We start from the raw sequence: 222,865 nt of genomic DNA, 5'->3' as shown, positions 1-222,865 counted from the left end.
GCAAAACATATATCAGAACAGATATGGGTACCAATCGTGGCTTGGAACAAGGAAATATTCTTCCACCATCCTGGGTCTCTGTAACGAGACTGTTTTCACACCGAAAGTGTAGAGCTACACTACCACCATGACTGGGCATCCAGCTTTTTCTACCATCCCGAAGTACCTCATCTTGCCCTGAAGTAACACTGCCCCCCTTTGATTTTTACCCTGAACTTCATGGGGCAAAACCAACGCCTGAATTCCTCCAAATTGCATCAAATGTTCATACCTATTTTTTCTTTTAATCATCCTTAAGCAGTCCTCCAGACACTTACACAAACAAGGCCAGTAACAGCTGTTGTGTTACAGTACATACCGAATGCTTTTTTCATATCTACTCAAAGAAAAAGAAAATGAAGCAAACAGTTCTACATGTGTTACGTTCATGATAAACATCTTCAGTGATATCTATGGTACTTATGAAAATCTGTCATAACCAACAACAGTTTCTGTGTCCTAACAGCTGTATATATATAGTAGATGAAAACATACTGTAATTACACTATAATAATGGTTTCCATTTAAAAATGCCTGGATACAGTTCCTCTGACATACAGTACAGTGCTATTGTCTTATTTTAGATCTGGGAGTATATCACCTCATTCCCTTTGAAGACCTCTTACTCAATGTCTTGAATCAAAGCACGTCAAAAATGACTAAAGCTCTGCTGAATACTGGAATGTTCAAATTATAACAGCAGAAGATTTCAATGCAGAAGATTTCAGTAATGTCTTACTGCGAGGGTGTCCACATCATAAGTGGAAGTCTCACTTACAGTGACTTTGGGAGGCTTCCATGGGAGGCAGCCATCTCTGGCTCTTTTGTGTGCCAAGAGTGGGGACTAAGCCAAAATGGCTGCTAACAGCCCAGTAATTGAGTCAAGGTGTGGGCTGTGAAAATCAGGTTCATCTGAGGCACATTATACAGCGTAAGCCCCATGAAGCAGACGCACATGGAGTTGTAGAATCACGTTTGACTTGAACGGTAAACAGTCCACCCTGTGACTCTGTATTGTTTGTGGGGAGAAAACAAATGACCCTGCCCCATATATTGAACTGGCCAAAGGTATTGACAGATCTCCAAAGGGAGATATGATTAGTATGATTAGAAAGAACTACTTGACCATTAAAACATGGATATTGAAACTCGTCTGCGTTTCAAACTGCATAAATTAGCATTGATTTTAAGGTCAAGTGAAGCATAACGTTAAGTGTTACTGACATACTGAGTGAAAGCATTATGTTTTGACATCATGGTAGTCTCATTTGCCTGTTCAATTGTTACTGGACCTGTATATAAATACAGCTGAAAAACTTGTTGAAACCCATGACCTTCATTTATTGGGATACCCAAGAAGTTTACTATTTGCCATTCTTAAATGCTGCTTGTCTTCCTTGAAGTTCCAGAACAGTAAAATGCTGCTGCAGCAAAAAAACAAACAAACAAATCAATAGATAATTAAAATGAAACAGTCTAATCAATATTCATTGTACTAATCAAATTGGTAGAAAAACAATCAATATTGTCCATTTATTATTGGAAAGCTAGTTATCCCTGGCAAGGGATGTTGTAAGCTGAAAGAATAGAATTTGAGGTGAGACTTCACGCAGAACTGGATGCCAGTCCATCGCAGGGCACGTTCTGTACACCGGGTCCTTGGAAAGTAGAAGGAAACTGGACTCTCCCAACAATACCCTGAGTGAGGATAAGGAGAATGTGCACACAGTACACACAGAGAGTCTCCCCAGGGCATTCTAGAACTGTGAGACTGCAGAGCAGTACTGTATCCATACTTGAATAAACCACTTTTTAAATGCAACGTGCATTCATGCCTAATTATTAAATATGCAAAACTGACTGATTGACAAGCCTAAAGACATTTTCATACCAGAGGTTTTGCTGAAAGGAGGTTTAAGATCAATGTCATATATAATGTTTTTTGCATCTTTTATTATCTCCTGAGTATGGAGTAAATGACAGTATACGCAATGGGAATGGGAATGGGATGGGATGGGAGGAAAGGTCATATTTGAAGGGTACTGAAAGTGTTCAGTTCTGCTGGCTTTATTCACAGTCCTACTATTCCGTTGCTCAGTGAACGAGGAAGCAGTGTTGCTTGATGTGACTCTCACAAGGGCATTCATGCACCTTCAGCATTATTAACTGATAGGAAGCACTATTGACTGACCAAACCCTGATTAACAGGGTGTTATGACCCACGAGGGTCCATCTGAGGGATTGTTCCCACCCAGCAACTTTTTGGCTGCTAACAAGTGGGAAACTATGAAAATATTTCTATCCATCCATTTTCTATCCAATTTATTCAATACAGGGTTGCAGGGGTGCCAGAGTCTGTCCTGGCAAGCAACAGGCGCAAGGCTGGATGAATAGGATGCCCGTCCATCAGAGGGGACACACACACACAAACAAACACACACCCACTCACACCAGGGCTGATTTTCTCAGAAGCCAAGTTAGTCTACTGTACTGGTAAGAATTGTGTATTTTAATAAGGTTTCTGTCACATGCACATATTCCTACTTACAGTAAATTGTACATTCATGTCCTGTTCACTAAATATAACCAATATATACAGTATTCTCTATGTTTATCATTGGTGTTTAGTTTAGTGATGTAATTGTCCCTTTTTCATTCAATTGGCACATTACACAATATACTGCTGATTTTTTGTCTGTGAATAATATATTACTAATGGTATATGGTGAATAATTTCCCAATACAGTACTTAGTACGTTTACCACACCTTGCAGTCAATTTAGTGGTCCATGTGGCAACAAAGGACATTTCGCTTAGTAAACCCATCCAGTCATCCTTCCATTATCAAAAATCTGCTTATTCATGGTTTTCCTTGTCCAAATGTCTGGGGTCCAAGGAGGACTACGTCCTGCGTTGAATGCCAGTCCAATGACAAGACACACGCACAGGGACAATTTAAAGAGACAAATCCACCTAGCTAGCTTGTCTTTGGAAAGTGGGAAGAAACTGGAGCACCCAATGAAAGGAACCCTGCCAACAAGGGGAACATGCAAACTCCACACATAATGTACCCATGACCCCAGTTCTCTGAGACAGAAGTACTAACTGCCCTGCCACCTAAATTCTAAACTGAAAATGTTAGAGGCAAAACATGAGAAATCATAATAAAAATAGGCCTTATTGAAAATGAAGTTTTTTATTGTAAAGCATGAATCACAGTTTATTTCGAAAGTGAAATCGTTTTTATCTGTTTTGTTTAATTTTGTACTGTATCTCTAGCTGAATGCAGAAATTCAAATGATATGAAGTAAGTATACAGTAGCTTTTGCAGCAGTCCCTGTGCAGTTAAAAAATATCTGGGGTTCAGTAACAGACCAGATCTATAGACCAGTATAATTTGACAGTCCCAGAATATCTAGCATGTCTTTGCTAATTATCTAAACCAATTATTTAGAAAACTCAACATAACCTCATTTCATCCTGTTGTAAGGACTAGTCATAGTAGGCATTAAATATTTGAAAATCCTGGTGGATAAGGCTAAATGCAATGCACTAACTTTACCACACAGTGTCAGTATAGAACCAAGTTTTATTTTACCCAGCAGAACATTTTCAAACCTCTGTTGTCTCTTACATAATCACTTAAAAATTTAAATTTACATCTGACCAAGAGGTGGCAGAGTAATACATAACCTACTGTATATGACTAGCAGATGTTGTACAGTATTTTTATTTCTTGATAATGATCATCATAATGATATTGCAGATGTACAAGAATATGATCAAATATCCGCAGGGGGACATTACTGCTGTTCTGAAAGACTGACAGACCCATAATGCACAATGAGGTAAGCTTTTAGAATGGGACCAGAAAAGTGCAGCAGAAGGAGTTTTTTTTCTAGTCTACAAACTTGGCAAAACAGATACTGTATTTGTCCCTCGCTGATCTCCGTTACCTACTCTTATTTAATTCTTTGAAGAGCACAGTCTATGACAATAATAATAATAATAATAATAATAATAATAATAATAATAATAATAATAATAATTGCTTACACTTATATAGCGCTTTTCTGGACACTCCACTCAAAGCGCTTTACAGGTAATGGGGATCCCCTCCACCACCACCAGTGTGCAGCCCCACCTGGATGGCTCCAGGATGGCAATGGTATGGCTCCACAGATTCTGTAGCTCCAAGCAACTCCAGCACTCTGAGTGAAGTGTACTCCTTCACACTTCAGTCCCTACAGTGTGAACTTTGCGTTGTCCTCTGCAGCCAAATTAATTTCAATTTAGAAAAAGAAAAGTCAAGGTCTCGTTATTTCTTTCTGTATTTATTTCTGTCAATAAACTTCAGGCAGACAGCCAGCACTGCCATTAAACAGTCTGTCCTGACTCAGGGCAAAGGGATTCTCTGTCTGCTCACTCCACCGAATAATTTGGTTGTGGAAAAACTGCTTTAATAATGCACCCGGCTCTGCTGTCAGGAAACACTTCGGAAAATTGCAAACAAGGGAAAGGATGGCAACAAAAACTGGGAAGGAGAATATTTCTGTTCTACTCTGCGTGCCATGACAGTGAGTATGAATTTCTAAAAGTTTTCTTGTTTTGTCTGGTGCATGTCTTGCTGATTACACACACACATAATGTATACTGTATATGACATGTGTACAAACAGAAATAATCAGACTCTACTGATAATCTGGAGAACAAAATTAATATGACATAATGCATTTAACAATGTTTCAGGCAATAAGTGTTGCTGTAGCAGCTTTATATTCAACAAAACAATCTTGTTATGAAAAATATTAGAGAAGACCTTACACTAATTACAGATGGTTTACATATAACTTTAAAGTTGGACAATACATCATATAAACATCCAACAAGGCTTTGTTATTGTTTTTTAAAACTTTATGAAAGTGTTTTTAATAGGAAGCAGTTAAGCATTTGGCAGTAAACAAAAGAAGAGCAATACACTGTATACCCAAGTATTTGCTGGCCAGAAAATATCGTTTATTAAAAATACATGTCATTGTTCCTTTTTGAACTGCTTTCTCTATAGCTAAAGGTTCGTACTGTACACTTTGAACAAATTTGATGGCTTCTGTGATACTGAATAACTCACGATGGATGCTACTGTAGGATCAAGAAGATATGATATTAATACAGTATGAGCTTTTGAAAAAAAAAGCATTAGTAAAGTGCACAGAAGGGGGCTCTTTCACCAAACCCGAAGGCTTTTGTTCCTTGGATTTGTTTTCCCACAACTGCCTGACTTTTACAGGCAAAGGGAAAACAGGCAAAGCTGAAAGACGTGCATTACAACACTCCCCACTGTAGGGCGAATGAGCTGTTTACACGGTGCTAGCTCACAAATCGATAGGACTGTCTCACAGAGCACCGCTTCTGTTAATCCCACGACAGGTACCCGTCACGGACTGTGGAATCACGTGCTAAATTGTGGCCCTCTTCACGGATTGTGGAACCACGTGTTCAATGTAAAAAAAAAACAGCGTAAGTAGGTGTCCCGCCCCACCCTCCCAAAAAAACCTGCCGAAATTTTTAACAATGGAGGTAGACGTTGGTTACAGGTAATGAGTTTGCTCAGTTTTAATATAGCTTTCAGAATTAAGTTCCTTTATATCTAAGTTTTAATTGATTAGGCTCCAGAATTATTTATATATATAAATTGTGATAAATCTTAAACAGAAATAAATTAAAGGTTATTTAAATGTTAACATTCGTAAACTCGACCTTAATTTTCCGATGTTGGGACCAACACTTCTGACATAGCTGAAATTCCATTTTTATTGCCCAGTTAAGTATTTCTAGAGGTGTCCAGATGTTTTTACGTAACTGAATGTAATTATTCTTTGTATTTGTTCATTCAGTATTTTATTTATAAAAAGGTATACATTAATATAGGAAGCTGGACTCGCTAAACAAATATATTCTGATAGTTTGTAGTTAATGACGAGCCACGCACTGATGGCTTCCAAATCAGACTAATTAAATAAGGTATGTCTTATTTTAAAAGTTTAAATGCACAAAAAACACGTTTACTGCAAGAAAAAGTAGTCACGTTTTACATTTTAAAGTATTTTAGTAAGTATATGGAGAGTTAATTAAGAATGGTACATTATAAACTAGTGAAGGTTAGCTACAGTAAGTGTTATGCTGGTTAGAAGACATGTGATTTAAAAATGAGTCATTTCAGAGTTCATGTGATTGAAAAAGCCCTATAAATTTGAAGCCGTTCTGGTTTTATTCTAATATTGAACAGAAGGACTAAGGCAAGTCAGTTTTTTTACATAATATCGCTTTTGTAAATATTTGTAAAACTTTCTGTAAGAAATGTAAGTCGAAAGTTTACGTTTATCCTGTGAAGTGGGTTTAGTTACTGTGATTCTTAAGGTTTAGCAATTGGAATTACGATAGTTTTTACGTTTAGTTTCGAAGTGATTACGGTGTTTTTGTGTGTGACACAACGTGTTCACTTAAAGTTTAAGGAACTACGAAAAAACTTTGAATATCAACCTTAACAATTATCACTTCTGTTTTTACACATTCGTTTTTGTTATATTTTTGTTTCTCCAAATGTTTGTGTTCGACTCAGATTGTAAAATCCGTTTTCTTAGCACAGCTCTCTAATAACGCGTTAAAAATATTTTTAAAATTCAGCAGTAAAACCAAGAGATGAACAATTTACATATTTTAAACAAATAAAACTCAAAATGAAGAAATCTTCTAAAGACAGCATTTCATGCCACTATCTGTTGTTGACATTAGTTTTATTATTCAGGATAATTTAATTGCGTTGGCATCAGTATACAGTAAATAATCTCTACAGTAGTTAATACTGTATGTGCAGCCCAAACGGTGCCTTTTCTAGGGACCAGGTGTACATACAGTATGTAGTTTTAATATTTAAATTTTGTTCATGCATATGTATTTACTATGTGAAACAAACGCTGACTTGGAACGATGTCATTGAAGGGTTTTCAGTTTACTATTGCAACTAACTGGATTGATCTTTCTAATAAAAGGTTTTATGATTGTATTAAATATGCGTTGTTGGCTCATTCACAGACCGGAATTAAAAACAAATAACAGCCTACAGCTGTATGAAAATGGCGGAGAATTACTACAGTACTTTCTAAGGAATATTAAGACAATATTAAGAGCCCTTTTATTGGTACAGTACTGTACTGTAAAATGTATAATGCTGATGTTGCATCAGTAGTGTAATTTTAGATTTGATTCTGTTGTGATCAAATTAGATTATTTGTGTTGTAAGCAACATCTTCACTCAAGTTTGTTACTGAACAATATAATTTAGTTCTTTTATGTTTAGAATGACCCAAGGATTTCTGACTTCTTACTCTGTGTATTTGTACACATGCACTTAAGCATCAATGCATGTCGACCAGTGTCTCAGACCTTTGTAATCCATTTATAGGGTAGTTTTGTAATGTGAGTGTTAAATGTTGCATTTCATTTTATAACCATATTTTGCATAGTATGTGAGCTTAGTTTTTTAGTTTGTTTGTAAGCTGTTAAATATTAAATTGGATTTCCTCATCCTTATTGTGTAATGTAATATCTCTTCCTAATCCTTCAGGACGGTAGAGTGTTTTGAAAGGCAGAAGGGAGGTTAGAACCTTATTATTGCTCTCCCGGCTCCCTGGGGAGATAATTCATGCCGTGTCTTTAAACAGATGAACATGGATAGGAAAGGAAGTAGATAGAGTTCTGATGCAACATGTTAAAAACATGCTTTTTCTAAAACCTATTATAAGTGGTTATTGGTTGTCAGTATAGATCAGTTGCAGTACGTTTTGTTAAAGCAAAACTACAGTATATCACTGTTTTTCATTTGTTCTGTATGTGTTGCACACTTTTACTTTAATATTTCACAAATAAGAATTTGATTCATACAGTGTGAAAACTAAATTTCTTCAAATGGCAATCATTTTCATAAACATGCAGTATTCCTGAAATATTTTTTTCCTGAAGCAGAAATCTGTCATTCTAAATGTGCAGGGTTTATGTGTAACGTAAGTGGTTTCGCATAAAACAGTGCTGTATGCAATGCACGTTTTCAAATTTTTAAGATGTTCTTTTTTTCTTATTTGTCTTTTGTCATAGTGAAACACTGCCGGGGCCTTCTCCTGAACTATGTCTGCCTGTCGGTGACCGAGAATCCCTTGAATACATAATGCAAGCCATCCAGACAATTGAAAAGCAGGTCCCCGCTCTGAGAGAGAGCTTTTTCCGAACTCCTTTCAAAGACAGGAGAAAGAGCAGCTCGCTGAGCCTGGGGAAGCAGCACTATTGTCAGCTGCAGCAGGAACAGAAGCAGCCGGGGGAAGGAGCTGTCTGCAGACAGGAGTGCTGCACTGAGCATGTCCCTGAGGAGCAGGCAGCAAGCAGCCCATTATGCAGAACAGCAGCTCTAGCAGATGGGGGAGAGCACGCACAGGCGTTTGTTTCCTTTGCATCCGCATCATCACCGCTCTCGTCACCGGAAAGCAAGCCCGGATTACTGAGCAGGATCTCGCCGAGAGGCAAAGCAAAGAGCATCCATCAGCATGGCTTGATTGCGAAAGGAGTCCGCTTGCTGATAAACATGGGGAATCAGGATGGGAAGCTGAAAAGGGCAGCCGGGGAAAGCAGTGAAGCCACAGAAGAAGCTGGGGGGCCCAGGGAGGTGGAACACACAAAGAAAGGATTGCACGGTAAAAAGGCACATGGCAAACATGGCAAAGGGGGAGATTCCAGCAAGAAGAAATCCAAATCGGAATCTAAAGCATCCGTGTTTTCAAACATCAGGCTCCGTAAGAACCTGTCCAAGGCAAAGGGGTTGTCAGGGGGCTCCAAAGAGGATGTTTTGGAGACCCAGGCCTCTCAGCAAGATGAGCTGGACAGTGCGCTCTCTATCCAAACCAAAACCCCCGATATCAGCCTTTCCGCAGACGAGCTGGGCCTGTCGGACACAGAAGCTGAGCGGTTCCACCTCACGATGGAGAGCCGACAGGCAACCGTGGAAACCCAGGAGGGACAAAGGGCTAGCTCTGGCTCCGATACGGATATCTATAGTTTCCACTCCGCTGCAGAACAAGAGGATTTGCTTTCTGATATCCAGCATACTATTAGGATGCAGCAGGGGGTTATTATTTCAGCCGCTGAGGAGCCAAGCTGGATAGCTGAGTATAAACATGCGGGTGATGTTAAAACAACCCCCCCTGACTCTGAGCACGTTGCAGACCAGGAAGCTGCCTTTAACTGGGAGAATGGCCATGTTGGCGAGCTGCATGTTTCTCTGGACAGCGCAAGGCAAGAAAGTAATTTAACTGCAGACGTGCAAAACGGTTTAAGTGAGGCTTCAAGCAAATCTGAGAAATCCTTTTGTACTTCGCCTGGGACAAAAGAACACAAGCCCCCGAGCGAGAGCGCACAGCCTCCTGCAGAGGCGAGCGGAGGGAGAGGTGGGAGCCCTGTTGTCACGGCAACAACCGCCAACAGCGTCCCTGACCTGACCGCCTCGTTTGAAAGTGTAGAGGGGCCTGAAGAAGAGGAGGCCAAGGTGGATATTTCATCTCTCCTAAAGGAAAGTCGCGCTGAACTAGATGGGAGCCATGAAGCAGCCCTTGATTCCTCAGATGGGACTGTTGATGGCAGGGAGGAATTAACTGAATCGCTGGAACATACTTGCAGCTTGGAACTAAAAGCAGAAGGTGATGACGAAGACCCTACTGTGCCACATAGAAAAAGCAGCGTGCCCTTTTCTCAGTGGCACCCTGAAAGTCCCTTAAGTCGGTTGTTGAGGACAAGTTTGACTTCCACATCCTCCCCAACTGTCAAGCCTTACCCTCCAATTCACCCCTCTTACATCAAAACAACAACAAGACAGCTCAGCTCCCCGAACCATTCTCCGGGACCCTCGCCGTCCCAGAGTCCCTTGTTTCGGAGGCGGTACTGCGACCTCGGCCACAGGCCCGACAGGCGGAGAGTCAAGAAGCAGAGGTCCTCGAGCATAACAGGGCCGCTCAGCCGCTCGGCGGACTGGACTGATGAGCTGTCCAAATTTAGGTCCAACAAGACGGGTTCGGCAGATTACCTGGAGTATGGGGGATCAGAAGAGAGGCTCAGAGGAGGCAGCCAGCCCTTGTGCGTTACTCGCAAGTCGTCTGGGGTCCAGGCTTCCACCTGTAGCTTCCATGATGTCTTTACTGGTGAGTTTGATTTGTACAGTTTGCTCCACCGCATGAAGTTAAAATAACTGGGTATACAGTATGCTTTATTAGTTTCTTCACATCCTTTGTTTTTATCAACTCGGTAACATACCTGAAATAGCAACTACTGTATCGCACCGGAGAAGATTGTTACAGTGCCATCTGACATCATTCATACGCCGTACCTGTAGGCAGAATTGCTGAAAAAGAAAATTCTTGGGTTTTCTCTAGCGATGTCATGTGAAAGATGTTTTCTGTGTGCAATACATGCAATAATAAACCTTATTTTATATAGCGCCTTCAAAGGTGGCTTCTCAAAGCGCTTTACACAACAGCAGCAGGAGACAGTAGACGGGGGTACTGAATACAGCAGGAGCAGAGGGGTAAATAACAGAACCGGTTAAGTAAAGGCCCTTTTTAAGAAGAAGCTTTTGAATGTAGATGTGAAAGAGTTTAGTTTAGCAATGCATTCATGTTGTGCATACAATTTGTCAGAATCTAGATAACGCTTTTCAAAGATAATCCCTTTGACATGTAGTTCCACAGTGTTTCTTGAATCAATACAGTGAATTGACCTTTCCTCTTTCACCCTGCATTGCACCTTCCTTGTGTTAATCCCCCTTTCCTGCTCCAAGATACTGTAATTAAGGAAGGGATTCTTGGGATTTCCCCTTCCAGATAAACATGCAGCTTGCTTGTATTTACTACTCAGCTAGAGGCCAGTGTTTATTTGCTTTCCCTGGCCTGATAATGCAGAATAAAGCAGTGATTAGGAAATGCAGGGAAATATACATGTTTTTAATTTTAAAAAGCTAATAAAATGCAGTTGTTTGTAATATATGAAACCTTTGATGTTTGTTAATTGTAAGGTCTGGTGGAGGTAGTGGAAAAAACACAAGGATAAAGACATGCTTTAAGTCTGCAGAAATGTTCTTATTATTTCAGCTTAATTTTAATATTTATTAGAAAAGATATATGACAAAGCTGAATCTTTTTTTCTCACATAATTTCTATGGTTTTCTGTTTTGGGGGGCTCCTGTACTACAAAACCGCCTGCTCAGCAAGCTTTGCTTCTGTTTTTCTGTACTAAACATTTTCCTTTTTAGTAGAGTAGTAGCTCTCTTTTCTGTTTGGTTACTTGTGGAAATTCATGTCTAGAAAGTACAATTGACTCTGCCAACAGTGCAAAATAAAAATTGGTACTTACACATCCTATACATGGTTTCTGCTCTGATCTAGTGGAATATTTATTTCACTTGAAAACCCTGAAGGCCTAATACAAAATCAAATGAATGTGCCCTCTCTAAGTTGTAGTGTAGAGTCTATGGACTCATAATTAGTGGGCTGTGAGCTCAAGTCAAAGACAAAGTGAGGAGACAGCCAACCCATTACTTCAGAATGAATAGTGAAACCGCACCAATGAGGTGGAAACTACGCGGAAGTGCATGAACTGTAAAGCAATGAACAGGAGGCACTTCTTTACCTAAAGCGGCATGGGTGTATGGAACAAGGTACCCAGTCATGTCATAGAAGCCAGTACTCTTGACTTCATTCAAGAAATAGCTTGGTGAGGTTCTGGGATCAGTTAACCAGTAAATACCAATTGGGTAAGATGGGGCAAAAGGCCTCCTTCTCTTCGTAACCTTTGTGTCCTTCAGTCCCTCCTGTAGATACGGCTGCAGTACCTTGATTAAGGGAGTTTACCTCAGGTTCTCCAGCCCACTCAGCTCAAGGATTTGGCTCTGTGGTGGTTTGGTTTGCCATCCGAGGGAATGGGGGGAGTTCACTTATTGCCGTGTAGACCAGGATAAACTCTAGGCTGGTGGGCCACTGTAGCTTGAATACCAAAATTACACGCCTACCCTCTGCAATAGCATAAAGTTTTAGAGGTTTTAGAAAGCAATTGTCATCTTAACCCTAAGGTATAGGTTAGTCAAGTCTTGAAAAGGACAGGATTTAGTTTTTATCCTCATAAAGTTAGTAACATTGTTTTTTTTTTTCCATTTCTCATACACAATAAGAATTCCCCAGATTGCCTTACCCTAAAAATATTTTTTTTAAGTTCAGACATTATTTCAAGGCATATATGTTTTGCTCTCCCTGGAAGAAGAACTCGAGCTTGGCTTGATTACACCCAGGGGGCAGCCTCGTGATGATTTGTCACTCCAATCGATTTTGCAGTGAATCTGTAGAAAGAAAACAGCCTTGATGGGATGGATCGGCCTGAAAAGGGTATTTGTGTAAAATATTCACGTGTCCTTAAGTTGACTTAATTTATGAGATTATCCTTTGTTTTTCTTTCTTAGACTTCATGAGGTGAGTGCAAAATGTGTACATCTTGAACATTTAGAGGCATACAATATTAAAAATATTTTGCTAGTATTAGTTAAGCACTTGACAGATGTTGCTAATATAATCAGTCTTCTTGTCTTTTATACAGTATGTTCAGTACTTTTACCTTAACTGATAATGCAGTCCCCAGTTGTTTTTTTCCTTGTGGTGCACTTGCAGTGGCTGTACAATTTCATGTTGATTTGATACGATAGTCAGCAGTTTGAGATCATTGTGCCAGCTCTGCACTTAGTAGTTCTCGGCCAAGCACTGTCAAACAAGCATTGTCAGTTGTTTATTTGGGTGTGTGTTCACTATCAGAGGATAGATGGGGTTTTACATTCTTTTAACTTTAGACCATACTGTATAAATTGTCAAGTTCCTCAAATGAAACATGTAAAGGAATTGATTTGAGGGAAATTGGGGGGATAGGTGTGGCACACTAGTCCACTTAACAGATGCTTAGATACAGTGCGTGTACCTGAGTTATAGGGTGTGGCCCTGTTTAAAACTTTTTTTTATATTACAGAGGGTAGGTGTGTGTTTTCTGTAATCAAGCTACAGTACAATGGCTCAGCAGGCCAGATCTTATCCCAGTCTCTTGTTGAAGCTACTGAAAAGATGTTCCCCCTTAAGAAAAGAAGCTGTCTGATCTGGCAGTGACTTATAGAACCTGGCACTACTCCACTTGTTTTTATTTAATTACTTGTCCTGTTTACAAACATTTTACTTTACAAGTGTGTATAATTACACTGGGTCAGGATGAGCAACTTCTTATATATTGTACTGAGCTTCAAAATAATAAGCAGATGTTAATTGCCTGCTAAAAATGTTCAACTACAGATTAACCTCTTCTTGTTCCTATATTTGTTTATCCCATAAACATTTGGATATGTAAATCAATGTTCTAAGGATAAAGTCCACAACAAATCAGGCTCTTCAGAGCCTTACTGTCACAGAATGCTATTCTATGTAGATCATCAGCCTCTAAGATTATTTTCTAAATCTATCAGAATGGTTAGTGCCTCTTATTACTATGCTGTGTGGATCTGTGTGCCTAGATTCTTTTTTCTCTTAAAAGAGTAATCCCATGAAGCCTTGCAGTAAGGCTTAGGGGCTAAATAGTGTACATTTGTGGTGACCGCCTAGTAATGCTATCCTTTGTGAAAACAATCATGTGGAGATCACAAGTATTAATGAAGAATTGAATTTTGGCTTGCATGCAGAAGAATAAGGTGGATGTTTGTGTTCTGACTTCAGAAAATGAACAATTCAGACATTGAAGATGTGTAAATTACTGTTTCATCTTGCCTCCAGCTATCAGACGTTTAGAGATGGCATTTTATTCATGCTGGCCTTATTCACTGTAACTTTTATACAGTATTAGCTAGTATTACATTTGAAGACAAATGCAGCATTTGATTTTGGTTTGATTTTAGTGTAAAATGGGAAGATGCCTTTTTATACTTATTTTTTATTTTCCTTTTCATTCCTAATTGCTACAGTATGTGATAGCCAACTGTTTTTAAATGAGACTACTGACACAACCCTTTGATTGGCTGTGACCAAAAGGCTTCTCTGTGACCAAACATGTCTCATAAAATTGAATATGCAATTTGCTTTCAAAGTAATGTAACCATTAAATTTTGCTTAGAAATAGGCTAAATTACTAGCAAAGTTTAACAAGTAAACCAGCCGAAGGTCAGATGGCCATTTGTTACCGTTACCTGTTTTGACAACCCCAAACGTGACATTCCATATTGCTCTTTCATGTTGCATATTAACACAGGAAATGCTTATTTGTAGCTGACCAAATCATAAATATTGTATAGTGCAGTCCTGCTTATGTGAGCTAATGTTTATGGCTCTGAAAGGACTGCACAGTTGCCATATTATTATTATTATTATTATTATTATTATTATTATTATTATTATACCAGTCTTTAGTATTGATGTAAAAACAGCTCATCCAGGTCACAGAAATAAACTGGTACAGTAGTTTACTTTAATCGGTCTTTGAACGAGGAACATACTGCTGCAGTTATGACTCATTCCTTCAGATGCTCAGCTTACTGTAATATCTGCAATTGCTGCAGGTTTTTCTGTCTGTGACACTTTCCAAAATCTTTAATTTTCTGTGATCAGGTCCTTTCTAGCCTGCTGTGTGCCAACTTAGTGTGAATTCTCATCACGTTTATAATGAATACAGCTTTGCATGAAAACATTCTAAATGCTAAAATATACCATTTTAGATTTTATAAGAAAATGTTTACAGTACATTTTCTAGTCGATGTACTGTATAAGCTTTGTAACGGAGCAATCCCCAGATATTTCCTTTTAGAAACAAATTTGTGCAGTCAGCCTAACTAGTAAAGCAGAAATGATTTACTGTATATCTCACTTAAATGATTGATATTGCTTTGAGTCTTTCTGTAACAAAATGCACAATCACGTTGCTTTTCTTGTAAAAACAGAATATCAGTGTTCTGCAGAATTATTCTGGGAATGGTTTTTATTGACTGTAGCAGCTTTTTTTAGGTTAAAAAGTGAACACTGAATCTGATGCGGCAAATTTTCATTTAAGTACCGTACCGTACGTACAGTACTTTGAGCATGGAGGAACTTAAAAATGGGTTTTGTCTCCCTTGTAGAGAAGACAGGTGAGTTAGTAAGTGAATGTTGGCCCCAGTTCAGAATGACTTATTGACGTGTGTTCTGCTCTTCAGGGCGCACCCTGCTGGAGAAGTTCTTCAAGCAGCAGGAGGATGCTCCCCCAGAGGAGGCAGAGAAGCTGTGCTCTCGGATCCTAGCCATGGGGCTGCTGCTGCCGTTCAGTGACTGCTTCCGGGAGCAGTATGGGGAAAGCACATCACAGGTCACCCCCAAGTTTGACGTGAGTACGCTCGGTGTTTCTTTAGGAACAAGTCCAGGCTTAGGGCATGCTGAAAAGGAAAGACGCGAGGTTTCGGCTGTGGAGCCTTCTTCGGGTGCGACAGGTGGAAATGTTCTTGTCTTTCCGTCAGTAGCGTCTTAAACGGCTGATATTTCTCCCGTGCAGAGCTATAGGTGCACCCAAGCTGCACAACCATAAAAACGCATTGCGAATGCAAGTTGGGCTCTGTGTGTACTTTGAGCCCGAGTCATCTACTGTTACTAGCTGACTGTGACTGGGATTCCCTGTGTGGTTGTGTAGGATTGGTACAGTGTAACTGAGGATGGCATGGGGAGGTTGGCAAGACCCATTCCAAACCTACCCTTAGGACACTGTGTGAATTGGTAAGAAAGACACTTTCTTGGTGAAACCAACTGCTGTGGCATCCTGAGTACCTGCAAGTTTGAAGGGACGATTGTGAAGGACATGCTACTTCAGTAGCTTAATAGGCATTAAGGTCCTCAGTGCATTTGGGGGGTTGATTGCACTTTCTTGTTTTTCTTGTGCAGAAGAGGAGTGAAAGAACCTTTGTAGTAGCACTCAACTCTCACCTTCTTTCCTTTCTGGGACACCAAGGTGCACAACTCTTGTTTACTTGTGCCAGTCCTCCTTCCTCACTGCAAATTCTGTTTATTCCTCGGTCATTAAACATTGTGTTGCACATGCCTGCCATCTGGTGGCAGTGTTATATAAGATTCAAGCATGAAAAGGGCTGGTATCAAAATATTCCTTGCTAGCCTGCAGAGTTTGAAAGGGGTCATGGCAGTTAGGTCCCTGTATTTAGACTCATGTTCATATCTCGCAACTCTCAAAAGTAAATTGTTTTATGAAGTGTAAGAAAACAGTGAAGCTCCAGTTAAGAAACACCTTGAGGTTAAGTGTTAACCTCACCTACTTTGACTGCTTATGCAACAGCGAGCTGAGAAAATAAGCACTTTGTAGCACAGTAGGCTTTATTTCCTACAAAGATCATAAAAATTGCAGAAAGATGAGTAAAGATGGAAAGAAATCTTTTTAGAGGACATTTTTTATTCTAAATGTGAGAACTATAATGGGTATTTGCCATTTTAAATAACAGTATTCTATACACAAATTAATGCAGTATTTCTATGCACTTTTGAAAGGCCACATGATTCTGGGCCTGTTATGTCATGCTATATCGTTACCCTGTTTAATATGCAAATTTACATTTTTTTCAATCTATAATTAATATAAATTAACAAACAACTCTCCTCATTTTTTATTTCTTAAGCATCTTAGCATGGATGTTTGGATCTATAAAGAAAACATATATATATAAATAATTCTTGAAACTTTATTATCTGCATTACTATTAAAGGGGACGTCTGGTGTGAATCAAACGTAAGCCATACCAAACTATAGTTCCAAACGTGTTAGATCATTATTATTCAGTATAACAACCACATACTTTAAAAACCTATTATGCCACCTGATCTGTCTACCTCACACATTCTTCGCAATGCAGTTTCCTCAGCAATTAGAACATTTTAATAGGTAATAAGGCGTTAAAATTGTAATTTAATATTTTGTGGTGAATAGTCCAGGACATTACTGTAAAACAAAAAAACAAAAAACAAATGAGCTTTACCAACCTGTAGTTGGGAATATATTAAATCATTATTCCGCCTAATAACTATACAGGTATGCACTGAAAGGTTGTTTTTTTTTGTGTCTCACTATCAATGTAAAAAATCAGTGTTCTTGGTGAACCCTCCTGAACAATGGAAAGATACCATCTGTATGTATGCGCACTTGTACTGATCTCATGCATGAATGCAGCTTCTGTAGATAACCTAAATGTCTATAAGGAAATACCATGTACTGTATAGGCAAAAGGATTCTCGTAATTCACTAGGTGATAATATTCCATTTCCACCTTGGGTCCTCCCCCCTTGATTATGAAATATAGTAACTTTACTGTAGGTACAAGTTATAGATTAAACTAATAGATTCTTAAACTTAATGACAGTTCTGCTCTTGAGTCTTGGCAGCATTGTTGAGCAAAATGTCTTGCCAAGTGCCAGGTTTGTGTGAATTTCCATCGTGTTAAACAGTAACAGTGGCTACCCAGTGTGCCCTTGATTGGTTCACACATGAAATGTGACCATGCAGAGGATCTGAGAGTGCAGGTGACGTGAAATGACATTGCTGCAGGTTGACCTCTAAATAATTGAACATCTCCTGTTTTTTCTGCGTATAGAATTGTTGTGGAGGAACTTGATCTGTCTGCAGGCTGGTCAACCAATATGCCTGAGAGATCTGCAAGTGCAGCTTTGGACACTCAGGGTAGGAAGAGAATGAGAGTGAGCAGATGAAAGATCAAGGAAATACACTTATAAACTGTCCATGGACATTTGATTTGTAGGAGTGCCTTCAGAGGTCCATTTCTTGTTAATGCGGTAGGATCCATCAATCGGTGTCCTATACTGTGTGTTGTCTAGGTTTGAAGCATAACGGGAAATTCCTGATGCTGCATATTCACCTCACTTGCTTTCATCAGTGAAGAATGCATTCAGAAATGGGAGCATATTTGGATTCGTGCTGAATAGTTAAGATTTTCAGGAAAAATGAAGGTTATAATCTCCAAAGTGCTGGAGTTAAAAGCAAGCATCACGTAAATGTAACTGGAGCTGAACTGTACTGTAGTTATTGCAAAGGATTTACTTTTTTTTAACCTTGTGGGGTAAAACATTACCTCAAAACTTTCTTCACCTGAGGTGATCTGTTATATAGGAGAGGTTTGATAAATTGCGTAAAGCTGCTTGCGACGGAACATTTTGTCTTGACTGGAAACCTGGTGACTCTGGAAAAAGGAAGAGAACTGCTGATGCCTATTTTGTGCCAATGGAACACCCGAGCAGTATAGAGGCAAGAAACTGGTCACAAATTACACCTGCTTTTTCATGCACAGCACAAAATGCCCTGACCAAGGTACCAGAGATTTTCAGGAAGCTGCTTGTGATAAGACGGGATCTGAAAAGTGATGACAGGGAGTGGTTCTGTGAAATAAGAGAATCAAGTCCAGATCTGGCTCTCCTGAAATTAAAGCCGACTGTACAGAAAAGATGCAGTGAATTTGAAACTTCAAAGGTTAGTGATTCCCACATTTTTTTTTAACTTTTTCTACCTTCTAGATTTTTAGATAGAACAGCTTAGTAAAATATACTGATATGTACATGTTTCAAAATATCCATAATTCAAAGCTTTTTATGGGCTGTTTATTCAAGGCCTTAATTCCAGCCTTAGTGCTGGAGCATTTCAGTTCCTTAAACAAGCATGATTTAAGATGGGGAAAGTCTTGAATATTATTGATCAATGAAGAAAGTAATTTGTTCAGTTGAGAAAAGTAGTCCTTGAGGCTTGAATGGTGTTTCCATTTTATACCAAATCTAACAATGTCATGTGCCCAAAGAAACAGAAGCCATCGTAATAGGAAGATTAAAAGGATGCCCGTTTCAGGTGTTACCTGAGCTTTCTGGGTTCAGGGTTGAAAATGTCCTACTCTAAGCCATTAACTATTTATTAAGAGGAGAGTGTGCATTATGGCCATGCGTTGTCATTCACAATTTAGCTGAGGGAGTATCTCTGCATAAGAGAAGAAGTTATTACTTTTGACATTGGGCCATACTGTATAAACATGGAGGTTACAAAATGTCACTGGCAAAATTAAGACATTAAAAATGATAGGTCAGGTAACCGTCCAACAAGATGCAGCCAATACTCTGGTGTGCACAGGGTTTAACACAGTGTGTGGAGGAAGAACATTTTTTATGGTGTTGAGCAGTCGAGGAGCTATCAGTCAACACTGTGGTTTTCACTCATACTTAATGATTATTGTAATACTGTAAGAATGTATCCATCTGTATTTGTTTGCTGTAGTACATTTAGCTGAGAACTTTCCTCTCCATGCCTGGTTGATCCCTCCCCACTTAGTGTGTTTTTTCACAACTACACTTTGTATGTGACACATGCCTGTGGATTGCATGTGACTGTTCATCCTTGAAAGGGAGAAAGTCGTGTTATAATGTAAGCTATTAAGCAATTCATTTAAGTATTAACTTTCAGCTAAGTCTGCCACCTAAAAATGACCCAAGCTCCTTTGTACTGTAGATCTTTAGTAGTACAGTAGCTGGTCTGAGGTGTTAATTCCTAATTGCCCTTTAAACTGGAAGAAATATTTGATAATTTAAGTAGGAGAGGTTGTGATGTCTTTAGAAACTTTTAAAGCTCCTGTTCCTTTTTGAACTCCACCTTATCTCCAGGCTGAAAATGTGAACAATGTTTGACAGCAATTGCATGGTTAGAAACGGGTGTTTGGGAGTGTGCAGACACCAAAGACATGCAGGTTTGCTGGTTTTAAAATTACACTATGGCTCAGTGAAAGGGTCTGCTGTCTGGACTGATCAGGGTCTTACTGTAAATCAGTTTTGTTGCAAAGGAATGGTCATCAGAGTATAATCAAGCAGCACTCAGTGAGTCCTCCATTAGCTTGAACACAAGTGTGGGTGAGACTGACAGAGACATTGTACTAGGATGTTAATCAATTCAATACAGTATATAAAGAATCTGCCAGGCCGTCTGGTTTTTCACTAGCTGTTGCTAATATGTCTGTCAAACTCATCACACAGGTGCTTGATTGTGGAATATCTAGAGGGTGCAGCAGGCTAGTTCTTCACAATGTTAAAGTGTGTATAGAAACCTTAGTGCTTGTCAAAGCACTGTCCCTGTAACATTGGGAGTATCACATCTCAAGTTGGACTTTACCATCAATATCACCTTGCCAACACAGGTTGGGATTAATGGCCTTTGCCGTATTTCACAGCGGCTGCCGAAAGAATTACCTCGGTTTCACTGCCTGCTGTGCTCCCACAGCCCAGTGTTCGTCTTGTCTGTAATACACTGCAAAAAGTAACGAGTTCTGCTGTGCCACTTTTCATGCCTCTCCCGTCATTCGGTGAATTCCCCTGAAGTTTTTTTTTTTGGTTTTAAGTGTGAGACAGTTTCTGACCCTGTCCAAGTCTCTCCTTGTTTCACCCCATCTACCGCTACGTTTCCCGAATGAACAAAAAACGGTTCAGTTCCCTTCCCTCGGGACAAAGAGGAAATGTCTCCTGAAGTCTTTTTTTTTTTTCCCCCGCAGCAAGACCAGCTGTACACCTGGGCAGCTGTGAGTCAGCCGACACACTCTTTCGACCCCGTCGAGGGCCGCGTCCCGGGACGCATCCAGGCGCTATGGCCGCCGCCGAAATCGGGAGTGGAAGAGAAACCGGGGCTCAAGTACACAGAAGCGGGTACGTTCATTAGCATGTACACGTGCCACAGACCCGGTCTGTGTGCCACAGCTTTCTGGAATTAAAGCAGCTGGGGCCCTTCTTTCCTACTATAACAAATGTCCGTTTAAAGACCCGTTTCAGTCTGGTCTTGCTTTAGCTTGTAGGTTTTTTTTTTTCATTCTTTAAAAAAATAAAATATATACTACAATATTCTGTTTTCTCCATTCTAAGATCTTTTATTCATTATAGACATCGTGTGCTTTCCATTTGTTGGTTTTAAAAATTGAATCCTTTTATTATGATAGTGATTCATTGTTTTAAGAGCTTTGTTTGAATGTGTCAATCTTTTAGATGTAACTGAAACATGGTACAAGATGTGAATTTCTTAACTGGATCTTTTTACCTTACTTCATGCAAAAATACTTTTAGAGGATGATTATGGTGAGTAATTGTTCATATTGGTTGGATTTATTATTTACAGTTTTCAGAAGTGTGCTGCTTGCATCATAGGGTTTCTGCATGGGAAAAGTTTCGAGCCTTTTTTCATTTTCCTTAAAACTTTCCTCGGTTTGCTTGAGCTTCTGTTTATCTGTGCATATGCATTTAAGTGGTGCGGTTGCCTAGCAACGCCAAGCAAGTCACTGACTACCACAGCTCAGACACATTGACATTCCCAGCACACCCCCTGCGCCAACATTTCCAACGATTGTTTGAATAAAGCTTGGGGTTTCAGTGCTGATTTTGCCTGAAAACCCTAGGACTTAGAGCAATGGTGGAACCAGAATGTATTTGTTACAGTCAGCTTTAAAAACTGTATTATAAGTTATTATCCCTCATCTTCCCTAAGTTTCTTCCAAATAAAATTAAATTGGAATGCTGTGACAAGTAATCCATGATTACAGTTACTGTGTAAATCTCCATTTCCAATGATGGTATTGCTTAATAACAAGCAAGCTGTACCTGCAGTGCAAATGAAACCAAATAAAATGTATCTAAACAATAATAGAAATACGCATTGTCAAACAGCTCCAGACAGAAGAATATTTTTTAATTTTTCCAAAAGCTATTGGAATTGTATGGAAGGAGTTGAATGAATTCACTCTTCAATGGTCTTATTCATTTTTGATATTGGCAATAAATTGATCTTCCCTTTTTAAAATTGATTTGCATATGGATATACTAAAATATTGCCCGTAGGCAACTGTAATGATTGTACTTTTGAGTGTCTTGAAGCACTCTATGTGAAGACACTGTGGAATGAAAACTAATAGCATGAGGGTTGACAGACTAGAAGATACTTGTTTGTTCTTACCAATTGCTCAATTACACACAGGTGAGTCTTAAGCAAACAATTGAGGAATTTAGTGAGGGTTTTACCACTCTTGATAATTTTTTAAATATCATAAATTGTATTGCATGGGTAAAAGCATGTTTACCAGTGGGGAATGAACAATATTCTATACATTATTTTGTACACCACCTAACACTACTTGCATTATAACACTGAAATATTTTTTTTTCCAGTTTTAAGGCCTTACAAAATTGTGTTCCTTCCAATGGATGTCTAATTTTGTTCAATTACAAATAATGTAGACACCTCATAATTTGTAAATAAAATATAAATTAGTGTAGTTTGGGCATTCATGTTTTGATTAAAAATATTCATTTTAAAAAGTTTACAGTATACATTTGTAAACGAATAAAACAGGACAGTATTGGAAGGGGTTGAATTATTCTGCATGGCATTGTCTACAGTAGGTTTTACTTTGGGTTTCTTTGTGGTGCAAATTAAATTTGTTTCACCCTCGCTTTCCCTCGTTCTAGAGCATCAAGCAGTGATACTGGGACTGAAGAGACAACAAATGGAGGAAGTGGTTGAGCTTCAGGTGAGCTTTCCTGCCACAGTGTGTATTTAGTCACCAGCTACATCAGCAAATGTGCTGATGATGTGGTGAGCTCTCTGCTCTCCTCCCCACTAATACAGTAGCTGATGTGTGGTGAGCGTTCTGGCGCACTATGGCTGGTGTCGCATCATCTAGGTGCACATGCTGCACATTGGTGGTGGTGGAGGGGAGTCCTCATTACCTGTAAAGTGCTTTAAGTGGAGTGTTCAGAAAAGCGCTATATAAGTGTAAGCTATTATTATTATTATTTATGCTGTAGTTGAACATGGTATTGATCTCAGAAAGATGGGCTGCGATGTTGATTTTTTTTGATGGGGGTTCAGGGTTAGACATGTGCAAACTGTTATATAATCCACCCTGGAAGGTAAAAGTTGTATGACATGACCTGCTTTTGTAATAAAGCGGAGAACACCGAATCCAGTTGCATTACCAAAAGAAAAGGCGCTGCTGCAGTCTCTGCAGATGTGCCAGTGATATTGTGGTGACTTGGAATGGTGCTGGTGAAATAATGGTGTAAAAAGGAATCTAGGTTATCACCAAAGGGGTTGCATGCCAGATCTAGCTTTTTGTTTTTCACTAACCATGGCTTGGAGTGATCTGTCTGGCACAGCATCACAAAAAACAAAATCCAAATGTCTACGGGGAAACAAATTCTCCTCATCAAGCCACCTTTCCATTTGCGCATTGATACCAGATTTTTTATTAAGCATGTTATTTATTTACAAATATCTAAAATATCTATTGCATACATCCTGCACATGTTTTGGTATAATTATAACAAGTGTTTTTGTAATGGTATGTTCTGCTTAGAACATGTAGCCTTTTCTCTGTTAGGATTTGTTGCTTCATTGTACTGTTTACATTACAGTTCTTTTCTGGACTTGAAGGAACCAAAACATCTGGAAAACAAATGTTTAGGTTTTCTGTGGTTGTGCTGTCTGCTGCACCTTTTAAACTACATTTCAAAGAAGGACGTGCATACTTTAGGAACTAAACAAATGCATTACATTTTTCAGAAATTACTTTTGTGTGGTAAAGGGGAAAAATAAAATGTGATATAGCTTATGAATTTGACATTGTTCTGTAGCCTTTAGTTAATATTGATCTTGTGTGGTCTTTGGACATTTTTAATATCTTAGAATATGTATAATACTCAAAAAGGTTCAACGATAGAGTTCTTAATCACTTGTCTAAATGATTTCTTTAAATGGAAACTAGCTAATGTTTAGCAAATCCCATAGGCAGTTTCACAACAAAGAATCTTATTAAATGTGTATTGAACAGTTATTGGTTTGAATAAGCATTTGCCTACTACAAAGAAAATTTGAAAATTAGTAGGCTTAGTTTTATGGTGGAATCGATTATTCATCAAAATGATTGATTTTTATACAGTACATGCAGTTAATAGGATACTTGTTTTAAGAGTTTGTGTTATACTTTAATTAAGGTGGTTAATTAAAAACCTTCCCATTCAACTAAAGATTGACCCACATGTATTGTATTTGTATTTTACCTCAAAATGAGTTCAGCATCCTTCACTCTAGACATTTTTAAAGCGGTAATGTTTCTGGTGAATACCAGTAGGGGTCAGCAACAGCTTTAAAACTGCATTGTTAAAGTACACTCAGGCTAGCAAATTGCAAATCACATTTGGTTTAATGATGAATGCAGGTGGCCTGGTTAAACTATTTTTATGTTACTTAAATTACACTTAGAGTTCCACAGATAACATACAGATGATTACTTAGTTATATTAATTGCACCTCTATTAGTCAAAAAGATTACATTATAGCAGTTGGGGAAGTAAAAATACTTGAAATATTTAACTAAATAAAAAAGGTTTAACGTTTTTGCATGAGCTTGACTGCAAAGCTATATATGGTAGCAGCTGTGAGGAGAGGATGAGAAAATAAATCTGTTTTAAATCCAGTTAAAACCAGCTGATTATTGTGGTAGCCAGGAATACTCAGCCTTTTCTAAACGATGGTTTTCATTTTAACTATTTAGTTTTACTAATGCGATCCAGTTCATTAATTTAAAATGTGGTTCTTAGCTTGCCTTATATTGATGTCATTTTCTTGTCTGAGGTATGCATTACAATTTTTAGTTACAGTTTTCCAAATTTCACTTGGAAATTAGCTTAGTGAAATAAAAATGTAACCTTTTTAAACTAGCATATGTATTATTAAACTTGAATATGTATTAAGGCAAAATAGTTTAATTCCAAATGCCTACACCATAAAATAATTGCAATAAAATCTGCAGTATATCAATATACCGTACATTCAGTTTGATTAAAGTGATAGCCAAAGCAGAAAAGCAAAATGAACGTTGTCTTGACTTGTAAAAAATCGTGACAGTTTAAAAGGGTGATAGTATCCATTGTATACAGTATATACATGATTTGGTAGAATTATTCCTAGTGTTTTTTAATTGGTGCATTACAAAATGTCCTCTATTACAGTGTCTGCTTCAGTGGGGAATAAATGTTATGCTAGAGGAATTTTTAAAAGATTGCAAAATGTCATCATTACTGTTGCTAGAAAAAAAAACTAATAAAATTGAATGATTGCTTTTTGAAAACAACAGATGCCAGTCAGAGGTTGTTAAATTCCACAGAATTCAACGTAGTAAACAGCATTGTTTAATTTAAGTAAAAATTAATGTGAATTTGATTCAACAGGAATTTCCTTGTAAATATTTTCCAGACACCGTAGTAAATATAATTTGTTTAGTTTTTCAGCATAGGCGCAGTTGGAAAGAGGTCTTAATTTCCTAGCGTCTCTAGGTAACACATTTGGGGGAAAGAGATCTGGCTTTGGATCTCTCTGCCCATATATGCAATCAAAATAAATAGGGTAATTAAATATTTAAATTACAACAGACATCTGTATTTTGATGTGAAGAAAATGGCCATACTGTTTTAATTGAATAAAAAAAGTGATTACAGACATTCTAGGTTGCCTTGGCGCAATTTAAGGAGCTTTTCTCTTTGATAGTTTTTATTAATTCCTTTTGCAATGTAGGAGATGCAGCTGGAATTAGTAAAAATGTGTTTTGCTATACTTAAATATTCAATGGAAAAATAACCCCATCTCCAGCCACACGGCAAATTTAAAGGATACCTATTGATACTGTATACTTTTCAGGCAGAAATGCAGTATCAGGTACATGCATCAAATGTGATATGTGACTGTTTGTGTACAAAAGGAAACTGTGTTTTAGCGTGACAGTCTGTAATAGCATCCTAAATGTCTTCCAGCCAAAGTGAAGACAGATTTTATTGCGATTGTAACCATGCATCCAGGGTATATGCATTGAACTTGTGCCACTGCATTCATTGTCTGGGCTCTTTGAAGCTTTTGATGCTTAATCGTTGTAGGCCAATACTTAAGGGGAATCTCAGTTTCTCCGAAAGGAGCCAAATCTTAAACCCAGGAGTCTAGACTTTTGAACTACTTTTGACTTATCCACTGCAGCTTTGTAACCAAATAGCTCTCAGTGGTATTTCTTAGTTGAGATGCAGTGTGCTATATTCATTTGGTGTTTAATGATTTTTTAGTCTTCGGGAAAATGTAGAAACTTGTGTAGCTTCATTAGTTCTACAGTATACACATTTTTCAGGTGATCATTTTTCATTCAAAAGTATTCATACTTGCAAACTTGTTTTTTTGTTCCAAAATGTATCCCACAGTTGCTTTAAAATTAAGTCTTGATGGTGTTTCATCAGATCTTGCATTGTATGGAGTCGGTTGCTTTTGAAAACCTGACAAAGTTACAGTACATCATTTAATCACATGTTTTTTTTTGTAGGAGGAATCTGTGCTGAAAACGGTTAAACTCAAGGAGGAGCATGTGAACGTTATTCAACAGCTGGAGCAGACCATTGAGGATTTAAGGACCAAAATAGCAGAGCTGGAAAAACAATATACACCACTGGAGAGGGATATTTGCACTAAAGATCAGGAGTGTGGAAGTGGAGAGGTAGCCTTTAAAGACTTCTGTGATGTTGACCTTCAAACTGAAGAACAGATCATGCTTAGCAGCTTAGAAGCAAAATCAGTACAGACTTCACCAGTGGAAGAAAGCTTTAAATTCAAAGTGCCTTTACAGGATGGAATGTCATCCTCTTCTTCAGTACTTCCCAATGGGACTGACTCAGTTCCCCAACTACAGCTTGGAACTGACACCCCAACATATCACTCAGAGATCTCCTTAGTTCTGTCTCCAAAAACCACACAGGGGTTTGTCTGTATGTGCCAACAGCAGCAACAGCCTTCACTGCCTCCTGCATCAGGACAAAGTGGGATCCAGGCCTATCCTGCTCCCCTTCCTGGCCTACCCATCCCTCCTCCTCCCCCCCCTCCTCCTCCTCCTCCCTTGCCTGGTGTCTCAGTGCCACCACCCCCGCCCTTACCGGGCTGTGCCGTACCTCCGCCCCCACCCCCCCCGCCCTTACCGGGCTGTGCCGTACCTCCGCCCCCACCCCCTCCGCCCTTACCGGGCTGTGCCGTACCTCCGCCCCCCCCACCTCCTCCCTTACCGGGCTGTGCAGTACCTCCGCCCCCACCCCCTCCGCCATTGCCAGGTGCCCCTGTACCTCCTCCTCCCCCACCTCCTTTACCTGGCTCTTGCCCTCCACCTCCGCCTCCCTTACCTGGAATGATGCCCCCTTCAGCTCCAGGCAGTGCAGGGCCCCCACCCCCTCCTCCACCCTTCGGCTCTCTCCCCCCGCCTCTGCCAGCTGGTTTGTTTGCCCTGGGAATGGCTCAGGACAGAGGGTCCAGGAAGACCATGATTGAACCTCCGCGCCCCATGAAGCCATTGTATTGGACGAGGATTCAGCTGCACGCAAGAAAGTAATTTCTTTCACGCACTTCTGTAGAAAACAATGTGAGAATGTGCTTTCTCTGCTTGCACATGTTCAGGCTTTTGAATCAACCAGTATGCAATCTGTTTGCCTCCACTACCTGGAGTAGATCACTGCTAAGCCTTTTCAGTTGAATGTTGCATACCATTTGTAATATGAAAAGTATTCTTAAAACCCAAAACCTCCATGATCATTTTGGAGAGCACTCAAAATCTGCCCATTGAAACGAACAGCGTGTGCCAGTCTGGCACTAACGTTTGATAGTTTTGTTTTTAGTTTTTACTGTACACAGTGCATTGCTCAAAAAAGATAATGATGGAAATTGAATTGTGGTATTTGTTTAATTTAAGAATGAAATGAAATGTACAATATCTGTGAGAGCTGTTTGAGTAGCTCCAACATTTTAGTTTGAGGTGTGTGCATTATGGTACTGAATACACCTGCTTTTGTGTAATACCTGCATTATTGTAGAACAAGGATTAAGGATGAAGACTTATCTTTATTGTTCTTGTTCTTTATTTTCTAAGGGAATCAAGTGGACCTTTGGTGTGGGAGAAGATTGAGGAGCCATCTGTAGACTTTAATGAGTTTGTTGAGTTATTTTCTAAAACAGCTGTTAAGGAGAAGAAGAAGCCTTTATCAGATACCTACACAAAATCCAAGGCGAAGCAGGTGAGTTAATTTTTTTATGGACATTGATTTACCAAAAAGTCTTATGATGTACAACTTACTTCCTAATAAAAACTATACATTATGAAGTTATTGGTAAATATTGAATTTGCAATATTTGCACTGTTAGCATTTCAGACTGCAGATTATTGCATGGGGCTTTTCTGTAAGACAGCCATTGTACTATTTACAATTTCCATAGTAGATACTATATTAATTTTTCTATTTTTAAAGAGAAATGTTGACTATATTAAGGTAGTCTGTTGGAGGGTGCAAAGAATGTTCTTCTGTGCTAATGACAATATAAACTGGACCAGTAAAGTGTATGTGGATATACAGTATTGCTACATAAAACCAGGTGACATCCACATGAATACAGTACATAAACTGATATTGGTTTTGAGTGCTTTAATTGGGTGATTTGCATTGCATTAATCTTTTGCCAAAATGTTACCATTGAAGTGAAAAGAGTAATATAAAACAGTCTTGTATAGCTAAAGTAACCAAAAAGATCATTTACAAAAAGTTGCTCTAGCCTTGAAGTTATGAAGGAAATCTTATCCTTTTATGTTCTTGGTATAGTTAAAAATCTTTTAGAGACCTATATAAATAATAAATATTTTATACATATTTTGTCCTTTATTTGCATTGTCAAAGAATATCATATTAAGGAATCCAATTGTTTTTCTGTACTTAACAGTCCTTGTGGAGAATTATTCCACAATAAAAAATACTAATTATAGTCAAACAGAAGTTAACTTCAAAAATAAAACTAAAATCAATTTACAAAATTGAGCATGGAATAGAACACATCTTCCAGTTCTTGAGAGGGCATAAAAGAGTAAGTACTGTATGAAACTCTAATGAGCAGATAAGTGTGTATGACAAAAGTAAGGTCCACAAAATGCTGTTTTTTTCTAAAATCTCAAAACTCAACCAGGTTCTGTAAATGTCTGTGCAGTGCTTTATTTTTTTTTTAGCCAACTGACTAATTTCATTGGGCTGGCTGGGTAGTTCATGACTAAAGAATCTGGAAAAGGAGTTTCCAGAATCACTGAAACATTTTTTAGGTATTTCTTGCTTGTATAACTAGTGATATCAGGATGTGATATATGGGCAGCAATTATGTGGCATGAGGTCTAGTATTATTGCTCCTGAAAACAATAAAATGTGGAGCCAGTCACTGGTGTGGTAAGTAAACAGTGGTTACACAGAGGCAGATGGTGGCTGTGGTAACAATATTGTAGATGTGGCTTCAAATAACTGCTTTTGCTTTTTCTGCAATGACAAATCATTACAACATGTAGGTTTTGGCTATTTTTCTGAAAATCTGAAATGTAATGGTTAAAGTGGGACAATGAACAGAAAGTCTGATATTGATATTGTTATGAAACTGGTGAAAATCAGACATTGACCACTGATTAGTCAATCAGTGAAATAATTATTCATAACCCCCAACTTGTAAGCAGTTTCTATACAGTACCTGAGTGGCTTGTATACTGTAATTAGAGGAATGTGAAGTCTTTATTCTCTGGCATAGCTTTGTTGAGAGGAGTAATAATCCAGGCACACTTTGTTAAAACAAATATTTATTATAATTACAAAACACACAAACTACACTACATACAACACACAAGTTACTTTATACACAGTACTTACAGACAAGGTGTTTCAGAGGCCTAACATTCTGGTCACCCAGAAAACCCCAGACTGCTACTAAGCACTAAACTTTCAATATGCCTACAAAGGCCACACAAGAGATGAGCTGCCTTCTAACTAAATAAAAAGTAACCTGCAGTTAAATCTCTCTCTCTGCACCCTGGATGCCACAAAATAAATGGAGCCTATATCCCTGTCCATAAAATGCACCTTAAACAGGAAAGACGTTTCTAACTGAGGTACCAGAAAACCCAGTTCCCTAAAAACACAGAATAGCATGCTCTCTCTGACAGGGTTCAGATACTGAGGGTCCAGTCAGGTTTTGTTTGGATGACCAAGAAGTAGGGGCTCTCGACTGGCGCAAGCTCCAAGTCCCCTTTCATCTGGACTCCTCTCTCTTTTCTCTGCTCTCATTTCTTCTTCCTCCTGCCTCTCCTCCTTTCTCTCTTCTGTGCTCTTAAGGTGAACTTCTGCCTTCTGCCCTGCTCCTTTGCAATCATTAATCCAAAGCTTGCCTAGGCATATTAAGATAAACTTTACTATTGTTTCTACTCAAGGGACCCCTTGGACCGCAGCAAACATCCTCTCTGCTTTGAAGTTAGAAGTACTTAGTCTTCCCAGTGTCACAAACGTTATCTAAAATCTTAAGAGACGCTTCTCAAGTCACCCAAAGCTGTAACAATATTTTACCTTAACTCCATCACTGTCTTGAAATGTTATGAAAATTTTACAGAAATTTATCATTCAGGTTAACACAAATTCACCCTAGGAGGTAAAGATGTCTAGTTGATTTAAGATAAAGGCTTTGAGGGCCTTACTTCTGCAATACAAAGTAATTTCATGGAGTTACATAATATAAATGAGCTTCCACAACCTGAACTAGTTAATTCATAAAGCTACTGCTTGCTAGGATTGATCAGTTTTCCTTTCCCAGAAAAGAGGTTTCATTGTCAGATAAGTAGAGTTTAAGAAAGCATGTAATATTGAAGAAACATGTTGAAGATGGAGGTTATCATTATGTTCCTGCAGCTCTTAAAATTTTCATTAAGAATAATGTACTGCTTCTGAATAGAAATTAAACGAGATGGATTGTTAAACTGTCCTGTTACCATTGCTGAGATTTCTCTCAGTTTACTTGTCACTATTAATACCATGTAAGCTGTCTCAATACAGCTCTGTTCCAGATGTACAGCTGTATTTTCCTTGTGGGAATCCACAGCTGTTAAACAGCTTTAGCATATTCCTTAGTTAACATAAAACAAAATACTGATTTTAAGTTGATTTGGATGTATTTTGTAATGCTGCCATTTGTGGTTCATTAATCATTTTTGCTTTCTTTGAGCTTGTTTCTTAGTGTAACCTGTTCATTCATTTTGTTTAGGAATGTTAATGTCAGTTTGCTTCATTTTCGCGGTGCTCTGCCATCCTAAGTTTCTCATCTTGTGCTAAATATCCCTGAAGCTTTAAGATTCCACTGAGGTTTATATCCGAACATAAAGGTTACAAGCAAGATCAGTGACATAAGAGAGATTACAAGCAGCTACAGTACCAATCATCTGGCCTTTTTGGTTAATTGATACAAGTATCTCATTCAGATGTTTTTTGAAGAACGTTCAGGTATCAGCTTCAATATTGTGTCTGGAGTTCTCCAAACGCCCTTTGTGAAACATGTTGCTTCCTATTCTGTCTTAAACCCACTTCCAACAAAACTTTGGTTTCATTTGTTTCATCTACTTTGTCAGCTCCTTTAAAGATTTTGAATATTTGAAACAAGTCCCCTCACACACCCCTTTGTTGAAGGCTAACATGTCTATGTAACATGCATACCTTTTAGGGCCAAAAATGACCCATGTTGTCTATTGGACTGATTCAGTTACAGCTATGCTCTATTAAAAAAAAAGGCAAACAAACATGTACATGATAGTCTATTAATGCATTGTGTAATTTTAACAAGTCTTAAATTCTATACTTTACAGTGAATCCTAGCATTCTTTTGGCTTCTATAGCTTTACCACATAACCTGGTTAAATGGGGATTACGCAAAAATAAACTAAATTTTCAAAAGCTGCATCGTCTAGCTTAGTTACTCCCATGGTGTATTTTAATGTCTGTTATGTTCCTGAATGTTGGACCATGTTATGGTGATATTTTGGGTTTCATAATACCTTTTCTGTTTGTGTTTATTACCCTATTTTTGTGTTGTCTGCAAAATCTTCAGTTTTGCTGACTGTACTGGAACTTACTATATCTTCATTATTTCTCCCAGCCCAGTCTTATGTTCAGTTGTAATCGTTTTCTCTCCATTAACCTCTTCTCACTTCGAAATAAGCATTTCACAATACACATAATGCATTGCTTGCATTTGCAAAGGAATTATTTTGACAGTAGAACCCAGGTACACTGTGTTATGCCAGCCTGAGAGAACAGGATGCTGGAGGTGGGAAGGCCTATTCTTTTGAACAGTGTGATGAGATCTTTAATAATCGAGGAGGCAGGCTTTTATAGAGAATTCATCTTCATTCATTGGCAGTTATGTAATTAGCTCATTGTGTGGTCACTTAATCGGTTTCACATTTCTTTTCTACACAACAGGTGAGTCTTCAAAACAATTATATTAATCTCGTATAAACACTCCTGATAAAGCTTTTTCAGGTTGAATTAGTTTTGGGTTTAATAGGATCTTGAAAAATAATAAATTAATAAACCTTGATTGAAAATTAAATACCTAATACCGGCATGTGGTTTTCATAAGATTTTTATGCCATGTATCTTTTCAAAATATAATGTGCATTTTCTTGTTTTTAATCCATGTTGTAATAAGGGACAAGTGACATGTTTTAAAACCCACTTACCTGTGCGTGCACTCGGAGAACACCAGAATCTTTTCTTTCCAGGTAATGGTTTTGAGAGATTAAATACATTTTTGAAATGGTGTATTGGGCACCTTGATGTCACACAATCGTTCGTGTTTGTATGAGTGGAGGAGTGGCAGGGTTTCTAGATATTTCAATTTATGGTCTGATAGTAAATTCAGCAGTGTGACAAATGTTGCTTCAGAGTGGTTAAAAAGTGATCATATGATTTCAATTTTAAAACAAGGAAACAGCCCTGTAAAAGTGGCATGCTCTCATTTTTCTTAAGAAGTGACATATAATTGAAGTGAAAAAGCTTACATCTAGTTTTTGATTCCCCCTCCCCTACTTGAAATTTGCTCTCCACTTCTCCTGGAAAAGTTTCTTCAAAGAAATATTGTTTGGCTCGTCGTGTTAGAACACAGACCAACTCTGGAGAATACGGTGCTTTGAGGATGTAGACTCACAGCAGGATTCCTGTCAGCAGGAGACGAATGGCCTTAAATCCATCCCATCCAAATCTTAAGTAATGGTGCTGTTCCCTAAATGTTGTGAAATGTACATCTATGTCAGACTTCTCCCAGCTGGTTCTACTTATTGGCTGCCTAATGCCAGGTTGTGGTCTTTTTCATACATCAGATCATTTGAAATCAACAGGCCATCAAGAAAGACTCAAGAACTTATTTTAACCTGCAATTCTGCGTTTTGCAAATTTTTTGACATGACAAATGGCTCATTTGACGTTCTTTTTCTAAAATACATTATTTTGGTGAATGAGAAAAGTCAGTGCTCATGTTCTTAGGAGTATTGTGGTTTATAGGCAAATAAAGTGTTTCCACATTGGAATTTCACAGAGACATCCCAAAGGTGTTTCTTTTAATCAAGCTCTAAATGATTTGGGATGCTCTGAAAATGAACTTAAGTTCCACTCAACCAAGCCAAGAACAACAGAAGCCACTAATCGCGTGCATTTATTTATGGTGCAAAACTGGATAGATTTGAGGAATATTTTTGAGATAATCTCATCCAAAATTATTTATTTTCTGTTCACTGTTACCGTGAAGGTAACCCTAGCTCTATAGAGCCAATCTTAGAAGAGTCAGTGGGTTTTGAGACTTGAGGCATAAAGGGTTTTTAGTCTTTCGATTTATCTCACAGAAGCAAAGGTCCCTCAAGATAGTGAAATAACTTGAATTATGCATTAAATGTGATCTTTATCAAATTCTTAAAACATGGTGTCTGATCTTAATTTAACACACTCTTTTATGAATGCATATTTTTCATCTGGATTTATTCTGTTTGTGGAATTGACTTGGAGTGAGCTTTGCCTTCAAGCTAGTTTGCTTTCTTTACTCGGGAGTTTTTTTCAACAATTTCGATATTTTTTGTAATTTTTAATCAACTGTTCCAGCCGCTCTGTCTTCACTCTGTATTATAAATGTAGCTGATCAAAGAAGCAGAACACTACAGCATTGCTCCAGGCAATAATTTGGAAACATTTGTACTGAATTACTGTTCTGAAAAATATCTTGTTTGTTTATTCTATTGTTTTTATTGTCTAATGGAGAACAAATTTGTCTTTTAGGATAGTTTCTGATTATCACTGATAGCAAAAAGGAAAATGTCATGTCTTGTTTAGATCTGTTTTGGCCACTGTGGGGTATCGGCAAAGAACTATGCTGGAACAAATTGAACATACTTTAACCATATTTGAAATACTATTGCATTAAAATGCAAATCCTTTTTTCAGTGCACGACCTAACTCACAAATATGTCACTAATAATAAGTGTTCTAATTTAAAAATAACACTTTTTAATTGGAGAAAATCTTCCTAAAGCAGCATGGCAACCTGTTGGTATTGGTATTGTTATCTTATACCTCCTGAGTTGAATTTCCGCCTGGGACACCTTCTGTGCAGAATCTGAATTTTCCTCTGGTGTTTTTGTGGCTGTTTACTGGGTGCTTCAGTTTACTTTTACTTTTCATGACCTGGTGGCTTGATTACCCAGTGTGTGTAAGCTGTCTGTCAGTGTGTGTATGCCCTGCCACAGGACTGGTATATAGTCTAGGCTAGCACCACATGCTAGAGAAGATGCAAGATTGTCTGTGGGTTGTTGTTGCATAAATACCTTGCTTATAATAGACAAATAGAAAAACTTGGAATTAAGTAACTTAATGGAAAATTAGGTGAGAATGAATTCTTCCATACTTTTGAGTGACATGAGTGTCTTACCTTAACTTCTGTTGTTGATGCATAAAGTACTTAAGTTTATCGAAGTGTACTGTATTTGACAGACTCCTTTTTAATTTGTAGGTTGGTTTTTAATCTAAATTGTAAGGCTAACTCTTGAATAAGCTTGTGCAAAAAAGTTTAAATGCTTAGGGTTCTCAGGTCATTTTAAACTTTTCCAGGTAAAACATTTTCTGGCATACTCCGTAAAGTACATTTCACATGATAGTTCATCAGCATTTGTTTTTTTTGAACAGTCTTGTCTAATGAAAAATATCTTTTTAATTTCTTGAGCTGTGAACCACAGTAGGCCTTACTGTCAAAGTGATGATTTGTCTCTTATGTATGAAAATGTCTTGTGCAACTGGATTATCAACTGAAAATCAAATGCTTAAACACAAGTTCCCAGCAACCACTTATAAGACAATTTTAGAGGTTTGCTTTATAGCCAAGAATGCTTTTCTGCTTCTGTCTCCAGTTCAAATGTTGTTTAGCAGCTGCTGGGTGTCTTGATGAATAGTGCTTCCTGTTATTCAAAATAAACAGTTTCGGGACTTTTTAAACTACAATCTGAATTTTCCAGTTTGATTTTCTTTGTGAAATTAGTATAGTAATACTATCACGAGAAAAAAATGACAAATCTTTAAGTGATTCCACGCATGAATCAATAAAGATTATTTTTCAGTAAGCCATATTTGTTTTTCCTGTGTATACTGTATGCAGTATATGTATTGTAGTATCAATAATAATATCACTTTATTAACCCTTTAAAATGTCTTGCATCAGGAATTAACTTTTCGCATTGCTCTCCTTGAGACAGAGACGGAGAGAAGCTTGAGATCAGAGCGCAGCGTCAGCCATTGTACGGCGCCCCTGGAGCAGCTGGGGTTAAGGGCCTTGCTCAGGGGCCCATTGGAGTAGGATTCCTCTGCCGTCGGCGGGATTTGAACTGGCAACCTTCTAGCCACAGGGCCACCGCTCTGCCCCACTGGTTGCGTTGTACTGGTTTATAAAACCAGAATTAATCATTTCTGTCACTGCTATCAGATGAGTTTTTTTCTGAACTTTGCTGGTGTAGCAGATTCAACTTGAGCAGAGCTAGAAAAGCAAAAAAAAAAGGCAAATGGGAGAAATAAAACTGTTTCCGTTCCAGGTAACCACTAGGTGGCTCTGGCAGACACAGTGTCAGTAAATGAACCACTTGCTTATTTGTGAATATGATTGATGTAAATGTGCATAACATCATGGTCTAACAGGCCTAACAGGCTGCTAAAATAACTGACGAAATGTGGGTAGTCCATTACAGCTGTGAAAAGTATGAAAGTATGAAATGGAGTTGCCAGTATACCACCTAGGTAAAACTGACAATAGCAAAAGCTCATGTACTGTATCTGTGCATGATCAACAGTCAAGTACATTTTGTGTAGAGGGAAGATCCTGCAGTATCCTTATCAATGAGAAGGTTGTGTGTGCGACTCCCATGCAGTGTAGACTAGTCTTGGGAACTTGCTCTGTACAGTATGTGGTGCCAGTTGTACTAAGCCCACCAAATGTTACATTGGTGGTATAATCTAGGTTCTCTGAAATAAAAGAATAGCCACTAACCAATAGGACATTGCCATCTCTAGGATGGAGACCTGAGAATTTCCACTGATGGGCCAGTCAATAGATTGGTGTTCTCATCAGTGCCATGCCCTGATGGGATTGAGGTCTCACATGCATTGTGCTCATTAACCAGGCAGGAAAGGTGACCCAAGGTTACTCTTTTCTTTCGGGGAACCAGGGATATAGGAGTAATATTTGGTGGGTTCAGTAAAGATGTCCTGTTTATTCAGTCACACTATCAAGCCACAGAGAGTGAAAAGCTATTTGCAGAACATTACCAATTTAATTGTGGTCATTAAAATATACTTCATAATGTGAACCATTCTCATTAGTATTAAGAAGCCCCAGTGTAAGCTACAAAACACTACAGTATAAAGAAATTGAATTAGATGTATTGTTTACATTTTTGTAACATTTGTGGTTTAAATTCAGTCCAAACTTGAGTAACATGTTGAAAATGTACAGTTTGTTTTTAGTGTACTGAACAACAACAAAATGTATCAAAACCACTACTTACTGTCATTAAGTCTTCATATGCTGGTATTGAGCAAGATGAATATCCGCAAGCTATTTTCCCATAAATATAGAAAGAATAGTGTGACAAGCTGCTTTATGGTTGAGCTTTCCAAGGAGCATTCTGAATTTCACTTTGAAAATATGCACAATTAATTTGTAACAACGTTTATAACACTTCTATTGCTATAATTCACTGGAGGAAAGTCTGTATCAGGGGGAGCAACTAGCAGAGTTTCCAAAATAAATGTCCCTACAAAACCATAAGAAGTCTTATACTTAAGTTACAAACAAGAGCAGCACATTTGGCTCACTTGTGGCATACTGTAGGTATGATTTTCTTTTTTCAGTATTTTCAGCCAATCACTGTCAATTTCCATAAAAATGTTTCTTCGTGTCAGATCATGAATCAGATTTTCTGAGAAAAGGTCATTTTGGCTACAGTTGCTGAGGCCGTCTTCTAGGTGTGCAGCAAGAACTCTCCAATCGAAGAATGATTTAGATAAATTCAAGCGAAATATTTGCTGTTTTCTTAAAGTAGACCATTCTGCAAAGGTTTGTTTTTGTTGTAGTGTGACCCAGGCTAGAATGTTTAAACAGGCAATTCTGGTCTGTATTTAAAGCCCTGTGAAGCTAATTGTTTAATCACAGAGTAGTCGAGAAAATTACACAGCAGCTTGTACTATAGACAGAAAGTGCTCACTTTTATTTATTCCTAGTATTTTTTTTAAGTTTTCCCAAATCCTTGTCAAAAAAGGTTTTCGTGGTAACTGAAATTTAAAGGTTTTTTAGTCAGTTGATTTTTTTTTTCCTCCACTGAACACCCTTTTATAATCAATGTAATTCTTCTGGTGCATTAGTATAACTTTGTTCTTTTTAACTGTGGAAGAATTAGTCTCAATTCTGTGCACCAAAAAAACAAAAACAAAGATGTACTACACAAATACATTCTGTTCTAAAAGACAAGTTGGGACATTTTTTTTGCACATACTGAGAGTTTGTGACTAAGACTGTGCTCAAGTTAAAGATTCTGTACTTTACCCAATTTTCTGGGGATGTACTGAATTTTTTTTTATTTGGTATGAGGCAAATTGACCCACCATGTGAAATATGAGGGGTATTAAGGTTACTGATGGCAACCATTTCTGTTCTTCACTGAGCACCAGTGTTCTCTGTTGACAGCAGAGTTCTTGCATCATCCTTGCAGAAACATTTTGTACAGATGTTTAAGATGTAGTATGTTTATTTCTCTCTCCATAAATCTAGCTGTGAGTCCTTGTGGAGGCCTGTCTCTGAAACATGTTTTGACTCAGTAGCAGCTAGAACAGTTGGTACGCTGTATGCATCGGTACTTTCTATACTGAAACTGAAGGGTAATTGGTAAGAATAACTCCCTAAACTTTTGTTTTCGACACCAATTCTAAAATATTGGTAAATCTCAGATTATATTTATTCAATGTTTTATATTAGAAGTATCTGACATCTGCTGGTGTAGAAAACGGTATAAAAAAAAAACAATGTCACTATCATTTTTGTAGGTCGTGAAGCTGTTAAACAACAAAAGATCACAGGCAGTGGGAATCCTGATGTCTAGCCTTCACTTAGATATGAAGGATATCCAGCAAGGTAAGACCAATCTGCACCTTTGCTTCAGTCAACATTTGGTATGTATAGTACACCTGATATTGGTTGTCTTTTAGAGCAATGGGTTGAAAAGACAGTTACGTACTGTATATCAGGCAAGGACAAAGCAAGTAGAGTCCTGCCTTTAGTTTAAGTTATGCATGCTGTTTGCTTTTTTAGGTCTTTAACCTTTTATATATAATACATAAAATTCAGGACCAGCCTTCAGTTGTGAAACTCCTCCATCACTCATTGGAGAAAAGCTACAGTACTTGCATCATGTATGACTGATGTCTTTCCAAGTCTTTAAAGGGTAATTAGAATATAAGCATTGCTGCAGATGAGAGGAGCTTGTATGATGTGCTGGCGTTCTTCAGGTTTTTCTCAGGTAATAGATTCAGTGGTCTTGCTCTGCTTCCTTTAAAAAACAGCTGGACCACAGCTTCAAGAACATGGGCTGGCAGCCTGTTTCTCTCTCCTACATCCTTCTGTTTAAAGAAATGCCTCCTTTCCCCATATTAAATTCACTAACGCATACTGTAATTTCCATTTGTCCTATTATTTGTGTTTCGCTGTTAATTCTGCAGAAGTCCATTGAGTTAAATTTGTCAATGCTTTTGAGGAGTACATGAATAGAGTCCTCTCTGTCTTTTATGTTTAAGAATTAAAGGGTTCATATAGGGTATTGCTTTGATACCAGGAATTTATCTGGATGTGATAATTTTGGTATCCTGGTAACCAGAATTACTGTATATTCACTACTCTAGCTTAGGTCTTACCAGTGCATTGTGTAGTTGAAGTGTAACCTTTGATCTAAATACTACCCTTTAAAGGGGAACTTGAACACTATTTTTATATTTCGGGGTTAGAAAGAATCAACGTAAATGAGTGCAGGGAGGATCCCGTGCTTGGTTTTCTGACACACCTGTCTGTCAGAGCAGCTCTTCTATCACACTACAAGCACCACAGTGCCTTAACAGGACAGCTAACGCCGAATACGGTGGCATCTCTCACACCGAGATCACTGCGCAGGCTCAAAGTAGTGACGTCAAGGCTATAGTAACCAGCCTAAGATCCGGGCACCATCGTTCACTAGTAGATCACCACCCACCATGAGCTCTGTATTAATCTTATTCTTACTCAATGGCTAACCTAATTGATGCAGAATAAATCATGCACACATAAATGTCTCTCAGATTTGAATTAAGACCATTTTTAAAAAATGTCCTCCTTCAGTCAGTTTGCTTCCTCTGAATGTTTCTGTATCATGTACAATAGGTGGATAGTGGCTCCAGGTAGAAATTTAGGATACTGCTGTTTCCTTCTTGTTAGGTGTAATTAGGTCTTTTTTTCATATTCGTATTGGTTCGTCTCTGATAGTGGTATGAATGCTGCTTCTTCTCCCTGTCCTATACTTCATTTTCTGTCCACAGAATACTTGGTTATGATTTAGATATCTGGTTTCATTTTAGTTTAAAAGTTCTGAAATGGAATGCGAATGTGGGTAATTGCCAGTATATTTTAATGTACAGTACATAATTTGTTGACGCAACGCTGTCGTTAATATCCGATCCGAGCTCTTGGGTATTGAGAGGTCTTTCGTTTGACAGGATGCTTGCACATTGAAATGCAGTGGTATTTACTTGAGATATTTAAATTTTGCATTTAAGTATTAGTGAAAAAAAAGATTACATTTCATGAGCAAAGCTTCTGTCATTAAACCTAATAATAGGACATATAAAATAAAATGCAGAAACAGGTGATTTTTGTTTCTGTTACTATTCTGAACCTGCAGATGATTATGAAAGTTGTCATTGGCTCAAATGATCAGGACTAGCAGCAAACCTAATAACTTGCTGCAGTACAGCTGCTACATGTTCAGTTTTAAATCTTCCTGGAATTTTTTCCAAGAAAAGGTTTATACTGTGAAAATAACATGAAGAAATGATTCCCTTGGGTAACCCGTTTTTAAAATAGCCAATAGCACTGACAGCACAACAGAAATGGATTAGCAGTCTGTCCTACTGGGCACTTTGTTGTCCATGTGTAAAACTTGCGTTATTTTTGAGTACTGTAATGCCAAATAGTTTGTAGTACCAACAGTACATGATGCTGTACATAACATGTACTGTAATACATATAACAGTGCATCCCAGAACATATATAATAATAGTGCAACAGTTCAGAGGCTGATGACCATCCACCCGGCAGATGGTCAAAATAGGAAGTAATAGGTCAACTTCTGTCTGACTTGTATCCTTGACCTTTAAGGTTCTTCTGAAGTGGCTTTAATGTTAATCAATCATGTTGACAGTCTAAATAGGACTGACCCATCTGGCAATAGAGAAACCTCTCTTTTGGGTTTGTGGTAATGATCTTACATTGTTTTTCATTCTTATTTTTAGAAAACTGATTATTAACTGCCATTCACTCACAATTTGGTATGATGTATAAAATATTTAACTGCTTACTAAACTTCCTAAATCAAAAAATCTTTGAATAGTAGTCATATAGCAAGGCGCCAGCACTGGCGCCAAGAGGTACTTGGTATTTTTGTAAGCTGGCAGATGGAGTTGAGTTAAGTCATAGAGGGAAATCTGAAAACAATGATATGGTCCTTTCCCTCAGTCAAATATTTAACTCAGTTTGAGTTAATAATGAGAACCAAATGAACAAAGAAGCCCGTCTCACATCTGTGGCTGTGGTAACTGTACAGCAGAACTTCGTTGAAAGTATGCATGCTATCAAATGAGGATAGTGGTAAAACATGGAGTGGCAGATAGATTTTCCTCCTGTATACAGTATAAGCCAGACAGTTCAGGTCTGAATAGACAAGGGAGGCAAGTAATTCAGCATATCACTTTGTTATAATCGTTCCATCTTGTCTATAATCATAACTCAAAACCACATTTAGGATTTTTGGATTTTTTGTTGGTTTTAAAAGAGTTTTTGCAATTTAGAAATGTGTAGGAAATGAGGTTTCAATTATTAGTTCTATTGTTAAGGGTAAATGGAAGTCATTTTTATGTTGATGAAGTTGATCAATTTAATTACTACTTATTAACGTAATCTCAAATTGGCAGTGTCCGTATAAATTGTATGCGAGATTGTTTCATTTTCTGTGTTTGAGGTTAGTGAAGTGAAAAAAAACTGTAAAATATGTATGTCAGCCCACATTCATGACATTTTTTATTGAATACATTTGTTGAATAATAGAAACCAGAAGTGTGTAGATACAAAAGAAAAGAGGTTTCTAAGATGAAGAAACCTTATTCTAGAGTGATTTATGATAAGCTGATTTTGAAAAATATAAACTCAGAGTACACATACTGTTAAGAGCACTCCTGAGGGCGATAGGATATGTTCAGGATGAAAATACACAAAAACATTTAAATTAGGTCCGAATTGTTGCATATTGAAATATGACATTCTTAAATGTCTTTTGAGGTTGACCTTTTGTGCTCACATGTACACCTCATTTCAATCATTTGATTTGACAGGTATACATTAATTCACGGTGGTACATTTTAATAACGCAAGTGTAATTTCAGTGCTTTGTTCACGTGCAAGAGAGGGAAACACAACAGAATTCAAAGTTCTTAAAGTGATGCCTACCTTCATTTTGGACGATTTGATATCCAAATGTGTTTGTGTGAATGATTTCTCTATTTATCATTATCGTTAAATCACACTTTGAGACAGAGCATGCAACTTTAGAAACGCAGCTGGAAAGCTTTAAAATGAAAATGAGAGGTTCATAAATAACATGACAGTAGGCTAAGAGTAAAAGTAAGAACTCTAAAACCCTTCTATTTAATATCATTCCATGTTTTAAAATCCAAGGCAGAATATGATCATCTCTTTTCTGTGGGAAATTTGTAATATTTAATACAAATCAAACTGCTAAATATTCTCACACAACAGTTTTATCCAATGCTATATTTAGGAAAACTAATACTATTTTTATGTTTTGAATTAATAAAGTAAATTAAGCCTTTATTAGGTTACCGTATATATTTTTGATCTTATGAATATTCCCCACGAGTTCAGCAGTATGTGGAAGATTTATATTGAGCATTACATTGCCTGAGTTTATGAATAATTACCTGACCAAAGCTAATTTGTAAGTTTTATTAACTGCTTTGTTGTTTGGCGTTTTTGGGCTTAAGTGTGTTAAGTCCAAAAGTGTCTGATGTAATAGAAAACATTTGGTACTTGAGTTGTTCTAGTGTAGTACTACAGAACAAAAACAATGAATTGTGTACTTGCTGCTTTTGTTGTAGTGTAACTTGTCACTTTTTTTCACTGTTAAATTTTCCCACTAGTGTAATTTGTTGTTGTAAGATATAATTTGTGCTCCTTGCTGTGGTCAGGACTTCCATAGTATTAACCAGGCATTCTGAAGTGTCACTACTACATCCAGTGCCACATGGGCTGCATCATGTTTTTATCCTGTTCAGGTTTGTCCACATACTCTGGGGGAGGTGGAATCCCATTAGCCAAGGTGTTATAGTAGGTCTGAGTGTTTACGTTCCACCCAAACATTTCTCCAGGAATTTTCACAGTTATTAAGCACAATTCATGTCCAGGGGAGGTTATACGGTTATAAGGTTATAAGCCATGAAGTGATTGGGGAGGTTCTGAAGTTATCTGGGTGGTTTCATAGAGTTATTTCCCAGTATGTTTCTACATCCAAATGGAGACTGAAACAATGTTTGAAAGTACAAGTAATCACTGAACTGGAGCAGATCTTGAGTTCTAGAGAATGTTCTCATTACTGAGTCGGTGGGTTTTTTCGTTATGGATTTATGGTCCAAACAGGGGTACAGTATTCAGCTACCAAGAAGATCGGAGTTAGGTCAGATGTGTCTAGGGCAGCAGGTTTTACACTGCAGCTTGTGCTGGCAAGGACCAACTTAAAGTCCATGATGATGTGGTAGATCTCTCGCTTCTGTACACGTTGAAATAATCTGGATTCAGGGAGCTGACCTGTGAGAGTCCATTGATAAGTATTCTTGAACTTCTGAGCTTGCCATACAGGTAGACCACAACTCTTCTATCACGTCAGATTTAAGGCTATTTTTTGGATGGGGAAGTACTTACTGTAGCTCACTCTTATTGATTGCATTTCCTGTTCAACATTGTCCATAATTGTACTGTATATCCAGCTATCATGATAACCTGGTCTTTAATAGTGTTTTTGTTTCTGTCGTGCAAGGTATTTCTATGACGTAAGAAAAAGACAAGATTTCTGATTATACAAGTTTCAGATGGGAAGACCTGTTTAGGGCTGTGCTCTAAGAATTACTGTATGCCAGAGTTAAGCCTATCCAGCTTTTGAAAGAATGTTGTGAGCACATTGGGTACAGTATATGTTTGATATCATTCAAAATGGTGAAATCATTACCAAGTCATCCATCTGTTTCCAGTTGTTTGGGGATTTACCACTTTCTCTTAGGTTTGGCATGAAGATGATTATTCCAATGCAGTGTCTCGTGTTTTTTTTCCCTTATATCTGGGGTTATGTTTAAATGTGTGTTGGGCCCAAAGGGATGTAGCACAGTGTCCGGATATGAGCAGATCACTCAAACCTATTCCACGTTTGTTTTAAAAAAGCTCGGCAAGCTAGACATTCTGGGCTCTTGCTGCGACTGTGGTTTCTAGTAACGCAAACAATCACAATTAGCTTCATTTAAACCACTAACCTATAACAGAACACATTTGGATGCAGCCTCTTAACTCAGACATTATACTTTTTTTTCTTTCAAAGTATCAACAGTGTCCTAGAAGCTCAGGTCATCTGTTTTAGAACACTTGTTTTTTGTTTTCACCTGAAAAGGGTATGGAAGCAAGTATTGCTCATACAAGCAATATGCTTATCTGTTCTGCAAAGTCAAGTGGTGAGTGGAACAATGTCATCAGTATGCCTCTTAGGCATCAAAATTGGTATGTGCTGTATAATATTTTTTTCTCAGTGCAGTTTCTTTCTTTCTGTCACCATTGTGCTCGACTTCCAAATATTATATCTGGAAAATCATGGTGACCATCATTAAACTATGCAGTGCTAACTGGCGCTCACAGCGCAAACAACACTCAAACTTGTCGTTTGATGCTTTGACTTTTGTGTTTGTATATTTTTTTATCTTAACTGCAGTTGTGCAGATTTCCTGTTTGAATAAAAATGAAATAGCCAGTGGCTGTCACAAGGTAACGGCACAGATGTGCTAACAGCCTTCAGAATATGGTAGTCTTTTACAGTCTCGATGGTCCTATGTCTGTTCAACTTCCAATAACATGTCATATCTTTACCACAGATCTTTGAAAAGAGCCCAACTCCGTGGTATCAAGTGTGTTCTACAAACCAGAAAAGGACATAAGTCTGTCTTTACTGTTCAGTATTAATCTATACAATTTCTCGGTTGTTTTTTGGGAGTCTTGAAATCAAAGGGTGCCCTCTGATATACTTGCTTTACAGAACTGTAAAGTGAGTTTTGTGTATTAATTAAAATCCTTTGTTAAAGTGATTACAAATGTCATGCAGCCTGTCGTCTGTTTAACTATTAAGTGTGCATGGATATAGATTACTTGTATAATATTTTCTGGATTGTCCAGTGTTATGGAGAATTAACATGTAGTTAACAGTTTACCAGTCATTATTTTGGTAGTATAACTGGATAATACTGACCTATAATAATTTCATTGAATAATGTTTTTCATCCTGAAAAAGCTCAAAGCACCTTGTAAGAGTGAATGCACTTCATCCACAACTGAAGTAAAGCTCCAGCTGTACCTGAATAAAATCCTCGAGTTAATCTGTACCAGCAGCCCCACTACATTGCAATTTAGTAAGAAACTGTCATCTTTTAGCCAGATTTTGCATTACTAGAGAACTTCATTATGAAGTAGGTCATAGTTTGGTGATTCACTGAGCCATGATAGAAATGGAGATTTTTTTATTTTGTCACTACAAATTTTGCTTGCTAACTCTACCCCCTACTGGCAGCAATGTGGTCTGTTTCTGTTGCTCTTCTGACAGATGAAAGTACAGTTTATGCCAGTACAGTTAAGACTGGTGACTAGGTTATCAAAACGTCTGATAGCCAGAAAGTAAGCCACTTTCAATTAAACTGATAACAAATGCAAGTGCACACAGCAGGAAATGATCTTTTGTTCTTCCATGTTGAAATGTTGATAAGAGCGCTGATAGCTAAAGGATTTCAACAACCTCTCCTCTAACATTTTCCATGTCCTCTGCAGGTGTGTTAGGTAATACACCAAGCAGTAAATGGCAAGATGTACTTGAGCTGCTTCAATTACAAACTTTAAAAAGATGTAAAACTACAGCTACAAATCTTACATCCTTACAAACAAATTTATTTTGCCTCTCTGCTTATGTTGGGCACTATATTTTAAATGGACAAAGATCCTGGTTAGTCAGTTCCATGTGATGTACAGTATATTAAAGCTTGATAATTATAACACCTGTCAAAAGCCACCGTTTAAATTGTAAGATATAATTTCCAGTAGTTTGATACCTGCTTACTATAGTTATGTCATAGGCCTGTGAGTAGTATCTCTCTTTTATTATAATAGATTTCAAAATGTCAAAGCACTTTACAGTAATGCACATGTAAAAAGAAAAAAAACAGTATATTAACCTAGAAAAGCAAGATTTAAAAACATTCACTGCCACAGTCTCTAATGAATCGGAGCCGTGCCTTTCATGTGAGGTTTGGCTGAGTCTTTAGCAGAGTAAGGAGGTCAGAATCACCAGGTCTCCGAAGTTGAACTATGCTCCTCCAATGGGCTCTTTAAATATTCTAGAGCTTGATCATTCAGGTTCGCGTTAGGTGGGGCTCATTAATTTACCAATCAGCTATCACTACAGTACTGTAGGTGTGAGGAAACAACCTTCCGAGGTTCCTAATATGCACTTCAAACAATGACACAAGGTCAAAAGTAACATCAGCAGCAACTTCACTGAAGTATGAGCATAGCAATAATCCATATTTTAGTGTCAGCTAGTAGTGCTGCATTATAGTCTGTAAACATGCCTGGCGTAAGCACACCAGCAAAATACAAGTCCATAATGGCAAATAATCTGACCAGGAGGCAACGAGAGTAAATATTAAGTCTCCCCACACAGAATCCTGTGAAATACCCTAAGCGGGACAGACAGACAGATTAAAAACAGGCAAGATTTATGAATTGGTCTCTGGCAGCCACCTAGGAGCCAAAGCAATGAAGGGAGGTACCAGATTTCAAATTATCTTGATGTAAGTTTGGCAGGGTCATTCCTGTACAGCAAACAAATGTAGCATGCAGAACATACTGTTACATCATTTTTTGTAAGGTCTTGTACTGTTTGTGAACCACATGAATTCACATTTCTGACCAGAGCAAGGTTTTAGTAGTCAAATTTTTGAGTGTGTGGGGTCATTGTGTCTTTGTTTTGCGATTTGAAGAATCTGTTGTCTGGTACTACTTTTCTGTTCAGGGATTATTAATATTTGGTTTAGAGGGAAGCATGCCATTTCCTTAACTAGTCATGGAGACGATTTAACTTTCGTCAGACTTTCCCATGCAGTTGACATGTATTTGCAACTGTATTTCAGATCCTAGCAACTGCTTTTGAGAATATTAATGTCACAAAATATATTGGCTTTTAGAAGGAGTAATATCATATAATCCTTTCAGGTCATTATTCATCCTGCTGTACTAACACTGTACAGTATTTCAACTTTTTGAAGCTCAGAGATGCATGCTTTTACCAAATTAATGTTAGTAAGCTTTTTATGCCACCACTTAATGTAAAAGAGAAACAATTGATTTCAAAATTGTACTAACATTTGTGTGACTTTCATCATGATTGCAAATTTTATAAAGTTTTTTATCTCAATATTTGTCAACTGTGGCAGTGCTGTCAAAAGCTACATTGTCTGGCTTGCTGCTAGTGTCTCTGGGTGCAGGTGAACACCTGACAACCTCTTGCTTGTCTGTAATAATGAAATATTCCCTCCTTAAACATTTAGACAGCCAATGCAAATCATGCAAATATAAAATACAGAAAAACAAGATGCATAATAATCCAATGTGAAACAGATAATTGTATATATGTTTCAAAATTTAAAATGTACAAACATATTCTATTTCACATCTAAAAGTTATAGCTAACAGTTCTTGAACCTTTAAAATGTTCCAGGTTCAGGTTTTATTCTCATAAGTACATTTTTAATGTGGGCATCGGCTTGTTCTGAAGTTCATTACTGAAACAAAAAGTTCTTCCATGATGTCTATTGATCACTAGGGCCATTACATTTTTGTCTGGATTTTTCTTGTGCCGTTTTTCTTTTAGGTGCAGCTGTAAAAAAATCACACATTCAGGTCTGGGTTTTTTACTGGATCGCCTTAGAAATAGTCTGGTTTATGTCTACTCATATATAATATTAGTCTCTATTTTAATGTACTACAGTATCTCAATCTACAGCATTGTATATTAATTGGAATTTTTGTGCGCCAGTTATTAGCTAGTAAATATTTTCCAATAGACCCAAATACAGAAAATTGCTGTATATCCTCTAAGCAATTATATGGGAGCCTTTTCATTTTAAGGCCTTGGTGTTGCTTTATAGAATTTTTGATATACAGCCTAATTTAGGCCTTGGTTTTAATTAAAGCACCATGGCAGGAAATTCTGCCAGAACTTTTTTTCCTTCAGTGCACAAAAATGCTGTTTTCCTCTTCATTGTGCTTTTTAGTTTTCCTGAGCAGTTTCAGTGTCAAGACCTGTTTTCTTTGAACATTGTCATGATTCAACTTTCCAAAAAGATCAGAAGAGTATAATTAAACCCGTAGGCTTTTTGGCATTTGTTAGTACATAACGGTTTCAAGCAAGACCTCAGAAACGACAATATGAACATTCTCCCTCTGTCACCAAGGGGCCAAATAGGATATTTTTATTAGTTTAAGTTTTATGTGATCAAGTGTCTTTGGTATTTTGAAAAGATCACTTTAATAGAGTTCTGCACCTTGGTTATCACAAAAATGGTATTTTTCCTCTACTGAATATAGATTTGCACACACATCACAGAGGTCATCTGCAAATGATGCAGCTCTACTTGACCACAAATCAGGTCTCTTTAAATGAGGCATAACACTTTACCGGAAGCCATGGATATTTTCTACAATGTTTTGTTTTTTACTTTAGAACATGAAAAACATACATAGATAGGTGCAACATCTGGATTTCAAAACTGCATTCTCAAATTCTCCTTTAGATGGCAGAAATATGTATGATCTTTGGGATTATTAGGCCTAGTAAAACTGGCCTAGTTCATGGTTTATTTCCTTGAGTTTACATTGAAGTCAGTGTTGTCACAACATTATTCCTAAATTGCAAAAGTACACTGAGTTGCATTAAGATCTCGTTATCTGGGCAAATTTGATCTTTCTGGTTCTCAAAATATTTTATTTTGAGTCTTTTGTGCAGCTACAGTATACATACAACCCACTGTCTTTCCATGGTAGTAAAGTCTTGGCATGCTCTTATTTTCTGATTCACAAGTTTTTCATGAATGGACAGTCTGGCATGGTGGTAATATTGTTATGACTTCTTTTGCATACACTGGAATTGATTTATAAAAGTAGGAAATGACTTTTAGTGACATGGGGGAAAAAACATTCACCTGCTGGTGGTGGTAACCTAGAATTATCAATGGTAAACGTTTCTTCATTTCAGTCTGAGGGCATCGCTAGAATAATCGACTCTGCTCTAATCATGTGCTTGCACTTCTTCAGCACCCCAGGGCTGAACATTTTCTTCAAACATTACCAGTTGATGCCACCTTTCTCTGTCATCAGTGCATTGGGCCCATGTACTACAGAGACAGTACCAGATCGAGTAGGTTGTGAGGCTGGATATTCATAGTTTGGTTCTTACTTGCTTGGCTTGACCAAGCAGCTAGTGAAAAAGCACCTATTCACCAGTAGAAAGGAGGTTTAAAACTAACTTAAGATGACTTGTTTCAAGAATAACATTGTTACTCTGGCTTGGGGAGCTATTGAGCTGGTGATCTAAGCATCCTCTGAAACCCTGAACCTAGAATCAGGCATGGAAGGAGGGGTGGAGCGGATCTACAATACAGACATGAATAAATTTCAGACAGAGACCAAGGATATACAGTAAAATAAGGACATGGACCCAGACTCAGTATTTCATCAGTGTATTACAGATATTTTAATGCCATAAGTCATGGTGTTTTCCATAGCATTTCAAAGTGTAATGTAACCTTGGTTATGGGGCTTTTTCAAAGTTTAACTTAATGAATTTAGAATAATACCTCTTTAAAGATTCAAAGAGTAGCATTATGTAATGTTTGGGTACTGAATGGAAAAAGTCTGTTACTAATCACAGTCAGTTCTTTGAAGTGCTCCATTTTTCATACAGGTATGTGCTAAATTCATTTCTTAACCTTTGTGTGTCGGTACAGGTATGAAAAGACACCGGCTCAAGAAAATTACTTTGGTTGTCTTAACATTTCTTTATCATAAACAAAAATATTCTTTTGTGGTGCGACAGCTGCTCAGATGGTGTTTTTTTGTAATAACGTTGTGGTACAATAAAAACACTGGAAAGACCATAGATGATAGGAGGACATTTAACCCATTGAGCTCATCTGGCTCTAATTCTCTGTTGTCCCATTGCCAGCACAGCTCTCCCACCCCTCCAAGTATGAAAATCCCTTGAAACCATTGCCCCCCTGTATAGCCAGTCCACCCTAGCTTGCACGTCTGGAAGGCGGTAGGAATCTGCAGCACCCAGCAGAAACCTACTGTATGGGGATATTATGCAGACCCTTCACAGTCAGACAGTTCTCTTCAGAATCCTACCCAGGGCCCTGTAACTGCAGTAATAGTACCATTACTGTATGTCAACCATGCTGAACATAATGCTTACTTTGAGTAAAATTTTGTTAAAAGTAATTTGTTGGTAAAATGAAAGAATGAAACAATATTCTGTAGCTACTGTATGCCTATACCCAGAAAAGTATCGGAATATGCAGTGGATAACGGTAGATTGAAATTGTCAAACTGTTGAGTTTGGGCCTGTATCCACATTTCAAACCTTACCCAATAATTCACCAGTAGCTTCTGTATGGGTAGGGGATGCCATTTTTGTTTACTTGTACCTTTTACTCTGTCCCCAAATCCTTTTTAAGCACGGTAAGGTCAGTTCTGTGCTCTCTTTTTCAAAGATGCAATTCTCAGACCAATTAACATTGAACATTTCCACAACATGTGACCTCAGAAGAAGCTTTTGCGTAGAGATTTTTTTTCCCTTTCTCTTGTAATATTTTGTATAATATTCACCATCGACATTGAACCTGAAAAATATAATGTTTGTATTATGGTCCTAAAACTGAGCATTTTAAAACAATAAAACGGCATGTTTTGCATTCCATACCTCTTGTGTATACCAAAAAGTTCGGTTTGCTTTTTTTTTTTTGATTCCCCACATTGACTTGAGAACATAACCAGCTTTTATGTGCTGTTTCTTAGAGCACAGTATTCTGATATATACTGTATATGTGGTATGCTTCTACTTTCTGCATTGTACACTTTCTTTTATATGTTTAGCAATTGTTGGTCTTTTGTCTGCAAAAACCATTATTCTTCTAAATCCAAATTCCTTGCTGCTGCAGGTTTTTTCCCCACTCATCCCATTTTTGCATTTGTAAATAGTATATCTCGTATATGTGTAATGTTGTGTTTTAGAGGTATTACATGTCCTTGTTGCTTGATCATAAAATTTAAGTAAGACCCTTCTTTTTTAATTCCATGTAAATATTTTTCTAGCTTTGTGCTATTTTAGTGCTCCCATAATTTTACTTGTAACAGAGCTCAGACAAATTTGTTGTATGGTCTCCTAATTCGTTTTTGTCCCCATTTCTTTGAATTGGTGTTAATTTCACAATCCTCTGACCTATAACTGCAGCATCTTGTGACATTTGAAATACAACGGAGCACTTTTAGCAACAGACTGCTCCAGCTACGGTGTTCAAGGGAACGTTTCCACAAGTCTTTCCTCCCAGCGGCTGTCAGGGTGGATAACGCTGCCCTAGACTAGGACTGTTCGCCCTTCATTTGCTCGTCTATGGGCAGCATGTTTTCTCCATTCTGATTGTTGGACAATCAGTCTGTAAAAACCTATGCACATTTTGCACATATTTTGTTGTTTTTACAGTGAGTATGATCATCACATTTTGCACACACCTGTGTTTTTATTTTTTATTATTTTATTTTTATATTTATTTTGTTGTCTTTTGTTTTATACTGTAACTATTCTGATGTCTGTTTTTGTTTGTCTTGGGCTGGACTGCTGTAACACATCAATTTCCCTACGGGATTACGGGAAGTCTTACAGTATGTTTAATGATCACTTAAGAAAAGCCCTTATCTCCTTATGTAAAACTGTGAAAATGCCCTCAAGCCCCAGTAATTCAGCAGTTTTCAAGCCATGCTATTAATTGTTTAATTATTAATTAATTAATTTCTGATCAAATGACTCGGTCCTGCTGGAGGACCCTTTCTAACCTGGATGGCCTAATTGCCATCTTCTGGTGTAATCATTAGTATGAAATATTTATTTTGCTCCTACTGTTCAATGGGGAGTACAGCTGCTTAAAAACAGTTTTATTGACCTGGTCTTCTTAAATAAACAGGATAGAATAAAGGGGTTAGATGTGAAAACGTTTGGTAGCCATAATTATAAACTATAGAGTACGTGATAAATATATGGCAAAACAAAATTCATTCAAAATTGCTTACAGAGTACACTTATTTTTTTCTCTAGCTGTCAATTGAATAATGGGTCTTATTGCAATACATTAACAGTGTGTTATCAATATTTGCTTGCTCCTTTGTGGCTCACACACAGGATGTGGCAACTGAACTATTCATTAAGTCACAAGTATTATTAACATATGCAGTAGGTTAGGTTTGATAAACATCCCTGTCATGTATAAAACATGAATGCCCGTCAATAATGTGGTTTCTGAAACAATGATTTTGAAAGTTTTGTATTCCTGAATGATTTTATGGTGTTTGATATGTAGTTTAACTACAGTACAGTAAAAATGTTTTGTTCAATATCTCCGTTTCATTCCTGTAATAATGCTGATGTTGTGGGGACAAAAGGTCATTCTGTATATGGTCATGTTTTATGTTTAAATTATCACAGGAAGTTAAGATACATTCTAGCTTGTTTTAGAAGCATGTACTGTGGTGTACATTATCAGTCCATATCAATGCAGAAAATCATATCCATTTTCTTAATTCAAGTAAGGTTTGCTGGTCACCAAGAGGTCTGATCTGTGAGTGTTCTGTATTTCATAACTGATTATCACTATTAGAGTCCTGTGGCAAGAGTGTTTTTTTGCTCTCTGAGACAGAATATTATTTAAAACAATCAAGGCAGCATGAAAGAAAGCTATACATAGCTGTTGGTACATGTACCATGCTAAATACAGCAATGTAATTCTATATCTCAGATTAAACAATCTACAACTTCGACTGTTTGTGTTTAAACATTTACTTTTAAAGGATTACAGTTTAGGGCGCCAGATCCTTGTGCCTAGACAAAAAGGCGACATTAGGAATTTAAACATAACTGTTTAAATTTTAGGTAGCATTTATTTCATTATGACTACCAGGACCAAAACGCATGCAGATAATATAACTGTGGAGATTTAACAAGTATTTTACTTCATGTGCTGTACACGAAAATCACAGCGAGCTAAGTTGCTGATTTAAATTGGCCAAACTCCCATTAGTCTTCATGTACAAGGATATAAATTGCTAAAGAGAATATAATTAGGCAGATAACGCATGGTACCATACAGTTTAGCTGCTTGAAAATGCATACCATTGATGTCAATGTGTTGTGGCATACCCAGTATTTTTATAGATCATAGATTATAGTCACAGAGATACAGAGATGTGTACACATCCATAAGGTAAGAAAGAACAGTGCTCTTTAATTTCACAGTGTTTTTGAATTCCAATAAGAGCAAAACAGAAACTTAGCTCTTTTAATTCGACTACTTCTATGAACATCCCCTAGGTGGGCAGTTTATAAAAAACATACTACGGTACCTCTCAGTTGTGGAGAAAGAAAGGCTGCACAACACAGCTTCCTGTTTTTTTCCTGCTCTCATTGGGGAAGAAATGGTGATTTCGATGCATTTGAAATGCATTGAATTCTAGTGTCTGGCAATGTCATACTTTTGTTTTACTGGTACCTTAAGGTTACAGTATATGACCTACCAGTTAGATAAATTAAAGGTGTTACTTGGTAAGCATTATAGTGGTAAAATAAAGGATTAATATTATTTTAAATAAACTTTTAAACATGTTTTTATACAGTTCTATATTCCTAGTGGCACTTGGTGATAACTCATCTTTAAACTTTTTGTTCAACTTAGCTTGTTTATATAGATTTTTGAGAGTGGTTATTTTTGGTGACTTGCTTGTGTCAAATACAGTATATCAGTTTTACATTTGTGTGAGAAATTGAAGTCTGGAAATTGAGATTGCTTATGTGTACATGAATGAACTCGTAACTGCCCGTGCAAAGAGAGACCTTGTGAAAATTGTTTGGCTGTTCTTTTAGGGTTTTTCTTCACAGCTTTAATGATTTTTCAGCCGTCAGCTGCTGTCATTTTCCTTGGATGACTTGGTCTTTGTCAATAGCTTACTCCTTCAGTGGTTTTGCTTTTTCAAAAAAAAATTCCATATTGTTGGTGACGGATGCCCAGTCTCTCTGCAGTGGTTCTAATTAGTATTTTCTTTCTTCACCATTTTACTTTTCCAACAGGCGAGTCTCTCATCTTGATTTATGCCTTCTAACTTGAAAGGCAGACCCAAAAAGCAACTCCAAAGTCTGGAAGCAAGGCTATACAGTACATTCACAGTACACTTTTATGTTTTCACAATGAATGCAACATGGTGCACCTGACCAATTAGAAACACTTGTCATCCGTTTGTCCCAATACTCATGATCAACTGAAATGGAGGGATAAAAAAAAACAAATTACATTGTTCTAATGTGGGTGAATATGTTGTGCTAAATAATACCAGGTAATAACTGAGATTCTCAATGTTGCTTTGTTAATCTTTTGAACTGATTTTCAAATTTCACAGCATGACAATGACAAATTTCGCTTCACTGTCCCAGTGCTTAGCCTTTTCACTGTAGATACCAAATTTAGTTAATTGTGTCTTTGCTCATCACAACTGCTTTAAGCAGCTTAGGAGTGTCAAGCTTTAAAAGAAATGGGGCCCTGCAACTGTGGGTGGCACCGAACCTTGTGGGAATAGGAAAGAAATATTCCAAATCTGTATTAAAGCTGTCGGCTTTGTACATGGATGACTTGACCTCGATCGGGGGCCTCGGAGTTAACTGGTTAAATCAGCTAGGGATTATGCCAGTTTAAGCCTGAATCAAGCCAGTGTGAGGAATGAGCTTGTTTCACTGTCGTAATGTTTGTTTTTTTTTTGCTTTCAAGTGTTCCTCATAATTGTCTGACATTTCTTGATAAACCTTGTCTAAAACTACAACTGATCTTTGCCCTGGCTCTTTTACTGATTCGTGTGATGAATTTCTTTGCCACCCAAACTACTGACACTTGTCTCCAGCAGGTTTCTGCTCCCCTGGAAACAAGGGTGTTCTAAGGGCTTCATCAAAGCCTAAAACCCCTAAAGCCTTTTGACCAGTAGGTCACACTTCACCACTACTTAGTATTGCACTGTCCGTTCTTTCATGGCTCACTCATCATTTATCTGACAAGTAATTCTCTCTTTGTGTGCCTTTTCCAGCTGTTCTGAACTTGGACAACACAGTGGTTGACCTGGAGACCCTACAGGCCTTGTATGAAAATGTAAGTTTATAAAGCAAAGAGAAAGGAGTCATCTTTGTTTTTAAACAAAGAAAAATGCCTGTTTTACCCCATCCGACTGTTGAGTCTTACTGAACACACTTACTCATTACCTTTGTTATTGAAACGTGGTTTGTAGCATTTAATCCCTTTAAGAGAACATTAGAGAAATTTGAGCTTTGCAAAGGATTAACATGCCAGTGACTTAATGCAATTATTTAATAATGATCAAATATTGGCATTTTTAATATTATATAAATTCTCCTAATGTTCGTAATGCATGAAATACAAAATGCAACATACATTTGAAGAATTCTAATACACTAAATCTTGTAGCTCAAACATTCGAGAGAGCCCAGATTTCTTGTAGGTGAGATGCTTAGTCCTTAGTAACCTGCAAATAGTAGAACACAAATGTACAGAATACTACGTTGTGTCCTTTACAGTATTAAAAATCCAAAAGACTTCCGCATTCAATTTCTAAATTGGGTATAGGGATTCAAGCATTTGATTGAAGCTGATTTAAGGGTATTAATGATAATGTGAAGAGGTAGTTTTTGTTATTAAAATGTTCGTTTTTTTCTGAATATTAAGTGATCGTTTAATAATAGTAAGAAATATCAGTGTTCCTTTACTGCACTTTGGTTTAGTTAAGAGTGCACAGACCTGGCAGCAACAACAGAGATGGCTAGTATTGAATAATAGAACTATTGTTTTACTTTTCCCCAATATCACACTACTTTTCCCTGAAGCATTATTTCAGCCAGTTCAAGAAATCATTTGTTTTGCATCAAGCAAAAAAAAAGCATTTTATTGAAGACCTTGATCTGTAATGTTTTTAAGCTTTAAGTCCTGAAAACATGGTGCACTTATCATAGTGTAACCTTATTTTGTGGGACATGAGGTGATTTAATATGTCCTGTATGTACATACTGTATGTAAGAAGTGATTTCCAGTACAGTATGTCCTATATCTTTTTTTGTTTTTAAAAAAAGAAGTATGGAAGCATAAGCTGGATTACAGTTTTGTTTACATTTGTTGCAGGAGTTTTTTTTTTTTTAAGTCTGGCGATGGAAATTCTTTAACATGACCAATTTTAATCTCCGCTTATTTAATTTGCACACAATACATGGCGCCTTTTGTCTTTTAATATTTCCTTAGAATAGAATGTTTTTTTGTGGAATCCAGGATTCATGTGTTTGGAATATGCCCTACACTGTGGAATATAACGTTTGGGAAACCTCCAAAGCAAATAAAACATGCATTAATATCAAAACAGCTATGCAGACCACAAACCTGGTGGAATGTTTGCTGTTTACTCTGGAATTAAAGTCTTGTAAAAAATCTTTCAACTTCTCATTAAATGACACTGGTTTTCCTCCACCACCGGTAAATTGTCGAGCCATGGGTTGTCTCATGTCTATGCAATATCAAGTAAGGAAGTAAGTTGACTTTTATGGTAAATGGGCATATTTTGGCAACAATTTTGAAAAGGATATTTCATACTGGCTATTTGATTTTTTTAAAGCAATAACTATAAATTGTAAAAAAAGCACAATGATTGAGACATAATAAGGTGTCACAAAAAGTTTAGCATGTAGTGTAAGCAGTTGTTTTCAGCTTTAAAATTTTAAAATACTCAAGATGCTTTATGTAAGTTATAGATCCATATGCAAGGAAGCATAGGCATATTTTTTCAATTTTTTTACGTTGCACTTTTTGGATTCTGTGATATTCTTGAAATAGTTTTGGTTAGCAACATAAGAAGCAGAGTTCTTCACTACAGTTCTGCATGAAACATATTGATAATCATAATATCCTATGACACAAGACATACTGTATCATGAACAAATGTGTCATAACTAAAGATCAAACAATTTTCTTTCTCTCTGGCCTGAGGCTGTGATGTTGACTTGAGAAGCAAAGTTGTTTCTCTTACACATGTAAGACTCCAGCCTGTCTCCTTTTCTAATTTTTAACCACAGCTCAAGCAGACACCATGGCTCAATGCTGGCATTTTGCCTGCTCAGCTAGTGTTAGTCAGAATAAAAAAAATCTTAAGAAAAACAGAGTATTAGAAGTATGACAATCAAGATTTCACAAGTTAAAAAATGAAATTGGGCTAAATTTGTGATCTTTCTTCCCTTTACATTAAAAAGAGGGCTACATTCAAAATTAAGTTTGTCTTGCTGAATTTAAAGCATGGCCTGAAACTAAAGAGGCTGTTAAAACTAAGAATGTACCTTTCCCATTTTCTTCTTTCTGTTGCTCATTTATGATGCAATATCAGATATAAAAGATCATTTCAGAAATAAAAATCAGAACATTAAAACCAGGTTTAACCAATGACACAAGAAAATGATGGTTTCTAATTAAACACAAAGGAAACAATCCCTCAAAAGTCATTTTATTTAACATTTATTTAAATATAAAGCAGCTACTGGTATATTGCAAAGTGGTCTTTGGGTATATAAAATTCAAAATTAAAAATGTCTTCCAAGTGCAATACTCTAAAAGTTATACACTGTATTTAAATATTCTATAGAGACCTAAAGAAAACAGCTTTCACACTGTTAACCTCAGTCCTCCTTTGCCCCAAGCAAAGATATATTGTTCTGTGGTTCATGCGTTTCATATGAATTTTTGGAAACCTTTCAGAGTTGGTGTTCATGCCCCATCTCACGCAATGATGTCGTTGCTGATAGTTCACAGCTATAGAAAAAAGATTCAATTTATTGATCTTTTGATAATATCTCAGTGTTACCAATTACTGGTCTCATTCATAAATGTACCAAAGTCTGTTTTTTATTAAAAGTATTTACACTTTAAAACGCTAAATTAAAACCAGAGCGTGCCCGTGTGGACAGATGGCAAAGTGATCAGCATACTAATTCAGTCTGTTTGATGCCAATGTTTGAAGTACTGCCCTGCTATGCACGGACTGAAGTTAACATTCTCGTCTTGTGTTTGATTTTAGATTCTAGGAGATCTGAAAGTGATAAAAGGGTCTTTTCTTGCAAGGCTCTGAATACAAATGTAATCACCAGTTATTTATCTTTTTTATAGCCCCCAGTTTGGAGTTGGCTTGGGAATTGTCTTACTAGCTATTGAAAGGCTAAGAATCATGCTCATGATCCTCCAAAAATGTGCGCTGTTTGAGCTGCCTCGGTTATTTCTTTCTTAGTGTGCACAACGTCCACTGCCTAAGAGGCGTCGTGTAGCTTTCATTTACTGTACACCTAGAATGTACCAGTGGCTGGTATTGAATAGCAAGCCAAAGGTGCTCTTCTCAAGTGGTGTCTGTGGCTCCCTGGTAGCAGTTCACCGATGTGTAGTTTGTGGAGTCATGTTCCCAATGGGCTACTGACAGTCACCAAAAGCTGGATTAAAGGGTTCTACCTGCGATCTGAGCAAGTGCCTTTACTTCCTGAGAAACGTGGAACACCTGACAATATTATATAAGCGTCTTCCATTGGAGATTAGCTTTTTTGTGTTCTTTTCTTAAAAGTTTGAACATAAAATGCTAACATTCACCTGTCTGTTATCAGAAGTCCACCTTTTTCCTGGTACGTTATGCAAGTTATGCAACTAACTGAAGCTAGTTGGTTTCTTCACACCTTCCAAAAACATGCTGGCTAGGTTAATTGGCATCTGTAAATTGTCCCTGTGTGTTTGTTTACAGTTCTGTGCTTCCAGGAGAATGGTAACATCACTGCTGATTTCCTGGGAAAAGAGCACATACTATTTGTACAATATTAAAGCTTTGCACTGTTCCACGTTGTGCAACATAATTCTACACAACGTACCACTTTCCCTCATTTTCTCTGAGATTTGTTTGACCTTGAATCAAAACATGTTGACCTTTAAATTGTTGATAAATTTTGGACAAAGCAATTAGTTTTCATGACTACTGGGGGTTAAACCATATTGAGTTTCTGTATGATACAAGGTGCAAAATGTAGAGTAATAGGATTAATCTAAAAGAAACCTTTTATTAGAGGAGACTGGTGCAATATTAAGGAATATAGACATGCCAATGCATTATACCATTTGAAACATTTGTCTCCCTAATACAGTTTAGAAGCTTTCTTGCTATAAATTACCCATATATTCTGTAATGTATATTATTCTAGGAGATGACATAACCTCATAATATCTAAATAGGGCAATTAAGCAGGAGATTTCTATTTGTTAATACAACCAGATTTTACATGTTTTTTTATTAAAGTTTGCCATATTAATAACTTATATGCATGGCCTTTGATGTGTATTTTGGGTCACATAATCGAATTAGGAAGGATATCTTAACTCATTATGAATATTTAAATGTACAAAATTGTATTTAAAAGCCTTTTTTGGTATATATCTGTTTTGATTAAAAAATAATGGAGAATATGCCCAAAAAAGCTTTGTGTTTGTTATACAGTATGTTACTTTAACTGAAAGATCAGCAGGTGAAATGTTTTAAAGTTTTCTACAGTTCCGCTGGCCAAAACTGCATGGCAGCATGCCTAAATGTGCATCATATATGGGGGGGGAGACATTTGAAAAGGTTTTCTTGAACTTCTAAATATGTGGCCTTGCCAATTTAGCTAAAAACCACAAATAAAAGATTTAAAAAGGATCCTATTAAATATTGGCCACAAACATAAGCACCATATACAGTACATGTTCTGAAGTAGTTTATTTCCCTCTGTAGCCTGCTTTTTCATATTTGGTTCTGTTTCGTTATAACCATTTTATTGCACTGGCATTTCAATAAACATTTTGTAAGTACAGTAAATGTTATATACAAAAAAACGTGTTGTCTGGGTTAATCGACTTCCCACACCTACTATATAATGTGAGGAACATGCATAAATGTAATTAAAAAACAATTTGGATTTTATAGCTCTTAATACTTATCAGTGTCTGTTAACATGAACAAGGAATTGGTGCTTTGACGCATTGCAGCTTGTTAAGCCCTTCAAAATGTGTTTCCTGACATTACAATGTAAGGTCTTTAAACCACACTTTTGGTAATCGTATGACACAGTTTGTGCAGGAAATGTTTTAGACAGTGTGGTTCATTTTTTGTTCTTTATTCGTGCTTCCCTTCAGGCAAGTACAGTTTAAGTGTAAACAGTATTAAAATCATGTTCTGAAATAACTTGTTTTGGTAGGGAATAGCTACATTTTTCAATTAAAGAAATCTGAAAAGACAAAACTGATTTTATTTTTAATTTGATGTTCATGGTAGATAAATGCCATTTTAGAAGGTGCAATATCAATAGCACAATGGAAATTTGTAGCTATACTGTTTGAAATGGATAAAATACGTCCTGTCTAGCTTCCAAGCTACAGTGTAATTTCTGTATATTGTTCAAAGGTGGCAGAAAAAATCCTTCTAATGAGTGTGTGGGCTATCCTTTTATACTGTGTTTTCTTTTTCAGAGAGCTCAACAAGAGGAGATGGATAAAATAGAAAAGCACGTGAAGTCTACTAAAGAAAAGGAAAATTCAAAGCCATTGGATAAACCTGAACAGTAGGAACACTTTATTTTTTCTGTTAATCGGTTTATTAAAATGTTACAAATATTGTTTTTGACAGAAAGTGTAAATATCTCTGACTTCACTGCACATGTAATATACAGTATGTAATTTCTGTAATGTATTGACTCACGGTTTTTTCAGTTATTGTAAGCAGTTTTTCATGATACTGCTACAGTGATACATTCTTCTTGATTTTTTAATTTATGCCATGATTAAAAAAAACCCTGTCTTCTTTAAATGGTGGTAGTAGTAGTAGTACTCAAATATTAGAATACAACTTGCAGCATACTGTTCTAGAAACCAGTTTTATGGCACTTGATACTTAAAAACATCTTCCAAATAGGCACAATTGGAGACAAGCCAAAGTGTCATTCTTGGTAGCTATGTAATGCGTATCTTGTAAAATTCAAAATAGTTAGAAGGAGAGCAACGAATAGTCTTTTTTCAGTTTCTTAAAGGGTTTGGGGGTATAATTATGGAATACAAATCATCCAAACTATCACATAATTTTGTTCCATATTCTAAAGTACTTTTGATAGACTGGAATTTCTCACTTCTTAAAAATACTTTTTCTCTTTAGCAGCATATTTCTGAATGCAAGAATTCACATAATGGCATTCAGTGAACTTTTAAAAATTGTATTCCACGAAACAAGCTCGCCTTATTCTCTTGACACAAGGGAAGTTGGTTCCTGTACATCACCATTCTGATATTTTACATTCCACTGGCAATTTGCCTCTTTATATCAGATAATTAACCATAGTTGCTGGAAGAAACTTAACAGACCTCAGATTCTATTATAAAAGAATACAATATGGTTTCTCTGTAATCTGTCTGCCTTTAATGTTAATGTATCCAGAATATTAACCAAAGGGTTTAACTACACTACGTGCCTAGTTGATTACCTAGTGACCCAGAAAGATTTTTTTGATTTAATGAAGTATGTGAAGTTTGTATTTAATTACAAATAATTCCCTTAATTAACTTTATTTCCTGACTTCACTTTCTCCCTTAGATTCCTCTATGAATTGTCTCAAATCCCTAATTTCTCATCAAGAGTATTTTGCATCATCTTTCAATCATCTTTCATGGAATGCATATCTTCAATCGTTCGTAAACTTGAAATACTTCAGAAAGTTTGTTCGGTAAGTTAATAACCTTTTTATGGGAATTGTACTAAGCAATAGTTATTCTGGATTATCAGATATTTTCTAACTGGAGTAATGGGCAGAAGGTGTTCTGCTTAGATATCCCTAGTGTTTTTGTTTTCCCTTGTAACTGTGCATTTTGTTTTTTGTTTCCTAGAGTTTACAGAGCAGTGCTGGTGTGATGAAGATCCTTGGACTTGTGCTTGCTTTTGGCAATTTCATGAATGGTGGGAACAGAACGCGAGGACAAGCAGATGGCTTTGCTTTAGATATTCTTCCCAAGCTTAATGATGTGAAAAGCAGTGTAAGTGGGCATCTGCTGTCTGTAGTGCCAGTGTATAAAAATTATTTCTTAAAGAGATATTTAAATAGCATAATCTGAAACAGTGAAGAACGCTTCCAATCTGTTGAGGTTTCTGGGTTAGTGAACAGTTCATGGACCCCCACTAAACTGTACATGTGTACAGAGGAAGTGCACAGCCATTTTGACAATCTGCAATATGTTCCAGAGCAGTGCTTCAGAGAACACAGCACCAGTCCAGATCCAACCAGACCATACATTACATTTACAATACAGCCATACTGGAGGAATCTTAGTCCATGGATGTTTAACAGAACACTTGAAGCATTCTAACCTGCTCATTAGGACAGTTTAAAGGGAAGTCCTTACAGTATGTTATCAAACATGCCCATTAGGTCACACTAATATTTTTTTCCTTACATAGTGCAAAGCATTTGGTATAGTACCACCTGGTAGTGAATATTGTTCTGCTGCCATTCATTTAACCTGCGATGCCTTATTTTTGTTAAGTTGTTTATAAGACTTTATAACTTGTGTTGTGTAAATGTGTGCATTCATGGCTTAAAATCTAGTTCTTTATTAACTGCCTGAGAAAATGAATGTTTTATTGTGTTCCTTAAATAATTCAACTATGAAATTAATTTTGTATGTGAATTTTAATACGTTGATATATATGCATAGTATTTCATGCTGGAAAGATTAGCTACCTGTCAAATTTCATTCCTGTTCAGGGGTGGTGGTGGTATATATTTTAATTATGAGTTTACATATTAAAATTACAGTATTTGGAATAGGACATTGAACACAGGAACATGATGATGAGATCATAGTCCTTACTTGTAGCTCATAGTTTTTCTAAGACTGTTGCAAGACATCCAGGCATTGCTGCCTATTTCACTGAGCACATGCTCTGAGGTTTTTCTAGTTTTCAATATTTTTATTTTTCTGTCCTGTAGGATAGCAGTCGAAGCCTTTTGTCTTACATCGTTTCTTACTATCTAAGGCACTTTGATGAGGTATGTTTGTTCCGGTTTATTCTAAATAACATTTTCAATCCTTTGATGTGCACAGAAACTTGGACTGTTTCCTTGTTTCTTTTCTTGGCAGTGCTTAATATGAATTGCTTTTTAAATTTATTTTTATTCCGCTCATTTGTAAAAGTAACTTTTATGTAGGATTTTTAGCCTATGATGTTTGGCAGTAGTTTTAAATGAACCCACTCTAATTGTTCTCTTTAGCCAGATGATATGAAGTCAAATGCAGCATGAAGCAAAACTCAGCTGATATGACGTGGTCCAGAGTCCCAGATGGGCTCTGTTCTCCTTAAGGGCTCTGGCAGTATGCACTGCGTTAAAAGAGCTACTTTTGATTTGTCTCATCAAACCTGACATGGACAAGAAAACTATCCACTATCCTTGTTTATTCTTGTTTTGCGCTGTTTTTGTCTTAATTAGGTCATCTTTCAGTTGTAAATACTGTTAACACAAGTTATCTTTCGACAATCATCACGCACTATAGAACAGAATCTTTAAACTCTTTCTGAGCTTCAGATCTATGAAGCGTTTGTCTCTTACATTCACTGACCTCGTGGAAAAAGAATCACCCTTATGTGCGAGAGATAGCCAGAAATAACCTACAGTAAATACTTCATTCAGTGATTCACTTTGGCCTTAATGACAGGAACATTACTTCTTTGTAGCCTGATCTTGCCATCTCAAAAGCAAAGCAGGGTTGGGCCTGGTCAATACTGGAATGAAGGCTCCTCAAATGAATACTTGGTCACTATTCTAAGTGGTAGTTGTGGAGCAGGAGGAAGCCCTCTTCCTTTCAAATCAGAATTCCTCATCTAGGGCCCCTAACTATGGTGTCTGTTAACACAGTACAGAAAGAGGTGCCATCCTTTGAATCAGACAATAATACAAGGTCCTGATGACTTGCTATCATTATCATTAAAGATTGATTAAGATGATGCTGTTCATCTTCAACAGTAGAGGTATCTAGCTGGGCTAAATTTCACTTCAGGCATGCTCATTCTGTCCAGCCTAGATTTCCCTCATTATTGACTTGAAGTTATTTCACTCCATAATGTGGCCCAGTCACCAGGACTGATTTTCTGTCCTGTTGATTTAAAACTATTCTTTATTTAAACATTTCCATGAAGCAAGATACAGAAATGTTCAACTGATCTTCCAAGCCAGTTTATCTGTGCATATTTTGAGTGATTAACATGCACAAACTGCAGCTAGTTGCCTTGTGGTAACGTTGTTTTTGGATTGTAGGATGCAGGCAGAGAGAGTTGTCTGTTCCCTCTCCCAGAGCCACAGGACCTCTTCCAGGCTTCGCAGATGAAGTTTGAAGATTTTCAGAAGGACTTGCGCAAACTAAGAAAAGACCTGAACGGTAAATGTGCTTTGAGATTGCCTGCCAGCATGCACTTTCAAGCCTGCTGGTCTGATAGTGTTTAAAAACACAGTTCAGGCTATGATGTTTGTAATCTGCACACGCCTAACACATATCATAGGTGCTGGTACATTAGGTGATCTGTCTGTTTTTTTTAACCAAATTTCTGAAACATTGAATCCATTTTTAAAACTATTTCCTGCCCTTAAAAAAAAGAAATACATTTTATTTCTGTTAGATTGAGCCTCAGCTGCCAGATTTCACTGCTGTGTCTCAAGCCTGTGCTAGACCATACTTGTCAGCTGCAAAAACAACCCTACTGTAGCACACAACAAGCTGTGACCTGTGGCCTCTGATTGATATTTCCATTATTAACTAGAGATTTACACGCTTTATCAAATCTAGTAGCATTTTACACTAAGATATGTATGTGTGCTTAAAAGGGACTGCAACAATTTTTATATTCAGTATTTCAGGATTAGAAAAAACGGCATGGATGAGTGCATTTCAATGGACAATGAAAGAAAATTATAAACATTAATGTGTAAAACCTCCAATTTGCATCACAAAATAGTCAAAAGTTTCAGGTGTGCACAGCACCATATTGCCGTCATAGCCTGTAGTAGTTCAAAACGAGACAACAAAGCAGCAGAAAACTTGAAAAGGCACTATTATATTGCAAACAAGCAGACTTGTGTAGTGTGACTTTGGAAATGCAGGTTCAATGTCCTTGGTTTGGCTAGAAAAAAAATAGACTTATTTATAAATAGCAAAAGACATTTCAGAATGTTTGGGGGGGGGGGTACTTTATGGTACAGTTGATATACAGTACGTAATGATGTGATATAATGGTTATTATATAAAAGAATGTGAACAATTGTGAATATTAGTATCTAGAGGGACATGTTTATTTATAATAGCTTAATATAAAAGGCACATCACAATTAACATAGAAACATGCAAATATAGAAACACCATCTTCTCTCCCTTTTGGATTGTTCTGTTCAGTCATAACATCACCTCTAATGGGATTCAAGTATAGTAAAGATGGGTGCTACAATTTGACCACACCTTTTTGTGTCCCAGAATACCTGGTCAGCCCTGGAGGGACTTTTTCTCTAGAATACATTACACTTGTCTTCAGTATATGTTTTCTGTTCTTATCCTTGGCCAGTGTCATGACAATTTGTAAGAAAATATTGGTTCAGTTTGCAGTTTTAATTTTAGCCTTCACTGGCTTTTCACATCCATTAAACATACTTTATATCACAAGTGCGGGCAGGCTGTAACCTTGTCAAACATTAAAATCCGAGAAAGCGTTGCTGTCTGTCATCTTAAACTCCTTGCATACTGCCAGCAAAGCTGATGGCCTTTTCCTGGTAATATTTAAGTTCCTATTTTAACTTGATTTAAAACATCTGTCCCCTTTTTTAAAATAGGTGCAAATCTGGAACAGCATTGTTGTATATAACATGCAAATGCTCAAATCATAAACTACAATAGATCTACTGTGTGTATATTTCTTTATCAATGAAAATATGACGTTCGAAATGTTTGCTATGGGGGGAAAACCGAGTGTTCTTCTAGAACGTTGAAGCTGAAATTTCCGTTGAATCTACAAACCTTCATATGGAGATAATAGATTGTTTAAAGGTAGACATCATTAAAATTGGTATTTTAAAACCCAATAAAATTGAATACGTCCATTCACCTCGATTCCCAGGGCTTCTAATCTTCACGGTACAGTTTTTATTTTAGATTAACAGATTGCATCTCTGAGAAATGGCAGTGTGTCAGGTTAGATCAAAAACCTAGACGCAAGGAATCTCTTTAAAGTTCATACCTTTTGAGCAGGGTCACAACAATGAACATCCAGTGAACATGTCAACCTCATTCATAAATAACACTATGATGAGCAACGAGCACTGCTAATATATTGTTTACCAGACACTGTAATGACAGAATCCAGAAGCACAGAAGCTTTTCATTACTATTCCTACAGGTTTTGGCTCCACCAATTGCTTTCAAATTTCACAGCTCCCTAGGAGTTCCATCCTGCCTGTGCTGAACTAAGTGACACACAGTTTGAAAAAGCAACCCAATCTGCTTTTGATCTCCACTGCCTTTCAGTGACAGCACTGTTCCACTGCTAATCTGTGCTGGAAACTCTGATATTTGCCCCATGACTTAACTCTTGACTGGAGTGATGTGTGTGCGTGGCTGGGCCTCCGATTAGAGGCTAAGGACAGTTTGCAACTGGAGGTATCCAAGAACATTTGTGATTTTCTTCTAGAATGACGTTTAATCAGTGTAGTGTTCCATTTAGAGCTATCAAGCACTCTTTGAGTTTTTGGGCCCTTTTTTTGTTTTCGATAATTAAGAATCCTTTTTGCTTCCTTGCACTGGTAACAGTTGTCTGGTCGACAGTCCTGCTTTAGGAATGTGGTATACTGTATCAGCCTCTGCTCAGCCTGTAGGTACTAACTGTACTGTATGTACTCTACAAAAGTGAATTGATTTTATCATTGAAGCTCTAATTCTATAAGTAGTCGATTTTAATACTGGCCACGAGTGTTATTGGTCAGCTTACATTGTTTTTTTTAATATACTATTATTTGACTTTTTTAATGATATTTTTTTTGGCTTATATGATCTTAGAGGAAAACAATTACTAATGGGAACTTCTGAAAGCTGAATAAAACCACCTTTTTCAAAAGAATGTCTTTGGCCTGCCACAGTGCTTTCTTTATCATGAGAGGTGCGTGAAAACACCTGAATTAAGTGTCGTATATCCATATTCAGCTTTATAGCAAAATAGTTTGCAAATTACCCTTCCATGTTTAAATGTTTCATGTGTAAATATTGATGTAAATGTGTAGTCAGCAACATTAAAGAGAACCACTTTGAACACTGAGTTTAAGCTGAGGGTTATTTCCGAAGGGCAAGCATTTAAGAGCCTGGAAGTTGTTAAAGCATTTAAAATGGTTAGCAGACTCCATTTGTAATTTTTTTTGTTAAAATGCAGTTATCCTTCATCCTCCTACAGAACTCCTTGCTTTAACTCCTATTTCCATTTTATCAATTAAAGACTAAACCACCTAGAAGTCAGTAAGTTCCCAGGAAATAATTCTGTGATTCATTACTATCCAATTTCTTTCTTTGGCAGTCAACATTTTTACAGAACTCAGCAAGAATAATATAATCACTCATAATTTTATCTTAGCTGGTGCGATACAGTATGTTAAAATGGCACTGAAGGCTCTAGATCCCACTAGACATTAATGATAGTGCCAAAGGGATATAAAAAGGTACTGTATACATTTTATTTACCATATAATACATCAGGCCATACATTCAGTATTAACTATACCATGCTAGAGTTGTAAAAATCAAAGAGCGGGCCATGTGCGTCAAATGTCAGGTTCTTCATTTCCATTTTCTTTGTATTGCATTTGCTCTATTTTAGATGAACCTTTAAATAAAGTGAACATAATGACTCTGTATTAATTACTTGTAAAACACGTTTGCTTTTTTTAACTGCTAACATGTTCATGACACAGAAATTGGGAGTTGTGATTAACATGGAGCAAATCAGCATAGGGTTAATAGCCAGCATCTGTTCACTGTGCAGACTCTTAAACCCAAAACAGATGCAAACATTAGCCAGACTTTCTAGTCAATCCATGAGTCATGTTTTACTGTCCTCGCAACTCCAAACAAGGCGCTGTCTCAGGAAACCCCTGAACCCTCAGCAGCTTTTACAGTAAGTCAAGCGATGCAAAAAATGAGAAAAATACGCAACATAAGCGCATGTTCCCCTGTTTGCACTTCACTATAGGCTAAACCTGCAGGCCCTGCTTTGAATTAGAAATTAGATACAGTTCTGGGAGGTTAAATGCAGAGGTTGCATTAGAGCAAGAAAGGATATGCAGTTATTTTGTCAAAACAAATGGGGATCCTATCAATCTTGCATTGTTTTATTGGGTTTCTAAAATAGTCTTAATTATTAGCTCTTTTTTCTCAGACAGTTTCTGGAAGAATCTGCTTTTTACTGTTGAAAGAGCACAGGCTCTCTGCCAGTAAGCTGACAGAAGTAAAGATTGATGCAACAGCATCTATTTTTATACAGAAGATTAATATGGAAGATAAGTGCTGGGATTTCTGAAGTGCTTGAGCATTTTTAACCTGGGCTACAGCAGGCATAAGCTTTAACTCCTTTGCAGTGAATTGTTTAGTTATTTTTAAGCAATGTCTCAAAAGGTGGATGAAACCTGTTGCTGGACTTGTCTAGTAGTTGTCCTGTCAGGAGGCGTTTGCTGTCCCCTGCAAAAATGAATAGAGGTTCAACCTAGATTTTAGAAATGAGGATTAACCTCTCGCATCTGTAGTTATTGACTACAGTCTAGACCTAAAAAATTTTTATTCAAACTTAACCTGAACCATTTTTGGTTACACTATCGAAACATGAAATGTAATAATTGCAGTCACAAGGACCGGTGCTTCCTCAATATTGAGCAATATTGTCTAATTTAGTGTAGTTGTTTGTTTGTTTGACAGTGATGTTTCTAGGCTAATTGGACACTCATTCTGCAACTTTATTGAAGTCTACGCTGGTTAATTTCACTCAGATTATCTGCTTAACTGTTTGCAAGGATAAAGTAAGTCAGAACATGTAATTTAAGAACATGAATTTCACTTAATTGAATAATGGGGTTAGAGAGAGAGCCAACATGTGAGGAAGAACAATGTATTCTCTTAAGAGACCATTTTATTTTTATTATTCATTTTTCCTTTTCTTTAATCGGCTGAACCTGAATACAAGTAAACTAGACTTGGAGACCAGTCATGCAACTTCTGATCTTGAGATGGCAAGGATTTCAAGGTGATGGGCCATTTAGTCTTGTGTGTGACTGTGGAGTTTAAGTCAAACTGCTTTTAGTCATTACTGGGAGGCATATACAGTAGAAAGGTTTAATGTGTAACTGGCAAATTTAGATTCAACTTTGAGAAACTGAATGTACATATGGGATATGCATAAAGCACTTCAATGTGAAATTGCTAGAAAAAATTTCCTTTTTCCTTCAGCCATCACATTTCTTTTTCCAAGACATTAGGGCGATCAGGCTTAGAAAGCTTTTGAAATGTATTAAGGGTGTCATAGGTGAAATGGCAAGGATTGGGTGGGTGATGGGTGGATATTTGATTACATACTTGAATCTACATTCAAAGATATTACGATTAGAACAGAAGGGTCACCACACACTTTTTTACAGTACCTTGAAGTGAAAATGTATAAAATCACAGTCATGCTCCCTGTTCCCTGTAGTTACGCAGTGCGTTTCTCACTTCTGCGATAGCGCTGTGTCATTATGGGTGGCATCCAGTACGTCACAGAAGTGAAATCACTGTAGCAGATGTATAAATGGTTGGCACTTGGAAGAAACTGCAAAATGCACATTTTTTTTTTAAAGACTTCAGGAAACACTTCTTTATGGTCCTGTCATGCCAGGGTGGGGGTGTCTTTACTTGTCAGTAGTTAGGAACGTACTAAACTTTGTATTCTAAATAGTTGCTCACTAGCTCTGAAAGGAAAAACTCTCCCAGAAACTATTCAAAACATCCATGGGCCCTTTTAATTGGCGTCTCGGAAATGTAGCACATCTAGGAGTTCATCAATCAGTTGTTCCTCACTCACTTCTCCCTCAAATGCCCCCTCATCTTGGAAACTCTGCTCTCTTATTGGATACCATAGGTTAATGACCACTGGAAGTCTGCTCTTTTGGGTTTATAAATGCCACCTATCCAGCTACAATATCTTCTTTCAGCTGTTCAGGGGAATGTACTGTGGTTCTAGTTCAGACTAGCGCTGCCAGCTCGTTTGAACCTGATGTGTTATTTCAGTAGTGAAATATATCGTAACGCTACGGGCTTCACGCGGGCGCCCTCGCCGCTGCCGCATCAGGCCGGCCCCCCGCCGTCGGGGACTCGAACCCGGGCCTCCGGTGTCTCTCAACTGGGACCCAGCCTCTTGAGCCAAAGGGAAGTCTCCCCTCAGCCCGGCGGCTGCGGTCCCTGCTATCCACAGGGAAGGGCGGCGACGTCACCACTCTGGTTAGCCAGCTCTCGCAAGCAATGGAGGCCGTATGCGTTACACTATGTACAGAAAACCACTTGTGAGCGCTGCTTCTAAGATCATGTGAAAATATAAAAACAACAATTTAATCAAATGTCCTCTGGAAGAAGTATGATCTCTCAAATGTATAGCCTTAAGCTAGTCAGTAGATCCACGCTGTATTCCTTTCCTTTTCTTAAGTTAAATTAAAAAAAAGATTATTCTAATTAAGTACAGAACATTACCCCTCCTTTTTGGGTCATTTACGCTAACTGTGCTTGACAGAAAACTCAGTTTGATTTTTTTCAGTTTTTTGTCTTTTTTTTTGCTAATCGGGCTGATTAGCAAGAGTTTTCCTCACGGCTTATAACAAGGAGGTTGTTAGTGGTGGTGTCTGAAATGCCAAGGAAAAGAAATCACATTTTGGTTTTCTTGTGTTGCAGCTTGCACTACGGAAACAGAAAAGGTCTGTCGCGATTCTTCTGAAGATCACCTGCAGCCTTTCAAAAATAAAATGGAAGAATTTCTCGGCCAAGGTATGAAAGGTGTTATAAAACTTGCAGCTATGTGACGGTGATGTGATTTATTCACAAAGATTGTTTTGTTTGTGTGGCTCGGTAAGTCAAGTGGGTAATGGATCATTTTGCCATAAGCTATAGTACTTAGTCATTACTGGTAGCCCTTACATACGCAGTTTAAGTTATTTTCTGGCTGATCTACACTGTGTGACATTCTGATAACTTAGCTGGGCTTTTAGTGCTTTAAAAAATCTGTGCAGATAATATAGATGAGAACTTTTCTGTGGCTTACTTGCTTCTGTGGTTTTAAAGTTTTTTTTTTTTTAAAAAGTTGGTGCAAATTTCAATTGTTTGCACTGGGCCATTTTAGAGTTTTAGTTCAATGGTGTGGCCGTCTTAGAATAATGATGGGTTTTAAGAAAAATAAGAATTTCTTGCAAATACTGTAGTTATATTGATGCAGACAGATGAAAATGATGTAGTATCAGGATTTGTGTAATTTGTGTATAAACTACTGCAAGACAGAAACCCCTGCACTAGTGGTGTCCTTTTTGTTTTTTCAAATAATTGTCACACTTTAATAATAAACAGCTGTGCGAGACGATGCATGATTTGGCAGAGTAACCTGGTGTGCAGAATACATAGAGACTATGGCTGAAACAGATGATGGAGTATTGTTTTTTGGAACCGGGGACATAATGAGCTACAGGGAAAATTTGGCTACAAGGCGTGCTTGTCAGTTACATGCCAGTAATTAATTTAAGATGGTCCTCCTTTGGGTTTTTTACACTTGGGTTGCCAGCAATAAGTTAAATAAAGCCGGGGTTATTTCTGCACTTTTAATAATGTTTTATTTAAATGAGCAGTTGGGTATAACTGGGAAGCGAAGGCAAAAAAAAACTGTCCTGTTGGTTAGATTAATAAATAGCTTTGTCCAAACTATTTGGATATTGCTTCTGGCCCATGAAACCTACTCCCTAAGGCTTACCTGATGACTCTTAGACACATTTACCATTAGTTAGGAGCTGTTTAATCTCTAGTATGATGGGGTATTGCATATCCTAACCCAAATGTAAGGGTTGTGAAGAAACTGGGGGAAAATTTGTTGAAGGGAATTACTGTAGTGCCCCAGGCAGGTCTCTTTTTGAAGAAGCCTCTTTTCCCTACCTCTGATCTGAGTCAGCTGTGCTTGTGTTCAGAACGGTACTTTTTCTAAAGATTAGGCTCTCTCCTTCTCTACTAAGACAGGGTTTTAAATTATTTTGCTTTAGGATTAAACAAAAAATGTCCATATGTCAACAGAAAGCCTTTGCAGCTTTTTGTCTCATGAGGCTTCCTTTGCATGTGACTTTCTAACTTGATTAATTGGATGCTTAACGAGCAGAAAGGAACAATCCAGGATTCGCATACAATCCATTTTAGTTATTTATTTGTAACTGTTTATTTTTATTCTTGCTTTACTGATTATACAGCCCAGCTTGAAAGAGAGTTAACCTTTGGATCTGTCAAAGAAAGGCTTTTTGGTCTTATGCAATAGCTGAATTCAGGGCTTCATATTCAAATAGCATTGTAATCTGTTGCATATGTAGTCTAGTTGTTTTAAAGTCCGTGAGTCTTAGCTAAAAAATGGCTTGACTAGAAAAGCTTTTATAGCACAACACTAGGATGCTAGCAGTTCTTTGATCCGTTTGAGAAGAGCAGGGATTCCCATTGTTTTTCGAGACATTGATGACTGACAGGGCTCCTGTCAGAATTAGCAACAGAGCTCATTACGCAAAAAAGAAATTATTATTGTTGTTTGTATTTGTAACTGTGGGTTACAGAATGAAATAAATGTAGCAAAATAGTTTTTTCACTGTGAACCCTACCACAAAATGCTAGAAAAACTGGACCCTTAGGGACAGATCTGTAGTTCAGTTCACTTTTTGCAGCACGTTTCTCTATACAGTAGTTCACTGTAGCAAATTTGAAGCAAAATTTATTGCAAATTAATTGAATATCTTTTTTAGTTTTTTTTTTGCTCCTGTTCATGTAATGTTTTTCCTATATTGAGTTTTCTGCTTCTTAGGTCAGCATTTTTGGTTATAATTATACTTTTTTACTTTTCTTATAAGTGCATGACTATAAAAGTATGTCAAGTTGGTATCACAATTATGGAAAAATACTTTGGTGACTTATAGTTGTGTTAATTTTTTTAGAGAGCAAAACTTGGTGCAAATGTTGTACAAAAGCAAGTGGTTTACAAGTTACTATACATTTTAAAGCTAAAGAGTTTTCTTTCCTAAATATGGTAATCATATAAACCCCGTGGCAGGATGGGACTGATTGGAGTGCAGCTCTACCACTGTCTGTGCATACATGTATATATACTGTATATACATGTACTCTCCGTGTGTGCGTGCTCATGCACAGGTCCATTTTAGGCCACATTGGTTTCCTGTTTATACAGGAAAAACAGTTTTAAGAGGAAAAGATTTGGTCCCTACATGTTGGAACTACAGTATAAGGGCTAGCTTTACAGTCAGGATAAGTGATGGTACTAGACCCACCTGTTGAAAATGACATTGGGCAGTCTCGTTCCTGTAGTCACCGTGGGTATGAAACCCTTGGTTAATGTTGATTACAGAATTCAGGACCTGGCAGACAAACGATTTTCTTTATAAAACGTGTGTAAAGCCCATGTGTACTGTAAGAACAGGACATTCTCATGCTTACTTTCTTCTTTCAATGTACAGTATTGGACCATAGAAAAGTCACTTCACTGCCAAGGTTAGGCTCTACAACACAGACAGAGTAGTTCTGTTGATTTAAATAGTTAGTGATTGTGTCATTCCATCTTAGTGTGTTAGATATACAGTAACACATCCAACACCCTGTATGTTTAGCAATTGGAAACCTGCAGTGACGTTATCACTTGATGATGATAATAAAAAATACAGTATGTACAGTATATATATTACAGTGCATTTTGCAGTATTTTGTACTTTAATTTCTTGACCAGACACTAAAAGTCAAATGAGAATTCCTGGAATAACATACAGCACTTTATTTAAGACTGATTATCTATAAACAATAAGTACCATGTGTAAAAAGATCAATAGCAAGATTTAGTGCTGAGAATGGTAGATAAAAGTGATCTTCATATTTGACATGTTGGGACCTCTTAGGTATAGTTCTGGCTTCAATTACATGGGAATGATTTGATATTCCCCAAAAGGAGCGCTGTAGATCAGGGAAGGCGGAGCCCGTGAATAAAAGGGATCTACATTACTTGGAAGTGGTTCAGAGTGGCTGTTTCAGATTGTTATGGCTTTGGATCAGACAGTAGTTCATCAAAAACATTAGGAAGTACACAGGGTGACTGTATTGTTCTGTTGTTTTTGTTCACATTTCAGTGAATAGCACTACATTATAGGTTTTCTTCTGTCATACAAATTTGAAACTCACTTTGTATATATTTATGTATATGCTCATGCAGAGTGAGTGCTGATCCCAGGAGCAGCACCTACGTCAAATAGATATGATTCATATATATGGTTAAGCTATCAGAACCCTACGTTTGCTGTTCATACTGTATATAGTCTACCTTGTTGTATTCAAGTATTAAAAGATTTGGATCTAGGTAACTAAATGAAAAACATGGCTACTTTTCACCCAAGCTAAGCAAATTGACCAGGAAAGTTGTAAGAGTAGAATACTCTACAGGAAACTGTGCGTAGATGAGTGTTGTTCAATTTATTTTTAATTTTAAATTCACTGTACTGTATGTTTCACTACTTAGTATCAAATTATTTTGCATGTGGTATTTTTGTGCAATACAAATTGAAATATAATTCAAACAATAGTGTGAAATATTTAAACAAATGTTTATTTACTGTAAGTCTTCAAAAATTACTGCAGTTTTTAGAGCATCATAGGATATTTGCCAGCATTGTCTGAGTATTGTTAAATCACACATTTTTGTTTTGCTATCAGCAAGGAAGTAAAGTGGTATTTTCATGGGCTATGTGGTCCTGAAACAAGATTAGATGCTGTACTTCATAAATAGATCCACCCACTAACTCAGTCCCCATTCATGCTCAATGTTTCTCTAGCACAACTGCACAATGGACAATGCCTGTCCTTAGATACTGCTTCTCCCTGTCATTGCCAATAGTATAATGGATATATCAGTCATCTTTGTTGCATGCACTGATAGACAATTTAGCAGTTAATCAAGTTAAGTACAATACCTTATTTGTACCTGAAAACTATCGGGATTTATCACCAAATATTTTCAACTTTTTTAAATAGTATAAACATTTAACCTGTAAACTTGTGTAAACAGTTTAATGGGCAAACGTTTCTGTCGCCAGTAGTAATGGTCCTGTCAGATACTACTGATCCTGACAAACGGTGCAGTTACTGCAACAATTAGTCCTGTTGTTCCCGATATCAACCCTTGAAAGAAACTGTTGCGGCTTGTAGAATATTAACAGGTCTAAAAGGTCTTTCAGAGATGATGGGGTATTTTAGCTGCTTTTTAAAATCTTTTTCTTTAAAGACCATAGTTCCGATATGATTTTTTTTTATACCATCACAATCTTCCTCTGTTAATGCCATGATCCACATCGGTAGGCTAACATGAAATAAAGGCTGATATACAGCTTGTAAGCTTCTTAGAGAAAACAAGGTTCTGTCACCTTATTGATCGTAACTGAAATATTTGCCAAAAGCATGGTGAGCTAAGTGTTTTGAGATCACATTTGCCATTTCTGCATAATAAAAGTTTGGTAAACCCCAGTTCCTGGTAATCACCTGCTCCTATGGTCTGAATGTATCTTCCGACTGTTTCCCCAGCATCCTTTGCTCATGCTCCACTCCCAACAGTATCACTCCCAGGGCAACTGTGGCTCATTCTATAGAAGCATTCCAGCTGCCTTGTCCATTGGCCAGACGACTGCCCCTCAAGCCTAACGTTAAAGCCTGATTGTCATTAAGGCAAATGCAATATTAGTCCAGGGGTAGTGTCTTGGGGAATTGTCATCTTGAATTTATTTATTGCTATAAAGTTGTGTGGAGTAGCGGCTGTAGTTCTGGTCTAAATCTTCTGGTCTAGAAATTGTTGATGTGGGTACAGAGTTGGCATATACCACTGTATTTATACTTAAGAAGAGTACTCATACTAATGGAGTACTCTTAAAGTACTCACTCTGGGCAGTAAACAGCCCAGCTGTATAAATGCAAGTCACTTTTGATAAAAACATTAACCAAGTAAATTAATTGTAACATGGGGAATAGGTCAAGAGCATGCTACTAACTAGAAATTGTGTTGCTCTGATATTTGTTCCCTATGCTGCTAAAAAAATCTGTTAACACTTTGCCTTAATTTCCCAATGTAACCTGCTGTTAATGTGCTTGCTCATTGATGTTAAGGGATTAAAACTGTTACTGTCCTTTATTTTAACACAGCAAAAGTTGATTTGGAGTTGCAGGAGACTCAACTGACTGTAGCACATAAAAGGTAAGAGAATCTCTTTTTGGGAGTTTAGTAGTGCAAGTGGTAACCTTGCTCTTTAGATCATTGAACAAGTTTCAAGACTGAAGGAATATCTTGGAATTTTCCTAATTCCTTTTCTGTGGTTCCTCCAGTGCCATTGAGTTACAGTTCCACCCTGGATTCTCAGTCAACCAATATGCACCAAACAAGAACTCTGATTCTTCTTATATAGAGCAGAATTTCAATCACAAAAAATCCCAGACTCCATTGAGACATGTAGATGAACACCAGTCTATCTGCCATTATGAGTTAGGTTATGTTGTGGAAATGCTGCCTTTGAAGTTTGTTTTATACTATACACTAAATAAAGCTTGTTATGAGTTGTTATATCATTTTAAAATAATTGACATTTAAGATTGTACATACTAAGTACAAGTTTTATTCAACTAAAATCGTTTTAAATGTACATATTTGTAAATTAAGAAATGTGCATTGCTTACGATATGCAGTTTTGAAGTTGTATTTAATGGTATTGGAGTGATTCTGTTTGTCCAGTTAAGTTCTGTGTAGTTTTGGTAATGCAATTTATGGTGCATGTTTTCTCACTGTTTTTCTTATTACATTTTCTAAGATAATGTAAGAATATGTATGATTTATCTTATCCTGGAATATTATCATGGTCGTTGAACAAAAAAATTGTTCTGTTCTTTTTAGTCCATGTTTAGATCACATAAGGCAGGTTTTCCAAGCTGATTCAGAAGATCTTGTGATGAGTTGAAGGCACACAGGTCTGTGTTTATCTAGCTGAGGCAGGCAGACGGGAAAGGCTCCAGCCTCCTATTAACACTGACAGGACTTGGAATGTCTTCACCGAAACTCCAAACAATGAGTTCATTGCCTTACAATATTGATCAAGAGCAAAAAGTAAAGGAGCTGACAGTAACATTTGTTTCTACAATGGGATCTAAAGGCATGCTTTTTGCTCTCCCTTTAAATCCCTTACATGGATGGGTTCAGAAATGGATTGAACACTCTTTATAAATAAACTATTTCAGTGAGGGTGCTGTAGCATGCCCTTGTTTTGAAGAATATGCCTTAAGCTTGCTCTGCCGCCATGTTCTTCCTTCCTTCATGTGTTGAGGTCTTATTACTGTACGTATGTTTATTTTTGTTTGTAAGTCCGTGTAAAACTACTATATTGTCAAGACCTTAAGAAAGTTCCATTTGTCGCCTCTAGTTGTGAGAACACAACTTCAGTGACCTCAGTGAAGCATCTTCAGTGACATGCTTAGTGAGAATTGAACTACGCCAATTAGTCCTGTAAAGTAAATGAACAAAGAATGACAGTTTTGCAGAGTACTGTAGAAGATATGGACCATTTTGTCCACCTGCAGTTGCATAAATGAACATTGGTTGTCTGTACTTTGCTCTAATAGTTGGCTTTGCCACTACTTGATAAGTCCCTTATCTTTCATTTAGCACAGAATTAAGGGAGTTAAAAGACCTTTGACATTTCATTTTGTAGGCCTTATTTTGTTGCATAGTGTTTCTCACTTGCCATCATATTTTATTCCTATAAAACGTTTTTATATTTTTAGGTAGGGATAAACCAATGTTGTGGATTAGCCTTATGCTTTTGTTCTGGAGTTCTTATAGCATTGAACTAAATTACTGTTGTCTGCAACTAGAATGATAGAAGAGGAAATGAGACATTTTAATAATTAAATATTCTTAATCTTTATTCAGGTTAACTTAATATTAGTTTTAAGGTTTGGAATCTGCTGATACAAAAAGTAAATCAGCATTTTACATTTATGAAGTCTGACATGTAGACAAAACATTTAAAGAAATTTAATCAAGTTACAAAAAGAATGCAATAACCATGGCCAGAAAATATGGGTCTAATTTTTTGTGTTTTTGTTCAGAGATTCAGCAAACTCTTAATCTTGCTTTAACCTATAATCAAAATTGATACTGGCAGCTTGTAAGAAATTACTACACGAATGCTTTGTGTAAAATAGATGCATCAGAGAACATCATCCTGCTAATGTTTCCCAAGTGCTAAAGAGTGAGTTTGGAACGCACACAACCTTTTGCAATAAAATACTGCACTTCATTTCAATAAGTCTTTTGTTGCGAGACAGTTCATTTCAGATATCCCATTCCTTTGTTTCCCATTTATTTTTTAAAGTGTTTTACAACAATTCCAAGTCTGGAAATATTTTAACAGTTTTTAACCGACTGAGCAGTCAGCGGTGTTTCTGATTCATAAGATATTCTCATATTTCACTGGCAGCCTTCACTTAAATATCAGAATCTTTCTCACAATGTAGATGCAATGTATAAAAGCATTTATAGTATACTTTGCCTTTAATAATTATCTACTTAAAGTCCATGAGCTGTAATGTGGAAAGCTGGACAGGTTGTTTCCAACTTTGGAAATTACAGAATAATTTCCCAAGTAGCATACTATACATTTCCGAAATGCTCCATATATTTCTTGTTAGTTGAAATACCTACTTTTAATTAGAAACAGGACTTTCTACCCAACTTTCATTTATTTAGGTGTTAACAACTGGTCAAGCCTAAATCCTACAGAAGACCTGTGCAGGTCACCCTTAACCATCCTGTGTACAGGAATTATTCACTTTATTTGCTACCATGCCCTTCATAACATAGTACTTATGGTATATTAGTATTTTTTCGCTTATGGTTTATGTGACGCATGAAAAGTTAGCAAACAAAATAGAGTTGTAACTTTTTTGGACAGGAAAACTTGTGGGTTGTGGGAGTGGAAGAGAAGGAATAATATATAGGAACTCCCCCCCCATGAGCTGTTTGGAGATGTCAGTAGTGAACTGTCTAGAGCAGAGGGGGTCAAACCAGAGAAGGTTAATCTGCAGTTGGGAAACATAGTATTTGGCACTATTGGGCCAATTGACACGGAGGATTCTGCGCAACAAATGCAATGAAATCCACCCACCCTTAAGTAGTGCTTCTGTTTTTACAGTAAAATGCCATTACAGGCTAGCTGAATGTTGTGCACTCAAATGCTCTTGATAATTGTGCTGTTTCATAAGAAAATTGCATAATTAACCTGTAAACAATTGTTTTTATATTTGGGTATATTGGGAAGACATACTGTTGTGAGTGTATTTTTCTAACAATAAATTGAGAACATAACAGTTTGTGCTTTGAAGCCGGAAGAAAGAATCTTCCACTTGACATAAATTGTAGGGATAAAAACCTGGGAAAGGGGAAGAAAAAACATACTGTAATACACATTTTCTGATTTAAAATTAAGATTGGAAAACAATATCTGCAAAATCAGTTTTCTCCAACTTACAGTATCCTACAGTATATGTACAGTAGATTGGCTCATTAGGATGTTCCTGTAACAGTCCTTACATTTCAATAGCAAGTTATAATGGAGTAGATGAGCCACAGTTAAACGGCTTTTTTTTGTAATTGTAAATAATAAACAGAATATCTTGAACAATATTATCACAAGAGCAAGCCACCCATATGGTATTGTAGATTTACTTTGTTTTGTCTTTTTTTCCCCAGTTTCTTGGAATTAACTGTATTCTTCTCTGTCAAACCTAAAATGGCGGAGAAGGAGGTTTCACCAAACACCTTCTTCTCTCTGTGGCATGAGTTCTGTACGGATTTTAAAGACTTGTGGAAGAAGGAAAACAAACTGATTCTTCAAGAAAGGTATGGACATGTTGTACTTTGTAGAGCTTACTGTACATCATTTTATTTCTAGTACACTATAACCCTTGCTTTCTTCAAACAAATTAGTTACTTTATTGCCGTCCACAGCAATGCATGTCTGCACCACTCTTAAGCTTAAAATAAGTATTTTCCAAATTGTCCCCCACTGGGTGGTTTTGTTTTTATGGAAGGAAGACATTTGCTCGTGCAGCTCCTGGTTTCACAATCAAAAATATGAGCTTCACAGATAGTACTCCAGGAATGTGAGGCTTTGTGCTCAATAAAATGTTTTTAATAGATGTATCCCTAAAAATGGACTGTTTTACTGTGGGATATTTTTCTCATCAGATTCATTCCTTGCTCATTTTTTAGACTTCAGGAATTGATTTATTATTTTTCGGCACTATAAACACACACTTTGAACCTCACACTTTTTAAATGTTTTTAAAACAATTAAGCAAGGTTTTCAAAACTTTTTCCATAGAGCAAAAGGTCTGTGAGCAGTGTTTGCACAAACCTGATTTTAATGTGCCATTACCTCAGGTACAGTACCTGCAGCTGTGGTATTTTTTTTGTTATCCCACATTTGTTTGCAATAAAATCTTTCATTTGGAGAATGTGACAGGTCTGCTCACCTTTCCATGACTCCTGCTTGCTTTTCACTGTTGAAATATATTATCCTTCCTGGCAAGCTATCTATAGGACTGCTGTAGAAAATGAAGCATCTTGCTAAGGTCAGATTTATAATGCTTTCATATTTCACCTTTCTGTAGTGATGCAAAATAAAAGTCTTTGTTGTGAACGCTGAAGGTGTAACCACTGCATTTCTTGAATTAAATACAAGTCTGCTACCTCCAGGACTTTCTTCTTTGATCCAAGAAGTGCCCTAAAAGTGGCATTCTTATTCACAGTACTTAGTACAATACTTGAATGTGATGAATGGATCACTGGATGTTGTTTTGTGTTACTGAATCCCAGAAGAAGTAAAGAGGAAAATTGGCACTGGTTTTTACAGCTTTAAATTCCCTGTTTAATATCCGTTTATCTGTATTGCAGTGCTTTTCTACAAGTTTAAGCACCTGATGTGTAAACTAAAGTTGAAGATCTTCTAAAACTGTTGGGTCTTTTTAAATCATCCTAAATCTTTGAAGTTACGGAATATGTTTTGGTGGAGTTGAAATTGAATTTGAGTTGAAAGTTAATATTTAATATGTGCCTGCATAGGAAAACATTACAGATGCATCTGAGAATTACAGAAAGCTATTTGATCACAGTTTGATTTCCTGAGTACTGGAATGCAGAGCCCTCCTAGGCAGGCAGAACCTATGTTATGTACTGTCTACGGTACGCATTTTCTATCTGGGCTAACTGCTCACTCCGTAATAAATGAATTATAAAGGCAGTATCCCCAATAGAAAAAATACTCTGTGTCAGGTCTTAGCTTAAGACATCCCTTTTTTAGCACTTGTGAAATTATTGACAACTGAATAGGCAAGAGTAGCGTCTACCAGTGTAATTAGCACTGCTTTTACATCATGAAAGCTCTTCCTTACCTACTCTGAAGACTCTGAAGAGCACTAGGAAGAGCAGCAAATAATATGGTAATGTTCAAAATTCAATATTCTGTCATTAGAATAAATTGTGATAATGGTGGCGGAGCTGAATTCATTAATTTAATATAAGGAGCATCATGACTTCAGTGAAACTATAAGTTATTTCAGAGAGACTATGAAAAATGGGATTGACTAAAATAACAGATTGCAAATAATGTCCCATCAATTAGTAATGCCACAAAGACTGGAATAATCCTAGGTTTAAACTAGTTAGGTTTAAATGAGTACTTAAATGTTTTCTCTCTAAAACTATTTTATAGCCTATTCAGTATAGCCTTATGTTAAATTGTTTTATTAAAATGATAAAAAAACAGTTGTATTGTTAGTTAATATTCCATCCTACTGTGTTTGGTATTGTTCAACATGAGTTTCCCATAACACATACCATATGTTTAATATTAGATTATATCTGCTTCATTAAAATTCATTGAAAAGTGGAAAGCTGGTGAAATGAACCAAATCTATTTTTTTAACCTGAATAATAAGAAGAGTGCTTGTTTCATACAGTTTCTTATTGTGGTATGATGAGGGTATTTGATAACATTTTTAAATGTCAACAAATAAAAATTAGTCTGTACTGCTGGATGTTGATAAAGACTGGGATACTTTTTGTTTGAAAACTACACTCAGTTATCAAAGATATCTGGCTACATATTTAGTTTGAATTGAGGTACATTTTGTTTCTTTAACCTTCTACCTACCAACATTCCAACAAGAAGAAAAGTTTTGTCAAATATAACTCTCAGAGGGCTCAAATGACTTTTTTTTTAAATCCACTGAGTCTTAGAATAAGATGGATTAAAATAAAAAATCCTCTTATTTACTGTTAATCCAAAATACTATCTTATTTTCCTTATCAAGTGAATTAGTTTATATACTTTGTACAGTATATTATGATTTTTGATCATTTTTCACAGACCCAAATGAAACTGACTTTTAAAAAAACATGAATATCAATTACATTTTCTGTTCTATTTTCATCATTTGTTAAAATGTGTTCTGTGCAAAGATATGATACTCAGCCCTTTTTTTACCCTGTCAGTAATGCCCTAGCTTCTTTCGGATCTTCAAATGATTTTCATCAAATGCCTTAAAACTACAGAGCATCCCCAGGTTAGCTATCAGACCCTTACATTTCATGGAATGCTTTGTTATTCCTTAACCGGATGTCTACTGCAAGCTGATAGTGTTTGCTGTCGCTGAAGGCAGCACCTAAAACTTTGAACAATCTGTCTGTTGTCGCAATCCATTAATTTGTCGTGTATCAGCAGACTTTCAATTTGGGTTTAAAGGTGTCTCAGAGTTGAGTCTAGTTGGAGCCATGAGAAATTAATCTGTCTGACGCAGATATTTAGACACAGTTATTAATGTTAAGTGGCAAGTAAGTGGTACTCTTCTCACTGGCCTTAACGATGGGAAAGTGTTTCCCAAGTACTGATAATGTGTGCAGACGAGCCAGGCGGAGACTCTGCAAGACAGTTACAATGATTTTGGGTCATTCCATATCAAGATAAACTTTTGAGTAAGAGTGCAGCTGACCTGGTCTGTGCTTTGCTTAAACAGAATTCCCAAAGGGTGTGGTTTTGTGGGGAAGCCATGCTTGATTACTTAATGGCTGTAGCTAACAGATTGTAACTTGGGTAAGCCCCGTAAAATTGTTACTCCTAGACAAGCCTATTTGCTATTTGATGGCTTGGAACAACTACAAACACTTGAAGTGAGGATACTGATAACCAAGAGGCTGTCTGCTGGATAACTTGAGTATGAGTTGTGAATGAGGGGAGACCCTGTGGTCCTTCTCGTGCAATCATGCAGTAAGCACTTTTACATGCCCTACTACCTAAATCTTCAGTTGCACTAAGGTTGCACTTCAAAATTTGTTTTTCAAATGTTTCTCCACAGTGTAGAAAAATGATTGCCATTTCCAAAGGCAATGTACTGTAAATGATAAAGACTCTACCAGGCTTTAACTCAGAAGTAAAACTGGTATTAGAAAACAAACAGTTTCATTCCTTAATTGACACAGTTAGAAACTGACTTTTAAAATTTTACTTTTTGTTGAAAACCTTTGATTTTGCTACTCATACAACTGATGTACTCTTTTTTTTCCCCCATAAGTACCATGAATGAACAGTGAAATGACTGACAGTCATATGTACAAATGAATTAAAGTGGTGCCGTTCAATTAAAAGGGACAAAGGACAAATGAACCTTTAAGAAAAATGAGTTAGTGTGAGGATTTTTACTCAATGGAATCGTATATACTGTAGGCATTTTGACCCAGAAGTGCTCAGGCCCCAAGCTATGGCCTTTAAACAAAGGTACTGTATTGCTCTAATTTGTTTTTACCACCATGTATTTTTTACGGATTAAAATCCAACATCAAACACCAAGTAGTGAAAAGCAGATTTTCTCATACAGTGTTACAGTATATTCTAAATATAATTATAATCACATACATTTAGCTGTAAAGCATTGCTTTGCTCAAACCATTAGAGCAGCAAGTTTGTATGCTTTGCAATTGTTCTACATTCGTCCTGCATTATCATTCCAAATACGCTGTTTCACCTAGAAATATATGCTTTATGTCACTAAATCTGCATCTGGTTTGCTTCTTAAGACTTCTTCACAATACTCTAAAATCCTTCCTCCAACTGCCCCGTTAAGCTGTTACAGCTGAAGGCCCCATGTAATTGTCATATTTCTGCGTCTCCTGCTCCTTTAATTATTACCGAAGTTTTCAGAGTCAAGTATGACCTCGAACAGAAACTTGCCATATTTGGTTCTGTAGTCTTCGATTTGTACTGGCTGTATCAGGATACAAACCTCTGACCTTCCCAAGCTGAGCTATCATGATGGCATAGGCTATGATTTAAGCACAGAAGGGAAAACACAGATTGGTAACCTCATAATGTAGTCAATTTTTTAATGGCTTAGAATGTGTTTTTACTGCGTAGTGTTTAAATTAACCTGCTACTGATGGTCTGGCTCTTGCAACCGAAACAGACCCTCTTGCCTTGGCTGTGTTTTATAAATGGCCCATAATTCTCTTCACTGTAAACATTTCAGGGTTTGCGTGGTCTGGAGAAAGTGCATACTTAACAGGCAAAATTTGTCTTGAGAAAATAGTTTTTATTTGTTTAAATGAATCTGTATGCATGCAGCTCAAAATAATACACTATTTTATGTTTTAAAGAAATAAAATTGCTTACCACATCATTTCTTCAGAGAACACGTCAGGGCTGTGAAGATTAAAGATCGCTCCAAGCCCATTGTTTCTCATTTCACCTCTGAAGGCCACGACCACACTAATCTCTCCGTCTGTGTTCTCAAAGACGGTTTTCCGAACTCATACATCAGAAAGACCACCGAAACTAAAATTATTCTGCAGTTAGGATCACACATTCTCCCTTCCCTTAACGACAGATTACTGTTCTTTTAAATTTTCTCCATTCATTGGAAGTTTCATTTCACACCTCTCTGCACCCATTCTGACTTCACACCTCTTGATTGGCCTCTCTTTCTGTCCCCTGCTCCCGCCTCTCACTCCTCCTCCCTCCCAACCTTTGTTCTCCCGCTACTTTACCTTTGCCTACTGCCCTGTCTCTCTCACACCTGAAGAAGGCTCCACGGCCGAAACGTTGTGTTCTCTTTCTTCTTTTTTTCATCATGGAATAAACCTATTACTTGTTCCTTTGCAGCCTACGCATGCTGACGCAGCTACCCACCTGAATTATATGGAAATGAAGATCTCATTTTTTATTAGACTGAGTTCATAATGTTCAGGCTCATTTACTTGTCACAGAGTTCAGAATCTGGAAGTGGCATGTAATTACAGCTTTAGAATTATTAATGTTTTTGCAGTTTAATAAAACCCCCATTTGTTTGGAAGGTTAAATCCAATGTAATGAGGATTACTTCTCTTGTAACGTTCCTCCTTCCATTTCAGAGAATAACGGAGAAAAGTAACTGTCGTCAATGCCTTTCAGTGTCTAAATCTGATCAGTAGGCAGCTATGCAGTTGGTACAAAAGAACTAAAATCTTTTTTCCTGTTTACTAGCACACACTCAATTCATTATACAGTGTTAAAATGTTCCTAAAATTTCAGTGTTAAAATTTACCCCACTGAAACTCAGAATAAGTGTTCTTTGGGTGATCGCAGTCAACATTTTACTGATTCACTCCTTTTAGTTAATCTTTGGTTTTTGGGGTCTACAGTATGTTACCAATTATTGTGTAGGAAAGAAATCTTCTACTTGTGTTTTAGAAAATAAAATTAGTAATGCATAACTTTGTTTTTCTTCTCACTTAATGAGTGTTAGGACCTGAATGTAGTAAATAATTTCATTTTAATAGTCTGTCATCTTCCTATCTGAGAAATTAGAGGTTTTGAAAGCTCTGAGCTCCACTGGAAAAAACGCAGGCGATTTAATAACTTCCGACTGCAAAGATTAGGTAACCTTGGTACATGGAGTTCTGTCAGGTCAAATTAATGTGCGTGAACGAAAGACAACTTCTGCTTATTCCTCACAGGAAGGCTGAAGCCACTTCATTTACTACATACAAGGAATTCAAGTGTTAAAGGAGATCACTGGAAATTGTAAACAAAGACCGGAGGGAATGTGAAGAGAACTGTAGCTCACATTTACACAGCCAGTTTCCTGTCAAAATATAGGCTATCTTCTGCCAGAACCTATTAAAACCTATTATTATTATGATTGTGTTCTAGCCCAGTTAGGGAACTTTCTGCATAAGTTTGCCTAATGGGAAATTAATGTTTCTCTGCTTTTGACTTTAGGAAACGTATTTCAGATGTATGGTTTTGGACAAATATTGTACCTTCTTGGATAATATCCACCCATTTTGTGCAAACCTAGCTGCTTGTTTTTTATAATAAAATGAATAGTATTCAGTGGCAGTCTGCACACTGGTTGAACTCATGTGTTACAGAGGCTAATTGGCATAGAATGATGAAACTGCTACAGGTGTAATCTGTTACTATCACTGGTGTTGCCTCGTTTCTGTTGAGACATGCACGACTGCTTTAAGTCTGATCTGGCTTTTCTTGTTCTGCTGTTTTTTGAAACTTAGAAAGTTAGAGGTTGTCAAAAAGTGGTAAGGTACAGTATACAGGAAAGCAGTAACTGTTTTAGTGGCTGTGTATAACGTTAAACTGAATGTTGCTGGAAAAAAGTAAAAAGACTACATGTTGAATGTTCCAGATTTGGAAACAGAAAGTCACCTTCATGTTAATTGCTGATGAAACGTTTAATAAAGCAGGAAATAATCAGTGGGAGGATTTTAATTTGAATGTTTTATACAATAAATATATAAAGGAGGTGTCAAGACTTATGGTGTTACTTTACACCAAAGCCAGAGGTAAAAATGTTTTCTGTTTCTAAATAACAGTACTATACAGTATACAGTACATTTGCATCTTTTAAATTGATCACATGGAAAAAACCTATTGTTCCTTTGCAGCCTGTGGGAATAAAAATACTTAAAATATATATATACACACCATATACTGTATTCTATATCACTTTGTGATGACCTACCAGAAGCATTTTCAAATATCTTTAGGAAGTGTTCAATTATTACTGAAGATCAGCATGGGTTAGGGAAATATTTCCCTAATGCAAATTAACTTCATGATTTATGAAAAATAAACTGCTGCATTTAGTTCTGATTACCTAACTATAATGCTGAACGGACATGCCGAGAGGTATCATCAACAGCAGTGAAATTAATATAATTTGTGCAGGGGTGAAAGTGACGATGCTGTTATGTTCTGAGAACCCAAATGGGGCAGGACCACATGTACTGCAGGTGACAGCAGTGCTATCAGGAGCAGTGTTTGCTCAAAGCATATTGTGAGGAGGTTCTGTTTCATCCCTTGTGAGAAAGGTTAGGTACAGTACATGTAATCTGAATTTAATATAAAGGTTAACTTTTCCTAGCTAAGAAAGCTTGTGTTGGAGAAAGTTGATTTGGAATTAACATAATTTTGTTGGCAATTTAGTTACCACTTTAGCATTGGAAACCTTTCATACCCTGAGGTTATGTAGTACCTGTTACAAAATACTTCATATTTACCTTAATTGTATATTGTGGAAATAATTAGGTCATTTCCTGAATATTGAGTGTTGTCAAAGTCCCGTTTTATCTAACTTGTCTTCCTGCTGTGCACTGGCCTTGTGTAGTGTATGGATTTTGTTTTAAGTTTGCTTTTTCTGTGTATAGTATAAAAAAAATTGAAAAAAAATCCCAATTCTTTTTTAGACTGAGAGAAGCTGAGGAGTGCTTCAGACAAGCAAAAGAAAAGGCATCCTATAATGTCAGACCCAAGCATGATTCTGGAATAGTAAGTACTTTCTTGTGCTGTTAAGATTTGGAGAATGGAAGATGTTAGAAAGATTGTGTTTTTAAAAAGCCATTATTGGCGTTAACTGTTGTAACAATTTTTTTGTGAACATTGTTTTTAGTAGCAGTAGCCCATTTGTAGGAGAACATTGTTTTTTTCATTTAAACTAATGGTTTGTGTTTTGTCTTCCAGAAAGCAAAGCTTAGCATGAAAATCTGAGTGTCTGTGTGAAATTACTGGGGAACATTCAGACTTCATTTCTAGGAGAACGATGGACAGAGAAAAAAAAACGACAATTACAGTTACCAAATGTCAGAATCTGACATTTGGCCTATCTTTCCCTTTTCAAATTTCTTTAAGAAATGTCATTTTCTTGTTCTGCTTTTGGACGTTGTGGGCTTGCCATCAAATTGCTTTGTTTTGCCAATATGATACAAACTCTGGGTATGGAGGTGGTAACAGTCGGGGTAAAAAGAAACATGATCACAAGCCATTGGAAGACCTGGAATGTTGAATCTGCACAGGGACTACACAATTGTCATGGAAATGCATTAAGTGCATGGATTATATAATACAATATTTGAACTTTGCTGGCTTGCAAGTACAGTTCTCCAGATGAACCTATTGCCTGGATCTCTTTAACTTCACTGAAATCGCTTGCTTCAGAGACCTGTAAAAGTCTTTTACTAATTCAGGTCCATCACGTAGATTTAAGCATAATGTAACTTGAAAATTTTAAGCAATAGAGGAGTGCGTGTGGTTCAAGCCAGTACAAAAACTGAATTTGTTGTCAAAACCTTGTTTAAAATGTGTGTATAAGTATAAATGACTTTATTGCATATCATAACAAAGAGGACAAGAGTTGACAGCTCCATTGTACTGAAAAGTATTTGTTCAAACTAACTCTGTGTATATAATGGAAGTAACACTTGCTAGGATCATGGTGAAAGTACAGTCATTTTTTAGTCAGGTAATAAACTTATTTGGATATCACAACATATATTACTTTAAGTAATCAGCCTACAGTGTTTTTCAAATTCCTTACCATAACATCAGCTTGCTAAGAAGAATAGTGAAGATGAATCTGATATTTGCTGTTCTCTTCATCTCTTTACAGCAGTGTATCCTGTGAGTAAACGCATTCAGAGGAGGATGTTGAATACTGTTAACACTAGGTCAGAGCAATGATAGATGTTTAATGACTTTCAGGTGTCTGAGCATCTTTTACAGTAAGCTAATGAGTTCTGCTGTTAATATTTAAAATCATACCAGTAGCATGAATTCCATAGTACCAGTGTACTGTCAAAATCAAGATGTTTCTCATGAAAACAGAGTGGTAATTTTCATAATGGGGACAGACTGTCCAAAGAAAAGGCTTATCTGTGTAGCACTTACATTGTTTACCATCCAGAATGGAATTAAAGAAATGTTATCAACTTGTGATGGTATGATTAATGGGTTCGTTTGGTGGGCTTGATGAGATTGTGTTCTTCACGTTTCGCCTGCCACATTGCTGTGTATTTGTATATAACCGATTTCTGACTTCTGAAAGGGAGGGGGACGTGGAACTGTAGGTCCAAGACACAGGTTTTTCCAATTCTTACAGAAGCCGAACCAATTCTTTCTTGAATTTAGGAAACAATTTCTAAATTCTAAAGGCATTCTGAACACTTTTGAGTTTCTGGCGTGCAGGATTTCTCTTTAGATTTGTTCCATTTCTGTAATTACAGTACATCTAATGAAATAAGAACAAAACTCAAAGAAGTGGGAGGTCTGTGTAATTGCCCACTGAATGAATAGAATTGCAAGACTGTGATTGCTTGTACCCATTTCAAAGTCAAACTTTTTCTTACAGTCAAGTGTTATTGATAGGTGTGGACAAATACTAAACAGGTTTTGGTGGAAGAGATAAATGTCCCTGTAAAGTTTATGGAGAGGTTTAAGTGTTACTCTTCATTTGCAAGTGTCATGTTTAACTGATATCTATGTAGATTAAATATCTTCTGGAAGAAGTATGTTACAATGACTTGCAAGTAATTAACCTGTTACATAAAATGTTATTTTAAATGGTAAACTATGATTTTATTTATGTAAAGTAGTATTAACATCCTTATGTATGGAACATTTTTGTCAATTTTTACTTACCTACTAGCATGTTGGTTCCGTGCCCAATGTGTATATTATTGTATTATTCTGGAGTTCTTGTACAAGACTTATCACCATGTGCAATATAATAAAAGTGTTTCTAATTGGACTTTTTTTTCAAAACCAATGTAATTTATATAAAATAAAATGAGAAATAAATTATTGCTAGTGTCTTATTTCCAGACCGATTTTTTAAATTTAAAACTCTCGCAAGTGTGATCACTCACTGTTTCTCTCTTTCAGCTACAGTACCAACTTATTGTAAATACAAGTTCTGGAAAAACTAGGAGAACTGGCCTTTCATCCAGTTCATTAATTTTTTTTCTGGACAGAAAGAGCCTGTGTGTACCTTTGTGAGCTGGCACATATAGCCATCTTTTTTCCAAATTCTATCTGGTTAGATATAGGAAGTGTCTGTTAAAGATGATCTGCTGAAGAAAATTCAATGCTATGAAAAACAGATTAAAGATGGTTGTAATCAAGCAAACATTTGTAGCTGTTTAAATTTTTGTTGCTTATTTATTGTAATGTCATTTATGGTTTTGTGTTCTGAAATTGGCAGCAGTCCACATCTAGAGAATATCTGGTGATGAATATTTTGAAAGTTGCAAATCATTTTGGGTAAGTGTTTTTTTCATGCATATGTGTATATTGTTTGCTATAAAGTTATTAAAATAAAGAATATGAATGTTGTTGGCTTTAGTACATGCCTAGTATAAAGTATATCCACCCAGCGCAGCTGGATTTAGCTAGGTGTGAGATATGACTTTGTATAGCTAAATTGCAATTAATTCTGGCTACACCTCAAAGTACAGCTGAAATATGCCAGTGAAAACAATGGCTCTAAGTATATTAGACCATAGTGGCCATAGAATGTGCTATTTTCTAAAAAACGTGGCAAAAAATGGAAATCAGTGCATTGGACCTATAGTATTGAACATTGCTACAGTAGGTTACCATGAGTTTCTCACCAGTCATTGTCATGCATCCCAATATTTCCTAAGAAGGAAGAGACAGTCATAGTTTTCATCTGAGAATTTTAATCCCAGTTACCTTTAAATGAAATTAAATACATTCTTCTCATTCTGCAAAAGAGAACACGGTAAACTGATTGAAGCTAGAGTTTTTTTTATCAATACAGTAAAATAGACAGATTGCTGAGCAGATACTACAGTCAAATCCAATCTGTACATTTGCAGACTTTAGTTTAAAACAGGACAAAACTGAACATAACTGTACATTATATAATTTTAATTATTTTTTCTCTAGATATACAACTTTTCCTCTTCGTACTGCTCCCTGTGTATAAAGTCGCCCTTACATTTTGCCAGCCCTGCACCAGTGTGCATTTGACCCTTTCATATCGCCACCCCCATTTTCACCTGATTCAGTGCTCGTCAAAGTTGTGGTGGTATATAATTATTGTACCATAGATTAATATTTTTTCCATTTGTACACTTTTAATATCTTGGTGATATTTCACAATATATTGAACAATACAATCTCAGTTCAGTCCATATTTAGGTAGCGCCTGTTACCTCAGGCCCTCCTGGAGTCTGAGGTTCTCTAGTTTTAGATTGTACATGACAATCAAGGAAGCTCTGTCAAGCAGCACATTTTCTAATAGAAATCAGATTCATTAAGCAGCCTATTATCTGTTTTGGAGCCTTACTGTATATACTGTATGTATTGAGTAGCAGTCTTCAGTTTTAGGTGAAAACGTCTGGGTGGGAATGCCAATTCTAGCTTGGCCACTCAAAACTCATGCTTTGTCAGTGTTTAAATACACCTCTAATAGCTTGTCAGTTCATATGTTGTATGAAATACAATTGTTTTTTCCTTTAATAAATTCAATGTAGTGTATAAATGTACACCTAGTGGTGATTTAATGTTGATCAATTAGAGCGTTACTCGTTTCCCAGTCAGTTTTATTTGCATCCTGATATCAGAATAGTGCCTGCCTTCTTGAAGGATGGGTGTTGGCCCGGGTTCATGCAATGTGCTGTTCATAAAAACAAAATCTAATAAAATATCTGTTCTCGAAAAAATAAGTCTTATGAGCTCTCTCCTTTGAGAAGAAATAAATGTAACGGCAAAGCAGTGCTTGCGCTGCCGTCTCTGGTCCGTGGGTAGGTGCCTCACTGTTTGCCCGATTCACTGACATTCACCGATATGCACCGGCACTGCTTCACTCTCTGTATTTTCCTGTGGCGGAAAGTGGGCTGCAGGCCTGGACAGTCCAGTTCCACAGTGAGGGTTGTGAACTTCTGCGGCTTGCAGAAGGCGCAGGACTGGAAAGACTCCTGCTCCTTCTTGATGTGCCTGGGGATGTAGAAGGAGTTGCACTGGCCGTAGCAGAAGCGGTTAATTATGGTTCGGCTCACACAGCCCTCCTCGCTCACTGTCTGGCGTAGCGGCTGTGTTTTACACCAGTCACTCTTCAGGTACTTCTTCTCCGTCACCACCAGGGCCTCTTGACTAGAGGCCAGTACTTCCTGCTTGCGTGTCCGCCTGTCTGAGGTGTTGCTTTTGTTCTTGTAGGGTGAAGGGATTTCTCCCTGGGGTCGGTTTTTCCTGGACTCCACTACCATCATTAGCACTCCTGCTAACAAGACTGAAAATAAGAGTGTCCGATACATCCTAGAAAGAGAGCAGAAAAACGAGGTGTTACTATACAGGTGTATCCTTGTGAAGAAGAAGAATAAACATAGAAGTGATGTAGAAGGTACAATTGAGGTGTTTTCACTACATCCATGCACAGTTTAACTTTGTATCTCAAAGTGTGCAAATATTCTACAGTATATCAACACCATTCCCTTGTATGGGAACTCAAGAAGCAAGAGTCAAACCACAAAAAAGAGAAGCAAAGCCATTAGGGATTATTAATCTTAATACTTTCTTTAACAATATGTAAGGGCACCACTGTTTCATTAAGTTAGTTTAGGTAATGCACTGCTTGGCTCCAGTACTTGGCCTCTCTTAAGACTCCCACAGAGCATTATCCTTTGCAAACTGCATCCCTCACAGATAACCCCATGACCAGATAACCTTTCTGTTCCTACTCCTTGCATTCTCAGACCTAGCGGTGTCTCAGAACATACAACAGAAAATTACGTTCTCTGTGCTCAAGAGATATAGACAGGCTTCTACCAGCTGGTCTAGGAGTTCGTTATTTTAAACAGTCAAGTAATTTTGTGGAAATAGTGTTTGGAGACCTGACTTGCACTTTAGATACTGTTAAACTTCTGTTGTTGATGTATTTTTTCATTTCCATTAAAACTTTAAGCAGCTCTGTTAAACGTATCAAAGAAACAGTTTGTCAAAATTCATAGCTAATAAAACTACTTGTAAGTAAGGATTAAAAATTCAGTTCAAATATTGAAGTAAAGTGTTAGAATGAACTATGTACTATATGCACCACTGTTGTAAAAATCCAATGTATACAGGAACATTAATAACATCAGGTAGGTATTTGAACTGTGCTTCAAAGCTGTGAACAAATTGAGCTGTAGCTGTCCAGCTCGTCGTTTGTTGAGAAGGAAAGGGGTGCTTTGTTTTGTACAGGGTGTGAATAAGAAAATGATACCTTACAGTACTATAGCAAAAGTCTATTTAGAGATCATTTTGAATAGTAATAGTTTAGAACACGAATTGTGACTTATTGCTTCAGTATAGCATATAGTAATATACAAAGTGATATTTCATCAGGAAATATTTTAAAAAGAATTTTCACTGTCTTGTACTTTTGAATGAAGCCTTAGTCAAAGTTTCGGCATTGCTATTTTTTTATATCCCTCCAACGGAGTTTGGAGACTAGCTTGAAATCAGTCAAGTTATAACTTTCCTGGGAAATGTGCCCTTGTCACAGCCACTGATTGCTGTACTCATTGATTTCCCCACAGTGCCTTGCAGCAGAGGTAGACACTCTTGGAGGAGCGATGCAGAACAGTGTGGAGGTGCTGTTTAAGATATTGACTCATAACCTGGATCTTCAGTGGGGCCACTGCTGTTGAACCCTTGAGCAAAGCACATTCTTCCAGCAAAGTTCCCAACTGTATAAATAAGCAAAGGTAAATTGCTCTGGATAAATGTTACCTGAATAAGTATTATTAAGAAATTGCACAGGTTGATTTTGTGCTTCAGCCTTTGAATATCACCACCACTTGCCTAACTCCAGCAGCACTGAGTACTACAGTATGTCACATTGAAAATAATTTCAGAGTCCAGCTACAAACGCCGCCAAAGTTAGTTTCTTAATTGAAAAGGAATTTTAAACAAAGGTGTAAGCAGTTCATGTGCCACGTGAATACATGGTGGAAACACAGTTAAAGGTAAGCTATGTCTACAGCCTGAAAGGTTTAATTACATTGTTTATCCAACACCTCCAAATGACACAGCTTTTAGAGTCTGAAAACATTTCAAATTTGAAATATCTGAGTGTAAAGAGTTAACCGAACTACTGTATATGGTCAGCATCTTAAAAATGATCTAAATCAGTGTATGATAACATTTATCATTCCCCAGTCCAATTTCCATAAGAGCATAAAAACAAAGAGACCTACAGTACAGTATGAACAAGAGCAGACCCCTTGGCCCACACATCCCAATAGGAGGTAATGTGTTCAAGGATCTCATCCAGACTTGAAAGAAGCCAGAGTATCGACTTGAATAACCAGGTCTGATAGCTTGCTCATACCTCTACAACCCTTTGTATCTTTGCAAATATTTTGTAATACAATATCACTCTTTCTTTTTGAAGAAATTGTATTTTTCTAATGCTAAAAAACTTATACAATTTTATTTTACCATCTACAGTATCTTCCATTACTTCATCCTATAGGTTAATTAAACCACTAGTGAAAATGTTTCATTTTCAGGATAGTATGGATAACATGCACAGATTTACCACTGCAGCATTCTTAACTCTGAAGAAATTAATTACAGAAAAAGCCATTGTTTTTCCTGAGGATAGAACAAAAATCCTGCAAATAACCTTTCACCCTCTCGTAGATATAAGCACTTGTAGACATTTGTAGAAGTAGAACAGTAGAACAAAAATGTAAAACTTAAAGATTATACTAAAAAAGTCCAATTAGTTAAACTGTGAATGTGGGATATGCGCATAAACAGTAGCACGTTTAGTAGCACAAGAGTAAAGGGTTTAAGTAAATTTATTCAATTAAATCAGTCTCTATATTGTATCTACTACATTTGTTTATTGAAATTACATTAAAAACATTATTGCAGACTTCAAGAAATTCTCGTGCCATTATTAATGGTGAAATGTATTTCTTTTCAACCCAGACACATTACATAGAATTAAAATATAATAAATATGTATTTTCTCATTCATTCCTATTGAAAATGTATCTTTAGGAACATATACATAAAGATTACAAATGAGAAGAGGCTGTTTGACCCATCTAGTTCATTTATTAGTAGCTAAGTGATTTGAGAATCTTGTTCAGCTGTTGATTGAAAGAAGCCAGGTCATCAACTTCCACAGTATGGATTATTCTTGACTCATTCAACCCTTGAAATAAAGCGTGCCTCCTTTTTTTGGGGAGTAAAATATGAACTATCTAGTACTTTGCGCTTGTAATCTCTGGTTTGTGTTTTACTGTCAATTTCAAAGATGTCTTTTGGGTTGAGTTTGTCAATATAGTTGAGGAGAATGCTTGAGCCATGCTCCCCTGGTAGTGATCTCTGTTCAAGTCTAAAAAAGTTTATTTATTTCAGTCTGTGAGTGAATGGCATTCTTTTCGGCTCAGGATTGCAGGATTAGTTGATTGCATACAGTAGTTTTAATACACATCAATTCATATTTAACGCTTTTAACTATACAGTACAGTATATCCTAATATACAGTATCCTATCATTTTTCTTTACAGATTTTCCCTTTTGTATAGAAGTCAGAAAGATGCCAACACTTGTCTTTTTCATTGACAGTTTCTTTGAGATTGTTTTTTCTATTATAATTATACACATTACAAAAATTTAAATTAAAAACATAAAAATTGCGCATTTTAGTACCAATCCTTAGAAAATTATGTTAAGAATGCTATGTCTTTGGTCTATCTAGAGTAATTGGTTTGATTCGAGACTGGGTTTTCATTTTTTTTTTTACATTTTTTGACAAGTACATATGATGGCTCTTATAATGGCAGTTTTAATTTTTGTGTGTGTATTCATATACTGTATATACAGTACACACCCTGTGATGGACTTCATTTAGTTCCTACTTGTGTCCTATGTTTCCAGGACAGGTCCTGGGTACCTGGAACCCTTACCAGGAATAAGCAATTTCACAATGTATGCATGTTTAGAAAATGAGCCATTAGGTTCAGAATTCTCTTCTGCATATTTCTTTTACATTTTTTTATGTTGAATTAAGTACAATGAATCATTATCATGGTAAATCCCATGTTTAGCCACTATGTCAAATAGTAGTGTTTAAGTGCTTTATGTAAAACAAACACATATCAACTGCAGATATTAAATATAAGATAATACAATATGGAAATTAAGAACCATGAGACTTATTGTAGATAATAAATGACACAAAATTAAATATAATTTTAAGAACAACGAGTAGGTAGGTGTATTTGTTGTTAACTCATATTCCTTCATGAGATTCTTTAACAGCTCAGTCTATATACAGTATTTTCAGTTATTCTTCTGAGTTTGGTTTATTACAGAATTGCTGCTTTTTGTAAATGGGCACAACTATAAATGGATGAATTTGCTTAAGTCTACGTTTGGGGAAAAACATGCTGTATCAGATTTTAATAGATTTTAATCAAGAGATACGGTATGAAATATATTAACAACAAAGTTGATTTTTTTTAAAACTTCACCTCAGAATAAAATAATTAAACAGTTGCTTAGTCTAGTTACAAATCATGTGTTTAGCGGAACCATCTGAATGTCATTAGAGTCCAGCTTTGAAAACCTGTGATTGGACTAGATTTCTGTACTCATAGGGACTTGGCTCTGGAGATCAGTGGATCCTGCCTTCTCTTTCAATGGCCCATCTGCGTTTGATGTAAAACTAGAAAACTGTAATACTGTTGTGTGATACTGTCAACGTCCTGCCCCCCTCCCCCAGCTCCCTGTCTCTCCTCATAGCAGCAAGAATGAGCAGCTCAGCAGGGTCGGCAAACCCTCAGAGCTTTCCACTATTTCAAATAGTTTCCTATGAGGACAGGAAAAGACAGATTAAGTTTAATTTGTCACTTTGTCAAGCTCAGCAGGAACAATGAAGCTATACTAAAATGATTATTAAAAGGGAACTGAAGGAACTTTGTCCGTCAGTCGTACTTACATCTTTGCAGCAGATGTTGCTGATTGAAAGATAAACACTGGCTATTGCTTTAAAAATTAGTGTGCCGTGGCCATGACAATCCTGTCCACATTCCGGAATCTGGCATGTCTTGTATGCTCCTCTTATATTTTGGGGGGGTTTATTATTAGGGAAATGGAATTCTTCTTTGTTTTCTGGAACTTAAAAATGATCGCAATGCAACAAACATTACTACCACAGTCTTCAAAAGAATAGCATTATAATACATTAAACTTTTCTGTTCCTCCTTTAGTTTTGTTATGACACTGTTCTAACAAAACTTTCCTGGCCATTTACTGGGCTCCATCATTATTATTTAAAGTGCACAATATATACAGTCTATATATTTTTGCACATACCAATATTTATAGGCTTTGTCTAATCTTCACAGTTCAGTTCTGGTGTCATAGCACATTAAATACAGTGTAGCCATGGTAAAGTATATGGCATTAAAGGTTTTGTGCAGTGGTTGGTTCATACTTTTACTGATCAGTGCCACAATAAAGATGGACGTTAAACTCAAACATTGGAATCATGTCTGCTTCTGTGGTTGGTGAACATCTACGTCTGACTAACTTAGAATCTGACAGATGAATGCTTAAGTGACAGAACACTTGCACACACTTAAAGGCCCTTGGGGATTATTAGAAATACCCTGAAAAGGAAGAGTGAGCATCTTCAGTTTCACTGGCTATCTGGGGGTCATCATCAGGGACCTGGCTGGTTTGATGGCTCTCTGCTGCCACACATTAGGACAAAGTTCCTGTCAAAACCTGAGATGCGCTAAGAGAAAGCAGTAACTTAAAACATCTATCAGCCAAGAGGAAAAAAAACACGTTTGTCATTTAAAAGTTTCATTACGGGCAAAAGATGAATCCCAAGATTGCCCTGTTTATCTGATTGCAGGAGCTGACCAGATTTGTGCCAAGTTTCTAACATCTAACATCAACCAGATTTCGGATTTAAACATAGTTTTTTTCAGTGCGATTTCATCATGCTGTCTTTCAAAACTCTGTGATTTAAATGCAACATTAAGGCGTAGATGAATCTGTAAATATTTTAGTTACATTTTGCAGGAACATATACATAAAGATTACAAATTGCAAAGCTTAATATGTTTATTCTCCACTGTTCCAATTTTAATGTTTTTTTTTTTATGAATGGATGGAAGAAAAGTCACATATCCCTAGAGTTTCCCAGTGACCTGGTAGTCTCTGGATGAATACAGATATGATCCTATTCACCAGCTGCTTTCACATCATCTATATTTTGTAATATGATGTCTGTTCCTTTTTCAGTCTTAAGAAAGATACAGGAACAGCAGTGAGCATCTGAGAATCTCATCACAGTGCAACCTGAGGTTTGGGAAGACAATATGGACTGCAGAGCTGAAACATCCATTACATTTTACATTACAAGATGTGCTATCATAATCTTAATAATCAGTTCTGATTATTCTTAATATTCCATCCTTTAAGGGTATTTCATACTGCTTTACAAATGGTGCATTCTGCTAATGCTCACTTTAGTTGTCATTTATTCTTCTTCATATATCAAAACAGTAAAAAAAAAACAAAGCATACAACCTAAATGCAATTAAAATAATGACTCAAATGCCTTGCTCTATAAACTTCAATTTGGTTAACATAATGAAAATAACTATTCTCCTCTGAGTTATTTTACCTATCACATCTGCTGCATGTTGACATCTGCTTTTCTCAAATTTGGCTGCTCTGATGATACTTGACCCTTGGGCTCAGAGTTCCCACACAAGTGAAGTTTTATAGACCTTTAGTATGACCTTCACTTGGAAATTGACTCAAGTAATTTGTGGACTCTATAAAAGCAATCAGCTATCTTGCCGTGAAAGTTAACATTAATGATTTACTAATGTGTTCTGCTGCAGTTTGAGTGCGATCACAGCCAGACCATTTTTCTTGGAACTAGTTGTTGACATTCATCAGGGTGCACAGCAGAAAAGTCTTTGACCATTATACAAAATGCATCATACATCTGAATTAGGACACATTGCTGTTAAAAATGTCTAAACGTAGACCTAAATACATCCTATTTCTTAAAATAATGGGCTCTAGAACATGTGGCATAATATGTTCTTGCACAATATTTTGTCACTGTTTCTAAAAGACAGGAATCATTAAATTATAATTCTACAATTAGAAATTTTAAAAGCAGTGATATGTGTCCTCTTTATTGGCTTGCAACGGTATGTATCTTAATTTGGTAAATGACCAAAATGCATTTCTAAAGTATTTTGGAATTCTAGATTCTTTCTTCCATTTACTGTATTATATATATATTGCCTGACCCTGCTACAATGTTCTCAGTGGAAGAATTTGTATATGATACACAGTACTGTGTGAATATTCTCACATAGTAATGCATATACAGTAAGATGCAATAAGAATCCTTATTAGTATTTTTTGTGGTTTGTCACTCAAGTTTTCAAGCTATCATGTCAGCTACAAAGAAGATTAAGTGCAGTGGGTTATGCTCACACACAGTAATTCTTTTAAAAATGTATGTTGTGAAACATACTTTTTGGATGGCATGCTTTAAATCTCTCTCCCTGGAATTAGTTCAAACTATTTTAAAACAAAGATTATTTCCCCAATTTGGGGAGCAGAAATACTTAATGTCTTGAGTCTCCTACTTACTGTACATACTTTTCTGAAAATATACCCTACAGTTAATGTACTGTAAAAACAAAATTTCAAGGTGTTTAAAGAACTTTGAAACTGTGGCTACAATGAGGTTGCCTGGAGTTGTTTGGAGATTGGCTGGCCAGCCACAATTCCCCTACATAATTGTCAGCAGCTGAATGATAGCCCTAATGTAGGTCTACTTTTTCTGTTTCAAAAGAGATTCAGAACCACTTAGTTTACCACATGTGATATAAAATAAATAACACACTTCCTCTTTTTTCCTGGTGAGCTGTGGTTCCCAGTAACACTTCAGATCCTTAGCAATATCATGGCACAACAGCCTGGGGGCAGTCAGCACTAGTGTAGCAAAAGGAGTTAAACACTTTCTTCTGCCTCCTCCAGAAAGCCTTCCTGCTGCCGCCTTCTGTTTATCTGCCTGAGTAAATTGGCTGGATGGAAAATTAAATATTTCATCTTGTTGCAGTGCGAAATCAGAGCCAGTGTAGGACAAGGAGAATTCCACAGCATCCCCAGATAACAAGAGGATGCATTTTTAAGCGCAACATTTCCATTGATCTGTGCGACATCTTTTCGTGCAGATCATGTGTAACAGATGAACAAGAATGGGGTCTGTTCCAATTGAATGAGAATCCCCAGCGTGAGTTAAGGTGCTATAGATTAATCTATGAAAAAGGATTGATCTACTCAACCTACAAAACCTTCAATTGTCTAGTATAAAAATCCTAAGTGTAGACTGAATTTTAGTGCATAGCACTAAAGCTGTGATGACTTTTTGGTATAGTACATCTTTAGTTTAGGTATTCATTCATTGACAAAAATTAGTAACCTAGTCAAGTCTTGTTCTAGTTGACTGTTTTCAAGACATACTAACAATATTAATAGAAATTATAGTTTTGATAATTTTGCTAGTTGATGGTGTGGATTACCTTTTTATGTATGATTCAGAAAAGTAGTCACAATCCACCCTTTTATTAAATCAAGACCAGTATGCGTAATTTCATCGTGGAATGACGTGCATTGTTGTTTTGCACAATGAACATTCACACCCTTAGATGTAGAGAAAGCTTTTGTGGAGAAGGACCAAAGTTGAATCAGTCCAGTACCAAGCAGAGCCAAGCTTTTAATAATCTGTTCTTCAGGGGCAATGTTTAGACTAGCAGTATGTTGTTAACTTCTGGCGCACACTTTTGTTAGACGAGAAGAAAGTCTTATAATCGCATTTTAAAACAAACAGTCAATCCTGAGACACAAAATGCACTTGGGTTTCTGCTCTCTGTTTTCCATGGGATTTCTGTTATATAGCATAATGGCAAAAATGTTGATCTCAGTCAAATATTATTGAACAGATGGCATGATGAATCTACTTTAAGTGATTTGCTCTCCTTAAAATTAGCCATGAGGCATAAACTGAAATATTGAAGAGAAACCAAATAACTTCTATTGATCTCTATTTCTGCCCTTAGCCCCAGAGAGATTCACACTGCTGCTAAATAAGAACTTTAGCATTATAAATATGAGCCGCATCTTTCATCCATGCCCTGAGGTTCAAAACGTTGCATCACACGTTGTCTTCTGTTACACTATGTGCAATATTAGAATATTACATTGTGTCGATCACATCAAACGCAATGTTGCTGGAAAACATATTTATGAAGTTAGCCCTTTGTGCAAAGGTCTTAGTGGTGCAGCTTGCTGATTGTTTTCTTGTTTGATGGATGTAGAGACTATATTACAGTTAACACAATGTTACCAGCTGTGGCAAGTCGTATTCCTGAGTGATACCTTACCATCACTGGTAGCTTAGTATACTCAGTATAGGTTGCATCACTTCTGTTTAGTAAAGTGAATGAAGATCTTTGTATTACTAAGCTGTTAATGGTGATGATGCTTCTCTTCAGCTAAAGCATTTTACATTTTTTTTCTATAGCAACAAACTATCGCTAAATGTTTTGCTACTACAGCAAACATTATTAAAAAACTACAGTTAAAGTTTATAAACTCCAAACCAAGAGCTACATTTAGTAAATTTTACATTTAGTGTATAGTATGTCCAAGAGCTCAGATCATAAAAGGTAGTTTAAACCTTTCATTATACTACCTTCAAAGGGATATGAATTGAGAAATTATAGTACGTTCCTCAGCAACTAAGGAAGTTCTATAACAAATGTTATCAAAAGCTCAGATTATTAGAAATGACAGTACCACATTAATACATCTATTTGTGCAATAACACCCCATTTTTGCTGAACAATTTGGAGTTGTTTACATTGTTTTTCACTGTAACAGTTGCCATTCTCATGATGGGCTGTGCTGTGAATACGTTATTGTGTATTGTAGTCAGATCACGATTGCAACAACACACAATTGGCAGCTTGTGTCAACCACTTCTTATCTCTGCATGTGTCCAGGCATTTTCTACAGTGCGTTTAAGTATCAGTGCACAGCAGAGGGTGACACTGAAAAAGCACTCAATTGATGTAAAAATCAAAATCACAGATTTTCTTTCTCACAAATCCTCTTTACCAAACAAGCTAACTGTGCAAGGTGGAGCAGTCACCAGCACAGCCGCAAATCACAATTAATCGGATCATTAACTCTTTCACTCCAACACACCCCCCTCACTAAGTTTGCAAGGATGTAAAGGAAAAATAATGTTTTAATAATGTGATCATTTTGTTACGGTTGCAATAGTTGTATTAACATTTGTAAACGGAGCCAGAATGCATTTTTAGTCATGTAACTCATTTTTGTTAAGTAATTCATTGATTCATACTAGGATAGCAGATTTGATTTTTTTTTAATTTCACAAGGTTTTTTTTTTCCCTAAACTTTTTTTTTACTCACTAGGGAAAGACTTTTGCTTTTTCATTAGCGATTATGTTTCTGAGGCTTTTAAAGACCAAATTTCTTAATGTTGCGTGAAATTTTAAGTCTGTTTTTTCTCAAATTTATATTTCCGTACTATACTGCTAGAAGCACCTTGGCAAGTGTCTTGACAATTTGTTAAAACCGAAATGAAAGATTTTCAGGCTTATCATGGTAAATAAAATATATATTTATACAGTATGTACTGCCATAAGCAGAAACTATATCCATTCAAAGCTGGAAATTCCCAGCATCCTCTTCTGGCCCCGTTTAAAACAGGTTGTTGCTTTACCTCTCTTTCAGAGCAGTCCCACAGTGTGTGATGTGATGGAGAGTTGTATTCCAGAGGCAGCAGTTAGGGACAGCTGTCCTGTGCACGCAGTCCAGGGGGAGTCTGCAGACTGCTGGTGATGCCCATAAGAGCAGCTCAGTCAAGATGAGGGTGAAGACAGTGCCTTGCGTCTCTCTGCTGTCTCCAGTATGTTTGAAGTCTCAGTTCTGGCTCCTCTCAGTCATGTGCATGTGGATGTTATCATAGACTGGGGTTTCTATTGGCTCCGATCACTAAACAAATCACACCAAGTCTCTCTCTCTCTCTCCCTCTCGGCTTCTCTCTCTAGCCCCCTCCCCCTTCAGTTTTGTTACTCAACCAGCCCTCCAAAGACATTATTGCAGCCACTTTCACCAACTCACTTTCCCTCCTGCTCTCTTCCCCTCACATTCCCAGTCTCTCACTGATGTGGTTCTGACTCAACTTCACAGGCACCGAGACACTGTCAGCCTGACATAAGGTACTTATTTGCATACCAGAGGAAGGGTATGGGTTTCATCTCCATACACTGTCCTCTCAAAAAAAGAAAGTCTGAATGCTGACTGATTCTCAGCTAGTGTCCTTTCCTCCCCTAATTTAAATTTGAAATCTGCATTGTGTTCTACAAGAACAATATTAAGTTGTTCTCAAGTTCCCTGTTTTCATGCTTTCTTGTTTCTTTGGGTGCACCTGACCTCTTAGTGAACGGTTCTTTTTATTTTCTGAATTATGCGAGGACAATACGGTACATGAATTTCGGTAAGTGCTTCAACATTTCAATAGAGGGCTTTATACAGTATACAGGTCTGTAGTTTCAATAACATTGACCATTACTGCAATCAAGGGGCATTCAGCATTTCTTCTGTTACTGGCAGTTCTCTGTTCATGAATGGGTTGATTACAGCTGAACATCTGTTGGACACATTCAGTCTGAAAATACAATTATCCACATATTACAGGTCTTTATCACACTTTAAGTAAAAACTGTGTAACATTTGGTGATAAATGCCAAAATCACATTTATTGAAGTTTATAAATATTTGCTGAAGTACAGCTCTAGTTACAGAAGGCTATTTCTAGCAAAAATATATACATTGATATTGTCAAGTGTATAATATTAAAGGGCCTTCATAAACTAAGTAAGATTTGAATTATTGAATTTAATTTGCAACATTAAGCAACTTTTTAAATTGCAAGGTTTTTGTCTATAGACTTAATCAGGGTAATCTATAAATGGTGGATGGAAAAGAAATGTTTTCAATTGATAAGAAATATTTGATCACTTTTAAAAACTGACGCAATTAAAACCTAAGGATGTTGAAGTCGTAAAGTGCAACAGTTGTACCGTCATGCAAAGAGCTTCTGTAGCTGTGGCTTACTATTTATGTCATGTTAAGATCTGCACATGTACTCATTAAAATGTACTATGTAGACATTAACAATAAATGTAGCTTCTCTCCACAGATTTATGCCTAGTGTTGCAGATTATGTTATGAAACCCTGCTCTAGTGTGTTTATTTCTTAACAAAAGTTGGAATTTTATTTTAAGTCCTTTGAACAAAACATGACATAATCGGATTCCTGTTATCATATTGAAGGAAGCTACAATATTGCTGCGGCCAGCCCTAATACATACCCTCTTGTGGTCACAAAAAGAAATGCAACACTTTAAAATGAGATAAAAAGAAAGTACTCGCTCATTCAGACAACAGAAATAAAAAAGTAGTCTCATAATTGCTTACTTTTAAAACCTAGTATACACAGGGTTTTTCCAGTGACTAAACTTTTTTTTAAATCATTGTGACAAAATTAAATATACAAACATTGACTTTTTTCATTTTTGAAGTGCCCCCAGCAAACCTCACAGCTGTTTGAAAGTTAAAACATGAAAACAAGTACTGTATATTTAATATATAATATACTTATAACTGTATATATAATAAACCACACAGAATAGACATATGTAAAGTATACATACTAGGACATTCATACGGTATAAAATGAACAATTCATATAATGTGGTAATGTAAATAGCATATAACACAGATACTGAATATGAAAAAGCCTATGTACAATACAGTAGACGTGTGTGATTATCACTGACTGAATTGTTTGCATGTTAAAGGCTCTCAGACTGCAGCCAGCTGTGCAAAATTACTGAGGCGATGTCTTTCTTTGGTAACTTTATTATTAGGTTCCCTTCTCAAAGCGTATCACTCCTCAGTAGAGGAGAAGAGCAGACTGCTCTGCCTCATCCACAGGCATGCCCAAATGTAACTGTTGTGAGGTACCACTTACTTGCACTGTGATTGCGTTCTTTGGTACTCTGAAATGGCCAGAACAATCATGCTTCAAAGTACAATTTGCAATATGGAAAGAATATTAATAGCATTCATATACCTTCATTCCCTTCATCAGCACAACCTTTTATTCTTTCTGAAGGTAGACGTAGAACATCTGGAGTCTAAGAAACCTGGCAGGTGTTGAGACCTCATTGTTTGTTAGCCTTGCTTTCTGTGGAAGCCTATTATCTTCATCCTCTTTTCGTGAATAACATGCTGTCAGATGATTGTTACAGCATTAGCTATATCTATCCACGTTGCAGCTCTTCCTTCCAAGAACCAAAGCAGTAAGTCTTTCAGTGATTCGCTTATCTCCTGCAATTGTCCTTTGGACAGAATCACAGGTACTACACAGGTAACAAATTGTACTGTAGATTTTCTCTCTCGTAAAATCCGGGTCTCCCTATGTTTGCCACACACAAAGAAACTGCAGCTCCAGTTATACTGATATATGGACATATCTTATGTCCTTGATTCCAGCCCTGTGGAGATGTATGACTAAGGCTGTTTGATTATGGATGCAGGGTTTATAATGTTTTCAGCATAATCCCCAAAACAGCACTAACCTAAACTGCTACTGTCCAAAATACCGGTCATGTCTTAAAAACAAAAATGTAATAATCTATACTACAGTATGTAAAAAAAAAAATCTTGTTTTTCTCCAATTCCATGGCCAAGTTGTACAGAAAACCAACAGAAAATTAATTGATATCCTTTTAGTTTCACTTTACTATATAATTTATCATACAGTCAAGTGAATTTAATATACTGTATTAACATAATGTTAAGTACTATATATTATATAGTAAGCTGCGGCATCACTGTTTGGTTTCTTTGACCTGTGCATGAGCCAGTGGTTGGAATGAATGTTTATTGTGAATGCTGCATTTCTCAGTAACCCTTTAAAAGGCAAATTAAAAGATTCTTACATTCTGAAATGAGTTGTTCCAGTCTCATTGCGTACAGTACCAGATTTTATTATAAGCCAAACTCCACAGATTAAAAAATATTATAAAATTAAAATTATAAAAAGATCAAAAAATGCTTCCAAGCACAATTCAATTATATTTTTCTGTTTTACACTTCCAAGAACTTTCGGTGCATTTGAAGCTCATTATATCGTACAAAAACACAAAAACAAATGACACTAATATGAGCAAACTTTAAAGGCTGACTGAGAATATAATGGATTTAAATTATTTAGCCTCATTAACAGCCCATAAATGCAAATGGGCTCTTCTTCCCAAAGATAAACTCACAAATGTGAATCACATTCATAAAAAGTTAACCATTAATTCTGATGTCTCATATTTCTTGCTATGGAAAGAGATACAGCATATCTGAATGATCAAATGGACTGAAATGCTAAACATTTGAACTACACTTTGACGCTTCAAAATGTGAAAAAAATAGATCTCAAAACTTGTGCAGCAAATTTTATTGATACACACTCCTCTCAGCTTCTGCAAACTCATTCTGATATAAAGCAAAATCTCATCGATACATTGTCTATTAACACAGAAATTTTGTTCTGAATGAACACACACAGCCAGCCCTGTTACAGTGAAGAATGTTCAGAAATTGCTAGACCCTCAGTGTTTATGGTTTGGGCTGTGTGATAATGCCATTGGGATAAACACAAAGAACAACTGTTTTTATCCTCCATGTGTCACATGTGGATCTGAGTACAGCAGACGAAAACAAAGACATTCAAGTTAGCCACACAAAAGCTTGTAGTATGAACAGTGAAAGATTTATGGCAGTAAGGCTCAAGCATATCTGTTATGTTAAATACATATGAAATGTAACAACAAAAAATGTTTGCATCTTCATTTTGACATTCACAGAAGACGTGTGGTATATATTTAACTCTAATGCCCTCTTCACTTTTAGCGCAACAGCTTGGATTATTTTTTTTAAGTGTTTCAGAATTGATAATTGCTGTATTATAATTACAATATTTAGTTTATAGATCAGTGTGATTTTCGTGTCTAATATAATATCATTCAACAACTGAAGGTGTCTCTTTTGCTTCTGCGATACTAATTAGATTAGATAATAATTAGAAAATAATTACTAGTACAGTGTTAGACATCCACTTTTGTTTTTAAAACAGCAAGAAAAAAGCTTTACATTTTTTACCCTTTCATTAAAAAGGTCTCTTTTGTGTAAAATTCATACTTAAAAAAGTCAGAATGAATGAATTAATTGCAGATAGAAAGATCATCACTTTTCTGTAACAATTAAATAATGAAACACTTAAATGAGTGTGAACTCAAACCATCTCCTCTGTGATCTTGATTTCTTCATTTACAACAGAAATAGCTAAATCATGTATTGAGGCTTCTAATATAGAAAGGAGTTTCTTTTGATTGAGCTTTCACAATGTCAATTATTATTTTTTGTAGAGCAATCTGTCATAGATTCACCATCACATGCATTACGTAAACAAAACAATTTCATAACGTCTGTAAATAAGATCATTAATTCTTCATATCATATGTAGAAAAGATATTGATGAAATTGCTTACCTTTGTAATCTGTAATCATAAAAAAGAAGTGAGGACAAACTCTAGCTCTGGTGCCCTCTAGTGATACCAATATAAAATACTGTGTCGTGTAACATGAAACATATCAAAAAGTAAATTTACAGTACATAAATTAACACTACCTACCGAATACTGCCTGAACTGTAAAGCAATTCAATTAAAAAAACTGTAACTGGCCACCTCTGTGCAAGATCAAAGTTACCTCTTCAGCTAGTTAATACTAGCTTCTTATCACCACACACTTTCTAGGATCTGTTATTAACAATCAGCCTTAACATCATTTTTTATTCAATATTGAATTTAATAGTACTTACACGCAGACATTCTGATTGAGTCAGTAACAGATTTTCTCTTTATGATGATGTTTCTCAGAAGTCCACAGGACAAACTGAAAATGCAACAAACCCCCTTAAACAGCAGCTTTGGTTTACTGATCACAGTGGAGTTGTACAACTTCTATGCAATCTGTATATGAGGCCTGCTTAAACCAAGTTGTATTGTAGTTGAAGGCCCTTCACTTTTTCTCCATATGCAATGCTCACACTTGGTCCAGCAGGTTAAAGACCTGTCATTCATTTTTCAAAACAAGGAGAACAAAACACCACTAATGGTTGTATTGACTTCAGAGTGCTTTAACTTCTTAATCATCGCTCTTCATGTCTCTATGAAAACAGTGCTACCAACCGGAGCAAGAGGTGAATATTGCTCCCAGAAAAATGAAAATGTGAAATGAAAACCTCACCATATAAACAGATAAAGGGCCAACTTTTAATACATTTTAAGTAAAAGGTGTCTTTAAATATGGTATAAAAATAAATGCAAGAAACAGTAACAGAATTACAGACTACATAGGACACGGACATAGCTTTTTTGATTTTCAAAATGTGATTGGACATGTATGATGAAAACCATCTGTGCTAATTTTTGTAGTGCAATAAATGCAAATGAAGTTTAATAATAAATGCATACTTTGTAATGTTTCCATTTTGTGTCTGATTATCAGTGATTAAGGTAATGTACCTATACAGAAGCCTTTTTTTTATTTTAACTGTACTCCAACTTGCTATAAACACTCGGTTCCAGCTGATTTGGAAGGAAGAAGTGAACGTACAAATTAATCTTAAAAAAGGCATTCAGTAGTTTAAAGTCTTTTCAAAATCCATAATGCCTTGCAACACACTGAAGAAATAAATAAAAAATAGTTCCTCGGACATGCAACAACTGGTCTACTGTCCTCTGGTTTGCCTGGGTAAACAGTGGACTACAATAATGTATAAATGAAATGGTCCTCTTCCAAGCTAAAAGGTGACAGCTTTTTTAGTATGACTGCACAAGACTTGTTAGCCTCTTTGAAGTAAGTGTTTTCCCCTGGAAAAGAAAAAAGCAAGAGATTCAAATGTTATGATGACATGTTTCTTGGGGACTAACAAAGAAACACCAAAAATAAATATCAGGTGGCAAATATGAGCAGCTGGGTCTATTAAATTCATTCAGCAGACACTATTTTCACTAGACACCCCACAGACATGCAGATTCCAGATTAAGGACCACAATTTTAGATCTGTTATTCCATTGCAAAATTGATTGCCATTGCCTTTATTTGTCATGCACTCACGAATGTAATCTTCCCTTTGAAGAGTCTGGTTGTTATTTTTTGTTCTGGGTTAGCAGGGATATTGTGCATACAAACCAAGCCCTTGGGAGTGAGTGATTTCTTATGTACTGTATTTCCCCTGGTCAGTAAGAAATGAATAAGAAATATGTTGCTTCTTTGATTTTCACTTCTACAGAATGACCCAGTAAAAGACGTCTTTCAACATCTTTTATCATAAAGTAAATGGGAAAGCAACGCCACCAGTGTTTCCATGCCATCAGTGTGGTAATTAAGTAATTCAGAGACTGCACTGAAATACGGGTACATCCGGTGCTCACAGCAGTAACCACATTTACATTTTTTGGTGAGTATTGCGACTCAAATTGTTTTATTTTAAGTGTATAGTTAAAAGTAGGTATTTTTTCCCTTTTAGTTCTCCAACTGGGAGCTGTCCCGCTTTTCACTAGTCAGTATTGACTAGTGAATACTGACTAGTGAACTAGGCAGAGGTTGTGTGTCTGCCTGCCCTGGAAGAAGTCTGCACCACACACCCACACTTTCCTGGATGTGTTGTGTAGTGGGTCTCTGCTTCCTTGCTCATTGCACCTAGAGCAAGACTGGAGATAAACAGAAGCTTAAAGGTATCTGGAGAAACTGAGTCCCTCACTGCAGCCCGGCAGGAGAGTCTCACTTGACTCCAGCCTACCCAAACTGATGTTTTGTGCCACTGTTGGGGAAAGCCCATACACTCGCTATAACTAGGGTAACCAGACGTCCTCTTTTTCCTGGACATATCCTCTTTTTGAAACCTAAAATATAATTATAAAATTCCAAAACTTGTCCGGAAGTTTGTTTTGCTGGTTTACTCAGACTGTGTAAACACACACAGGCCTACACATTTTCGTTTGTTCCATGTTGGTAGTCTGAACTTCCACGCAGCGTAGCTTGAAAAGGGTTTTTCTGTGTGTGTGTCTGTGGGTGTTTTTATGGCCATGAGAAATAACAATGTTTAACTAGTTTCATTATATGTCAAAATGTTTCGTTAAAATTGATAATTTTTGCAAGCAATGAGGACTTCTAAGTTCTGATGTCTTCATTTTTTCCTCAGCTGTTAAGACTTTTGTTGTGTTAAAATAAAAAAAACGAAGTTGAAAATAGGGCTACATTTTTGTTTTTTCCTTGTGTGCCATTTTGGAAGAGAAATAGCAACCCTGCAACTGTTTAAAAGTTTACTAAAAGTTTAATAAAAACTAGAGTTTAAATTGATTTTGTGATTAGAATAGTAATAAAGATTCTTTACTTTGGAGGCATGTGTTGAGTGTCGATTATCCCCCCCCATCCTCTTTTTTGAAAACCAAAATATGGTCACCCTAGCTAGCACATAACAATCCCAGTATTTGCTCCTCTGATTTCAGAGATTCGAGCTTTTCTAAACTGCAGGTGGATGTTTTTCTTAAATTAAAAATATAAGGTATGTAGGTGTAACTCTCAAATGAGCTATGTTTTTATAATATTGACTGGTAAAAGCTACTGTATTTAATACATTTCATGGTTTAAGCTTATGCAAACAAGTCCCATGAAATACATATAGATTGTTTTACAGATACCTGGATTTTTTTAGGCACATACAGTAGCATTGCATGTAATTTTGTGATGTCACTCCTTTTCAATAACACTTTTCTGATTCTACTGTAGAAAAGGACAAATCACACTTCACAAAGTGAAATTTCCAACTGTCATTTTTTTCCATTATCTGCAATTTCAAAAATGCATGTGCGCATGTACGCATTTTTTAAATTCATAACATAGTTAGGGCATAGTACAAGGCCTGTTTGGTAGCATGGGTTATACAGTACATTCATTAAAATAGTTATTTAAGACAGTATATACTGTATATTCACAAGAGCAGTGCTCAAAATAGAAGTCCTAGTATGAGACCTAATATCAGACAGAGGAGGGGCTCATGCAGAAAAATCAGTACAGCACACAAGGTAGAATACAATTTCACATGAATTTACAGTGGATCCCTAGGTTTTTCTGTTGAATTCAGAAAGATGCTTGCAGCATAAAATTAAGGATCTAAGATTAACCCTGATCACGTCTGAATCTAATTAACTTCTCACAAATAATTTGTACCACTGCAGCTTGCGCAGTATAATGCATACTATGGAACTGGTCACCCACAAAAGTGGATGGATAATTAGGGTGCATTTAAATATGTTAAAATGCAGATTGGGATTCTCTTGTTTTGTTGCACATTTTGTGATATTAATTCCTGCCCACCAAGTTCCCATAATCAAACTTAAGGAAAGATAGTGTATAAAGAAAACATTTTGCAATATCCATATTTTGTCAAGATACTGCCACGGACAACTCACAGTGTTAACAACTTGATAGAAACAACAAAAGCTACAACACTGACAGGCATCGTACTGCACCACTCGCCATACAACACACACAAACTCAAAACACCAGCCAGTGACTAGCTACCTCTTTCACAACAGTTGAGTGTTCGCCTTCAGTGTTGGCGTACAGTTTTTATGGCATGGAAATATAGGCATGTTTCTGGCCTATAAAAATAAATGTGTTTAATGCTCTTAGTTTGAACAAGCTGTTACAACAGACATGATCATATAAAGTTTCTTGTCCTCATGTTCTCATGAAAAACGAGGAATTCTTATCACAGAATTTTCACCTGAAAATTACATCTGAATAAATTCCAAACCAGTTTATACAATATGTGTGTCTGGTGGGCAGAGTGGCCAAGAAACTTTATAATATACAATGTACAATATATATATAAGGGGCTTTAATCATTAGCTTTTGATTTTAAAAAGCTGCAAATGAAATACTTACAGTAGTTAAAAAGGGTCAAGTATAAAATAAAATATGTCTACTGTATGTACAGTACGTTTAAAAAGAAAAACTTTTGGCATAACTGGAAACCTTGCAGTCTTTATCATCTGGCTTTATTTTACATGGAATCCAGCACGTATTACTTTACAGGTGCATTGCAGTACACACAATACTAAAACATTAATTAAAATCCCTTATATAATATGCTTATAGCTTTTAATTGCAACATGATAACACCACAAAAACAGGGTGGCAGACAGAATGGAGATGGAGAAGAGCCACCACTCCTTTAGTATCATTACCTGGAAGCAAAATCCTTCAAAATAAGTTCTTACTTTTCTGTGAACAAGGAAAAAGCAAACATGAAGGAGCACATTTTTTTACACTTTGAATAAATGTGAAAATGACATTCATGCAAAACTGTACTGGTTTGCATGCAGTCACATTTCAGGAGATCCTGTTATACAACAGCAGCACCATTCGGGATTTGAAAAAAGTGCATTCACTCTTTTGTAAATGTAAAAATTATGTCAGACACAGCAGATAACAAAATCAACTAAAACATTTCTGATTGTCCAATTCAACAGAGGGAGAGGTACGTACATGTACACATCAAGCAGATTTTCAGCCAAGTCCAGAAATCAGCCACTTAGTCTTAATATTTTATTTTAAATTCGTGCTTTAAGAGTGCAGTTGTGAAATCCTGGGCAAGTTCTGGATTAATGAAAATCTACCAAAAATATAGTTATAAAGGTGAAACAATTCAGGAGAGGGAGGAAAGAAGGGTTTTGGCTGTAAAAAGCTCAAATCCACAAGCTCTTTCTTTGTCTGAGTGCATATTGTGGTATCACAAAGCAGTGACGGACTTTGTCAGGGCAGTCGGTGGTTTCAGCAGCCAGCCATGCAAGTCCTATCAACTTACCACATTGCGAGTGAATTTTTCAAATGAGGTTCTGCGATCCTGAATGTTTTCCAACTTAAATTAAAAAAAGAAAAGGAAGAAAAAAAAGGCGAGAAAAGTACACAGCTGAAAAGAAGGAATGATGAAATGGACAGCAAGCCAAGCTATGTAAAAAAAATCAAAACAACAGCTGGAATGGAAACTGCAAGCGATCTGGTTAAAATGTCCTGCAAAATTTCACTGAAAATGCAAATAATAGTAAATAAACTGAATGAAAAGAATGAAAGAGCTACATTTAGACATATGATTTTAGTAAAGGTTTTTAACTGAAATTTGCAAGGAAGGTCAGGTTGTGGTGCTAACTTCTACTCTGCTATGTATAGATATATTTTGCCACCCAAACCCCTCTTTGTACATTTGTCTCACAACTATCCTGCAAACCCATCTACACCCTTGTAGCAGCTCCCTGGCTCATTCCTTGCGAAAGTGAGGAGGGATTCGGTAAGCCTCGTCCTTACAGTTGCTCAGTTAGGCTTGTCATGCCAAACCTCTATGAAATCTCTATATTACATTTCTCAAGATAAGATCAAACTGCTAAAGAAATAAGGGTGATTGAAACTGCTTGAAAAAATCCAATAATGTTACCCACAAAAATATTAAAAAATAATTGGTTATTACTTATATCGTGTGCTCTGCCACCTCTCAGTCTGAGACTCTCTCTGATCTGGAACCTCTAAGCAGAGTTCTGGCACCTCCTTGTGACATGAAGAATATAATATGCGTTTTCAGCATAAAGCATAAGGAGTCTCGTTGACTCCTTGATAAAATTCCCACAAAGCTATCCGTATTTGTTTACTATGGGTAAATACCTTAAAAATAGACATAAAGTGTAAAGAAATGGAACAAGACCACTTGATCTTCGCACAAGGCACTTTGCTGACGCACTGCTCAACCAGCCAGTGTAGACTGACAGAACAGGATGAACAGGATTGATATGGCATGGGTTTTGCATTTCACTACTGAGTGTGCTCAAGGATTTATCTTCCTCAAACATTAGGATAAAACTGTTTGAAAATGAAGAGTGTGGCTAACACGTCAGGATTTTGTGTCTTCTGCAGCAGTAAAATTCTACACTAAGTTTCAGTAAAGTTCACAACAGTGAGCTCTGATACAGTACATACTAAACAGAGTATACTGTACTGTAGTTTCATTGGGACAGTTTCTGGACAGTCCCAATGACAGGACCATAAGAGTGGAAAAGTTTCAAAAACATGCTTCTGGGATTTGAAATGAGTAATTAAAGTTTTTTTTTTTGAACTAGCCTTGTTATCATGTTATCCACAGTGGTGATTTGGAAGTGTGGTACCTTGTGCATTGGCATGTTCAGTATTAAATATGTCACAGTTGCTCTGGCACTCCATTTCCTCTCACACATCCCCTCTCTCCTCCTCACCTAGACCTCAAGCACCTCTTACAAATATTACATTATTTATTACTTTAGGTCTACCACACTTTAATTACATACTTAACCTGTACGGTATGTTGACTAATACTAAAGTTTAAAGGTTTGGTATAATAATTTTGTCCATTTAGAGATAAAATTCTGTATACTTAATACCCACATCTGCTGAAGATAAAATCCAGTAGGCAGAAAATCGGACATGAGAATTATTCTTTTTTCCAAAATAAGGAACACATGACTGTTTTTTTGGACAGACTGTCTTTCACAAAGTCCAGTAATGACTATAAAATAAGTATATCTGTGCATAAATGTAGCCAGTGATTGTTTACATTAATGGAAAAAGATGAATAATATACTGCAGCTCATGCAGCACCGATTATGAGCCATTAGAGATGAAAGCTTTTTTCTTTGGCTATGATTCTTTTTTAACCTTCCATTGATCCAGAACTTTTACAAAGGAGGAATGGCCAACACCTAACCATTTAGTCATTAAAATATTTCAGGCATATACAGTACCTTTTTCTTGGCCTGTAGCAATTCCTGGTAGGCACTGGAACGTATGAAACGAGCATAAGAATCACTCTTCATCAGTTTGTAAATGTGCTCCTGAAAATACAGGTTTAACAAGAGGTTATAAAATATTTACTTTTTTTCTCTTTTAAGTGTCCTTTCTAACAATTTAATATTTGGTGGACATGTTTCGGATTCATAAGAGACTGTCTTTTTTCTCAGCATCCTCTGCTCAACAACTGGCTTGTCTGACTCAGGATGCCCAGACTACTTCAGATGTACAGTACAGTATGGCCAGACTGCTATCCCTGTAGTCAGGCAGGGTGAAGCTAAAGTTAACTCTAAGCATCCTGTACCAACAGGTCCATGGCGCTTGTCTGTATCTCTTTACATTTGACTTTCATGACATTGTAAGAATAAGGTAAAGCATTTTTCATATCTGAGCCAGAATAACACATTAGGCCAGACCTATCCTATTTTCCATGGTGTTAAGGAATGAAGATAGCATGTGACTCTTCTACAACAACTGGACTGCAATGGGAACATGAACACACAACTCTCCAGCTGGTCTCCAGACCAGACACTTACCCACCTACTGTACATTACAAGACAGATATATTAGATATAAAAATAAAAATACACTGGCACTTATTTACAGAGAGGAACTGCATGAGGTTTTCTTTTTTAATTTTTTTATCAGAAGAAAGAATATGGACACACATCACTAGGATGAATCAGAATTAAACAAACTTTGAAACAATATTAAACTAAATTAATTTTGGCAGTAACATTGTATTAGGCAAAGGGTTCCAATACCTTTGTAAGCAACTAAACTTACAAATACACTGAAATCATGTTAGTAAACAAATTTGTGGTGTATAATGTCACCGACATATTTATTTAGAATTAATGATTTTAAAGTGTTGTGGCAAGTTCGTGATTCAGAAAAGACAACGTTTCTAATACATAATGTTTGTACCAGTTACCGACATTGTGCTCAAGGCTGGAGGATAAAGGTATTGACCACCCTTCTAGATTATTATTATACTTCCACTTTGTTATCAAGTAGAATGTGTCAGGGCGATCAATACACGTCATACACATCACCTGATGTGTTAAGACAAAAGTAACACCTGGAAAATGAAGCTGTAGATCAGATCAAGCTGGAATGCAGGAAGAAAGGTAATGCGTTCCAGCTCTACACTGCCTGCCCAAAGCATCACAGGGCTTACCTGGGCGTCTTCAAACGTATACCGTCCAGGATCCTTCACATTCTGGGTTGTTTTGTCATAACTCTTGGAGTCTACGTTGATGGCACTGGGAGCACCGGGAGCCAGGAATTCCAGCCAGATTTCCTGGACACGGGCTGGTACTTCATGGATTGGCCTTTTTTTCAGCTCCTGGACTGCTAACCAAAACCTGGCCACACAACAGAGGAGAGTCACTACGTGATTGTATCACATTGTACATGGTTATATTAAATTATGAAGGGTGGCACGGTGGCACAGTTGTTAGCATTTCAGCAGTGCTGGGACCTTGGGGTGCTGTCTGCTTGGTTTGTATGTTCTCCCTGTGTTCGTACTGTATGTGTTTCCTCCGGGTGTTCCAGTTTCCTCCCACAGTCCAAAGACATGATGGTAGTCCAAATCTCTCCAGCTAGACTTGTAACTCATACCAGAGCTTGGTCTATAAATTGCCTATAAAGTCACATATTCAATACAAGATCTTGTTACTGACTTTCAAGGCTTTAAATAATCTGGCTCATCATACATCTCTGAACTCCTCCATGTTTACACTCGTTCCTGTAGGCTCTGTTCTGTTGAGGTTGACTCTTTCCTCACTGTACCCAGGACTAACTCTTGGACTTTTGCCTTTCCTGTTGCTGCTCCTTGTGATGGAACACCTTTCCTCCAACTCTTAAAGAGACACATTCTTTTACTCTCTTCAAATATAAACTCAAAACTCACTCAACTTTTTCCTAGTCCCTATGTCTGATTGTTCCACTCTCTATCCTGTACGATCTTGTTTTAATTTTTCTTTTATTTTTTGCTTTTTACTTTTGTGTTTTTCTTTATCACAATGTATTGCATCCTTGGGTTTGGAAAGGCACTTTGTAAATAAAACTTATTATTATTATTATTATTATTATTATTATTATGAATTATTATTAACCTAGCCCGTATGCTTTTGGTATGTGGGAGGACACTAGAAGACCTGGAAAAAAAACCATTTAGACACAGGGAAAACATGCAAACTGCACATACTGTAGAAGAGTCTCCAGTCTAGAACTGAACTCAGGACCCAAAGATTGTGAGGCCACAGTGCTAGCCACCATGCTGCTGTGTTTATATGCGAACTACTCTCCAGACACTTAGTGGGTGAGTCAGAATGCTAACTGAGTCTATCAATGGCCACCCATGTCCACTCACACACAAATAGAAACCCTCCCACCCACAACAAACCAACAAGCCATCCAATTCTCACAGGGGTAAAAAGCTGTACTGCTTTGCCAGTTTAATAAATCAACAGAAGATGTAACAAGTAAAGGTTAATTCCACACTGAAACGTAGAAAGAAGAAACACTGTTCTTGAAGGCTAGCAATTGCCTCAATTTCCAACTCTTGTTTCTTGTTTTACTATTTAATTTGCATGTACCTTGAATGTACTGTACATAAGTTTATTTCATTAGTTGTCAGTACATATTTATTTTACAGTCAAAGTCTACATAATTATACATAATTTATTGTTGAGCTGTTCTGAATTGTAGTATTGCATACATCAAATCAACTGGACAAATAATATCGCAAATAATAGATAAATAATAACATACTTTTCCAATGTCATTTATCAGACTCTCTAAGAATGAGTTTGACTAATCAAAAAGTAAGTCTAGATCTAAATATACAGTAAGTCAGGTTTGTCTAAACATTTTTCCAGAAGGGCGGAGTGTTGGTAGGATTTCTAAATCTCTTTACAGCAGCAGTACCTAAACAGCAGGGAGAAGTTGTTAAATTTGTCCTGTTAAGTGGAATAACAAGCTGATTGAGTTGGAATGGAAACCTGCAGACACACTGGATCTCCCAGACAAAGATTAGACAGCTCTGCTTTCAAATGATTTTTTCCCTGACTGTCAAAGATAAACAATGATAACCCTATACCAAACACCTTAAGGTCCCTAGTGTACATCTACTTTTGGATCACTAAAAACAAATTTAGTGTTTTTCACAAGTGCTCAATTGGTTTAGAAACAAATCTTTTTTTTTTGTTAAATTTGATAGCTGAGAACAATACATCCCTTATTTTTAAAATCCACACTCTACAACTCCTTATCCCTAAAACAGTGGTCCCCACACACCTGCTGATTTTAATTCCATTTCACCTTAATTAGATAATTGAGGCCTTACTGGATCTGAGAGGTTGCTTCAAATGAATATTTGCATTTTGTTTCTAGTCACAAGTTTGGGATTTAATTTAACTCATAAAATGTTTAATCTGATCTGTTTGTTCCCAGCTCCTAATCTCCCTATTATTAAGTCAGTGAAGGGTTTGATTGTGTAACCAATAGAGCACTTGTGAAAAAGACTCAATTTGTTTTTAGTGATCCAAAAGTAGATGTACACTAGGGACCTTAAGGTGTTTGGTATAGGTTTATCATTGTTTATTGATATTGACAGTCAGGGAAAAAATCATTTGAAAGCAGAGCTGTCTAATCTTTGTCCGGGAGATCCAGCTGGAACAAAGACCCGGTGTGGGGATCGCCAGGACCAGGAGTGGGAACCACAGCCCGAGAGTCTTTATACAGACGGGGAGTGGAAAGGTGCTTGCTGAGCCGGACTGGGCATGTGTACTGTAGTGGAAATCTAATGAGTTAATTGATTCTTAAAAATGTAGAGAGCTTTGCCAAAAAATATATTGGTGCTTTTAGATAATATTTCAAGGATATAACTGCTATGCTACAGTACGTGCAGAATTTTAGAAAACAGTTCGTCAACAAAGTACACTGTTTAGGTTAGTTTAGAAGACAATGTACCAAAACAATATATGCTGTCTGGGTCATTAGAATTAGCTGAAAGTAACTGATAAACTTTGAATAACAAATCTAGTGTTTTTCTCTCGCTCTATGATGTAATCTGTTTTCTCTTAGAGAAAAGGGAAGTTTTAGAAGGGACCAAGTGCTGAACTTTTTTACAGCGCAACGTCTTATAAAAACCCTGTACTGCTTGTAACAAATTGAGTCTCTGGTTGCACTTGGCGAAGTGGCAGCAGGGCTCCCAATATTGCAATATTGAAATAAAGACCTTACTCAGGTGAGAACTCTCTCTTGCGGCTTCCTTGATAGTTATATTTCCATGACAGTACCTCAGGTTTTCAGAGCTGAACTCTGATTCCAGGAACTTGAGGAACTGCTCCCTCCCCACTGGGTCTTTCAACACCTCATTGATGCCAAAGCCCCATCGCTTCACCCGCTGCTGGCCTGGCTCCTTACTGTAAAGACACACACGGCGCGTGAACGGCAGTTACAGCACAGGAATCAGAACAATTCATTCATACACTTAGATAGCGCTTTTCTGGACACTCCACTCAAAGCGCTTTACAGGTAATGGGGATCCCCTCCACCACCACCAGTGTTCAGCCCCACCTGGATGACATGACGGCAGACACAGTGCGCCAGTACACTCCCCACACACCAGCTCTCAGTGGGGAGGAGAACAGAGTGATGAAGCCACTTCATAAATAGGGGTTATTAGGAGGCCATGACTGGTAAAGGCCAAGAGGAAATTTGGCCAGGACACTGGGTTCGCTCCCCTACTCTTTTCTAGAAACGCCCTGGGATTTTAAATGACACACGGAGAGTCAGAACCTCGGTTTTACAGTACGTCTCATCCAAAGGATGGCACCTTTTTATAAATATTGTATAAAGCATATAGTCACTATACTGAGGCATTAGGACCCACACAGACCACAGGGTGAGCGCCCCCTACTGGCTCCACTAACACCTCTTCCAGCAGCAACCTTAGAATAAAGCTTTGATGCTTCATTTACAATGATGAACAATACTCATATAATTTTGGAACATAATCTTTTTCTTTGCCTTTTGTCTGTATTCCAATACTTTCCAGATTTAAAAGTGGTTGGGGATTGTACAAACAGTATCATAACATCTGTTTTTTCTGTGTTTCCGCTAGCTGAAAATAATGTGTGGGGGCCTAAGGGGATATTAAAGATTGAATATGACTACTGAAGAAGATAGTTTTTTGTTTTAAAAACTAGGGTTCTGGGAAGTGTTAAAGGTTAATAGGCTTCTGGGAGCAAAGATCAAAAATCTAATTTTTACAAGTCCCATGTGTAAGTGATTGCAAATAGAATTAAGTACCTAGTTCAGAGTGATGAACAGCTTTCACAGATGTCTCATTCATTAAACATACAGTACGTTTAAGGACACTGAAAATCATTTTGCACTTTAAATTTCTTATTGCCATTAACACATTCTATTTATAATGGAACAAGTAATAGGTTTATTCCATGCTGAAAAGAGAAGAAAGAAAACACATTTTGGCCATGGAGCCTTCTAAGGGTGTGAGCATCCCTCTTACAAGATGATTTCCAACATCTCTTACAAGCTCTCTAACATCTCCTAGGTCAGTGGTTTTCAGCACTCATCTTGGAAGACTCCTGCAACTTCTAGTTTTTGTTTAGAACTCTGAATAAGGGTAATTCTCTGTAGCTAAGTGTTAAGATCTTTTTTTGCTTTCAGAAGAACTGCACAATGTTACTTAGTACATGTTTTACTAGTAGTTATTTATTCTTTCAAAAATTACTACATAGTGTTTTTGAAACCAAAGAATGATCACAGAATAATACTCAAGCAAGAAGTTCAGTTAAATAAATAAATCAGCTTCAGATTGACACCTAAACTGGAAGATGAACTGGAAGACACATGGGTGTTCCAGAACCAGGGTCCTGCAGTAGATAATGACAAACACGAAATAACTTACTGGAAAGAATGAGAATGGAAGGGAATGTTCTGCTACGAACCTTGCTTCCAGCTCCCACAATGTGGTGTCATCCGACATCCAGGGATTTGAGGGATCAGGTGGTGTGAGAAATGGGTCATATTCAATGTATTGTTCTGTGTAGCCTAATAAACTGAAGAGAAACTTTGTTGTAAAAAGATACTCTCACAGATGTTAACACTGCAAATACTGAAGCATCAAATTTGGCTATCAATCTCCAACAAAATAATCAACACAATGCAGAAGAATTTCTAATTTATTGTTTTTATATCAGAATAAAAAATTCAGATGTTATCATTTTTGCACATTAATGGACATTTGACTGGTTATTCACCAAAGACATTTTGAATCACGTCACATACACAACTTCTGTATATGCACTGCGTGCTTACATACTGTACACTTACAAATGTCCTTATCATTCCCATATGCATTGAGTTTAAATTAATTTGTTGATTCGTGTTTTTTTAGGAATTGATGTGACATGTTTCTCAGGTTAAGGGTCTTGTACAGCTACTGTAAATAAACCCGGGGGCAGACAGATTGATACTGTAGGTAGTCGCTACCTGGGTGTGGCAGCCATTCTTACCAGCACACACCTGGCTGTCAAGCTGCGCTCACGGACCCCAGAGCTGCTGCAGGTGTGGGCCGGATTACCTACAGTAAGCGTCTCCTCCCGAGGAGCTCTGGCTCAGGTTGCAGAGAAAGCAGCAGAAGCCACCGTGACCAGAGCTCAGATAACTCCTTGGCTAGGTTTTATTCTCAACTAATTATTTTTTTTTGCATTAGGACTTTTTTCCAGAAGAGTTCAAGCTTCATAGAGCTGTTTTTGTTTTGCTTGATAAACAGACTGCATGGCAACGAGAGTTTGAAATGGCGTCTGTGGGACATTCTTTATGAAATGGTCCCACTGCTGTCTTGGCTTTGTTTACCCCGTCTGTAGTGTGATGACTACACAGATCTGCTACAACAGAATTCATATGGCAGATGCATATCCAGTGCTGTGTATACACAGAATATAGATTATGAAGTAAGCATGTCTTACCTTTCTGCAACTTTAGACATTTTTAATCGATGTCTGTCTAACTGCACTTGCCAAAATTTTATCTGAAAAGAAGACAGAACAGGAAGACAGGTGTCACCGAAACAACAGTTGTCTACAGGAAAACACAACTCTGAATTATTTGAGAGAAAATGTGTAAATCAATTTCAGCAACATATGACAAGTCATATGGAAAAAGACCAATTGACACACTAGAGTGTTACAGACTCTCAAGGAAACCTAAGATCAGAAAATGAACAGTTTTTTTCACCAATATGTTTCAGAACACTTTAAGACTGTTTGATGTTTAGTCATTCCTGCATGAATTCAGTTAGATCTTCATGTGGCACCCAGGAGGTCTCTACAAAGTACAGCAGACATGGCTTATTGCCAGACACAAAGCTGTAAATAAATGAAAGGCCAATTTCCAATATGATGGATTTGAATTACAGTAGATCATCGATTATCAGACACCCTAAGGGAGAAGGGGTAGCTGGATTTGAAAAAACGTGGGATAATCACATCAAATTTTTCTTAGTAGCTTATTTCCGTACATTATTGTACTACATTTTGATTGGGGTGTTGTGCACTGTAGATGTTTTTAGTGTTTGCAATGTGTTTACTGTACAAAAATATTTTAAAAAGCAAAGTGTAAAAACACAAATAACTATGTTTGAAGAACAATATTGTAGAAAATGTGCTGTATATTACACAATATTAGTTTGATAAGTGCAATATATTACTTTTAGTACACAACCTGTTTGAGAAATAAAATATTTCATGATATTAGTCCATGATCATAAAAGAATGTTGGAAGACGGATTATCGGTTCATGAATAATCACAATCTTAACCATCAAAATTGTTTGTTACTGCAGATACAAACAATTTGTAGCAGAATGGTACAGATGTACTGTACATGTACTTATTTAATAATGTCACCAGAACCCTTTTGAAAAGCAGGGTTCTTGGGCCTGGTGCATAAATATCCCCAAGGACATAGGTCTTCTGCCAAAAATCAGGAGCAGTTTTATTACTAAAACACATGGAAAAGTATGATGGAAGAACACCAGAACAGTTACCTTTTCAGAGATCTGCAGGAGGATACCCTATCTGGGCTGTGAGCCAAGTTTTTATTTTGGAAACTCCTTTCCACCTTGTTACTACTGTGAAGGAGAGGCTTGTCTTGCTCCTTCACATACAAGGTAATAAAATGATACTATACAAAGAACAGCCCTTTCTTCCCACAGAAATGACCACAAAATAATTTTATATTTTCCTAAACATTTTTACACAAATAGATTTATGCTCAAATGGCTCCACAGTGGTAGAAATGACAGACCACCTCCCCTCCAGAACACAAGAGGGCACTAAGGATGCAGGATGGCTAATGCTTCTCAGGCTATATTTTTGGCTGTGAGCCTGAGTGCCTTTGGCCTATAGTGAAGTTGGGTGTAAGATACAAAACAAACAGTCCTATTTATAAGTCCATTTGGTTTTCATTTCCCAGTTTGTTGCTGTATTTGAACAACACAAAACTTCTGAAACAGGTACATGCATATCTTCATTTTAAAGCTTACCTTGTCTAGGTCTGATGGCAAAACACTCTATAGTGCACAGTATGTACACTATACTGTACTGTATATACTGTGGCATGAGATATACACTATACTGGTACACTGGATAGGTACACTATGTACCCCATCACAGTGTTCAAAATAAAACATAACATCAAATAACCAAACAGTGCATGGCAAACAAGACGTGGGAGTGCTGTACTGTAGAACAGTGTACTGAGTTTGTGTATTTTATGTAAAATAATCTAGTCTGTTGATGCTTGTGTTGTCCAATTTTATAACACTGAAACTGAGTGAATACAAGTTGGTTTAATTGGAATTTTAAAAGAAATATCTTCTAAAAGCTGTTTTCTTTCAATATTTCATCTCTAGCTCCTCTACATTATCCATATAAATTGCCTGCTTTAACAGACTTGAAAGTGCTAGCTTTTTCACTATTTGCATTTGCTTTGTGTCAAGTTACTCAGAGCACAGTTTTTCAACATGAAACAAGTTCAAATAATTATAGATGACAGTCAGAAATCACAGCATAAAACATGCAGAAAGCACTCACAGTAAAGTATTGCTTGGATACACAATAAAGAGCATAGAAAAGGATTTTTCAGTGAAGAGCATAAGACTTAATCCAGGGTTCAGGGAGATCAGCTATGAGGCAGACTGAAAGAATAGCAATCTTCTCATTCAAGAAAAGAAGGCTAAGGAGAGATTTAATGGAGGGTTTCCAAGTTTTTATTGGAAACAAACAGGGATGACACTGTTGGTATTTTATATTATACTTAAACATTTTTTTTCGTTTAAAATAAAAAATTTGAACAGATATTAGAAAACATTTAACTGCCAAGGTTTAGAACCGAAAACTAAGTCTGAGTGGGTGAAACAATCTCTTCCCATACTGTACATTATAAAGATGGGTCTTCTCCCATAGTTAAAGGCAAACTGCAGTCCCAATTTCTCAGATGAGTTATTAAATCTCAGTAACAAAATAAATGTATTGATGTTATAGAAATTTTTTAGACGTTTTGAATTATGCACAAAATGGTGAAAGTACTGTTGTCACAAATCTGCATTTGAGTTCTCATGAATCATGAGTTGATGCGGCCCTTCCTGCTCACTAGCCACTGTAATGACTAATGTAATGTGATGTACGAGCAAATACTGTAAGCACAGGCTGTGCAAGCAGTCATTTCTCCACAAAAATCTTCCAACAAGATATGTCAAATATGTTCCAACATACTGTATTTGTCAGCAAAACTTTGTCTCCAAATTGAGAGCAATACTTCTGTTGGATTAAATGAGAAGTACTGTATTCACAAGCCTGCTTCATTGCAATGTAATAAGGTCATTTCACATCACCAGACGTTTTTTACAAACTCTGTGTACATTTTACTTGGTTGGAAATGCACTCAGCAATGTAAATTCTTTCCAACCCCAAAATATAAAAATAGCATTGCAGTTCCCTTTTAACTTCTCTTAATGTTCTTATGTAAAGTGATGCAAATTATTCCGGTGATCTTCGAAGTCTAGCAGGTAATTGTTACTCTGAGTTAATGATGACCAAAAGTTATCCAATCATTGAACAGATTAAGGACTCAAGCACTAGCACAAGCACAGTCAGGGCAGCTCTTACCTGGTCATGCAGCTCTTCTGCTGTGGGCTGCTTTGCTTCGGCTGCAGGTGTGTGGGTAGGGCTGTGGCTTCGGATGTCATTCTGCAATCCGTACACAGACTACAAAACAATTTCACAGTATCACATTCACTTCAGCTAAGATTATCCACTTCTGTTAGTCTGAAACTGCCATGTCGCCGATATACAGCTTTTGGGCTACTGGCAAAAAGAGAAAAGACTTACCTTCCTTGTTTTGTGAGGGTTTTTCATTCTTGAGGATTTCTTTATGTCAACCTCTGTTGTATTTACACAACCAGGCTAAAATAAAACACAAGGCAACAAATTGAGTTATTAAAATATGACCATTCTAAGGTTATAGGTGGTAATATTTCAAGTATAATCAGAAGCTTCCTTATTCCAGGTTGATGCCTTAACTAGTTAAGTTTTTTATGTACATAATTCCAAATATGTTTATGTTCATAGGAATGATTTTGAAGATTGACAAACACCTTACTGAAATATTCATATTGTTGAAATACGTTTTCTCTAATGCTGTTTATAACAAAGCATAAAGAGGATCATTTCAATTTAAATCGGTGTTGCAATTTGTGTGAACACTGTAAAAAGCATGTTTTTCTTTTTTACACTTAATTCAAATACTGCTTAGAAAAAAAAACAGCAAGAACAATGAGTCATCAGCTCCCGTAACTAGTTTATCAAAGCTAGTTTATGAAATTCATAACAGATCATGTCAGGCAGATGGAGTGTATGCCTGTACAGGAGTTACTGATAAGGATACAATCTAAAACAAGGAGACAACAAATGAATCAAACTGTCTGTGCTGCAAAACAAGGTCAGTAACTGGTGTTTGTGACAGTGTAGTTTAACACAACTGCAAATCAATTTGGTTTAAAACATTTTTCTTTCATGAAATGGGTTTATGTTCAGAGCCTGTTCAAACCAGACACGATATGGCACACTGGAACATTAATAATGTCATATTTCTAAAACCTAATATAAGTAAAGCACATGCTTTTTTATGTCTTATACACTGTATAATAAAGGTCATGTTCTGAACTTCCAATAAAAATCTTTAGAAAATCCAGTGGAAAAAAAACTTCAGCTATACTAGAGGCCAGTTCAAATCACATTATATCAATCACTACTAGCCATATTAGCAATCTTAAAAATGAGTCTTCTTAGTGCGGCTTCCCAAAAGATGGAAAGATACCTTTTATTTGTTTCCAGCACTTGTACTAATGATAAATTCTCTATTTACATGACTGTATACAGTACCTGTAAGGCCACTGGCAAATGTTTTTACTGTGTTTTGTAGGCTCAAAACCTGCTCTGAAATTATTTCTTCCACAATAAATGGAGATATATTGCAAACGTACATAAAAACAGTTAAGCTGCAATATATTACAATTCCTATTATCAAATGAGTGGAAGCCCTTCAAGATATTAGACACGCCTCTGAGCTGCAATGTGATCTGACATCAGAAGGTACAGTAGCACAGAGATATTCCAAGCTGCAACTTTCTGGATTCTAGCCCCCCAAAATAAATCGGTCCAGTTTCTTTCTCGAAGTAATAAAGTTTGCACACAGTTTGAAGCACTGTCCAGGAGATCAATTGCAAATGAGAATGAATTATTTCTGTAGCGCATCCCAATTGCTTACATTATGTGAGTGCAGGGCCTTATATTAGCTTGTTAATAATCCACCATCTGCAGAAGGATATGTAAAATGTCTCATGGGGACCTGACTGAAACTGATAGTCCTTAGCCATTAGTATGCTTTATATTCATAACTATTATAGGGCAAACAAGAGATAAATCTTCACGTCCTTGATTACAACAAAGCTTGCACTCAGTTCCCATACATTACATAAATGCATGAAGGGTTATTTAGCACAAGCCTCTCCATGTTCAATCTACAGAAGTAAGGTGAGTTGTTGTTATTGCAATTGAAGGGTTTTTGTCTTTAACAATAATTAAGTGCTGTTGCCAAACCAGTATTTTGCCTGATTCAGAGACTAGAAAAGAACAGATACGGTACTTAATTTTATTTCCAGCATAACCAGACATGACTTAGGCATCACAAATATTGCAATGTCAATGACTGTTAATTGACACATATTAACCCACAATTTAATTAACTAAGGTAAACCTTATTTGGTGAATGCATTGTAAAATACATTGATTAAAAAGAAAGTACCACTGAAATTACAGTACAATGATCTTTTTGAGAATTCCAAACTTTCTGAAACAAATCCAAAAAGGCATCAGAAAATAGCACTTGAGAGTTATTATGTACCAGTGCCCTGCGGTTACTGCGCTGCAGTGCTAAATGACAATGCTTTTAGTCCATGTAATGGATCTGGCTTCAGAAATATGTCATCATTCTCTGCGGCACTCATGCAGAAACTGGTTTAACAATCTAGAGGAAAAACATTCCGGCAAGGTACTCCTTTCCCCAGTAATTAATCTTGATGCAAAAAAGAAAATTATACAGTAAAGGCAAATGTTATACAAATGTGATGAAATTTCTAAGGGGGTGTATGACAGTAGAAATTATCACCAAAAACATTGTAGAGAATATCTGGTAAAGTATAATTACTGTGACCATATTAATAAACACCAGTTAAGTTACTTGCTATGCCTGCATCAGTCTGAGTAATACACAGACATACTTCAGTACATCCTATTAGTATTAGTATGCTATTACATCCTATTAAAAACCCTTTTTCTGCATCATGTATTTAATGTATCAAATCTACTCAGTGTGCTCTGCTGAAGACATAACCTACAAAAGAATAAAATGACTAAGTTCCTTTTATTTCTTTGTTTAGCCTGGTTTATTCCCTGACTATTAAACATTCCCATTTTGTGATATTTATTAAAAACAGAAAAGGAAACTACAACTGAGCAATATTCAGCTTTGTGAAACCAAGGTTTATTAGTAATTACTAGGGAAAAGACTCAAAGACGCTCAAAAATATCACCAAAATCAGTTTTATCCTCCTCTTTAAGCAGATCAATGTTGACATTGCTTATAGACCTGAAGGATTAATAAAGCCATATTTAAATCCAGCTGCATTAAACATCAATTTATTAAATCATCAGATTTATTAAAAGTTTTTTCTTCTCAAAATGTCAGTTTATACAGTTATTGTGATCATTTTAAGAAAACATTCAATAGCACCAAATTTAAAATGCCTTTAATCTTGCTATCACATCAGGAGTTGTGGGTTTAATATACTGTATTTTGAGTCTACAGTACAAAAAGTATTGTTCATATTATACCTTTTTGAAAACCACATCTATCATCTTTTGTAGAAACAGGTGAGCAGCCCATCCCACAGCTACACTTTGTCAATTAACACATCAAACAAGGCCCATCTTCACCATCTGTTCTTTTAAGCGCCTGCTATCACCTTTTTATTTTAAAACCTATTTGACTGAATAGTAGAACCTTGTTGAATTTCTTTTTGAAATTTAACACATTCTAATTGGAACCTCCCTCACCAATTTACAGCATAAAACTCTGTCTTTTAGAAAAGGGAAACCAATTTAAAATAACACTGACTACACACTAATGCACTATTCCCTACTGTGTGTTAATGACTGTAACTGTACAGTAGACCAGCTAATAAACAAAGATGTGGTACTACTAATTTGGTGATGGTGATGCTTAGCACATGAAAATCTGTTCTAATGCCAGAAAATTACAGTTTTACACAACATGCTTTTAGTGCACTGCCCTACAGAGAGTCCAACAGATGGATGGACAAACTGAAAATCAGAAATATACAGTATAAAAGATACAGGTTTTCCAGTTTCTATATTTGGGTATTTATGGACCACACTAACACAAAAATATATTCATAAAAAGACTCAAATATTAATTGAAAAGTAAATATAAACTTTGCAAAATGTTACAATGTAATGGCTTATGTTACTAGTACTATAACATATCTTTGATACAGTAGAAACTGGTTTCAGAACAGAAGTGGCCTTGATTTGGTTCAATCATCTTTTTTTTCTCTATTAGCTCCTTTTGTTTACCACTATTTTAATTATTTGAAATAAATCACATTTATGAGTTATGTTCTTTGCTTTTATCATCACATAATAGAAGTGGCGGCATCTCAGTCAAATTGCAACCACCCTAATGTTAATCAATAACAAGCCTTATTCACTGAGAGAAACCTTTTCAAAATGTGTTTTATTGTTCAATACGGAGAAATAACGTATTGTTCCTGCTGTTACTCCTGCATCTTAAATTTGATGTATTGACATCGGCAGCTGCTGGAAAGGATGACAGGAGTACTGAACAAAAACAGGCAGGACATGCTGTCTATTTTCAGACACTGGATAATTCCTCAAGGATCCCAAGCAATTCTTTGCTCCTGTTCTAAGCAAGATGCTATACTGGGTGGAAAAAATGAGCCTGATCATTGCTCTTAAAGAGCCAGTGTATTTGTAAAATAAAAAGAGGATTTAGTCAGAACCTCATTTCTGACAAATACTTCACATTTGCAATGGCCTATGGTGTTTTCTTTTATATAAAGCCCCCCTTTATTAATGGTACACCAGCATTACAGTAGATTTGTCAATAAGGTTGCATTCAGCCAAAAAGGGTCCCTGAAGGCTTGAGGGTATGGTATGATATTCCCATCCTCTTTTCAGATACTCAGAATGGTTTACCCATGGAAAAGGTTATGCAGGTCAATAAGAAAAGGATCAGTTAAAAATCAGCAAGAGGTCTGGTCACCTTAGCAACTCAGATCACATGAAGGTCATGTGGCTAGCAGATGACATCTGACAAACAACTGGATCACGGGATACTCATTTTACTAGAAGCTAGCTTATGGCTATTCGGAACTGAGAAACAGTGCTTAAGTGAATATGAATGGGAGTCATATTCAAAAGCACAAACTTGAGTTAGATGTACAGGATTCAACAGCAAAGCTGTATTTACCACTTGAATCCTTTGTTGATATACAGTAGTCACTGTATTTAAATTGAATAAAATAAGCAGGGTTTTTCATATCTGTAGACATTAATTTGCATTTTAAATATACCTTGCAAAGTTTAGCTTTCTTGCTATAATTGGATGCATTCTTGTATATGAAATGACAGTTGTCTTCATAGAATCATTCTGCATGTGACTTGTTAATTTAAGAAAACTTACTTAAACCCATTGGGTCTGTAAAGTCATGCCAAGTGTACAAAGAGAATTGTATATAGTCTGTACAAAAATATTTGTTTCATCTATGATTTTATCTTCTTGGTTATATAATTATTAAGAAAAAAGAAACTGTGACATTCCCTAATGAGTGAGAGTGATTTAAATTTGATTTGTTTTATATAGAAATTGGTATCAGGGAAATTTCCTGGCAATATCAAATCACTTTGCTACTAAGGCAAAGCAAATGAAAAATACATTATTGCTATTTTCTGATGAAGTAAAATATAGTACAATCACTCTACTATTGATTATGATTCTTCATTATGTTTCATTCTTCTTCTTAAAAACATATTGTCAAATGAGAATTACTGTACTTACAACTGGTCTGTGCACATCCCAAAATGCTCTTTCTTGGCTGTCAAGTATTTTCCTTTCAATTTTATCTCTTTTCTTGTCAACTCTATAGAACAAAAGATTTAAACATTTGTTAGAATTGAAATTGAATATACTGTACTGTACTGTAGGTAACCTGACTTTCTATACTGAAGAAAAATAACACAGAAGGTTAAATATTTCTGGTATTTTAATCATCTGAATATCAATATGCATTTTGTCAAAAAGCAGTGATTCCAAATCATAAAATACTATATATAATATTTTTAGACTTGCTGGATTGTATTAAATATATTATCTCATGTTCTGCCATGTGTGACAGCTTTGAAATATACTGCAGTGCGATTTACAAATTCAAAAACAATGATAAAGTGGAAGACAGGTTTATACAGTATATGGAAAAGATTGAGTTACAGTACATCATAAGGGCTTAGCATCCTTAAAGTTGATTAATTGAGAAGTCCTTAATACCATATAAAGAGCATCCATCAAAATATATGCACACTCCAGCATTTCAAAAGTCACACTTACTTTGCTTGTGCTTCTGCTTGCATAAATATAAATTCCCATTTTCGAGCAAATGCTCTCTGTAGCCTTGCTAAGCTCTCCTGAAATACAAGGGTCAGATGTGGGAACATGTCCTTTAAAAATATAACAAACTCACATCATATTCACTATTCTCCTGTCGTGTTTTTTTTCCCCCAAAGACCAAGCGACTCAGTGGCTTGGTGTAGTATTGTCTGCCTCGGAAACTACGCAGAAGGTCACTAAACATGTCTGGACGCAATCTCTGCATAACTTTACAGAATGTAAAATACACAATTCATCAAAAAATGTATATCAGACAAACAGTATCCTGAGCAAGATTTGTTACAATGTACAGCTTTATAGAGGTACAGTAGTATTATCGATTATTGCAGGGGGATATGCCATTTCAGACACATAAATAGTATTTTGTGTAAAAGTCCTAGTTTGTATTGTCCTTCTCTTTTCAACCAATACGTTTCCTTTATGGAAAAACAATTCTATGGCAATGTCCCACTGCAATTTTGTTTTAAGACAACAGTGAATCTTGATGTGTATTTTGCTGTGCAGAAATATCCTTTTTGCTTCAAGCATAGAGAACTGTAATTGATTTCAAATCCAAGGAACATCTGACAATAATGAATTAGGACAAGCTGAACTCCAACAGATTTTATTGGTTGCCCTTAAATCACCAATTTGTAATAGTTTTTTTTACTACTGGAGTGACTATTCAAATTGAGTTATTAAATTTGGTAGTTTAGAGATCATGTGAAATGCAAATCCCAAAACTGTGCAGCTCTCAAGGATTGTGGGTGGCAACTTCTTCCTGATTTGAACCACAAGACATTAAATTGACCAAAACTCATGTGTTTTCCAAGTCTTTACAAACTTATAACTTAAGGATGACCTACAGTACAGAGCCTGTTGGGCAGCAGCTGTTCATCCATAATTCTAGTCATTTTTGCTCAGTCTTTCAATTGACAACGGACTGGATTGAAAAACGGTCTTACTGCTTCATAGTCTGCAAGCTCCAGACGTGCTTTGTTTTGCATTGTTCTTTTGCAGAGGTACACCGCTGGAAAAAAAAAACACAGTTAAAAAAAAAACACAGTTAAAAGCTGTAGTCAACAGATGACATGTTTGCTAAAGATATTATATTACTTGAATTTTGAATTTTTTCCTTGCAGTGTGCTAGCAATTCTTAAATTCTGGGTTTGTTTTCTGTCTGGGGCAACTTCTGCGTGGAGTTTGCATGTTCATGTCCCTCTTTGTGTAGGTGTTCTCTCAATACTCTGATTTACTGCCACCTCCCAAAGACATGCTGGCTGGGTTAATTAGAATCTCTATCAAATATGCTGCTTGTAGAGATGATTTTACTGCACTGTATCTGTTGATACTATATACTGTATTAAGCAAAGAGGTACTGTATAATGAAGCTACCCCTGAAACCTGCAAGAACACAAAAGATTATGTAAATTGACTTGCAGAAGGGAGGTTAGCAAGGCCAATGAGCATGAGAAATTGAACAAGGATTTAATTTGCAAATACTTTTCAAGGAAATCCCCAGCCATCTGGGAGGTTTAATAAGTGATTCTTGTATGCATCAAAAGTTAATTATTCCTGTGACATAGATCATTATTGAACTGTAATTCATAACATAAATTATGAACAATTTTTATATTTACTGTACAAAAATAATTGAATTTGTTATTTGTGTTTAGTGATAACCTTGTAGACGCATTTTAATAGTAATTTAATAGTGATCCAAGTTAGATCCAAGTTTGAATGTGTAGTACACACCCTACAGCTCTTTGCGGGTAATGAGATTGGTTCTGCCTACTTTTGGGATCTGTACCATCCATAAAAATATTGTACACACTGTGTAAAGGTTTCTTGTGGAATGGAAAAGGCCATTAATTAGCTCACTGGTAAAAGACCAATTGTAAAACACTAATTCAAGCATTAAACTTGGATTAAATTATTAATATATGTATTTTATTAATATTATCCATATTTTATATAACATTATAGAGGAAATTCTAGCTGCAGGGAAATATTCCTTCAGTCTTCTCTTGTGTTTTCTCTTGTGTTGTAAACGTTCTTTTAAGACCTTTCATAAGTAATATTTGAAGTTAGACTAAAATATGTTAGAATATTTTTACTATTATAAATTGTATATCTTAATCTAGTATTTTAAGGAATATTGTTTTTATTTAAAATATTATTTAATTAGTAAATAATTACCGATAAAAATATTTTGAATTACTATTATGTTTTGTACTAATGTTTCAGACATTATGTAACCCTGGATTCTTCAGCTTTGCTTCTTGGTCAAGCTTCCTAATAAGGATATTTCAATGAAACTGTCAAAGTCCAAGCCTTTTGAAATGTAAAACATTTGTATAAAAAAAGTAAAACCTTGGGTTTCAGAACCTGAGTGCAATAATAAGCTGTGTGCACAAGCTTGAATTATATTCTGTATACCTGTATACTGTATTAACTGATGAGAATATATCACTGTGCATCTTTTTCCAGTGTTAGAATGTTAGAGCTCTGTGAGTCTTAAACATTTTACAAAACTTACGGTGAAAGATTTGTACAAAGCATTAGGAATTCTCTGTATTTGCTGTAAGCCAGTAAGCAAATATAAATTCTAAGAAATTAAATCAACCTCCAAATTAGTACAAAATACTATACAGTACATACTAATCACTTCTGCGTCCTGTGAGTTCAGGCCATCTTACATATAAATCACAAAGGTATATTTCACAACAAATTAATAAAAACTTAGTTCTAAAAAGTTAGTTACCATAGTCCTAGTTACCATAATCACCTTAGTTCCAGCAAGGAGGTGAAATTCTCACAAAAAAAATCAACATACAAGCAAATTATCACGTCCTAAAGTTCACTTGGGCCCCAAAATCTAGTACTGAGAGTAATAAAATGTATTAGTACTGCAGGAACGCTAACTCTATGATGTTAGCATCATAGCCAATGATGTTCCAGAAACACTCAATTAGATTTTACATTTTGAGTCATCAATGAAAATCAACATTAATCACTGGATCTGGGTTGGGCTATGGTTTAACTGATGATTCTTCTTTCATACAAGCACCTTGAAAAATATATTTGGTATTAATACTCCCACTAAGGAGTCTTGCTCTAGTTTCAGAGCAGGTTGACAGAATCCTTGGCTGTAAATTGATGGTAAGTCACACGTCATATCATTTGCTTTCCAGAGTCTTGCAAGACCAAAATAGTTGCCCTGTGAACACTGAAAAGCCTCACAACATGCAGAATCTATGAGGTACAGGATTTTACTTCTCTCAGCTTCACAACAAGCACAATCCCACAACATAAGCATTAGCCGCAGACTGTTTTCCTGCCTCCCTACTTCTAATCATTGAACAAATTGTAAGTAATATTAGCTGCCTGTATATGATGCAGTTGGTCTCGTACTGTAACATGTAAGATGAGGTTGTTGAGATGTCATTACCCAGGACAGCTTAGAGCATTTTAAACCCCTACAACACAGAGCTAATGTGGTGCGATATTGCTGTCTGCCTGCAGTACATGGTTATGCTCTGAGATGGCTTTTAGAATACAGAGTGCATAATGATGTACTGGGCATAAACGTCCACTGAGCTATCAGTGTGAAAGTGCTCTATGACTGTTAATCAAAAGCTTTCAATGCTTCAGATGTAAAAACATGTATAGATCTACCCATCTGGGCTGTACACATTGTATATACAGTATGTACTGCATATGTACTGTACAAACTGTATAGATGACAAAAACCAACTGTTTTTAATCAGCAAGTCTCACAGTTTTTAATTTGAACAGCATCTTGATTCAGTGCTTGATTGCCAATTGAAAATGCTGAGACCTCTCTGGTTTTATCTATGTCAGTGCGAACCATCATAGTGTGGCACTTTTTTAAAAATGTATCCCTTTCCCCCAAAGTCCTATAAAGCACCAAACTAATACCTAATCAATATTACACACAAAATCTGGGACATCTGTCTACTACCCATTTATTTGGCAAGAGGTGATAAGCAAAACGATACCTGGCAAAAAAAAAATATTATAGGGAATATAGTGTAAGATTACAAACTACAGGAGGTGATTTGACCACTAATACTCATTTTGTTGTCAGTATTTTAATGAACTAAAGCCCTGGAACACAACACTTATTTTGAAACAATTGTTTGAAAGGGATCCAAGAGATGAGGAAACCCTTTCAAGCTATTTTCTCCTTCCAAAAACAGTTTGATTATTTGTGATGTCACCAGGAGGCTTGACAAATTCAGTCAATAAAATACAAGGAATAAATCCATGATACAGGAAATACAGTATGTGATGTGGTTTTGAAGTTATTTTAAATCAAAGCAGTCCTGCTCTTTAGCTTATTCTGTGTTCAAGTAAAAAGCTTGAGTGTCATTTTGTTATAGAATATTGGGGAGTGCACATTTTAGCTTACGTGCTTACATTGCTATTCACATACAAAAGTGATCTATCAGTCTTTGTTTTATCTCCCTGTACACCAATGTGCCAGTGGGCTTTACAGAAATGTGTACAGCAGATATTTATGCATAGTTACAGTATTCCACTGGGGATGGAAGTAGTCTTCTTAAGGGAAAAAATGAAACCCTGGTTGCACAAGGTGTTCCCATTAGAAACACAACTGTATATGAAAAAGTCTTAAAGATCAATGTAAATCACTACTCAATAAAATTAAATTGTATGTAATAGGATACAGATTGCTACTGTATACTAATCAGGTCAATTTGATATGCATCATTGTACTTTTAACTGAGCATGAATGCAATTTGAGTAGTCATTAAACAATGTGGGTAGGATGGCAGCTAACACCAAGACCTCCCACACTTGCTGCCCTTTGTTTTCAATACTCAGTTTAAGGTAGTCTTCACAGCCACACCCCCTCTCATCAGTACTGTACATCCCCTTACCAAAAATTAAAATGGCTCCATTCCTTTCTGATGCACAGCTTCACTGATATTATGGAGTACCCTCTGAAAACCATTTGATGGTGATAAAGCTGTCTGCACCACTTTGGGGAACATCTAGTCTTGTATTCAGCAACTGGAAAACAGGATTGCAGCTGTTCTGTTGACAACGTAAGTGGGTGGACGCTCTCCAACTGGCTCAGGATCCAAACCCTAACAGCATTACAGAACTGCAGATATCTGTGCTTAAATCCCTTCTGGAAGAATTAGAGGACAGAAGCCACCAATCTGATTTATATTGTTGTTATGCCAGCAGGCACCAAGGGAGATTATCCTATTAATGATTTTTTTTTGTCAAAATGTTGACTAAAATTGCTTTAAATGGCCAAGATGAAGATCATTTTCATGGTGACCAATCCAGCCTGATCAAATCAGCCCAAGAAATGGAAAGAAACAGCCTGGAGCTCCAAAAAATCCATGCCTAGTTTCTGGACTAGATGCTTTGCTTGGTTTCGGATACTGGAGTTTGATATTTATTCTCTCTGATCTTTCTTCTGTGGATAATCCTGATGGATTGTATTTCTTGGCATGGCAGATGACCTGATTCAGTTAACTAGGCAAATACACAAGCTGGTACAGAATTCTGGTATTCTATAAATGTGGTTACAGGGAGCTGCTCTGTTCTATTCTACCTTATGTACACTTCTGCAAGAGCCTTTTTAGATTATGGGTCTACTCTATCATCAGTGCTGTGTTACTCCTGACTGTATAATATTTGGGATTGTTGGTCTCATCTTCCACCTACTTTTGAAGTCATAGAAGCTAGTGACTATTTTGGTTTTGGAAATGAGGTTTATTGCAGGTGTCAATGTTTTTTGTGATGGTACTGATGGTTTTCTGCCAAGTAATAGAAATGCTTAGCAGTATTAAGTTGTTTCTCCTTATTTTAAGCATGCATTTTATCCAAAAACTGTTGAATATGTCAGTCTATAATAAAAACATAATTTAACAAGTTTGCATTTATTATATTTAATAACGTTTTAATCCAGCACTGTATTTTAGGAAATGGTGATTAAGAAACAATGGTGTGTTTTTTATGAATACACAACATACACTTGTATATTTACTATACTGTATGTTTTCCTATCTGTCTTGTAGCTCCTAATCATGCACCAGTTCTGTAACTACTGTATGAGACATGGTTATAGGAATTATCTGTCCTTATTTCATACTAAGGCCTTCTTAAAATATCTTTCAGAGGGACTTTTTAAAACAATGTGTTGTCTTAAGATGAATCCTCAATCTTTCTATCAGGGTTCATGAACAGTTTATTTCTCAGCTATAAATTACTCATTCATATGGATGAGGCTATGGGAAACCCTCTTTTTCAAAGAAGAATGAGCCAGGGTGCCGCTGCAAGGGTTAGGGTGGCATGTACGGCCCAAAAATGAAAATACAAGTAGTGAAGAACAAAATCATGACATTTTCAGAAAAGTAGAAGTGGATTAGATTAGGTTTCAATATTGTTTAAAAATCAATTGAGTGCTAGTACCCCAAACATTCCAATTTCCAGTGTCACATCCTGTTTCCTTTTAGCATCACCTGCAAAAACCTACACTTCACTAGATTATTGGGTGTTCTTTCTATAGCATTGTTGGCACAGCATATTGGACTAAATATCAGCACCACACCTACTGGCATCTAAGAGTCCATAATGATTTTGCATTATGATGATGACATCCTCCAGTTTCTTTCTGATATTTCTAGTTTAGTTCCCCACATCTTAAAATGCATTTGATCTTTTTGATCATTTTAGTAGACTTTCAGGAGGTAAATTAAATTGGACAAAATCGTTTTAGATTTTTAATCCCACTGTACTGAAAACCTTTCTTCCACCTCGTATTCTTATTCAAAGTCTTTAGGCCTTACTTTGTTGTGTATCAAGGTCTCGTCTAATTGTCATAAAAAGACATGCTTGGGGTCCTGAATAAAATTAAATTAGATTTGAGTTAAAGTAGATGGCCTTATTTAAAGGCTACACTCCCTTTTTTTACTGTTACATTGAGAATACAGATTGTTTTTAAAAAAAAAGCTAATCAGACGCCATTTTAATTAAAAGACTAAAGAACCCTAATGTTAGTCAAAATGTTCTACAAATGACATTTAAAAAAAGCTCTGCTGAGATCATACTGGCATTTAACATGACAGTTTGGTATGGAAACTTGGGGTTGAAAAGCAAAACAAAAACTGTCCAGAATTCTGAAAATAGCAGGAAAAATAATTGGGAAACAGCAGCCCTAGCTCAGCAGTTTATATCATGATATAGTTCTCAGAATGGCTAAGAACATCATAGCTGATTCCACAAGTCCACTCCATCCTCAATTCATAACACTCCCATCTGGGAGATGGTGTAGGGTACCAAATTCAAAGAAAAACATTTATAAGAAGTTCTTTGTCCCCTCTGCAATAAAACTGCTGTTGTGATTTCATATACTACAGTACATGTGATTTTACAGTATGTATCTTTTATGTTTTGCTTGTGTGCAAATTTCCACAGCAGTGGACAATAAAGTATCTACTTATCCACAATATTAATGTACCTCTCTGTATTTTCTTAGAATAAATATATTAATTCCTGCTATTAATAAATGGGCCTCAATCCAATACAATTTAACTGATCTATTGGTTCCCATTAGAGACAAAAGATTTAAAAGACTCTGATTATTAATATTAATTAAAAAACACTCACTAACCTTTACTGGATTCTGTGCAAAGATTTCAATATGTCCTATTCCCCCTATCCTTAACAGTGTGGTTCTGGTTCATTTTGTTTCTATGGCAATCTACACTAACTTTACAGCAAACAAATGTATTCTTGAGCAATCGTATTTGTTTAGCTTTCTGAAGATGAGAAAATCTCATGAAAAATTAATTCTTCTAAAGAATATGGAATTAGATTGCAGACTCAACTCCATATCCCTTTCCAAGACAACTTCTGTTAGTCTCCCAGCTACAGGCGACAACCCAGATTTTAATCTCATTGTTTTAGGCAAACATGCCCATTATCAACTCGCTAATTCTAGTGCTACCACTGGTTTCAAAGTTTTGCAGCATTTTCCCCATCAATGCAAAGGCTAATTATAATGTTTAGTATCAGATTAATGCATAGTTTAATTACACAGGGGATGATAGGTTTTAAAAGGCCTTTGACACAGAAATAAGAGTCTGAATTTGCTGTGTAGACCAAAGAAATTTGACAAAAGCAGATCCTTCACAGATTGGTTCAAGGATATGTCCCGCAGTTACAATTTCTTGATGATTAAATGTCTTGATGATCAAAATAATACTCCTTTCTTAAGATTCAGTACAAGGAGAACAGTAATGCTTATGCTCCAAATTACATCAGGGCTCTATTCCATTCAAGAAAAGCTGTAGAAAAATTCTAGATAGCTTAAGGTTGTTTTCCTTTATTAGTTTTTAGTACATTTATAAATAAAAGTAAATTTTATTGAAAGGAAAACTTCCTTTCACTTCCAATCACTTCTACAAAATTTTCCCAATTCTTCATCAGAAATCCCATTGGTTAGGTTTCTACAGAGAACAGGAACATTTCTGTAAAAACCTACAGTATAGGCCATCCACAGCTTATTTATGTAAGGGAGAGCTAATTCATTTAAATGAATAGATTCTTTCTCTTTTACCTGTGTCACCAACATGAGTAAATATTGACACGTAAGCTGATTATCCTATAATAATCAAATCAAAAGGTCTTTATTTCTGCATTCGCTTTGATAGAGAAAAATGTTCAATGACTCCCAGTGCACAAGATGGTTTTAATGTTACATTCTCTGCTGTTATTCTTTTTTCGTTGGTATTTGCTTTTAACACTCATGCTCAGTTTTACCCAATTGCATTTGAGACTACTGTAACTAAATCTCGTTGTATGGGAAATGGCCTTTCGGCACCACTTACCCAAGAGATTCTGTGACAGTAATTTTTTTTGATCGACCGAAGGTTGGCTGGCTGCTGTGGTTTTCTGTACCCTTGATCGGAGTGAGCGGTCTATGGTCCCCGGCTCTTCGCCATCTCTCTGGTACAAATTGGAGTGAGCTCTGACTGCTGTCGTTGCACTAATGGCTCCATGCCTCTCTCCCTTCCTGCTTCTCTGTCACTTGAGGTTACAGCTGGTTGTGTCTCCGGATCTGTCGCCTTCTTCCCCCGGGGCTGCTGGTTGCTCTGATCTGCTCTCTACGTGCCTGCTTTTCCTACCTCCGAAACTGCCGACAGCTGTGGTCTGCTTCTGGGTCCCTACTTCTTTCAATCTAAGGTGTGGACAGCTGTGAACTTTTCCTGCGTACATACTGCACGAGTTTTTGTGACGCACCGGAGTCCCCATCTTAATTGTGTTTGTAATGAAAATAATAATCAGCCTTCCTCTGTTTTGTACTCTACCTGATATTTGCCAATTTCCTTCATAGTGGTACAGTATATGCCCTTAATTACTGGGAAAGACTGAAACAGAAGGCAAAATTAGATTAATGTAAGTTCTGATAGTTCTTAATTCCATGGTAAGTCTAGAATTTGTAAGAGGGAATTAAGGAGCATTGCTTGTTTAGTCACCCTGTCACTCGAACTAAAACTGATGCAAAGCACTGAGTTTGCTTCTCCTGCTTAACCTTTTGGCTGTAATGCGTATTTCATAACTTCAATGTGTATTTCAGAGCTTTAATAGATTTTTTTATGGTTTAAAAAATGGTTTCCATCCTTAGCAGAACCTGTGCTTTGATAAACGGTGATTTTAATTTTCATATTAATATTTCTGCTGCTTCCTTAGTACTTGTTTTTTTTTTAATGGGGCTGGAATCTGATTGCTTCACACAGCAAAATAAAGTACTAAGATCTTGAATTGTAATCCCCTTTCAAATACACAGACTGTCCATTCTTCAAACAGAAAACCTTGGTTTCCACTGGAATTTTGGATTTTTTTAAAAAGAAGAGCTGACTTGAAAGGCTTACAGCAAATCTAATTTATCTGATCATGACTTTTTATATGGGCTAATGGCCTCTACATCAACACAATTTCAAAGCCAATTCAAATGTCTAGGCTGGACAGTGATATAACCTGTAACAAAGTAGCTGAATTTTGCCTGCATAAAGCCTCTTCAAATTGGCTATTTGTATTTCAGTCAAAGGAGTGACTGCACACTCCCACTGTTGTGAACTGACAATTCTAGCAGTACACTTTTGAGTGAGATAGGCAATATACACGCTCATAAATTGTTCAAAAGATTCAAACAAGATTACTAAGATCAGTGACATCTTGCTGGTGAAACATAATATGATCATGGCAGAGACAAACACATTAAAGCCTTCAAAACTGAATGTAAATATAAAAGATGCCTCATTAAAGAACAAAAAAATAGGATGGCCGAGAACATGGATATAGCACAAAATTCACTGCTGTTTGACAATATTAGAAGCGTAAGGAACTGAGAAATCCATTTGCAAAAATCTAGGATCCTCTACTGCTGCACTGTAGCTGCATGTCACTTTAAAAAACACTGCTAGATAAGATACACATTTCAGCTACTGATCCTACAATATATATCCAAAAGAACAAACTGTAAGTGCAATCCCATTATTACTATCTTTGTACTGAGGGCAAAGTGATAAAAATTGATCTACTTCACTCAGTTCTGCTTAGTTCAATACTGTTGGGCAATTCTACATTTATAGACCCTTTTCACTCAATGATTATCCTTTTTATTTACAAATGATATTAATGACAAGGAACACCTGACAATGAGTCAGAAATTAGATCTGGTTGTTAAATGTGACAGATTATTTACTGCATCATTTCCTCTTAGCTGTTCATGTGCAGTTTACCTTGAATTGTTGAGATCAGGTTTTTGAAGATTGCAATCAATGTGAATTAAAGGTTCCTAAATGACAAGCTTACTGCCTTTTCACCTAAGATATACTGTATTAATAGTCAAAGTCATTGACTATTTGAGTATAGTAATGTTGCTTAAAAAACACGTGTACAGTGTATACTGTATGTAAAACTCCAGTCTGTGTCTGGGATGTCTAGGTCATTTCCACAATAGTGTATTTTTTTAGGATTCCATGCAGAATAACAGTGGAGTCCCAGCTTATCATAATATGTATCTCCTCCAATACCAGCTGACAATCAGTAGTGTTATGAGCTGAATGGCACCAGTGTTTTATTATACATTTAACTATATTTAATTTTCAATCACAACATTTATTTATTGATAATTTCACTAAAAAAGCAAGATGTGTTTACCTTTTGCTCACTCAACTAACCTGAAACCACTACTCCCAAAATAGCAGCAGCAAAGTTAAAGCCCTGGGTCAAACGGTTGATAACACAGTCCTCTGTGGACATTTCCTTGAATGAAGTTAGACCAGGACTACATTAAATGCGCATAGATTCTCAGGTTCACATAATCAACCGTTCATTTTCTAATTTCTTTATCCAACAGGGTCTCAGGGGAGCTAGAACTTATCCCAGCAAGCAACGGAGGCAGGAAACTCCCTGGACAGGAAACCGGAGGATCACAAGGTACACATTTTTGGAAGAAAATATCAAAAGGGACTATTTTTTTTTTAATTAACACCTTCAATTAAAAAAAAAACAGAAGTTGACATTTAATTAAAATGTGTAGGATTTCTCCATCTCACCATCACAGTTTTTTTTTAAAGTGCAAATCAGCCCCTGCAGAATCACATTACAATTTTTAAAAAGCTGAAAGACAATAAAATCACAACAGATTATACATTACTGAAAATAATTTTAATATTTAAAATTGGGCTCTCGTTCAATAGAGTTTACAGCTGGAAAACACCATCAGTATATTTTTCCTTGCAAAAGTATTCAGACCCTTGCACAGTTTTCATATTTAGTTGTTTTGAAGCTTGCATTCATGACACTTTCAAGCAGCAACTCATATTTTTATATACACAGCCTACTCCACAATTTCAAAGCCAAAACTAAAAGCATTCCTTTGACAAACCAAAATTTGGGTTTAGACCTATTCAATCCTATAACAAACCTAAATCTATGTGTACAAAATATCTTAAAGAGACACAAAATTAGTGCCTTCCATTATTTACAATAATAGAAGTTCTTATGATTTTCAGTTTCAGAAACACCCCTGTGAGGTTCCTTGATCAGGAAGAGAATTTCAAGCAAATAGTCAGCCATTAAACTAAGGTGCTTTCAGAGAAGTCAACAATAAAGTCACTAAGAAGCATTGTTAGCAGCTGGTCAAACTTAGCAAACTGTAGACAGGATAGTGGCATCTTTGAAAGAGCTACAGAATTCAGTGACTGAGGTGGAAGAAAATGTGCATCAATCAAAAACATCCCAGTCACTCCACAAAGCTGGCCTGTAAGGCCATCTCCTATCCCGCATGGAGTTTGCAATTAAGCATCTGAGTGATCCCCCCCAAAAAAGTGGCAAAAGGTGTTGTGGTCATGTAAGACCAAACTGAAACATTTTGCCAAGTGTCAGGCTTGCCACAAGCCCAACATGGCAAATGTCCCAGTCACCACCATCCCGGCAGTCATGCACGGTGGCTGCAGCATCATGCAATGGGGATGGTTCTCATCAGCTGGGATTAAAAGACTGTATAGAAAATGTCCTCAAAAGAATCCTCAGTAAATAAACTGTAACAAGTAATAATAAAGGCCATGCTACCCACACACCTTGTAAATGATAAATTCCATAAAGCTACTGATCAACCCATTTCCTAACCACTGTATCCAATTCAGTGGCGCAGGGGAGCCAGAGCCTATTCCAGCAAGCACTGGGTACAAATGAGAATTACTGTAGAATCACACCCAGGTCGGGACTCCACACTCACACCTGGGCCAATTCTGCTACACACTAATGAAAAATATAGTATGTCTTTGGACTGTGGGAGGAAACCGGAAGGGCTGGAGGTAACCCACGGGAACAAAGGGAGAACGTACAAACTCCATGGCGACAGCACCCCAGGAACTGAACCCAGGACCCCAGTGCTGCGAGGCAGCAATGATGCACCAGCAAGGTCAAATGTTGTACTTGATGCAACTTATTGTTTTTACATTCTTTCTTAATCACAACAAATAGTGCTTCACATTTAATAGATACCATACTTGGGAATACTTCCTTGGCTATTAAAGGAAATGATCATATAGACACTCGAACAGACTAGAAGATGGTGTACTCACCATAGTCTGTGTTTTCAGGCTCCCAACAGTTTGATGGCCAAAAATAGGGCGTCTGTGGGAAAAAAAGCAGAATGGAGACAACATTAATATGAGGCTGAAAAAAAAACAAATACTGTGAAAAGTGAAAGGATGAGAAATCCACTTTTTAAATGAGCTATGGACAGCTGATTCCACTACATTTCATCTTCAGATATAATGCATTTTATATATGCATTTTTACTTTCAAGTCTACCTATAAAGAACATTTACTTTTTTTTTAAAAAGTATTTTATTTAAGTATGAGTTTGAACACGTAAGTGGCTCAGCCATTAAAGGTGCAGAGTCCAGGTGTATGTTGAGCTTTATGATCCAGGTATGATCTTATCATTGCCTGCATTCAATGGTGTGCAGTAGTTTGCAACACAAAAATGTTTCAACAACTACTAACTGCCACTATTCACACATTGCATTTTCTCACAGGACACCATTAGTTTAAAATGAAAAAAAATTGTTCAAAGGCCTCAGAAAAACACTCAATTTTTAAAACATTTTATGTTTTATAGCATTGTGTGCACAAGTGTTCCACAGGAATTAATATAATTTAAAATTGTGCTTACTTGAGGTTTCTGTAGCCATTTCATTATATAGTGGCTTTAGTAATTGATCTACACATTATTTTACTTCTTGTAATTTATTTAATTTATCTATCATATAAAAAAAAACACTGATCAGTTCAATCAGTCTGAACAGTTACCAGAAAAGTAACTGCTTTAATAATCTCATTGTTAGAGAAATTTATTTGCTTGTAATCTTACAATGTTTAAAATAACAGTTCATGACACAGTACATGTCTAAATTTCTATTATATAAACACTGCCATCCAACCCAAACTCTTGAATGCTCTATGGCCATATTGGTGGATTCGAAAGAATACTGAATGTTTCCAAGCATCTGACAGACATAACAAAAAAACTAAAAAAACTGAATGTGGAATATATGGAGACAACTGACGGGACAACCATTATTTAGAAACAGATTTGAAGAAACATCAGAAGCTAAAAATAAATGAAGCAATAAAATAAACCCATTGGCATAATTATTTTTTGAAGAACAACAGCTACAAATATAATAGTTATTGACCATTTTGCTTTCACTCACCAGTAATTGTCCCTTGAGAAAGAAATTTATCATGTTGAGTTGCTTTGCCTCATTATGCTTGATTAAAACTTCATGTAGGCTTTATTGAAAGAAATTTGTCTGCATAATTAGCTTTTTTTTTTATAAGACAGTGATTTGCTTGGTTTGTGTTCAATGACAACAGCTCAGGAGTTGATATAATCATGCATCTTTGCTTTCAGTTCTACATGGCACCATTTTTAAGTTTATTCTGAACTTTTTGGGAGTCGCGTCTAGCTCCTGACTGGAAGGCCCTGGGTTCAATCTCAGGTAGGGGCAAGCGATGGAGCTTGCTTGCTCCAATTCCTTCCAGACGTCTCCCAGGTCCACTCAGCCTGCTTTCCAAGTGAGTACTGGGGGTTAATCCTTCCAGGGGTAATAGGCAGGCCGAAGCGTGATGCTGACCCAGTCACCTCCACCTCCAGTGTCGGATGGTCAAGAAAAATGGTGGCCTTTGCCCGCCATTCCCCATGGGCCTTGATGGCCTAAAAAGGGGCCTACCTACCTACTGAGGTTTTTCAGAAAATGACTCTTAAGAAAAAATTACCTGTTTAAAAGAAATACATTATATAAACTCAGACATTTTAAAATGTATTGATCCACCAAAATAAGGCGGTGATGCTGCCAAATAAAACCGAAGTCCGGGAACATCTTTCAGGCCTATACCATTCTTAAAGGGGCAGTTTTACGCTCTCCAAGAATTTCTATAGGTTGTATCAGATGTAAAAAATTCCTGAAATCTATGACCCTCTATTATGAGGGAAGTAAGGGAAATATAGCAATGCAGTTGCAATCAATATTTCCTCTTCCTTCAGTACTTTTCAGCACTTCTGTTGGAAGCTCTATGACATTTGGAATCCTCAGCATGATCCCATGCTGTGCTTGTGCAGGTCATGAGTGTTGGTAACTTTCACTCGCTCCTCCAATCATCTACAGGCCAGTATTCTTATCCTGACCCCTGTGGTGCCCAAACGAACTGATTAGAATTCATTTCACTGTCAGACTGCCACTTGCAATGTATTCCAAGCCACTCATCCCTGCTGTCAGTAACTTCCAGGTGAAAATAAGCGACTCTTGCCCTTTCCTGCAGATGCACGGACATTAACTTCCAGTACACTGTGTACTGTACCTGAAACCTGTAGAAGGTGCCGTCATCCTTAAGTGTTAGGACATGGTCAGAGATTGGAAAGAAGTAGCCATGTGCTGCCATCAATGTGCCAAGATGAAGAGCCTCAACTGTAACAAAGAAACAGACTTAATGGTTTTTAATCTTGTGATTAAAAACAGTGTAGCAAGGTTATCATTATCATATGTACTTCAGTTCCATTGAAAAATTGGCATTCACAGCATGTTGTATACACTTTTCAAACTTCAAAGTTGAAATAAAGGACACCTCAGTACAGTCATTCATAATTAACAGGCAATCAAAAGACTCAAAGAAACTTCTTTTGTGAGCTTCAAGATAAGAATAAAACAAAAATATTAAAATTGTGTAACTAGAGTCATGTAAGAAAACAGGGACTTAATTCTGTAAAGACAACACATGGAGTTTGAAGTAAAAAACCATGTTCTACAAAAAAGACAGTCGTCACTTTTATCAATACTACTGTAAAACCGAGAAAAACCTGCCTTAATGGCTACAAGATACATTCGTTCAGAGAAACATTCTGCTGTTTATAAGCAAGATTACAAAACCTCCGGCCTCCCCAAACAACCCCAATTAAACAAGTGAAAATAATTACACACTAAATATATCTCCCCTAAGACATCATATACCATCAAAGAAGCAGTGACAGGTTTGACAGGCAATTATCTGAGACACAGGACATGACCAATGGTTAAAAATGAGCAAGGCTGTATATTAGCCTCAGTTACAATTTTAACTGAGGTTTGTGAAATCAATGTTGCCTACTGTAACTGTATTGCCATGATATTCAAGTTAAGATTTAAAGAAATAAAATACAATTATTAACTTTGAAAGTGCACAAAACTCCTGTAGACAAATACTACACAATTCTCTCAAATTACCACTGTTGTAATTTTTGTCAATGTCTCGTGCAACCTTTGTACTGTTTATTATGTAAATAAATCCAATGTTTAATCTATGGTTTGTCAGGTTATCAAAGTTTATGTAGTGAATTATTTAATGTTGTGATGAAGAATAGTGATGTAAGTTCACAAAATTGTAAGCACTCTGTCTAAGGAATAAAAGTTTAATTTAAAAATGCAGCCTGTTGAGTTTAAATGAGCGTGTATGAAATATTAAAGGACATTTCTGAAAGCAAAAATAAGTTAAAAAATATTTTGCATTTAAATAATGACAGAAGTGGTTCAATTTTGAGTCTTTTATAAAATCTCTTGTATTATAATATCTTGTATTATTGCATTGTTATAGAGAGACAAATGAACCCAGTTTTAATCAAAACAACGTTTATCATTAACCCTGCCCTGATGGTGCAGTCTTGGTATACTCTTCCTTAATGATCTTAATGTCATCATTATTCTCTGTCAGTGCCACAGGCTGGTGACAATAAAAGCACTGTTGCAGTTCTGCCAGCTGCTGTTATGAGAGCCACCCACTGGTGTCCTTATCACAAGCACGGCGAGTGGTAGAGCACCACTTGATCCACAGTACAGAGAACAGCAGAGCCAAATACCAGTATGACTGCCTGCCAGCCATGCCTGCAAAAAGACCAAGAAAGGGTTCATTCTCCAGTATTCTCCAGGTTAATCCAGTATTATTTGAAATCGCTAGATGGAACGTGCTATCTACTGTAACTGTTAGAAATCTGTTACAATATGTATGCAATTAAAAAAATATTAAAAGTGTGTAGGTATTTAATTGTTATCCAGGTCAGTTTAAAACACCAGACCACTGGTTTATGCACAATCCCAACATTCTTACAAATGCATTAGTTACGAGACGCTTCTTGCAACTACCCAATGCAAAACTTTCATTACGCAGAGTACTGGGTTTGAAATGAGTTTTGTGGGTGGGTTTAAAAATAATGATTCAATCCCCATCTGAATTTTCTGTAAAAGATCTGTGAACATCACTAATTGGACAACAGTAGAGCATGTAGGTCAGGCTTTTGCAAAATATCCTCTTTGCTTCTAAAGCTACAAAGCAGCTAAGGAAAATAAACCAAACATTTCCAACCACATCCTATCAGATGTGCAATTTTGTTTTGTTTCTGTTTTCACTTTTAATCATTTCCCAGCATTAGCAGAGAGCTGGATTACCCATATTAGTTTCCAAGGTCAGCCATGAAACTTAAAAAAAGAGTCAGTATAGAAAATTGTAAAAGACACAGCTCCTGATGACTAATTTATCAGCTGGTATCTAAATGACACAGCAGATGGCATAAAAAGAATAATCCTGCACCTATCTCGGGCATAATTGCTCACTAGGCTGCAGGCAAATGTCTTTGTCATTTCCTTATGTTTCTACTGAATAAAGTTTAAAGATTCTTTGACCCCTTTCAATCTTTGTGAATTTTCTCTTTTTATTGCTGAGGCAGCTAAATGTACAGAACTGTTACAGCTTCATTCAGTATCTTCTTCACTAATGAGCTAGACTGTACTAGAAAATGAATATGGGTAATGTTGTGGCATTGATGTGGGTTTGGAAAATAGTAGCTTCATCAGCAATTATTGTCTCTGGTCAGGGTAAGGTTAAGTGAGATACGGTGTGGACAAGCTAACAATTTGTAAAAGGCTGGCAGATTTATGTTGTATGATGAACAAAGAGAATCCCAGTTGGCTCCTACTAAAATGTATTCAGTAATTTATTAGTGGGATTGAATGAATGGGATATACAGTACTAAGGTTACTGTACTCCCATACACACAATAACATGCTGAGTAGTTCTCCAAATACCAAAAAGAAATTACTATAACCTTACAGCCTGAGTGCACTAATTAGAAAAAGCATACTCTGGGAAAAGCATTGTATTATCTTAATAATACAATGACATTGAATTTGAAATTGATTCAAAATGGTCTGTTTTATACTACATTTACAGCAATCAACATGAAAGGTTCTATACATTTCTTGAGTCTTTGTTTGTTAAGGTATCATCCAGAATGTGTTTTAATTGGAATCTTCAAGAAGAAATAATACCGATACCTAGAGGGCATATTTAATTTTTGGTTGAGAAACCGACAAGGCTTTGGCATGGAATTCAATGAGCAGTGATGACTCTGATGTACGAATCTTTACATTTGGATGGAGTGGTTAGCATTGCTGCCTTGCAGTACTGGGGGCTCTGGGTCCAGCTGTAGACCTGGGGTGCTGTGTGGAGTTTTTATGTCCTCCTCTCTATACTGTACATGCTGGTAGGTGAATTGGCTTGTTTGTGTCTGTGTGACTGCCCTGCGATTGGAGTCCAGTCCAGGGTGCTATCCCTGCCTTGTGCCTGTTGCGTGCTCAGACAGACTCAGACTCCCCTGCGACCCAGAATTGGATGGAACTTAAAATTCTTTAACCATCTTGGTCAACCCAGTTTATTTCTTCCGTATAATCTACTGTATTGAGCTAATGGAGGAATTTAATTACTAGTGTGGTTTACAATGCACTTAGAATATTTAGCATTGCAGTAAAAGTTCACGTAGAGCCAATATTCAATATTACTTTGCTTGTTGTCTTAGGTATGCAGGTAAACAATGACTGATTTGTAAGATTCCCTTTTAATCAACATCATTAACATATTAAAGAAAATGACAGGCTGTAATGTTTACTGTAGCAAATGGAAAACCCAAAAAATAAAAACATTCTAAGACATTTGAGATATTTAGTCTTGTCATTAAATGACAAAAATGTATACAGTATATTCATTTAACAGCTTCAATTGATCCATTACTAAAAGTATTTCTAAAATTAAAGTAAATAATACACAGAGAGAATTTGTTACTGTATTATAGACACTCAACAGCATTTCATGCTTGATGGGTTTACTCAGTGAACAGTCATCGACTGTTCTTCATTGACTTTCCAATGTAATTTTATGTTAAACATGTTTTAACACTGATTCTGTGCAAGGCAGTTAAAGGTTTAAAAAAAAACTTGCATTTGAACCATATTTGGTGCTTACCAGAAATGCTTTACATTTAATTTTTCTCCAAAGACTTTCAAAGATAAGCCTCTTTAGCAAATAGTGTAAAACTGTACGATTTCCATCACCAGGAGAAGCCAGCAGAACCGCCCTGAGTTGAAGTACTGTATTCGTGGGAACATCCAACAGTGAACATCTGTGCAGTAGATGATTTTTCCTCCAGCAAAAGAGCCCAGCCAGGCCTGTCCTGCCTGTTTGCAAAAGGCACTGGGAAACTGCAGGCGGTCACTCACAGCATGAGAGAGGGAAGTGTTTTTCATCTGTACGATGAGCTCTAGCCTGTCACCTGACAATAACCTGATTTCCCAGGAGTACTGAGGTTTATTTTAACACTATGGCCCATGGCAAAAAAAAATGACAAGAGCTGGGATCAGAAAGTATTTTTTCATGTTTCATTTTATACTTGATTGCAAAGGTTAAGAAGGCCAAGGTTGAGAGAGGATTTATGCTTTGTTTGAACACTGTGCATCTTGAATACCAGAAAGTCTGACTGAAACAGCTCAAAATGCTTTTAATAAAATTACCCCATTTATTACAAGGAGAGTTTATTTTTACTTATTCATAGCCTTAAGAGAGTTCATCATAAGACTTTAGTTATTTTGTGTTTCTTAGTAATGAGTGCTGCATGAAAGAGAAAACTGTCCCGCCACATGCCACTTCACAAATATACTCTTACATTGTATCATTATCCATCCATTTTCTTATGGCTTTTTCCAATACAGGGGGGATGCTGGAGCCTATCCTGGCTAGCAAACATGCTTACATGCTCCAAGTACTTGCTGCACAATGTCTTTATAAATATATAAAGAAAGATGTTAACAAAATAAGGGAGACAGCCAATTACACCAATCAACAAATCTCTCTATTTTCCAGTACAGTGCCATACAGGTACAGTATGCTAAAGTATATTAGTATATACTGTGCATTAACACCGCTGTACCTAATCACCATCATCACCAAGCTAGCTACATCCAGTAAACTGAACTCAAACACCTCCCTTCACATTCATCTCAAGCATCCCTCCTCCACCCATCTCCATGTAGCAGTGCCCCTTCAGTGTGAACAGGCTTCGAGCCCTTTCGTCCTGTGACCAGGAGGCGACCCATTAGCCAGGTGGGTTAAGCACATTTCTTTTCTCACCAAGTAATCACAAAGCATTCAATTTATGGATGATGATGTCCCCAGTGAAGTAAATATTATCATTCTAAAAAGACAGTCCACAACCAGGAGGAAAAGTGCACAGGCTGCAGCTAGGAGCAGAAGGGAAAATGCCTATAACTGAGCTCATAATCTAAACTTCACACCTGTCAGTCCATTTAAAAAAGAAATATGCCATGTTGATGCCATTTAAGTTAATCACAATGCTCCAGCAAGCCCTCCACCCTGCAGGATTCCTGCATCAGACAGGACTTCTTCCCAACCAGCATGGCCGCCCCACTGGGGGGGTTCAGCAGGATTATTTTGGGACAGCAACCGTCAAAATTGTTATTCTTGCTCTACAGTCAATCAATGTGTACTTGTGATCATGTGATGAATATGAATGATAAGTAAAAAATTATATTTTAATCGATCGCAGTGCATTTATTTCCTCAGAGGGAAAATGTAACCAAATACTGACTTATATTCCGATTATACCCTGAAATGTACTTAATGTGAATGGGCCCCAGTACTTACGGTGTCTTGAAATCACCTGGTTGAACACAAAGTAGGTTTTTGTTTCAACACATTCAAATGGATAACAGAATTACCCAAAACTAAAATGTATATTGTATTTATCATTTAATGTATATGAATCACATGATTACAAATACAAATAACTAAATAACAAAAATATGTTTGTCTCTTTTGTCCCAATTCTTTTGGAGGGGCAATGTACACATATAAAAAACTACTCATACTACAGAGAATGTGAAAATGCAAAGCAAGGATTGGGAAAAATAATCTATATACAGTGTTTTTAAAGATAATAAAATGTACATTATTGACCCCATAACACATTCATTTTCCCTGCTGTTGTTTCAGTCCAAGGCCATTCAGCACACCACATAATTTTTCCCCACATACTAAGTGATTATTCTAGATAAGACTTTATTGATCCCGTAGGGAAATTGATGTGTTACAGCAGTCCAGTCCAAGACAAGCAAATAATTACTGGAAGACTCCAGCTTCAGTGCCTCCAAAAAGCATGATAATCTATCCATGCTCTAATACTTTATATAAAAAAAACTTTTCTAGCATTGATGAAAATTCATATTTAACAATTTGTCAGTTGTGGCCTAATATTTTAGCCTACTGGAGTCAACTTGGTTTCATATGTATAAAAGTTTTAAAAAATCAAGATCAAATCTCTTCCTCACAACCTTTTACTTAAACCGGAAAGATTCTTCAATAGGTAATCATAAATGAATCTTATTGCCAATTTTTTAACACTCTCCAAAACAGGCAATCCAGTAGATGTTTTGTTATATGTTTACATATATTCATGAGGAATGTGTGTTATGAGAAATGCCATTAAAATAAAAGCTGTCAGATGGAATATTGTATGTTTAAACAGGAAAACAATAAATAAATGATTAAATCAGTAAAATGGAGTGTCACAACAACACTATCAGGGCTAAAAAAAAAGCACACACGATAGAATCATTGATAGTCAAGAATGAAGCCAACTTCTCTCACACGAAAGACCAAAAATACACAGCAACTGACTAAACAACAGAAAACAGAAACTACTTCCTCTGGAGTAAGATCTGTGGTTCGCAAAGACGATGAAATTAAAATGGCACCACCCTGCACTTCTGCCATTGGGTGCCATGAAAGATTTTAATAGGTATCCAGACTAATCCATCTGCAATAACTGCCAGAAATCATTTGCCAAACTGATTGTTAACACTGGAGTAAAATAGGCACATTATTGTGACTGGATATCGTGAATATTTAGTAGATGTTGAAAGATACAGCTCGGCAAGTCAATTTCTCACCTGCATTCAAACCAAATTTACATGGAATGCAAGGAGGGATTTTTGTGCCCACAGCTTTTTCACTCCATGAAACAAAAACAAGTCGGTTCTGTCATGTTGCATCTATTTTGGTGACAATGACAAAATGTTGTTGTTTTTTTAATACCAACCACTATTCAAACATAAATAATGTAATTCTACAAAGAAAGCAGATAAATAGTATCAAACTAAAAGGGAGTATTACCTTGATCTTCGATACTAAGGTTTTTGATCATCCACTGCACAATATCAGAACCTGAAAGAAAACAAACATGAAAGATCAAATAACAGTAGAATCTAAAGTCATACAAAAGACATCAAAAGCATCATCTTTTGACTATTTTTGACTATATGCAAATAATTTTCAAGTAGAACTATGTGGGTAGTTAAATGCCCACCTAAACAAATTATCCACTTTTTTCAGTGATTTGGGGCCGCCTACTACTATCCATTAATTCAGATTAGAAGATGGTGATGATACAGACCGTATGTACTACAATAGTCAATATACAATCTGGTGAACAGCACAATCCACCCACTGCTGTAACTATAGCTTCAGGGTTAATCTAGATTAAATGATTTCTAATGAAATCGACACGGTGTGACATACAGAGTTCACATTTTCATTACTAATCGTTAATAACATTTCAAAGACAAAATTCCCGAAAGTCCTGAATACATCAAAAACGCATTTTAACTATCAGCATTTGAAATGCCTAAGGCAAGTCTGGTATCAATATGCAGGGAAAAGTGTCTGTTCTGTTCTAAACGTGTAAATATAAAGAATATATTGTTTGATAACAACTTGGTTAACATCTTCACTGGATTTTTTGATTATGCTGGAATTAAAATCATCACCCAATCCACACACATTGTAGCCTATAAAAAATGAAAATGCAAGCAGTGAAATAATTGAAAGTTCATGTGAAATGCATTGTCATTCCTACTGTGAACCCTTGTTTGGTGCAAAAAGAATTTGCCTGAAGTCAATTTTTACTTCTTTCGGATCAGTATGAAACATTAAGCATCTGAAATCTACAAATCAATAAGGTAAGCTTATCAGCATAGATAGGATTTAAAGGAATACTCAGATCAATGAGAGCACAGTACAAAACGAAATTAACTGAAAAAAATTTCAAGTATAGCCTTTCATTTTCATTCAAATGGAGAGTAACTTCAAATTTCATTTCTATATAACAATTTTCTAGTAATTTAACATTGTTTTAAGATTGAAATGCAAAAAGATGTAGGAAACGTATTGAAAATCAACACAGACAACTGCCTACCTGCTACCCCAGCTTTTCGCACATGAAATCAACACCAGCTGCTCAGATATTCTAAATTTAAGCTTTTTTAATTATCACTTTCACTCCTCTAACTTTGGGGACAGGCCTGTAACAAGTAACACATACATGGAAGGAGTTCTGTGACCATATGGAGCTGTATAAATAAGCAAGGCATTTATTTGAAGATCTGCCACTTTTTTTGGCTGACTTTATGTCAAGTTGCCAAGAGAATGGCTTTCTTGAGCCTACTTTCAAGCATAGATACTAATGCATAGATACCACATGAAACATTATAATGTATTCGTTTCATCTCTCCCCGTATGCCAAAGGGTAGCTAATCCACTTTTGAAACAAAGTGGAGTTCCTGGAATCCTTTCATTTTTTTGTGAAAATGTTTAATGTATAATCCTTGGAATGATAATTTCTTATAGATACAGCCATAAAATATATATATTTGAATCCGGTATTGCTCACACCTGGAGAACGCTCCACAACCAAAACGTTGTTTCCTTTCTTGTCTTTTCAGTATGGATTAAACTTTTACTTGTTCCTTAAAATATTGTTATGCATACCCGAAGGTCTAGGGGTATATGGAGTGCGCCATTGAAGGAACCCCAGGCGTGCAGGAAGAAATCTTTGGGGCAGTGAGATAGTTGTAACGAATTACAGCAGGTAAATAGAAGTGGGATATGTACAATTTGAATAGGTGACTGGTATGGGCGTAAGGAAATATGAGTGGTGCCAAAGGAACGAAAATAAACAAAATGGAGCTGGCTAATAAAGTGAGGAGAAGCTGACGTACTGTAACTACAAAAAAAAAACCCCGAAAACCCAAGTCTTCGGCGCCTTCTTACGCCCTGGCTAACCTCCCAAAACCATACAAGACAAAAGGCACTCGCCCGTCCTAAACTAGTGTTTCTAATACAAACTACGTGTGCACAGTGTTACCCGACAACCATAACTCTTTACACTAAAGTTCACACAAATGTACAAGTGAGCTACGAATACAAATAAAATGGGGGAAAGAGTGTAGACAGGGAATAGGGAATAAAAGAGCACAGAGGTTGATACTGTATAACACGTCTGGACAAACCAAAATACAAGGAGGAGACGAACACAAACCAACAAAGCCGAAGCATCACGAACGAGAACGAAGAAAGCCGAAGCAAACCGAAGCCGAGCGAAAGGCCCCTTACCCTCTCAAAGTTTCCAAGTTAAATTCCGAAGAAGCTGAGTTCTGATTGGTCGAGAAGCTGATTACGAATGACGAATTACGGCCAGGTGAATGAATTAATGAACCAATGGGGAGGGAGGACAACCAAAGTCAGGAAGTGTGGAACACAGAAACAAAACAAACACACATGGACCGCACTGGGACGTAAGAATATATATTGTATACTATGCAATAAGGTTAAAAGTTATGAAAACATTCCCCACTAATAAAAAACGAAACACCTGATGATATCTGAAAAAAATAAAGAAAATTAAAACTTAGTCAAAAGTGTGTTCCTTCCTTATTTTCAAATTGTTTTGCTATTTATTAACTCTTCATAAAAGAGTGCTTTCTCTACTTTGATAAAATGAGGAGTACAGGTACTGTAGGTGGAGGAATGAATTATACAATGACTGTATGATAATTCAAGAGTGTTATGCGTCAGTGATACAGATCCTTTCAGTTGTGGGATTTATAGAAAGTGATTTTTTTACACAGTTCTTGAGTATTAGTCCTTAAGGAAATAAATTAATGAAATCAGGTTTTTTATTGTATAAAAGTCACAGGTTAGAGGTGTTCTCAGAACTGCAAACAGTTCTGAACAGAAGTGCCACTCAAAAATGTCATATAAAGTGTATTTTCAACTAAATATTCATCAAACATTTCAATGTCATAGCATCTTACAAGTCAAAACTGTTCTCCTTTGGTATAGTCAACTGATAATTGAAGTGTAAGGGCCCAAAAGGAAAGATTTGCAAAGAGCTAAGACAGTTCTGTAGATGTTTAAATGTGTCCTACAGACGGTATAAACACTATGTTTTTGCTTTCAAGGTTTAGCAATAAGACAGTCATCTGATATTTTAAATGTTGTCCCAGCAAAACACAAACCAGGATCTAGGTGCTGCGTATGTTGATTAATATGTGTAAGTTCCACATTTCCCTGGATTTTCAACCAAACCTTTCTCTGCAAAAAGACATATAGTACCATTATTTTAAATTATCATACATAATATAAAGGTATCAATGGCATTTAATGTTTTTTTTTTGTGTGAAAGGGTGATCTATTTCACTAACATTCATTACCCTGACAGAAAATCATTTCCTGTCAGGTCCTTTTAACAGTGTTTAAGTGATTACTTTAATACGTCTAACTGGAGGGATAACACAACTAAAAATGGCATTGTAGAAGATCACGGAATACCTTGATTGGCATTGCTTTTCAGTAAGAATAAACAAATGTCATTTCAGAAACCCCGTTTAACAATTTAAATACAGCACAATGACTGCTTGAAAAACTTGAAAAACAAATGTTAGTACAAAAGAAAACAGTCTTCCAGCATTTTAACAGCATTTACAAAGCAGTCTTACAGCATTTTAAAATATGCCTTTTCTAGAACAGAGAACCAAAAGAGAATTTATAAATCTTCCTATTAACTATCTTTTTTTAACACTCTGCAGGTGAGTGACACGCTATTTTCATTTCCTGAGATATACAACAATCAATCAGGTAAGAAAGAATAAGTGTCTTTAGGGTTTTCTGCTTTACAATATCTCACCTGGATTGGAGTGGTATATTCCAAAATTTTGGGGGGATAAACTGCAGAAAGTTCAGAATTCTGATTGTGATTGTAAGTGATGTCTATTGTTTTCAAACAGTACTCCAAAGTAATAATTCAGACACCTACAGACATCTAGCCATTCTTTCTGTTTGTTTTCAGGTATGTTGTTTCACTAGGAATGACAACACCCAAGATTAAAGCGTCATTAAAGGAATATGGAGCGACATTTTGGCTTAACCTGCTTGGCTGTGGGCTGACCTCCCGGTCAGGGGACAAGGAGGCCATGACCCCCATGCAGGGTGACCAAGGGGCAGCTGCAGAGGTGGAGATGAGGTGGAGGTGGGATGCGAGAGAGAAAGATAGGGATTTCGTAGGTATTTATAGCGTTTGGGAGAGGAATGGATTGTCAAGAGCGATTGCTAATTACTGACTGCTGAGTCTGAATGAACTTGGTTGTTGTCATCCCTCCCGAACGTTTGTTATAAACTCCATATGTCACTTTGATATTTTTGAGAGTTTGTTTAATGCATATATTTTAGCAGTTTCTTTAATCAGATGTCAGCAGACCTGTCTGTATCTTTTGAAAGGTCTCCTAGGACTAGCGTATTGCAACAGGAGTCTCATAGGTTGGGGAAAACAGAGTCTTAGGTTAGTCTATAAGCACTGGATATACCATATCTAATTTCCTATAAAAACTTAAAAAAGGTTTTAAAACACCAAATGAAAAGAATTCACATTTTGACATAGTAAACAGTAAAGATATTAATACCTGAAATGAAGAACAACCCTTTGGTAAAGCTGGGCTTCAGACTAGCGAGATACTGAAGCAGAATGTGCAGACTTAGAAAATACAGCATTTACAGTGAGATTCACTTGGGTTAAGAAAACAGCTTTGGGAAAAAAGGGAAAAGGTTTGGTAATGGAATCCAAAATTCATATCCAATAAGGTGATTTTGGATTACTGTGCTTTTGTATATTAATCTACTGTACCACTTGTCAAACAGCTTTGACTCTCTACTGCTACAATACTGTTTAGATGTACTGTAGCTGAAACATTTGACTGAATTAATTTGAAGAATTTCTAAAATATTTACCCAATATTCTCCCCAAGACCTTATGTAAATGTGCCACTGTCAATAAATTGCATTATTATGTATTAATATGTAAGCCTTTAAAAGCTTCACAAAAGTGCATAGAGCTACAGTATGCATACTACAGTGGTTCACTGAGTTTTGAAGCAGTTTTAGTGATCAGTGTTCGTGCATCCTGGACTTAAGATTGCCAAAGTTTAAAGGATTGGTGTAATTAATGGTTCAGGCCATAAACACCAATGGTCTCTTGCTGGCAGTGGTAATTGGCCAGGAGCTGTGGGGTGTAGGATTGGGATTAGTGTCCCTGGGGTCTCTGGGCTTTCAGTGAAACAGCAGCTCTCTTCCTGTAATGCACTGTGGAGCTTGAAGTGTGTCAAAAGAGGAATGGGTTTGGAGTGAGACATCAAAAAACAAATGGCAAATTACAGACTGGAATAAAAAGATAAAAATGATAGAGGAATACATCAATGCACCCAAAGAAAATTCATAACTTTTAACGCTGGCCAAAGTAAGAATATTGGTTAAAAATCAGGTTTCTTATAATTGCTATAGTAACCTCTACATGAAGTCATTACCTTTGTCACAGATAAAAATATAGTATGATGATAAATATGCTAAAGTTTTACAAGTAAAAATGTAATAGTCTATTATTGACTGATTCACCATTTTTTTAGAATGAAAGTGCTTTTTATACAAGAATTTCAAAGTAACTGAAAAATGAAACGATGACCTTAGAACTATGAAGCTTCCAAGCAAACAGTAAGTTAAGCAGCACTATTTCAAATGTGTAACATAATGGTTGTGCTAAATAGTACATACAGTATGGGGTTAAATTGCAAAGTGATCATACATTTTCAGAATGTTTTTAAATATTTTTTAAGACATGTATCTTACATAATCCGTTCTTGCAGAGTTATAAGGCACAGACTCTGAAGTGAACATGTGGCTAAGTTACTAATTTTCACATTTGTATCCTTTACAAAAAGTCATTGGTCTCTTATGTCTATTTTTAAAATGCTTACGAATCGCTGATGAACAGTTTGCTGATCTCATCATCTGTGCTGCTTTTCCTGGTTTCTGTTACTCTTTGATTTCCTTTTCATACAGCATGTTTTACATGACCTGGAAATTCGATTCCCAGCTATCTTTGATAACTTGCTGGAGTGTGGGATTCCATAGCAATGCATCTGAGGCAGAAATAGCTTTCTGTCTAAAACTATCTGTAGGCAAACCACTGATTATGCTTTCTTGTCTCGAATGTTAATTCATTGTGCAGCTACACTGTGCAAGTAATTAAATGAAACAATAATGACTGCAACAAAGTTCATTGATGGGGCTAATATTATGTTTTCTGTGGAACTGATGGTCATAATAATATTTCACGTGATACTATTTAATTTGATAAATATACTTTAATTCTATATTTTGCATTCACAAGCATTATTCATTCTTCTAGGACTGGGAAATTAATACTGTATGCAGTATCTATACAATCCTGTTTGCTACCTTTCTTCCTACCAGAATCTTTGTAAGTAATGTACAGTATATATCTCACTGAGCACACTGTTCACTGAGATCACACTTAGGAGGAAAACACTTCTATAGCTACTGTACAAAAGAGTATTACAAAATAGTCACAATGTGAAAGTTAAAATAGTAGAACAATGTTACAATTCAATGCAGTTCTCAGACTTAATGTAACCTACATGCTCTTTCCTATTTCATATACGGCAGAAGGTATGTACATTACAGTGGCTTCCTTTTCCTATTCATCTCCTTCACCTACAACAGGTATGAAGCAGTGTTCTTCTGAAACGAATTCAGACTGAGGCATTTCTCGTACCCCTACTCCTAATGCAACCCTTTCTCTGTGGGGAACTCATTGTGAAATGGAACCATATTTATTAATACAATGGGGATAAAGGAAAACTCCCTGCTGAGACGCTAGGATAATTACTTACTGTGGACACACTAATGAACTACACGATCCTCCAAGCAGCGAGTCTGCTTTCAGCAATTTGGAAATCACACTGGTCCTTCCATATGAAAATCAGAACTGGCATTGTGCAAGAGGAGTCACAACAAAGCAGTGTGCAATGTGACTGTATGTCATGAAATGTTCCTTGCAAATAAAGCTTGCAGGTGCAAAGAGGTGCTGCATGCAACACCAAATGGCACACCCACAAAAGCACAGAAATAGGGTGCCTTCCTGTCCAGCATCAAACTGTTTGCAAAACAGCACAGAAACCTGAGCAATATACTGAGCTAAATGACTGTCAGGAAAGTGGGACAGAGAAAATAGGACAGTGCAGTGGGTGGTGGCCCCAATTAACAAGCAGACCTGAGATCAATAGAAATAATGATGTGCAGGATCCTCTGGTCTGAACAGGCCCTTTGGCATTTCTGGATGTGACTGCATGTGCCTGGACACTATAGTGGAATGAGCAGGTGACAGAGAACCAGGTACAGTAGATCCCATATCAAGTTAGGGTTCCTCATGGCACTTCTTAGTTAATGCACTCTCCAAAATTCAGACATGATCCATGTGTTGTTCCACTTATATACAGTACTGTATATACCGTATGATGCTCCACTTTTAGGTGCAGCCTACAGTCCAATATCACTTTACACATTGCAAATAATGTTTACATGACCTTACATGAAACAGGTTATCCAAAACTACAGTAATGATGCAGAATACAAACAGGACAACACACCAGTTCTGTAATAACATAAAAACCATATCTGTGCAATACACATGAATGCATATGTGAATGGTGTCTGAATGTATACTGTTAAACAAGGGTCTCCAACCCAGGTCCTGAAGAACCCCAATACAGTAAAGCACTGTAGGCCATGTGTATTAAAACATCTGTAAACTATTGTTTAATTACACATGTAATCTGTTCAATTAAGAGAACTCATGTTATTGAGAGCTGAAGAGTACTGATATTGTAGCTCTAAATGATGTCAAAATCACTCAATTTAATAAATCACCTATTTAAAGAAAGCTGTGATGGCGGCCAGCAGCACCTGCTAGACTGGGGCTCTCCAGACCAGGGCTGGAATCCCTGCTCTAAAGTGTAATGACAGTCAGGGGGAAAGAAGGCTAAAGTGCAGGGTGCCTTATAATTTTGTCACAGTTTGCATTAAATGTGCTCTCTTGCACACTGGCTTCACTTCATCTTCTTCATCTTCCAGTAGCTCTATTATGATGTCACTACTTAGCTGATATCCGTATGTAATTTATAGCGGTGTGGCAAAGAACTATCCTCTTCCCCTCTTATTTATTGTGCATGTTATTGGTGGCAGCACCTCATTCACACAACTCTCACAGGTGCCATTCTTTCGGTTTTGTTTTCCTTAGCCTTACTTTCATGGTTTGTTCATCGTGATAGGGGGAAGACATGCTTATTTTATTTAACTTATTTTAGGGTGGCAAGGTGACACAGTGTTTAGCATTGCGGCCTCACAGCGCTGGGTACAAAGAGCAATTCCAGACCCTGAGTGCTCTCTGCGTGGAGGTTGTCTGTTCTTCTTGTGTTCGTGTAGGATTCTCCTGGTAATCCAGTTTTCCGCAGTCAATAGACATACTAGTATGGTAATTGGCTTGTAGGAAATTTGCCCTGAGGTGACTGTATCTGTGTCTGTGTGCGCCACCCAGGGTGTAACCTGCCTTGTGCCCATTGCTTGGTTCTTCCATGACCCTGAATTGGATGAAAGGGTTAGAAAATGGATGGATGAACAGTTTTTTTCTGCTGTAATTAGACTTGCTACAGGTCACAGTATTTTGATTGTCTCATTTTAATGTCAAGCAAACCTTGATTGTATGATTTTCACGCTGTCTTTTTCAAAGCTCTCATGGAACACGCCCATACTGAAATGAGGGCAGCGTGATAAACACTTATTTAGTTGTGGGTCTGTCATTGGAGCGGAGCTAGTTTGGACTCGGTGACGTCATCGCCCTCCCTGCACGTAGCGGGGACCTCAGCCGCCTGGGCTGGGGGAGCTCTAATTAAGCTCACTCGGCTGGTTCCTTGTTGCATTACACCGGAGACTCGGGTTAGCGCCCAGGTGTTGCAGGACGAACCGGCGGGGTGACCACAATGGTCACATCATTATTCACATTCAGACATTTTACTATGCTGGAAATGATGAAATGGACTCATAAGCTATTTGGTCATTCATCATGACAGTGAGTGGTTTTTCATACTGTATATGAGGCACATTATTCTTTTTCCAAAAGACCGTTGAAAATCCTGCTACTGTTTTGGAGACAAATTAGTGTTTTTTTTTTCCTCACACTGTTATATTTATCATAACTCACAGTGAAGACAGTGAAGCCTCATTATGTTAGTAATATTGTAATGTAAGTGAAACCTGTAAGCTAGGATATTCCCAGTGGTGTTAATTCTGTTACATTGAAAATTAGGGAAAGTTGATATTATTAATTGTAAGTAGTTGTAGTTTATTGGCCAGCAGTCATATCACACTACAAATCACAACTGACAACTCACTGACACTCAGCAGGTGTGAGCCTGGTCAGTACCTGGATGGGAGACCTTCTTGGAAAAACTAAGGTTGCTGCTGGAAGAGGTGTTAGAGAGGCCATTAGGGGGCGCTCACCCTGTGGTCTGTGTGGATCCTAATGCCCCATTATAGTGACGGAGACACTATGGTGTAAAAAGGTGCCATCTTTCAGACCGAGGTCCTGACTCTGCGGTCATTAAAAATCCCAGGATATTTCTCGAAAAGAGTAGGGGTGTTACCACGGCATCCTGACCAAATTTCCCACTGGCCTTTGCCAATCATGGCCCCCTAATAATCTCCATCACTGAATTGGTGTCATCACTCTGCTCTCCTCCCCACTGAGATCTGGACAGACAGTGTTCTGGCGCACTCTGGCTGCCGTCGCATCATCCAGGTGAGGCTACACATTGGTGGTGGTAGAGGGGATCCCCATGACCTGTAAAGCTCTTTGAGTGGAGTGTCCAGAAAAGCGCTGTATATTGAATTATTAATTATTAATAATTATTTAAACTAAGCAGTTAATAAAGTATCACATTTTTGTGAGACATGCAGAATCATTTTAATAATTAAATTTTATGTACTGTTGTTTCAATAGATTGTCGTAAACTGCAGTAAATATTTTACATTGGATGACCACTTCGTTAAAATCATGTTCCATATGCAAAATACACTATACATTTGCTGTTGAATTTGAGGATTTTCTATTCCAGCTGGATTTACAGTAAGTTGCCTGACCTTTTCTACCCACAGCAGTGCGATTGGCAGACATTTAGCCATGCCCCTCAGACCACACCTATACCATCTACCTCATTATGATTTCTTATTTATTGCACATCTCCAGTCATTGTTTACATGTCTGCATTGTTTACATTCAAACTGTTTACTTGGTAACTTTTACACTGTCTACTGTTTGTTTGTATATTGTCTTGATGCACTGTCTGCACTTTGTATTTTTACACTTTATTAACAATCGAGAGACTTTCTGTAAGTAATAATTCAATTGTACCAGTACATGTACCGGTTACATATGGCAATAAAGTTCAAGTTCAAGTTTTAAGAGATACTGTATGAATCACACGTAGGGAGACCCACTTACTGTAAATACAAACAGTACTGTATATGATAAATAATATGCTGTATACACGTTTACGTGCCTAAGTCTGACTAAATGTATTGTACATTTAGCAGAAAATGTATTGCTCTCATCCTTACCACTGTAATCGTTAGTTATTACTTAATTATTTCTTTATATCTAATAAAGTGCTATTGTACTGTATTTTCTTGTCATTTAAAATGTTCAAAAAGACAATATTCTTTCTAGCTACCTCAACAGCAAAATATTTTATTAAAAGAATATAATTCCCATAATAAATTAAGACAATGCTAAGTACACATTGACATCATAAAAACACACATTAAAGTCAATAGTGCCACCAAGGATCCTTCCGCTAGTCACTTATACTGCTCCCATGAACACTGTCATTACTGTTTGCAATTTTCATCTCAGTTTGGCTGCACGGAGATACAGACTGTTTACCCATCTTCAAAGGAAGTGAGAAAGTAAACACTGTCCTTACCTTGGGTTTTAATTGTCAATTCAACTCAACACAAGAGACACTGAGCTGCAGACCCACAGTGTTTTAACCCTCAGTTCCGGCTCACAGGATGGCTTTTCTATTCGTTTAATTTGATCTGGTTTGCATAAGTCCCTGTACTTTGGTAAAAGTAGAGTGAAGTGAAGTCAAGAGTAGTTATGGACAAGTGTAGTATAAACAATGGAAAAGATGGAAAAGTACTATAGATGTGTCCTAAATAGAAATATATACTGCATATAGAAATACCACTTGTTATAAGAACCGTTTTCCTCTCTGTTCTGATAATTGTTCCCTTTTCTGATTCTTGAAATAAAATACACGCCCTTCAGCAAATAAACTTTATTGCTATCCTCCTGATATGCAATGTGGCAATCCTAGTTAATGCTAAAGTAGAACATGATTCCCTAAATAAAGTAATGCATCTGGCCTGCAGGTAAATATGCCTACACATGACAAAACTGTCATTTTAGATATCTACTGTACCTACAGTACTTACCAGTAAGCAATGCATAAATGACAAAATATCATATATAACTAAGTGGCATTACCTTACAATGCTCAGTGGTTTTAAAAATGTAATTACTTTTACAGACCTGTAAAATAATGCTCACAACGAAAATGTGTTAAATCCAGTTCCCAAGAAACACAGTTCATTAAATAATTAAAGAGATGCATTAAACAAATGTCCTTTACTTGCCCTCACAAAAAGCTGAGCTAAGCCTTTTGTGTAGCATTTTCAGTATTTGCTTTTGTTTTAATGATATTGCTGTTCATGGTTCACTTTATTTTGTAAGGAATATAAATCTATTTAATATGCATAGAAAACTGGACTTTTGCCCTTTTGTTTTGCTGAACACGCAAACCCTAAAACGTGTAGGTAAATTAGGTTGCAGTAGTTTGATCGTACCTGAAAAAACGCTGGGAATCTTGGATAGAAAACTTTTCACTGTGCGGATAGGAATTCCATTTTTTTCATCTTGCATACGTGCTATGATATCTTCCATCTAGAAGAAAGGAATATAAAGTCAAAATACTCTTCATATTGTTAGTGACAAGTAACACACAAAATAAAAGGAATAGTGTATACCAGGAGATAATATTCACACCCCTAATGGATTAGGAGCAATAAACCTCAGATAAAACTGAGTTATAGATTAGATAATGTGGCTTTGCTTAAAACAATTCTAAAATTGACATACTATAATCACATTTTTTCATAATTTAATAATGAGCCATTTTTGTCCTAATTCCAGAAAATAAGAAAGTCATATGTATTCACACCTAAGTAATCCATTAAATTAAATCCAGCAAAACCAGCAGCAGTAGCATTGGATTATAAATAGCATGTTTTTGTACTGTGTTTATGCTGCTGGGACCTATTTTTTATTTTTTCTTTAGTCTGCAAAACTCTATAGTTAAAGAAGAAACCTTGATTTGTTTTAAAGATAACAAATTAAGGTTTCTACTGTATATTTAAAGTGAAATTGGTTGGGTTACATTTCACCATTGTGAAAGGTTACTGAAATGATGAAAAGAATTGTAAAATCTATCATTTACAATACCTGTGTCTGCATTTGTTCTAGTCCACTCAGACACAAATTAATTAAAACAACCAAAACACTTAAACTGTGGAAACATTGTGCTGTATTACAAGGGAACATAATTCCCTTATTTTTCTCTGAGGGAAAAATTATTCCAGCAGGTACAGGTGCACCTCTTTGATAGCCTAGCTCCCAGGCGTATGAGCATTTGATTCACAGTCACCTGACTCAATACTCTTGCTGCCAAGAATAAGCAGCTTTTCTTTTCATCACTATTAGCTGCTTCTGATTCCATTATTATCTGCTTATCTACTTAAAGCAGACCAGCTCTTGAAGAAGCACTGTTACTATTAACCTAAAGCCTTTTACTATTGTATGCATTTTTAAGCAGGAAATGTCCACTGCTGAGACAGTCTATCATGAAAAAGACCTGGCAATAGTGGGTTACTATAGAAATCAAATATTGTGTTCACAGTGAGATAATGGAGGGAAATGTCAATAAGACTGCAATGAAAACACGCCTGAAGCAAAAGTCTTTATCGGGCATCTGGGGCTACATCTCTATTTTGTATTTCACCTTACTAATGGGCTCTTCTAGTAAATAATCAACAAGCTTTAAAGCTGAATTCTTGAGATCTCTAGATATATAACATCCCAAAATGACATCCTGCTCTTCAGCGTCTTTTGAAACAGAATGAGTTTCAGACTATGAAAGAGTATTAGCTGACAGGAAAATATTCTCCTTCTAATGAAGGAGCTGAAACAAAAAGCAGCACTAACACAAAAGTATACTCCTGGCAACAAGCCAGAACTGCAGGGTATTTATGGTAGTGGACTGTACAAAAAGTACAGAGAGCATGCCTATTTAACATGTTGCTTTTGGTTTATTTCTTCCAACTGTCAGATATGTGACTAATAAAATAATTGTGAGACTATAATCACAATCAAGAGTACTCTTCAAATCCCTGGTGGTGTGTACGCACAAAGAGTAGATGAGGAGCTAATCCATCATATACATTTTAACTAGATCTATAACAAGTGTAACGTTTAAGTTAACGGTTTTAGATCTAGTTAAAAGTATAATTGTAACAAACAGTTCTTTCTGGACCCTATGCGGACGACACAGTCCGACGGAGTGGGGAAACACTGGGGAAACGTCATGCAGGAATACGGGGCAGAAGACAGGGGGGCGTGTCCAAGGTGCGCTGGTGCACGGGGGAGGTGTGGCCGAGGCGAACAATCCGAGAGAGTAGTCCTTAGGGACCAGGAGATCCATCAGAACAAAGAATTAAAACCACGAAGGCCGGGTCGGAACCGGCGGACGGGGAACAGGAACGGGAACAGAGGTTAAAACCTTAACGGGACCAGGCGCTTCCAGGTTAAAGTTAGGATAGTGACTAATACTGATCTAGTCGGTATTAGAAAGTTGCAGATTCCTAGTAAGGGTTGTGGCAACTATCCCTAGATATAAAGGGATCCCCAGGTAGAAAGTCCATCCCAGAAGCATAAGATACAACGTATGACTACACCATGGAAGGGAAACCAGTCTATAAAAAGGCAAAAACACACACCTACAGAAGAACAATTCAGAGCCAATAATAATTAACCTTCCCTAACCTAATTTAGGGAAGTGGGCGAACTTGGGTAGATGGTGCAAACTCTGTACAGAAGGCGCCCCAGGTAACTAATATGTAACCTTGTGAATTCACCCATGTTAAAGTAGTGGCACATAATAAATATTTAAAAAGCATGAAATTTGAAAAGAAACATGAAGCACTTTTGAATAAGTGTAATTATGAATCCATTGACATTTCTCAGTCCTTGTTCTTAAATTTTAGCAATCAGTTGGAGATTTCACCAATGTAAGACAATTGAGAAGATAATAAACTAAAGCAACTTCATGCTTATTTAAGAGACTAAGACAAGGACTAAGATTATTTTAAATACGTTACATCCAGGGCTCTTTGTATATATCTACTAACATAAAGTAGCCATCTAAAACATGTTTTTCCATATCAGAAATGTTTATATCTTTTAAATACCTTTATATTCGTCCTAAAAAGCTAGCGGTCGCAGTTCTCAGAGCCTAAAGGCAATGAGTAGGAGCTGAGGTTTTTACTGAGCTGTAGGTGGGCTGAGAGATAATGATCAAAGGGGATCTTCTGGAAAATAACTCTGATTAATTGTCATAAGAGTAAGCATTCCACACCCGGAAAGACATTATCAGAAGACACACAAGAGGCAGGAAAGGAAAGAATGGAAATGAAGAAAATAGAAGCAAGAAAGCAAAAGAGAAGAAGCGTGCCAGGCAAGAGGGCCTTGTTCGGATACACTTTATTTATTGCTTAAGAGAGCTTGCTGCTCTTTATTTTAGGAAACTCTCATTTCCGTATTTGTCCAATCCTTAGGCTAAAGGCGTTCTCTCCTAGTTAGGAATGCATTTTCAGGATAGGGAGACAGATTCTCATGCACTTTGAGGTATCTGGGTTTACAGGAAGGGAGTTCTAGCTCTACTGTAGGTCAAATTCTGTTTTACTTGGGACACAGGTTTATCTCTCTTTTTGGTCTGTTAGGTACTATATAATGTTCATATTACTGGGTTTGCAATCCAGGTTTTTGGAGAAATCAAAATTTTGTATACAGTATGTGTAACATTCTGTGTCGCCTAGTTGTGTTATTTTAGATACATATTTGTCTTAGTTGGACTCTCATCTATTACTCTGTCACCATAGCAGTGCCATAGAATAATGAATGTGGATGCCTAAAGCTGTACCAATCACTTGTGTATATTTTTGATACATTTATTGTATGACAATTTGTCTTTACTTATTTTGTATAATTGTGTATCCTGCCCTGTTTTTCTATTTTCCTAATCCTCTCTCTATTACAATACAAACATTGTGGCTAAATTACTGTTCTTCATTTTGCAATGAGAATGTCAATGCATTAACTCAGTCTAGTAAGCACTGTGAGTATTCTAGAGGAGGCTGAATCATGGTGCAAAGAAAACACCCATCCATTTTCTAACAACTTCTACCAATTCAGAGTTGTAGGATCTCAGCAACCAACAGGCACAAGGCAGGAGACACCCTAAACGGGACAAATACACAGATATGCACACACTCATCCCTAGTGCCAATTTCCCAGAAACCAATTATGTCTTTGGACTGTGGGGAGACCCCGGAGTACCAGAAGCAAACCCATGCAAACATGAAGACAACACACACAAACTCCACACAGATAGCATCCCAGGTCTGGAATTGAACTCCTGCACTCTGAGGCGGCCATGCTCACCACTGCACTCATACGGAAAAAAACAACAAAAAAACTCTGTAGCTAAAACAGAACATAACACAAATGACAGTATAATTTCCCAGTACTATGTTTAACTCTTAGTTGCATTATTGCCTGTACACCTTGCCTGTATTCAAGGAAACTTCTGTGGTTTAGACTTTTTCAGTAGCTTTCGTGCTTCGTGCTAACTTCTGTTGCAGCAGTGATGTATTATTGCAAACACAAGCTCTTAGTGATTTTTTATGGTAAGGGAAAAAAATAAAATGAGAAACATAAGAAATTTATCACATGACAAAAGTGTCATTGTTTAATTCAATTGTGCAAACCACTTGTATTGTTCTTTCATTGGCCATGATGATTTTAAATTTTTTAATTGATTATTTGAGCCTACCCTTTTACCTTAGTATAACTGGGATAACTGGTAGACTGCCAGAGCAACTGTGTCTTACAGTATATTTTTGAAATACATTTTAAATCAACCCTTTTCAGACACAAATCTAAAAATATATTAAAACCCACCAATAATTCATCCCTGTGTTGCTGCGTGTTCCAGCATGAAGTATTAGTGTTGCAAAATATCTCTACATTTAAAATTCAACATTTTGTTGGATTCTTTTATTATTTTATTTAGCAACGCTTTTCCCTTTTAGTATTTCTGCATGGAGAGAAAGTTGCTATGTTTGACTCTTGTTTAAGGAGAACTTAAACTTAAGGGTTCTTGTTTAAGTAGAGAGGGCTTATCAATCAGTTTGTAAAAGTAATATAATAATACCAGTTAAAAAATAAAATTAGTCTTCTCTGAATTAGGTTTGCTAATTCTCTTTTCTAAAAATATGCAGAATATATTAAAAATGAACTCTTGCTCCTTGGAACAGCTAACATTTGCTACTGCTTTCCACTGGGAAAACTAATTTGGTATAATATTTTCATCTAGCAGAGATAATAAAGTGCATCTAATTTTTGCCTTTAGGGGGTCTCTTTAATTGGGAGGTGGTGGAAAAAAAGACTGAAAGCCAAGTCCATCACTGCTAATTTTAAACTGTCTGGGAGCGTGAGGCAGCACACCAGGTTACTGCTAGATACCTGCATGGAATAGGAAGTTACTGTGAAAACAAATAACGCACCCTTTCAAGTGCTGTATCCTTCCTGATATCATAACAGAATTACAATGCACTTGTCACATGAAATAATCAAGAAAGTGCATTGTTCACATAACAATTATTACCTTACAGATATGAACCCTGCAACAGCTTTCAGTTACTTTCACATACTGTAGCTAAGGCAATGAGTGTTTCATAAGACAAGGCACAGTCAACATCTTTCTCAAAAAAACATCCAAGCAACATGAAGTTTATACATCCTGGCCAATGACTGGAGCAACATCTTTTAAAATGCACGAACCATGGTCCTTGAGACCATATTTTCTTTTTATTTCTGAATAATTTTATTTATTGTATATTTGCTGAAAATTCATACAATTGGTATACAGTACTAGATAACATAATAATATTAAAGCTGATGTATATTTTCATATTAATATACATATAGATGTGCTGTTTAATTTAAAACTCTACTATTTCCTTGAAAAGAAATTCATATTTTTAACACCACTTCATCATGCTTAAAAATTGAAAACCCATCATTTGATTCCTGTAAGAATACCAATTGTTTCATGACATTCCTGATGTGACATTGCCTGAAAGTGCAGGAGGTTACAATCTACAATTAATGAGGTTCTTATAAGAAAAGTAAAACCATATTTCACTCAATTACAGTCTCAAGGGCACAACTTATAGCCTATAAAAAGTACTGTACATGCCTAAAATTTCAACAGACCCTTGTGTTTGATGGCACAGACATAAAACTAATTTTAAAAGCAATTGTCTGCGATAGCTACTTCAACACAAATTGCTATTTTCCTTTAACCTAAAAGAAATTAATTTATTTAAAAATGCAACTCTACAAATAATAATCAAGATGAAGCCTACCAGTAAAGATGATTTACTATAGTTCTGTTTGAAAATGTCTGAAACATTTTAATTTGAAATTTCCTTCTGTGATATAACATAGGAAACTGGGGTTATGTTGGAACCAAACCTTGTAAAAGCTAAATTATATTCGGTGCTCCTATCTATCGTTTTCAAACATGTTGGCAGAACAAATATGCACTAGTCAAATGCTAATGTTTGGGTTTTTTTCCAAGAGGCTACCTTTCCTTCCTACAAAAAAAGTTTCCTGTATTCCTGTAGCATGAAAGAAAGTCCTCACCTGAGGCAAAGCAGAAAACTACTAGGATCCAGTATATTGACTTCTAGACCTGTAGAGGTCACCTTCCTCCTCGGCAGCTCCTGTCTTTCTGCATCAGTAATTGGTTCTACACTGAGCTAAGCTCTGCTGAATAAAACCAGTGAAACAGGAGTGAGTGAATAAATGACTTCCCAGTGAGATTTCTATCTAGACTTAATCACCAAAATTAATTAGATCTCGTTCAGGTTAACTCACGCATAGTCGTTGCATTTGTAAAAATGTGTAAAAATAATTTGTAAAAATTAAAATGAGCTTTTAAATCTCTCACCAAACAAATAATGGTAAGGTATCATGAAGATAAGTAAAACCGGCTCTAGTATTTTTTGCCGTTAGTATTTGCATTATAAATTTGACAGCTCAACATCTGTAACTGGACATTATCTTCCTCTTATTAACTTATAAGCACTTGTAAAATAATAGCCTATTAGATTATGAATCTAATTGGTCATTCATTTCACTACATTGGTCAGCAACTTCACTACTTCAGCACAACACAATCGCCTTCTCACAAACCTTTCTCTAATTGATTCCTTCATTCCTCTTATTTTTTATCATTTTAATGATAATTTGTTGGCATCACAGTAATCAAATGTTAAACAAAGGTCATAATGACCATTAAAGGAAAATGGGTGAAGGCTACCACATTGATTCTGCTAATTTATTACCCTCCAGAATAGCTCCTACTGCAAACACACCAGGAAAAACAAGAATGCTTCAGATTAATGCCAGGTTATCTTGTGGGTTTTCACAGCTTGTACATGACCTGTATGTGTTTGGAAGGAACATGTCCAGCAGCCCTGGTGAGGCTCCAAGACAGACGCGTTTCCAGCCTGCAATCACTGTCCTCAGAGGTGATGCAGAATGCAAATATGGGAGACAGGCGAGTAGTGATTCCAAATGACAATCAGCATTAGCACAGGCTAAGTTATTGACCTCTGATTGATAAGGTTATTGGAAGATGACTTGAATTTTAACAATCTGTTGCTAAGGCAACTAGAGGGAATGTGATACCGTAACTGCATCTCGGTGCTTAAGACGTGTTCCCTTGTAACTATTTGTTTCCCTGCTTTTTCAATCTCCAATTTGAAATTAAAAGGGATTAAGCAGCATAAACTGAGTTCGTGAATTTTGTATGGGTGATTTCTAAAGTGTGTCAATTTGTAGTATCATAAGTATTGTACTGTGTTGTATTTTACAACTTGCAAATTATTTATTTGATCAGAGCTCTATACTCAACATCACTTGTATTTTGAAAGTTTTTAAAATCCAAAGGGATAAATCAAGAGCAATCATCTTTTTTAAAAAAATAAATTGTTATTATTTAAATTTAATAATAGAATGAACCTAAAAGAGTTACTGCAACTGTATACAATGACCTCTAAATGGGGCCTTATAGTTCATTATACAATTTGAACATAATATGCTGTTGGGATTTAAGACGTCACAGCTCACAGCTCAGCGAACATTTGCAAAATAAGTTTAATGGTTGGGCTCTTTCTGTAGAGCAATAACACAGGAATACAAATGCTATGCTCTAAATACAATTTATCTCGAAGGCTTGTTTGTAATCCAAATACAGCCTTGGCCAACCTCTTTTGTTGTTGCCATAAAAGTCAAGGCTAGGACAAGGATAGAACATATATTTAATCACAGAATATAACATGCATACATATTGTACTGTATATGCTCAGTGTAGCACAAGTCACAGATCGCATGTTAATAGCAGCTGTCTGAGAAACTCACAAAGTCAACTGAACAGCTAAAGTGTTGGCTAAGAGTCAAACAAAAGGCTTGTCTACCTGAATTCTTATTTAATATAAAATATATGTGTAATATATATTTTATAATTAATTATTTCCTGTTTTGCATTTATATGTAATTTGTTTTTTTTTGCTATCAAAACCCTGCCTTTTGTATGCTCTTACATGTAAAGCACTTTAGGATATAAAACACTATACAGTACAAATGCAAGGAGGTGCTATTCTAAATGTGAATGCAATGTAACACTTTCAAAAGACAGATTTCAGGTGTGAATTTGGACTTGCAAAGAAAATAGCATGCCCCTTTGAAACCAGTGCCCGAGGTCATATTAGGTTACTGTTGCTGCTGCTGTTTTCTCCTGGAGAAGTGGAAATACTTTTATGTATGTTCATTGATTTGGTTAGCATTTCTCATGAAATGCTATTCCTGTGTGCAATGAAAGCTTTGACACAAAGGTAAATTTCATTCACAAAAAGAACAGTCTGTGGATTAAAGGAGCTATCTTTTTTTAGCTGCACAAAAAGTACGTTTTGAAATAACATTTTCAAAAACATGTCAACTGTTTGGCAGATTCAAAGCTTGCCTGCTGGAGGTTTTTGCTGCAGGAGAAACAGATTGAAAGTACACATCAGGGAAAGCATATACTTCAATCGAAAGAAGACATTATCCAACTGTGACTGTCAGCCCTGCAGCTTGCCTGCACAGAACATCAAGAAAACAGCAGCTATTCTACTGCAAGAAGAAAAACTCTACATGTGGTAAAACAACCTCATTCAGACTGAATTAACCCCAAGCCTCTGGATTTACAATGTCAGAGATTGAACCACAGTAAGAATCTTTTTTCCTACCTTTTAACTTCATCTACAGTTCACACACCGAGGTACCCAGTCACCACAATTTGTCCTACTGAAAACAATAACCTTGCTGGTCACAACCAACACTAAACATGCTGTGACCTGACTCCATTTCACTCCTGTTGTTCCTGGGCTTAGCAAGGACATTTCAGAGAACTCTAATAAAATGGTTAAAGATACAGAATATGTTATAAAATGTAAATATACAGTAGACATTAAAGCCTCTGTTGCCAAACATTTTTATTTAATATATATATTTCAATTTTCAAGCTAACCTTGTCTGCTGTCTTAGACATGAAAAACTGAGTGTAAACTAATAATCAATCAGCAACAATTAAGGCTAGACTGTAAAACATTAAATTTGCATAACTACATTTCTCAGATGTATCTACACCACCTTTGTAGAATTTCATTACATTAAAAGCAACATAAAGGTTGAGTTTTCATAGAAATAATTTAAAATGACAACATTTTTCTTTCAATGAAAGAAGACAGTCAATCCCATAAGGACACCATGTGTTGTTCAATGAATATTCTTCCCACTCAACACCTGCAAGTAGCATGGGGGATTATATTACTTTCAGATAACTAGGCCATGTTGAATCTTGCTTGTCTGTATCTGCATTTTAATTACATTTTATAATCTGTATATTCTTAAAGGATGAAATGGTGTTTAAAATAATTTAAAAAAATAAAACCCTGAATGTATAGAATCAGAACAGGTAATATCTAATTTAATAGCAACAAATACTGTACACTACTGACGATGACACAAAGTGACTAAATTTAACACTGAACAAAAGGACATTTAACACATGTATATTCATCATACTGTATACCTGTATACTTGTATTAAATAGAATATTGCCTAATTTGTTCAAATAGGTAGCTGCGCCAGCATGCATAGGCTGCAAAGGGATAAGTAAAGGTTTATACCATGCTAAAAAGAGAAGAAAATCAATGAGGATGAAAGATAAACACATACTGTACAGCATAGTTAAACCAAAAAATACAGAAATGGAGGGCAAATTTGCCTACTATGGAAGTTCCTGAAGAACTGTATTATGCCGCCACAAAAACCTAAAAAATAGAATGACAACAAATTTCTTGTTAGTCTCATTAAAAGGATAAAAACTCTAATCCACAACAAAGGAGGTGGGGGCATAGTATGTGACACTCAAATTGTCCAGCCTGCTAAGTCCAACATGTCCAGCATGTAGGAAAATGTAGGACATAAAGGACCTAAAGAGGACATAAATTACTGTAGATAATGGAGCAGAATGATTCTGTCAAACTAACTGCTGCAGCTTAAATGAACCAGACTTGTCCAGTGAGGCCATAAAGACTCAGGTGAGCATAAAAAAGGAGACTATAGTCTGTCTTTTGTGAAACAGAGTCAACAGTCACTTGTTTAACAATGACGATCTTGTTGACACTGAAGCCTCATTGGGACAGTTTTCCCAAGCTAATTTTTATTTTTTTCAAGTGATTTGTGACCCCTGAGATTTATTCTGAATTACTTTGAGGGGTTATTTTTGGCCAAAAAGCTTTGGGTTCACCAAGACCTCCCTAGATGCACAAGACAACATCAGAAAGTAAATGAACAGCAATAATTCATTGAACGTGACTCTTCTCCTACAGTACATTATACTATCATGATAGCCTTTCGAAATGCCAAATGAATATTGTCACGTCTCATTTTCACAGCTGTTTTATTCACTAAAAGTAAAGTTTTCATTATGTCTAAACAATTTTATATCTGCAACTATGGAATTAAAACACTTCGTCCTTCACTTAGACTTGCAATACTGAAAACCACTCTCCATGATGGGACAGTCTCAAACACCCATACGAACATGGACAGAATATACAATCTCTATGCAGATAGCAGGTTGAGAAATGAACCCCTGCACCACAAGGCAGCAAAGCTATCCACTGCTACACTGTGCTGCCCTATAATAAAGGTCATTTTTAACTGAATACTGATTAATGATCAGATATTTATGATTCCTTAACTCCATGCGGCATTCATTAAAAATTTCAGAAGAAACATTCCAAATATTTTTATCAGTTATTAATAGCAGATCTTTCTATTTATTAAATTCTAAGGCTGATAATTTTAGGCTTTTTTGCATTTTAACAAAGAGAAATAAACAATTTTCATTCCATGCTAAGAAGTAGAAATTAAGAACACACTGTATCAGCCGTTAAGGCATCTTCACCACCTGAAACATTTATTTAACAGGGTGTGAGACAATGGGAAATGAGCAGTGGCTGGAAGAACAGACAAAGACTGGCCAATAGCCTGTGTGTCACCCAAGTGACTCTGTCCATCCCCGCATATACAGTCTCAAACACTCTGTCCAGTTGCTGACCACATCAAAGTGTGTTAACGGGAAAACTCAATTAAGAAGTAGTAAATATTCCTGAGAGGTGGTAAGCATGCAAATTAAAAAAGTGTAAATAAAAAAACGACCTGTATTGAAAAAGGTAAAACGGAAATCAGTGTTAGACAATTATAGAAGGTGCACGTATTAGGAAGATACAAAACATATCAATATATTAATATACACTGGGATTTTATATAAAATAATATGAACTGTATTCTATTATTGCATGAGGGTTTCAGTGCATACTGTAACATCATTATTCTTATCACTATAGCACTGAGGATTAGCATTGTCAAAACAAGCATTACCAACGTAATTAAGACGGCTTTAAAGGCATCTCTATACAGATTTTGACATGTGCAAAATATTACTAGAACTTTATTTCCAGTGTTTTTTCAGCAGTCATAGACCATGTAATTGTTTATAAAATGATTTCACAATCCTGTTTGAACACCTGTGTAATGGCTTTGCAATGAATCAAATACAGAGGAATTGTTATAAGCAAATATATGAAGTAATTTCCTCTCTTTTCTATTCCTGTTTTCCCCAGAGAGAACATGACAGACTATTTTGACATTTAGTGTATGGAAATGATATATTAAATTCAATGCAGGTAAAGCTGACATTTCACTGATTGTAAAGCATGCCTGAAATTAAGCACTTCTAATTGTACCAACCACCTATTCTGTGATCAGCCAAGAAGGTCAATGTAGCTGCATTCTAATCTCATTTGTCAATTTTGAAAAAAAATGCCTTAAGAGAAACACAGGCTTGGACTGTGGCCCAGGGAGGCACAGAGCACAAGAAATTACCCAACGAGACAACTGCCTGTTTGAACACCACTCCCCTCCTACAGTACATCTTTAATAATAAACATGAGACTTTCCTTAGCACAGAACCATCAATATTGTGTGAGGTGAATGAACCCTGAGGTCTTTAAACTTGATAAAGACAAGTGGCTCTCAAAATTTAGATGGTCCTGCATGCCAAAATAGTTTTTGCTATGCTATATTTGTCATACTTGTCAGCATATAGATGTTTTATATGTCGGTGCCTCATTGACACAAAAATACTTCCTCCAAGTGTGAATTAAGCTACTAATAATAAAATGTGACTGTGATGTCAGCGACTGTGTTCATGTAAAGATTTCTGCAGTGAATGGCAAAGGTGAAAAAAGAGCTCAAAACAGGCCATTAATAAACATAAACAGATCAATGCAAATTCATAAAACAATTAAATACAAAAAATGTCATTTAAAAAAAGAACAACAATATTTATGGTAAATCCATAATTCTATATTTACAGTACCTGTTGAAATTAATTTTTCATTCCTCAAAACATGCTTGTGTAGTTTGCTGATTTTACTCAATGACTGGGTTGCTGATGAACAATTTACATATTTCTCAAAGAGTTTATATCTAAGATAAACAGAACAAACAATAAACGTTTGTTCAACAATAGTAATGTCTACACATATCTACACAACTCACTTCTAACATGCCACTTCTTTTGCGCATTTTGATCACAGATCTTTTTCTTAAAGAGAACTTCTCGTTTTCTCTAAGGTGTGCTGCATCTAGAAAAGAAGATACTACAGTCTTTTGACTTTTTGACACTATTTTATTAGGTTTAATTTCACTGCCCCTGTACCATGTCGGTTTTTCAAAATTTCCTAAGGGACCTGACTGTCATTAAAGTGCTCCATTTATATAAAGTTTATCTTAATTACTGACTTCATGAGTTTCTTTGTAAAATACACAAGCCATTGTCAGCTATGCAAGAAATTTTGTAACACTGAAATATCTCCATGTCATTTCTTCATAATGCACCATATCTTCCCAGCCTATCGTCTCTAGCAAATCCTGGTACACTATATACTTTCAGTCACATGGCATGAGTATTTGTGTTTGTTCACCTGCTGTATCATTGATCTAATTTCAAACAGCTATAAGTGGAATTTGGTCTTTTGTTATTTTTGTTGCCTTAACAATATTTCCAGGTGGATGAAAGTGTTGATAGAAACCAAAGTTCCTATTATGCTCACAGCTTGGTGTACTACTATAGATCAGAAGCCATCCTGGCAATGTTAAACTGTCAGTCTCAGCCGCAATTAAACAATTTAAAAAAAAATTGGATTCACAAAATGGATCAAAGCAGCCAGCCAATCTATGACAATAACATAGATACATTATTTCATCTACTGATCAGTAACAGTAACAATATACTGAGAATCAAAAGGAAATTTATTTTCATGTATTCAGTTATGATCAAGAAAATATTTTTTGTAGGAGTTGCACTGAAATTTCTGAGCAGACACGGCACAGAAAAATCCATTAACTCTTAATCTGATTAACATTTGTCATCAAGGGCCTAGTGTGCAAGTGTACCCTCCATTAGAGAGCAGTACAAGATGCATATCTGCAACATGGTGTCGTGAGGAATGCTTTTTCATTCCTGTAACAGTCACTGGTCTCTGAGCCCTAGAGGCAATACATCATTCCAGCTCACCTTACGAAGCTTTAAGTGTCACTTGAGAATTCAAGTCTGGGCAGTTGGGCATCCACAGCATAACTGTCAAGGCATGCTATCAAGTCTGTTGTTACCAAAGTGGCAGAAGGACACGTTTTGTCCTTCTTGAATGTTGCTACATCAGGCATGGCTTGTCACTTATGCAACCCAACAACTAGAGTGCAGGAAAAGTTGACTTTGTCGGTGCATCTGGGGATTTTGAGCACTTGTACAAATCCCCTCGTAGACTTTGTTTAAGGACTAAAAGGGTTCAGTGCACATATCCGCCCTATTTCCAGTATATAAAGTATACATCACACAGTCCACCTGTGTTCAAGTTGTTCTGGGTGATTATCAATGGTGAACATTTTGTAACTGTATGTCACTTGTTCCTCAGCCCAGTGAGGCCTAATACCAATTTCATTATAGGACTCAGCAAAATGCGGTGTTTACGTAATCTTCTTAATACTGTACTTACTTATAAAAGCCAACTAAAATTGGCATTTAAATAGCCATTAAAATAACAAAAATCACTCTTTTTTTATAAATAACTACAAACTAAGTTATTTGTTTTTTCTAATTATCTGCTTTATACAGAAACTTTATACAGTTTTTTTAATCAAATAAGTAATCTTCCAACAGTTTGGGCTATCTAATATTCAACAATACAACACAATACAATGACACAATGAAACAAAACAATATCAAGGATTGCAATATACAGTATCATGTTACTGAATTATTGTAGTCATAACCACTGTTATAATCACTGAAAATCAGGAAATACTGTATGAGTAAAATAAAACAACAGGTGCCAAAAGGAGTTTCCATGTGTATTTTAATATTACTGAAACCATGTTGAGAAAAACACTCTGTACCATGGTGTGCTTCCACTGGAGCACTTGATTTAACTCAGGAAAACCATCTTCCCAGCCAGCCCTGCAGATAAAAGGGAAAGGCTGGGGTTGATATGCAAATTAGCCATGTGTAGCGTTCTGCTGCTGTGGCTGAGGAGTGGGGAAAATGTGGTTTTCAAGGACAGAGCACGCACTGTACCCAAGAAAGATGCTGTCAGTTGACACCTAATCTGAGATGAATTGTTTGAAGTACAGTGTCAGGTTACTGTATTAAGCTGTGAATTGTAAATCTGACATCTTTTTAAATGTGTTTTATTGCACCTTGCCAAATTATCTTCAACATGTTTTTGCTTGGGTGGCCTATTTGTGGAAGCTCTATCTCTACTAACTGTTTCTGTGGCCTTTTGAACAAAAGAAGAAATACACAATTAACCAGCATATATGAAATAAAACTCCCAGACCTGCTGCAGCTATTTACAAATCCCCATGGCAAAAACATGGGACTTTCAAAAGCTGAGTTAGATCCATCTCACACATGATCCTCAGACTGTCACAGCATGAGCCCATTTGCATCTTCACATGATGCAGTATGACAACCTGCTGTTCAACATGGGGGTTGTGTCACGATCCTGATCCCTCCTCTTAAGGGCGCTCCGACCCTTTTGTATTTTAGTTGATTACGTGCACCTGCCCAATGTTTTGCCTGTTAATGTTTAAGCCCAGGACTCCCGCTATTCCTCGCTCTGCTTTGGAAGATGGATGCCACAAGACTTGCCTATCCCTGGATTTGTTTGCCTGCTCCACGTACCCAGAGCACCGGATCACCGTCGTCACGTCCCCCGTCTGTCATCCCGTCCTGATCCTCATCGTGTTTTCCCTGTTGTCCTTTTCCAGTTACTTCCAGATTATACCGTCTGCATAGGCTCCTAAACTACGCACTTCACAGGAGCCCGGACCGGCACAGGTTGGTTCCCAGTGTTGAACGTCATTCTCCCATGCTTAGACGATTCACCCTGTCCTCCTCTGTGCTTGATTATTGTCAACCACAGACCCAATTTACATCATCCCCCCCCCCCCCAAAGCTAAGCTCACCATTGTGCCCCACTCATGCGCCACCCGTCCACGTGTCACCTGCCCCAGTGTTTGAGAGGATGTTTTTTTACTTCCCTTCAGAAGTTTGCCCTCAGCTGTGACCGACATGCAAACACAACTCTGCACGCCCACCTCAAAGCTGCTCACTGGGTGATGCTGCTAGCGCTGCCCGTGCAATCAATTTGGATCAGGTGCCAGTGCTTCACAGTGCTGGTGACGTCTATTACTAATACACAGGATGGAAACTGATAGTTTTCAAGCCTTCTCATAAAGACAGCTTAGGCTGAAATAATTTAGAGGAATAGGAATATTTTTTCCAAATAATTTAGAAAATCACTTACTATTTTAAAACTAAACCTTAACAAGGAAAATAAACTCAGATCCCTCAGCGTCTGGGTTAGGTATGTGGTATAACAGAAAACAGCGTTCACTCACCAGTGATTTAAATGAAGCAGCGTAATCAGCTCCTGTTTGTTAGGAAGCACACACTACCACATCCCTACTCAAATGAAGTGGGGAAAGTTAACTGCCTATTAATTTGAAAGCACAGTGTGATTTAGATGGTAAAAAAAATCACAATACAAATTTGGATCTTTTGTAAATATTTTCTTAGCCTTTCATAAATCTCTTCAGAATCTCACTAAACAATCCATCATAGACAGCTTTTTGGCAGAGTCTTAAACACACCTTGGTATTAGGCATCAATACTAGTGCTACCTCCTGTGGTGGATTCAAAACAGATCTTACCTATTTTTATAGGCACATTCTAAGCCTTGGTTTTGTATTCTGATGCTTGGAATTCCTTAAATTAATCTCGCTTTATGCTGTTGACAGATTAACCAATGCATACACTACTACACACATTCAATTATGTCACTCATAAACCTGCCTTCTTGAATTGCTTCCATTTAGGTTGGAGTGAAGCCTTTTAAATGTAAACGCTTTATTGACAGTGACTGGTGCTCTAGGACAGCTCTCTGAGTCATAGATCTTGTGCCTTTTTTCTTATCTATTGTGTGTTAGGCTGTGCTCCAGGGGTGACAGACCTTGTTTTGTGGTGTGCATCAAGGATCTGGAACACAATCAAATTATCAGTACGACTTGCTCAGTCAGCATTGCAACTCTTGTGCCCAGCCTCTTCCAAATTGCAGTATTTCAAAGCAATATTTTTTTATTTTGGAGAAGAGCAGGAATCAAAGCATAAAAAGTCTCATTGAATGATAACCTCGTTAAATAGATTTTGTTTTCCACTGTGACTGTGTCTCCTGGGTATTACAAAAATATTTTCAAAGCAACTAAGACTTCAAAACATGTTAGAAGTAAACCACCTTCTATATTCAACTGACAGCAGCCTGGCTGGATACTTAAGATAGTTTGACTGAGTGTGACACATTGGTGTCACAATCTGTGACATATTGGTGGCTGCAATTATTGTAACTGAGAAACACATCGTGAGAGTGGTGAGTTGGGTGTTTTTTTTTGTCAGTTGAAGGGAAAATGGGATTCTGTTGGAAAACCCCCACAGCAGGGTTAATTCAACTCATTAGCCTATCGCAGTAGGTGACAAATGGGCACTGGTGACTAATGCAGTGTTGGTGGTTCAGTACACATTATTGTACAACAAGTTGATATTACTGCCCACCTACTTTTATAATCCAATATCAAAATATCCTGTGATATATCTCAGTACAAAACTGGAAAAAATACAGTCAGCCCAATAACAAGGTTTCACTGACTTAAATGTGTTAAACTGAGCAATTCCTGCATTAAGTACAAAAACATGAGCAAGAATCAAAACTAGAAGAAAACACTTTTTGTAAAGTAGGGCTGCCTTAAGCACAAAGAAGTAAGACTCAGGATCACTTTTGCCTTCTTTAATATACTGTACAAATACATTTTTATGTTTTGACAGCAGTGACAGTATGTGATGCCTCTTTGTGAAATATTGCTTAGGGAAAATCTTTTCTTTTCTACATAGTAACATTATTATTAATAATTATGTTATTTCTCAGTAGCCTCATCAATTCTGAAATCATCCATAGAGAAAAGTGTTTGTTTTCTGTCTTCATCTATGCATTGCAGAATCCAATTCATTGAGTACATTGAATATGAAATGTATCCTTTTGCTGATCAGTTGTTAACAAATTCAATTTCACAATAAGGATGAGTATACAGCTGTAGCTTAATAGCTTAAGAACACTTATTTTAAGGACTCAAAACTATCCAATTGCAAGCCAAAGCCTAAACAGGCAACAACATTGATCTAATTCTTTGTTGTTTCAAACAACAAAGAAGGTCTTCCTGTCAGTTGACCAGCACTCTACAGCAACACATTAGCCATCTATATTGTGAAGCTCTCAATGTGATAAGTAGTGGCTTGGGAATATGAATAATTTGTGTACGATCCCCCTGGATAATATCAACAGCTCCATGTAACAGCCTACTTCTGATTCTGGAGGCGTTCTTCATACAGTAAATCACTTCATATGTACTGAATGGTAAGAAAGTACAGGAGTAAATGCATGCGATACACATCTGCATGGCAAAGCACCAGTAATTCAGCCATATATAATCCATTATATATTCTATGTATATCTAGCATCTAACCTGTGCAGAAACAATATGCAATTCAATTGAAATCTATTTTAAGTTAATGGTTAATTAATGCCTGATATTTCCCCACACAAGACTTCCAGCTATGTACTGTATGTATAGGAATACCAATCATACATATACAGTAAACACAAAATATTGTGTTCCAATCTCCATCTAACATTGAAGACAACTATTTAAGTTAAAAAAAAGCATTTCAGTTAAAGTGCATTGTGCTAAGGGTAATCTAGTATGTATTTTCTCTCTTAAACCTATCATGACATTTTATTAATTTGGGGAAACACCTTTCCCGTGAACCAAACATATGAAATGTAATTGCTTCTCGACCATAAACATTTCACTGTTACAATTAACAATAGATTTCATAAAGCTGTTTTCATTTTATTCAAATGTATGCTGCAGCACCCAAGTTAAATTAATGCAAAACTGAAGTAGATCAATAAAGCTTTCAGATAATACAAAAGTCCCAAAGGCTATTTTACATTACAATGTTTTATTGAGCTCTTCTGATTACCTTCAGTTTGATCTGCAGTATAATTCACTGAGACTTTGCATTATAGCCCTGTGTGCATGTGATGGATATCTTAACTGGCTGCCTTTCATATTGATTCACCACTGCCTGAGTACTCAGAAACACAATACTTTGCTGTAAGTGATTCATAAGACATTTCCAAAGAAGGGAAAATGTAACCTGTTCAGTCAGAGAATATTTTCACTATTTCTAAATGTGCTGTGGACAAACATTATAATAAATAAAGGTAATTCTTCAGGTCAATTCGTAGCTTACTGTGAATCAGATCAGAGTTAACCTCAAGCCTGTCTATTTGAAAGTAAGCACTTGAAAGAACTAAGAAACTGCTCTGCCTTTTTGCTATTCATCATCTGATTCAAAATCATATAAGCCCAGATTTCATATTAAAAAAAAACTGCATTGCTATAATTCAAAGCCAGTCTTGGCTTTAAAAACAAACACAAGCACAGATACCGAAGACATCCACATTGTCTTTTTGTAAACTGATTCACTGCTGTATTTGTGATTAATCAACACTTTGTGTGACATAAACATTGTTGTTTTGTTTTTGTTTTTTTTTCTCTGTGGGGCAGCTCATTCAGGAAAACAGATTATATTCCAGTTCTCAAACACAGAGAACAAAACTACAAAATCAAAAAAATCGGTTGTCTATACATAAGTCTCAACCTCCTGGCACAGACTTTATTAAAAAATCGATAGTGTAGTTACAAGTGACCTGCCGGTCAAGACAAAGAGCCACAGTAGTAGAGCGGATTGCAGTAGACAAGGTGTCAGGCAGTATGGATGAATACATGTGCATACAGTATAAAAAGATAATCCTATTTAATTAATGGAGTTTATAACAAAAGTTCGGGACTATCAGACTCAGCCCTCAGTAATTAGCTCCTGACAATCCATTCCTCTCCCAAACGCTATAAATACCTACGAGATCCCCATCTTTCTCTCGCATGTCTCTTACTGTACAGACCACCTCCACCCCATCTCCAGCTCTGCAGCTGCCCCTCGGTCACCCTGCAGGGGGGTCCTGGCCTCCTTGTCCTCTGGCCGGGAGGTCAGTCCTCAGCCAAGCGGGTTAAGCCACAATTTTGCTCCATGACACTTTCATCTTGGGTGTTGTCATTCCTAGTAAATTACTGTATAATAATTAGACAAATCATTTAGTGATAAAGGGGGCAAGCTGGTGCAGTGGTTAGCACTGCTATCAGGCAGTCCTGGGGCAGTCCTGGGGCCCTGAGTTCACTTCCTGAGGTGCTATCTGCATGGAGTTTGTAGCGTATATTTTCCCTGTATTCACATGAGTTTCCTCCCACAGTCCAAAAACATACTGTTAGGTTATTTGTCTTTGGGAAAAATTGGCCCTGGTGTGAATGTGTGCATGTCTGTGTCTGTATGTGCCCTGTGATGTACTGGTGTCTCATCCAGGGTGTTACCAGCATTACGCCCTTTGCTTGCCAGGATAGGCTCTGGGTCCGCAGTGAACCTGAATTGGAAAAGCAGTTACAAAATACTGTAGGTGGATGGACAAAACCTGCTAATGTCTGTAACTAAGGGGTATTATATTAAGTCTGTGTATAACCTCTTTGAGGACTTCAAAACAAAAACAAAAAAGCCTTTACTTGCTCTACTCATTGAAAATCTTTCACAGCTGCATTTTGGTAATCAGTAAACTTTTCCAGTCAGTTGTAGCACAACCACAGAGAAAATCCCTGCTCTCTTTTGTAAGTAATTAAAAAACATACATTTATTACATTGATTAAAACAAGAAGATTAGCGTAAACATATGAGGCAGTTAAAAAAATCAGATTTTACTGATTTACTGAGTCTGATCTTAGGGACTTTGTCATGCATAGACTACTTCACTGTGCACTGTTGCCATGGGAATTCAATCCCCTAATGCACTTCTCTTCACAAAACAGTTCATTCCATCACTTCGACACAGTCATACTGTATGCTCATCGAAGCCACTACAATCATACAATTACTCCGATATCCACAAAGAACACAAATAAACAAAGACACGTTTAAAAAACAGAAAAAAAGGCACACATTCAACCCACCCATTTAACAGCACATTATTTATTATGTTATTTAATAACAAAATGCCTTTGATGTTGTAGTGAAATTTGTATGCTCATCTCTCATACCCCATGTTTGCTTGTGTACCTATAGAAACATTTATTAATATTTGTATTACACAAAAATGTGGTTTAATTTCCCAATAGTAATGTGGATCTATGTTTTTTTTTACTAAATAAGATAAATACCACAGTGCTGTGCTAATAAATGTTAAACATATGGTATTTATCCCCTTCTAAATTAAGTTCTAAACTTCCTTTAAATGCTTCAAGTTTAATGTACTATAAACGAACTACTGTGAATTTGTTGCTTAATTAAGTTTTTGTAAGGATCCTTTATCCATTTTTATCATAATCTTGCAGCAGTAATAGCAGTTACATAAACTGCTTATCATGTTAGTTGATTTATTCAAACAATTTACTGAGAGAAACATACTCATACAGTACATACTCGTGGATAAATGCTCTGTGACACACACGAAAGTGGGGTCAAGATGAGATGAGATGAGAATGATTTTCCCACGAATAACAATAGTGCACATCTGGAAGCAGTCAGATCACTAGGATCTACTGGTGTATTCCTGCCGTATCAAATCTAATAGACACTAGTCCAGCGGTGTTCTGCCCTCTGGTATGCAATGTCTTTGTCAATGGAAAGCATTCCCTCCGGTGCAATTTGCATGTGTAGTCAATTTTATTGTTCTGTGGTGCTTCGAAAAGCTTCTTTTCCTAACAGATCTGTTTAAACAGGCCATCAGACTAACTTCATAAGCAACCTGCATAAAGCATTATGTTCTACTGTATTATGACTCACAGTAAAACAGCGTGACATTGTCTGCACAATAAAAAAAATGATAAAAGTAATGGTTGACTATTTAAATGATTAACTGAGTGACTAATTTTTTGTGTCAGCCTTTCTGTTATTAAATAGTATCTGACTGCAAATGCCAAGCTGCTTCATGGGCAGTCATTCCCTCTCAAAGGATGTGAGTTCGGGCAGCAGTGTGACCAGTCATCAGCCAGCTCACTTACAGATCGTTGAAGATTTTCCCCTGACTGTGCGCTCTCCAGTCAAGTACAGAGAGTCTGTGCTCTCTGACTGAAGTGCACAACAGCTTCAGTGGCAGTGGACATTAGTCGTCTTTTTAAAAAATAAAATACCACACTTGATGAACTGTACCTGAATTTTATCCTTAAATTCTGGATTCCCCAACATCAGTGATCAATTACACAGCACCGGTGGGAAAAAAAAAATTGGTGTATAAACGCCAGGCACCCTTGATTCTATTTCGGCAATAAAATGGGATGTGAGCATTTTCATGGAGGAGAAACTTAATGGATGACTCTCAAGAATATAGACTTTACCCTTCAATAGCACTTCATTCATTCGATATCCCAGACCCACTCTGCTGGCACACATCTGTAATCTATTAAAGAATGACAAAGGCCTTCTCTATGTACTGCATACAATAAAAGGGGAACAGAAAATAGCTTGAGACAGATGTTAGATGTACAATGCACTATTTAATATACAGTAAAACAACCAGTGTGCTTGAAATGAAATATTGTGCATGCTTGTGTTGTTCAAGTGAGTCAGGAGGTATACAGAATGTAATTCAAGAGCTTTAAGGCGATAAGAACACTCCACTATGACGCTATATTTTTAGGGAAACCATTTTTTCCCTTCAAATTTACCCATCTTCTAATGATCCTATTTTCATTGACTTGCCTCTTCACTATCATAATATTGTGGCTTCCATTTTGTAAAATGTGAAGGATTTTGTTTTAAATTATAAAATGAAGCCTATATGCCACAGAAAACATTTATGGAGTATGATTCAAATATTAGAAATAAAACTAAAGATGTAAAAAGGCTTCCAAGCCTGCATAAAAAGAAAATGTTAAAATATTACCTATTAATGCCTTAGTTTTGACTCAAGAAAAGAACTTTTACTGACATATGGTTTGAGACATTGCAGTAAAAAAGGTGTTTAATTCAACTCTACTCACAGATACTGAAATGCATACATGAACTGAACTAATTTAATAGTTCCAAAGTGAGGACTTCAAAGGCATGATTAAGGGGAACAGAATAAAAGTTTGGCATGATACCAGCGAGATAGGATACAGAGCGAAAAATAGGGCAATTGTGATTGGTAAGTGAGGAAGTCTGAGCAGGAAACAGAAACCAATCATCTTTTTTGAGTCCTGGGAGCTTTCAAATCCAAGCCTTGTTAATATTGTCAGTTATGAATCCATTACCTTGATATTCTGACAATTACAAATCAACTTTAATTAAAATGTCCCTGGTGGTTAAAGCTACTGTATATAGTGGAAACGCGTTTCATCCTCTGCCACTTTATAAGAGCTCTCTTCCATTATTCATACAGGAGAGCAGACAGGTAAGTCAGTGTGTATTGTGAGATGAAGACAGACGCTGCCATTTAAAGAATGCTTGAACACATTAAAGAGAGCAAAAACAATCAAAAAGAGACACTACACCAAAACTTAATTGAAAGGTATTCATGTTTAATCAATACACATTTTCCTTGCCTGTCAAATAGAACTTATTTTTCCCTATATTAAATTCACTTTTTCATTACTATGCACACATACTCAAATATTGCATTACAGATGTAAACCATTGAATGTTTAACCCATTTCAAAATTAAAAAATAGATTAAAAAATTACAATACAATCAGAATAAAAACCACCCCATCACTCATTTAATTCAGTTGTTAAATTTATTATCTGCATAATTCTTACTATTCATTAATTCTTTCACTTACCACTCAATATTCTATCTAGTCCAATTTCTTGATATATCAAGAGGTAACTTTGTTGTTTGGATCAAATACTGTACATGGACAAAAATTAAACGTATATTTTATTGTACTTATTATAGCAATTTCACGGTCAAAAACACACTTCGTTTGACTCTCAAGTTAAAATAATAGGTTTGACTTTGCTGTCCCAATACTTTTGGTAGGCACAGTAAATAAAAATATTATTCACAAACATACTGGAATGCACTTTTGAATGCTCTGAGAATGAAAGAGGTATTTAGCTTCAAGAAGTTTCCTACTGTCTCATCACTTGCATGTATGATGTCATGCAAATAAAAGCATGACAAAAAGAGTAAAGCTAAAAGACAGAAAACTCAAAAGACGTCAGGGACTCTTTGCTGTTCTGCCCTCCTATTAGATCTGCAGCAGACCACCAACTGTATATTTATACAAGCTATAAGTTAATGAGCACCAAGTGGGATCACATCCTTAGCCTTTCATTGTGCTGATACACACAGTAAATTTCTCATGCTTTATTGAATGCTATGTATGTGTTACACATTTCCTGCAGAGGTACAGTATTTGGTGATGTGACCTGTATGCATGTTAGTGGTCTTTAGCAATATTCACTGTAATACTGTGACTTGAACATGGATCTATGAGGTAACTGTGCCATGTGTTAGGACAGCAGTGTTGCAGTGGGTGAGTAATGGAGGTATACTTAACATGTGAAAAGGGCAATTGTCCCATGTTAATAACATTACTGCTATTTAGTGGCTATGGCCCTAATAGAAATCCTATGCTGTATATTTCAAAAGCTGCTTTCAGGGTGTGTTTTATAAAAGGCTTCAGAGATAAACTTATCACAACATCTTTCATCATTTTTGAATCAACTGAAATTTATCTTCAGGAAGATAAATGCTGTCTTTCTATAAGAACCTGTATCTTTTTAATAAAATAATTACTACTCTGCTCAATATGAAAGTCAAATATATCAGTCAAATTATATTTGTTACTTAACTCATTGTATTTGGATGCCACAAAATGAATGAATCCAATACAAAATTGTAACATCAGATGTTGTGATACATCAGCTTGCAAACCATTTGAGCAGTACCTTAAAGAAAATATTTTCGGAAAATAAGTTATTTTTGTTTGTATACATTTTTATTTCCCTGTAAAATGTAAAATTTTAATCCAGAATTCTCATTTCCATTTATATGATACATATAGACTGGAACTGCTGTAAATTAAAGGTTTGCTACATGAAACATACTGTATGATACGATCCTTAAATGGTCTTAGACCTAATGAACATTCATTTTTTGTATTTTGGGGATAGTATAAAGACACGGTACTAGTAGCTGTTCATGTATGATCTTTTCATATAGTACATGTACTGTTGTATATTATTCCCGGTGTTTTCCATCTCAAAAGCAGGGATATACGCAAAACAACAAAGACTTTATAAAGAATGTCTTCCATCTAATTTAAAATTAATGCTGTGTACTATCTTAATGCGGTTTGCGTAACATATTGCACTACATTTGAATGCTGGCAGTGTGTACTTTAGCTGGAGTGAAATATTCTGTCTGAGCGCTCCTCAGAGGATCATATGGTTGAAATGAAATATTTCAATATACTGTGTGAGTCATGCATTACAGAGGTTGGTGGCCCAAGTCCTAAATGCACTTTACTGGTTTTGGCATAGGAGCTCAGAAGACACATTGCAATACACTGGCTATGGCATTCCTTCAGGCAGGGAGATTAACATGAAGAAGATGATTCATTGCTGTGCACCACAGGAAACTCTTCTCAGTAAGCATCCTGATTGGCTGATGGAACTAAGTACACTTACCGCCACACTCCATTGACACACGCAAAGTGACATCAGATGTACAGTACTTCACTCTCACATGAGGGTGGCAGTGAAGAAAAGGAATATTAACTACACAGAAATGAAGAAAGAAGTCTAACAAAAATAGTGCATTTGACCTGACCTTCACCAAAATGCTTTTGGCTCAGATTATAATATGACTGCTCATAAAGTGGTTATATGACATATTAATAATGAAGTACATTCTAGAATACAAAATATTCCAAATTAATGTATGCAAAGTTTAGTTAAGTGTTATTTCAATGAATTAAATTGCAAATGTTATGTGCCGCTTATACTTCCAATTTAATTAGGTTTATCAGTTGTAAATTTAGGATGTACAGTAATTATATTTATAAGAGACGTATATTTGGTATCTAAACTAATCAAATAGACCTATTTTAGGGAACGGTAGGATAAAAGTTTGGGTTGTTCCATTTTTTGTGCTATGAATTTGTATACATAAAGAATCTGTAAATTGTTTTAAATACATTTACCAGAACATACAGCACAGTAACTCCTTCAGATCATTCTTCCAAATTAACTCATGTACTCACGGACGTACAACAGTTACCTAATAATTAGTCATAAGTACTTAACATTAATATGTAAGATTACAGGGTTTTTCAGGAAATATAATTGTTTTTAAAAACTGTAATTTTGTTTTTTGAATTTTCTCATTTGTAATTCATGTATTTCCCAAACCAGCAGCTGTTGCCTACACAGGGACAATGAGAAAGGAAAGACATGCTCCTCTGATTCAGCATTAGCTGTAGCACTAACCTCCCTGCAAGCCTGAGAGTCACTGACTCTCACATAACTCACATAGTCACATAACTCTGCCAGTGATGACAAGGGTAGTGCCCAACCGACTGAACATTTGCTAAGGTGGTACTTATTCATAATAAGGGCAAATTCCACACCAAGACATTATAGATCAATAAGTCTTACTTTCACTACATGTAAGGATATGGATGTTTTGACTGCAGTTCGGCAAGACTGACTTTCATCCACTTTCATCCCAGCTGTTGTCCAGATATAATTTCTCAGGGCTGTACTGTATATTACACACAAATTCCTCTTCTTTCTACGTTTTGCCTAATGTGCCCCTCCACCACATCTTCAGCTTTGCAGTTACCACTTGGTTAATTCCTCACTTTGAATGGGGCTCCCCGGTTTCCTCATCCTAATGCCAAGGGGGTCTCAGCCAAGTACTGTAGATTAAGCCAAATATGCTCATAACTAAATACTCAATAAACACCCCTCAAACTAATCTAATTCATTATTACTCATGAATTAGAGCTAAACTAGAGGATCGACCAGTATGATTCCAGGGCGCAGTATCATGGATTAAGGAAAGATTAGGCTTTAGTTTAATTTTAACTATCTTATTTGGGTTCTTGGACCCAATTCAAGTATCCCGGACAAATACACTTGCTGTTGCTTCCTTGGTTATTTACATAGCTGTTTAATGTAAAACCCACAAACCGATTTACCTGGTTGTAAACACTGTGGGAGGATAATGACATGTTTCTTCAATCAGGTAAACAAATATAACCGAGTTGCAAAAGGTTTTAACACAAATATTTCCATCAGTTTCCATTTTAATAATAACTTACAGTAGCTGCACAAACCACCACTCCAACAAACAAGGGTATGAAGCCAAAGCTGGATTCCTGCTTGTCATTACTTATTCAAAGAATGTCTTGTTCTCCTATGACTACAGCACATTTATGGTTTCAGATTGACTTGTTCTAGGAAACACAGCACATATCCAGACTGGTTCACAATGGATCTGAGTGTGAAAACACAACTCACATTTCAAATGATAAAGAACAATTCGAATAAGTGATGAGTTATTTAAGGGGGTTGAGCATGTTGTCAACTGTTGTTATCAGTTTTGTTAAAAACCTATTTTTTGGTAATAATTGAGGGGAGGAAATTAACAAATGAGGTGTAAGCAGGTGTGTTTTAAAAGTCACAACAGGAAAGTAAAATGAATATAAAATAAATGTGCAGGCATTAGCAGTCTGAAATCTTTCCTCACCCTTACACAAATATGAAAAGCAAACAAACCTTTTTCATTTTCCTGGTTGGCAGTATTTTTATAGAAGCTACTGCAACTGCTATAACTCTTGCTCCTTGGCAGCACATTCACAATTCCTAAATTGTTAAACTACTGAGTTCAAGAAAACTATTCATTCGCAGACAACAGAAACACAAATGATATTTTCACTTTCTAATTACAGTTTAAGAAACTGCATTCAATTTCCTTCCATGATGGTGCCATTGACAGGCAAAGGTGATCTGACTTTTTTTCTAAAACGAATGGTAACATCAGTATCTGAGAAAATAAAGCGAATTTTGTAAAACACTTACAGAATCCTGCTCTTTCTGTGCCGCTGTCTTGAGTGCCTAATACATGGTATTGAATTCATGTGACACCATGGCAAGTTGTTCTGTCACAGGGCCTAGGTCAACAGCTAAGGTGTCTAATGGAGCCACATACTAGTGTCGAGTGATTTATTTTGTATATAGTACCTGTACATACACTGTATATTAAAATATGTACAGTTTACACAGATGTCTAATTGGCCCCTGCAACCACAGGATTCAGGGCTACTTAGCCTAGCATGTTTCTAGTTGAGAGCTGTCTGTTGGATAGGAGAACAGACTGGATAGGAAACAGAGAGTACAGATAAGAAGTGAATGCTCCAACTTGAATGACGCAGTTAGTGGAGCAGAACAGGTGCCTGTACAATGGCGACTGTTCTTCTAAATTTATATCAATTATTTGAATTCTAGTAAATCAGAGATTAAAGATTATACTGAAATAGGAGGATAACACAGTAAAACAATAAAATTCAAAATATTTAGACATCATTCAGGACTAGATGAACACCTGGCAGATGGCATCTGTCATTAACCTATAAATATAACAAAGGTACTGAACTTCAAGCAGCTACTGTGCTTATGAAAAAGACTCAGGTGTTTACTGTAGTGTATGTTAGCAAATCCTTTACTTCTTCTAGACGATAGGGGAAGCAATAAAAAGGCAAACAGAATATTACAATATCAACAGACTGCTTTTATCAGGAGAAGAAGAAAGACGTTTTGAGTCTTTGTTCTTTCTTCTATATAAGTGAAAACAATACTGCTTTATCACAATCCTGCCACCAGACTTAGTCTAAAAAAACAACACTAAGTATAAAGGACGCACTTGCATTACAATTAAGAAAACAGTAGCTTGAATGGATGTTCTATGAATGTTAAATTAATATTTTTAATTAATTCCTTTTAATTTTTGGTCTGTTTTTTCTTTATAATATAAATTTGTTTTAATGGTTTCTGCTTATTGTATGGGATAGAAACACAGTGTATATATACAGTATATACTGTACCAGGCCTATATTTACAGTACCTGCCTTCACTAGAATTAGTATATATATATACTGTACTGTATTGTGTCAAGTCACATCAATCTCTAATTATTGGCTTTAATTACATTTCTGTGACATACCTACTCTCAACCTTTCTCATTAGCAAATGTCAGTGGCTTCTGTCTGGTTTAAAGTGGACTGTTAAAAAAAAACCCTTGAATATCACATTACTGGTGAATTCCACTTCTTCGGCAACAAGCCACAACATACAAAAAAATCTGTAAATCTGTAGATCTGTAAATTTAATAACCATCCTAAATGAAATTACTAATGGAACAGAAGAAACCAATTTACTATGAAGTGAACTATTTTTATATTCTCTGAAGTATTAAAAACAGCTCTAAACAATAAAGGTAGAGCTAAAACACAAAAATCTATATTTAGATTTGTTAAAAAGACATTCAGTCAGATAATTCAGACCTTTACTCATAAACATCTTTGTTGCTACTGCAGATGTTTCAAGAAAGGAAGTCACCTTTTTTATTTATTAATCTGATAGATATTGCAGTCAGTGCAAACAAGTCTTTGACAGCATTGCTCAAGGAAATTACCCATGTTCTTCAAAATGTGATGGACTTGCAACTTGCCAGTTGTAAAAGTTTATGTTACAAGGAAGTGACTGTTAAGCTTGAAGAAAACAATTATTTATTATACCATATGAAAAAGAGCACATGTGAATGCTGGAAGTGCTATAATTACTCAGGCCAAGAGCACTATCAGCAAGAAAAAAGTGGAATAAATCCTTTCCTCTGTAGAGGCCATGTAATTAAGAATTCTTAAATAAGAAAGCAAAAGCCACTTGATCTGCTAAAGTTCTCTTTACACAGCATACAAAAAAAACGACCTAATGTAATTTGTTCGTTCCGCAAGTATTCTCTGTATACTTTTGGACTGCAGACAGTAACATATTAGGATATATGTGTCTGGAAATTGGATAACTGTAAATGTTGCAAGCTAATCCAGATGTAGTCAAAATCAAATTGCATTGTAATCTTTAATAACAGATTGAAGCTGTAAGTAAACAGATTTAAGCAACCCACAACACACAACTCTATATACTGTACATCACTTAGTGTGAATATTGGCCTCATCACAGTTACAGATAACCACTAGTTACTACCTCAATGAATGTAATTTTTTAGGATTCCATACCATACAACGATATCTGAAGAGGGAATATATGCTGTATATACAGGAATATTACCTATTGTTTTATTTTATATACACTAAAATGCTTTGAAAAAAATCCTTAGTCTACTGTGCAAACCCTGGACTGCTTTCCTTCTGTAGTACAAGGAACATATAATAATTTACTGATTAATGTAGGATCAAGTGCAATTTGTAGACCTTCAATGAGGTTAGTGTTAGAATGTTTTATTCATTTTTTTTGTATCTGAAAAGTACACAAGACATGGCACCTACTGTAAATAGATGTTGGACATATCAATCATTTAAAATAACTTTTCTGTTTTTAGCTGTGGGATTATACAGTACGCCTCTCCAATATTCCTGTTACTCTTCAAATGAAGAGCCAAAGAGAAATTCAATACAAAATCGTTGAAACAGCACAGGTCAGGGCACATGGCCGGCAGCTGTGCAACACCGGCTCACGCGGACAGCAGCCAACCTCGATTTCAGAAGCCTGACAGGAAATGGCGTCTTTCAAAAGTAACGTTTTCGAAACCCGAGCCTTGTCATTTCAAAATGATATCTGGTAAAATATCAGCCACCTCAGCCCGGCCAGCACTCCTCTGGAAGGCCGAAGGCAACTGGAGAGTGCACTAAAACCCCCATGGATATGTGATGAACAGGCAAATCCCACACAGGCTGCACCAGGCAGTGACTGTTCCCTGACCTCAAGGATGTGATGCAACAGAGCTAACCACCATCTCACCACCCTGCCCCAAATTCCACATGACTAAACTAATTCGAAAAGTGTAAAGGAGGTGCACACAATTCAGTGTTCAATTAATGGGAGGAACTGAAAACCTAAAAATGTTAATTAAAATGAATGGAAAACTGCATTGCATGTATACCGATTTGTTATTGCTGTTAGGCACTTACAATAGTGTATTACACACCTTTATTGTTCAGAAAGAAGAATCCATGCATTTAACAGAACTGCACCCCACACTACACAAGCACACAGATCTTGTTTCCTCTGCGGTTCCATTAGGAACCTACAACGCACATTCCTAAGTGCAGACATCGATATTAATTACAATCTACAGTACCTACCCTGAGCTCTACCAAGAGCTGATACGGTTACTGTACATAACACGCACACAGCTACAGTAAATCTACTGGGGTTTTTTTTCCAAGTAGCAAATGCAAACTATTCTTCCTCTTCGCACACCGTTCCTCCTTTTTCAGGTGGATATAACAAGAGCAGTTCCACCTGGAATGAAATCTGGAATGCAGAGCAAACCCTTGAACTGTAGTGTTTGGGGGCAGGGTTATAAGGGAAATAGAGAGAAAGGGGTTAACTCAAAGCTAAGACAATTTTCTTAATAAGCCTATGAAGGCAGGAGGGGTCAAACAGCTTCAAGTAATATTGTTCCTTGGTCCCTTATTTTATAGAGCTAGGGGCACTCCACGGATAATTTTCTTAGGCTGGGGATCCTGGTACATCCCTTTCCTTCCTATAATAACAAGATGTAACTTTCAGCCAGTGCTGGAATTAGAAGGACGATCATATAATTGAAATGATCATAGCCATGATTTGTAAATAAACATAAATGGAACAGAAAACCCTTAACAATAAAACAGCATTCCTCTATACACATATTGCAAAACTGGTCAGATACAGCATGAAGTCAAATCAAACATTAATTTAATAAGCATTCCAAAGGTAAACACATCTTTGTCTGATTTTGGTATCCAGAGTCTAAAATTACTTTGTTGGTAGAAAGTTATCCTGAAATCTAAAGGCATAACCTACTATTTTTATGCATATAATAATAATCAATATATGTATGATGCATATTCCATATTGTTTTATTATGAAATAAAACGACTTCTCCTCTATTGTGTTTCGCCGAAAACAATGGAATCGTTTGAAAATAAACATTAACATCCAAATAAAAGGTAGGAGTGGTCTGCAATTCTCTCGCATTGCATTACATTCTTTATACAACATTTGGCTGACTGAAAGTTCAAGACGCTGGTAAGCACACTACATTTATATCTCGGCAGTTTTGAAAACATTTATTTGTATTATGAAACAGCAGAGACAATTAGGCCAGAACACACATTTTCTCCCCCCTGTCTATGAGTAATCACATCACTCAATCAGGAACACCGCACATCGGGTATCGCTGATCACTGCGCGCCTTACCTTTCTATAGACGAGCATGTTAGGAGATTCATCCGCTACTCCGTTGCTGCTTTGCCCGTAGTTATTTGCCTGCGCCATGACCCAGTCCGATCAGCAGCCAGTATTTTGACGATTGCAGCTGGAACCACGTACAAATGTAGAAAAGACCGCTTGTTACCCGCTGGCAAGTGCCTGTGCAATTCATGCGAGAGCAGCAGTTCAATGGGGGTAACTCCGCCACTTCTGATATTGTTAGAAGTAAAGGGTAAGATCCACCCGCTTGAGACTGACGTTTACCGCCTCGCTAGGAGATCGTAAGGCACCTACTGTAGATACCAGTGCGGACGGCAAGTATCCAAATTCAACAGCAGCAACACTCGACTATACGAGACCGGGCTTCACGACCGCTACAGAACAGATTTCCACAAATTAAACCTGTTTTACCAGTTTCATCAGCGAAATGCCTCCTTTACACTTACACAACAGAAACTGGAAAATGACACATCTCACACACTTAAGATATTTAATTGCGTTTGCAAATATCCTAACATCTCGACATAGCATCTAAGGCTTATTTCAAATTCATGCACCACAAGTGAATGCGTGATCATACGTGTGACTTTATCCTGGAAGGTGACATTTTAGAAGATCAGCAGAGCAGCACGATTAAAAAAAAAATACTTTCGGCCATTTCAAAGCATTCTTTAACATCAGTGTACAGTAAAATGTTCAAAGCATAAATAGTGGATGCAGCTGAAGACCGGTCATTTCCCAATTTGCTTGCAAATACGCGAGCGTCGGGCGAGTGGCTTCGAGATGTCTTTTGCCGTTTCGCATATTAATACACGCTACCGTATACCGACCACCTCCTCTCTAAACAGTACACTGCAATAATTTTTCTACAACAAATGGCAGTGTGCCGTGGACACAGCGATGCACGAATGCAATTTCAGGACCAGAGACAGCTACTGAGAGCTCCGCAGCGCCCTACCAATCCATTGCATTCTCCACAGAATGAAGGCAAAGTCAATACCGACGGCGGCACGGTTCTGATTTACCTCGGGCAAGCACAGACCGCAAATAAAAATCCCCTTTTCCTTCGACAACTCGCTGTGCAGTTTGTCAGCTGGCAGGCGTAGGAATGTGATAATAATTCATTGGAAACGATGAGAATCGTGCGCCAGATGCAGACCCACTCTCTCTCCCTTCCCCTCAGAACGATGCTGAAGAGCGGTGGTGCGCGGCACCCACAGCTCAGTGCGTGAACGCGCCTCGACCTATGACCAATCACGTGCGGGGACTCAAACGTCAAATGTCCCTAGCGCCTAGGCAACTGAGTGACCGCACGGTCAGTTGGGTTTATTCGGGAAAGAGGTGTAGCATATTAGCCGCATTATTTTTTTTTTTATTCATCTCCAACGCTTTCGTTTTAATGTGGATACATCTTCAAGTTGCATGCATTGTTTTTGCTGAGGAAATATCGTTTTTTTTTTTTAATTCCACAGCTGTTACTGTATATTACAAGTACTCGTTGGCTACTGTACTGTAATTGTTTTGAATATAAATAAGAACTAATGTATACTGCATACACTGCTATGCATGAGTCAGGTGTTTTGCATTGCTCGGCTGCTTTCCATTTTTCCTTCTTTATGTAAAAACACAATTCTTCTGCTACAGGTTTATTTTTTATCCAGGTTAGTCCTGTTATACACATGTAAAAAAACAGTAATTTTGTGTGTAAAGTGTTAAGAGTTTTAAATAGTCTTAATGATGAGGAACCCCTTGCAACAAGTCAGTTAGATTTTATTGGTAAATGTAATTGGACTGGCTACAACTGGACGTTATATTGGGTGCTCATGTAAGGCTTAGCCTGAGCTGTGATCAAGTTTTTGAAGATTCAAATCAACGTGAAAAGTGAACCACGTTAACAATTGCTAAGTTTCTTCGCACCCAACCTTAGCCATATTAATAGTGTTCAAAATTGTTAGAATGTTTGAAAACGCTGACTGAGGTTTTGAGTAAACTATTGATTACAGAAGAACATTGTATTGAATAATATTGTATATATATTTTTTGATTTCCTGAAAAAAAAACAAGCTATTTAAGAACCTTTGTTCAAACACCCCCTTCAAGATCTCAGGGCATCACCTCTGTAATGGCCTCTCTTGTAGCATGCCGAGCACTGCAAGGTCTTGAACTACTCATGAAAAGAAGGTTCAGCTTTGCAATATCTAAAGATATGATAAAAGTAGCACATTTGCCATAAGGAGTGGCTGCAGAGAGCAATAGTAACTAACTTACTGCAGCCCGTTTCCACAACAACATGCACTGAATCAGGTTAGTATGATGTACAGGCAGTTAATGTGGCATTGAGCCTCAGAGCATAGATAAATGGTAATGCACATGCACAAACACATTTCCTTTATTTAAAGTGTCTGTGTTTTGGATAATAAAAAAGGCAAATGTTTTGGGGATGATTTCAGTTATTAGGATTAGAATCTTATTGAAATCCAAAAGTGACTTTATGTATATTCTTTTATGACACACAATTTTCCATGGATTAAACTGTATATTAACAGGATCAGTCACCCAATAAATGGCACATTATATAATTTTCATGATTTTCTTTTTTTTCAAAGTCATAATTCCCAGCAAAAGCTGAATATAATTATAGCCCAAGTATTGCATTCTGTGCTGTGTGTATGTACTTACAAACGCATAGTGCTTGAATGCTTAGTTAGATGCAATATGCAATACTAATTAATTCCATTTCAGCTGTCCTTTTCAGAAAGGCTGGATTACTTCTTTCTGCCTTCCTTACAGTTCACTCTTTGCACAAACATGAATCACATTTGTGTTAATTGGACGTTCTTCGAAAGAGATGCTAAACGTCTATTTATTTACCATGTGACAGAACACAGTATTGTTTATGAGATCATTCACTTTTTATGGCCTTCTATCAAAATGTTTGACTGCAAGCAATCAAATCTGGTTATTTATTTCTTTAATAACTTTTATTAAAAAAAGAGTGTCAGTCTAGTTCAACCAATTATATGTCAATGCAAGCTCTACTGATCTCTACGTCACATGAGAGCAGGTTTAAAGCTTTGTCCCTTTAGTTTTTACAGATATTATTAATTTGAGATTTTCTAAAGTACTGTACAATATAGTACTTTTCTCAATAATGTAGGAAAATGCTACTTACTCTTTCACACTGATTCATAATGACTCTGGATGTTTTTTCTAAAACAGAAATGAAAGTTTACAAGAAACAAGGTCCAGATCTCTTCCCCTCCTGCTGCTGCATTGTCACTATGTTTTCAGAGTATTTTGCATTCACGGCCAGAACTTCACAGCTGGTGAAAGACATTCAGGCTCTGCAAAGCTTACACACTGCCCTTGAAAGAATGCAAGTTCATCTATAGCCTTAGTGCCAAAAAGACAGATTATTGTGGCTGAATAGCTCATTAAACATGAAATAAAATAAGTGTTTTAAAAGTGTTTTCAATCCACATATTTTTTTTTTCTTTTGAGTGTTGGATGTAATTTTACCTTGATTCAGGGCAGTTTACTGTGAATTACTTATTGTGTGACCTTCACTTTAGAGATAACAAAAAAATCTGACATTTTTTTTTTTACTGTCAGTAAAAATATATGCTAAAGACATCTCATCTTGTAAACAGCGGCTAGACCTATTTTTTAACATTTATTTTAGGGAATTAAGGGAAAACAATTCAATATCAATCACCTTTACATGGTCATCATTGCTAACTTGTATTCCATCCATCATCCATCATTCACCCATGTTCAATAACCATTTAATCCAACATGGGTCATGGTCTATTTTTAAATACTATGGTTTCAGGCCTTGTCAATGCAAAAAAGTCATCCGAATAATACTAATAATGTTATGCTTTGGTACTTTGTATCCCAGTCAGTGTAAAGAGTCACTTCATGGTTATCTCAGCCATGTCATGTACTGCTCAGAAGACAAAGCTCCAGAGAAGGGAGGGTGCTGCGCACAGTTGTGACAATGAAGAAGAAAACAGTAAAGCTGTCATCATTTCAGAGTCGCAATGGTAAAACTGTTCAACACATTAGGAACAGAAAAAGAAGGTGAAGAGAGCAAAATCTGACATACAGACAACCCATGTCCTTCAAGCACCTGCCCAAGTCATTATGGTCATAACAGGGTTTATTGAAATTCTAGAACACTCTTTAACTTCATTATCCTTTTTAAGGTTGCCAGCTCCTGTTGTGCAAACATTTACGCCTTCATTGCATTAATTTCCAAACCTCCAAGATGTCCTCTGACACTGATATATTTCTTGTTTATGATGAAGAGATCAGTTAAACAATCATTCAATCTTTTTGTTGAACCTACAAATCTGACTTAGGTCAAAAATGAATGTGAAGTATGTTTAAAAAATATCATTAATGCCTATCTTATGTGACAAACATATCTTATTTTTTCTCCATAATTAAAGGGAAATTACTATGTTATTAACAAATTGTAATAAAAAAGAATGCATTATATCAAACATCTATTTTGTCTTAGAATTTGTGTAGATTATCTTTTCCAACCCAGTAAAACACAATTCATGTCTAGTGTTTCTCTCTCTTTGATTCTACAAAGACAGATTTGCATTAATTGAATTCATTTTCATATATTTAGTGGCAATTTGTTCCAGATTGGCTTCTTAAAAAGCTTTTTGCAATTCCAATTTTGCTGTCTTGCACTACAGAATCCCACTGTAGTGTATCTGTACAACTTGTCTATTTTAGTTATTGAAATTTAGTTGAGTGCTTTACATATATACGGTAGCTCTATCTGCATAATGGTACCACTTAATATAGCTATTCTGCACCTACTCCTGACTGAAAATCATATAATAAAGTTTACAGTCTTAAATTATATTTAGCCAGCTTAAGATCCACATATTTTTTAATTATGGAAAATGACCAAAAATACTTTTAATTGTGATGCCTATTCATTCAATTACTTGAATAACTAAACAGTAGAAGAGCTTACAGTTTTGAACAAAGCTCCACACAACCTTTGCAAACAACAAGGGGGTAAAACGTTCACAGCTAAAATATGTTTGAGATTTTGAGGTGCGTTATGTTCAAATATTTAATTGAGGTGGTTATCTACACAATTTGTTCACAAATTTGAAACCTTACACATACTTTAATGAGAATGCCTATAAACAGGTGAAAAAAAAACTGTAGTTTGTAATGCGTGATTGTGTTTGGCTCTTCCTTCTGCATTTTTTGGGGGGGAGAAAAATATCACCTACCTACAGTACTCTCTCATTCTTAACTTAGCACCGAAATGACAAACTTTTCATGCCTTGGCACTTGTAAAAACAGACTTTTGCTGTGCTGTTTCAAGTGCTTTTGTACTACTGTGATTTTTAATGTCACTGCAAAATTCTATATTCTGCCAATCACTTTTCTAAACATGAAATTGCCGAAAACTGTATCTCAAGCTCATGGAATTTCCTAGTGATGAATTGTTAGTATAATCTCTGTTGTAGAGTATGATATCAGAAGATAGCTGGCTAGCTTTTATTTCATTTGCAGTGTTAAGGGCATGGATTATTGTGCTGATGCTGCTCCACATCACTTGGATCCTGGGTTTGGATCCAGGCTGGAGTGCCCTTTAATGGAGTTTTCATTTTCTTCCTAAGTTAAAATGTTCACTCAGAGTTTGAAAACGTTTTTTCCTGGGGCTCTCTTTGTCCTCCCACTTTATAGAAACATGCTGGCTTGGTTAATTGGTGTCTCTATATTGCCCTTGTGTGTGTGTGTGTGTGTGTGTGTGTGTGTGTGTGTGTGTGTGTGTGTGTGTGTGCACTCAGTAATGCATTGCATCCTGTCCTGACAGTTCTGTCTTTCCCCCTGTGTTGGCTGGGTTAGGCTCCAGCTCACCGCGACTTTCTAAAGGATGAAACAGCTATGGACGCGAACCCAGAACCAGGCTTTAGAAATATCTGGATTCAGATAAATACTGTAAAGGCAAGCCTTGCTACACCAGATGCACTAAATACCACCAGGGGCCTAATTAGCCTTTTCAGAATGCAAAAATATAAAATCCTGTCTTCCTGCTCTTTATGCCTTTTATGCACCTTACTGTGAGAAAGGATCATTGTGTTTTGAATGCATAGCAAATGCAGTAATGTGAGTCTATTTACACAAGCAGGTCTGTTTAAAATCCATTCGATCCACTGTGGAGAGGCCTTTGACAAAAGGGTTTTCCTCACCCCCAGACCAAAACAGCCCATTTGCACTTGTATGAACAATCCATTCTGACTGGTATAATCAAAAGACACAAAACAGGAGGAAAAAAATAAACTCTACTGCTTATTTTTTTCTTTTTCTCTTGGCTTTCTCAAAGGAAAAAGAAAATGCTTAAAGCTCATTTCTGTGTAAATCCATTCAGCTGAAATTCTGGAGTGGTGAATAGCTGAAGACTCCATTGTAATGGTTGGCTTATTCCAAGCAGGAACTGTGTGCTTTCCTGGTGGTGGTTTTTAATGCAAAGAAAAAGTGAAGCAACATAACTCTACTCAGGCTTTTAATATTCAGGCTTTAGTATATCACAGGGTCTTACAGTCATGTGTAATGTACCATATATTAGGATACCTATTGATGCTCTTAAAATATAACTAATTCACTCATTTGATAAACATATGGGTCCAGTCTCTAATACACAAAGTCTAGATTTTGTCTTGATTTAAATTTAGCAATAGTTTTAACATTTTAATTGTGTTTTGAGATATTTTACATAACTGTAGTACCAAACCAAATGGACATTTGACAGACTGTGCCGAGTTTTTATACAACTGCTCTAAATTCAAGGTCTGTGTCTTTACAAGATATTCTGCAGTGTTCCAGTGCCTAATTAATGCAGTTAAACAGGCCACTTGAATAACACCCATGGGATCTTCCACCTACAACTAGAGAATTGGTCATTATAACTTGGCTGCATATTCAACTGAAAACAATGTTATTTCCAGAAAGAAATGTAAAAATGTTCAATAGAATTCACAGTGAGGTTGCACCAAGATGCAGCTGGAGGTATCAAAAATTATTAGTATCATCTGATTCTGTAAGTACTGTTTAAAACTGGAGGAAAAATTAGAGCATCCTTCGGGAAGCACAATTATCCTGTATCTTAAGGGTCTGTTTTGCTTCGGGCACAACTGAGTTCACAAAACAAAAAGGTGACATATGGACCCATCAAGACACAACTTTATACAAAACAACTCCCTGATTCTTATAAAATAACTTTAAAAACATTAACATCTGATTTATTATTAATTAGAGTTTCTTAGGCGAGGAACCCCGAGGTTTCTCTTCTTACAATTTATTCCTAGGGGAGTTAATTATTTGTTGTTTTTTTTTTCATTTCTCATTTTGTTTTCACTGTCTTACTTGAAAGGTTTCCGGTCCCATAGCTGCAAACGCAAAAGGAGAATCTAAGGAAAACAGGTTCCAGCACAATGCTCTTTGCTAGTTCTGTTTCAACACGCCTGTCTTCGTTACTTTGTTATATAAACCTCAGTGTCTGAATAAGTGGCTAGGAGTGACCCTCTGAGTGCAGTGCAACACTGTTTCAAATGAATGTGTTCCTGTAAATACACAGAATGCAGTGGATCCTCCTGTAGAGCGTAGGGGAATCAAGAATGAGCCAAAGCTCTTCAGAATCAGATTAAAATCCTGCTTGCAAAACACATTAATGCTTATGAATATTTTATAATGTTTTGACAGGTAGTTTGTTACTTTTACTGCTGAGGATTAAGCACTCAGAGGGTTATGTCTGTTGTTAGAGTTATTTTGACACAAGATCAAAATATCATATTTACATTGTCTCTGTTTAACTACTGCATAGGCTAAAGCAAACACTGTACCTATAAACCTCAGACTGCTCCCTGGGATCTAAATGGTCGTTTAATGTAACTGCTGTGTACAATACCATATGCAACAGCTTTCAGTGATACATATAACAAAGATAAGCATTCTGTTATGGAACAGATCTAAATGTGAGCCCAATTCACAACACACTGTTATCCATGAAGAGATACTAGCGCAATCTGAGGAGTGGCATACACAAATGCCTGTCAAGATGCCTGAAGAATCGCATCAATTTCATTTTTATATTGTTTTGCTTTAGGCAGATTCATATTTTGATGTTGTTTATGGTGTCTCAATCAGAGCACGTCATTACACTTGGCATTATGCCACCTCAAGCCCTGAACACTACTGCTGCTGCTGCTGCTGGTGCTCCTGCTGCTACTACCTTTTACTCACAGGTAAAAGGTCTTGTGTGAAAGAGAAAGCTTGTGTTTTTAATCTTCACTCTAGAACCAGCTCATCACTTTGGTCAAGACAGAATTTTCCAGTAGTTGGCCACCCTGACTTCGGACTTGTCAGAATGTGAAGGCTGACTTGGGAAGGATCTACAACTCGTGAGCGTAACTGAAGGAGCCGGGTGGAAACAAAGCTCTTTACTACTGGGAGCACGTCTCTGTGTCTTAGGGGAAACTAGTTAAACTGAATGTGAAATGTTTCCTCCCGTGCAGTGGGGACAGCATATGTTGCCCTTTGGGAACCCCCCCGGTTCCTGCCACATCTCTAGGTGATGGCTGATCAAAACCCTGAGGGCAGAAGCAGTCACTGCATGCTGCACTGGCACTGTGGGTACCATATGTTCCTCAAAAGGTTGCAACATTTCAAAAGAGCATTATATGTAAAGAAAAAGAATTTGATACAATAGTACCACTGATTTTACTTAATGCATAAATTCCTTTAGAAAATAATCTATAGTTTGACCACTATTTAGAAGGTAATTTAACAATATATGTACAAAACAGGGTGGCACAGCGTTTAGCCTTGCTTCCTTGCAGTGGTCGGGCCCTGAGTTCACTTCCTGAGGTGCTATCTGTGTGGAGTATTTATATTCTCCCTGTATTCACATGGGCTCCCTCCCACAGTCCACAAACATACTGACAGGTCATGTGGCTTCTGAGAGAATGGTCCTGGAGTGGATGTGTGCACGTGTGTGTCTGTGTGGCTGCCCTGTGATGGACTGGTGTCCCATCTAAGGTTGTACCCTGCATTACTCCCATTGCTTCCCAGGATAGGCTCCAGCTCCCCCTACAACCCTGAATCAAGGTGAGAAATTGGATGGATAGATGTAAAAATCTCATCTTCAACAATGTAAATTAGATTAAGGGCGGCAGATGACTTTGCAGAGTTTTTTTGAGGAGAATATGGTCACCGTCTGCATCAAGTTTACTCAGCCAAGGCTTGTTCAACAACCTAACCTCCATCATCTCACTCTCTGAAGTTAATATCTCAGGACTTGTTTTCTATGCCCACTCCTCTGCTCTGTCTCCTCAGACCTACTCCCATTAATTTCCTCTCAGTGCTCACTTTTTTCCCCATATCTGTTAGTCAGGTACCTGTCTCACACCCTTTTAAGAAACAGTCATTAGATCCCTCCGTTCTTCAAAACTACAGACCTCTCTTCCACTCTTCCCATCTAGAACACCTGAACACGCTGAATCTAACCAACTCTCCGAAGCTGTCAAACTGAGTTGAAATAAATTCCAGAGTATTGTTCTCTTCTGAAAAAAATACACTGTAGACTCTGTGCGGATGTCCTCATTAATTTAGGAATATGCAGTTGTTGTTCTTAAATCTAGATGAGAGCTCATGCTGCATACTGTGTACAGTAGAAATAAATGTTATTTTTAAGGGCAAACAGTATCCATGGTAACTGGAAAAGTTCATTACCATGTATTAGTGTCAACTACCCTTTTCCTCTAATGAATAAAGATTCTCTGGATCAGACATTAGCAATTTAGTTATGTCCTGCAGCAAAAACATCTTTACCTTTGTAGCATGTGGTGCAACTTTCCCACTAGACTGGTCTGGTGTTTCTCTAATTCTCATACCCTTAAAGGGGTCCAATAAATTCAATACATGTACTTCAATAAATAAAATTATCCAAGCACCCAGAGTGGCAGGGGAGCCAGAGCCTGTCTCTGTAAGCAACAGGCACAAGGCAGGGTTACATCCAGGATGGAACACCAGACCAGTTCATCACAAGGCACACGCACACACATGCACGCACACACAAGTACACAAGAGCAATATAGAGACACCAATTAACCAAGCCAGCATGTTTCTAGAAAGTGGGAGGAAAAAGAGAGCCCCAGGAGAAAACTTATGCAAACTCTGAGTGAACATTTTAACTTAGGAAGAATATGAAAACTCCATTAAAGGGCACTCCAGCCTGGATCTGAACTCAGGATCCAAGTGATGTGGAGCAGCATCAGCACAATAATACATGCCCTTAACTCTGCAAATGAAATAAAAGCTAGCCAGCTATCTTCTGATATCATACTCTAATCATACAAGGAGAAGACATACAATCTCCACAGAGATAGCAACCCACGACTGTAAATGAAACCATGGCCCCAGTACAGCAAGGCAGCAATGCTAAACACTGCGCCATCCATGCTGTCCATAAAAAAAAAACATTATTTTCTCATCTAAGCAAATCTACCTGTCTTACAAATAAGCTTTGACCACATGAATTATACTGAGATCTTAAATAGTTATACAGTAATGTGAAAAAAGCACATCCTTTTAAGACAGTAGCGAACAGATAACAGCAGATAAACCTAACCCTCAAGTGACAGATAACACACACACAACTTTTACTCAATTGTGTGGTCATTATTAATTAACAAAAAAATCAGCCAACATTCAGTAGCCTTGTGTGACAATGTACAGTAGGTGCACACAGTGATTCAGTAACATGTGGAACCCCCGTCAGCTGCAACAACTAGTCTCCAGGCCAGACCAGCCAACTGTAATGTGAAAACAGCGGGTCACAACTTGTCTTTTACATTTTAGACCAAAATGGAAATTTAGGAATTGTAAGAAATGTATGGTGAATTTGACTCATCCCCAGCCACGATGTGATCGCTGTCTCTAAGGTATCTTCCAGCCAGAGCCACACAGAACTCTGTTATGTGAAAAGGCTAGCCAATCAGCACAGAGGATGTCTGGGATGTCATCCAAAGGCAGACTCATTTTACGCACTGTGGGACCTGTGACATGATTGCCCTCCAAATTAACCAAGTCGTGGCACCAATGTGACAATGTGACTCATTCTCAGCTAGGGAAGAAGGGAAATTTCCTGCTTCTGAAAATCCCAGGGAGTTATTTCACCCTAACTGTTTCCTCTAACACGCTGTGAAATCTGTTACAAATGCACGGTACTTCATTGCAATAGCCTCATGAAATCAATAACGGTTGACCATTGTTGTTTGTTCAAATCCTTACATATACAGTAAACACCATGTACAAATAGATAATCAGATGGGTGAATAGCTCACTGTACAGAGTATTGCAAAGGTTATAGATTTTGATTCTGGACCAAACTTTGCCATCTGTTGCAGGCAGGTTGATGAGTCGAATCTGAGACAGCCTTGGAGGCATTGTTTCCTCCTAAATGTTTTACCTAAAACTGAGGTCCTGATAAATTATTCTGAAATACGTTTGTTGTTGTACTAGCTACTACAGTATCCCACTAGCCTTGAAAACAGGATTGATCCTAGGCCTACCCAATCAGTCCAAAGTAATTTAAGATTTATTCCATTGTCTGCTTTACATGATTTGCTTGTTAATGTTACGTGTTTGATGTTTTTCATCGTATGTGATTTGCTATTTGCTTGCAGTATCTTCTGTGACCAATAAGAAAACTATGTAAATGTCGTGGGCGGTGCATGCCCTGCCGTAGCCTAATTGGCTATCGTTGTAGTCAGACTCTCCTACAACTATCTAGCGCTAGGTTTTTGGCTTATTAGCCAACATGGCAAAACAAATGCATATATCTACGTTTTTCAAAAAGCCGCCTGTAGATGGCCAGACACATGAGACACATGAGATGCTACAGGCATCTTGGGTTTTAAGGAGCACAGCCTGGCTCCCCGAATACAAGTGTTTCTGGACCGCAAGGGGCAGTGCACGCGTTTGCTTGTAGCAGCTCGATACATGCTCGACCTGTAGGAGTTCAGCACGAAGATGTTCTAAAATTTCTCCTGTAAACAAATGACAAGTTTTGGAATGCATGAGTAACATTAAGATAATATTGAAGAATAGATGCGAGTGTGCATTTTACAGATAACTATTCAGATCGTCTCTAACTGCCCTGCATCCAAAGTATCTATTTGACGCTTTTATTAGCATACCATTCCTGCAATTAAAGGTAGATGAATTGGTTAGCACTGTAATGTGACTATAACAATTCAGTGCCAAGTCTTGTGTGAAGTCACGAATTTCCAAAATAGGTGTATTTTGGCATCGAAAATAGAATACTAATTTCATGGGTTTCATACAAGTTTAAAAGCATCATGAAGTATCAAACAAGATCTCCAGAACTTAATATTTTAATACTTTCGCAGTTTTTATTCTCATGGCGCCTTACTCGATTTTACCCTTGGGGCGATGCATTTACTCCAACCTCTGAAACCCATACGTGCGTGCACCTGCTTCTGGTATGTTATGCTCAAGTCCGCTGAATATGTAAAGGCAAAAGCTCCGTGAAGTTGCCCCGCCTACAGATAGCAAAAAATATTAAACCCACCTCATTCGTTAGTGCTACGTTTGTGCCGTTGAAAGTAGCGTTTGTCCTGCTTTATCTCCCGAGATGAAGCGCCTTGTTTTTCCGGTGATCACGTGACCATGCACGGTGACTTTGACCTCCAGTGACCCCGTCTGCCGAGTTCAAGCGCGCTGTTACAGTTGAGCTCGTTTTAGACATGACACGACACATGCCAACAAGTTAACCATCTATGACATAAACCTGTGGTTGTAATGTCTGTAAAATCACCGTGATTGTAAGATCTATGGTTTTTATTTTCAAAGGCACGTTTTCCTTTTCTTTCGCTACCATGACACGCTGTTGCCAAACGCGTAACCTTGGGATAGCGTCGCGAAAAGACCTCTGCAGCATGTTATGATTAAGGGACCCCATGTATATCGCGGCAGCGTATAACACGACTGGCGCCTTCCTTCCATGCCACTCTGGCACTGCTGTCGCAACAAACGTCTTATATCAGGAGACGATATACCCAGATAGGAGGTGTTGCGATATGTGGAGTTTGTCCTATCGCAACATACAGGCTTCATGTCGTGACACGGGTGCGACAGTTTATGTCATATCGCGATATATGGATTTCATGTCACGACATGGTGGGGGTGGGCATTTTGGCCGGACATGTCATGTCGCGACATGAGCGCGGGGGCGTTTGTCATATCGCGATATGTCGACTCCATGTCGCGACATGGGGGCGGGGGCGTTTTGCCGGGGTATCTCATATCGCGATATGCGGGTTTCATGTCGCGACATGGGGGGGGTGGGCATTTTGGCCGGGCATGTCATGTCGCGATATAGGGCATGTCATGTCACGACATGAGCGCGGTGTCGTTTGTCATATCGCGATATGTCGACTCAGTGTCGCGACATGAGCGCGGGGGAGTTTTGTCGGGCTTTGAAATATCGCGATATATGAACTTAATGTCGAGACAGTGGCACCACCACAGTGATGCGCCAGTCACAATGGGTATCGCGATGTGATCGTGATGCGGCACTCCAATCGTGACATGCTGTCGGAGTCGTGAACGCGCTGTGGGTGCCACAACATTCTTTGTCTACTATTCAGTTTTGACCCCAGTTCGACTTCTCTTAGATTGATCAGTAATTAGAAACCAATGGATGTGTTACTGTTACTGTATATGCAGCATGCTCATACAGCACACACGGTACACAGAATTTCCGCTGTGGCGCTTTACCCAATCAGAGTGTCGATTCTCACTCTTCACCCAATCGCGGCCCGAGCTGTTCGGGGGTTTAGCCAATCACGGGTCTGGGAGCTGTTCAAGCCAGCAGCGCCAGGTGGATCGGCTTGTTCACTGTCAAGGAGAATCTATTTTTAAAATGCTTGACGTATTTGCAAAATAAGTACATCAGCTTACTTTTTTAACGTCTTTATTGATAAACACAATGTCCCGTACTCTTCGAAATACATTTTTTTATTTGCAATATAACTGTCTCCGCTGTTTTCTGTAATGAATACATGGTATTTGAACAATTTTAATCGTATATTTAAGATAGGGGAAACACCTTCTGCTTTGTACTTAAAAAATGGATATAAATTTAAAATCTATTATCATTATATTATTATTCTCATGCGTTCAATTTTGTTTTTTATCGTTAAATTATATCGCTTTTATACCTAAACCTAACTAATACCTAAGTACACAAGCAATACATTTTCGAGAACATGGTTAAAAATTAAAAGAAAACACCTAACCCAATGAACTAACATCGTAACTCCTTCCTAAATGTAAGACTGTTCGCGTAAAGGCTGCAAAGTCTGGGATCAACTGACCATAAGATCACAACTGAAAGATCTGAAGGTCGTGACTTTACTGTTTTGTACGTCTTCAGAGTGACGTCACAGCCAGGAAAAGAAGGCGTAATATTGAAATATATTGAAACGTCTTTTTGTAGTTATCACCCAACATTTTGCCTGTGACCTTCTGACAATACTCCGACATTAGGCACCATGATTAATGATACTGGATGAACTGCTTCTTTGCAGTCTCTTTTTATACTCGGTGATAATCAAGGTGACTTTCAGAAGCTTATAAAATTGTCCAGAAGCTATGAAATAGCATAAATGACCAACAGGTGACCATAGAGCAGTGCTGTTTTACATTTACAGCATTTTCAAAAAACGTAAAGGATGTGAAAGAACGTCATGTATTGAAATTTGATAGATTAATTTGAGCAAAATCCAGTACTGATGATCTTGGACAGATTACATTTTTCCTGATTCAATTAATTTATGCAGCACTAAAAAGTGCACTTTTTGGGTAAAACCTGCTTTTGGATACATTATTTCAAGGAATAAATACACTTGGAGCTAGCTGTAAGACTTCAAATATTTACTCTAATCACTCAATATCCTGATATTAATATATAGTAACTTAGTGCCACATTTGTTTGCTGTATTATGAGCTCACTTGGTAATTATCTAAAATATAAAAATGGCAGAAGTATGGCAAGATTAAACTGAAATTGCCTACTGAAGGATCTGCTGTACTCAAGTGAAACCACTCAGGAAACTGTACACATGTACACAAATGAACATAAAATCTCATTATACACACAGATACAAACGGTGATGTGCTTCATCACTAGTCACATTAAAATAACTAAAGATATTACTCCTAAAAACACTTCACACAAGGATTTGTGATCAAAATGTTTGATGTACTTGTACTGCACTTGTACTGTCTCAGCTAAAGTGGGTCACAATATTTGATTTGTAGATTTGAGACCAAGGATGCACACATTTTGGTCAAATGTATTAAGAAAATAATGTTAATACAAACCAGAATTCACAAACATATTTACAAACAGCACATAATTAATTTCTGGCAAAAAGATTTTATTGTACAAAGATGATTACAATATTTTATTTTGGACTATAACTACTTAGGGCCCAACATGTCCTGGGGCTTGACCCACTGATCAAATTGTTCAGATGAAAGGTACCCAAGCTTGATAGCAGCTTCTTTTAGTGTTGATCCTTCCTTATGAGCAGTCTTGGCAATGGCAGCAGCTTTGTCATATCCTAGACATAAACATATTTCAAATTAAAAGAACAATTAATACTGAGCACCTAAAGAATGTCAACACTGTGTTGATGCATGTATGTTTCTTGCAAAATAAAGTATGCAGATTTTGAATGTTGAATTGGCATGGTTTGATTAATGGATTACTCATGACCATGACATACTCGAGTGACACTGTATGCAATACTGCTAAATCACCTCATTAATAAGAGAGCTGACTTGGCAAAGGTGATGAGGCAATGTAACCTCTAGAATGTCAAGCCTGGGAAAAATCAGGAAGAAAGAAAAACGCCTGTCCCAGCAAGACAACAATGTCTTTGTGTCACTGGTATGTTGGAGGCTAAATTTAGCTGCCACATGTGGACTCATGGACAGTAGAGCCCAGTCCTCTTTAATCAAGGTCTTGCACAGGCTGCCTTGATGGATGTTAGAGGGTGTGGTGTAGATATAAGCAATGATATGCTCTTTGTTGTGTACAACAAGACAAATTGATGGGGAGCTCCAAGTGTGATTGTCTGGGCTGGAGAGTTTTGTTGCCACACTACAGCTTGCAGTTGGGCTGCCATCAGCCACTTCACAGCCTTATCCTTCTCTAGCCCTGGGACCTTCAGGCTCTAACATGACAACGTTCTGAGCTTCCTCACGCTGACTAACAACGGCATTCTTGCAAGATGAGAGAATTGTCCCGAGACAAGACAGACACCAGTCAACAGGCACATGCTTGTCCAGGCTCTGCAAAAGCAGTGGGACACAATCCCACAAGACATCACCGGAAAACTGGCGCACAACATGTGTTGGAGATGTACAGCTTGTATTGCTGTATTAGATGTTGTGCATCTTCCAATTATAGCTATGCACATCACTAGCTTTTGAGGCCTATTACTAAATTTTATTATTAAATGACACTATGCAAAGTACAGAAATCACATCCTAATTATAAAACAACAAAAATGGAAGGGATTTCTCTAAACTGAAAGACTAAAGATTACCTCCTAAGAAAACCTTAGGACAATAGAAATAATGACTGTAAATAGGATTTATCTTCAAAGCACACTTGAAGAAGGTCCTATTGTACTGAAAGGCTAGGACTAATTTGACAAGAACAAGGTGCAGATTATTCAACCAAAAGTTGCCCAGTTTTAACAGAACTTACTCTGCTAGGAGTCTGTTTTGTGATCACATCTTTGTATTAATTAATATAATTCGGCAGACATCAAAGTAGCCAAGTTCTAACCATAACACAATATGCAGATTCTCAGTCAGTAATAAACAAAGACATGTGATTCGTATTAAACTGTATGTTGTATATACAAGAGAAGTTTTGCATTTAATACAAAATACAAAAGCAGTTTTATTGCCGATTACCATTATCAAGATTTTAATTCAATTTCCTGTCTTACCTGGGTTTATTTTTGTTTCATCAAGGTACTGTACAAAGTACATTTGTCCCAAGCTGCACAAGGCCATGAAAGACCATTTTAAAAATATTGACTTTTTTATTGACATGTTCAGATTGTACTGTTGAGTTCACAAGTCAATTTTCAATTCTGTCAATGGTGACCTGCCATTTCATTTAACCTACAGCAGCACCATAAAGTACAAACCAATATCAACTGATCCATCAGCTGCTTTACAATAAAGAACCAAAATACAGTTTTACATTTAATGTTACTACAATACTAGCTTTAGTATACTCTGACACAAGTACTATATATCCTTTTTCTTCAGCGCTTTATTGTCTGACAAGCAATGCTCCATGATGACAGCAGAGTACAGCACTGCAGGAGTGATTCAGACTGCCAATGTATCTGTGAACATAATACCCAAACCATTCAAATTTAGCCCCTTGAATCACCTGAGACCAGCAAATGAGAGATTTAGCCTGCCAAGGTGTCCAGTAGAGCAATCTGATTATTATAAACCTGCTCTGCCATCAGGCTTTGAACAGCTGTTGGTTCCTAGGGAGATACTTATTTTAATGCTTTAGCCTCAACAGGGCAAGCATTTAATACATAGATGCAAATTTCAGGTCACTTTTTCATTATTTCAGTAACATTCAGGCACTCAAAAGAGCATTCAGCATGTTAAGAGCTGAACTACAATCAATCCGTCATCAGCCACCCAGAAAGAAGACAGCTGTTGTGGGAAAACAGGCACACTTGTCTCAGACATTCAATTATTTGCAAGTCTGATTAGAGCCATCAATCAGCATTAATACTTATTGGCACTGTGTTCCACCCCCCTCACCTCTCTTCCAGCCTGTGCCGACACTACAAATCACAGACACAAGCCCTAGCAATGGATTAAGACAATTTTTGTTTTGTTTCAAATCTATATCCCATAAATGTTACCTTATGAACAGTTCCCTCATCACAACACCACTGATAATGAATCAGTAAGCTTGCTAGTCAATGACAGCTTGAGTGTATTTAAATAGCTAAAACTAAGTGCCCAGTGACAGAAAAACAACAGACCCATTTGTGTCAATTACCATTTCAAACTGCAGAATTACTGTACAGCACATTTCATAAATTAGGTGTTAAGGATTTTATTCTAGAATAAGCAGACCTGTAATAATACAGACATTTAATAAAGACAGGTAATATCCTTCTAGTTGCCATTCAGCTCTGCATGTATGGCATGCCTGGGTTAGTTGTGAGTGACTGCCCTCTGCTGGCACCGATGATCTTACCAATGTGTGGATTCAGTGCCGTCACCAACATCAGGGACTCGCTCATCAGCTTGTTGATCCTCTCCGTGTTTGCCTGAATCCCCACAACACAATTCTCGGTGAAGGAGACAGAGGCATCTCCCAGCAGCTTTGCAGAGTTCAGCACATTTTTAATCTGCGAACAGAGATTGCTAATCATGATTCAGAATCGCCTGGAACTAAACAGAATTCTCCAAGCTGTGCAAGTTTCACATTTGCTATGATTCATTAGCTCAGTCTGTTCATTCATAATTTATCAAATAAAAAAAATAGGCTCTGGGCTAGGTCTTTCAAAAAAGTCGGCATTTTGGCATTATCTATAATCTCCTTAGGAAAGTGCTTCTTGAGTTCAGTTTTTAGCAACTCTAAATCTCTCAAACAAAAAAACAATGCATATTCAATAAAAACAGGAAAATCACCACAAAAGAGTTGTTCAGTTTTATTCCTCTCCTCTCCTAAGTACAGTTTTAAAGCCAACTGGTCCACACTTTAATGACTTTAATGGTCTTGGAGGTGTCAGTGTCTTCTGTTCCAATCTTTCCAAACACTATTTAAGTGAAAAGTCAATTAAAAAATGTAACTATTTCCATAGATGCATATGTTTAAGTTCTGATAACTTAAACACCCACTGAAAAGTATTACAATTATGCAGTTAACTAAACAATTAATTAATAAAATAAAGTTCAATTACTGTATATAGCTGAGAGCTGGGATGACACACAAATCAAGAGGGACTAGGCCCTCCAGGAATTGAGTGTGATACCTGTCTCAGGTGTTTGCTTCCTGCACTAGTGTTGTTTCCACACACTGAGACTTGTTATAGAGACACTTTTCAAAATGATTAAACATAAACAGCTTTAAATGTTATATGTTTCTAAAAACTTCATAATTTAATCATTCTGTTTATACTCATTATTATTGTGATACTTTGCAGCATAATCTCTTTCATTGTGTACTATTATTTGTTTACTTTATAAAAAGAGTACATTAGTTAACATTAAAGACATGTTTACACTTATTTCTTCAAAGCAGATATTCAAATTGTTCACAGCCATTGAGATTTCATCACCTGCAGTTTCGGAATAGTACTGTCTACGAGGTGGCCAATGGTTTGACAAGACGAATAACAGTCAGATACTGCATGCAGAACCATTTCATGTGCCCGTCTTCTGACCTAACTTACCATCATAGGTTTGAAAACATTCAGCTCAAAGTGCCCATTGCTGCCTCCTATCGTAACTGCAACATGGTTTCCCATCACCTGAGCTGCTACCATTGTCATGGCCTCACACTGTGTTGGGTTCACTTTTCCTGAAAATGAGAGGAGCAAAGGTTCATGCCCTGATATTGCACCACTGAACGCTGATAGATGGGGCAATTCCAAAGCCTTGCAGCTGTACTATCCACTCTTGGTCCTTGGGGATGGGGAAGCGTCCATGTTTTAAATCTACACGGTCTTTGGTGACCTAATTCATAAAAACTGAATCCACAATTTTAATTATTAAGGACCTTATGCCTTACGTTGCCTGGAAAACCTGCGTAACTGCAAATATCCAGTACTAGGAATGAGCAAAAAGTTTCAAGTACAAAGCAATTCTACTACACTGCGGCTGTATTTAGGATTTTAATTTCAAAGTCTTTTGATGGAGTTGGCATCTTAATATGAATTAGCTAATACAAAAATGACTTAAGCTAATACAACAGTAACAATCTGTGATTAAGTATGTCAGTGATGTACCAAAGTTACATCCATTCCACTGAGACTCATTTGTCATTTAAGAACTTGTCAATATCCCAAAAAAGAAATAAAAATAATTCCAAGGTAAAGTGAACAGTTTGTTTTTCTCCTCTCCAGAACTAATTGCTTGCAGTCAAGCTGAAAGTCTATTAAAGAATCAAGTAAAATATTCAAATAAGACCAAATAAGATTTTACACTAATTGATTTCAATTTAGTGGCCACAAATTTACTGGCCTGTAACTTACAGTATACTCAGTCTGTTCAATAACAGACAACCAATACAAAAAATATTATTTTCTTGATAATTTAAAACTACTGCCGCAGTGAACTGTAGAATTATAAAATTATAATATGTAGCAGGTTTAGGTGATATATTTCCTTTGATGACAGCATGGTTCAGGAATAATGCAATAAAATAAACTAAATATTTCAAGTAACCACTCTCTGGTTGTGATAATGCACATCACCCACCATCATGCTCTCTGCTTCCATAATGAGTGTGTCTTTAAAGAGAGATCAAGAAGGAAAAGAAACCTCAGATGAAATCTGATCCAATTGGCAGAGTGGTCTTGACAGCTGCTCACTGTGATCACAACAGTCCCCTTACTTATGAACTATTAGAGACTGACAAAGGACATAGATTTATGTTTATGTTCTCTCAACGTTTTTGTATTTAAACAAATGTATGGAATTTGCTATCCATATAGCATGAAATATTTGAATGTGTTAAAAAATAAGTTGTCTTTCATACTAAACCCATACTTTTACAATAAAAAATAGAGAGAAATTAAACTTGTATTAATGTTGGTGTATTTGAACATTTTCAAAGTGAGGAAATGCAGAAATAAATTTGGGCTACATATCCAAAAAGCTTTTAAGTGCCAAGTCCCCACTGCTTTAAATAAGGAGCTAACTAACCCTGTGTTCCCAATATACTGTAGGTTACATTAACTATAAAGAACAGGATATAGAGGAGCGAAAACTCTTATGGGATGTGCAGCCTAGATCGGGCTCATGCAGTACTGTAAAACAGGGACAAGTTTAGTTAAGGCAGCATACCTGGCATAATACTGCTGCCAGGTTCATTTTCAGGGAGGATGAGCTCCCCCAGCCCAGACCGAGGTCCAGAACCCAGGAAGCGAATATCGTTGGCGATCTTCATCAGACTGCAGGCCACAGTGTTCATCGCCCCGCTGAGCTCCACCAGTGCATCATGAGCTGCCAGTGCCTCAAACTTATTGGGCGCAGTCACAAATGGCAACCCTGGACAGGAAACAGGATATCAGCGCGTGCATGCACGGCTCCTTCGTTTGCACCAGTCCTATCAGGACTAACGGATGCTTAATATGCTTCAGAAACCAGTCAAAGAGACACAAGAAAAATCATTTAATATATAGTGTAAAAGTGGAAGAGTTAAACAATAGCAACAGAACCAGGAGGAAAGATGCATGCTTTCCAAAAGTAACTGAGCTCTGTGATCATATAATAACGAGCTCCCAGAGCCAGAGAAGCTACTAGGAAAGGATATGTGTGAATAATTATTGTACACTAAAACAGTAGGAGGCATTGTGTATCATTTGAGCACATTTATATTGGTCTCCCCTTAATATCTGGTAACATACTGTCTTCAGATGGCTGATTTTGTGCTTCGCATCCATGATTTAGGCCCTTCATTTAAATCCATTTTTGTTGTTATAAGAGAAGGATCTTTGAACCTTCAGCCCTGGACAGGTGAGCACATTAAACACTACATATTAACTATGCACCATACAACCATTTTAGTAATGAGCAAGATATCAAGGTAGACATAGCCCATGAAAGAAACATATGGATGTCTGTACAGTATGTGTACACATTTTATTTCCTGCAGTGCTATCAATGCATTAACAGTGTAAGCCCCTTTCTGCTTGCAGTAGCCTCTACAATGGTGTTTACAGACATTGTGCACATTTCCCTTCCCTATCACAAACCAAATCTTTTTCCTTTAATAGAACCATTTCAAAATTCTTTCAGCCAATTTTTACTCAAGCAATTTCCCCACTGGCAGTTACTAAACTGTGCTTCTCATGGCCTTAAAAATGTATCGAGCGGCAGAGAAAAGGACTCCACTCTTCTCACTTACCTGTAAGAGCTGAAACTCTTTCTGCCACCTTCTCAGCAAACCCAATGCGAGTGTTCAGGCCAGTGCCTACTGCCGTGCCACCTGCTGCCAGCTCATACACTCTGGGCATGGCAGATTTAATCCTTTCAATGGCATATTTCACCTGCTGCACGTAGCCACTGAACTCCTGTAGAGAGCGGGGGGAAAGGTGAATAAAAACTCCTCACAAACCTCCAAGTGGTTTCAGATTAGGAGCACATCTATTCCTTTGGACTAACAACCAATTTTAACCAACATCACTTACGACGCATCCAAGTTGATATTACCTCTTCCTTTGCAGAAGTTTTTTTTCATATAATACTGAATTTAAGAGTATAAATTAAAAAAAAAAAAATTCCTTCAAAACAGAATTACAGAAGATGCTAAAATCTGGTGATGTGGAATAGTCCAATTATGTATAAAGTCATTTATAGCCTATCACCGGTAACATAAAATGTTTTTTTTCTGTTGAATAAAAGCACTGGGTATAGTTTATTAGTAACCAATTTCATAGCCATGAATGCGAATTCAACTGCTTCCAAGAGTGTGCTTTTCAAATCTTTGTTATACTACCTAACTGTCTATTAGTTTAATACAACGTGTTTAATGCAACAAGAATCAGTACAACAGTACCTGGCCGAGTGAGAGGGGTACAGCATCCTGAGTGTGGGTGCGTCCAATTTTAATGATGTCTTTAAACTCCACAGCTTTGGCTGCCAGCGCGTCGTGGAGAGCCTGCAGCCCGGGCAGCAGAACTTCGTGGGCCTCCTTGGCG

The 222,865-nt window shown here is 36.8% G+C and overlaps 4 protein-coding genes across 7 annotated transcripts in view; 1 reads left to right on the top strand and 3 right to left on the bottom strand.

The window, feature by feature from the left end:
* The first annotated feature begins 5,576 nt into the window (after positions 1–5,576).
* Positions 5,577–91,186, top strand: fmn2b (formin 2b). The gene is made up of 19 exons (XM_069179880.1): positions 5,577–5,633; positions 8,191–10,277; positions 15,335–15,501; positions 20,702–20,852; positions 22,659–22,720; positions 26,552–27,597; positions 28,136–28,280; positions 38,676–38,763; positions 55,636–55,697; positions 61,128–61,219; positions 62,242–62,371; positions 62,532–62,678; positions 63,632–63,691; positions 64,955–65,075; positions 71,631–71,723; positions 77,157–77,208; positions 80,752–80,901; positions 88,798–88,879; positions 89,072–91,186. The coding sequence occupies exons 1-19, from the start codon at positions 5,611–5,613 to the stop codon at positions 89,096–89,098; spliced, it is 4,785 nt and encodes a 1,594-aa protein (XP_069035981.1). The 5' UTR covers positions 5,577–5,610; the 3' UTR covers positions 89,099–91,186.
* An 858-nt stretch (positions 91,187–92,044) lies between these two features.
* grem2b (gremlin 2, DAN family BMP antagonist b) lies at positions 92,045–104,736 on the bottom strand. The gene is made up of 2 exons (XM_006638663.3): positions 104,208–104,736; positions 92,045–93,664 (listed from the first exon to the last, which is right to left on the bottom strand). Exon 2 carries the CDS (start codon positions 93,661–93,663, stop codon positions 93,163–93,165), a length of 501 nt encoding a protein of 166 aa, XP_006638726.1. The 5' UTR covers position 93,664; positions 104,208–104,736; the 3' UTR covers positions 92,045–93,162.
* A 153-nt stretch (positions 104,737–104,889) lies between these two features.
* Positions 104,890–201,048, bottom strand: LOC102698711 (regulator of G protein signaling 7). 4 transcript variants are annotated; one of them, XM_069179875.1, is made up of 19 exons: positions 200,834–201,047; positions 199,797–199,914; positions 167,440–167,536; positions 155,464–155,514; positions 148,279–148,385; positions 145,995–146,046; positions 133,800–133,864; positions 132,796–132,872; positions 132,250–132,331; positions 126,921–126,995; positions 126,699–126,797; positions 123,499–123,560; positions 122,476–122,586; positions 120,799–120,924; positions 117,672–117,858; positions 116,446–116,535; positions 114,489–114,542; positions 113,869–113,905; positions 107,989–110,484 (listed from the first exon to the last, which is right to left on the bottom strand). In XM_069179875.1, the coding sequence occupies exons 2-18, from the start codon at positions 199,872–199,874 to the stop codon at positions 113,885–113,887; spliced, it is 1,434 nt and encodes a 477-aa protein (XP_069035976.1). In that variant the 5' UTR covers positions 199,875–199,914; positions 200,834–201,047; the 3' UTR covers positions 107,989–110,484; positions 113,869–113,884. The 4 variants fall into 4 exon arrangements, with proteins under 4 accessions (XP_015218729.1, XP_069035976.1, XP_015218731.1 ...); XM_015363245.2 differs by lacking the exon at positions 114,489–114,542 and having other exon boundaries at positions 200,834–201,046; XM_015363243.2 differs by lacking the exons at positions 107,989–110,484; positions 113,869–113,905; positions 114,489–114,542 and adding an exon at positions 104,890–105,155 and having other exon boundaries at positions 200,834–201,048.
* A 14,245-nt stretch (positions 201,049–215,293) lies between these two features.
* fh (fumarate hydratase) overlaps positions 215,294–222,865 on the bottom strand; it is a 10,778-nt gene continuing 3,206 nt past the window's right edge. Inside the window, exons 5-10 of the mRNA XM_015363304.2 lie at positions 222,724–222,865; positions 222,073–222,238; positions 221,010–221,213; positions 219,395–219,522; positions 218,194–218,347; positions 215,294–215,500 (exon numbers count right to left, since the gene is read on the bottom strand). The exon at positions 222,724–222,865 is cut by the window's right edge and continues 41 nt beyond it. Coding sequence (XP_015218790.2) covers positions 215,358–215,500; positions 218,194–218,347; positions 219,395–219,522; positions 221,010–221,213; positions 222,073–222,238; positions 222,724–222,865 — 937 coding nt within the window. The 3' untranslated portion in view covers positions 215,294–215,357. The remainder of the gene's footprint in view (positions 215,501–218,193; positions 218,348–219,394; positions 219,523–221,009; positions 221,214–222,072; positions 222,239–222,723) is intronic.

This window comes from Lepisosteus oculatus, chromosome 17 (genome assembly GCF_040954835.1).
Source record: "Lepisosteus oculatus isolate fLepOcu1 chromosome 17, fLepOcu1.hap2, whole genome shotgun sequence".
Lineage (NCBI taxonomy): Eukaryota > Metazoa > Chordata > Actinopteri > Semionotiformes > Lepisosteidae > Lepisosteus > Lepisosteus oculatus.
Note: the sequence above shows the minus strand (reverse complement) of the source record. Positions and strands in the feature narration are given on the sequence as shown.

Excerpts from the sequence above, each read along its gene's own strand:
- LOC102698711 (XM_015363243.2), bottom strand. The coding sequence starts at position 199,874 with ATGGCGCAGGCAAATAACTACGGGCAAAGCAGCAACGGAGTAGCGGAT. Across the intron at positions 167,537-199,796 it reads ACATGCTCGTCTATAGAAAG|ATGGAAGATATCATAGCACG; the intron begins GTAAGGCGCGCA and ends CCTTTCTTCTAG. Across the intron at positions 122,587-123,498 it reads ATGTCTAAAGTTGCAGAAAG|TTTATTAGGCTACACAGAAC; the intron begins GTAAGACATGCT and ends GTTTCTCTTCAG.
- grem2b (XM_006638663.3), bottom strand. The coding sequence starts at position 93,663 with ATGTATCGGACACTCTTATTTTCAGTCTTGTTAGCAGGAGTGCTAATG.
- fmn2b (XM_069179880.1), top strand. The coding sequence starts at position 5,611 with ATGGAGGTAGACGTTGGTTACAG. Across the intron at positions 15,502-20,701 it reads AGGTCACCCCCAAGTTTGAC|CAAGACCAGCTGTACACCTG; the intron begins GTGAGTACGCTC and ends TTTCCCCCGCAG. Across the intron at positions 65,076-71,630 it reads ACTAAGAAAAGACCTGAACG|CTTGCACTACGGAAACAGAA; the intron begins GTAAATGTGCTT and ends CTTGTGTTGCAG.